This window comes from Anabrus simplex, chromosome 9 (assembly GCF_040414725.1).
Source record: "Anabrus simplex isolate iqAnaSimp1 chromosome 9, ASM4041472v1, whole genome shotgun sequence".
Classification (NCBI taxonomy): domain Eukaryota; kingdom Metazoa; phylum Arthropoda; class Insecta; order Orthoptera; family Tettigoniidae; genus Anabrus; species Anabrus simplex.
Window position 1 is genome coordinate 149,562,534 of NC_090273.1, and position 288,358 is coordinate 149,850,891.

Sequence of the window (288,358 nt, forward strand, 5' to 3'; positions counted from 1 at the left end):
TCATAGTTTGGGTTCAAAGGTTGCCGATACGAATCTCGAAGATTGCCGAGCTCTACCGATTCAGCACTAGAGAGTCCAGGTATCACTAAAAGTTTCGCGAGTAATACGCAGTACTGTAGTACACTGATTTGTTTATTATTATTATTATTATTATTATTATTATTATTATTATTATTATTATTATTATTATTATTGCGCTCTATTATTATCATATACAAAATGATATACAGTAAATCATTTTGACACTATCACAATACTATATTATACTGTACTATTTCAGAACAGTTGATATACGCTCCTTGAACTTATTTGCATCATTAAAACTCTATACAGTACTTCACAACACTAAGCTTTCTTCTACAGATCAAACAAAGAAAATCTCTTCCTCTTCTTGCTAAATCGTGTCTTTCTAAATGCAGTCTTGAGTTGAGTACATTAATTCAAGGAGAGTGGAAGAGTTGGATGTAATTGCAAATTGCTTTACATTACAAAAGCACTGTTGGCCTGTTCGTGGGTTCGGATCTTGTTTTGATCTTCATCTTCGTGCTCGTCTCCTTATGCCTCCGCCTTCTCATTCTCGGCCTTTCTCACTGCCATTAAGGCTGTGGCTGATTCGAAAATGCGGCGTGTCGTACATTCTCGCTTGACACCAGTTGTACACTGGCGATGCGTTTCCAAACACTTCAATCGTTGCACCATCCGTAGCATCACTCTCTGCAAACACGTGCGACATTTTGTCCGGACAATGACATTGATCATACCAGCACCAGAAATACACAAATATTGTACTGAGGGGATTGCTCATATTTTCCGCATTGTACAAGTAGATTTCAAAGAATTATTTCATTGTTCGTTTCCGCGTTGAGGAGATTAGGCATTATACAAACATAAGAGGAACAAGTACAGTCGAGACTCAGTGAATGGAAGGTCAAGTTCCAGGAGTTCAATCTCAAGATAAGCGAACTCAAAACAGTAGTTAAGGTAATTAACAGAGAGGGACGACCAGCGAACATCATGCTAAGAAACCATCCACTAGAAAGTGTGGAAAGCTTTACATACTCGGCAGTGTAATATCTCGAGATACACTAGCCCCAAAGGAGGTGGCAAATAGAGTGGAGAATAGCTCTCACTTTTACCAGCAAGTACGAACACTCCTCTGGGATCCCAAAGTACCTAGAAAATCAAAGCTGGTGATGTTCAGTTACTACTTCATACCAATCTTAACCTATGGTATTGAAACCTGCATCCTCACTAAGAAACACTCATCAAGGTTGCAGGCATCCGAGCTGAAGTTCCTTTAGTCCACAATTTAAAAAAAACTGGACAATTTTAGGAATTATGTCTTTAGGAAGGAAGCTGGGATTGTTATATCATTGTTAGATCGGGTCAGCATGTCCAGACTGAGGTGGTTTGGGCATGTAATGAGGATAGAGCCAACAAGGACAGCATATGTTAACTTGGAGAGACATGTGGCAGGGAAACGGATGTTGGGAAGACCAAGAACCCACTGGATGGACATCGTAAATATGGACATTGGAGATCGGGGAAGGGCACGTATATCAGTAAGACAGAATGGAAGAGGCTCGGCAACAGTATCCAGGAAACTGGAACTGTGAAATGATGATGATGATGATGATGATGATGATGATGATGCCAAAAATAAGAACATTGTAAGGCCGTACGCTCCGCCGGGACGGAGAAAATATTCCGTAGTGGACAAGTTTCCGCTCTATTCAGGTTCCGCTTTCAGCACGTTTTACTGTATTATTATTCCGAAGTGTTTGTGATTATTTCCCGTCCAATATTCGTATTTCGACTATGATATTTCATAGTGTAGTGACGTAAAATGGCGGCGGCCGCAAGCTGCTCATTGCCAGTCTACTCACTATTTGTCTGTGGTTGTAAAAGACTATATACTATAGGTACCACGGGGGACCCAGCGTAGTTCCAAAGCCCATCACTGATATCATCGCTGCTAGCGCTATAGCGGTGGAGTCGTCATTCTTAAGCACCAGCCTCTTAGCGTACTGGTAAGACTGTAGCGTGAAGCTTTGTTGTTATAAACATAAGCTATATAACATTGAATATCCATCAATTTACTGTCATGTCTGCTGGAGGATGTCCCCACTGATGCCACCTATCCTACAGAAACGGATCTGAAAGAAAATGAGTCCAGAGAGTTATATCAGCACCAATTAGACCACAAAGACCGGCTGCAGTTTTCTACAAGTACCATGGAACTACAGCAGCCTATAATATATATTTGTTTGCAGCATTTGCTGCTCAAGCCACTAGTAAATAAATAATTTTGTACATATTAAGCAGCTAAATAGATCCGTTGGTGTTATTGGACAGAAGTAGACTATGTGCCGACACAGAGCTTCACTTCACCATCTCTCTACATCATCATCATCATCATCATCAAACGCGCAGGTAGCCCATTGTGTCAGATAGAGAGACGTGTACCAGGCCCTTCCGAAGGCCACACGCAATCAATCAATCAATCAATCAATCAATCAATCAATCAATCAATCAATCAATCAATCAATCAATCAATCAATCAATCAATCAATCAATCCATCAATCCATCAATCGATCAATCATTCAATCAATCAATCAACCAATCAATCAATCAATCAACCTGATAAATTAAAAACTTTTAGTACGTTTAGAATAAAATGATGTTTGTATTTGAAGATGATTTCTCGCTTTGCTATGAATTGAACAATTGTGTTATTGACATAAATATGCCATAGAGTTGCGGATCACCTGAAAATGTGTGTAACGAAATAGTGCATGTAAAAAAAATGTGTGATGCGATGTTACCTAGCAACAGTACCTTGAGAGTTGCACGCCATTGCCATCCATCAGTACTTCACATCATAGCCTGCACGGTTGCTAGATAACATCGCGTCACGCATTTTATTGAAATAATTTACATATTTATGATGATTTGATTATCCCAAACAAAAATTTAGTTTTTTAAAAATTTAATAGCGCGCTTTGTTGTAACACTCGCAGTGAATTGTATTAATCATTCATAATATATAACTGTTTCCGCTGATAGGAACGTATTTGCCTGAATGCATCTGTAAATGAAGAATGCGAGTGTTTAAGAGAGCAGATGTCCATCTTCTTAACTTACTGTACTTCACAAAATATTTTGGCATAAAATTTCTACCTCTAATCATAACATGCTGATAATCTTATGGAACGGCGTACGGCCGGTACCGTCTCAACTACAACATTAGTTCTCATAAAGACTGTATTATAATAAAAGTTATTCGTTCTTACCTGTAACCAGCATGAGAGCAGCAACCAGTATCCTCATCCTCCTCATGTTCAGCAGCCGGATATGCGACATCGTTCTTGACGACCACATATAGATGTCACTTTTCAGATGAAAGTTTTAAAATAATTACATCGCATAGGTTTGAATGTACATATTTCTATAGACTCACACAAGCGCACATACATCTTAATCTTGAGACACACTTTCCACAGAACATTTCACTGACTTTTCACGGGATGATTTTTTTATTTATTTTTGTAAAATAAAAGATTTGAATACGTGAAATTTAAGCGCACAGTTAGAAAATCTCGAAATTTAAATATTTATATGTAATAAAAATTTATCATTCTTTTCAAGACTAGTATTATCACGACACCACAGCTCCGTGAATTCTTCCGAAGACAAGTTATAATCTAAAGCCACCTCATCATTTTATATGTGACTTCAATAATTAGCTGTTAAAGTTTGACGTTTTTATATTAAAGATTACTTTTCAACGTTTAAATCCAGTCTTTTCACGGACTGAAAAAGAGCTAAGTCTATTGGGATGTCGATGAAAATTTTACATTCGTTTTCAGAAGTTCGGTTTTGCTTCACATTTATAAAGATACCGCCTAATATGAATAAAAGATTTATCGCACATGGCTGCCTCAAGACAGACAAATCCAGTGCATTGGAACACGCATCATGAAATGAGTAAGAAGCCAGAGTTCAGTTGTTCAATACAATTCCTAAATGACTATGGAAATAAGTCGTGATATTTGATTTTCATATCAACTGTAAGAGAATTTTGTGATAACGAAATACCTTTTCTGTAAAATGTACAGTTACACTACCTGCACTACAAGTATAAAATGTATGAAAATATGAGAGGGACAACACACACAAGTAAATGGGACAGATGACTTAGAGATCCCTAACTCATAGAATTAATCAACAATTTAAAAAATCGTGAAACTAACTATCGCAAAAGATTCGAAAAGCTTTCTTATTCGTGGAATTGTTTTTCTCTTTCTCAGTCAGTGGGTTTAATTTTAAACAAACTGATCTCTTTTAATTCTTGCCAGTAAACATATTTCATTTCATCACGCAAATGAGTCTTTCTCCTCTCCGCTTTCAGAGGGAGGAATACCGGTAACGTAAAGAGAATTTGTAAGTGATTTGGACGTCGCGACGCGCGGATACAGACGCTCACCGAGGTCGGGGAGCTACTGAACCGACTCATTCCCACCCCAGACTCTCTCGCCAGATCATGGAGCTGGGACATCGGCACATGCGCACCAACCACATCTGAAAGGATTATTGTGATTCCTTTTCTTTTTTGAGAGAAAGATGAGCACTTAGACTAATAAACTATGTTACTATGTCCTCGTCAACATTTCCCTGCTCTTAATATGTAATAAGGGAAACTCAAATGGACTTTTAAGTGCATTTAGCATTTGGAAATATTCAAGGGAAACGAATGCAAAATAATTACCGGTTACAAACGTTAAACGTTACTTACTTACTGCTTTTTTCTTTTAATGTAGAATAGCTTTTACCCGCGTCGATCAGCTTTTGTGAATCCAAACGATTGTGTCCCTTGAGTTACGTAAAAGGTCATTAAGTGGAGGAGAAAAATGTACTAGCCTTACCTATTGCAGTGAAATGGATTTGAATAAGGTGATGATGGTGGTTATTACTGTTTTAAGAGAAAGTACAGCTAGGGAACCATCCTTTATATAACACTAATCAGAGAGAAAAAAATGGAAGGGATCCGACTCTTCGAAACATGAAGCTATCGGTCAAAGAAAGACAAGGGCCACGAAGGGCGTGAAAATGAAAGACTCCCTAGGCCTCGCAACCTGATACCATCGGGGTCGGAAAAGAACAAGTGTTGACCACGTGAGGTCGGATAGTATAGAAGAAAGTGAGGAGCCTAGCAAAAGCACTGTAAGTGAAAGTAATGCCAGGACTCAGATAAGGACGCCGTGATCGCCAAACAACGCTCGCAAGTTCAGAGTCCCTGGGGCCCCTTTTAATCGCCTCTTACGACGGACAGGGGATATCGTGGGTGTTATTCTAACGCCCCCACCCACAGGGGAATGGATTTGAATAAGCCTAAGGTGAACCTTGACTGCCGGAGGTTAGACGAAACTTTCCAATGCTGGCTAATGTTAAATATACGTGGGCCGATGACCTTTGATGTTAGGCCCCTTAAAACAACAAGCATCATCATCATCATAAATATACGCAGGTATAGTGATGATTTATTATATTTCAGAAATGTTACAATTATTTTCAGCATAATATGCCGTATTAAACGTTTGAATGCAGACATGTAACTTCGCATAAATTCATGAAGGAATCGTGAAATCGATTTCCAATTTCCGTGCGAAGAACGGGTACATTTGCTAGTAGTAGGCTTACTGTATCATATTCTCTGAAAACAACTGTGTATCTAGTAAAGCAACAGTGTGTTACCAATATAGCACCTGACGATAGAGCTGCGTCCCTGAAATGCGTTGTGAAATAAATCATTTAACAAATTGTGACTTAAACAGTTTGTTATTTCATCAAGAATAATGATTCTGTCCCTATGATTGTATCAAAACAAAGATATGCAAATTACTTAAGTTACATGGCCGAAGACGTGAAAGTAAGTAGCTTATTTAGTTGAGGGAGAAAAGAGATATATTCAACCCCAGGTGGAGTAGCTTCAAATACAAGTCTCGGCCATTCCAAAATTAAAAGGAGCTCAAGATAAATTCTGGGATGGTAGGACTACAGCCGCTTACCACTCCTCACTGACAACAATTTGAGGAGGGGTCTTAAAATTTGTCCTCCTGTGGGTAGGGGCGGTAGAATAATGCCCACGGTATCCCCAGCCTGACAGAAGAGGTGACTAAAAGGGGTTCCATGTGCTCTTAACTTGTGGCGTGGGCTCGTGACCACGATGTACTTATCTGTGTCTTGACAATGATTCCTCTTACTTGTGCCAGGCTTCTGATTTTCATCTATCCTTGGTCAATTCTTGTTATTTTCCAACCCCAATGCCATTTAAACATTCGAGGCGTACGGAGACCTTCACTTTCAAGTCCTTCATGGCGCTTGTCTTTCTTTGACCGAAACGTTCATTCTTCGAAGTGTCGAACCTCTTCCATTTCCCTTCTGATAAGTGTTATGTAGCGGATGCTTGCCCTGTTGTACTTTCTCTTAAAACAATAATCACCTCCACCATTCTCATCTCCTTGATGTCGTTTCACCCAAATTGAAGGATTTTTATTACCTGAATGCAATCACACCTTTTATGACAGACAGAGATGGTGGTAGTGATTATTGTTTTAAGAGGAAGTAGCCTACAACTACGCAACCATCCTCTATATAACACTAATCAGAGGAAAAAAATGGAAGGGATCCGACACTTCGAATAATGAAGGTACGGTCAAAGAAAGGCAAGGGCTACAAAGGGCGTGAAAATGAAAGACTCCCTAGGTCTCGAGTGCTCAAATCCCGTCGGGGTCGAAAAAGAACAAGAGTTGACCAAGAAAGGTCGGAAAGGATAGATGAAAGTGAGGAGCTCGGCCCAAGTAAGTAGAAGCATTGCCAGCACTCAGCTGAGGGCCACATGGACTCCAACTCACGCTCATAAGTTGAGAGCCCGTGGGGCATCTTTTAGTCACCTCTTACGACATGCAGGGAATACAGTGGGTGTTATTTCTACCGCCCCCACCCACAGGGCGAAATCTCAGGAAACTAATCATGAAAGACGTTATTAACACTCTGTAATTTATCGCATGAATCTGAGTGTGATGATCGTAAACCCCACCACGGGGTGCTAGGGAACACTCTAGGCCCTAATACCTCGTGGCACCAAGTTAAATTACACCGAAAATTCATTAACGACAATGTCACTAGCAACTCCCAGCGCAGTTATAACAAGCTTTATGGACAAAGGAGAGTCTTTAGTGATCCACGATCAATGCAGTCCATAATATAGCCAGGCAGTAAGACACACTTAGTTTCTCATATCCTTGACGAAGTTTCACCCAAACTGAATGTAGTCACGTGTGACGTATCATTAGGAAAATAATCGGACATTGTCCAATAACATAGAATCACGCCTGTGTCACCAGATGTACGGTAGTTAAATCAAGATAGACTATTTATTTTTAAACTACATCATACACACGGCAAGGAAAGGAAATCTACTCAGTACAACAACGAATAACATACTTTAGGCAATCAACTCAATGTTGAAAACATCCTAGGGATATGAGCTACGAATTTTAGCTAAATATAATACAAGAATAAAGTATGAAAACGTATTCTTTATTTATTACTAAAAATTACAATCCTTTTCTTAATCGTCGTTATCCAGTGGGTTAGATTAGCAGTTTGCCGAGCTCTATTGTGAGTCAATGCATTGTTTCGCTTAAGCACCACTGCGAGCGCTAATGCATCGATGCAGAGTTTCACTTAACTACATTAAGTGTGGACATTTTTCAAAAAATCAAACAAACTTCTGAGAGTATTGAACCAAGCAACACATTACAGAAAGACTTATGTGAATAATTTAATTTGGCTTAGATTTGAATAAAGAAGAAAACGAATAAAAACAAGGGAATTCAGGCTGTTTTCTCCGGGACCGCATTTAGGCAGGAAGTGATTTTCGAAATTTGTTTTTTAGTTTGATAGAGCTATCCAAGACGCACAATTTGAAACTTTTCCGGGCCCTTTAATCCTTCAACATGCGGCACAATTGAGGAAATTGCTTAATTTAACGTGTTTCATAGTATAAAGACCCCTACTTTGTTTGCTAAGAAATATTTTCAACATCAAAAAGCTCAGAGAATAAATAAAACAATGAGGCACAAGGTATGAGTCTTTACCAAAGAGCCAAAGAATAGCAACTTCTTCGTAAAGTTTATGAATCACCTACTGCCACAAATTAATTACAACATACTTCTTATTAAGGATAAGGAATTACGGTTGTTTTAATAGGACTAACAATTTTGTGGAGCCAAAATAATTGGTCATCGTTTCGTGATGAATTGAGAATTGTGAAATAATAGTTACATGAAGAGATTATGATACGAATATTAGCATTTCCAAGGCAAAAATATTGTCAGTGGGAAGATAAAGAGCATTGAATGTCAGACTGCGAGTGCAAAGCATGAACAGGCGGATCAATTCAAGTATCGATATTTAGGATGTGTATTCTACCAGGATAGTGATATTTTAATTCAAATCGAATCAGGCCCAGAAAGATTTCTAATTGTGAGTCTTAGATAGCTCTATCAAACTATAAAATCAAATTTCAAAAATCATTTCCGACCTAAATGGAGTTCCGAAAAACATTGAACTCGAATTTGCGATCAACGGTACCTGTTCTATAAGAAAGAAGTGAGCGCTAAGACGAAACTATTTTCACATCGATATGTTTTCAGACCGGTTTTCCCGTACATGATTGAAAACTGGGTGGACTGAGTGATCCTATTCATAAACTAGAAGTAACAGACATGCTAGTAGCGAGAATTATTCATAGTGCAGTACAAGCCCGTGGGAACAATGGCAGGAAGGCACTCAGAATGAGGAATGAACTAGATTGATTAAATGGTACGTCCAAACCGGCTTCCGTGGTGGAGTCATGTGAGGTGAATGGAGGAGAATAGGCTATTTGGGAAAGTAAACAACTCAGCTATGGAGAGAGGAGAATTAGAGGGAGAGCAAAGAAACGATGGTTACACCTTTCAAAGATATAAAGTTAAAATGTGTGAAGATAAATGATGCCACAGAACTGATTGGAAATAGATTATTTTAGAGGTACTTTGTTAATTCACAGTGGGCTTGCAGACTGAACGCTGAATGGTATAACAGTATATAATGAAGACGTCTGCCTGTTTTTCAATACCTACATTTCCGATAAAACCTCCGTACCCGGCGGGCGAAAGTTAGGTTGGAAATCCAATATCGCACGGCTCGAACGACATCACATAACACTCAGCAGGCTTGCCAACTTCGACGCGCAGGCAAAGTCGCCAAGATGGCCGAAGCCCTCTAATGTCCCGAGACAACACCACTGGTCTGGAGTGGTTAGTCCAGTTAGTGACAAGACCATTGGTCTGGATTGTTTAGGTCCGACTAGTGATAAGACCATTGGTCTGGATTAGTTAGGTCCGACTAGTGATAAGACCATTGGTCTGGATTGGTTAGGTCAGACTAGTGACAAGACCATTGGTATGGATTGCTTAGGTCCGACTAGTGATAAGACCATTGGTCTGGATTGGTTAGGTCCGACTAGTGACAAGACCACTGTTCTGGATTGGTTAGGTCCGGCTAGTGACAAAACCATTAGTGTGGATTAGTTAGGTCCGGTTAGTGACAAGACCATTGGGCTCGATTGGTTAGGTCTGGCTAGTGACAAGACCATTGGTCTGGATTGTTTAGGTCCGACTAGTGATAAGACCATTGGTCTGGATTAGTTAGGTCCGACTAGTGATAAGACCATTGGTCTGGATTGGTTAGGTCAGACTAGTGACAAGACCATTGGTATGGATTGGTTAGGTCCGACTAGTGATAAGACCATTGGTCTGGATTGGTTAGGTCCGACTAGTGACAAGACCACTGTTCTGGATTGGTTAGGTCCGGCTAGTGACAAAACCATTAGTGTGGATTAGTTAGGTCCGGTTAGTGACAAGACCATTGGGCTGGATTGGTTAGGTCTGGCTAGTGACAAGACCATTGGGCTGGATTGGTTAGGTCCGGCAAGTGACAAGACCATTGGTCTGGATTAGTTAGGTCCGACTAGTGACAAGACCATTGGTCTGGATTGCTTAGGTCCGACTAGTGACAAGACCATTGGTCTGGATTGGTTAGGTCCGACTAGTGACAAGACCACTGTTCTGGATTGGTTAGGTCCGGCTAGTGACAAGACCATTGGTATGGATTGGTTAGGTCCGACTAGTGATAAGACCATTGGTCTGGATTGGTTAGGTCCGACTAGTGACAAGACCACTGTTCTGGATTGGTTAGGTCCGGCTAGTGACAAAACCATTAGTGTGGATTAGTTAGGTCCGGTTAGTGACAAGACCATTGGGCTGGATTGGTTAGGTCTGGCTAGTGACAAGACCATTGGGCTGGATTGGTTAGGTCCGGCAAGTGACAAGACCATTGGTCTGGATTAGTTAGGTCCGACTAGTGACAAGACTATTGGGCTGGATTTGTTAGGTCCGGCTAGTGACAAGACCATTGGTCTGGATTAGTTAGGTCCGGCTAGTGACAAGACCATTGGGCTGGATTTGTCAGGTCCGGCTAGTGACAAGACCATTGGGCTGGATTAGTTAGGTCCGGCTAGTGACAATACCATTGGTCTGGATTAGTTAGGTCTGGCTAGTGACAAGACCATTGGGCTGGATATGTTAGGTCCGGCTAGTGACAAGACCATTGGTCTGGACTGGTTAGGTCCGGCTAGTGACAAGACCATTGGTCTGGATTAGTTAGGTCCGGCAAGTGACAAGACCATTGGGCTGGATTTGGTAGGTCCGGCTAGTGACAAGACCATTGGGCTGGATTAGTTAGGTCCGGCTAGTGACAATACCATTGGTCTGGATTAGTTAGGTCTGGCTAGTGACAAAACCACTGTTCTGGATTGGTTAGGTCCGACTAGTGACAAGACCATTGGTATGGATTGGTTTGGTCCGACTAGTGATAAGACCATTGGTCTGGATTGGTTAGGTCCGACTAGTGACAAGACCACTGTTCTGGATTGGTTAGGTCCGGCTAGTGACAAAACCATTAGTGTGGATTTTTTAGCTCCGACTAGTGACAAGAGCACTAGTGTGGGTTGTTTAGGTTCGGCTAGTGACAAAACCATTAGTGTGGATTGTTGAGCTCCGACTAGTGACAAGACCACTGTTCTGGATTGGTTAGGTCCGACTAGTGACAAGACCATTGGTCTGGATTGGTTAGGTCCGACTAGTGATAAGACCATTGGTCTGGATTGGTTAGGTCCGACTAGTGACAAGATCACTGTTCTGGATTGTTTAGGTCCGGCTAGTGACAAAACCATTAGTGTGGATTGTTTAGCTCCGACTAGTGACAAGACTATTGGTCTGGATTGCTTAGGTCCGACTAGTGACAAGACCATTGGTCTGGATTGGTTAGGTCCGACTAGTGACAAGACCACTGTTCTGGATTGGTTAGGTCCGGCTAGTGACAAAACCATTAGTGTGGATTGTTTAGCTCCGACTAGTGACAAGAGCACTCGTGTGGGTTGTTTAGGTTCGGCTAGTGACAAGACCATTGGTCTGGATTAGTTACGTCCGGTTTGTGAAAAGACTATTGGGCTGAATTTGTTAGATCCGGCTAGTGACAAGACCATTGGGCTGAATTGGTTAGGTCCGGCAAGTGACAAGACCATTGGTCTGGAATAGTTAGGTCCGGCTAGTGACAAGACTATTGAGCTGGATTTGTTAGGTCCGGCTAGTGACAAGACCATTGTTCTGGATTAGTTAAGTCCGGCTAGTGACAAGACCATTGGGTTGAATTTGTTAGATCCGGCTAGTGAAAAGACCATTGGGCTGGATTAGTTAGGTCCGGCTAGTGACAAGACCATTTATCTGGATTAGGTAGGTCTGGCTAGTGATAAGACCATTGGGCTGGATTTGTTAGGTCCGACTAGTGACAAGACCACTGTTCTGGATTGTTTAGATCCGGCTAGTGACAAAACCATTAGTGTGGATTGTTTAGCTCCGACTAGTGACAAGAGCACTAGTGTGGGTTGTTTAGGTTCGGCTAGTGACAAGACCATTAGTGTGGATTGTTTAGGTCCGACTGGTAACAAGACCACTGTTCTGGATTGGTTAGGTCCGGCTAGTGACAAAACCATTATTGTGGATTGTTGAGCTCCGACTAGTGACAAGACCACTGTTCTGGATTGGTTAGGTCCGGCTAGTGACAAGACCATTGGTCTGAATTTGTTAGGTCCGGCTAGTGACAGGACCATTGGGCTGGACTGGTTAGGTCCGGCTATTGACAAGACCATTGGTCTGGATTAGTTAGGTCCGGTTAGTGACAAGACCATTGGTCTGGATTAGTTAGGTCCGGTTAGTGACAAGACCATTGGGCTGGATTGGTTAGGTCCGGCAAGTGACATGACCATTGGTCTGGATTAGTTAGGTCCGACTAGTGACAAGACTATTAGGCTGGATTTGTTAGGTCCGGCTAGTGACAAGACCATTGGTCTGGATTAGTTAGGTCCGGCTAGTGTCAAGACCATTGGGCTGGATTTGTTAGGTCCGGCTAGTGACAAGACCATTGGGCTGGATTAGCTAGGTCCGGCTAGTGACAATACCATTGGTCTGGATTAGTTAGGTCTGGCTAGTGACAAGACCATTGGGCTGGATTTGTTAGGTCCGGCTAGTGACAAGACCATTGGTCTGGACTGGTTAGGTCCGGCTAGTGACAAGACCATTGGTCTGGATTAGTTAGGTCCGGCTACTGACAAGACCATTGGGCTGGATTGGTTAGGTCCGGCAAGTGACAAGACCATTGGTCTGGATTAGTTAGGTCCGGCTAGTGACAAAACCATTGGGCTGGATTGGTTAGGTCCGGCAAGTGACAAGACCATTGGTCTGGATTAGTTAGGTCCGGCTAGTGACAAGACCATTGGGCTGGATTAGTTAGGTCTGGCTAGTGACAAGGCCATTGGGCTGGGTTTGTTAGGTCCGCCTAGTGACAAGACCATTGGGCTGGATTTGTTAGGTCCGACTAGTGACAAGACCATTGGTCTGGACTGGTTAGGTCCGGCTAGTGACAAGACCATTGGTCTGGATTGGTTAGGTCCGGTTAGTGACAAGACTATTGGGCTGAATTTGTTAAGTTCGGCTAGTGACAAGACCATTGGGCTTGATAATTTAGGTCCGGCTAGTGACAAGACCATTGGTCTGGATTAGTTAGATCCGGCTAATGACAAGACCATTGGCCTGGATTTGTTAGGTCCGGTTAGTGACAAGTCCATTGGTCTGGACTGGTTAGGTCCGGCTAGTGACAAGACCATTGGTATGGATTGGTTAGGTCTGGCTAGTGACAAGGCCATTGGGCTGGAATTGTTAGGTCCGGCTGGTGACAAGACCATTGGTCTGGAATGGTTATGTCCGGCTATTGACAAGACCATTGGTCTGGATTGGTTAGGTCCGGTTAGTGACAAGACTATTTGGCTGAATTTGTTAGGTCCGGCTAGTGACAAGACCATTGGGCTGGATAGGTTAGGTCCGGCTAGTGACAAGACCATTGGTCTGGATTAGTTAGATCCAGCTAATGACAAGACCATTGGGCTGGATTTGTTAGGTCCGGTTAGTGACAAGACCATTGGTCTGGATTAGTTAGGTCCGGCTAGTGACAAGACCATTGGGCTGTGTTTGTTAGGTCCAGCTAGTGACAAGGTCATTGGGCTGGATTAGTTAGGTCTGGCTAGTGACAAGACCATTGGGCTGGGTTTGTTAGGTCCGACTAGTGATAAGACCATTGGTCTGGATTGGTTAGGTCCGACTAGTGACAAGATCACTGTTCTGGATTGTTTAGGTCCGGCTTGTGACAAAACCATTAGTGTGGATTGTTTAGCTCCGACTAGTGACAAGACTATTGGTCTGGATTGCTTAGGTCCGACTAGTGACAAGACCATTGGTCTGGATTGGTTAGGTCCGACTAGTGACAAGACCACTGTTCTGGATTGGTTAGGTCCGGCTAGTGACAAAACCATTAGTGTGGATTGTTTAGCTCCGACTAGTGACAAGAGCACTCGTGTGGGTTGTTTAGGTTCGGCTAGTGACAAGACCATTGGTCTGGATTAGTTACGTCCGGTTTGTGACAAGACTATTGGGCTGAATTTGTTAGATCCGGCTAGTGACAAGACCATTGGGCTGAATTGGTTAGGTCCGGCAAGTGACAAGACCATTGGTCTGGAATAGTTAGGTCCGGCTAGTGACAAGACTATTGAGCTGGATTTGTTAGGTCCGGCTAGTGACAAGACCATTGGTCTGGATTAGTTAAGTCCGGCTAGTGACAAGACCATTGGGTTGAATTTGTTAGATCCGGCTAGTGAAAAGACCATTGGGCTGGATTAGTTAGGTCCGGCTAGTGACAAGACCATTTATCTGGATTAGGTAGGTCTGGCTAGTGATAAGACCATTGGGCTGGATTTGTTAGGTCCGACTAGTGACAAGACCACTGTTCTGGATTGTTTAGGTCCGGCTAGTGACAAAACCATTAGTGTGGATTGTTTAGCTCCGACTAGTGACAAGAGCACTAGTGTGGGTTGTTTAGGTTCGGCTAGTGACAAGACCATTAGTGTGGATTGTTTAGGTCCGACTGGTAACAAGACCACTGTTCTGGATTGGTTAGGTCCGGCTAGTGACAAAACCATTATTGTGGATTGTTGAGCTCCGACTAGTGACAAGACCACTGTTCTGGATTGGTTAGGTCCGGCTAGTGACAAGACCATTGGTCTGGATTTGTTAGGTCCGGCTAGTGACAAGACCATTGGGCTGGATTGGTTAGGTCCGGCTATTGACAAGACCATTGGTCTGGATTAGTTAGGTCCGGTTAGTGACAAGACCATTGGTCTGGATTAGTTAGGTCCGGTTAGTGACAAGACCATTGGGCTGGATTGGTTAGGTCCGGCAAGTGACTAGACCATTGGTCTGGATTAGTTAGGTCCGACTAGTGACAAGACTATTGGGCTGGATTTGTTAGGTCCGGCTAGTGACAAGACCATTGGTCTGGATTAGTTAGGTCCGGCTAGTGTCAAGACCATTGGGCTGGATTTGTTAGGTCCGGCTAGTGACAAGACCATTGGGCTGGATTAGTTAGGTCCGGCTAGTGACAATACCATTGGTCTGGATTAGTTAGGTCTGGCTAGTGACAAGACCATTGGGCTGGATTTGTTAGGTCCGGCTAGTGACAAGACCATTGGTCTGGACTGGTTAGGTCCGGCTAGTGACAAGACCATTGGTCTGGATTAGTTAGGTCCGGCTACTGACAAGACCATTGGGCTGGATTGGTTAGGTTCGGCAAGTGACAAGACCATTGGTCTGGATTAGTTAGGTCCGGCTAGTGACAAAACCATTGGGCTGGATTGGTTAGGTCCGGCAAGTGACAAGACTATTGGTCTGGATTAGTTAGGTCCGGCTAGTGACAACACCATTGGGCTGGATTAGTTAGGTCTGGCTAGTGACAAGGCCATTGGGCTGGGTTTGTTAGGTCCGCCTAGTGACAAGACCATTGGGCTGGATTTGTTAGGTCCGACTAGTGACAAGACCATTGGTCTGGACTGGTTAGGTCCGGCTAGTGACAAGACCATTGGTCTGGATTGGTTAGGTCCGGTTAGTGACAAGGCTATTGGGCTGAATTTGTTAAGTTCGGCTAGTGACAAGACCATTGGGCTTGATAATTTAGGTCCGGCTAGTGACAAGACCATTGGTCTGGATTAGTTAGATCCGGCTAATGATAAGACCATTGGCCTGGATTTGTTAGGTCCGGTTAGTGACAAGACCATTGGTCTGGACTGGTTAGGTCCGGCTAGTGACAAGACCATTGGTCTGGGTTGGTTAGGTCTGGCTAGTGACAAGGCCATTGGGCTGGATTTGTTAGGTCCGGCTAGTGACAAGACCATTGGTCTGGACTGGTTATGTCCGGCTATTGACAAGACCATTGGTCTGGATTGGTTAGGTCCGGTTAGTGACAAGACTATTTGGCTGAATTTGTTAGGTCCGGCTAGTGACAAGACCATTGGGCTGGATAGGTTAGGTCCGGCTAGAGATTAGACCATTGGTCTGGATTAGTTAGATCCGGCTAATGACAAGACCATTGGGCTGGATTTGTTAGGTCCGGTTAGTGACAAGACCATTGGTCTGGATTAGTTAGGTCCGGTTAGTGACAAGACCATTGGTCTGGATTAGTTATGTCCGGCTAGTGACAAGACCATTGGGCTGGGTTTGTTAGGTCCAGCTAGTGACAAGACCATTGGGCTGGATTAGTTAGGTCTGGCTAGTGACAAGACCATTGGGCTGGGTTTGTTAGGTCCGGCTAGTGACAAGACCATTGGGCTGGATTTGTTAGGTCCGGCTAGTGACAAGACCATTGGTCTGGACTGGTTATGTCCGGCTATTGACAAGACCATTGGTCTGGATTGGTTAGGTCCGGTTAGCGACAAGACTCTTTGGCTGAATTTGTTAGGTCCGGCTAGTGACAAGACCATTGGGCTGGATAGGTTAGGTCCGGCTAGAGACAAGACCATTGGTCTGGATTAGTTAGATCCGGCTAATGACAAGACCATTGGGCTGGATTTGTTAGGTCCGGTTAGTGACAAGACCATTGGTCTGGATTAGTTAGGTCCGGTTAGTGACAAGACCATTGGTCTGGATTAGTTATGTCCGGCTAGTGACAAGACCATTGGGCTGGGTTTGTTAGGTCCAGCTAGTGACAAGACCATTGGGCTGGATTAGTTAGGTCTGGCTAGTGACAACACCATTGGGCTGGGTTTGTTAGGTCCGGCTAGTGGCAAGACCATTGGGCTGGATTTGTTAGGTCCGGCTAGTGACAAGACCATTGGTCTGGACTGGTTAGGTCCGGCTAGTGACAAGACCATTGGTCTGGATTGGTTAGGTCCGGTTAGTGACAAGACTATTGGGCTGAATTTGTTAGGTCCGGCTAGTGACAAGACCATTGGGCTGGATAGGTTAGGTCCGGTTAGTTACAAGACCATTTGGCTGAATTGGTTAGGTCCGGTTAGTGACAAGACCATTGGGCTGGATTGGTTAGGTCCGGTTAGTGACAAGACCATTGGGCTGGATTTGTTAGGTCCGGTTAATGACAAGACCATTTTGGTCTGAGGCAAGCAAAGTTAGAGCCGCGAAGCAGCCCACAGACCTACGGTATATTTTCGCGTAACAAAAAGCGACACAACACAAACAGGAAACGTATTCAGGTCTCGGTTAGAGCACTCGCATCCCACACACGCCGTGGAAATTCGTAAGTTCGGTTTTAATTCTTCTAGCATCAGGTTCGTGGATTCCTGCGAAGCATAAAGGTAGGCTCTCTCCTTGCTACTACGGTACTTAAGATATCGCTGCACATCTTTTTTACATACTTTTTATCTTTCCTAACATTTCTGACATTTCTCACACATAACAAGAATACCTAATGGTATAGCTACAGTATGTATACTGAATGTGGTTTTCTCCTACGGGGTTCTACAAACACCAGGAAAATCCTAGGATAGTAAATTATTTCAAGGCCCGAACCATCAATCCAAATCCTACATTACACTTCTACCGCCAGCACAATATCGCTTTACCACCAGAGGTACCAAGACTGGCCGAATGCCATACGGCCGGTCGGGTTTCGAATTGATAGCTTGTATCGTGAATTAGATATAGATATCGGTGGTTGTCTTCAACAAACTTTTAGCGATGTACCTCGGTGGATAGTTCCGCGACCGGATATACGTCTAGATCTACGCCGTGGACGCAGAATGAACACGGATTCCTCCGTTTATCGGAGATATTTCCATGACTTCGTTCAGCGTATCCGGCCGCGAGACATATCTTCACGGATGGTTCTAAACTCGGAGAAAATGTTGGTTGCTCTTTCGTCACCGATAATATGAGCATGAATACCTCGCTTCCTAGTGTATGTAGCGTGTATACTGCGGAGCTTTACGCCATCTTAGAAGATCTGCACTTTGCACTAGGTGACAAGAGAAACCATTTTCTCATGTGTACCGACTCTTTAATTTGTCTGCAGTACGGTATATTAAAACCTGTTTCTCGCAACACCCACTAGTGCAGCAGATTCATGACCTTCTAGCCGGGTTAAGTGATGCTGGCACCAGAATCACTTTCGCGTGGGGTCGAAGCCATGTTGGGATTGCGGGAAATGAACTTGCAGAGGAAGATGCAAAGGGAGCGGCACTTTTACCTCCAAGACCTATGAATCTACCTGCTAAAGATATTTTGTTCTCAGCTACGTCGAACCATCTTGGCGTCCTGAGAACAATTAAGAGGACAACCACCACGTGGCTGTCCTCTTTCCGGCCGTCACGGAGAGAGGCCACAATATCGTGTAGGCCGAGGATAGGTCATAGACGATTTACGCACTCTTATCTCCTAAAGAGGGAAGACCCCGCGTGTGTTCTTGTGGTGCCGACTTCACCGTGGCCCACATCCTCACAGAGCGCGCTGCCGATCTCTCTGGCCTAAGACGGAGCCTCGTGTGTTCTTGTGGTGCCGACTTCACCGTGGCCCACATCGTCACAGAGCGCGCTGCCGATCTCTCTGGCCTAAGACGGAGCCTCGTGTGTTCTTGTGGTGCCGACTTCACCGTGGCCCACATCCTCACAGAGCGCGCTGCCGATCTCTCTGGCCTAAGACGGAGCCTCGTGTGTTCTTGTGGTGCCGACTTCACCGTGGCCCACATCCTCACAGAGCGCGCTGCCGATCTCTCTGGCCTAAGACGGAGCCTCGACCTGCAGGAAACACCCGAACGCATATTAGCAGATGACGCGACTACTACTGATCTCGTCATCCGCTTTTTGTGCGACAGTGGATTAATCAAGGGTATGTAAATTACAAGTGTACTGCTACTCAGGGAACGCATGTTCCCTTTTGATACGTTAGTCATTTTTCGGCTTATTTCAATATTTTATTTCTTATTTTGTACTTCTTTTCCAAACTCCTTCGTTGAATAAATAATTTTGTATTATTTTAAATTTCTTTTCCACTTAATTTGTTCAGAGAGGACGATTACCTAGTTGTACTTCCTCTTAAAACAAAAATCACCACCACCACCTAGAGTAAAACGGAACGTCAAAATTGACGAGCAGACAGCCAGATGGCGTGGCATTAAAATGTCTGCACACGGTAGCTGAGGCCATATGATTATTTATTTTAGTACAAAAATTAACGCGCAAAATATTCAAATATTTCACACACTTCAATAACTTGTAAACAGGCAAACAGCACATTCACTAATTTATTAAATTATGATAAATGATAAATAAATATATAATTACCTTCTTGTAGATTTAGTGTCGTGTATGTTTATTGAGCAAACAATTTTGAGGTTGCCAGAAACTCTCTACTTACATTCATTCACGCTCAGTGTGTGCTATGAATTATACAGTTTGTTCTTTGATCGTTTCTTCATGCTTCGTCTTAGTTCATACCTTTTGAGATGGCTTGTATGGATCCGTAGACTTCTCTGTTTCTTCTTTTGGCAACAAAGCGCCATCTCTCAGGACTAGGTGAAAGCAGAAGAACGAATGAACACCTCGGGGTATGACATGAACTAAGTTAAAGCAGTCGTTATCGTTTTGGTTTAATTAGCAGTTTTGCTAGGTTGAGGGATTACTTCCTCAGCGTTAGCATTTTTCAAAGCGAAGCGCATAGCAAGATATTGAGCCTTTCCTTCAACAACTATAGAAGGAAACGTATCATAAAAGAACTAACTATATTATTGGGAGAGTGATAAGAATATTTCCATAATGTCCACCACATAAACAAAGAAAATAACTCGATTACATTTAAAATGGTTACTGTACGTCAAGCTGGATATGTGAAACGAAAATAAGTGGTTCTGTAATAATTATTCTGATAGTAAAGACTTGTTTGCAGTGTTCAGTGAAAACATGTACTCTCGAGGGAAGGACAAGCAATCAACGGGCCAGCTACATAGAACAACAGGGGATATTACGATTCCGATAATTCTTAATAATGTAAGTGCGTTCTTAAAAGTAATTTTTAAAAGTACATCAGCGTATCTTCTCCTTCCTAGCCATTCTCCATTTATCTGCGGTTGCTCTCTTCCAGTATTGTCTCTCTTGGGCCCTATTCTACTACTGCTACTACTGCTATTAGCTTTACGTCGCACCGACACAGATAGGTCTTATGGCGACGATGGGACAGGAAAGAGCTAGGACTGGGAAGGAAGCGGCCGTGGTCTTAATTAAGGTACAGCCCCAGCATTTGCCTGGTGTGAAAATGGGAAACCACGGAAAACCATCTCCAGGGCAGCCGACAGTGGGGTTCGAACCACCTATCTCCCGAATACTGGATACTGGCCGCACTTAAGCGGCTGCAGCTATCGAGCTCGGTGGGCCCTATTCTTGGTCATTGTTCCACGTGTTTTGAAACACGAGTTTTCCATCCCATTTTCGGCCGTCTCATCGCTGGATTTCCCTCAACGTATATCGCTACTATTATCATAGCACTATTCATGGCTTTTAAATAAATGTATTATTATTATTATTATTATTATTATTATTATTATTATTATTATTATTATTATTATTGTTACCGTGTTTTTGGTGGTAGTTATGCGTGAAAGAAGGTGCGGGGGTGATGAACGGGTCTCAAGCTACTGAAGTGAAATTAATTTTAAAAACTAACAAGGTTATATTTTCTTTTTTTAAATTAGGTAACAACAAATAGAACAGGTACTTAGTAGCCGAAACACGATTGACAAATACATTTACATAGGTACCCCATTTGGGGCTTCAAAAGTCAGAAACATAATTCTTGAGCAATGAGCCCAACCTTACAATGAACACCATACAACAAAGGGGCCGAAAACCCCCAAACATGCCAGAAACATCTGCTTCCAATTACATCCAAAAGCCTCCTTGAGGCAGAGACACAATTTTCAAAAAGGGCAACTTTCCCCTAAAATACAAGCCTATCATAGGCCACTCCGAACTCCACCTTTAAGCCGTCCTCAAAGGACATATACACAGGGGCAAAATACCCAACCTACTGAGGTCTGTTAAATAACAAGAAGATTAATACATGACCTCTAAAATACAATTTGAGAGGAGGCGAACTTGCACTCCTAATACACTTTGCTTAAGACCTACTTGGCACTAGGCCGTTAATACAAGGGCTAATCCCATACTACAGAGGTGACTTAATAGCAATTTACATTATATTACGGAAGAATTGGTTGAGAAAAATAAGTTCACCTCAAGACGATGTGAGTGGGAGCTCGAGAGGGTTAAGCACTCTCTATCCCGATATGTCGTTTGAAAATAGAATAGATACCAGTTGTTTTTACATTTTAGGAAAAGGTTACATGGTTGAACGCTTAGAACCCGCCCCGAAAGTTAAACTGCTGAGCTAGCAAAGAAAGAAGTTATTAATCGGCCATTACATTGTTGTTGACCGCTGCCGAAGAAAGAGGCGCTTCCCGCCCCCTGCTATGTACTTAACACACTGAAAGATGGAACAAAAGTGGCCCGGAGACCCAAAAATCAGCAGTTTATAACCTCTCGTGGAAGGTTCTAGGCGTTAGGGGAATGAAAACACCCGCCCACAACGTTTTTATTGGATAGGACCCCGCAACAGATTCAAGTTGGGGGAAGATACCCCTGATTGGTCAGAAATTAATTAAAGAAATTCGGGATTGGTTACATTCATAACAAGGGGAAGAAAGGGGTAAATATTGCCAACTTAAACAATGACAGAAAGAAATTTAACAAAGAACAAACTCTTGAAATTAAATTTTCTCCAAAAAAATAGTTCTTTGACTCCTCACTAGGTTGCACTATTGTTGATCTTCAGTAGAGTCCTCTAGTAGAGAAGGTTCACACTTCTTACTTCAAGCGAAACAAAAACACATCAAAAGTGACACAGTTCTAAAACTCAAAATTTTCCACGTGGTGACATCTTCTGAGAAGGTAGAGAATTAATAGCGTAGATAAAGTTCAGAGTTCCTCCAGCAGAGGAGTTTCAAAAGGCGCCCATTTAAATTAGCGGCGTGGAGGTGTACCACCCGGTACAATTATTATTATTATTATTGTTTGAGTCATCAGTCCAAAGACCGGTTTGATGCAGCTGTCCATGCTACCCTACCCTTAGGTAACCTTATCATTTCTACGTAATTATTGCATCCTACATCTACCCTAATCTGTTTGTTGTATTCATACCTTGGTCTACCCCTGCTGTTCTTACCGCCTACGCTTCCCTTAAAATCCGACTCAACAAGCCCTGTGTGTCTTAAGATGTGTCCTATCATTCTATCCTTTTTTCTAGACAAATTTAGCCAAATCTATCTCCTCTCACCAATTCGATCCACTATCTCTTAATTCGTGATTCGATCTACCTATCTCACCGTCAGCATTTTTCTGTAACACCATATCTAAAAAGTTTGTATTCCCTTTCCTTCTGAGCTAGTTATCGTCCATGCTCCACTTCCACACAATGCCACACTCCAGACGAAAGTCTTCAAAAACATCTTTCTAATTCTTATATCAATATTGGAAGGGAGCAAATTTCTTTTCTTAAGAAAGGCTTTCCTTGTTTGTGCCAGTCTGAACATTCCGTTTTCGTTACTTCTGCCATCGTTAGTTATTTTACTACCCAAGTAACAATATGCATCTACTTCCTTTAAGAGTTAATTTCCTAATCTAATAATTCCTCCATACCCTGACTTCGTTCGACTGTACTCCGTTACTTTTGTTTTGAACTTACTCGTATTTCTTTCTTTCAATTTCTTCATCTGCTGAACTAGTAGGCATATATACCTGCACTATTGTGGTGGGCATTGGCTTGATGTCTGACTTGACAACAACAATCCTTTCGCTATACTGGTCATAGTAGCTTAGCCGCTGCCCTATTTTCTTCCTCTCGCCGATTCACAGAATGTCAGAATCCATCTTCCTGATGATTGCCCTCTCTCGTGTAGTCCCCACCCGGAGATTCTTAGGGTGGACTATATTAAATCCGGAATAGTTTACCCGGGAGGAAGCCATCATCAGTACATCATTCATACACAAAGAGCTGCATGTCCTCGGGAGTTAGTTACGGTTGTAGTTTCCGGTTGCTTTCAGCCTTGTAGCAGTATCAGCACAGCTAAGTCATGTTGAGTAATATTACAAGGCTATTTCAGTAAATCATATAGACTGACGCCCTTGCAACTTCCGAAAGGCTGATACCCCACTTTCGATGAAACATTCGTTAGTCTGGTTGCACCTGCGGCTCGGCTGTCTGCTTCACTTGGGCGCACAAGCCTCTCCATCGCGGCAAGGTCACATGGTTCATAGGAGACGGTATTATTACTTATTATGTTTATTATTATTTATATTGTTCGGCTCCATGGTTAAATGGTTAGCGTGTTGGACTTTGGTCACAGGGGTCCCGGATTCGATTCCCGGCAGGGTCGGTAATTTTACCCATCATTGGTTAATTTCCCTGGCACGAGGGCTGGGTGTATGTGTTATCTTCATCATCATTTCATCCTCATCACGACGCGCAGGTCGCCTACGCGAGTCAAATAAGACCTGCACCTGTCGAGCCGAACCCGTCCTGGGATATCCCGGCATAAAAGCCATACGACATTTCATTATTTATATTGAGTGCAGTGAATAAGAGATGTTCTGAGTTCTGTAAAGAGATGTCCTTTTCCTAGGACGTGTCAACACGCGTTGCTAAATGGAGAAATTAGGGCTCTACGACCTCTCTCACACTTAGCCACATTTTCATTACAATCTAAAATAGTTAAAACTAAATAAACTGATAGTATTAAAAATGAATTTAAAAACTTACAAATGAAATTGGTATTAAAACATGACATAATATACGTTAAATCACATAATCTGTTTAACTAATTCTCAGGCACACACTCATTCAGTCAGCTGTCCTCAGCACGTAGTCTCGGCAGGCGACCTTAAATCGTAGTAAATACCTTGTTTTCCTGACCTGACCTGGCATGGAATTCCATAATCTGGCGCCGGTCACCACAAATTATCTAGTAATTTTATTTGTTCGGTGCACAGGAAGAGAACGAAAGGAGCCCAAACGGTTATTTAGATCGTGAAGGTGAATTTAGAAGAAACATTCAGTGGCTGATTTTCGGCTAACAATCTAAACACCATCTTTAAATTCTGTAGCTGGCGACGATTATCGGGCTTCAGTCATGAGAGAGCCTGATGTGGACACTATACCTGATACTGTAAATAAATCACAGGCAGGAATTCAGTGCTGTTTGTTTTCTTGACATGTTAGCTAAAGCAACGCCACGATAATGAAGAATAGTAAGAAACCAGTCTCTATCAGTTTGGCCTTTAGCTCATACATCTCTATGACGTTTAAGAGGGTGAAGCGATCCAAAAATATTTTTACGGATTTCTTTTGTCTGATGAGTAAATGGATGTTATTTAATATTACATAGGAGATAATTTACCTATCATCTGCATCATCATTTACCACATTTACAACATATTATCTACCTCTTGTGGGTGGGGGAGGTATAATAACACCCACGATATCCCCTGCCTGTCGTAAGAGGCGATTAAATGGGGCCCCAGGGGCTCTCAACTTGGGAACAAGGATTAGCGACCACGAGGCCTTCAGCTGAGCCCTAGCATTGCTTCCACTTAGTTGTACCAGGCTTCTCAATTTTCTCTATCTTATCCGACCTCCCTTGGTCAACTCGTGTTCTTTTTCGACCCCGACAGTATTAGGTTGCGAGGCCTAGGGAGTATTTAATTGTCACGCTCTTCGTGGCCCTTGTCTTTCTCGAAGTGTCGGATTCCTTCGTTTTTTCCTCTCTTATTAATGTTATATAGAGGATGGTTGCGTAGCTATACTTCCTCTTAAAACAATAATCACCACCATCAATCAACACATTATGAAAGCTAAGCCGTTTCCGTACAGCCCAGGTATGCTCTCGGAAGAGTGATGCTTCCACTTTCCGTAATCTCAGCTCGTTAGCTCTATGGCAGCCGCCCTTTCCTTCCAGGAATTACAGTAACATAGTACTCATTCATTGTTGGTGTAGGCTGAGTGAACTTCGGGGCCAAATAGCGCTCCACAAGTAGAACAAGTGTTTCTTAAACCTTTCGAATTCCTGACGGGGAATCAAACCCACGTACTTGCGGGTGAGCTATACATGCCTTTACTACTTTGTCATAAGTAGTTAAAATATGCAGTGACTCTTCACTGCATCTTATATGAATGGGAATGAAAGTGAAAAAGTTAGTGGTCAGCCTTCGGAAGTTATGATCTGATAAACAGATTACGAAACACAAAGAAACAGCTTATAAAAACGCCCGTGTTCAGCATTTTTCTGTACGGTTGAATCAAGAACAATGAAGGTATCAGATATAAATCGAATAGATGTCGTTGAAATTTAGCGCTGGTGGCGAATGCTACGTATTCCCTTGACAGCCAGAAAAGCTAACATCTCTATTTTAAATAAACTAGATATTCAGCACAATTTCCCAACGCCGCATTTTACAATATTTTGGGCTTGTGATTCACCGTGATGGAACTATCCTTAAGAAACTAATCGTCCAAGGAATGATAGACGGAAAGCTGACCGGAGATAGAAAAACAATTAGATGGTTGTACCATATTAAATACTTCCAACATAATACCTCTACTTCTTGGTGCTATGCGACAGGAGTAGGCTATGTGCCGGCAACGGGTTTCACCTTCTACCTTCCTAAAATCATGTATAACGTCCTAAATTTCATATCATTAGTTCTTCTGGAGGTTGATGTTAGGAAGGGCATCCGGTCGTAAAAACTCGCAATTATGATTCATCTCACTTCATACTCGACGGGACAAGGGCTGGACATACATACACACATCCATTGTGGCCATTTGGTCCAGATGAACCCAGACAGGCTAAAGAAGAGAATATTTGTTCATACATACATACATACATACATACATACATACATACATACATACATACATAATCATTATAGACTGCTATGCCTTTCAGCGTTCAGTCAGCAAGCTTCTGTGAATTTACTAAACGTCGCCACAATCCTCTATTTGCAAATAGTGCTGTGGCCTCATTTAGTTCTATACTTCTTATCTTTAAATCGTTAGAAACTGAGTCTAACCATCGTCGTCTTGGTCTCCTTCTACTTCTCTTACCCTACACAACAGTCTCCATTATTCTCCTAGCTAACCTATCCTAATCTATTCGCCTCTCATGACCCCACCACCGAAGCCAGTTTATGCGTACAGCTTCATCCATCGAGTTAATTCCTAAAATAGCCTTTATCTCCTCATTCCGAGCGCCCTCCTGCCATTGTTCTCACCTGTTTGTACCAGCAATCATTCTCGCTACTTTCATGTCTGTTACTTCTAACTTACGAATAAGATATCCTGAGTCCATCCAGCTTTCGCACCCGTAAAGCAAAGTTGGTCTGAAAACAGACCGATGTAGGCTAAAGATAGTTTCCTTCATACAGAATATTGTCGATCGCAACTGCGAGCTCACTGCATTAGCTTTACTACACCTTGATTCAATCTCCCTTACTATATTATCATCCTGGGAGAACACACAACCGAAATTCTAGAAATTATCGACCTGTTCTAACTCTTTATCACCAATCACCAATCTGGCATTCAATTCTGTTGAATTTCTTACCTACTGACATCAATTTAGTCTTCGAAAGGTTAATTTTCATACCATACTAGTAGTATAATACAGGGATTCTGGCGCCTCCTCCCGCGGGAAATTTGAATTCTGGCGGGAAATTTGAATTCTGGCGGGAAATTTGAATTTGTGGCGGGAAATTTGAATTTTGGCGGGAGATTTGAATTTTTAAACAAAGCCACGTGCTTTTTGACAGCTGTCATCGACAACAACGCATCGCTAACCTCACTGCTGCCATCTTGACGGGCATAAACCTCAGTGGTACCAACTTAACCTAACTAGCGCGAGGTAAACAAAGCCACGTGTTTTTTGACAGCCACGTGCTTTTTGACAGACAACAACGCATCGCTAACCTCAGTACTGCCATCTTGACGGGCCTAAACCTCAGTGGTACCAACTTAACCTAACTAGCGCGAGATAAACAAAGCCACGTGTTTTTTGACAGCCACGTGCTTTTTGACAGACAACAACGCATCGCTAACCTCAGTACTGCCATCTCGACGGGCTTAAACCTCAGTGGTACCAACTTAACCTAACTAGCGCGAGATAAACAAAGCAACGTGCTTTTTGACAGCCACGTGCTTTTTTGACAGCTGTCATCCGCCATCTTTAAACTACAGAGCACCGTTCTGCCCTCTTTATCGCAGTAGCTGCAAATTCTTCACCTGTCATCGGCAGTGCTGCCATCTTGGCGGGCCTAAACCTTAGTGCTACCAGCTTAACCTCACTAGCGCGAGATAAACAAATCCACGTGCTTTTTTGACAGCTGTCGAATTTGTAAACAAATCCACGTGCTTTTTGGACAACTGTCATCCGCCATCTTTAAACTACAGAGCACCGTGCTGCCCTCTGTATCGCAGTAGCTGTAAATTCGCCACCTGTCATCCGCAGTGCTGCCAGCTTGGCGGACCTAAACCTTAGTGCTACCAACTTAACCTCACTAGCGCGAGATAAACAAATCCACGTGCTTTTTTGACAGCTGTCATCCGCCATCTTTAATCTATAGAACACAGTGCTGCCCTCTTTAGCTACTTACCTTTGAAATGTGGTGGCGGATAATTTGAAAAATGCTTTTCGACAGCAGCCATCTTTGAGCAGCGTGCTGCCCTCTTTAGCTAGATACCTGTGGTGGCAGACAATTCTACGTGACAGCAGCCATATTTGAGCACAGTGCTGCCCTCTTCGTGGTGGCGGGAAATTCCACGTGCTCTTGTTTGGAAACAAACTCTCGTGCTTTTTTCTGACAGCTGTCATCCGCCATCTTGCGTCACAAACCTCAGTGCTGCACTATTTAGCTAGATACCTTCGAAATGTGGTGGCGGCAATTTGAAAAATTCTATGTGCTCTTGTATGGAAACAAAGCCACGTGCTTTTTGGACAGTTGTCATCCGCTATCTTTAATCAATAGAGCACTGTGCTCCTATCATGCGGGCAATTTCGTCAGCTGTCATCCGCCATCTTTAATCCACAGAGCACTGTTGTAACCAAGGTTGAAGTTTACAGAACACAACTTTTATTGCTTCACTTTATGATATTTACACAAATAACTGAAATTTATTTTGAAGCAAAAAGGAATATTGAATCTTGAGAAAAGTCTGTCTTTATACAATATGTACAGGTTTGCAGTCTTTATATACACTTCTATCTTGAAAAGATAGTCTTTATGAATTGACACGTTGATAGTCGAGAACTATCTGGCACACTAATATAAATGTTCATGAGAGTCCTTGTTTGTTGAAGTGCCTGAATTCCTAAAAAGCAAGTTCAATTGATTGAAGAAATTCCACCTAGCGAAACTAAGGGAGCTTGAATAAATTAGGGAATGAAAATGGCTTGTAAAAGAATTACGGAACATAGGCAGCGGAAACAGGTAAGGGAGCGGTGACCAGAGGTGAAACCTTGCACTGCCAGAAATTCAGTCCACCTGGTCGAAGCACATTTTCAAGAGGAGTAGCCTCCGTGCTCGACGTAGGGTGTATTCTGGAGCTGGACACCGGGGCAAGTGGGCAAGTGAGCAGGCAGGGAGCTCCTATTTATAGTACACTCGATGGTCAGGCACGCGCACTGAGGGCTGCGCGTCGAAGCTAGCAGAATGATACACAGGCGCGCGTGCAGCTGGCTGGCGGAGCGAGAAGGGAGCGCCGGACATACAACACCCTCCCCTCCTAAATGCGCCGGTACGGCGTGAAACGGCGGCGGCGCTGGCGGCGACTGCGATGCTGGGGCAGAGCTGCTGATGTCTCTGTTGTATTGTCCGGAGCTGGAACTGGGCGGAGTGGCGCTGTCTCGTCCTGAAAGGAACCCATTGTTATTAAATGATCTAAAGCGCGTTCAGCAATAGATTTATCTGGTTTAGCAATAGCATCTATAGCTGGACAGGGGCGGTAGCGCAGACGTATCTGATCTTGATGGCGGCAGACACGTTTCTCCGTAGTCTGTATCTCGTAGAGACGATGACCCAAAGATCTGCAGATGACTCCAGGTATCCAGAGTGGGTTGGATTTGAATGTCCTGGTGTAGACCTTGTCGTTGAGGGAGAACTTCGTTGGTGATGTCTTATGCTGGGCCGGAAGAGGCTGTAACAGAGAAAGTAAAGTTCTGTGAGGTCGTCCATGGAGCTTCTGTGCAGGAGTGATATTGTCAGCGCCGGGTAGAGTTCTGTAGTTGTTTAAGAGTTGGAGCAAGGCTTGGTCTTTAGTTAAGCCTGAAGAGACAGCTTTCTTCATACGTCTTTTAAATGTTTGTACGAAGCGTTCAGCTTCACCATTAGATTGAAGGTGAAAAGGTGGTGCTAGGATATGACGAATGCCATTATGTGTACAAAAGTTCTGAAAAGCAGTAGCTGTAAATTGAGGTCCGTTGTCCGAAATGAGTACTTGCGGTAAACCTTCTGTAGTAAAGATTTTCTGGAGAGCACGAATGGTAGCTTCGGTTGTAGTAGTCGAATGCATATCCACTACATATGGAAAGTTTGACAGTGAATCGATGACTATTAACCACATGGAATTGAGGAAAGGACCTGCGAAATCGATGTGAACTCGTTCCCATGGAGTAGTAGCAGGAGGCCATGAAGCAAGATCAGAAGACGGGGCGTTCTGATTCATTTGACATTGCTCACAATGACGTATTAGCTTTTCGATGGCGGCATCAATACCGGGCCAGTAGCAGTGTTGACGGGCGAGTTGCTTTGTTCTGGAGATACCCCAATGGCTTTGGTGTAATAATTCGAGAACTTGTTTCTGTAGGCTAAGTGGGATAACCACTCGGAAGATGGTGCCTGCTTCTAGTAGTACAACTCCGGCACGAGTCGTGAGACGATGCTGCATACGATGATAAGGTGCCAGGTGGGCAGGAAGTGTGCTCGGAAGAGGCCAACCGTTGCGGATGTAAGTACGTACAGTAGCAAGTGTACTGTCCTTATCCGTAGCTTTAGCTATGCAGGTAGCATCAATAGGAAAACTGGATACAGTATCTTCAAGTTCTATGTCCAACTGAAGACATTCAGATTCTTGAGAATCGAAGGCAGTATCAGGACCAACGGGTAAGCGGGAGAGGGCATCAGCATTACAATGCTGGGATGTGGCTCGATATACAATCTGATAGGAATAATCAGAAAGGAACATGGACCATCTTTGAAGCTTTCTGAGGGAATTCTCTGGGATCTTATTACCAGGATGGAATAAGTGTACGAGAGGCTTATGATCGGTAATGATCAGGAAATGGTTGCCATAAAGATATTCATTGAAACGGCGAATACCAAAGATGATGGCTAAAGCTTCTTTCTCTATCTGTGAGTATCGACGTTGATGGTCATTAAGTGTTTTCGAAGCGAAGGCGATGGGGCGTTCTTGTCCATGACGATCCTTCTGGGAGAGAACGGCACCGACACCGTAGTCTGAAGCGTCAGTAGCTAGCGTGATGATCTTGTCAGGCTGAAAATGAGTGAGTTGTATAGCTTGAATTAAGGCGTTGTTGATTGTTTTCCATGCCTGTTGGCATTGCGGAGTCCACTGAAACTTAACACCTTTTTTACGTAGAGCATTTAATGGAGCTGCTACTGTAGCGAAGCGTGGAATGAACTTATTATAATAGTTCGCTTTGCCTATGAAGGACTGAAGCTGCTTGAGGTTCTGAGGTGCTGGCATGTTTACTATCGCGGAGACATTCTGCATACTAGGACGAATTCCATTCTTATCAAGTATATGTCCGAGGTAGTGAACTTGAGGCTGAAAGAAGGTACATTTAGCGAGATTCGCTCGTAGTCCATTGTCTTTCAATTTCTGGAGAAGAAGGCGGAGATTGGTTAGATGTTCCTGATGATCTTTTCCAGTAACAATAATATCATCCAGGTAGTTAGCACAACCGGGAATTGAGGCGGTGAGTTGAGCCAAATAGCGCTGAAAAATAGCCGCTGAGGATGAAACACCGAATGGGAGCCGTTGGAGCTGGAGCAGTCCGAGAGGAGTGTTGAGTGTGAGAAATTTCTTAGATTCTTCGTCTAAAAGTAGCTGGAGATATGCTTCTTTAAGATCAACTCGAGAGAAGAATTGTCCACCAGAGAGACGACGGAATAAGTCTTCTGGACGTGGAATAGGAAAGATATCGGTTTCGAGTTGTGCGTTGACTGTAGATCGAAAATCGCCACAAAGTCGAACATTACCATCAGGTTTCTTGATTACCACGAGTGGAGTAGCCCATTGACTAGAAGTAACTGGTACTACAATTCCAGTTTGTATCCATCTTTCTAATTCTTTCGTGACCTGGTCTTGAAGTGCTAGGGGTACTGGACGTGCTTTGAGGAAGCGAGGCTTAGCTCCGGATTTCAGCTGTATGTGAGCTGTATAGTCTTTTGCTGTTCCGAGCTGAGAGTCGAAGACTTCAGGAAACTGCGCTAGGAGAGCGGTAACGTCAGAAGTAGGATGCAATGTAGATACGACGTTAATGTTGTCATGTATCTGGAAACCAAATAAGTTAAATAGATCCATGCCCATAATGTTTGATGCAGTGTAGTTGTTAACTACGAGAAGAGGAATGGCCTTCTGAATTCCTTTATAACTAGCCTGAAGCTTAATTTGACCTTTGATGTCAATTTTCTTCTTGTTAAATGTCACGAGCTGGATGTCAGCTGGAGAGCATGAAGGTGAACCTAAGTCGTGGTAGGTAGTCAGGTTAATAATAGAGACAGGTGATCCAGTGTCTAATTGAAAATCGACAGATCGATCAGAGAATGAGAGAGGAATGATGATTTTGTGAGAATCCTTTGTGGGAAGAATAAGATTGATCTGATCAACTTCCATGTCTTGGCGGGGCTGTATATGCTTCCGGCGCGCTGCAGTAGTCTTAGCAGGGCGGAGCGAACTTTGACAGACAGTCTGAATGTGTCCAAGTTTATTACATCGTTCACAAGTAGCTTTGAAAAAACGACAGTCACGACGTTCATGATGCTTGAAACAACCTCGGCAGGAAGGCAGGAGTTTCGAGGTGTTTTTAGAATTGGGCTTCCGTGTAGCATTACGAGAGGGAACCTGGCGAGAATGCTTGGTGGAGAGCGCCTTATCCGTACGGTTCACTGTAGCAGAGGACTTGCGGGCCTGAGGCGAGACTTGTGCAACTTCGTGTGGAGAAGCTATGGCTGCGGCAGTCTTGGTAGTAAGCTCATAAACCGTAGCAATACGCTGGACGTCTTCTAAAGAAGGGTTACAATGCTTGACAGCGTCAAAACGTATTTTGTCTTCAGGAGTATGTAAAATTATCATGTCCCGAATGAGAGAATCAGTGTAGGATGAACCACAACCGTCCTTGGAGCAGATGAACTGGCAGGGTTTGGCTAGACCACGCAATTCAGTTATCCATTCAGTATGTGTCTGATGGGGTTGCTTTCTGCTCTGAAAAAATTTATAGCGAGCAGCCACTATGTGAGGAGCTTTGGCATAGTGTTCCGTGAGACGGGCCAAGAGCTGCGTGAAGGGTACCTCAGATAAGTGGTCTTCTGGACTTAATTTACGTAGTAATTCACACGTAGCATTGCCAACCGAACTAAGAAATAGTGCGCGGCGGCGTTGATCGTCTGTGACAGAATGGCAGATGAAATGCTGTTGCAAGCGGGCTAAATAAACTGACCATTCTTCCTTAGCCGGATCAAAAGCAGAGAACGGAGGAATAGCTGATGGCTGTGTAGATACAGAAATAGCTTGAATAGCCTGAATTAATGCTGCCTGTTGTTGTTGCATAAACTGTTGTTGTTGCTGCTGTAAGGCTTGGAAAACCGTAGCGAGTTGTTCCGCAGTAGCCATTGCGAGATGCGTGCAAGAAATAGTAAGGGAAGCTGTGTGTCAGAACTGGTTGGAGTGTCGTTGTTGTTTAGCACGTCGCCGTAGAGTTGACAACAGGGCCCGTTGAATTGTAGTGTTGGTTTCGTGTTAACCTCGCCGCTATAGAGTTGGCAACTGGGGCTGAAGAATTGTAGTTTTGTTGCTTTTTTACCTCGTCGCCATAGAGTTGGCGACTGGGGCCGAAGAATTGTAGTGTCGCTTTTTTACCTCGTCGCCATAGAGTTGGCGACTGGGGCCGATGAATTGTATTTTGGTGCGTTTTTACCTCGTCGCCATAGAGTTGTGTTGTAACCAAGGTTGAAGTTTACAGAACACAACTTTTATTGCTTCACTTTATGATATTTACACAAATAACTGAAATTTATTTTGAAGCAAAAAGGAATATTGAATCTTGAGAAAAGTCTGTCTTTATACAATATGTACAGGTTTGCAGTCTTTATATACACTTCTATCTTGAAAAGATAGTCTTTATGAATTGACACGTTGATAGTCGAGAACTATCTGGCACACTAATATAAATGTTCATGAGAGTCCTTGTTTGTTGAAGTGCCTGAATTCCTAAAAAGCAAGTTCAATTGATTGAAGAAATTCCACCTAGCGAAACTAAGGGAGCTTGAATAAATTAGGGAATGAAAATGGCTTGTAAAAGAATTACGGAACATAGGCAGCGGAAACAGGTAAGGGAGCGGTGACCAGAGGTGAAACCTTGCACTGCCAGAAATTCAGTCCACCTGGTCGAAGCACATTTTCAAGAGGAGTAGCCTCCGTGCTCGACGTAGGGTGTATTCTGGAGCTGGACACCGGGGCAAGTGGGCAAGTGAGCAGGCAGGGAGCTCCTATTTATAGTACACTCGATGGTCAGGCACGCGCACTGAGGGCTGCGCGTCGAAGCTAGCAGAATGATACACAGGCGCGCGTGCAGCTGGCTGGCGGAGCGAGAAGGGAGCGCCGGACATACAACAAGCACCGTGCTGCCCTCTTTATGACATGTAGCAGCGGGCAATTTGAAAAGTTCTGTTAGCTGTCATTCGCCATCTTTAATCAAGAGAGCACCGTGCTGCCATCTTTAGCTAGATACCTTTGAAATGTAGTGGCGGCAAATTGAAAAATTCCACGTGCTCTTGTTTAGTAAACAAACTCACGCGCTTTTTGTCAGCTGTCATCCGCCATCTTACATCGCAAACCTCAGTGCTACACTCTTTAGGTACATACATTTGAAATATGGTGGCGGATAATTTAATTTTAATTTAATTTAAAAAGAAAAATTCTACGGCAGCCATCTCTCGACGCTAATTGCACAAGATGAAACATGGCTATTCTTTGTACTGTAAGTTCAAACGTATAGGTTATGCTAAGATAGCAGCACGATCTAGCGGAAGAAGTTTAGTACGAGGGTCGATGCATGTAAAATCGATAGGTGATGTGTACACGTTTTGAAACATGGCTATTCATACTGCTGCTCTGTTCCCAAGATTTTTAAACATAGCTAATCCTAATGCTGCTCTTAACGACGTAGAGCTAAGGATTGATTACATGACAGTGACGTCACAGCCACGTGCTCTTGTTTAGTAAACCAAGCCACGTGCTTTTTTGACAGCTGTCTTCTTGACGGACCCTAACCTCACATTGAAGGACAATAGAGCGTCGCTAACCTCACTGCTGCCATCTTTACGGCGGTAAACCTCAAGGCTGCCACCTTATGCATGTTATAGCGCGGAATTTAAAATCCAACAATAGAACGTCGCTAACCTCACTCTTGCCATCTTGATGGGCTTAAATCTTACTGTTGCTACCTTGGTTATACGCTTTTGTGTTAGTTTACTGTTAATCGCTAAGCTGTTCGCATCATCGAAGTAGAGAGTAACAAATGTCAAGTAGATTCAAAGAAGAATCTGTTAGCAGAAGATAAAAGTCCGTCATGGAAAAACCTATTTCTAGGTATATTTGCGAAGAGTGTGGAAAAGCATTTTCCCGAAGCTATCACAGGAGACGTCATGAGATATCATGTAGGACAATTTTTCAATGCAAACATTGTAGAAGAGAGTTCAAGAACGCATACAACGCTCAACGTCATGAAGCCGCGTGTAATGTAGCTTCATCGGGAACAAAATACAAAGAGCTCAACCATATTCCAGCGAACACTGATTTATGTTTAAAAAGTACACCTCTGCGAGAGATTTTTATTTCTCCCTTGTTGTATAGGCCTGCTGCAAGTTCTGTTACTAAGCACAAACTTCAAGATAAAGAGAGGCAAGATCATGATTATTATAATAAGGATAATAATGTTGATCAAAACAGTAGTAAAGGGAAGGTAGAAGAAGAAGAAAATCTTAATGTTTCATTGCCATTACAGCTTGATGATTTTACTTCACTTCCTAAGCCTACTACACGTTCTGTCGCAGTGCAAACATCTCAAGAAGAGATGCAAGGTAAAGAAGAAGGAAATTTCAACGCTTCATCGCTATCGAAACAAGTTAAGTTTGTACCTAGAAACGCTACTGCTGAAGCACGTATTACATCAAAACAAGTCCCTACACATCAACTGTCTGCATATAGACTCAAAGTTCACAACGAGCCTCTGTTACCCTATGTAGATATAAGCTACTGTAAAGAACCCAACGTACTGGTAATACGTTTACAGCTGCTAAGAGCCTATCATGATGCTGGTTACACACAGTACAAAGAAGATATTTTTGAAATAGAGCATGAATTACTTCGTGTAGGTATTATTAAGTAAGCGCTTACCCTCACCTAAGTCATCCATCTGTAGTATATAGTCGATCGAGTAGCTATATTCGTATAGATTATTTCCAAACATTCTCCCTTCCTTAGGGTGTTAACTCCGCCTCTAGTTGTAGAGCCGGTCTCAAGCCCGGATAAAGAGAGGAGAGGCACCCTAGCCCTTTAGCCCATTAGCCCTTTAGCCCTTTTTGCCCATTAGCCCATTAGCCCTTTTGCCCATTAGCCCTTTAGCCTATTAGCCCTACAAGGAATGTGCGGTAATCTAATCTTCTTAGAACAAAGGTATCCCCTGACATGTTCTAAACACATGTTGTATCGAGTACAGTGTTCTATTTTAGTCTTAATCACTTATTTAGTGTTCTAAACACTTCAATCAATGTTCCGGTCACATGATAAAGTTAACGGCATAGAGTGCAGTGTTCGCTTCTAGTCGTGTTATGTTTCTTTAGTGATTTGCAAGTCTAAACATGCATAATGACGTCATCACTGCAGCACGTGCTTACTCTAGCTATCCCGATGCAGGTTAAAACTTGTTCGATAGAGCTATGCCTTGACATAAGAGGAGGCCTTAACAGCTTATGTATAGCCGCTATTGTTTAAAGATAGCTGCTGTTAAGAAAAAGCACGTAGAATTTTTCAAATTACCCGCCACCACATTTCAAAGGTATGAGGTTTAGTGCTGTAAAGATACCTGCACGATGCAAAGCTAGCTTTCTTCATCAGAGCAGCCACCATCTTGTGTGAGCACCTCCAGGCCGTATCATAAGGAGCTGTGTATAGTCGCCGTCTTGTCGCTGCTACCTTGCGCAAGCACCCTTAGGGCGTCTCATAAGAGCAGCAGCCATCTTGTGCAAGCGCTCTTAAGCTGCCTCATAAGAAGCTATGTATAGCCGCCATCTTGTAGAATTAGATAGCTGCCAATGCCAAAGGGCCTAAGTAGGGATCGAACCGTCGATCTCATCATTAGACTATGTTTTTCTTATGCTATCATGTTCCTGATACTGCAAACCTAGGTATCAGGAGGAAAAATTTTATCCGTTTTGCTCTACGATGCACAGTTTTCGAGATACTTAACATTTTGCATTTAAGCCCCAAATTTAATGAATCGAACCTGCACGGCACGTTATACTCTCTACCTGTTCATGTTACGAAGACTTGCTTCAATACAAACTAAAACAGAGCGAATGCCAAAGGGCCTAAGTAGGAGCCGAACCGTTGATCTCATCATTAGACTATGTTTTTCTTGTTCCTCGTTCTGCGAACCGAGGTATTGGGCAGAAAAATTTTTGTCCGTTTTGCTCTACGATGCACCGTTTTCGAGATATTTAACATTTTGCATTTAAGCCCCCAAATTTAATGAATCGAACTAGCATGACACGTTAGCCTCTAAGCTAGCTTTCTTCATAAGAGCAGCAGCCATCTTGCGCAAGCACCCTTAAGGCGTCTCATAAGGAGTCGTGTATAGCCGCCATCTTGCGTCCGCCATCTTGCGCAAGCATCCTTAGGGCGTCTCTAGTCATCTTGTCCAAGGACCCTTAAGCCACCTCATAAGAGCAACCGCCATCTTGCGCAACCATCCCAAGGGAGTCTCATAAGAACCTATGTATAGCGGCCATCTTGCGTAAGCACCCTTAAGGAGTCATGTATAGCCACCATCTTGTGCAATTAGCGTCGAGAGATGGCTGCCGTAGAATTTTTCTTTTTAAATTATCCGCCACCATATTTCAAAGGTATGTACCTAAAGAGTGTAGCACTGAGGTTTGGGATGTAAGATGGCGGATGACAGCTGACAAAAAGCGCGTGAGTTTGTTTACTAAACAAGAGCACGTGGAATTTTTCAATTTGCCGCCACTACATTTCAAAGGTATCTAGCTAAAGATGGCACCACGGTGCTCTCTTGATTAAAGATGGCGAATGACAGCTAACAGAACTTTTCAAATTGCCCGCTGCTACATGTCATAAAGAGGGCAGCACGGTGCTCTGTGGATTAAAGATGGCGGATGACAGCTGACGAAATTGCCCGCATGATAGCAGCACAGTGCTCTATTGATTAAAGATGGCGGATGACAACTGTCCAAAAAGCACGTGGCTTTGTTTCTAAACAAGAGCACATAGAATTTTTCAAATTGCCGCCACCACATTTCAAAGGTATCTAGCTAAAGCGTGCAGCACTGAGGTTTGTGACGCAAGATGGCGGATGACAGCTGTCAGAAAAAAGCACGAGAGTTTGTTTCCAAACAAGAGCACGTGGAATTTCCCGCCACGACGAAGAGGGCAGCACTGTGCTCAAAGATGGTTGCTGTCACGTAGAATTGTCTGCCACCACAGGTATCTAGCTAAAGAGGGCAGCACGCTGCTCAAAGATGGCTGCTGTCAAAAAGCATTTTTCAAATTATCCGCCACCACATTTCAAAGGTAAGTAGCTAAAGAGGGCAGCACTGTGTTCTATAGATTAAAGATGGCGGATGACAGCTGTCAAAAAAGCACGTGGATTTGTTTATCTCGCGCTAGTGAGGTTAAGTTGGTAGCACTAAGGTTTAGGTCCGCCAAGATGGCAGCACTGCGGATGACAGGTGGCGAATTTACAGCTACTGCGATACAGAGGGCAGCACGGTGCTCTGTATTTTAAAGATGGCGGATGACAGCTGTCAAAAAAGCACGTGGCTGTCAAAAAGCACGTGGCTTTGTTTATCTCGCGCTAGTTAGGTTAAGTTGGTACCACTGAGGTTTAAGCCCGTCAAGATGGCAGTACTGAGGTTAGCGATGCGTTGTTGTCTGTCAAAAAGCACGTGGCTGTCAAAAAACACGTGGCTTTGTTTATCTCGCGCTAGTTAGGTTAAGTTGGTACCACTGAGGTTTAGGCCCGTCAAGATGGCAGTACTGAGGTTAGCGATGCGTTGTTGTCTGTCAAAAAGCACGTGGCTGTCAAAAAACACGTGGCTTTGTTTACCTCGCGCTAGTTAGGTTAAGTTGGTACCACTGAGGTTTATGCCCGTCAAGATGGCAGCAGTGAGGTTAGCGATGCGTTGTTGTCGATGACAGCTGTCAAAAGCACGTGGCTTTGTTTACAAATTCAAATCTCCCGCCAAAATTCAAATTTCCCGCCAAAAATTCAAATTTCCCGCCAGAATTCAAATTTCCCGCGGGAGGAGGCGCCAGAATCCCTGTATTATACTACTCATACTCATTGCACCTATTTTCAAGTTCCAAGATATTAGACTGCATACTTTCGGCACAATCTGCCATTAAGACCAAGTCGCCAGCATAGGTCAGACTGCTTACAACATTTCCACTTAACTGAATCCCTCCCTGCCATTTTTATACCTTTCAGCAGATGATCCATGTAAACTACGAACAGCAAAGGTGAAAGATTACAGCCTTGTCTAACTCCTGTAAGTACCCTGAACCAAGAACTCATTCTACCATCAATTCTCACTGAAGCCCAATTGTCAACATAAATGCCTTTGATTGATTTTAATAATCTAACCCTTAATTCCATAGTCCTCCAGTATGGCGAACATCTTTTCCCTCGGTACCGTCATGTGTATTCTCTAGATCTGCGAAACATAAACACAACTGCCTATTCCTCTCGTAGCATTTTTCAGTTACCTGGCGCATACTGAAAATCTGAGCCTGACAGCCCCTCTGTAGTCTGAAACCACACTGGTTTTTATCCATCTTCCTCTCAACGACTGATCGCACCCTCCCTTCCAAGATGCCAGTGAATACTTTGCCTGGTATACTAATCAGTGAGATACCTCGATAGTTGTTGCAATCCTTCTTGTCCCCTTGCTTAGAGATAGGTGCAATTACTGTTTTATGTCCAATCTGAAGGTACCTTTCCAATACTCCATGCCAATCTTACTACTCTATGAAGCCATTTCATCTAATTCCATCTATTCCTGCTGCTTTATGACAATGGAGTTTATTTACCATCTTTGTTCATTTCGACAAAAATCCCAAAATTAAAATTCGATGGTTCATCGAAGTTAAACAGGAGATGGCTTACCTTGGTATTTCAAGAAACGATACATTAGATAGGGCCATTTTCAGAAAAAGAATGAAGGAGTTTGGAGGACTCCAGGAGTAAGAGAAGAAGTAAAGCAAACCTGTCTGGGTGGAGGCAAGAAGGAGGGAACGGAGTGAAAGAATAAAGAAATACTGGGTCCGCCTCTGTGGTGTAGTGGTTTGTGTGATTAGCTGCCACCCCGGAGGCCCGGGTTCGATTCCGGGCTCTGCCACGAAATTTGGAAAGTGGTACGAGGGCTGGAACGGGGTCCACTCAGCCTCGGAAGGTCAACTGAGTAGAAGTGGGTTCGTTTCCCACCTCAGCCATCCTGGAAGTGGTTTTCCGTGGTTTCCCATTTCTCCTCCAGGCAAATTCCGGGATGGTACCTAACTTAAGGCCACGGCCGCTTCCTTCCTTCCCTCTTCCTTGTCTCTCCCTTCCAATCATTCCATCATCCACCAAGGCACCTGTTCATCATAGCAGGTGAGGCCGTCTGGGCGAGCTACTGGTCATCCTCCCCAGTTGTATCCCCAGACCTAGAGTCTGTAGCTCCAGGACACTGCCCTTGAGGCGGTAGAGGTGGGATCCCTCGCTGAGTCCGAGGGAAAAGCAGATTAAGAAGAAGAATACTGGGAAGACAGGAAAGAAAGGAGAGAAATAAAATCATGAAGTTACTTCACGCGATCCACAGCTGGCCAAGATCAAAGAAATAATAATAATAATAATAACAATAATAATAATAATAATAACTCTCTTAAGACATTGGTGGCGTATTTCGCGAGAAGCCAGGAAGCCAGAGATTCTTTGCCTTGCTGTGAAACTTTACATCTGGTGCTTCGTTCTCCCGATGGTTATTTACCGACCGAGATCTGAGCAAATTAATTCACGGAAACTTGCAGGCTGTATCATCACAGAGTGCTGATACAATGTAAACCTGGCATTAGCCGCAGAAACCCCGCTCGCTTCATTTTGTTCTCTCCTTTCAATTTATACAGCCGATTCTCATTTCACCCTCTTTCCGTTCCGTTCCCTTAGCTTGATATAGCTTCAGCTCTCTCGTTCCTTTCCAGATAGGACGTGCTAAATTTTACACTACACTTTCTATATTTCCCTAATTGTGAATTTTAAACTTTCGCTTGATATTTGATTCGGAAAGGAGATACAGGGTTCAAGTTTCAATATGGTAATTGCAAGTCGTGCCATTCAATACTACCCCATCTTATCATATAGGGCCTTGCTTTATCTCTTGAATTCCCATTGCCTTTATAAAAAGCGCCAATATATCCTAAAATTGACAATTTTCTTTTTTTACCATTGGCTTTACGTCGCACCGACACGGAGAGGTCTTATGGCGACGATGGGATAGGAAAGGCCGGGGAGTGGGAAGGAAGGAATCGGTCGTGGTCTTAACTAAGGTACAGTCCCAGCATTTAACTGGTGTGAAAATGGGAAACTACGGAAACCATCTTCAGGGCTGCCGACAGTCGGGTTCGAGCCCACTATCTCCCGGATGCAAGCTCACAGCAGCGTGCCCCTAACCACATGGCCAATTCGCCCGGTAAATTGATAATATGACCTGACTAATAATCATAAAGCTGGATGGTGATCTCTCGAACGTTTTCAATGTGACAAATGGAGTGAGGCAAAGTTGTATATTATCACCTCAACTGTACAACATCTATACAGACTGTGTCTTCAAGAGAGCTCTCGATGGCTGCAATGATGAAATCTCGATTGGCGGCAGAAAAATTAGCAACCTGCGATTTGCACATGACACTTTCCTTATTGGTGGAAATAAAGAGGAACTTACTGACCTGTTTTCAAGAGTGAAGACTATTAGCCCTCGCTATGGTCTAGAAACATACATGAAAAAAAAAAAATTAAAAACTAAACTAATGTCACTTGACCGGCAAGGTCAAATCCAACTTACAGGATGTCTTACATTTACAATTAACTTTAGGTCTTATAGCGACGATGGGATAGGAAAAAGGCTAGGAATCGAAAGGAATCGGCCGTAGCCTTAATTAAGGTACTGCCCCAGCATTTGCCTGGTGTGAAAATGGGAAACCATGGAAAACCGTCTTCAGGGCTGCCGACAGTGGGGCTCGAACCCACTATCTCCCGATTACTGGATACTGGCCGCACTTAAGCGACTGCAGCTATCAAGCTCGGTCGAAAGGAATCGGCCGTAGCCTTAATTAAGGTACTGCCCCAGCATTTGCCAAGTGTGAAAATGGGAAACCATGGAAAACCGTCTTCAGGGCTGCCGACAGTGTGGTTCGAACACTATCTCCCGAATACTGGATACTGGTCGCAATTAAGCAACTGCAGCTATCGAGCTCGGTATAGTATGTCTAAAAGACCTGGAGAGAGCAAAGAAATGTGTATACTTTGGGTCAGACATCAGTGACACGGGAAGCTGTGAAAGAGATCAAAAGACGTATTGTTCTAGGACGTGCTGCAATGGTTAAACTCACTAAGATCTGGCAGAACCGGGCAATATCAAAAGCTACGAAGATGTGCTTGGTAGAATCGCAAGTGTTCTCAGTCCTTTTTGTTTTACGGATGTGAGACCTAGACCGTGAAGTTTAGAGACAAAAGTCGAATTGATGCCCTTGAGATGTGGTGTTGGCGGAGAATGCTGAGTGTAACCCAGATGGAGAGAGGAACCAATGTTTGCATTCTGAACGAACTGAGCATCAAGAAACATCTATCTTCCCATTTATTTATTTATTTATTTATTTATTTATTTATTTATTCGTATCAGAAGCATACATTTTACATAACGTAATGGTACTTAACAACATACATATCAAATAGTGTCTGCCCAGAATTTTGCAAATCACGGACATTATATGTCGCAGCCATCAAGTCCTCCATAGTGCAACTTAAAGGACATTTATTACAGTTCATGAAACGGCCTGTGGTTTGGTCTTCACCACGTTCACATAACCTGGATATGCCAGGAAAGCCCTACTTTACCATATTGATTCTTGATCTGCCAACCTCAGTGCGAAGCTTGTTCAACGATTTACAACTAGACCAATGTTCCTCATGTCCCGGAGGGAGATGTTCAATTGGTAGCATCCAACCAGCAAGTTGAAGATTTCTAGTTCTCCACAATCTCAACCTTGTGGATTGAGCAGATTAGTTTAGATCTTCGCTTGTATTCATGAAACTCCTCCTAGACTTTAATCGTCGGTGGGCAGGTTCATATGCGTGTAATGGGTGTGTACATGAGGCAAGTGTTTTAGTTATCTCATTCAGGGATGCAACTCCTCTTCTTTTTCTAGCTGATACTTTCTGCTTGATGTTCATGCAGTGTTGTTTGTAGGTGAGAGCACGATCCAATGTTACACCTAGGTACTTAGGTGTTGGGCAGTGATCTACTTGAGTATCTTCCCATACTACCTTCAATTTTCTTGATGCCTGCCTGTTCTTTAAGTGGAAGGCACATACCTGAGTTTTAGATGTGTTAGGCTGCAATTGGTTTCCTCTGTAGAAGTAGGAGAATTCAGAAAGAGCCTCTGATAACTTTTCTTCTAAAAACTCAAAGCAGTTTGCTTGAGTAGCAATAGCTCGAACATCCGCATATATGAAGCTTCTGGTGCCAACTGGAAGATGTTGGTCATTCGTATGGATATTGAAGAGCATAGGGGCGAGAACACTGCCTTGTGGCAAACAATTCTTTTGTTTCCTCCATCGACTATTCTGATTTTGAAATTCGACGAAGTGTTGCCTCCACTTTCTTGACCATGTTTTCGGAAGAGAACTTGGAAAAGACCATTTTGCAAGGCAAAGTTGAAAGCAGTAGACCACGAGAAAGAACGGCATGTAGATGGTTAGTTCAGGTGAAGAATATCACTTGAAAGCGTACAGTGTCCTGTACAGCTCATTGGAATTATAGGTGCCTTTCTACCTCATTAAAATCACTTCTAAAGGTCGCGTCATTGGTAGTAGTATGGGCGATGGGGATCGAGCGGCGTCCGGCCAGAACGGAACCCGCGAAAGAGCGCCTGGAAAACAAAGGGAAGACGGAGCAGGAGCCAAGCCCCGCGAAAAGGCCCTCTCAACTTGCAGAGAGAGTTGGAGATATGGCGCGATGCTGGAGTAGTCAAACACGCTCCTAGGTGTGGCGTAGTTTCCCAGGGATCCAAACCAACAGAAGGAACTTCCGGTTGTTTATGCACGTTTCACGAGTGCCAACGTCGAATTTTGGCGCGTAAAGATGATAATGTATTTTGATCCAGACATGGGAAAATTATGTGAGACACACCGATGAATAGAGCTGAATTTTCTGTGTATCCCAGACTAAAAATAAGTAATACTTTATTCAGGGGAAGAAAGGAGGTCACCAGATGTCCAGATTTAACAGTCGTCGCCGTAAGACCTATCTGTGTCGGTGCGACGTAAAACAACTAGCAAAAAAAAAAAAAGATTTAACAGATTGCAAACACATATGCATGAGAAAGCGTCCCCCAAGCTAAGAGTCGCGCTCAAAACTGACTCCACCCCCCAGATGACGCTCATGGAATAATTAAAAGCGGGAAGCGAATTACGTGGAATCTGCCGATCGTCGGTAGGGCACGCCTGGTTCAAATAAGAGCAAAGAGAGGGTTACAATATGCACCATTTAAATGTTCTGAATTCCTGGGATGAAAGGAGCTGCTGTCCTTAATGAACCGTGAATGGTTTACGCCCATTGTTTTCCGGTGAATAGACCATAGAAGCTGAGCTGACCCTCGCTGAAGTCAGTTCCTAGCGGGTCGTTGAGAGGGGACATTGTGTCACGTTGTGCTCCAGTTTTACAGTCCGAACCCTACTGACCGCATACTGAGACAGTGCTATTGTGTCCGTCGCGGCCGTGAAATACGAAGCCTTTGTGAAGTCTGGACGGAAAGCCAAGCGAGCCTAGGCGAATGTCTCTGTGCCGCATGTCATTAAATAAACTGTGGGCATAATTTATAAACGAGTAGCGGGTTTCGGATATATACAATGCCGGCCTAAATGAGTCCGTGATATTAGTAAATTGGTATCACCCAAATTGCTACTCTAAGTCAGGGTGCTCAAGTGTTGTGAGCTACCCGATTCGTGCTGTGAACGCGCTCGCTGTGATTAGTATGACCTGCTTGTTCGTGGTGTAAACTCTGTGTTCGTGTTGCTGTAAACAGAAGGCCGTGTGACGAGAGGTGAAGTGTTACACATATGGATTACTCTGAGATTTCAGCTGCGAACGAGATCTCCAGGATGTCAGACTTGTATGGACCAGGAGTGAAGGACAGCATTCCCGTTTCCAGCGCCGAGGCCATGCAGCAGTAAACACCGCCATGGGTCTCCCGTGGAAGGAAAAACCACGGCCACCAAATAGATGAGTGATGTCAATATATATCTTAGCACGTTAATATTAGAACCGGTAGTACGATGAGCTTTCCTCTGTAATACCTAAATGTTGTGAAATAATGCATGTCCTAATATGGAAATTTTATTATTCTTGATCATGTTAACTTAAAATTCAAGGGAAGCTAACTCCCCGGACAACCCATTTGTTTTCTTCTTAATGATTAGTTTATCGTGAGGGGTTATTCTTAGTAATATGTAGAATATCCTAGCAAGTAAGGGAGACAAGGATAGGAGAATATTTGAATTCCCCTAGGGGTGGCTGGAACAATAATAAATGAGCAGGGAGAACCATGTCCAAAGGTGCTAGTTAATGTTCAACATGGCTATCGTATTTGCTGGGGAAACTCATGGGTCAATCAGACGATGCATGCGTAATGTACACATATAATAAGTGCAGGTACAACAAGAGAGAAGAAATCCTGACCGAGAGAGGTGCATAAATATGTTATTTAGGTATAATAGTGAGGGACAGATCACGAGTTTCCCGTGATTCTTGATTAGTTAACCAGAAATGTCTGGATTTTTTATGCAACCGGCTGAGATCCAGGGAAGCCAGAGTCTTATGGATGGTAAAAATATAAATATATGCATAACCTTGAGCGGTGAGCGAAGAGGAAGCGTGGAATTGAGGAATCATGAGAGTCCTAAGCCCAAGGAAAGAAGATATGCGATATGAGACGTAATGAGATGGCCGAATACCCAGATAGTTTTATGATGAGATGATTCGGAAGTGATCGCTCTACGACGAGATTGAGAATGTATGGAATAAATGAGTATTTCTTGGGAATTTTGCGGTAAGATGAATAAACAAATGAAGTGGGCCATAGATATATGTCCCCGAGAAGGGAAGGCTGGACTTTGTGAGGGAGAGAAGAATCTGGCGTGGCCAATGAATGAGAAATGGTCGTATGAAGTGAATGACTGTCCCTTCCTTTTTTTGTGAGTGTTTGCTTCTCGCCCTTCGCGACAGAGCGGCCCCGCTGGGCTATTATAGTTAAGGCTGAGGCCGTGGATCTCCCCCGCAATTGCTTGTTGTTTTTAACTAGTTCAGCTAAGACACTTTTGTCAATGATAATATCACGGTAATATAGAAAATTAATTAATTAATATAGAAAATTAATGAATGAATATGGATCTCCCCCCAATATCCGGTGATATGAGACCGTAGCTAGTTAGGGATTTTTCTTTCAGGAATGTACCTCTCAGCCGGGATTCATCCAGTTCGAGCCCCGGATCAGGAAGGGGTCATCTTAGGCAAGCTTCCATTAAGCTTGCGCCGGGGGCAGAAGAGACTGATAACTATGTTTTCCTTACAGGACTAGCCTCCTTTATGCATGATGTGTATATATCTGTGTGTGTAGTATTTAATATGCACTTATTTTGAGTTCAAACAGAACAGTTGTTCCACGTTGTTTTGTCTTGGTGACAGATGCGGCAAGTCCGGGGTGGGGGATTTTAGCTAATGGTATGTGTGTTTTGTCTATGTATTATGTAAATATATCTTTTAATATGGTAATCATGTAGTGCAGGAACCGGTTAATTACGTGCTAAGAACATAAATTAGTAAGTGTAGGGACATCAGCTCATCTCACGGTGTGATCGACAGAATACAAAAATTCAACAAAAGGTACGAACTAATGAGGGCAAGATAGATGGTAGTGGTCGCAAAATCTCAGTCATACCTTTGTGCAGACGACGCCCATAGGCTAGTCGAATTTTAAAGTGTTAATTATTTTCTTTTCCTCCCGTATGCGGAGAGTTCATTGTATAGGGCTGTATCTATTTTTCTTATTATGCCATATTTGAATAAATTAGTCTTTGTAAACCCCCAATTATATGCCTCTTGTCATTTGTAGCAGTGCTAAGCGGTATCCTGTAGACAGTTGAACCCAGAGAATCCTACTTTCAGATTACATAAGGCTCCATCTTAAGTAGTTGTCTTTTTTTCTTTTTTTTCGAACGTAACCACTCCCCAAGTGCTCGAGCTGCCGCGGCCAGCACAGAAAGTAGGAAGGGGATCGGTTCGAAGCTCTTTAGGCAAGTCGAGCCGCTCCTTACTTTAGTCTCATCCGTGGGTGTTTACCATGTTATGTGGAGGCATTATTATGCGCGGGTCTTCCATTCGAGGCCCGGAAGGGCGTACACTGGCTTACCTCTTCACATCACAGTAGTGATTTCCATTGTTTTAGATAAGCGTCACACATCCGTTCAGACACTATTCCCTGGCTATACTAGTACTTCCTATTATCTCGATTTGCGCCTCCCGACACTGCACTTGTCTTAATCACGGCAACTAATCATTCGTAGAACATATCGGCATATCACTACGTTCGCATAATCAACAGAAGCTAACCGCTCTTTAAGTTTTATACACGTGAGCCGCCACTGACTAATAGTATGCATTCCCTTAATATGTGAATATGTTAATATGGGAACTACCAGCATCTACACTCTCACACACAATCCTTCTTTCATCCCGTACGATCGGATTATATATTCACGTGAAATTGTCTGATATAACACAGACTTAAGTTGAACACAATAATTCAAAAAGAATAGCTCTCAATATTTTTTAGTCACACTGAATTACAATAACTGAGCACACTAGCTCACACTACCAATGAAGTTTCACAGCTAACACGTAACGACTGCGATCGAATGTATCAAAATGGAGTACTATGGACTATTTGGGGTTTCTTGTATAGTGAAACCGGCTTGTCGCCTAAAGTGGTGGTAAGTTCCGCCCAATGGCGAAAATTCGGTCCGTTAATAATGATTTCTCAGAGTCGTGTGAGTAGTCAAATTGTAGCTCAAAAATTCCACTTCCACTGTTCGAGTTTCATTCAAATCGCATCGTTGGATCTCTCGTAATCTCGTGGGCTTTCCTTTATAAATTGGCGCTTGGGCTACTGTATCGTTGGGAGCCCCTCATTTCTGTCGCGCGGCTCGTCTCTAACATCTGGTTTCCATTTACGCACACCTGTCTAAACTGCGTCATTACTGATACACTCGTTATGTAGTACATCTTTTGACGTCATTAATTAGCACAAAATACGCCGGTTCAGATGAGTCCTTACTCGTAAACTTCCATAGCGTGTATCAATAGTTTTATTATTATTACTAACAAGTGAATACTATGAGTTGCCACTAGTGGATATACGGGGAAATCGCTGAGAATATCCAGCTCTTGTGTTAAAACACTGTAATAGACTCCGCCTTCTGGCCCAAATGTTCTCCTGTGCTTGGTGTGGCTGTTCTCTTCTCTGTCTGCGAAGTGAGAGCGCGATTTCAAGGACTCGCTGTACTGAGCCCTCTTTTTCCCTGTGCGCGTAACTAGACCCTCGCCCTCTGAGCTCGCGCCTCGCCACTCGTATCACAGTCTGGGCAAAAAATACTCATTACGACCAAATATGTCGCAGAATGTCGCGGAAAATGGCATATATTATCTGTTGGACGTCATGAAATGCCTATAGGCGTGGTGGTGAACGGTTACAATATGTATGCTATGAGGATACAACCAGCCTTAGGGCTGACTACTCAACATACATGCATGCCCTCGACCCAAACAGGATCGTCACCTACGGTATGCCGCGATAGTATTCAGGACAGTGGCAACTGCTCGGCGGCAGTACGAGGTGGTGGTGGTGGTGGTGGTGGTGGTGGTGGTAGTGGTGGTGGTGGTGATTGTTTCAAGAGGAAGTACAACTAGACAAGCATCATCCCGGCAGAACGGGAGAGCTGCAAGTCTGGATAACAGAGAATAGTGTTGAAGCTAAATAAATCAACTGGTGTTTCCAAGTCCACTGAAATGCAGGCAACTACCGACCCTATCAACGACATTTTTATACCATTCATAACAGGGACTGGCTGCATAAGGAATGGCATTACTAGCATCGCTCATACCTCAGTCACTTTCATATTGTCAAAGCCAAGGATAAGACTGAGACAGATCAATGAAAGTAACAAACTTTATCTAGGTCATATCAAAAGACGTAGTGCATTGTAAACATCAGGCCTCGCCAGCAAAATCAGTTGAAGGTCATAGGATAATCCCCTCTATGCATGAAGAGGGCAGTAGAATACATCCATGGCATCCCCTCCCTGTCGGAACGGGCAACTGAAAGTGGCCCCAGGGGCTCTTAATTTGGGAGCGTGGGTTGGTGACCACGAGGCCGTCAGCTGAGTTCCCCCTGCGCGTGGAGGCGGTAGAATAACACCCACGGTAGCCCCTGCATGTCGTAAGAGGGACTGGAAGAGGTCCCAGGGTATCTTAATTTGGGAACGTGGTTTGGCGACTACGGGGTCTTTAACTGAGTCCTGGCATTGCTTCCACTTGCTTGTGCCAGGCTCCTCACTTTCATCTATCCTATCAGACCTCCGTTGGTCAACTCCTGTTCTTCTCTAGCCCCGATGGTATTAGGTTTGCGAATCCTTGGGAGTCTTTCATTCTCGCGCACTTCATGGCCCTTGTCATCCATCCTTCATTTTTCGAAGTGTCGGACCCCTTCCGTCTTATCCCTCGTATTAATGTTAATAGAGTATGGTTGCCCAGTTATACTTCCTCTTAAAGCAATAATCACCAGTACCACCTCAGCTGAGTCCTGGCATTGCTTCCATTTGTGTCAGGCTCCTCACTTTAATCCACCCTATACGACCTCTCTTGGTCAACTCTTGTTCTTTTCAACATTCACAGCCTGTTTCCAGTCCTTCGACCCAGTCGGGAATGGAATGCATGAAGTCCCCGTCTAGCGACGAGGATAGGAACTGTGCCGGCTGTCGAAGCCTGTCGCACTCCTCTGGGGCAATTATTAATTACTGACAAATGAAATGATATTGGAGTATCTCTGGAATGAAAGATGACAGTGAAAAACGGAGTACCCAGAGGAAAACCTGTCCCGCGTCCGCTTTGTCCTGCACAAATCTCACATGCAGTGACCGGGATTTGAACCATGTAACCGAGCGGTTAGAGGCCGGCACGCTGCCGTCTGAGACACGGGGGGTTTCTTGTTCTTTTCCGAACCCGGAATATATTACGTACCGAGGCCTGCGGTGTCTTTTATTTTCACGTCCTTTGTAGCCCTCGTCTTTCTTTGACAGATACCTTCATTTTTCGAACTGTTGAATCCCAATTTCCCCTCTGATTACTGTTAATGCAGGATGGTTGCCCAGTTGTAGTTACTGTTAAATCAGCATCCACAACTCATGCCATGTTTTGTGTCCGGCTTCTTAGGTGAAAGATCTGCGTACTGATCTTCGGTTGAGAGAGCCGCGGGTTCGATTTCCCGCTGGACAATGAATTTTAACCTGTTTGGTTCTTCCTCCAGCTCGGGGACTGAGTGGTTGTGATCGTCTTAATACACATCTTCGTGTGCATACAGCACATCAGACTACAAACCACCAGAAAACACGCGATAGGGAATACATCCCTCCAAATATGTTTGGCGTCAGGAAGGGCTTCCGGTCGTAAAACTGAGATTAATCCATATTAGTGCCGACCCCATATAGTTTTGAAAAGGCCAGGAAGAAGAAGAAGATTATTATGCTATATACAGGCAAGGTGAACGTATTCCTGAGATTTCAAGCTGTCACAAAACGGCTAGTTGCCGGTAGACCGCCCCCTCCCTCTTTGTACACAGTGGAGACAAACAATAATATTCATTGTTTACTACAGAATATTATTGGAACTAACGACACAATGAATTAAACTAAATATAATTAGTATGAGACATTTAATTAACACACACCCCGTAAACAAACACATTGTTAGAACATGGACACACACAGTGTACGACCAAACAAACAGTACTGGGCTTGCAAACATGATCTTTACATCAAGATAACTCGTTACGTTGCCTACGTGATATACAAGGCCGGGACATAGCTACTAATTTGTCGCTGAAAAGGCGGACCACGGCCGACTTGATGCGTCGCTCTAGCTAGCGCAGCGAGGGATCCAGTCGGCCGTGGGCGGACTGACCGTGTTCACGGTTCGGCCGCTAGATGTCAGGTTTCCATTCTGTTCTTGGCGGACTTTAATATTGTGATATGCGGAGTAATTGTGATGCTGTGTTGATTTTTGCAATTTATTGTGAATATTGTTTCTGTCGGTGAGTGTCTGTGAGGTTGGGAAGAAGGTGCACTGTTGTGTACCCCTCTGTATTTCGGATGACACTGAAAAAGCATGTGACATCAAAATGGCGGCAGTGAGTATGTGATATATTAAGTGAAGTGACGAAAAAACAAATTTATGTGAGTAATATCCACAATTCTTCAGGAATATACTGCAGATCAGTAACATCAATAACTCAGGAAACCATTAAAACAAAATCTAATTAGCACTCAAACAGCTACAACTAAATAAATAAGATAAACAACATCATGGTGTTCGTGTGCTCCCCGTGTGGCAAGAAAATAAAAAACAATCAACAGGCTGTAGGCTGTGATGGTAAATGCGAACGTTGGTTCCACGTAACATGTGTAAAAATGAACAAAGAAACTCTCCAAAACTTCCGTAAGGAAGAACAATTCCAATGGTCGTGTAAACGTGAAGACTGCATTGCACAACCTAACATAAATGAGGTTATGGCGAACTTCTCCAAACAACTGGAAGAGTCCCTCAAAGTACTAACGGAAGAAAACAAAGAATTATGGAAATTAGCGACCTTTCTTTCTGAAAAATATGATGACCTCAAGAAAGAACTAGACACTTTGAGGAAAGATAAGAAAAATGCGGAAATTGCGACAACGGCAGCCGTGAACGAGCTAGAAGACTTGAAGCAGTATCAACGCAAAAACAATTTACTAGTGTATGGAGTTCCTGCTGAAAAGGATGAAAAAGTGTTCCAGAAAGTAACTGAAGTTGGCAAGGCGCTGGGAGTCGATATAAAGCCCGAAGATATTGACGCTGCACACAGACTTCCATCCATGAAACCTGGACCACAACCTATCATCGTGAAGTTTGTTAATCGATGGAAGAAAGAAGAAATCCTCAGTAGCAGACGACAAAAAAAGACACTGAAAACGAACGAAATCGGATATAGCTCGGTAAATAACATCTATATCAACGAGCACTTAACGCCTAGGAATGAGACCCTCGCCAAAAAATGCCGCGAGCTACGGCAACAGGGGAAAATATTTGGCACATGGGTCAGGGACTGTGAAGTGTATATCCGTAAGTTCCAGGACGGTCCTTCGAGGCTAGTGGCAAACCCTGAAGTTCTGCATGAACTTGCTCACTCCAGCTGATCTGGAAACAATGAGGTAACCTTTCCTTGTGTTGTGCCCGCTTCAATTCCAAGCTTTCTTTACTTAATTTCAAATTTTTGTCCTTACATAACCAAACCTGGATCCTGAAAACAAATTTCTTGAAGTACACGAATTTAAATGTGAAACCCTATATAATTATATTAAAGATAGAGTTTCAGAACATGTGAATTGAAAGGCCTACACATAAATGCACAAAGCATGAAAAATAAATTTCATAATATACAAATTATCTTAGATCAGATTAAAGAAGTAGATATTCTTGCAATCTCTGAAAATTGGTTAACCAACAAACTAACCCACGCTTTTGAAATAAAAAACTACACTTCTCATCATGTGGTAAGAGAGCAGATAGGTGGGGATGTTTCGCTTTATGTTTCAAACAAATGGAAAAGCAATGTCATAAATGAAATAAATAAATCTCATAGCATACTGCAAGTCATGATTACAAAAGGAAATCAAAGATATGAAATCATTACCATTTATAACCCACAGGATAGTAACTCTCCAAGTTTTTTGTTTGATCTAGAAAATATCCTAAATAGCAGTTCAGGGCATACTTCAATAATACTTGGAGATACAAATATAGACTTGCTTTCTACCTCCAGAAACAGAACTTTGTATGACAATTTAATAACAACTTACGGCTATATAACATGTAATAACAAATACCCAACTAGAGTAACAAAAACAACCTCCACATTAATTGATCACATACTTGTCACAAATAGTAGTAAAAAATGTCATGTATTCAATATAACAAATAACTTAAGTGATCACTACCTACTGGTATGTGAAATTTCTAGTGAAAAATCAGTTCCAGCAGTACCAATAATCAAAGATAGTGGTAAGCAATTTGTAAATTACAACAAATTAAATCAGTATATCCTACAAAATAAATTTAAATGTGAGGAAATGGATATAAACACTTATTATAATAAATTTATTGAGTATATCAGCACAGGAATTGAAACCAGCTCAATTTCAATAAAAAGAAAGAACCCCAAAGACATTCCCCTAAAACCTTGGGTTACCCAAGAATTACTAACACTGATTCACATCAAAGACTCACTGTTTTCAAAAACTAAAGTAAAAAACCCCTCTGCAGAAGTAATTGAAGAATACAAAAGAATCAGTAATAAAATAACCAAATTGAAGAGAGAGTTACAAAAAAGGTATTATGAACACAGATTACAGAATTGCAAAAACCAAAAAGAAACATGGTATGTAGTCAATGAAGTGTTAAATAGGAAGCTTGGACATAAACATGAAATCAGCCATCTGGTGGTAAATGATGTCAGCATTACAAACACAGAGGACATATGCAATAACCTAAATGAACTATACGTTAATGTAGCTGAAAATATAAGAAAAGGTCTTCCTGAAGACGAGCAAGTTCATGGCAGCACAACAGCTGAAAGTCAAACTAATAGTATTTTCATGTCTCCTACTGATGAATGTGAAGTGCTCAAAATTATCACTTCTCTAAAAAATAAAAATAATTTAACTGAAGATAAAATAACCAATGTCATATTAAAAACCTGTGTTGAAAGTTTAGTACCATATATTGTGGAAATTATTAACCGTTCAATTCTCAGTGGAGAAATACCCCAATTACTCAAATGTGCCAGAATTGTACCTATCTTTAAATCAGGAGATAACACAGATCCATCCAATTACAGACCAATTAGTATATTATCTGCAATTGGAAAACTCATAGAAATGGTAGTAAAAATTAGATTGGTAAATTTTCTGTGTAAAACAAATTACTTCTCCAATAATCAATATGGGTTTCTCCCAAATAGAGGAACTGATAATGCTGTATTTGATACAGTAATAGATGTTCAAAAGACCTTAGATGAAAATAAATTAGCAGCAGGGCTACTCATAGATCTTAAAAAAGCATTTGACCTGGTTGACCACAAAATACTTCTGAACAAGTTAAAATTAGCAGGAATTAGAGGTTTAGCACACAAATGGTTCCAAAATTATTTATCAAATCGAACACAATGTGTGATGATTAACGATACTAAAAGTTTTAAGCAGCAGACAAAAACGGGAATACCGCAGGGCTCAGTACTAGGTCCAATTCTATTTCTGATTTATATTAATGACATACAATCTCTAACACTAAAGGGGAAATGTAAAGTATTTGCTGATGATATCTTAATAACTTACAAAGGACTATGTGAAACGCGAATTATGGAAGACATAAATTGTGACTTGGACAAGTTATCGGAATGGGCTTTATCTAAAAAAATGATCATAAATGTGACTAAAACAAAATACCTAATCTTTCATAAAAACAGCCCATAAGATAACAGTGGCTAACACTGTTATCCTAAAGGACCAAGTAATAGAGCGAGTCAACTCAGCTAAGTATCTTGGTATAATATTAGACTCAACACTTTCCTGGAAAAGCCCTATTGATTATGTAATCAGCAAAATTACCCCTTTGATAGGAATAATGCACAGATTAAGATACAGTAATTTTTCTCATCAACAATTGAAGTGTATATATTATGCAATGATCCACCCACATCTAACATACGCAAGCTTTATTTGGGGAAGATGTAGGAAAGATTACATTAATAATTTGGAAATCCTACAAAAAAGAGCCATCAAAATCATGTATGGATTCCCCTTCCTCAAACCATCACATGAAGTTTTTTCAGAGTCAAATATTCTGCCATTCCATAAACAAATTGCATTTTCATCAGCAGTCTTTATGTATAAGCTAGACAGGAAATTAACCCATTCTACTGTTAACTTCTCCCACTTTAGTGAAATTCATGGATATGAAACTAGAGGATCATTAAGGATATATCCCTCTCATTCTAATTCAGTAAAGTACGGAGTGAAAGGCATAGAATCATCAATGTTTAGGGAATATAATGTGTTGCCTCCTGTTATAAAGAACTCTAAATCGGTTATATGTTTTAAGAAAAAACTGAAGGAATATTACTCTTTTACAGATATCTTAATATAATCTCTATATAACTTGCTTTAATTAATACAATAATATATATATTGTCCATATTTAGTATATTACAGCCATGCAATATCTGAATATACTTCTGAAAAATTATGATCCTAACATGTAAAAAGAAAGAAAAAAAAAGTACTTGTCACTTTACAGAAAAGCCATTGTATATGAAATGTAATTATTCTGTTGTCTTAAAAAAGTATGTACTGTATTGTCCCTATCACGAGCCAGAGGCTCATGGGACCTTTTGTCACCAATAAATAAATAAATAAATAAATAAATAAATAAATAAATAAATAAATTGACGTTCCATAGGTTCCCTGCCGAGTGCGGTTTAAGGGAGAAATGGAAGCAAACTATTTCTACGCAAGGTGATATTGTAGAATCTCTTTAGGTACCTAGCAATTCTTCTCATAAAACAGATTTCACAAACAGGAAAATGTCAACCGCAGGAAGCGTCCAGCTCCCAAAAATGATGTATTGCCATCAAAATTTAGTAAAAGTTCCGATTCAGATAACGATGAACATACCATATCTTAATACGTCAGCCACAAACGAAAAAGGAGTAAAAGTCTCGTTTCTATATCAAAGAAACTCTCGCCCGCTCATTACAACATGTTCGAATATGAAAAACTATAAAAATTCATTAAAACTAGTAATTTCAGAAGGCAGCAAACAGATATGAGATCAAAAATAGACCAAGAGCAATTGTTTGACTTATTTTCTACAACGCATTTCTTACAGTATGCTTAAACGAAATAATTCACGAAAGAAGCAGAGAAATCTGATAGCGAGTTTGTCACTTATTACCGATTACTTTAATTGTGCCTCAGAGTATCCGATAAGCGGATCGAGATTGCGGTCATAAATAACTTTGGGTTTAATCGCCCTTTATCAAATTACCAGCGATCCAGTCTTTTCCTCCACACATCTGATATTTTGACATTCGTATTGAAGCCGCTGTTTGGTGAGCGATGTTATGCCCGTTACGCAAATATTTAGCGTCGTTTCACCGTATTTCTCTTTTTTCTTCCTGTAAAATTAAATTTGTGTTCGCCTCTGTGGTGTAGTGGTTAGTGTGATTAGCTGTCATCCCCCGGACGTCTGGGTTCGATTCCCGGCTCTGCCACGAAATTTGAAAAGTGGTACGAGGGATGGAACGGGATCCACTCAGCCTCGGAAGGTCAACTGAGTAGAGGTGGGTTCGATTCCCACCTCAGCCATCCTCGAAGTGGTTTTCCATGGTTTCCCACTTCTCCTCCAGGCAAATACAAGGATAGTACCTAACTTACGGCCACGGCCGCTTCCTTCCCTCTTCCCTACCTGTCCTTTCCAATCTTCCCATCCCTCCACAAGGCTCCTGTTCAGCATAGCAGGTGAAGCTGCCTGGGCGAGGTACTGGTCATCCTCCTCAGCTGTATCCCCTGACCCAAAGTCTGGTGCTCCAGGACACTACCCTTGAGCGGTAGAGGTGGGATCCCTCGTTGAGTCCGAGGGAAAAACCGACCCTGGATGGTAAACGGATGAAGAAAGAAGAAGAAAATTAAATTCGTTCTAACAGGAATAAAGCTCCTAAATGACCAATTTTAGCATGCTTTTCAATTTGGTTTGCTTTTTGGTCAAGTTCAGATACTGTAAAACGTTTTTTCTGATTTCATTACCTTTATCCTACTTCTCAATTTACAGATTTCTGTAATCTGGTATTTAATTTTCTCATCCATATATTTTTTTAGATTTAACAGAGATACTCGTAGATTTTCCTTGATATAAAAACGAGACTTGTACTCCTTTTTCGTTTGTGGCTGATGTATGAAGATATGGTATGTTCTTATCTGAATCAAAACTTTTATTAAATTTTGATGGAAATACATCATTTTTGGAAGCTGGACGCTTCCTGCGTTTGACATTTTCCTGTTTGTGAACAGGATACACATTGAAAACAGAAGGCAATTTGATTGATGTGCTTACACTGAAATCTGTTTTATGAGAAGAATTGCTAGGTACCTAAAGAGATCCTACTATATCACTTTGCCTAGAAATAGTTTGCTTCCATTTCTCTCTTAAACCACACTCGGAAGGGAAACTATGGAACATCAATTTTCATGCTTTTTTAGTGTCATCCGAAATACAGAGAGGTACACAACAGTGCACCTTCTTTCCAACCTCACAGACACTCACCGACAGAAACAATATTCACAATAAATTGCACAAAATCAACACAGCATCACAATTACTCCGCATATCACAATGTTAAAGTCCGCCAAGAACAGAACGGAAACCTGACATCTAGCGGCCAAATCGTGAACACGGTTGGTCCGCTTTTTCAGCGACAAATTAGTAGCTATGTCCCGGCCTTGTATATCTCGTAGGCAACGGCAGACGAAAGCAGCAAGATTTGTAACAGGGGATTTCAGGAGAAAAAGTAGTGTATCAGGAATGTTAAAGGAACTTGGGTGTGAAACTTTAAGTAAGAGAAGGGAGAAAACTAGACTTATACGATTATATAGAGCTTATACAGGGAGAAGAATTATGGGGAGAAATTCGTGAGAGGCTTCAGTTGGAAAATAATTATATCGGCAGAACTGACCACAAGTATAAAATTAGAAGGATTTTTAGCAGAAGCGATTGGGGTAAATTTTTATTCATTGGGAAGGGCGTGAAGGAGTGGAACAGTTTTTTTTTTTTTTTTTTTTTTTTTTGCTAGGGGCTTTACGTCGCACCGACACAGATAGGTCTTATGGCGACGATGGGATGGGAAAGGCCTAGGAGTTGGAAGGAAGCGGCCGTGGCCTTAATTAAGGTACAGCCCCAGCATTTGCCTGGTGTGAAAATGGGAAACCACGGAAAACCATCTTCAGGGCTGCCGATAGTGGGATTCGAACCTACTATCTCCCGGATGCAAGCTCACAGCCGCGCGCCTCAACGCGCACGGCCAACTCGCCCGGTAGTGGAACAGTTTACCAGGGGTAGTGTTTGATGCTTTTACAAAATCTGTACATATATTCAAGAAGAGAATAAACAGCAACAGAAAAAATAAATTAAATGTTAGAGGGCATTCGACCAGTGCAGGTTATTGTAAATAAAAAATGTGTGTTAATAAATTAATTCCATCCCCTGGTCTATAGAGTTTGGACAGCCGAAGTAGGGGATTGCCTGTAGGGATGAAGTACAGTGGGGACTTCGAGGGCCCTGGGACTGCTACGGTAGCTACGAAGGCCCTTCAGGAACTCTGAAAAGTGGTGGCATAAGGGGCTCTGGTTAAGATGCAGCAGGTCGTTATGGTACTTAGGTTCCAAAATGGGTAAAAAATAAATAAGTAAAAAAGTGCAATGTAAATTTTAATCTTATACCAGTTGTATAGTATCATTTGAAGTAATTCTACATACTGTATATGAGTTGACTATGTTTGTAAGTACAGGAGATATTGTAAGTAGAATTTTGTAAACAATATAAATTTATTAAGGATGAGCTGGGTGTTTAATAGAAAAAATTGTTAGTGTAAATTGTATAATATTGTATTCTAGGAAAATTTTCTACTTCTCTTGTTAATTTAAAATTTAGTGCTTGACAATAATGTATTTTTGTGTACCATTTGCAAATAAAGAGATTTTGATTTTTGACATTTGTACATGACAAATTATAGTCATAACCGTGAAAGAAAATCTACATCTACACAATGTACAATTTAATAGAATAGGAAAAAGGACAAGTTTTTGTAGTCATCCTAATTGGTGAGTTCTTGAAGATACAGTCCAATCATTCCGGTCCTCGGAATATTATCATTTGTTCATATCAACACATTTTCCAAACCCGCCGGGATTCCATCCAGTTTACGCCTGCATGACCATACTGGCGGATCTTTCAATATAACAGTTCTCCATCTGATTTGACATCATGAAACCTGCAACTTGTATAATTCAATTAGTACAGTATTTTACAACAAAACATATATATCAACGTTTTGATACACCACTCGTCTTGTTGTTTTACTATTAAGAACTATGCTTTCTACTCTTACAGTTTACTTTTCAGAGAGATTCAATCGGTCTGCGACTAGCTTTCATTTCATTCATGTGTAGCGATGCTCAATCTCTCCTTAATTGCTCTGTATAAAACAAAACCTAATTTTGTAACGACAATAACATTGTTGTGTGCGTTTTTATAATTTAGAATAAATCATTGCCATATAGCCTCTTTTTATAACATTTCCGAAGATCAAGGAAAATTCTCCTTGACATGAATGATCTCACGAGCGGAAATGCTAACAGTGGAATAGTTCATATAATTATTTCTCCAATTCTGTCCTAATCGATCGTTTCCTAAACGAATTCTCGATCATTTGTAGATGTTCACAGCAATTAAATAATGCATGACTAGTGCAAACGAAGGTGGAATTAACATTTATCATTTATAATATTTAACTTAGTCCATGGCCTGCGTCGTATAAACTGTTATCGAAATTAACCATTACGCATGAGATATCAATTTACTCTCTCATCGACTGTAGTCCTCTTCACTCAACAGTAGTTGACTTTACTTCAACATTAAATTTCTGGCCATGAATTTATTAGATACCACGGGGTTCTGAGCTTATGAATTTTCATATATTGAATATTTACTTAAGCCTATTACTCAACTGAGTGAGTTGCTTTGAATTATCAATGTATCTAACATAAATTGACTGGACTTAGCCTATACTTTTCACATGATCTCAACCAATTTCCATGCTATCATAAACTTCAATGATTCCTTCATATTTGACTCAGTATGTAAGTTGGGCATTCAGCCCAAAGGCTGGTTTGATCTTCTGCAGCTCCGCCAACAGCTTTCTAATAGCCTAGGCATCATTGGAGAGGCTATGTGCTATATGTTCATGTCCACTGTGGTGGACGTTATGCATGAATGGTCACAACCATGTGCATGGCTGTATCCACTGTGGTATATGTCATGCATGCGCAGTACTCAGGATTATTCTGATTTCTGTAGTTAGTATGGTATATCCGTGTATTTTAAATTTATTTTTAAAACCGTACCTGTACTTATATTATGATAATAACCTAACAACAGAAATATAATGAGCATATTTGCTCACTGATTTGTAAAATCATCATTTAGTTACTTTCAACCATCATATGTTTATTACATTATTATTATTACCGGTATTGCTGTTAGTATGATTATTATTATTATTACTGTTTCATATAGGCCAGCTGAGGACCACGACATTCAACTATTACATTTTGGAATGGGCTTTGATGTTTGCCCAGTAGTTGCGCATCCTCAGGCTGTGTTGCTCCTTCCACTCCTTTGTCCAAAGGGCACCAGTCTTCTTCGTTGGTAGTCTGTCCTGGAACTCCTTATGTTTAAGTATCTTCCTGAGTGTTGTCCGATCCTTTAAGTTTCCTTCTGTTATTCCCAGTTCCTGTAGATCTTTATCCACTTCCATCAACCATAGTGACTTTGTCTTCTTATTTTGCCAGTAGCTGAGAATCCGGTTGGTCAACCTGGTCGGATGCATCCTATAGATGTGCCCATAGAATGCTAGGCGTCTCTTCCTTGCTACATTCGTTATTCTTTCACAGTACTTGTAGAGCTCTTGGTTAGGCTGTCTTCTATAACTGTCACCTTCCTTGTCTGGCTCCAGTATCTTCCTCATTATCTTTCTTTTCCAGATTTCAAGTTTTTCCATAAGTCCCTTCCTGTTGAGTGTTAAACATTCTGAAGCATATAAGGCTTCAGGACGGATGACTGTCCGGTAGTGCTTCATCTTAGTATTACGAGAGAGACACTTTTTATTATAGGTATTTTTGTCAGTTGGTAGGCTATTTCAAGCCTGTTAACTCGAGTTGACAAAGCTGTTCCTTCAGTGAGATTAGATTCCAACCATTCTCCCAAGTACTTAAACCTGTTGGTTTTCCTGATCCAGATGCAATGTACAAGGAGATTCACCGATGTTCGTGATGAATTGTGTTTTTGTTTTTTTTGTTTTTTTGTTTGATTAGGTTGTGGGTCTTCTCATCTAGTCCTAGTTCCTGCAAAATCTTCATAAGAGTAGGTCTGTCTACTGAGTCACACGCCTTTGTAAAGTTGACGAAAATGACGTATTTCTTACCGGACATTTTTGCTTGATGTAATACTGATTGAAGATTGAGTATCTGTTCTGTACAAGAACGTCCTTTTCTAAATCCTGCCTGGTACTCTCCTAATTGTGGGTCTAGTTGAGGTTCGGCTCTATTTAATAAGGCTTTAGAGAAAATTTTGTATGTGACAGGTACCAATGAGATTCCTCGATAATTATTGATGTCAGTCAAGTCTCCTTTCTTGTGCAAGGGATGAATCAATGCAGTGGTCCAGTCACTAGGTAATGTTTCGGTCTCCCAGATGTTTTGTAGAATTTCTGTCAACTTGCTTACAGTCTTGTCTCCAGCCTGCTTCCAAAGTTTGGTTACTATTGAATCTTCTCCGGATGCTTTGTTGTTTTTCAGAGACATGGATCTCCGCCGTCGGATTTCCTGAGAATGTTTTTCCATGATTTTCCAATTTCACTTCCAGGCAAATGCCAGGACAGCTCCTATTCATAGGCCAGAGCCGTTTCTTTCCATCTACTTACCCAATTTCATTCACCATCATTCATGTCCGGCTCCATGGCTAGCGTGCTGGCCATTGATCCAGAGAGTCCCGGGTTAGATTCCCGGCCGGGTCGGGGATTTTAACTATCATTGGTTAATTCCAATGGCTCGGGGGCTGGGTGTTTGTGCTGTCCCCAACATCCCTGGAAATTACCCAACACACACAACACTATCCTCCACCACAATAACACGCACTTACCTACACATGGCAGATGCCGCCGACCCTCATCGGAGGGTCTGCCTTACGAGGACTGTACCCGGCTAGAAATAGCCACATGAAATTATTATTACCATCATTCATTTCATCTTCATTAGCACCTCACATGAGGCTGACATCGGTAAGGGCATCCGGCCATATGAACGTGCAATATAAATTTATCTCTACCTCATCCCCCAACCTGTTTTAGGAAATTGGAGTAATAGGTAGACATAGAGGACTAATGAGCACCTAAATTTAACCATTGTCCGATCATATCATGGAGTGTCCTTTTGTCATTCTTCCAGTGAAAAAAAAAAAAAAAATGATACGATATTTATTTTGTCTTCAGACCACTTCAAAGTTGGGTTTCCGCTCGTAAAGATGGTATGGGGTTAATTTGGGTATATTTTCATCATCTTAGTAAATTTTCCGAAATTTTTCATGCATTATTGGATTTTTCAATTTTTTCACTGCCTACGGCAATGAATTATCACTGCCCGCAAAGTGCTTAATGGCAATATCCTCTGAGAATCTTCTGGCAAAATCGCATGAAATTCCACAATGTGGTTTGGATGTGGTGTTAAGGAAGTTAAGCATAAGACATACACACGTACATAATTTTAATTTTAAAGATACACGATTATGTTTACTTGAACAGTTATTTATTCCAACAAACTACCTTCATGGTAATAAATGTAATCCACATAAAATATATACATATAAAAATACACGTCAACAGCACATATAAAATATATATACACTTTCAACAAGAAACAATTTGAAAAATAGCATCAACAACCATATCCTAAAAACAATAGACATAAATATGGACTAATAATTTCACCTTATACCACATTTTCCTCCTCTTTACTAACCTACATTTTCTGTATAATTTGTATGAATTAACTATGTTATTCAAGAGTGAGACACACAGTTATGGAAAGCATGGGAAAATGAAAGGCATTGGGAGAAGTTGAGAAAATGCTTGCCAGCCACGACACTTTCAGGCTCAAACTGCATCATGCTCATTTATTGCTAGGGATTTACTAGTTTATATCAACTGTCTCCACCTATGAGTGATGGTGTTGCATGAGCAATTCGTTTTTACAATTCGCTTTTCGTTGTACCAACATATCTATGTCTTATGGTGATGATGCGATAGGGAATAGCGAGGAGTAAGAAGGAAATAACCATTTTCTTAATTACGGGTTTGACTTTGTTTAGGTGTGTGTTTACATCAGAGGCCTGTAAGGGCCCAGATTCGTAGACTCTGGTCAGCCCGATATGAACCGAAACTGAACCTGCACCCGACCCAAGCCCGAGAACAGATTTCAGTTTACCATCCAGTCCAGCCTGTTTGTCCAAAATTCATATGGAATAGGCCCATGTTGGAAGTGTTGTTATTTTAATTAACTAATCAATTAAACTAATTATGTGACCCATCAAAAATACTGTGCGGAGAACATGAGATGTTGAATAGAAGTAATGTACAATGTAATGTGTTAGTGAAGTGTGTTATCGTTAGAAAGGGGACGTAAGAAGAAAACGCTCAGTTAGGTATAGGCCTACTACAGGGAAAAAAAAAAAAAAAAAAAAGCAGTCTTCAAGGTAGGAGTGCAAATGAGTCATTAGGTTTGATATGTTGACTGACTGCCACGTAAAGCTGAGCTGAGCAATGAGAGAGAGTTTTTAACATCTCTCTTATCACAATAGTTGTAGCATTTGGAATGGTTTCAATAAAATAATTGTCAGGCTGAGTGGCTCAGACGGCTGAGGCGCTGGTCTTCTGACCCCAATATGGCAAGTTTGATCCTGGCTCAGGCTGGTGGTATCTGAAGGTGCTCAAATACGTCAGCCTCGTGTTCGTAGATTTACTGGCATGTAAAAGAACGTCTCCAAAAATTGTAAAAGTAGTTAGTGGGATGTAAAGTAAATAACATTATAGTTAATAAAATAATCATATAATACATAATGCCTGCCTTGACAGTAGATAATTTCAATGGACACTACAATAATTTGGCTGTTCTACTTTGGCATAATAAATACTTGTAATGTTTGTCCAACCCTTGTCCTGTTTCTCTATGAGGTCGGGTATGAGGTGAGATGAATCAGTCGTGGCGGGCTTTTGTGACCAGATGCCCTTCCTGATGTGAACCTCATTAGAGGAGTTTATTAGATGAAAAGAATGACGTGATACATGATAGCAGGAAGGGAGAGGGTGAAACCTGGTGCTGGCACATAGCCTACTCCTGTCGAATAGCATCAAGGGGTCTGCTCAAGGCTTAACGTCTCTATCCACAACGTCATACGTCCTCACTCTACATGAGCACTGCAGACGTTTGGAATTTAATAGAAGCTTTTGTCACGCAATCTAGTGATTAGAAATTGTATACCACCTCTCCCACCCTGCCAGCCAACATTCTGATGGTGAAAATGTTTTCGACCAACGGGACTCGAACCGGCTAACCACGGTGTCATCGACCATATACCTTTAACGCCTGAACGATCATGGCCATGAGGCGGGCAATAAATACTTGTAATATTTTACTGAAATAAATTTTAATTCATGGATCAAAAATATCCTGTAAAATAAATCGTTTGTCCTTTTATTAAGCCTGCATTATGCCTGACCCTGACAAGCATTTGTCATTTTAACTCCAAGGGCTTGGCCCAAATCCATGCAGAGCCCTAATGTACATTAATTTTTCATCAATGGTTTGTTTACTGCATAAGGGATCAGGCTTCATTTACTAAGGATTGTTTATTGTGCCACAATTGGCAATGACATCTGTTTGTTTTCACTTCTGGTAGTCACACCAAACTGCATAAATTTCATCGAGACATATTTTGCTGTTGCTGCAAGAGGTGTGAAAAAAGTTGCACGATTTATGATTTTGATTATAAAAGTGAATATATTTCCACGTATAGATTGGTGCGTTGCTAGCCAAGACAATGTACACATCACTCTTCTACAAGTCTTACCATGTAAGATACTGTATATATGATCCAGATTTTGAGATAATTAAAATTATGATGGTGATCATTTCCTCAAGGTTTACCCAGGCAATTTCAACCCTGACATCCCTGTCATAGACGATTGGGAGGGATTCATGAAATATGGCAGATGTGATACCATAAATCCACTGATTTTTAAATTTATCCCTATAATCTTAAGAAAGAGCCTTCGTGGCTCAGGCGGCAGCGCGCCGGGCTCTCACCGCTGGATACCGTGGTTCAAATCGCAGTCACTCCATGCGAGATTTGTACTGGACAAAGCGGAAGCGGGACAGGTTTTTCTTTGGGTACTCCGGTTTTCCCTGTCATCTTTCATTCCAGCAACACTCTCCACTATCATTTCATTTCATCTGTCAGTCATTAATCATTGCCCCAGAGGAATGCGACAGGCCTTGGCAGCCGTCACAATTCATATCCTCGCCGCAAGTTGGAGGCTTCATTCATCCCATCCCTAACCTGATCATTGACTGGAAAACAGGTTGTAGGTTTTTTCAATCTTAAGAAAAAAAAAAGGAAAAAAAAAACAAAACGAGAAATATCTCATTCCTAGGAGCCTCCGTGGCTCAGGTGGCGCTGGCCTCTCACCGCTGGGTTCCGTGGTTCAAATTCCAGTCACTCCCTGTGAGATTTGTGCTGCACAAAGTGGAGGCGGGCCAGGATTTTCTCTGGGTACTCTGGTTTTCCCTGTCATACTTCATTCCAGCAATGCTCTCCAGTATAATTTCATTCCATCTGCCATTCATTAATCATTGCTCCAGAGGATTGCGACAGGCTTCGGCAGCCGGAACAATTCCTATCCTCGCTGCTAGATGGGGGCTTCATTAATTCCATTCCTGACCCATTCGAATGACTGGTAACAGGCTGTGGATTTTCATTTCATCTCATTCCTAAAACTGAAATGACAGGATGATTTTAAGGACAGTGAGAGCATGTCAATTCATTTGATAATCTCAGCAATAATTATAATACAAGGGTTATTTTTTAACTAAGGTCCGAGTGCCTGTAGCTTTTTGGGTTATTTTTTAACTAAGGTCTGATCGGCTGTAGCCTGTCAAAATGTGCTCGCGCGCTGTCTCCTGGCATGCCTAGGGGACGAGTCGACACCAGTTGCAGTCGTAACATCATTGTGTATGGTTCGGTGAGGGCAGTTGAAATATTTCAGATAACGGAGTGTCCAGCCGAGTGTGAAATAAGGTCTGTGATTTGATTTTTTACAGGAAGGAATGTGTTGGCTGGGGATATTCATCGGCAGTTGTACAGAATAAGCAACGTAGCCTACTGTCATGTGGAGTTTTGTTGCTGCACGACAATGCATGACCTCACTCTGCTGCTCAAACTCAAGAGTTAATCCGATCTTTTGGATGGCAGCAAGTGGACCAGCCACCGTATAGCTCGGACCTTGCGCTGAGCGATTATCATCTGTTCCGTTACCTGAAGCAGTTCCTAGTCGGTCAGCAGTTTGACACCAATGAAGAAGTGAAAACTGTAGTTGAAGATTGACTTCAATCACAGGCAGCAGATTTCTACAATGAGGGGATACAAAAATTGGTGGAATGTTATGATAATTGTTTGAACAAACATGGTAACTATATAGAATAATAGCTTAATGTGTAAAGAGGACATAATAAAAAGGTTTTGGCAACATCGTTATTACTTTTGTTTCTATTGATAAATGGAACTTACTTTTTTTTTTAAGTCACATTTGTAATTACATCCATTAGTTTACAATTTACAAAAATAAACATCGGTTCATGGTTTAGCATATTCAAACAATGATGATGACAATATCAGAAACAACATAAACGATAGAATTGGGAGAGTCATTCTTAAGTCATGGAAAATAAATAATTTGGGAAACTAAAATGATCGAAAGTATGTCTTTCATTAAAATGTGTGAAGCAATGTTACCTAGCAACTGTGCAGGCTGTGATGTGAAGTACTGATGGATGGTCATGACATAACAGATCCACAGTCTGGGCAGCTCTCAAGGTACTGTCGCTAGGTAACATCACGTCACACAAGTTTTCAGATGACCCCCAGCTCTAAGACATATTTATGTGAATAAATCTGGATGTTTAATGGTTGCATAAACAGTTATTAACAGTTATTCTTTTCTGCCTACCTGTTTTTAATTGAACAGTTAAGTTTGCTCCATGACACGACTGGGAATCTACGCTGTTTGAATCCCAAGGTTCTAATCATCTCAAACTTCTAGTAGCTATCTTGAATGTAGTTTTCCTTCCAATTTTTACCAACAACATATTCATCTCAAGATAGTACCTAATTTTGAGTCCTATGGCAACTATCTAAATCCACAATCAAAGTAATTGTTTCAATACAGGTACATGGAATCTCTTCAACAAAGAATAACAACAAATTCTAACCAATCAAATTTTCTTTGAGCAAGTTCCTGTAAATCTTCTAATTGGTGAAAATGTGATAAACTCTACTGTTACTATGGGCATTCTAAATGTGTTATATTTATAAGACAAAACTGTCCTTTAGTATTTTGTTTCTGTGGCTTTTTTTGTTATAAATTAAAGAGGATGATGATGATGATGATGATGATGATGATTGTTGTTTAAAGGGGCCTAACAAGTAGGTCATCAGTCCAATGAAAGAGGAAAACATCAATATAGAGTGAAACTTCATTAGAGTATTCCTCATTAAGACATTTTCTTGCTTAGCACTTCACAAAATCGAAGTCCCAATTTTTATCATATTAAATCTACTTAAAAATAACTAACTTACCCCATCATAATTCTTTGCTACTACTGCTTAGTACGATCACAATTGTTCCAGTCCTGAAAATGTTCTTTGTTATCCCTTGTGTATGGAATGCAATTTCTAACATAGATAAGTGCCCTAGCCATCAGAGGCAAGTTGGTTGAAAGCTTCGCAATAACAAGAAACGGCCCTGAACTCTTGAACTCCACAGGGTAAACTGCACCTATAGAGAAATTCAGTTGTGCTTGTCGGTTAGCAGTGAGCCTGTTTGTGATTGTAGTTTACATTCCAGTCAGAAGTTAGGTGAATATCTGTTGTGGAGTACGAACATAGTTGTCACAAGTTCAATAGCAATTTGGCTTGTGTAGCCTGCTTATGGATATCAATTACTAATGAAGACAAAATTAAAATCCATCAGGATGTGGACAGGCATCCGCATTATAAGTGCGTAGTGTTGGTGCAAATGTTAAAACTCGCACCTTTGACTCGAGTTGGTCCAAATCAATGCCAGGTATTGCCGAAGTGTTGTTGTGTTCAAGATGGTGGAAGGTGTCGTTCTCTTGCACATGGACGAGTGCAACCTCTGAGTGATTCATGGTCGAAGAGTGCAACTAGAAAACTTATTGGTCCAAAACATAAAGATTCAATTAACATCACACATTTGTTTTAGAAAGAAAATGATCTGCAACAAAATGCTGTCACTTATATGGGCCCCAGTGTAAAAGGTTTTCATATTTGTTCCCTCATGTTTCTCATGCCTTTCATTACTCTCCTCTTGCTTTCAGAAATGGTACATACAACTTTCACTGTATACACCCAAAGTAAAATGCACGAAAAAATCTGTATGGTTTCATATTCCTACTGGTTAGGTTTTAATTGGATATTCAATAGTATGTTTTACCAAGAAGAGTGGTTGCGCACTATGGAGCAAAGCTCAGCATTTGGGAGGTGTATGGGTTTGAACCCTACCATTGACTGTTGTGTGGTTTCTCATTTTCACTTCCAAGCAAATGCCGGGACAGTTACGATTCATAGGCTGCAGACCATTCCTTCCACCACCTTACACAATTTCATTCTCCATCATTCATCTTCATTAGCTTCTGAACTGAGGTTCATCCGGCCGTAAAAACATACAATAAAATTAATCTCACCTCATCCCTGACCCCATATCTAGAAACGAGACAGAGCGGTAGACATACATACATATATACATACATACATACATACATACATACATACATACATACATACATACATACATTCAATAGAACGATTTCTCATTGAACAATTTCTCTTTCCTTGTCCCCTGTGGAAACATCTTAATGAGGTATATGAGGTGTCTGTATGTTGTTTCTATGTGAGGCTTACTCCATACGATTTTGTTAGATTAGTCTGTTTTTACTCCAGTATGTGAAACCTTTCACTAGAACGATCATTGAAATAAGCATCCTAGGGGATGGCACTCTTAAAGCTTTGAAGATACAGCATTACGCGTCACTTCTTTCCACCAATGTGGTCGTTCAAAGCAATGTGGGCTTTGGAACAAAGCTACCTGCAGATTCTGGTACACCAGACCATCAGATTTGCCCAAGACAGAGTTCAAAACAAAATCAGGAGGAGAAAGTACATCAGCGAGAGAAACAGCATCCGGCTTCAGTTGAGAGCAGAGAGTCAAGATTCCTTCCTGCAGCAGCTGGGCAGGTTGGGGACCAGTTACATAGCCACCTGAAAGAAAAGAAAGAAAATGATAATGAAAGAAGAAGATAATAGCAGCAAACAACAAGACACTTAAAATTTACACAGGAGGCAATCTCCAACTTTAATGTCGGGAATGTGGGTTAGGTTATTCTTATCTGAAGTAAATTCTCTGAATTTACGCACCGTTTTTCACCACTCAAGGCAATCTTTTAGGTTATCATTAAATATAACTTCTTACAAGATACTCTCCAATTCAATTCCATACTTTATTTAACCAAAATAATTAACTTATATTTACTCCATAATAAATTAAATACATTATTCTCTCCCTTCTCCAATAGACAGAAGGCAGGATCCACAACGCTCTCCTCGCTCCTCCCCTACTTCCCACCCCTATGCACGGAACAGTGTGCAGCGCCCATAAAAACTTTTCACTGAACCCCTCCATTACCACAGTCCTGAAACCGTGTTTGAAGACAACGGGCTACACTTTTGCAGCTTAGATAAGTACATCATCAGTCTCTGAAGGCAATGCCTTGTTTATGGAACCCTTCTTTTCTATCCTCAGCTACTCGTTTCATTTCATAATAGGAACCATAACAAAGACTCTGTACCAAGTCTCGATGGAATGTTTTCCTCGTCATCCTCGACCTTTCTTCCTCGTGATTTTTCCTTCCAGCAGATTGGTAAGAAAGGTATTATGTTGCAAGATGTGGCCAGTGAATTTAGCTCTTCTTCTCTGTATTGTTAACATTTGAATAAGTTAATATGGTGACGGCTGAATACTAATACAATAATTAGTTGTTAATACTTTTTTATAATATCACCAAACTCTCAATCATTGACAAGATTATGCAACGTTAACAATATTGTACATATATACTGTACCGGTTATGGCCTGTACATGCGTATTTTTTGATAGTTAATTGCATTTAATCATCACGTGCAATATTCCGAGCAAGCCTGGTTTTTTTGTTTTTTGCTAGTTGCTTTACGTAGCACCGACACAGACAGGTCTTATGGCGACGATGGGACAGGAAAGGGCTAGGAGTGGGAAGGAAGCGGCCGTGGCCTTAACTCATTGCGGACCGTGGACGGCGTAAGACGTTCAAGCTTGCTCTTATGCTGCGGGCCGTGGACGGCGTAAGACGTTTAATGTTCCGCGCGAAGCAATGCTGTTTATATTCGTCATCTATGCATTCTTACACCTTAGTCAGCGTTACTGGTTGTAGCAGGAAGTCGGTTGACCTTGTTGAGATAACCCTCGCGTTGAGTGGGCTCATGTTTATCTCAGCAGTTTTAGCTGGAAAATCTCAGAACTTCCTCGCGCGTCAAGTCGGTACTTGGGATTCCAATGCAGTGCGTGTCGTTCTTACCGAGTGTAGTATAATGGCTTATAATACAAAGTTTTATACGGAAGATTAATTATTAGATATTGTTCACAATGATTATTCTGGTGATGAACTTATTCCTGAAATAGACTCAGATAGTGAAAGTGAGAGTGACGAAGAAATACCGATTCCCGAATCCGATATGCTTATAGAGAAAAGTGAAGTGCCTGATACATATCATCCTAGTTATTGTCCACCCGTTCCACCATTTACAGAGAATTCAGGTATAAAAGTTCAAATAGAAAATAAGCAGGATATTTTGAGGTACGTAAGTATTTTCAAGAATGACGAATTTTATCAGTATGTGTGTGAACAGACCAATCTATACGCGAGTCAAGTGATAAGTGCGGCGCCCCGGCCTTTCCCAAAGAATTCGATCATCCAATCGTGGATACCGATTAGTCCAAAATCCTGATATAAAAATGTACTGGACCGAAGACCCTGTTATTCATACTCCGATATTTTTCTAAAACAATGTTCCGAATACACTTCCTTCATATTCTTTCATTTCTTCACTTCGAACCTGTCACACCAGATATCACACCTTACACATTCACAAGAAGCACAAAGTATCATTATTCTAACATTTATAGTTTAGGAGTAATTGTAAATTGTATTAAGTGATGCACGTCTAGAGGGCCGGGCATGAAAATGGCCGGTCCAGGAATTCAAGTGTCCCGCTCAGAAGCAGGTACTGAACGTGTTAATTAAGGTACAGCCCCAGCATTTGCCTGGTGTGAAAATGGGAAACCCTGGAAAACCATTTTCAGGGCTGCCGACAGTGGGGTTCGAACCTACTATCTCCCGAATACTGGATACTGGCTGCACTTAAGCGACTGCAGCTATTGAGCTCGGTGTGGTTTGTTTACATTCGGTGGAACGAGCGAGCGAGTCGAGGACAGCTGTGTGTGTGACGTGATAGATCACCCGCCTGACACGCCAAGTATAGCTGGCCTGACCTGGTATGTTCTGGATTCAAGCGTCACACCTTCACGAACATTCGATTAAGAAAATTTTAAAACTCCTCTAATAATTACGGTAGTGACTTGAGCAACATGTCATTTTGAAGGGAATCACATAAACGTCGCAAAGCGTGAATCTCAAGTAAATCCGTCGAGGGATTCATGGGATAACCAGCTTCAAGGGATCACGCTATGTGATGACGTAGAAGCCCCCAAACCGAATATAAGGAGAGCTCACTTTAGCCTGATCAGTCAGTCACAGCTGAGTATTCAGCCTGGCTCTACACGCTGCCGTAGTCGTCAGAAGCTATCGAGTAGTTACAGTCTTCATGCGGAACTTAAACCATCATGGCCATATGGGACTTACCAATTGTGCGCGCGTGAACTCTAAAATTATTCAAAGTCTTTCTGAACATGGACTTGTAATATCTGTGAGTGTTAAGAAACAAATTATTCTAAGTCTTTGTGGACATTGACTTGCACTTTCTGCCAGTGATGAACTCTAAAATTATTCAAAGTCTTCATGAACATGGACCTGTAATATTTGCGAGTGTTCAGGGACAATTTATTCAAAGTCTTTACAGACAGTGACTTGCAATTTTCGCCAGTGATGAACTCTAAAATTATTCAAAGTCTTTATGAACACTGACTTGTAATTTTCGCCAGTGATGAACTCTAAAATTATTCAAAGGCTTTATGAACATGGACTTGTCATTTTCGCGAGTGTTAAGGAACGAATTCTTTAAAGTCTTTTATGGACAGTGACTTGTAATTTTTACCAGTGGTGAACTCTGAAATTATTCAAAGTTTTCGTGAACATGGACTTGTCATTTTCGCGAGTGTTAAGGAACAAATTCTTTAAAGTCTTTATGGACATTGACTTGTGATTTTGCCAGTGGTGAGAAACCAATTATTCAAGGTCTTTATGAACTTTGACTTGTAAATTCTGCGAGTGACGAAGAACACATTTTCGATATCTTTGTGGACATTGAGTCCATCAGCCACATTGGACTTAGGTGATGAGTGATTACCTGCAACATCGTCAGAGACCATCGGAGATCATCCAGAACATCGGAAGTTCGAGACTTACTCATACACGACCAACCTGGGTGTTCCGGCCTGTTCTTAACAGAGTATTTGGCATCTTCCGGAACGTGTTCCAACCTGTTCGGCCCGGTGAGCTGGAGACCCGGACCATTAAAAGGACGATGTTGAAGACAACCCCTATCTACTGTACAATGAGGTGATGTGCATTTTGATATGCATTTCATGAATAAACTCTTATTCAACCTGATTAAAATTTTTCTTGTAGATAGGACCCTACCTCCTGTCCCAAGCCCTAGCTAGTGTCTATCCAGTTTCCCCCTGAGAACTATTTCATGCTTACGTTAAAATTAAAATCTTAAAGTCGGGCTCTTTTACTGGTAGAATACGCATGATTTAAATGATTTGATGGAATCTAAGGATGTTCTTGTAGAACAAAACAAGTCATTCTTTGTTTAAGTTGTGTGTGAATTTGTATACGATGATGCTGGATTTAGAATGTTAAACTAATAGTATTTCTTGTAATATTTTCTTTCCATGGAATTGCTTGTTGTTGTTGGTTGCTGTTGGGTAATTATGTTTTAACTTTACTTTATTACCACACTACTATAAGTGATGATTGCCTCTGGGATATTTCCTAATTGTGATGTATTTCTTCATCATCATCATTTCCTGTTATCCAGCTGTAGCCGGGTAGGGGTAAATATGGTTCCTCTCCATTTTCTTCGGTCTTTCCACCACTCCTCCTCCAACACTGTGTCCCAGTCCAGGTTTCTTTCTCTAATACTGTGCTGGATTGCATCCTTCCATCTCAATCATGGTCATCTGCAGCCTCTCCTTCCTTGCATTTACATTTCAATTCTATTGCATTTTTTGGCATTCTTTATCACTCATTCACTTTATGGGCCCAAACCATCTTCGTCCGCTCTTCTCTATTGTATCATTCATTTCTTCCACTCCAATTTCTTCCCGGATTTTCTCATTCCTTATTTTGTCTCTTCTACTCTTCTGTATCATACTCTTCAAGAACTTCAATTCGGCTGCCTGTATTTGACTCTCATCCTTCTTTTTCATTATCCAAGTTTCTGCTCCGTAAATTGTTATGTGTACGTAATACATCTTGTACATAGTTTGCATCTTGTACATAGTTTGCTTCCATTGGCACATCTTTGTCCCATAACATGTTTCTTACACTATGATAGAAACAGCTTCCAGCTTGAATCCTCTAACTAATTTCAGCATCCAGTCGAGCATTCTCCGTTTATTCACTCCCCAGGTATTTGAACGTCTCCACTACTTCCAGGGGCTTGTCTGCAAGTCTAATCTGACCTTCCCCTTCTTTTTCCCCTCTAGTCATAACAAGAGTTTTACTCTTTTCTACACTTATTTTCAATCCACATTCTTCGATCTTCCCATTCACCACATCCAACTGTTCTTGAACATTCATGTCCTCTTCTCCCCAAATCACATTATCATCTGCAAATAACAACATGTTCATTTCTCTTCCTCCATATGCTGCTTTTGTTGTTCTCATGATGTCATCCATTACTACTGTAAACAGGATTGGTGATAGAACACTTCCCTGTCTCAGCCCACTAGTGATTTTGAACGAACCTGACCTGCCAACTTGTGTTTGCACGCAACTACAACATTCCTTGTACACTGCCATGATCATTTTTATTAACCCTCTCCAATTCCTTTTTGCATTGACAGAGTGAAAAGTGTTGAAGTTACACTTAACTGAGTCTTCCTTCCTAACATATAACACTTTAATTCAACAATAGAATGCAGCAAAGAGCTGATTTTTGTGACTATGTGTACAACAGAACAACAATAAAGGTCACAAGGTACAGAACATAGCTTTTAGGAAGAAAAGGAATATGATGAAAAAACTTGTTTGGGGTCAGTTGCTAACATCCGCCATTGTTTTGCAACTATTAATAGTTTTTGTGGGCGTGTTGGCCATTGTGCTTTATGAAGAAAGTGAGCAATCTGCAGGAAACTGCTAGTACAGACAAGAGGTATACAGTCGGTTTTAAAGTTTGTGTAATTCTGTATGCAGAAGAGAAGAGGAACTAACCTGCGAAGAGAGAATTTGGTGTTTCAGAAGTACATGTTCAGTACTGGTGAAAGCAAAAGTAGTTGCTCATAACTGCAAAAGTTTTTGCCATGCATTTCAAGGACCAAAAAGTGGAAAATATGCAGATTTGGAAAAAGAACTGCTCATTTATGGATAGGGCTTAAAGAACAATTGAATACTATTATTTAAAAAGGGTCTAAGTGCCAAAATGTACAATCGGAGAAAAGCAGAGAAACAAATTTTATTACACAGTAACATTTCAAGGCAAATTAGCACGAAAGTTTTACAAAAATGCAGATATATTGAGACATATTAAGCAAGTATATTTGCAAAGAAAGAAATACTTTGGTACAAAACACATGAATGAAAACTAAAAAGTAGAAATGAATCTGTGTACCATGATCTTATAACAAATCAATGTTTCATCTTTCATTATCAGAATTATTATATTTGTAATGTAGCGTTATTAACAAATACGCTACCTGTGATGTATATATATGTGAACTATCTACTGTCTACGCGACATATATTTATATGGTGTATCTCATCGGAACTGGTATTTTGGTGAATTAACTAATTCCTCTACGGACATTATGTTCACGGGCTAAGTACTGTACTGAGCCGTGATTTTCCCGTTCATATGGAACTGTTATTCTACTCTATGGAAACACTAAAACCTTGAGTCTGGTAGACTTGGTTATTTCAATGCATGAGCGCTATGAACTGTTGGAATATTGGACATGTTTTCTGTCTAAACGTGGCAATTGTGACTTTTCGGAACATTGTTTATTGCTGGGTAATGCTTCTATGAGATATTATACATAGTGGAACGATACATGGACTCCTACGCCATCTGTGAGAGTGGCTAGCAACTTATCTTGGTGGTTCAGCGGTCTCCGCCAGAGCGTGTAGCGGGGTTGAGACTGTGTCGCGCCTAGTGACAATGTGTGAAAGGCGCTTTTAAGCTGTTGGACTCGCTTGTGACTGGACGCGCTCGTGACTGGAAGCTAAGCCATGTTTAACGGCTACTCTGTAACTCAAATAATGATTATGGAAGCTGTGGGAATTGGGTGATAAAGGAGAGTACACCTCGCCTAACGAGGAAGTCTAAATGGTGTTGTACAGTATTTAAGTATATTCGTTTTTAGTATGTAAGTCATTCTTAAAAATTCTTATTTGTGAAGTGCCGTGGTAGTTGGTTATAGCACGAGAATGTTACCTGGGCATTACTGATCACCACAAAAGTTCGCCTTTAGGTCTTATTACTGTGTATATATCGTTTTGGTGTAGTTTTCTGTATTCTATAAGTGTATTTATTGTAAGTGGAGTTAAGCTACGGCTTGATTATGGTGTTCATATTTGAAGTGTGTGCTGCGTAACGGCGAAGTGCAGTGTTTGCTCTAGGTGACAGTCAAAATTCGTTCCTGCCTTTTCTAAATTTTGTGATTCCCTTTGTTAATTCTTGTTTCTGGTGTATCTACGTGTGTTTTCGAGTATTATTTGATTCGTGTGCTGTTTCTTTTGATAAATTGCATCTTCATATTGCCGTGTTTATTGTGGTGTATACTATCGTCTGTTCTCTCTGATATTTTGTTCCCATACTATTGTTTTGTGATTCGGTTCGTGTGATTTGGCCTCCCGTTACTCGTGTTACGACCTAACTACTGCGATTGCACTGAACACCACCCATTTCTCTTAAAGGGCATCATTATTTTTATTATTATTATTAGTTAGATTTTTCATTGTTTCTTATTTGATTCATACGTATGACTAGGGAATAGGATTGTATATTTCTTGCATTTCTGCGGGTGGTTTTGTTTTATTATTGCCCAAATATATTAGGATTCCTACATTTATTACAACGATGAGATTCATTAACAATGTATAAGTTTGAAGATTTAATTGAGGGTTTTGGGCACCCCTAGTATGGAGTGGTTGTTGCTTGGGGCTTATCTACTCTTCTCAGTATTGTTGCTTATCTTATCTTATCGCCGTATGGTAGTTACGCAACTGTCATTGGTCATTATTGTTTTGTGGGCATTAGCATCCGCTGTTGTGGGCCGCTGTAATTATTATGATGTTTTGTTTTGCGGTATTGAGGCAAGATCGTGTGTTTTTCTATCTTGTAATGTGGGTTCCGCCTCATTAAATTGTGCATTTCAGGTCGTGTTGTTACTAATTACCACATCTACTATGTGGAGTGATTTTATTTATAATGTATTAGTGTTGATTTTATTTTAACTACTGTACGATATGTGTTTTCATATTGGTCGGTTGTAGTGTAAAGTCCCTTTATTTTCATGCATTGTTTGGTTTACGTTATGTGAGTTTGTGGGGAATGATCCTTCCACTAGGATGTGTCCGAAGCCCTCTATTAAATAATTTGTTATAAATTTTATTAAAATTTTATGTTTGTTCACGAACACTTAATAGTAATTTATTTAGTTTGCTGTCTGGTGCACCAGAATTTTATTTTACAAAGAAGACTTATTTTAAATAATATTAATTTTATTTATCTCTAGATTAGTTATCTGACTTATTTTCAGGGATGCCAAAAATTAAATAATTTTATTTTCTCAAGTTCATTATGTTAATTGGGGTCTGATGTTTTTTTAATTTTTAAATAATATGTAAGAATGAATTTTCTTTTAAGTATAAATTTAATCTAAAACTTTATGTTGGTGTTATTTGGGCGATGTCTGTCGCAATACCTAATGATCCCATCCTCTAATCTTATTTCTTTTGGGTTAAGTCCTGCACTCTTCCATTTTTCCTTGGATGATGTTGTTTACTGTGTGCTTCATTCCCCCTTTTTTCTGTTTATCTTGTATGCGCACGTCCCAATGACGCTTGTCATTTTCTTGTATTGTTTTAGGGCGTTGCAGTAATTTTGACAAAGACACAATTTTAGTACACACAAAACTGCAAACTTTCACTGTGTGATTGTTTAATTACTTTGTTTGAGTTCTTCCTGCAAGTTAAGCATCTTTTTCTCTCAAGTCCCTTTTCTTATCACTTTTGATTCACCCAAGTTTCTACTTCTCTGTAGCTGTTTGATCTTGCCGTTGTCTTCTGGTTTTGCAGATGATCGAGTTAGAAACATCACTAAACAACTTCCTTACGAACAACTCAACGATTTTGGTTTATGATTTTAATCCAGGAAGCTTGAGAAGTATTTAACTTTACAGTATTCACACAGTTACATTCAGCTTTACAATAACACTCAAAATCAGTTCGCACCATATTTACAACAAAATAAGGACATTTTTATCAGCTTAGTATGATTAAAGGTTCTGGATCTTTCGGCACAAATATTATTTTGCATTCCAGTAATAATCAACTGAAATAGTTACGGAGCTATCTGATGAGAGTGAAAGTAGCTGTATCTAGCGAGGAAAAGTGGAACTTAGACACTCTGCTGTTGATATAACTAGCTCCAACTTTAGGGTGTTAAAAACCTACTTCATCCAACTTTCTGGCTAAAAACCTTTGACAAATATATTGCGATAATACTTAGAACCTTTTAACTGAAAAACATGAAATTTTTAATTTTGGCACTTAGACCCTTTATAATTTATAGTCTTCAATTTTAGTGGAGTGAATCATGAAATGCTACAAATATGTGCATGGGAAATTGCAAGTATCATGAGTATTTGTTGTAGCATATTTTTTTCTTGGTTAATTTATGCACCTTAATTTCAAGATTATTTTTTAACAACGATGACGATAGCAACAACAACGACAACAAAAGTGAAAAATACACAAGTAACTGACTCTGTGAAGACATGGAGTGCTCCACATTCAAGGAAGAGGAGAAGGCTCGGACACCATCAAATGTGGAGAAAATTACGATTGGAACTGATGGAGGGGCTTTATACGCTGACCCATTGAGCAGACATAAGATGCAAGTTACGAATAAGTAGGGGCAGATGTTGATCACTAAAAATGATCAATAAAATGCCCTTATATTCGTCGAAAAAATGCTATAGAATAAGTTAATAAAAAAATATATATATTTGACCAAAATGAATTCTGGTGATTGTGTAACAATGGTTTTACAAGAAATATATCCCTGTCCTATTCACTGCATAGTTATTGTTTCTACAGAAATAATTATCTGCTAATTTACTGCACAGTTTTAAAAATAAAATATACCCACATCTCGTCCAAATTCATTCACTAGCTGATTTAAAAATATACTCTGTGGTGGTTTCATTTTTGACATTTTTCTTGCACAGGTTTATATTAGATGCTTGGGAGGATATATCTGTACTAAAGCAGAAAGTTAACCATTGTTTCCAAACCATTCTCCTTTACATTTTTCCTTAGCTTTGGTGTATGCGAGGACTGTAGGGCTGGGCGCGAAGGCTGGCGCATTCCTTGTGCTTGAAACACATTAGGGAATACCGTATTTCACTTTTTCCTTCAAAAAATAAATAAATCAGGGTTAAAAATGCTTTGTGAAATCATGTGATTGCCTTTCTTGAAGAGTGTGCATTTTTAGACTATCTTTGTCTTCACACCAATGCCAAACATTGGCTTTAATTAAGCCATCTTTCCTTGCGGCTGCACAATTTATTTCTGCGAGTTTAATAACCATTAAATTAAAATTGGCATCATAATATCGATGAGAACCCGTTGAAAATTTTCCGGCAATACCTGTTCCACGTCTCTACAATATGACGAACTATCAGGGAAACATTCCTGCTGTCTATGAAACTGTTACTTTTACTAAGTGTCAGGTACAACCGGCTGTTGCTAGACGCATGTCTCACTTGCCGGCTTCGGTCGACTTCAGTGGCTAGTGATGTACAAGACACGGACGTTGAAAGTCAAGCAGTTTATTGTGGCATGGTATGGCCATTTCGTCCTTGTGCTTTTCACGCACATACCTCAATTGCATCTTCTACTTCTTTAAAGCGTCCTTGTTGCGGCCTACTGAATACATTTTTTGTACACTGTGCATTTTTAAGCTACCTTTGTCTTCACACTAACGCGGAATATTGGCTTTAGTTATACTGTATTTCCTTGCGGCTTCACAATTATTCTTCACTTCCACGTGTTTAATAACCATTAACTTAAAAGTGGCATCAAAAGATCAACGAGAACCTGCTGAAAATTTTCCGGCAATGCATGTTCCCCGTGTCTTTATAACACAATGATCTATCACGAAAATATTCCCGCTGTTTGTATAAGTGTTAATTTTATTGTCAGGTACAGTAAATGCCTTATAACTCTGCCAATGAATAGCCTTGGCCTTTCTAGAAATTTGAAGGCTCGCACGTTTTGATGTCATTCTGCAGATTTGAGAAACATGTTTGTAGAGGCTAATGCAGGGACATTTTTTGTATCTATTCAGGCGATTGTTGCTCACCCGCGCTGCGAGGCTGTCTCCTGCTAAGTAGAATGTCGTTCTCTCTTCACTATTTCCGGAGAACTAGTGATGTTACACCGAGGCACTGTACAACCGGTTGCCGCGACTAGTGATGTAGCCTATAGGCCTAATAAAGATGCGCACGTTGAAGGTCAAGTATCATGCATGAGCAGGGGATGAATGGAAGCAATGGAAGTAGCGTGGTTACCATGGTAGCTTCCAGTGGTGTATTTAATGTTACGTCACAAATGCAAGTCGACCTTTGATCTTTCACCTAAATTCTGAGAAAAAAGTCATCTTGGATTCGGAGAAATATGGTACTTTCTCGTAATAATCAGAGTTATGTATTGTGTTCCTGCACATATCTCGGAAATACAAGACTCATATGCACAAATACTTCCTTTACCTTTTCTTAGTCACCAACAACTGTGGTCAGTTTCCTTGGCCATGAAAGCAACTTCAACCATATGTAAGAAAAATGTTTAATTTTATAATTGTGGATTTTTATCAGTCCAACAATAATAAAGAATACATGCATGAATTAAGAGCACATTAAATGTAGACATCTTAAAAAAATGAAATACAGTGGAACCTTGATTCTCCGTTTCTGGAGGGACTATGGGGAAAAAACGGACAACCCGGGAAAACGGAAAATCCGGGAACGAATGAACTATCAACAATTTGGCTAAATGTCACAAAAATGAAATAGACTATGTATTATTATAATCTTACAAACATTCCTAAACGAAACTACAGTCCCAATGGACCTTCCGCCTATGAAGCAACCGCTGCTCATCTTGAAAGCCTGCAGATTACGAGGTGACACAGTCAGTGTGAAAAATCCTCTCGGCCGTTATTCTTGGCTCTCTAGACCGAGGTCGCCATCTCACGATTCGATAGTTCCTCAATTAAAGGTAATCGTAGAATGAGTGAAACTGGAACCAGCCCTCATATGCAGGTAAAAATGCGGGCCCTGGCCGAGAATCGAACTCAGGCCCTCCGGGTGAGAGGCAGGCAAATTAGACCGCGGGGCCGACTTCAAACAATAATTACCAGTACGTGACTTAAAAATATTGAAACTTTACATTCAGTTTCACCAGGAAAACTTCGTCAGTTTCCTGTGAATACTTTTTTCAGTTCAGCAACTTTGATTAAGCAAACTCTTCGAAAAATTTAATACCAGTAACGGCAAGCCAAACAACAAGCCACCACAAGTAGACTTTAATTCTCTAATCTAACAAACTAAAACACATTAGATGCAAAAGTGCCCAACATGATGGCAAAATCCCTCTTTTTTAATTTTTTTTTTTTTTTTTTTAAATCTTCCATTTTAATTTCGTCACCGGTATACAGTTCATAGTCAGTTGATGGAACACTTGTACCACGTAAATTAGACCCAGATCGACTTTTATGGTTTAGAATGTAAGTATTGATTCTCGAAAAGTTCTCGAATGCATTATATTGAATTCTGCCCGTCACTAATCACAATCAAATTGGAAAGAGAAAAAATATCGTCAAAACTACAAAAATTACGGTTATTCGTGACCTTGAGCTCAGCTGAAAAGTGCATAATATTTTAACACAAAAATATGAAATTCCTGAGCTCCATAGTGCTGAATGGGAACTTGGGCTCAAGAAAAGGTTCGCGTACTATAATAGGCAATCCCAAAACCTCCCATGGCTTTATGTATGTAAGGTGCAACATCTGTTCTGGTCTCGATAACATGATCGTATACGATCACATTAAAATACTAAATTTGTGTTAAGAAGGAGCAGTTTCGATTCCTGCCTGAAAGACCAGTGACTATACACTGCCCTGAGGGAAGTGCCGAAAACCTCTTCGGCGATACAATCGAAAAAAAAAACCACACACCTAACCCTGGACATAATGTAGACATTTTGCAAGTACGAACATTTGACGAAACTCATTCCGTCTTCAAGAAGAGTTGTCGAAATGCGCTCTGTCTCCTTCCAATTGTTGTGGCCACTCTCTGTTTTATGATTTCCGAGGATTTTCTAAATAATACCACCTGAATGTGATGCTAAGATGGTCCCTTATGCAAGTTCACGGCCGATCACTTTTCCAGTACCGGTTACTGTATCGGTACTTCCTCTAATTATTGCAATGACGGGACGTTAACATCAAGATCCGTAAGTATGCCATAGCCGTCCTTTCGTGAGATACAGTTTCTTGAAAAATGCGTGATCGAGGATTTAGTGTTGATGGGACTGAAATTTCTGGACGGTTGATCCGGGAAATTCTTTCTTCGAGGAATGGATAATGCGGGATTTTTTCAACGTGATTTAATTAGAATGCTCGCAGGACCACGTAATTTGAATGAATAATACGAGAAAACGTAGTTTCCAGAAAAGTATAAATGAGGTTCTACTGCAATGACTGATCAGCTGAAATCAGCAAAAATGCAAAAAATATACAATTATCATTTGTTATATCGTAGAATGAATTTCTATACTACTGAGGACTGTTCTACAGCAAAGGGAAAACAAATTACATTCCAACAACAACTGCCCCCTACTACTAATAAAGAGAACTATTTACCTTGATACAAAATAGAGAGATGCTTCTCTAAGGACCAGACACCATACAGAGAACCCAAACGGCTCAAGACAAGCTGCTGCTGAGGATCAGGATTTGATAGGATGTGCTCAAAAAACCTCCTCAGGATATCATGCTGAAAAATATAAACACAGTATTCATCACATACAACAATAGAATACAGCAGTATAAATACTGAACTACTGCAGTATTTACAAATCTCCTAGTAAGCTCTCAACATGCATCCTTAAAGAGAAAGAAGATGTTAGAAGCATTAGGAATAACTGTTATGAAAACGGTAAGTTAGATTTTTCATATTCCTATCAAAATGGATGGAATGGTAAGGTTTATAATCGGATATTTAACATTTCTCAATATCTATTTTAGGCATCTCCACAAGATCTGCCTTCCGACAAAGAGCATGCTGAACACCGCATTCAAAGAAGTAACTAATCCCACGCAACACTCTCAAACCAATTTTCTTATACCAGCTGAATATGGAGGAGGTGTTTCTGATTTACATGATCAAATTGATTGACCTAAAATGGACATGATCCAGTGCGAAAGTAATATATTTTCACCTTCAGTCAACCAGGACCTTCTGCCTTGTGATATTTCACTTCCAGTTGGAAAACAATGTGTAAATGGTTTGCCTGAAGTCATCACATTTGATGATTTAATGTCAAATTTGAGTGCTGGTAACAGTTCCGACAGAGCAGCTCAGGTACCTGTTGAAATCGAAGTGTCCGACCCTGAGTTGCGTGAATTAATAGAAACAAAATTAGGGATGTTGGGGAAATAAGCCACTCTGGTGAAGATGTACATGTGTTACACGAAGTGTTTTCTAATGAAAAGCCTCAGAAGCATGTGATTTTATTCCACGCTTTTACCACAAGTGTTCAGATAACAGTATTCTGTCAAGCAACATTTCTATTATAAATTAAATATTTCCTAGCACATCAGGAAATATTTTATGCAAAAATTGTGAAAAAATGCTGGAAACCAGCACCCTCAATAATTTCGCCCCACAAGGAGACACTGGGACATCAGATGTGGAGATAGAATTGGATACTAGCGGTGCTATTTCGGATGGCCGACCAAGGAAAGGAAGAAAGCGAAAATTTGAAGATCAAATGCGACAAATTAAGAAAAGGAAGGTGAATACCAATCAATACTACATCAATACCAGGGGGATAGTCACATTCGGTAAAGAATTTCAGGATTACGAATGTAATTGCAGGCACAAATGCCACAAATTAGTTAGAGTGGAGGAGAGACGAGCGATATTTACTTTCATAAAGCTGGCTCTTATGAAGATAGGGTCTGAGAAGCGGAGAGTATTTTCTGCGCAATAGGAAAGTGTGTAAAGCAATATTTTTACAAACATTACGAGTGTCGAGTTGTGTTGTTGACAAAGCTTTAAAAAACTGAACTGATGTGAAATCGTGGATGGGAGAGGGAGTGCCGGCAGACATAATAAACTACCAGAAGCTAAAGTCCGTGAAGTATGTGATAACATTTCAAAATTTCCGAAGTATAAATCACATTATTGTCGTTCACAACAAAGGCAGAGTATTTAAGCCCAGGTACTATTCTCACTGTGATGTGAGAGTAGTAGTCTCTACTGTGACAACTATGCGAATCCTGTTTCTTTAACATTGTATAAAAAATATTTCTAACCAAGTTCAACCTAAAGTGTAAAACACTAAAGAAAGACACATGCAATACATGTGATGCTCTTACCCTAAGGATAGAGAATTCATCAGAATTCGATTCTTCACTACCAAAAGAAGAACATGAAAGTCATTTAGAGGAAGTAAACCTTGCAAGAAATCTCGTGAAGCAAAACCGATTGCTGTTTCATACCAATTTTAATGTGTTTTTTGTACGAGTTTGGTATCTTTCTCGACTTTTATGGAAAATCACGTATAATGTTATCAGAACAATCTTAAACCGAAGCGGTTCTGCTTTCACCCACAAAAACCTGTCAAAATAAAACCCAAACCATAACTACAGTGCAGTGTGTAGAGTAGATATCTCCTTGCTTTATTGCTGTCACTGTGTAAATAATGTATTATGGTACAATTTATATTAATACAAGCAAAGATCTCTGGAAAAGGTGTGCTTTCTACTGAAACCTCAATTTAAGGTTAGAAAAGTCAGATCCCTGTAAAAACATTAAATAGGGGTTCTACTGTATTTAGGTTTTCTGGATACTAAGAGAAGAGAATGTTTTCATGAAACATGTGCAAATAATGATATACAAATTAAATGAACATCTAATTAATTCGTCATAATCAAGACACTGTGACTTAGGTAAATACTTTTTAATGTTGAAAACATTTCTTGGCAGACAAAGTAGGGCTCCCCATACTACGAAAAACATAAAAATTAAGCAATTTCCTCAAATGTACCAAAAGTTGAAGGGCTAAAGGACTGGAAAGATTTCAAATTGCGAGTCTTGGATAGCTCTATCAAACTAGAAAACAAAAAAAACAAAAAAAAAAATTTGAAAGTCACTTCTGGCCTAAATGCAGTTCCAGAAAACAGCCTTAAATCACTTGTTTTTTTTTTACTCGTTTTCTTTTTTATTCAAATCCTAGTCAAATTAACTTATTTACATAATTCTTCCTGTAATGTGTTCCTTGTTTCAATACCCTCACGTGTTTTTTTGATTTTTTTAAAATCTCCACACCAAACGTAGTTATAAGTAGTTATAACGTAGTTTTTTTGTTTTTTTTTGCTAGGGACTTTACGTCGCACCGACACAGTTAGGTCTTATGGCGACGATGGGATAGGAAAGGCCTAGGAGTTGGAAGGAAGCAGCCGTGGCCTTAATTAAGGTACAGCCCCAGCATTTGCCTGATGTGAAAATGGGAAACCACGGAAAACCATTTTCAGGGCTGCCGATAGTGGGATTCGAACCTACTATCTCCCGGATGCAAGCTCACAGCCGCGCGCCTCTACGCGCACGGCCAACTCGCCCAGTATAACGTAGTTAAGTGAAAATCTGCACTGACCCATATTAGCGCTTGTAGTGGTACAAAAAGGCAAACTGCTAGTCTAATGATAATTAAGAAAAGGATTGTAATTTTCAGGAATATATAAAGAATATATTCATCATCATCATCATCATCATCATCATCATCATCATCATCATCATCATCATCATCATCATCATTTCCCTTTATCCAGCTGTAGCCGGTTCTCACACACTTACCTAAAATTCGTAGCTCATATCCCTAGGATGTTTTCAACAATGAGTTGAAAACTATGGATTTTTGCTGAAGAAGGGAATCATGTTTTCTCAAAACATGTCTGAATAATAATAATGATTAGATTTAATTTTTTAGATTAATAGAAAATGCTGTGATTGGGGGTTGGAGAAATAGAAAAAAAGGATGATCTCTACAAATACACCGAAAAAAATCACTGTCACCATGCGAAAGCGAAGGCTAAGATTCTATAGGCATCTAGAAAGAATGGATGAGAAACGGCTAACTAAGAAAATATTCAAATACATCACTGGACTGAAAGCTTCGACGAAGTGGGTAGAATTAAAAATAGGAGAGGATTTCCACCAATCAATACTTATTTATTGTATATATTAAATTACAGGACCGGTTTCGACCTCATATTCAAGGTCATCTTCAGCTGAACCATACATACATATTTATATAATGAAGCTTTGATTAAGATTGTGGTGTTGAAGGAATGCCATATGATGATGATGTACATTTAGTTACATACAAATGGGGCACGTCTTAGCGTGAACTGGCGTATATGTCATTCTGTACAATATTGCAACTGTATGTCTAAAATGTTGAAGGTCTTAAAACTAGTGTATAAAACACGTCTTTTCCTAAACTAACTTATATATATGTACAAGATAAAAACAATATATAAAAACACTTCATGCATATGAACATTCGTTCTTGCTTGGTGGTCAATACATCGACTAACTTCCGTATTTAAGTCTTATTCACAGTTGTGCACTTCAGCTGCTATTCTTAGAGTTTGTAAAATTGCATGGATAAAAGTTTTGTCTTCCTGTGCGTATGTGAGATAAAACACTTTCAATTTAAAATAGGTGCCAAATGTATGGATGAAATTCAAGTAAAATATGTTCAGCTCTGCTGTGTGTGTTGCCCTTTTATTAGAACCAATTCATGTTGTCTTTTTGGCGTCCGTAAATTTGGATGATATTGGTTTCAAAGTAGTGGCTCCTTTCCCATTTGTAGCTGTGCAATGATGTTATGTTTATCTGTGGAAGATAAGATTGAGTTATAAGTGATATTGTGTGGAGGAATGTCTAAGGGTTATGTGTGTGAATTGGAGTATGTACTTACTGTTGTTGGTGTAGCTGAGTTGTGTTTGACGTGCGAGCTTGTAATGTACTACTTCGTGTTCTTCTTGGGCTTATACTAGCTGCTGTGAGGGGAAGGGAAGGAGGGGTAGGGAGAGTTGTTGTTGTGGGGGTAGGGATGGAGCTGGGTGTGTTGTTTGGTGTTTTTCTGTTGCTTGTTGCGTTCTGTTTATCGATTAACTTAAGGTAAGGGTTTTTTAGGGCGGGGATAACTGTATTGAAGATGATGTTAGTTTTTTCTGTGATTTCATTTATGTTGTAATTTGGATTGGTATACTGATCTAAAGTGATGTAAAATTCTTCTGTTATGTTGAGCAGGGGGCCTTTGGGGTTTATGTTTAGGATTTGCATATCGTTATCGATGTTTGTGAAACTGTGTTTATAGTCTGCGACATGTTGTCCTATTGAGGAAAAATGATTGTGTTTCACTGCGTTTATGTGTTCGTTATATCGGGTTAGGAAGTTTCTACTGGTACGTCCGATATAGCTGGTCTCGCAGTTATTACATTTGATGCGGTATACCCCTGAGTGGTTGTATTTGTTGTTGCTGTTGATTGTCCTGACATTGTGTATGATGTTGGTACTATTGTGTGTAGTTCTGAATGCTATTCTTAGGTTATGTTTTTTAAAAATATTAGTTATGGGGTATATATGTACATTATTGAAAGTGAATAGTGCATAGTCTTTCTTGGGTTCGTTTGCTTTTGTTAGTTTGGTTTTGGGTTGGGATTTTATTTTATGAATGATTTTGTTAACCATGTCTTTCTTGAATCCATTGTTTTTAGCTATGTCATGAATTAATTGTAATTCTTTGTTTAGATCTTCTTTTGTTAACGGTATATTGAATGCTCTGTGTATCATGCTATAGTAGGCTGCTCTTTTGTGTATGTTGGGGTGAACGGAATCCATTTTAATTGTATTTGAGGTATGCGTGGGTTTTCTGTATATTCTGTAAGAAAGGTGGTCATCATGTCTAGTTGTCGTTATGTCCAGGTAGTTCAGTTTGTGATTGTTTTCGGATTCCATGGTAAATTTTATATGGGAATCTATTGTATTGAGTTTATCTAATATATCAGTTTCATTTGTGGACCTATTGTCGAGGATAATAAAGATATCATCAACAAATCTACACCAAAAAAAATATATGGTCTATTTTGTTGATGAATGTGTGCTCTAAATAGTCTATGTAAATTTCGGCAATTATACCAGAAGCGGGAGATCCCATTGGTAAACCCTGTTGCTGATAGATAGTATCATGGAATTTAAAGTAGTTGTTACTAATGGCAAAATTAAGTAATTTAATGAACTCTTCTATTTCCAAAGTGCTTAGATTGCTATGACTTTTTAGGTTAGATTCAATGATTTCTATTGTTCGTTTTGTGGGAATGTTTGGGTACATGTTTATTATGTCAAATGATGCGAGTTTGTGATATGGTTCAATCTTTAATCCTTTTGTCCTATTACAAAATTCTATTGAGTTCCGTACTGTTTTATTAGCTAAGAATACGTAGTGCTTTTTGAGAAATCGTTGAATAAATTGCGAAAGTTTATAGGTTGGGCTTGCTCTGTAGTTAATAATAGGTCTCATTGGAATATGGTCTTTGTGTATTTTGGGATAAGCTTTAGCAGTAGGTATTTGAGGATTCATTGCTATAAGTTTAGAGGATTCTACTTCTGTTAAAAGAAAGTGTGTATTTTTTAATAAGGTTTTGAGGTTCCTTTGTATGTTATTGGTCGGGTCTTTACGTTTGATGAGGAAAGTATTATCTTGAAAACATTCTTTGGTTTTCAATATGTATTGGTCTTTGTCGATAATAACTGTGGTATTGCCCTTATCGGCTTTCGTTATTAGTAGATTATTCTGTTTTATCTTGTCTTTGAGTTTGTTTATGTGTACTTTATTGGTTGATTTATTATTTTGGGAGTTACTGTGAATTTTGTCAATATATTGTGGGAGCCTTTTTTTAATATCATATCTGACTTCGTCTCGTAGCTCATGTGGGATTTTCTGTATGGCGTTTTCTATTTCGGTGATAGTAGTTGTAATGTTCTGGAAAGTTGATGTGTTACCCCAATTGTGCTTGGGTCCCTTGCTCAAGATAACAGTTTCCATTTCGTTAAAAGACGTATTTGTGAGATTTTTTACGGGTGGGTGGAATTTGTGTTCAGTGATTTCATTGGGAAAGGTAGGAGAGTTCGTGTTCGGAGTTTCGGTTTTTGGGTTTGGTTTGGATGGTTGTTTAAGTGCTTCTAACTTCTTATTTAGTGTATTCTGTTTTTTGGTGGCTAAGTTCCTGATTTTTTCTGTCGTGATCTGCTGAAAATTATCCCAATAGCTATGTGGTAACTCGTTAGATGCCTTTCAAGATAATACTTCCCGACCAATAACATACAAAGGAACCTCAAAACCTTATTAAAAAATACACACTTTCTTTTAACAGAAGTAGAATCCTCTAAACTTATAGCAATGAATCCTCAAATACCTACTGCTAAAGCTTATCCCAAAATACACAAAGACCATATTCCAATGAGACCTATTATTAACTACAGAGCAAGCCCAACCTATAAACTTTCGCAATTTATTCAACGATTTCAAAAGGCACTACGTATTCTTAGCTAATAAAACAGTACGGAACTCAATAGAATTTTGTAATAGGACAAAAGGATTAAAGATTGAACCATATCACAAACTCGCATCATTTGACATAATAAACATGTACCCAAACATTCCCACAAAACGAACAATAGAAATCATTGAATCTAACCTAAAAAGTCATAGCAATCTAAGCACTTTGGAAATAGAAGAGTTCATTAAATTACTTAATTTTGCCATTAGTAACAACTACTTTAAATTCCATGATACTATCTATCAGCAACAGGGTTTACCAATGGGATCTCCCGCTTCTGGTATAATTGCCGAAATTTACATAGACTATTTAGAGCACACATTCATCAACAAAATAGACCATATATTTTTTTTGGTGTAGATTTGTTGATGATATCTTTATTATCCTCGACAATAGGTCCACAAATGAAACTGATATATTAGATAAACTCAATACAATAGATTCCCATATAAAATTTACCATGGAATCCGAAAACAATCACAAACTGAACTACCTGGACATAACGACAACTAGACATGATGACCACCTTTCTTACAGAATATACAGAAAACCCACGCATACCTCAAATACAATTAAAATGGATTCCGTTCACCCCAACATACACAAAAGAGCAGCCTACTATAGCATGATACACAGAGCATTCAATATACCGTTAACAAAAGAAGATCTAAACAAAGAATTACAATTAATTCATGACATAGCTAAAAACAATGGATTCAAGAAAGACATGGTTAACAAAATCATTCATAAAATAAAATCCCAACCCAAAACCAAACTAACAAAAGCAAACGAACCCAAGAAAGACTATGCACTATTCACTTTCAATAATGTACATATATACCCCATAACTAATATTTTTAAAAAACATAACCTAAGAATAGCATTCAGAACTACACACAATAGTACCATCATACACAATGTCAGGACAATCAACAGCAACAACAAATACAACCACTCAGGGGTATACCGCATCAAATGTAATAACTGCGAGACCAGCTATATCGGACGTACCGGTAGAAACTTCCTAACCCGATATAACGAACACATAAACGCAGTGAAACACAATCATTTTTCCTCAATAGGACAACATGTCGCAGACTATAAACACAGTTTCACAAACATCGATAACGATATGCAAATCCTAAACATAAACCCCAAAGGCCCCCTGCTCAACATAACAGAAGAATTTTACATCACTTTAGATCAGTATACCAATCCAAATTACAACATAAATGAAATCACAGAAAAAACTAACATCATCTTCAATACAGTTATCCCCGCCCTAAAAAACCCTTACCTTAAGTTAATCGATAAACAGAACGCAACAAGCAACAGAAAAACACCAAACAACACACCCAGCTCCATCCCTACCCCCACAACAACAACTCTCCCTACCCCTCCTTCCCTTCCCCTCACAGCAGCTAGTATAAGCCCAAGAAGAACACGAAGTAGTACATTACAAGCTCGCACGTCAAACACAACTCAGCTACACCAACAACAGTAAGTACATACTCCAATTCACACACATAACCCTTAGACATTCCTCCACACAATATCACTTATAACTCAATCTTATCTTCCACAGATAAACATAACATCATTGCACAGCTACAAATGGGAAAGGAGCCACTACTTTGAAACCAATATCATCCAAATTTACGGACGCCAAAAAGACAACATGAATTGGTTCTAATAAAAGGGCAACACACACAGCAGAGCTGAACATATTTTACTTGAATTTCATCCATACATTTGGCACCTATTTTAAATTGAAAGTGTTTTATCTCACATACGCACAGGAAGACAAAACTTTTATCCATGCAATTTTACAAACTCTAAGAATAGCAGCTGAAGTGCACAACTGTGAATAAGACTTAAATACGGAAGTTAGTCGATGTATTGACCACCAAGCAAGAACGAATGTTCATATGCATGAAGTGTTTTTATATATTGTTTTTATCTTGTACATATATATAAGTTAGTTTAGGAAAAGACGTGTTTTATACACTAGTTTTAAGACCTTCAACATTTTAGACATACAGTTGCAATATTGTACAGAATGACATATACGCCAGTTCACGCTAAGACGTGCCCCATTTGTATGTAACTAAATGTACATCATCATCATATGGCATTCCTTCAACACCACAATCTTAATCAAAGCTTCATTATATAAATATGTATGTATGGTTCAGCTGAAGATGACCTTGAATATGAGGTCGAAACCGGTCCTGTAATTTAATATATACAATAAATAAGTATTGATTGGTGGAAATCCTCTCCTATTTTTAATTGTGCAATTGTCAATACGGAAATGAAAATTATAGATTACGATATCGTAGCCAACCAGGCAAAATGGAGCGCATATAGATTTCGAAACTTAAAGATCAAACTAACGAATGCGATTAAGAGCATTGTTTTTCTGAAGGAATGTCTAAAAAATGACCTAACACCTAAATTCCTGAGAAAATATAACAATAAACACAGGCACACCAAACAAACTCATAATACGCAAAAAAGAACAAACAAAATCTGGCTGAAAGAAGAAATAAAGTTTTTATACCGTAAAAAACAACATCTTAACAACGAACTATACCGAATACATTTAAATGCATCTAACGAGTTACCACATAGCTATTGGGATAATTTTCAGCAGATCACGACAGAAAAAATCAGGAACTTAGCCACCAAAAAACAGAATACACTAAATAAGAAGTTAGAAGCACTTAAACAACCATCCAAACCAAACCCAAAAACCGAAACTCCGAACACGAACTCTCCTACCTTTCCCAATGAAATCACTGAACACAAATTCCACCCACCCGTAAAAAATCTCACAAATACGTCTTTTAACGAAATGGAAACTGTTATCTTGAGCAAGGGACCCAAGCACAATTGGGGTAACACATCAACTTTCCAGAACATTACAACTACTATCACCGAAATAGAAAACGCCATACAGAAAATCCCACATGAGCTACGAGACGAAGTCAGATATGATATTAAAAAAAGGCTCCCACAATATATTGACAAAATTCACAGTAACTCCCAAAATAATAAATCAACCAATAAAGTACACATAAACAAACTCAAAGACAAGATAAAACAGAATAATCTACTAATAACGAAAGCCGATAAGGGCAATACCACAGTTATTATCGACAAAGACCAATACATATTGAAAACCAAAGAATGTTTTCAAGATAATACTTTCCTCATCAAACGTAAAGACCCGACCAATAACATACAAAGGAACCTCAAAACCTTATTAAAAAATACACACTTTCTTTTAACAGAAGTAGAATCCTCTAAACTTATAGCAATGAATCCTCAAATACCTACTGCTAAAGCTTATCCCAAAATACACAAAGACCATATTCCAATGAGACCTATTATTAACTACAGAGCAAGCCCAACCTATAAACTTTCGCAATTTATTCAACGATTTCTCAAAAAGCACTACGTATTCTTAGCTAATAAAACAGTACGGAACTCAATAGAATTTTGTAATAGGACAAAAGGATTAAAGATTGAACCATATCACAAACTCGCATCATTTGACATAATAAACATGTACCCAAACATTCCCACAAAACGAACAATAGAAATCATTGAATCTAACCTAAAAAGTCATAGCAATCTAAGCACTTTGGAAATAGAAGAGTTCATTAAATTACTTAATTTTGCCATTAGTAACAACTACTTTAAATTCCATGATACTTTCTATCAGCAACAGGGTTTACCAATGGGATCTCCCGCTTCTGGTATAATTGCCGAAATTTACATAGACTATTTAGAGCACACATTCATCAACAAAATAGACCATATATTTTTTTGGTGTAGATTTGTTGATGATATCTTTATTATCCTCGACAATAGGTCCACAAATGAAACTGATATATTAGATAAACTCAATACAATAGATTCCCATATAAAATTTACCATGGAATCCGAAAACAATCACAAACTGAACTACCTGGACATAACGACAACTAGACATGATGACCACCTTTCTTACAGAATATACAGAAAACCCACGCATACCTCAAATACAATTAAAATGGATTCCGTTCACCCCAACATACACAAAAGAGCAGCCTACTATAGCATGATACACAGAGCATTCAATATACCGTTAACAAAAGAAGATCTAAACAAAGAATTACAATTAATTCATGACATAGCTAAAAACAATGGATTCAAGAAAGACATGGTTAACAAAATCATTCATAAAATAAAATCCCAACCCAAAACCAAACTAACAAAAGCAAACGAACCCAAGAAAGACTATGCACTATTCACTTTCAATAATGTACATATATACCCCATAACTAATATTTTTAAAAAACATAACCTAAGAATAGCATTCAGAACTACACACAATAGTACCAACATCATACACAATGTCAGGACAATCAACAGCAACAACAAATACAACCACTCAGGGGTATACCGCATCAAATGTAATAACTGCGAGACCAGCTATATCGGACGTACCGGTAGAAACTTCCTAACCCGATATAACGAACACATAAACGCAGTGAAACACAATCATTTTTCCTCAATAGGACAACATGTCGCAGACTATAAACACAGTTTCACAAACATCGATAACGATATGCAAATCCTAAACATAAACCCCAAAGGCCCCCTGCTCAACATAACAGAAGAATTTTACATCACTTTAGATCAGTATACCAATCCAAATTACAACATAAATGAAATCACAGAAAAAACTAACATCATCTTCAATACAGTTATCCCCGCCCTAAAAAACCCTTACCTTAAGTTAATCGATAAACAGAACGCAACAAGCAACAGAAAAACACCAAACAACACACCCAGCTCCATCCCTACCCCCACAACAACAACTCTCCCTACCCCTCCTTCCCTTCCCCTCACAGCAGCTAGTATAAGCCCAAGAAGAACACGAAGTAGTACATTACAAGCTCGCACGTCAAACACAACTCAGCTACACCAACAACAGTAAGTACATACTCCAATTCACACACATAACCCTTAGACATTCCTCCACACAATATCACTTATAACTCAATCTTATCTTCCACAGATAAACATAACATCATTGCACAGCTACAAATGGGAAAGGAGCCACTACTTTGAAACCAATATCATCCAAATTTACGGACGCCAAAAAGACAACATGAATTGGTTCTAATAAAAGGGCAACACACACAGCAGAGCTGAACATATTTTACTTGAATTTCATCCATACATTTGGCACCTATTTTAAATTGAAAGTGTTTTATCTCACATACGCACAGGAAGACAAAACTTTTATCCATGCAATTTTACAAACTCTAAGAATAGCAGCTGAAGTGCACAACTGTGAATAAGACTTAAATACGGAAGTTAGTCGATGTATTGACCACCAAGCAAGAACGAATGTTCATATGCATGAAGTGTTTTTATATATTGTTTTTATCTTGTACATATATATAAGTTAGTTTAGGAAAAGACGTGTTTTATACACTAGTTTTAAGACCTTCAACATTTTAGACATACAGTTGCAATATTGTACAGAATGACATATACGCCAGTTCACGCTAAGACGTGCCCCATTTGTATGTAACTAAATGTACATCATCATCATATGGCATTCCTTCAACACCACAATCTTAATCAAAGCTTCATTATATAAATATGTATGTATGGTTCAGCTGAAGATGACCTTGAATATGAGGTCGAAACCGGTCCTGTAATTTAATATATACAATAAATAAGTATTGATTGGTGGAAATCCTCTCCTATTTTTAATTGTGCAATTGTCAATACGGAAATGAAAATTATAGATTACGAAGTGGGTAGAAGCGGTAGAAAGAGATACAATAGAAAGTGGACTTACAATGGATGTGATTCACAACAGAAAAGAATTTAGAAGCCAAGTGGACAGCATCAAAACATTCCAGGAGAAACCACCAAATTGTAAACCCAAACTGGTCATATCTGAGAAAGAAAGGAAGATCAGAAGTGAAAGGATGAAGAGGTTCTGGGAGGAGGAGAAGGAGAAGGAGAAGGAGAAGAAGCAAAAGCCTTAAGTTCAATGCGGTCCATAGGTGGGCAAATTCTCAAACAAGAAGAAGAAAATGCTATTTGTTCGCGGCGTCGACCCATGTGGATCTTTTGCCCTTACTGGCACCATATTGTATGAACCTGCATATAATTGGAATGGCTGTAGTGTGGAATGTTGTGTGTGAGGAAAGGAAGATTAAGGACATCACAAACACTCAGTCCCCAGGCCAGGGATTACAATTAAAAAACTCTGACCTCCGGTCGGGAATCGAACCTGGGGCTGCCGGGTGACAGGCAGACGCATTGCCGGACAATAATAATGATAATAATAATAATAATAATAATTTGTATCAAACAGTTTTTTGTGCATAGTATTCACAAGTGGGATCATATTAGCTCATGTTTTTTCTTTTCTCAGTGTAGTGAGATTGTCACTCTAGATCAGGGCCATCCAGTCAATGCGGAGCATTGGGCAGTCAGACTAGCGCTCCTCCCCTACCACCACTACAGTGTGGCAGCTAGGAGACCTGGGACAGACGGCCGATGTTTAGACCACGCTCACTAGATACGTACGTACAGACGTGCGCCCGACGGCTTTTGTGGGTTTGTTGACATCCTACTGATAGGGCTGTTTAGCCATCACAAATATACCGCATATATAAATCGAAAGGTACTCCGATTATGGAATATGCAGGAAACGAAATCAAGTGTTAAGTAAAGAATAATGTGATTTATTCAAATCTGAAATTAGAACATATCTAAGAGGAAAATTCAACGAAATTTTGCAAATATGAACAGATAGTACAGACCTTGAGTGACTTTTGCTCAGTCGTTTTTACGAGCTTTTAGTTTTGGAGCAAATAATCTTCTACAAATTGGGTACAATATTTCTGGACACAGCTATTCTTAAACAATTGCGAAAGTTTCTATCGCTCATCATTGCACGATGGTTACTTTTCGTAAGCTTAAGAACAGAAAAGAAACGCTCACGAATGTACGTTTAGCCGAACATTGACAGAACTTTACATGCACGTTGATACAAAATGGGGGTATTCTTCTTGCGGAAAGCCGCTGTTTAAAATTCTTCTAAACTTCGTGACATTAGAAAGCGGTCTTTTAAGACGAACATTGCACTGCAGTTCAATCAACTCTTAATTGTGGAGCAATGTCTGCTCTAAGAAAAAATGGTCAAACAAATACGTCTAACACCGCTTGGAGTTCTGATAATTCTGAAAATCTCTTTTCAAACTCTTCTTGTAATTGGTGAATTACCTGCAAGTACTCATCAAAGTCGACACCTTCTTTCACTGTTTCAAGCTATAGAAAATGTCCTGTGTTCCTTGCACGCATCTGGTTTTCCCACTGAATCAATTTTCTTTTGAATGCTTGAATTTTTTCCATCAAATCGCGGATATTATGCTTTTTGTCCTGAAGCGAAGTGTTCAAAGTATTCAGATGGGCAACAATGTCACTTAAAAATGCCAAGACTGCCACCCACTTAGGATCATGCAAAAGAACTTTGGGCTGCCCTTTCATGTCACAAAAGGTATATATTGCGTTCCGCAAGCAAAAAAACAGGATGAAGCACCTTCGCCTTGCTCAGCCATCTTACATCTGCGTGGTACGGGATATCCGGATACTCCACTTCGATGTCATCCAAGAACTCTTTGAATTGACGGTGCGTGAGTCCATGGGAGCGAAGAAAATTTACCATTCGCACAACTGATTCCATTACATCTTTAAGCTTGGCGACCTTTGCACAGATTGCCTCCTTCTGTATCAAGGAATGGATCGCCGCCATTAGGGTACTACCGCTCTCAGCCATTTTATTTTTACATAGCTTAGGAACCCCGAGCGTAGACCACGTAAAGCAGGAGTTCCATTCATTGTTACACTCGTCAACCGCTCCCACTTTATTCCCATTGACTCAAAAATACCCTCCACAGCTTGGAAAATTTCGAAACCGGTAGTGGTGTCTTTGAGAGCTACCTAGTCTAGGAAATCCTCGGTGACCCGAAAATCGTCATCCACCCCTAGAATGAAAATAACGAGCTGAGCTGTGTCTGCAACGTCGGTTGATTCGTCGAGGGTGATGGAAAAGGATACAAAATTTGCTGCCTTCACATTTATTTGCTGTTCTATGTCAACGGCCATATTGTCTATTCTGCGAGCCACACTTTGAGGAGAAAGAGAGATTTTGTCAAATTTCTCAACTAGCTCCACAGGAAAAATACATGCCGCTGCGTCCATTAGGCACTCCTTGATTAAATTCCCTTCCCTGTTAGCTTGCATCTGGGAGCTAGTGGGTTTGAATCCCACTGTCGGCAGCTCTGAAGATGGTTTTCCGTGGTTTCCCATTTTCACACCAGGCAAATGCTGGGGCTGTACCTTAAATAAGGCCACGGCCGCTCCTTCCAACTCCTAGGCCTTTCCTATCCCATCGTCATAAGACCTATCTGTGTCGGTGCGACGTAAAGCCACTAGCAAAAAAAAATCCCCAGCTTTGGAAATTCGCAGCGAACATTTGTAGCTTGCTCATAAAATGGGTCCACCAACCTCACTCTCCTCAGTCTCCTGTCCAAAAAATATACGGCAAGTCACAATTTTAGTGTTCTTCAGATAATTCAAACATTTCTTCATTCCCGTTTGTAAACACTCATTTTAAAATTTAAAATTAATACTTAGAGAATAGTGCTGCTTGAAATTTTCTTTCAATTCTTCCAACTGACGTCTGTCAAATCACCATAATCATCCCTGTGGTTGGCACTGTAGTGCTGTTCCAAATTGAGTTTTTTTAAACACACTACATCTCGGTGGCACACTAAACATTTGGCATGCCCTTTATAAGCTGTACAGAAAAATGAAATTTCTCATTCTGCTTTAAAGACTGCTGCTTCACCACTCCTTTTTTTTTGTATGATATTCAGTCATGACGGCTGCGCCTGGCTCTATGGCTAAATGGTTAGCGTGCTGGCCTTTGGTCACAAGTGATCCAGGTTCGATTCCCGGCAGGGTCGGGAATTTTAACCATAATTGGTTAATTTCGCTGGGAGGGGGGTGGATGTATGTGTCGTCTTCATCATTTCATCCTCATCACGACATGTAGGTCGCCTACAGCAGGTCCGTTGTATTTTCCGATGAAGCCTGTTCTGCCTTGGTGCCAGTGATGGACGTGTGTTGGTTAGGGGGCCAGGTGAGAGCCTGCATTCCACCTATCTGCGGCATCGACACACTGGACCTGCACCGGGAGTTCTGGTCTGGGCAGCAATTTCCCATGACAGCAGGGGCACTCTCGTTTGAACGTTATGATCTTCACATGACCACACTGTTGGCTTCAGAACCACCTGAATTAATTCTGTTAATTACCACAACTTAAGAGAACAAGGTTTATGCTTCCCACTGATAACACATGTTACCTTATATCTATGCACCTCAAGCTGGGCTATTCTCTTGTGTATCAAGATTCCAACAACTGGGATACCTTCTCAAAATTTTATACTTTACGGTCAGCTGCACCTCATGATTTTAACTTCTTATAATCTAACAGCAACATTATAGGTGCTGTCATGTATTTTAGATGGTCATACGCACCATACTCTCAGCAATTTAATGTCACATTTAAAATTTGTCTTAGTAGGTGCAGTCAAGTGTTTTATAAGATACACCTTATGTTCTATACACCTCAAGCTGGACTATTTTCTCATGCTGCATACCTTAACAACTGAGTTACCTTCTCTGATTTGCTTTCAACATTTTAACTTGTTACAATTTAACTTTTAACATTTGTCATTGTATGTGCTGTCAGGTGTTTTATATTATAACTAGTCATAATTTAACATTTGTCTTGTAGGTGCTATCATGTGTTTTATATTGTTGTTTGGTAAATTGTGTTTTGCTCAATTAATTCATTGGCTGATGATGACGCGCAATGAGCGTCGAAACTAGTACCAATCTTCTTTAAACGACATGTGATATATACTTTCATCAATAAGTACCGTATTTACGCTAATAATCACTGACGCCGAATAATCCTTGCACCCTAATTTCAGGAAGGTATAAACAAACATTTCATATCACTCTACGAGGTCCTCATGTTCTTTACACAAATATGAACATGTTAATTTACGGATATAGCTGCTTTGCCTGAGATGATAAAAACACATTATCACTGCTATAAAATGCCATGATAATTAGCAAGTAGGCCTACTTACTTCACAAGTATTTCATTAATCTGAACTTGCAATAGGCTCGATTCCCTGTAGATTGGAAGATTCGTTGTATCTTGCATCACTAGAATCCTCTCCTAAATTACAAATTCGTCAAACACAATGTCTAAAACACTTCTCACACGCGGTCTCTTTTTACTCGGATAGTAACACAACCAGAGGTGGATAATTCTTTACGTGCAATGTAAACACTTGAAACAGACACACCGGCAAACTTGGATGTTAGTTTTGCGATACAGTAAAACCACGTAATTATGTGATTTCGAATTAACTGCCAACTTGTAATTCAGAAATGCCAACTCTTGCCACATCACAAACTACTGCATGCAATTAACATTGATTTACAGTTTAAACCTTTCAAATGCCATAGATAAAAACTATTTCCTAAATGTATCCAACAAGGTGCATTTACATTATTCAAATAATGCACTCGGATATAGTAGAACCTCGATAATTCGAAATCGGTTAATTCAAAATCCCGCCTAATTCGAAGAAGCTCTCGTTCCCGGAAACATGAAATACAGTTTTGCATGTTATTTAAATTGTTTAATTCGAAATACGGATAATTTGTAATTCGAAGTACAATATCGGACCCATTACCGAAATTCAGACTTTTAATTCGAAACTGCCCATACATTTTAAAACAATAGTATGTTACAGAGTAATTTCAACTCAAAATTTATCCGCTCCGCGTCATAACAGAACGCGCGTTCCGGAATGTGGAGGGGTAGCTTTCCGCACTTACACTCACTTCGGTGGGTCTACAGTACGCTTCATGATTGCTAAGTTGAATGAAATCGGAATTCTTTTGTATTCAACCTTTTAAGGAACTCCGTAATATCACGCAACTGGCAGTGTGCGGAAAAACAGAATCCGCGAACACTAGCGATGCCGACAGTTGACAAAAAATCGTGGCTCATATAACAAATTCGAAGGCACCGTACAATATTGTCATTGCCGCTGAAACTACATTGCTTTATTTTAATGCGAGCCCAAACGGTCTTATGGTTTTAAAGGAGAAAGTGCCAGCCGGAGAATCGTACAAGGGTGCGGGTGTGGGTCATAGTAGTGCGTTGCAATGCACATGGAAGCGAGAAACTTTATCCCCTCGTCATAGGAAAGTTCGATAAGCCACAATGTTTTAATCACTTTCCATGCCAGTACAAAGCATCTAAAAATGCAAACAGTACAGAAATCCAAAAATAATGCATTTTCACAGGGGAACCGGCATCATTCCTCATCTTTGAATTGTGTGATTTTTATCTTTCGTTGCACGAGGTTATGTTTGTCAGTGATTTATCCAAGTGCATTATTTGAACATTGTAAATGCATCTTGTTGGATACATTTCGGAATGTTTTTTCCCATGGCATTTGAAAGTTTTAAATTGTGAATTGAGGTGATTGCATGTATTAATGGGTCTTATAATACTTTGTGACGCGGCAAGTGTTTACATTTCTGAAGTACGAGAGAAGTGCCATGGCAGGAAATCGTACAAGGATAGTCATAGAAAAGTTTGATTGTAAGGGCATCGGGTACTTTCTGTATAAATACAAGACATCTAAAATGCATACAGTATAGTAATCCAATTAATAAAGCACTTTTACATGGGAGCCAGCATAGATTTCTCCTCGTCTTTGAATCGTGCTTTTTTTCTTTCTTCATTTTGTTCCATGAGGTTATGTTTGCCAGTGAGATATCCGAGTGCATTATTTGAATACTGTAAATGCACCTTCTTGGATATATTTTGGAAATAGTTCTTTTTCATGGCATTTGAAAGGTATAAACTGTGAATCAAGGTTAACTGGATGCAGTAACGGGCCTTAGAATATTTTGTAACGCGGCAAGGGTTGGTACTTCTGAATTGCGAATTGGCGGTTAATTCAAAATCACGTAATTCGAAGTCTGATTTTGAGTCCCAATGACTTCGAATTAACGAGGTTTTACTGTAACTCACTGGCAAACAAAACCTCACGCAATAAAAGAAAAAGGCACGATTCAAAGACGAGGACAAATTATGCTGGTTCCCGTGTGCAAGTGTTTTATTTTTTGGTTTACTGTACTGTTTGCATTTTTAAATGCCTTGTACTTGTACACAAAGTACCCGACGCCCTTAAAACATCGTGGCTTATCGAACTTTCTTATGACGAAGGGAGAGTGTCTTTCGCTTCTGTCTGCATTGTAATGCAGTACAGTGACCCCATCTCTTTTAAAACCATAAGTCTGTCTGGGCACGGCAGGAAGAAAATAAATACAGTTTCATCGGCATTGACAATATTGTTCGGTACATATGAAATGATTATAATTATGAGCCACGCTTTTTCGCCTACTGTCAGCATCACAAGGCTTCGCGGATTCTTCTTCTCAGCACACTGCCTGCTACGTGATAGCGTGGCGTTCCTTAAAATGCCGAATACAATAGAATATATGATTTCACTTGAACTTAGCAACTATGAAACACACTATACACACACCGAAGTGAGTGAAAGTGCGGAAAGCTACCCCTGCACATTCTGGAAGATGCGTTCTATCGTGACATGGAGAAATTTTGAATTTAAATTACTCTGTAAAAAATGTAAAGGCAGATTATAATTAAGAAACTGAATAGTTTTACATTTAAATATGACATATGGGGACAGTTTTATTCCATCTGCGGTTACACAAAGCATAACTGTACACCCAGCATCAAAAACTAGGTGAGCCAGGAGTGTGTTGCCAACCTTGATGCAAATAAAACCCTCAAAAAAGTATGCGGGGATAATTCGTGTAAATACAGTACTCACTGTATTGAAAAGGTGGACCCTTAAACATTTCCATTTTACTGTAATCCCAGTTCAATACCGATCAAAATGAAGTTTCTAACTTTCAATCCGGCACCTGTATGACACAATGCATTGTTTGCATGTCTGCATTCAACAGTCAGGCGATTACACCGGTTATTATTGGACCAGGAAGGCACATTTGCGATGGCTTTTGTTGCGCAGGTACTAACCTGTAGTCTTGTAACTTTAAACAATTAAATATGTTACCTTGACAAATATATTGCTAACATTTCCATATTCTGCATTCCTTATTTCATGGTGTTTGGATATTTTTTTGTGCCAGTGTATTACTTCGTAATGTCATTCAAAAATTATTTTAAGAATTACTGTAAATTTGTAGTGGTATGCAATGTAGAGTCCTTACCTGTATGAAGGCTATAGAAAGTGTCCTAGCATAAAAAACTTGAGAATCATTCTTGGCAGTGAATGGATCCTTCCCCATTCTAAGCTGCGATTGCACACGGGCTTCAGTAGCCTCCAAAAGCCAGCACACAAGCCACTTATAAGCCGCCAACAGAGCTGCAAAGAAAGGGAAGCATTTCAAGCAAGAAAAACAGGTAATGTATTTCTGCAATGAGCTACCGGTAATTTGCTGTATTAGGTCAAGTAAGTGAGTCGCCTAAAAGCAAAACGGATAAAGTCCACTTTTTACAAAAAATGAGATAATGGTAGAAATATATCGGTAAAAGATGTGTCTACTGAAGCATGAAATAATATACTAGCAAAATCCATAACATCCTTAAGTATTTCCCCTTTAAAAACTCAGGTTAGATGCAAAACGGATAAAGTCCACTGCGTTTTAAAAGCAAAATGAGTAAAGGGCACTTCAACCAACCAGAACCTGACTTCTATGGCATGTGACAACATATAACATAGCTACGATTATGCTAAAGCTGCATGCTTTCTACTAGTGCTTTATTCCTAGTTTTATATCAGAGATTGCCTGATTTCCATTTTTGAAAATGGAAGTATCACCTTCTGTAGTGTCTCCATCAAAGGTGAGAAAGAAAAGAGTCAATCTCAGTGCGACTAAGAGAGCACATGAAACCTATTCAACAATGGCACTTTAAATGCATGCCTTGCAAGTGCTACTTTTTCAGACGATTAAAAACGTCTCATCACATGGTCCTTGTGGATGGGGAGCCGTTTTACTATCATAGAACTGGAACCTACAGATCCCTGATGAAAAGTAAGAAGAATGTGTTGGCTATAAACCCTTCACCTGTTATAAAGAACACTACTTCAGTCAACAAGAATAAAGTGTCAAATGTGAAAAGGTTTCTTGAATTGCACTTTGGCTCTGACTGGAAGTTGAGCCCATCACTGAAATTCTACGTTGACTTCTTCGACTCTTGGGAGTGTCATCAGTCGTCAACGAAAATGCTGCTAATGAACTTTGCAGTGCAAAAGAGGAAGCTCCTGAACTGTGTGTTTAAATATCTACTCAGGGCACTCTTAAACCATAGTGAATGAAACATGGATATTATGTCTTCTTGTATTTTGTGCTTTTAATAAATAATAGCAAAACGAGTAAAATCCATACTGCTAACATGCAAAATGAATAAAGTCCACTTCTTAGAAGCAAAATCAATAAAGTCCACTTTTATTTAATTTATTTTCCGGGTTGAACCGTGTTGTACTTGTACGCATATCACGTACAGTTTGCCGACGTTTCGAATACATTGCAGTATTCATTACCAGTAGTGTAATTCTGCCTGGGAGACTGATTACCTCGGATCGAGTAGGGGTATTTCAGTCGCCTTGACAATGAATACTGCAATGTGTTCGAAACGTCGGCAAACTGTATGTGATATGCGTACAAGTACAACACGGTTCAACCCGGAAAATAAATTAAATAATTCTTCACACCGTGGAAGCTTCACTTCTAAGAAAGTCCACTTTTAAAACAACAATAACAGTCTAAATAATAATACTACGAGTATTATTACTTGCTCTAATAATCAGTGAATTTTTTTGTGATTTTATGCTTAACTTTTGTAAGCAACTGCCTCAATGGAAGGTGGTAGTGGTTTTTTGCCATTTTCTCAAAATGTGCTGGAGTGGACTTTATCCGTTTTGCTTTTAGGCGACTCAAGTCGTAAACAGTGGTATATAAATTACTGTAATACTATTTTGGCGAACTAAATAAAACCTTGAGGAATCCTGCCTGCCTGACACATTGCGACCTAGGGCAAAATAGAGTAGACTTTCTCATATCCATTACCTACAGGACCAGGACATTGTTGATACACACAAAAAGGCTGGACAACCAGAGAAACTAATTAAAAACTTAATTATAATGGAGAAAGCATGTCAAATAGTTTTACAGTAATTAAAAACAGAATTTCACATAATACTGTCACGATGCTGTTACATCAAGAAGCAAATATTTAAGAATATACCTAAATATTATATTTAAACAGTCCACATATTTAATACATATATGTTTATTTTGATCTAGAACATGTTTCTTCCCCTAAAGGACATCATCAGCTAGAATATTTCACAAAACACATCAGATATAAAATCACATTAATAGATTGGTAAGACATGAGTTAAAATACACTAACTTATACAAGGACACTTAAAATAATATAATTGTGAACTTGACTAAAGTTCCAAGTCATGTTGTAGTCAATAATGAAAATGAAAACTTACAACCCGTTTTCCAGTCAATGACCGGGTCAGGGATGGGATGAATGAAGCCCTCAACTTGCGACAAGGATAGGAACTGTGCCGGCTGCCGAGGCCCGTCGCACTCCTCTGGGGCAATGATTAAAGACTGACAGATGAAATGAAATGACAGTGGAGAGTGTTGCTGGAATGAAAGATGACAGGAAAACCAGAGTACCCGGAAAAAGACTTGTCCCGCCTCCCCTTTGTCCAGCACAAATCTCACATGGAGTGACCGGGATTTGAACCATGGTATCCAGTGGTGAGAGGCCGGCGGGCTGCCGCCTGAGGCATGGAGGCCTTGTGGTCAATAATATCAACGAGAATTGTTCACGAGATTCTTGATGAAGAAGTCCGTAAAACCTAACAGGTGCAATCATAAAAACATCATAGAATAAGCACTGATGTTGAGTAAAATCCTTGAAATACAATATTCAATGACATGTGATCTTTCAAAGTAGTTCCTTCAGATTACATTGAAGAATGTGTTGCTTCTGGACTCTAAGTCAAAACGGGCGCGAAGTGGTTAAGTACGTTGCAGAATCGAACATGTTTACGGAATATGCCTTCCTTGTTATTGGCCTGATATGACGAAGACTTCTGCTGAGGTATGAGTCTAATTGTGTCCTGACAAATGGAACAGATGACATGAACCAGGAGGACACTTCTGAAGAATTTGTCCCATGAATCTGCATAGGAGCCTATGTGGCTCAGGCGGCAGCATGCCGGCCTCTCACCGCTGGGTTCTGTGGTTCAAATCCCGGTCACTCCATGTGTGATTTGTGCTGAACAAAGCGGAGGCGGTGCAGATTTTTCTCCGGGTACTCCGGTTTTCCCGGTCATATTTAATTCCAGCAACACTCTTCAATATCATGTCATCTGTCATTCATTAATCATTGCCCCAGAGGAGTGCGACAGGCTTCGGCAGCCAGCACAATTCCTATCCTCGCCACTAGATGGGGGCTTCATTCATTCCATTCCTGACCCGGTCGAATGACCGGAAATAGGCTGTGGATTTTCAATCTGCATGGCTCATTAGATGCGATACATGTAGGGTGACCAGACGTCCTCATTTATCCGGACATGCCTTCCTTTTTAGACCATTGTCTGGGGTCCGGGTGGATTACTTAAAAAAGTAAAATGTCCTCCTTTTTTAGTAAATCTGTTTATTTTGGGGTAATCTGTTTTACTATTTTGTTTTTACAAGTATTGTTCATTACACGACAGCATCATCGATATTGTATCGATATACAGAAATGTGATTACGGATATACAGTACCAGCGATTATTCTATGCATGCATTGTGTTGCAATAATAGACACAATTTATCACTCTGCATTCGCATGCTTCTCCCTCAGCAATACCCCATCAGAACACTCCTATGTCAATGTGTGACAAGCGACAGGAGATAACCGGGATTGGAAGGAAGCGTTTTAGATGGATGGTGCTGAAAAGTGATACTGATTATGTGATGTTGAAAAATGCATTCTGTATTTGTAAGCTAAGTCTTAATCCTTTGAAACTGATGATATGAAAATTTTTCATCAGTTCTGCAATTTCAAACAATTCCTGAATGAGAGCAGCAATGACCCTTGACAACAAGCTACCTTAAAGTTAGAAATGGGCAAAGTATTTCAACTGACATAGGTCAGTTGACTGTAGTTAAAAGAGTTATTACGAAGGCGGATCAAATATAAACGGGAATTTGAATGTACCTTTGCCAGGATGTTGGTAGGGGGTGTCTGGAGAAGGAGTCTGCGCGCACCAACGACAGTGGAGAACTGGGCTGCTCCAGTATGCCATGAGTGAGCAAGACGTGCACACATCTGTTGCGCAACCCATCATTATCAAAGTTCTCGCTAAAGATGGCACCAAACCTTCCGAAATTTTGAGACGGCTCCACGCACAGTTTGGCGAAGAAACACTTTCGCAGACTTGAGTGTATGAGTGGACTAAAAAATTTGTGGCAAGAAGAGAAGCTTTGGAAAATGAACCTCATGAAAAGAGACTGCGGACAAGCATCACTGCAGACAACATCGTTGTCATTCGTGACATTATTGGCGAAGATCGACAAATAAAAATTTTGATAGCTGTTTTAGCCATAGGAATAAATTATGGAAGTGTTCAAACCATCATCCGAGACAAACTCCATTTCGGAAAATTGTCTGCCAGGTGGGTTCCTTGTCTCCCCAACCAGGAACAAAAAACTTTACACTAGGAAGTTTGTCAGAGACTCCTGTGTCACTACGAGGGGGAAGGAGAGGATTTCTTGCATCATTGTTTTGTGACTTGTGATGAAGCTTGGGTGCATCATTACACCCCAGAGTCAAAGCAAGCAAGCATGGTGTGGCAATGAAGAGATGAAGCAGGTCTGGTCAAGGTCAAAACATGCCCATCTCCTGGAAAGGTGCTTGCAACCGTTTTCTGGGACTCTGAGGGCGTGTTGCTGGTGGATTTTCTTCATGAACAAAGGACAATTAATGCAGCCTATTACTGTCACCTTTTGGATGAAGCAAAAGCTTCGTATCGCAACAAGTGACGCCAGCAACCATGCCGAAACTTCATTCTTCTTCATGACAATGCAAGGCTGCATACTGCCTCTTTAACACAGGAAAAATTGGAGGAAATTCACTGGGTACATCTGAAACACCCTCCGTACAGTCCAGATTTGTCACCCTGCAGCTACCATTTGTTTGGACCACTCAAATGAGACCTAGGAGGATAACGGTTCGATGAATATGCAAGTGTAGAAGAGTTTGTGAGTAACTGGCTCCGCACACGTCCGTCCACTTTCTATCAGGACAGCATAAAAACTTAGCAATCCAATGTAAAAAATGGATATTGAAGGCAGGATACTATGTAAAAAAGTGATCTCTATATGTTTTTTTTTTTTTTTTAAGTGTTGATGCAATAAATTTTAAAAATAATTCCTGTTTATATTTGATCCGCCCTTGTAAAACTTGCATAATACTTTTTTCTCTATATCAGGGCACAATGCAAATGTAGAAGGAGTATTTCATTAATCTCCACATAATAGACTGGTAATAGGACCGTTTCAAAGTAGAATATTTGAGAATCTTCAGAAAATTATCAGCAAGGCTTGCAAATTTGTTTCATTGTTTAAATTTTATGAGAATTTACTGTACTGTATAATATGGAAATGGAAATACTTTTTTTATGTATATAACAATTGGAATACGGTATATGTCTAAATTCAGACTTTCAATGGAGGATTATTGTGTCCTTTTTTTTCTGGCATTGTCCTCCTTTTTAAATAGTCTTTAAAATATCTATTTGCATCTGGTCACCCTAGATACATGTTACCCTACATTCTGCGATGCCTAGGATCCAAAATGCCTTGGAAATACAGACCAAGGAGGTGGACACTGCACCATTAGTGGCTTTACGTCTCACCGACACAGATAGGTCTTATGGTGACGATGGGACAGGAAAGGGCTAGGAGTTGGAAGGAAGCGGCCGTGGCCTTAATTAAAGTACCGCCCCAGCATTTGCCTGGTGTGAAAATGGGAAACCACGGAAAACCATCTTCAGGGCTGCCGACAGTGGGTTTCAAACCCACTATCTCCCGGATGCAAGCTCACAGCTGCGTGCTCCTAACCGCACGGCCAACTCGCCCGGTCCTGCGCCTTTTATAACTGTAAACGGCCGAATGTGCCTGTGCATGTAACATCAAGTGACGTACTTTATGTACTGTGCAAACAAATGGTGATTCTCTAGAAGATGAGAATTTTGATTAATGAAGTGAAATACTTTCATACTTAGGTTCAATACAGAGGAAAGGATTGTAAACATGACTGAATCAGTGACTGCTTTGTGGACATTCTCGTGTTTTTATACTGTTCTATTTTTTACACAAAAAGTTCAATAATTGTACATAATTTTCAGTTAATTTAGAACAAACTTCCAGAATGTTTTCTCACTGTTTTCAATTATACAGTTTGTCTCATAGTTTAATTTTTTTGTTGCCATTTTTGGTGCATATGAGCTCTTAGTTTTCTATTCTAAACTTACATTCACTTTCAACATTCTTATTCTATCATTATAACATAGTAATGATTGGTTTTTGTCCCTTATTAGCATACCATTATTTTTCATTTGAATAAATCGCATAAAAATACTGTACATTTGGTTTAAAAACTGGCTACCAACCACGTAACCAGACTGTAAAGTTTCCTGCTAAATAAGATGAGTTACAGGATGAAAACATGACTCTTTCTTGAACCTCTGTACCTGACTAATGGTGCAATCATTTTCGCGTGACTGTTTAAAGGTTAATTAAGGCACAGCCCAGAATTTGCCTAGCATGAAAATGGGGGGGGGGGAACAACCACAGCCTGCACTTTTTTTAAAATAAAAAATATTTGTTCATGGTGTCGACCTCTGCAGATCTTTTGCCACTACTTTCATCATATGAGAGGAACCTGCGTGTAAGTGTAATTGCGGAAGTGTGAAGTGTTGAATGTGAGGATAGAAACGTCAAGGATGACACACACACCCAGTACCCAGGTCAGGGATATTAATCATTTACAAATAAAAACACCTTATCCGGCCGTGAATCGAACCCGGGGCTGCTGGCTGACAGGCGGATGCGTTGCCCCCTATGCCATGGGGCCGGACATAGCCTGCACTATATAGTGAGGTGGAACTGTTGACACCACTCCATTCCACTGAGAGCTTCATAGCCATTGAAGTAATATGGAACCCTTGAAGATGCCGAACGCAGTTTTCTGTGAAATGTGCAACCATCATATGGCTACAAGCCCAGAAAATTCAGACACTGTGCACAACGCCATGTTATTCCTCTTTTGGATGGCGATATGGATAGGTGTTCAACGTGTCTCAACTCTGGAGCCACTGAGTCCTGTCATATGAAAATGTAGGGGTTACTGCATCATTCACATGAATTATTACATCACTATATAAAGCCACTCAATCCACAGATAGTGGGGGGTTGCTTACATTTGACTCATCCGTATACAATAAACAACACAAGTTTTCAGCCTGTACTAACTTAATGAGCCACATGTACAAACAATACTTACTGTTTGGTAATACTGCTTCTTGTACAGTTTTGGCAGCAAACTTAGTCTTGAGAATTTCAGAAGCATTAGACAGGTAGTCAGCTGACTGGAGAGGTGTTTTAATAGGAACACCCTTCTTTGCCCTCGACCAAAGCTGCAGAAGCCAGTTACTGGTCTGCTGTATTAACACATTGTTTTCTCCTTCATACGTACAGTTGGCATCATTGTCATTGCGGAGCTCACCCAGACCAGAAACTATGAGGAATAAGAAAAGTATTATTTAAACTGACACTTATATTATTCAGTCACACAGCATTCCTAGTCGGCAATGAATGAATTTTTATAACTTTTTAAAATATTATATTATAGCCATATTGATTAAGCATATTGGTAATTATTGAATGAAAATAATGGTAATGACTAGAGGAAATAGAGAAGGGAAAATTACTGTAAAAAGAAGGCGACAGGACCTTGAAGTCATGGAAAGTTTCAGGCCAGTTTCAGGAACACAAAGTGAAAGATAGGCAGACTCCAAATGTAAAAACCTTCAGGTGATAAGTTATTACATGGGAAACAAATAATCATCAGGATATTTTGGTGAAGTAATAAATATACAGGAATTTGACCCTAATGATTTTATTTATAAAGATTATTTTCATTTTGACTGGCTATGGACCATAAGTTATGAATTTCATTATGGTCCGTATTGACAAATGATCACTATCAAAGGATAGATAAGGGTCCACCTATTCAATACCATTAGCTTGTATACTGTCTTATAAAACTGGGACTAGTTTCAGCAGTTTTGGCAGTAAACTTGGTCTTGAGAATTTCAGAAGCATTAAACAGTTAGTCAGCTGACTGGAGAGGTGTTTTAATAGGAACACCCTGTTTTGCCCTTGGCCAGGGTCAAAACTAGTCCCAGTTTTATAAGACAATATACAAGCTAATGGTACTGAATAGGTGGACACTTCTCTACCCTTTGATAGTGGCTATGGACCATGTTATTTCAACTGTTTTCTTTGCTTTCACCCAGTATTTTCACTTGTGCCACAACTCTCCCTTAAAAGATTATCACAAGAAAATTTTCAATAAAACTTATCAACCTTACCCCAAATATTCAACTGAAACTATTAACTACTGGTCCATGACAAGTAAGTACAGAATGGGTCCGTAAATCATTTTTAATATATATGGAGTCACCTCTACATCATTATTTATGCTGTTCAAGTGATCTTTCCTTCTGGATATGTGAACATAGTTCCTGAATTCACAGGAAATAAACACCATTACAATGCCAAGACAGACTCAACACAACACACTGATGGGAAAATAAAGTGTGTGTTTGTAAAAACTGAAATAGAAAGCTGACCTTTCAAATATCCATGCCCTCCACAGGCTTCCCGACACTCTTGGATTGCATCTCTGGTGGTCCATCCAGCTATTGGTTTTGCAGCCGAAGATAAAGCATGGATTTCTGTCCCTAGTTCGGCCTGGAAACAGTAAGGATGAAGCAATGCTTCTGCAGAACAAGTACAAAGTTATCTTCACTATTACCTTCAAACAAAATAGCAATGGGGTACAGTCAGGAATAAGATCATGGAATTTATTAAGGAGATAAAATAAATGGGAAGGTACTAGGATTCACAAGGCAGTTTCATAAAATAAATACTGCAACAAGAACGGAGAGAAAAATCATAGGTCTCTCTTAAAATTCACTAAAGGAGGAAGATTATAAGTAATGGAGATAAATAAACAAATCAAGTAATGTATAGAGAGACAGGAACATACAATAGGATTAACCCAATGAGAGCTACGTTAATGTAGCTGATTTACCAGTGCTACACCCTTCCACAGACTGTGCATAATAACACAATTTATTCATTTCTCCTTTCCATTCTCGAGGGCATGAACACTTTGTTTGACAAAATATCTGATGAGATAAATGCTTATGCAGCAAGACAGTTGAGCAATCCTGACAGAAAGAAAGTGAACGACGATGACAAATGGTTTGAGACTACAACCGACAAAATTAGGGCATACTTTGCGTTAGTTATACTATTGTCACAAGTGCAAAAATCAAGAATTCAGTTGTGTGTAAAAACAGCTGTATAGATACTCCCATTTTTCGTGAAACCATGAGCAGGCAAAGATTCATTATAATTTCACGATTTTTACATTTTGTTGACGATGAACAAGTCGACAGTAGTGACAAACTCAGAAAGATTAGACCTATAATACAACATTTCTGTTCCAAATTTTCTGAATTATATTTACCTTCATAAGACATTGTTCTAGACAAAAGTCTAATGAAGTTCAGAGGCCGTCTTTCACATGTCCAGTGCAATAGGTCTAAACGTTCAAGGTTTGGAATAAAAATTTACAAAATTTGCGAATCTAGTTCTGGCTACTGTCTAACCTTCAAAATTTATGTGGGTGATGATGTAACGGATCCAAGTCTGCCGGCAAGTACAAACGTTGTGCTCAATATGTGTGAATCATTGTTAGGCCAAGGGCATACATTGTTTTTAGATAACTGGTATTCCTCCCCACATTTATTCAAAACTGTTAGACAGAATCTAAAAGACATGCCTCGCGATATCAGTAAAGCTAAACTCAAACGTGGAGAGTATGACATATGGGCTGCCAACAGTATGTTGTGTGTGAAGTGGAAAGATAACAAGGATGTTTGCTTTCTCACCACTAAACACAAATCAGATGACATGACGGGGACAGGCAAACTCAGATGAAAGAAAGGACAAACCTCTAGGGAGGAAATGATAAAGCCCAAGTGTGGCCTTGAATACCAAAAGGGAATGGGTGAGGTTGACCTTCAGGATCAGGTGACAGCTCTGTTCCTTGTCATGCAACGCACAGTAAAAGGATATAGAAAAATATTCTTTTACCTACTAGATATATACATTTTCAATTCCTTCACTGTGTATCACAATATCGCTGTTATCAAAAAGACGAGCCACACTGACTTCAGAGCTAGCAATGCAAAGCAGCTACTTGAAACTGTTCAGTTGCCGGAGTACTCTGTTCGAGGTCGAACTTCAGCAAGCACCACCCCTACCAGATTACGAGCTAAATCATGTGCCCACTTTCCCATGCATATTCCCTCAACACACAAGAAAACGAAAGTCACGAAAAGGTGTGTTGTGTGCTACGGCCGGGGTAAGAGAAGTGAAAGTTGCTGGCAGTGCAAAAAGTGTGGTGTAGCACTTCACTTTAGAATAATGTTTTGAGGTGTACCACACTCAGGAGACATACTAGAAAAGCAGCATTGGTAAGCTTATTCCTTCGTTATTATGGATGCTAATTTTCAGAAAGGAATGCTTACTGGTTGGTTTTCTTTGATTTGCTAAATAATACTGTGCAGACGACTGCCGTAGTATGGGATTTAAAAGTGTTTTCTCAGTGAACTGCTATGGTATTTTAATAGGATGCGAATGGGTTAAACCTACAGTGCTCGCAAGTGGACTCACAGTCTGCACACTGCTATTTTTCTCTTCCTTCTGCTTGTCCTTGACCTTAGGAGACATTGTGACTTCAATTCTATTATGGGCTTGGCCTCTCTGACCTTCATTTCAATCTCCAGTGGGCCGGGGCCAGTGCATCTGAGCCACTCAACCGTCACCTGACCAGCGCTCATTGGCTGCTACGTTGCTGAGCCCTCGTGGTGTGAGGGTACAACTAGGCTGCAGGCTGAAAGTCTTCTATGTCTGGAGGCTTCCATGTGCTTCGCAAAACCGATATATCTAGAAGGTTCACAATTAAGTATTTAATTTATTTTCCACCTAGTCGATACAATGATTGCTTAAGGCAATTTTTAATGGTCAAAAGTGGTACATGTTTCGTATATTATCAACATCTTCAGCCACATAACACTGTTTAGATGAAAAATATATAAAATTGACAAAGTAATGCTTTAGAGGAAGTGTCCTTAAAATTAACATAAGACTGACAATATATTGATAATATACGAAACATATACCACTTTTGACCATTAAAAATTGCCTTAAGCAATCATTGTATCGACTAGGTGGAAAATAAATTAAATACTTAATTGTGAATCTATTGAAGTGCGATACGGACCATGAAGCTGATTTTATGTAATATCTAGAAGGGCCGGCCACAGGTATATAAGATAGGAGCGACTTGCCAGTAAGTGTGTTGGTGAGGGGCTCAGCTGGAGTACAGTTACTTGGTGTAGTGAGTTCAATGTGTGTGGATTCAATGAGTCAGCGAAGAGTGCAATCAGTGTGTTAGTTACAGCTTGGACACACACACACTCCCCCTCTCTCTCTCTCTCTCTCTCTCGGGGCTGGCTGCTGTAGAATGATGTTGGGTGTTCTGGAGCAGAGCGAAGGGAGCAATGTGTGCTGATGTGTGTAGACTGAGAACGGAGTTCTACAGAGTGAGTGGACAGTGGATACAATCCCGAACTGTGAAACTGAGACATGTAGGCTGTGGACTGCGGACCGTAACAGGCACTAGCAATGTAACTGTGTGACTAAGCGAAATTGTAGTGTCAGTGATCGTAGCATGTGTGAATTAGTGCAAATGAGCAGTGTAATTGTGTGTTATGAGTGAAAGTTGTGTGCCCGGTAATCCTGTGTGTAAATGTGTAGTTTCAGTGCTTAGTTAATAAATCTTAGTAACAGAACACTACCAGGATCTAGCTTCATTTATCTACCCTGCCAACACGTAACAATACCTGTTCCCAAGCGTGATTCTCTCATTTCACTTCATTCTGTGCGGTAGTGTTGAAACAAATAGCAGATGCGCGACTATTGCTGTACAAGATTGCTAATTGTTGTTGCTGCTTATTTAGGTACAGTAGAACCTCGATGCACCGTTCCTGGAACTGCCATTTTCCCACATTCATCAATCAATTTATTCAGTCCCAAAAATGTTCCATATAAACAAATGTTAAATTTCCTTGCATCTATCGTTCCTCTAACTATCGCTTAATCGCATCGATCATAAAATAAATATTTGTGCCTCACCACAAATTTCCTGCACTGATCAATAGTTTGAAAGAAAAATATATGCAGAAGTTTTTAAAATTTAAAGCGACAGCTCTATGCTCTAGCATACAATAGCAGCAACTTGTTATGTGAGAATGTACAAGCAATTCTGAGTTAGGAATCTTGGACTTTTAGGCTGGAGTGCAGTGCACAGGTTATTCACACGCAACCACAATATGAGCCTCCTGACACCAACCTTCTCCTTGACTGACTAAGCGACCCCTAGAAGTATTCTTATTTACAAGAAGAATTGAAACTGAGGCACTGTAAAAATCAGATTTGCCACTAATTTCTCTCTTGCTATTGGCTGGCTAGGGCTGCCACCTTTGTTGAAAATGACAAAATCGTACAGCAGTTTAAAATCGTTATGGAGTCCACCGGATACCTTCTAATCAGTCACAGGGTGATTAACTGTGTTGTACCTTGTGGAGTGTGTGGGATGCTAGAGGCCTGTTGACCACTTTGTTGCCCTCTGCCCCACTGTCTTGTTACAACCGGGACCTAACCAAGCCAGACCAATAGTCTTTGCACTAGCCTGGTCTTGTAACTAGTTCATAAGTTGGCAGCCTCGCACAGCTCGCTGTGACATCGTTCAAGACGTGCCGCCATGTTGAATTTCTAACCTCTGCATCATCATCCGAGCCGCGCCGTGTTGGATCTCTAAAATACGCTCTGCGAAGGGTCTACGGAATCATTACCAAAATGGAGGTTATTGTCGTAATATCCGCCTATATAATTAATTTGCGATAAAAGAACTGACCTTAAAGGTTTTCAATTATTATGAGATGTAAAGAAAAGTGAAACGAAAATGCATAAAAATCACGCTTTTTATTTTCATTGTGTACCTCTATCGGGGTTGCAATATTTTAATGCTGTCCAGGAGGTCTTGATCGGGTAGTGTTTTTAACTTTCCTTGGTTAATTCCGATGGTTCAGGGGCTCTGTGTGTGTCTGTGTGCACGCACGCTGTCATCAGCATTAGAATTCATCATTGGTGGAGAGATATTTTCATAGACGCACAGGTCGCCTATCACGCTTCAACACGAAAGACCTCCACCAGACCTCTCCAGGAGGCCATACGCTGTTACTGTTGTTGTTGTTACTATTAAGAGACTAACATAATGAAAAATGTCCAAATACAGTATCAAAGTAGATAATAGAGTACCCGAACTTTATTACTTTGCTTTTCCCCTATTTTTTATGTTACCCCCATTTAACGTTTTCCTGCATCCATCGTCATTTCCCCCTCCCCTTTGAAAAATGATGCATCGAGGTTTTATTGTATTGTAAGTGGGCTATTTTTATAGGTAGTAGGACTTCAATTGGAGGTTTTTATGCCACTATTTGTGGTTGTTGGCCATTAGGATAGTGCTTTGTTGCAAATTAAAGGAAATAATCCAGAAAATCCCATGCTTCACAGGGATTTCCTTTGCTGCTTGTCCTACGAACTTGTTGCAGAACATGTACGAAACTAAGGTGCCTTAAGTAATCTGCCTGGTAATATCCCATCAAAGATATGTGAAATTTTCAAAACTGAACCTAGCGGACGTGCTCGAGAGAATTCCAGCCACCAAAGGGGTCGCTGTGTTCACTGTGATAGGAAAATTGGACCTACCAGGTACAGCTGCAAGAAGTGCAATAAATACTTGGGTTTCAAACACGCAACTATTGTGTGCTCCGAATGCTTGGAGAATGTAGAAAGTGACAAAAATGTGCTGAGAAATGCAATTCTTTATTATGTCTAATGTATTAAACGTTTATCTGCGATTGACAATTTTTTTTGTGGTTATCATCTGGGTCATTAAAGTGATTATTCCTTTAACATTGTTCTATAAATTTGGACATTTTTAATTGTTGAATATACTTTTAGAATGATTAAACATATTTTAAATTAATTATTGTACCTCAAAAATTAATTTTCTGTGTTAGTTTTATGTTAACAACTCCTAAAACTACTTACGTATACGTGCAGACCCACAGTCCTCCGCGTAGTGACTATTCACGGCATGAAAGGTAGCGCACCTACCACAGGGTTAAAGTTATTTGGACACAGCTCTATCTCTATGGCTTTAATCCAGAAATAATAATATTTATTTAATACATGTTAAACTACATATGGTTTAATGTGGTATGTCATACTGTAGTCAGATCACACTGATATTGTCATAAAAAGAAGTGTACTCATACCATCTCATCCTTGTCACCACCACCAAGAACAGCTTGAATCTGGAAGTCAGCCATGACTTTACCAAAGAATATACCAAAATCATTCAAGACGAATGCTCCAGCAAGGTACGGAAGTAACCTCCATTGCTAAAACAAACAGAAGGAAACTGAAGTAAGAGCTCGTAACTGATTAAACAAGAAGTTGGTCGGGAGATATAGCAAGAACCAAACACAGAGATGCGCAGTAACTGAAGGCCGCAGTGGAGAGGGAGTGTGTTGACAGAAACCACGTACTGTGTATGTAGCTGTCATGTTAGCAAGTTGGGTGGCTCCTTCCCTCATTCCCTCATTCCCTCTCTAGGACATCTTCAGTGTCGAGCCAGGGGGGTGTGCAGACAGGCGCACGTTTGGTTCATGCTAGATCTCCCGTTCTGTATTTCACCAAATATTAGGTGTGATACAAAATCATAAGGCCATAAATTAACAGAATATTAATAATGGGTCTAAAGTTCAAAATAATACTACGAAAATGCTGCTATCAAGATATCTGAACAAGACCCATTATCTGCAGGCGGAATGAGCTTCCCATCATGTACTTGGGAGCACGGTTCATCATGTATGCAGACGAGGATTTGTTGTGATGAAGATGATGCAGGCTGGAAACAACCACTTCTTTAGCCTCCAAAATATACTGGTACTAAGATCCAAAGCCTTTCATGATGGACAGAGATCAAGATTTACAAGAGCATCATTTGTCCAACTGGCTCCCAAACATGGACAGGAACTCACACTGCTAAGAAGGCCTTCAAAAGAAAGCAAACACTCCTGTGAGGATAACTGGACTTGAAGTTAAGGAAGAAGTTGGCAAAATGCTTTGTATGGAGTGCGGTGCTGTATGGAGTTGAGACCTCGATACTAAGAAAGGAAGATCAAAGGAGACTAAAAGAATGTGAGATGTGGTTATGCAGAAAGATGGAATGGGTAGAAAGGGTAAGGAATGAGCAGGTATAGGAAATAATTGGAGAAAAAGGCACCTATTACATACCGTATATAAGGAAAACGAACTGGCATCGGCACTGGCTGTGAGGAGAAAGTTTGCCGATGGATACTTTAGGAGGATTAGTAAACAGAAGGAGTGGAATAGGACAGAGAAGATATCGGTTGGTGGAGAGTGTCAAGAGAGCAAGAAGCTACCAACAAATTAAGAGAACAGTTGAAGACAGGAGTTGTCGCGTGCTTTTCCCCTGGTGTTTTGAAAGATATTTTCAATTTGGTTTTGTAATGTGTACAGTAGGTAGAGGGTCGAAACCGGTACTGTGAGTGATAGTGTGTAATAAATGTATTGATAAGGTGGAGACTTTTAGACTTTATATTGTGGATAAAATCAATACGGAGATGAAACTTATAGATTATAATGGATGGTTAAGTGACCTGTAATTATTTGTTTACATGAGATAAAAGTCGAAAGTCAATGGCATATGGTGAAGTTGTGGTTCACTTTGATGAAAAAATACGAAGTTGTAGTTGAAGATTGACGAATTATGTTTAAATTGGACCTCTATGAACCATCTCAATTGGATGCAATGCTAAAACGTTGTTAAGAATATGGGTGATAAGGATAATACACAGTTTAATATAGGAATTTTGATGGGACAGCACAAAATTGTCGGTATAACGGGTTCTCGTTATATACCGTACTCGCTATATCGGATTTCTACTGTATTACTGTTTTCTATTCCATACTAAATACACTATAATAGTGACACAGCTATTACAATTCCCCTTTTACTGTTGCTGAAATTACAACATTGCTTCTTCATTTACAAGTTAGGAATGTATAAAGAGTAAAACACAATTTGCCAGCGCTTCTTAGTAAACAAACATGGCTGGTAATAACAAAGAATGTGAAGTGGCTAGAAAGTTATAATGATGACTATTTTTCATTAGAAGATACGTGATTCTTACAATGATGAAATAGTGATGGTTGAGATTAGTAGGGAAAAATTAGCCTACTTCCAGGCACTGCAAAGTGTGCAAGACAGAAGTCAGGTAGCTGTGTGAAAATGTGGTGTCCCACTTCATCTGGAGAGCTGCTTCAAAAAATATCACATGATGATTCACTCCTGAAGACTGGCAAACAGTTAACGGCAGTAGCAACGATTAGGGGCCAGATGCCCCCCACTTTGTGGAGAAAACATTATATTTTTATTCCATTTTAGCCGGCTGAAACTAGAAATTGTATGCATTATTACATAAAAGCAATTTGTACATGATCTTCTTGTCTTATCAGCTAATTCTTTCCTTTATTTTCTTTAATTATTAACAAAATTATTAACGGAAATGCACACAAAATGTTGTTCATCGCGGCTAGCTGGTTTGTATAGCACCGCAGCAAGCAGTGGAGACTTTGCATGTACTGTGGGAAAGGGGTAAATTTTTTGCCAAGGTCATGGACACTGAGGCATGATTCACCTGCTTACCATGCGCAATCGTCAGTCTGGCAGTCTCTTTAGTGTCTGTTAGTTTCTTTGTATGTACTCAAATATTAATAATCTTGACCATGATGGTCGGGATTGGATCCGTATTGACTTAGTAACAGTAAATATCTTGGAAGATGGTCCGCCTAGTCAATACTATTTATTTATTTACCTTTCACCTTAACATCTAGTACATGTTTCGAGAATATTATGCATTCTCTTCCTCAGCTCTTCTACTAGCTAAGGAAGAGAATGCATAATATTCTCGAAACATGTACTAGATGTTAAGGTGAAAGGTAAATAAATAAATAGTATTGACTAGGCGGACCATCTTCCAACATATTTACTGTACTCAAATACTAAATGATTTTTAATTGTACAATTACGCCGTACTTTTAACCATGGATATCCGCATCCGTACAGGGCTCTACACATGACCAAATATAATCATAGTTTCACTACAATAGAAAGAGACTTAACCATTTTACGAACTTAAAATAAGAATAAATTGATGAATATTTTAGAAAATATTTATGTTGAGATTGATCAAAAACAATACCCTAGTCAGAACGTACATGAAATAACCGATAATATAAATACACTGTTGGAAGAGGCTTCCAACCTACATTTATGTAAGAAGGGCATCAAAAAGGATCTGGAAAAACATCCCGTACATCTCCCTGCTGTCGGCTTCACTCCACACGACATTTCCCCTGCTTTCCCCTTTCTGCCTCATGCTCCTCTCACAGGCATACACATACACACTCAGTCAGCTGACGGTGTAAGGGAAGAAGAAAGCGAGATCAGTAGGGAGGTAAGCATTTTCATTCTTCCTTAGACACTTCACCACTGTATATTTAAAAGCTTTTTCCTTTATTTCCTGTTTTAAAACACATTTTAATTTCTTTCATTACAGACTCCCTTCAATAACTTAAAACTTTAAAATGAAAAATCAACCTCAACTTCAGTTATTCTTTAGGAGTCTCCCCCTATCATCGTATCTTAAAATTTTACATTTCAAGTCTATCCTCAAGATATTAAAAGTACATACTTCTTCAGCTTTTCAAGAAAGAAGATCCCCTACGTCAGATTTTTCATCTTAACCTCGACCTTTGACTTGTTGGAGTTTTAACCCAACAACATTTTATCTTATCATCATCATAATCATAAGTCTTTTTATTTCATTTATGCCAATTTTTGTATTTTTTTTTTAGTTGAAGATGTTCCAGATTAGGAATGAAACATGTACTTTTTCAAATAATGTAATTAGATTTTAAGCTGGATTACGTTACATAATTAAATAGACTAGAAGTAAAAAACAAACAAGTATTGGAAGGTGGGATTTTCCATTCAAGCTAACCTTAGTTAGGCTCTACATATTGGATATGATATCCTGTACAAGTTCCAAGAACTTTCATCAACTTATTTTCTGTCACTGAAGCAACTGTTTTGAGAAACACTGAAAACTGTAAAAGTAGTTAGTGGGACATAATGCCAAGAACATTATTAGGTTCTGAGAAATTCTACTTGAAATACTCTTGTCAGGAAAATGTCAGTGATTGGTATGATTAGGTATCTCTTGCATATACCTGAAGTTGATATTCTAGGACTGGCAGTTCTTCAGCATCAGTAGGTCCAAATTGCTTGCGAACAGCAGAGTAACGAACAGCTACTGCTATTGCCTTCACAAAATACGCCAAGCAGATATGTATGATCATTACACGGCCATTGGAGAGAGCACCAAGAGAAGCACCTAAAAACCATACAGGGCCTTATCACAATGCTGTTCAGTATTTTATACTGTAATTTTCTACTTGATAAACAACTTATGTTCTTTACAAAATTCTCTTAAACAGAGAATATGTATGTTTTCTACCTGTTCAATACCATATTTCACTTTAACAAATTTTACAAGTTATTTATATACATATATACACATTCACTAAAGAAATTTAGCAAACAGTTTCACCACTTGAGGATTGACTAAAACACAAAGTATAACAAAACAATGATAATATTCAAGAATGTCCAAAAGATTACAAAGAAATCAACAATGACAAAGCATCTCCTGTAAAATGCTGACTGATGACTTTAAAAGAGTCATTCACTGCGAGTTAGGAATTTAAAAATTATGACAGTATGTAAGATATTTCATTAGTATTGTGCCACACTTTTATTCATCACTGTAATGGATGAAATAATGAAAAGAGTTAAGAAACTCAACAACAACAACAACTTTGAGTTTAAAGCTCTTGTCTTTGCAGATGATGTAGTAATATGGGGTGATAGTGAGGCTGAAGTACAACAGAAGCGGTATGACTGGAATGCTATATTCAAGCAATTTGGCCTCAAGATAAGCAAGTCCAAAAGGACAGTGTTGCCTGTTAGTCGACAGAACATCCATTACTAACATCACTCTAGATAGAGCCAAGTTCGAACAAGTCCATCAGTTCTGTTATCTTGGTAGTGTAGTAACAACAGATAGCCAACCATCCGCAGAAATCACTAGTAGAGTACAGAATGGAGCACAGTGAGTAAAGTTCTTTGGTATAAGCAAGTTCTATTAAGATCAAAATTAGTACTCTACAGGAGCTTCTTTGTACCAATTACCACATAGTACAGTGTAGAAACCTGCATCCAAACCACCAGATATATCAGCAAACTACAAGCAGTGGAAATAAAGTTCTTAAGAACTATGATTCAGAAAACGAGAAGGGACAAAATAAGAAACAAAGAGATACCCCCACCTTGTCCAAGTGAAAAATCTGTGTCGAAGCCAGGCTGAAATAGTTTAGTCATCTCAAAAGAATGGACTCATAATGAACAGATGGAAATTGAAGCCAAAAGATCAAGAGGTCGACCAAGGAAGAGATGGATCGATCAAATCAGAAATGATCTAACTCAACGATGTCTAGATTTGCAGCAAGTTATGGAAGAAAATCTCTACAAGGACAGAAGTAAATGGAGAGTGCTCATTCACTGCACCCCAGAAAATGGAGCTTGTTCAAGAGGATGATGATGATTGTGCCCCTGGATTCTTCCTTGTTGATCATGATAGCGTAAGTAGAACAGCACAACTGTTGTGTGGAATCTGCAGAAAAAGCAAACAGTACATCAATTTATTACTGTTCTAGCAATAGAATCAGAGTGTTCCACACAGTGACTCGAACATCCATCATACCTCCCGCATCTAGTTTGTTTTGTTTCCCTGCCTCAAGAGAATCCTGAAAGGCACACACTGTGGTGATATACTGGACATCCCAAGACGTGCAATCACTTCCAAACGATACCTTCGCTGCCAGTTTCCAACAACTGTATACAACATTGCCAAAAGTGTATTGTGGCTGATGGAGAGTACTTCAAAGGCCATTATAGGGATGTTTTTTTTTTGTAACTTCTCGTTACTTTGTGTTATGGTATCACTTACCAAACATTTTATACCCCCACCACATAAGATGCGCTTACCTCCCATTATCATCTATTTTCCACTCCAGCAAGCCAGGTGCAGGTGGTTATGAGCCTCTTCCAGTTTGTCCTGTCCATCCACAGCTGATGTTCTACCTTTTGCTGCCAATTTATATCACGTTTGGCAAGGTCTTTGAAAATTTGCTTTTCCTGACTGTCACGAGGCCTCCCTTTAGGCCTCATACCAACAACATTCCTTTCATAGTATGCTCTTGGGGTCCTAATTGAAGCCATCCTTCTCATATGTCCATACCATCGTAATGTGCTTAATTCTGAGGTTTCCAATAGGTTCCTGTTCAATCCAAGTTGTTGCCGAATACTTTCATTCCTTATTTTGTCTCTCCTTGTCTTTTGGAGACATGACTGAAGGAACTTCATTTCAGTGGCCTGTAGGCGACTTTGTGCAGATCTAGTCAACGTTGCTGCTTATAGTCCATTTGTTAGAATTGGTACAAGATATGTTTTGTACAGCATGAGCTTGCAAGCTTGGGGAAATGAGTCATGCCAAAGTAATTGACGAATGCAGTGGTAGAATTTTGATGCAGCTTGTATTCTATTGCTTATTTCTTTATTTATGGTACTGTCAGAAGAAACAAAGCTCCCTAAGTATTAGAAGTTACTGATAATGTCTACTTTTTTTGTTTTGCACTCGCAGGTGGACTGCTTCAGGGTTTTGACTCATCATTAAACTTACGGTTTTAGCTCGGCTGATGATCATTCCCATTTTTTCAAATTTTTCAAATTCTTCCTGCCCAAGATCTGGTTTAGCCTGAACTTCTGCTTCTGTCTCACCCCCATAGCATAACGTCATCAGCAAATACAAGTGAATTTGTTGTCTGATCCTTCATTTTCACTGTTTTTATAACCTCATCCATTATAGTAATGAAGAAAAGTGGTGATAGACAACTTCCTTGTTGGACTCCACTCTCGGTTTCAAAACAGTTTGACCCGCCTGCTTGAATCTGCACACAGCTCTTTGTCTCTCGATATAGTTGTTTTACATGTTACAATTCTCATTTTGGTCCGTATTGAAATGTACGTTAAGACAAAGAATGTTAACATATGAGTAACAACACAGTAAAGGTTTCCACCTATTCAATACAAAATATATTCACAATATTTTAAAATTACATGGAACTAGTTTCGACCCATCTAGGGGTCAACATCAGCCACATCAAAGCAAAGATCACTCTTGACGAAATCCTAAGGACATGTTAATTTTAACAGTAAGATTATTATGGAATAACAAGTGAATGTGGTAAATGAAAAGAGATGTTAGTATGGGACAGGTGAGTAATAGCTAATAAATATACAAGGAAATATTATCTCTTCCCGCAACCAACAGCACACAAACATAACGCCCCACCTACCCCCTCCCATCCACAACACCCCCCCCCCCCCACCCTAATCTCACATCGATACAACACTAGACGTGCAAGCGTCAGTCATTCCAATGCTGCCATAGCAACTGATCAACACCTTAACAGTCGAAGCGGTAAGTGAATATACACACAACGTTTTTCTTTAAACTCATCCTTTCTTTAATTTTATTCCTAAGTATTTTACTCTCCTCTCATTACAGACAATACACCACACATTTCTCAGAAGTAAAAGTCAACATCCAAGCTCTAATCTACATCAAACCTGAACATTCCCTTTTGACTATCGATATAAGAAGCCGCAGTCACATCTTCAAGCTAAGATTAATATGGCTACTCACAGTCGAGAACCCTTCCTCGCTTCTACAACAAACTTTAAGAAGACTGTTAATTCATCTTATCATACGAGATTAACAACCTTAACAACTTCAACAGTCTAACAGCTTTACATTCTAACTTAATCTCCACTAGGAGTGATCTAAAACACATTTCTACATCATTATCTAAAGATTAAAAAATTAAGGTGTTCATGTTCCAATTAACATTTTACATCCTCAACCAGTATGTGGTGCCTTTAACCAGGTTCCATTTAACGCACCATATAGAACTTCATATAGAACTTACAACATGCAACTTGATATCACAGTTTTAGCCATGGACATTCTTAAAAGTTATAAATAAGGACTGATTGTAAAGTTTAAAAAAATATTTTATTGTAAGAGTGTTGTAACAACAGTCATCCTACTCTTTCATCATTTAGACGTATTTTAGTACATAAATGTTAAACAAGTACCTACAACAAGTATCCTCAACTTTATGATATGTACTTTTTTCTTCAAAACTTTGATTAAGAACAATGAGGATCCTGATTTTCATCCTACAGGTATGAGATTAAGGCTGATGCTGCCCATATGATGGGCAAAACATCACCGTGTAATTAATATGACAAGATATAATTCTTAATCACAAGAACTCACTTTATATTGAATAGGTGGAAATTAATAAACACTTGTAACATTCTTTGTTTTATAGTTGTTTTACTCGAGCTATAATCTCATCTGGCACTTCTTTGCGTCTCAGACATTCCCATATTTGCTTACGTGGTACATGATCATATGCCTTCCTGTGAAAAATGAAATATTGTAATGCCCACGTCTACATATTCATGTAACTGCACAGACTACATCCAAGATTAATGGTGTCATTGCAATCACCCAGCATTCGAAAATATTCAGGTTTCTTCATTTCCAAGAAGTTGAATACAGTCGAAACTGGTTAAGATGTCCCTCTCTAGCTCATTTCCCTGGTTAGTACATCATTATTCCAAAGTCCCAGTCCGTGTCCCATTCAATACAATACCGTATAATCTCGAATACCACCTGCCACCGAATAAGACCCGCAACCTTATTTTGAAAGAACAAAATTTAATAAAAAAGAAGTGAAGTCATAATTATTTACAATCTTTACTAACACACATCAAATGATTAGAAAATACAAATAAAAGTAAACAAACATTTCCAGAACAATATCCAACAAGTTCATTTATCATCATCATCATCATCAGTAGCAACTTTGGAACTTTCATCACCATCACCCTCCCACAAAATGTCGTCATCGCTGCCATCCATAGCATTAGAAATGTTACATTTCCTGAAGCTCTTCCGTATGAGGTCTCCAGGGATATGATTCCATGCCATCAAAATCCACGAAAAATGCAGCTGAACTTCCGGACGCTGAATGCGACCAGTTAGCGTCAGTGTGTGATTATCAGCCACCATCCATTCAATTTCTGGAAACTGTACACTCAGTCCACGAAAAGCTCTACGATCACCACTACATGTTAATAGCACATTTTTCTTCTTACTCCAATCACGAATACACGACTCGTCAATATTGTATTTCCTACAATTCCAATAATTCCAATAATTTCAGCTTCCCGAACTACTTTCAGTTTCTCACTCGCATTAAAGGATCGCAAACGCTCTGTGGAATTCATGTTGATACTCCGAGAACGTGCGTGAGACTGACGCCATGCGCGGAAGTAGTGTATACTGAGAACGGAGAGAGCATTGTTGCCTGATTTACATGTATTTTCCAAAATTTTACATGAGACCTGCACCCAACTTTGGAAGGGATTTAAAAAAAAATAGTACGCGTAGTATTCGAGATTATACGGTATACCGTATTAAAGAAACCTGGATAGCACATTTACGTCACTCTTTAGTATGTTCTTGATTCCCACCAGAAGAAATTTCAATTAGTGTTCCTTGCTATATTGCGCACATGATGTGCCAGCGATGACTAGCCGGGGTGAGGATTTGGTAGAGAACTTCATTTCACGGCCCTAGCATGTCGACCTATAGCTGCAGGGAGCGTTAATTTCAAGCCAGTCTTTATGAGGGCGTGTGTTTGTTTGGATCATGTAACAGTAGCTCGTGTGATGTGTTGGTGCTTAATATTACATTTGTAAGTGGATTGTGTAACAACGCACGTAAATTAGGGCTACTGTATATATATATATATATATATATATATTTTTTTGCTATTGGCTTTACGTCGCACCGACACAGATATGTCTTATGGCGACGATGGGACAGGAAAGGGCTAGGACTGGGAAGGAAGCGGCCGTGGCCTTAATTAAGGTACAGCCCCAGCATTTGCCTGGTGTGAAAATGGGAAACCACGGAAAACCATCTTCAGGGCTGCCGACAGTGGGGCTCGAACCCATTATCTCCCGAATACTGGATACTGGCCGCACTTAAGCGACTGCAGCTATCGAGCTCGGTAACTACTGTATATAGGCTGACGTGTTGGTGCTTAATTCGTAAGTGAATTGTATAACAACATACTGTACCAGGAACCGCCAGTGGTCTGGAACGTAATTTATTTCAGTGCAAGGTACTGCGAAGTAAACAAAGTCACAGCTGGAACTTTTGGTAAGAGAGCGAGTAACTATGTCACGAGCTCCACGCAAGGAAGTGACATTGCTGTGACGCGCCGATCACGTGTACAGCACGATTGCATGGAAAGGAATGGAACTTATTTTTACGATATCTTGATCCGGATAAGCTATCAAATAATGGAATATGTCATTTTGTAGCCCATCATTTGAAAGCAAACATAACTACATTTCAAGTGAATCGTCCCACGGATTTACGAGTATTTCCACCTCAAAGGAGATCAATCCTGCCTTGGCAGAATGATATAAAAGGACAGGGATTCGCCAAGTAAAAGTAAGTTCATAACTAGCAGCTGAAGGAACAACACAATGTTGTACACGAGTGACTGCGCCGAGGTTCGAACACAGCCGCCACGAGTGAGGTTCGCCGGTAAGAACTCTGCCGAAATTGTCGTCAAAAGACTTGTATTCAAAGTGCTACTTTGGGACTTACAAATTTTTCGAAAATTAAAATACGAACTTAGTTTTCACGAACTACTAAGATTATTTCGAGCATGTGTGACAATAACTTAAACTGTGGAATAATGCCTTTGAACTTCAACTCAGTTGAAAGTGACTGTGCAGAACTTGTACTCACACCAGATTTATTTTTAAATTGAAACATTTGTAATTTAAAAGCGTGTGCATATTAACTCAATTGTCCTTGAAATACTTAAATACTTAGTCTGTTAAAACCAATAACGCAATAAAAGTGCTTAAAGATTGGTATTTAATTAAAGTGTGATTAACTCTAAACAGCATCAAAACATTTGTCGCAGCTGAATAAGACAGTGCCGCATTAGACGATTTCTTCTTTGTAACACTCCAACTATTTGAACGTACAAACATTCATGAGTTTAAAACACTTCTACTGTTGTAAATAGAACTTTCCTTCTTGTGTCATACTAATGATTATATTGGAACTATGTTTTTCCTCTGAACAGTTCTTCCGATAAATGAGCTTTCATAATTTTGCTGCCAGTGTTAAGAACAGTGAACAAGTGCGCATTACAAAATACCGTGCATACTTTTATGAAGTGCAAATACGAGTTATTTTGAATAGGACACTACTAAGCAATCATAGTTGAACTTTCACGTGTTCGCTAACACTACACAGTCATAATCTATGAGCTTCATTTCCGTATTGATTGCTACTACAATATAAAAATAATATAGAAGCCTCCACCTTATCAATACAATGTTTATTTACAAGATGCAGTAAATTCAGTACCGGTTTCGACCCCTATGGTGTCATCCTCAGCTGTTATACATTAAATCGGTTTCAAAAACATCACATTATAAGGCCTTCATATCACTGACCCAATTTGACAGATAATGAAAAAGTAAATTTTACAGTAGTGTAATGGATTTTTTCTCATTGACTAAAAAGTTGCTTATTATGTAAAGCGTCATCTCATTGTAGCCTGAGTCTAGTAAACATCAAATAAAGTTTACAACGGTATATGTGGAATTACATATTTACATATATAATTGATAGAACATACATTGTCTATTAAAAACGAATATATACACATAAAATTACACCCGCTATAACAGGCCGTTTAAAAGTGGATGAAATTATAAAAACAAGATAAAATAGGTCCACATTTAACTCTAGTTTGTACTGGTTTGTTGTTGCTGCATTATTCTTGTAATATGATAAGTACACAGTGTTTGTACACAGTGATGCGTGAAATCGTGACAGGTGCCTATTTCTCGTAATCATGATATGCCTGCCGCTACACAAGCTGAATCTCGAATCGACGTGGGACGTGTCAACAAGAGAATGGAACTGCGGTATCAACGTGGGATATGGAGTGTGGTGCTATGGTGATGACTTCACGACATTGGCTGCCGATGGTAACAACTTGCTGTTCGCTGACCAGCAGCTGTCTACATTCCAGTCCTGAGTTCCAGTAAAAACAGGTGATATGAAGTGCATTTTAAACCACTTTTAAAACAAGTGCATAAAATTCCACAAAAACTAACTTTCTTCTTGCCAAGTGGAATAGTAAAATCAGTGACTTCGTTTAGCAGCTTTACGAACAATTATTACAACGCTCATTGGAAACTAGACTTATACTAAATTCTAGTTTGCGTTATTTTTGAAGTGTTAAATTTTTTATACGTATAAAAACTTTTAGGGAGAACTTCACAAACTTTGAAAGTGAAAGAGTATTTATTTTAAAGTGAAGGAATAATTATTAAATCAAATCAAAATCTCTTTATTTGCAAATGAGGTGTCTACCTCGGTGGCAAATGGTACACTAAAATACATTATTGTCAAGCACTAAATATTAAATTAACAAGAGAAAAATTTTTTCCTATAATACAATATTATACAATTTACGCTAACAATGTTTTCTATTAAACACACAGCTCATCCTTAATAAATTTATATTGTTTACAAAATTCTACTTATAATATCTCCTGTACTACTTACAAATATAGTCAACTGATATACAGTATGTGGAATTACTTCAAATGATACTATACAACTGGTATAACATTAATATTTACATTGCATTTATTTTTTTATTTTTTTATTTTTTATTTTTTACCCGTTCTGGATCCTAAGTAGCATAACGACCTGCTGCGTCTTAACCAGAGCCCCTTTGCCACCACTTTTCAGAGTTCCTGAAGGGCCTTCACAGCTACCGTAGCGGTCCCAGGGCCCTCGAAGTCCCCACTGTACTTCACCCCTACAGGCAGTCCCCTACTTTGGCTGTCCAAACTCCTTAGACCAGGGGATGGAATTAATTTATTCACACACATTTTTTTTATTTACAATAACCTGCACTGGTCGAATGCCCTCTAACACTTCATTTATTTTCTCTGTTGCTGTTTATTCTCTTCTTGAATATCTGTACAGATTTTGGAAAAGGATCAAACACTACCCCTGGTAAACTGTTCCACTCCTTCACACCCTTCCCAATGAATGAAAATTTACCCCAATCGCTTCTGCTAAAATTCCTTCTAATTTTATATTTGTGGTCAGTCCTGCTGATATAATTATTTTCCAACTGAAGCCTCTCACGGATATCTCCCCATGCTTCTTCTCCTGTATAGGCTCTATATAATCCTATAAGTCTAGTTTTCTCCCTTCTCTTACTTAAAGTTTCCCACCCAAGTTCCTTTAACATTTCTGATACACTACTCTTTCTCCTGAAATCCCCTGTTACAAATCTTGCTGCTTTCCTCTGCACACTATCTATTTCTTTTATTAGGTATTCTTGGTGAGGATCCCAAACACTGTTTGCATATTCCAATAATGGACGAACCATACTCAAGTAACTTTTTTCTTTTAATTCTTTGTTGCATCCTTTAAGTAGCCTCATTATGACACGTAATGATCTGTATGCTTTCCCAACAATGTCATCAATATGACCCTTCCAGTGCAAATTACTTTCAAATCTCACACCTAAGTATCTGCACTTGCCATCTTTTGGGATAACTACCTCATCCAAAGTATATTCAAATTCAGTTTTAAAGCTCCTGTTTGTAAAAGTTGTAACAGTTGATTTGCCTCCATTAACCTTCATATTATTTTCTTCAACCCATTGTTGGATACTTTCAAGGTCCCTTTGTAATTCTGAACAATCCTCAATGTTGTTTATTTCCCTATAAACAATTATGTCATCTGCATACAATCTTATTTTTGATGTTATATTGTTCCCTAAATCATTTGCGTATATTAAGAAAAGTAACGGACCGATTATACTACCCTGTGCAATTCCCTTCCAAACTTTCTCTTCCTGAGATACATTATTTCCTACTTTGACTTTCTGAACCCTTGAATTTAGAAATGCTTTTATCCAACGTGTAACCCTTACGTCCAATCCTATTCCCTCCAATTTCTTTAATAATATTCCATGTTCCACTCTATCAAAGGCTTTGGAAAGATCTATGGCTATGCAATCTAACTGGCCTCCTGAATCCAACTGATCTGATATGTCCTGCTGAAATCCCACCAGTTGTGCCTCACAAGAAAATTTCTTTCTAAATCCATACTGGCTCCTCATGAACCTATTTTTATCATCACATATCCCTCTGATGTACTTCGATATTAAACTCTCCAGAATTTTACAAACTATACTGGTCAGGCTGATTGGTCTGTAGTTCTCCGGTTTCCTTTTATCACCCTTTCCTTTATAAATTGGTATTATTATAGATTCCTTCCATTCCTTTGGTATTACACTATTATTTATGACATAGTCAAAGAGAAATTTTAAATAAGGCACTATGTACCACCCCATTGTCTTTAATACCTCCCCAGTAATTTGATCACTTCCTGCTGCTTTTCCTTGCTGAAGCAGTTGGATTTCTCTGAAAATATCTTCGTTTGTGAATGAGAAGCTTCTTGTTTCCCTCTGTCTCTCTCCCTCTCTATCTTCTGTTTCGGTTTCCAACTCTTGACAATCATCTACTGAATCTTTAAATTCCCTACTAAATAGGTTTGCTTTCTCAGTATCTGTTAAATAGTGTTCACCCCCTTCTCCCACCATTGTAGGAATTTGGATTCCTTTTCCTTTTTGATTCCTGATATATGAATACAGCTTTTTCCATTTCCCTTTGTGATCATTACCTTCTTGAAGTATGCCATTCATATAATTCTCTTTTGCTTCCTTTTTCACTCTATTCAGTTCCCTCATTAGCTGTTTTCTACTTTCTCTACTCTCCCTACCCTCTTTGATTTTCCTGTTTACTATTCTACATTTTCTTTTTAATTTTCTTATTTCCCTTGTATAATAAACAGGGTCTGAGGTCATTTTACCCTTCTTAACAGGTACAAATCTCTTCTCTCCTTCCCAAATAATTCCTTTAACTTTAGCCCAAAGTGTATCCACGTTACTCCCTTCACTTATCCAACAACTAAATTGTGATTTAAGGTAAGTCCCAAATTCATCAACTTTAGTTTTTCTGTACAATTTCTTGTCTTGTGTAACCCTCTTATTAAGCCTTTTTGGTACGAGTCCTATATCCATTATTACAGCCTTATCGTCTCCTATTCCTTAAATTACCTCAGTTTTATCAATAATTTCCCATGGTTTAACCAAGAATACATCTAGTAAGTTATTGAGACGAGTCGGTTCTTGTACTACTTGTGTAAATCCTCCCTCCCAAATTAACTTATTTGCCAGTTTCTGTTCATGGGCTTCACTTGCAGCTCCTTTCCATTCAACTTCAGGCAAATTTAGATCTCCCCCAATTATTACCATATCATTATTATTGTTTTTACGAGTATAATCTATTATTTTTTCAAAGATTTCCATGTCTCTTTCCTCTCTTCCACGCCTGTATGTTCCTATAATTCCCACCTCCTTCATATTCTCACAAACTAATTTTATCCCTAATATTTCATCCCTTTCATCGGTAAACCATTCATGTGAACAGTAAGTTTCCTTCACCAGAATAAACACCCCCCCTCCCTTTTTATCTCCTCGGTCTCTACGATAGACTGTGTACCCTTCTGGAAATACTTCTCTATTACCCACCCCTTCTTTCAACCACGATTCCACTCCTATCACCACATCAGTCTCATAAGATTCCATCAATGTACCGAATTTTAATTGTTTATTTACTACACTTTGACAGTTTACCAAGAGCAATCTCAGACCCCCTTCCTCCCTAAAACTTGACTGTTGCAATTGGGTAACTTGAAATTCCTTACTATCCTGAGTTTCTTTTTCTAGTTGACTGAGCCAGCTTGAAGTACAGCTGGCTCTTTCTACTAGTTTTCCTGGTCAGTATTATAACTCAAGGGAGTTGCCTGTTTTACAGTACATATCTTAAGATTAATAAAATCTAGAACAATATTTGCTATCTTTCGTTTACCTGAATTGTTTAGATGGAGGCCATGTTTTGTATAACAGTATCTCTCAAAACTGCTGCATTCAATAACCTGAGTATTCCGAAAATGTTTACAAATTTTAACAATATCTGTATTGACCTTGTCCACTTCAATGTTCACACACGAGTCTCTACTCAAATCATGCCTGTGGGGCACGTTCACTACAAAAACATTAGTGTGGGTCAGCTTCCCTAGTGTATGTTTAAGTTGTGATTTTACATTCTTGGCGTCGTCGCGAGCTACGTCGTTCGTCCCACCGATGATAAGCACTGCATCGCCACTCCCGAAGTTCCTAGTTGCTGCTTCTACGTTTTCCACAACACTGCTGATAGAAGCTCCTGGATATATTTCTCCGGTTGCTGCTATATTCTCGTCGTTGATCACTCCCGCAATTCCCCTTCCTTGGCTATCACCAAACACAGCTACCTTCGCTGATTTAGGCCTAACTGGGTCTTGAATCTGAATTCTAGGCCTAAATTTTAAACTCGGCACGGCAACGGATCGCGATGATTTGGTTTCACGCGCGCGATCACTTTCTTCCAGAATTAAATTATTTAGGGCAGAAAACCTATTTCTGATGTGTATTTCCAGAAATTCAGTTGTAGATTTCTTCTTAGCCGGCCATCCACGAACTACTTGACACCACGTGCTCGAGTTTGTTACTTGTACCGGTATATCACTCGAAGAATGGTCAGTCCCAAATTCCAGCGATCGCAGTCTTTCTTTTAATTCTTGATTTTCAACTTTAAGAGTCTCATTGTCCTTTTTTAGAATGTTTATAATTTCTAATGCACTTTTATATTCCTCATCGACTGTTTTCGGTGCTTCATCAATGCCGTCCCCAACAACAACATTCCGAACACACTGCTCACAAATCCAGTCAACATTTTCATCAGTTTTTACGTCTCTAGGGCAATTTCTGCACTTATAATGCCACCATCGATCACATGAATCAAACAACATTCCATTCTTCACTAATTTTCGACATTTTCCGCACTTTTCGTCACATTTTACGGTTAATTTACTCGGAGAATAAAACACAACATCGTCATTACCGGGCGCCATTTTGAAAAAACAAAAAAGATTCTCATGCCCAGATTATTATTATTATTTAAAAGACTGTAGGAAACAAGTGAGATTTATTATTTAAAAAGACTGTAGGAAAAACAATTCAGTATTTGGAATTTAGAATTTTATCTTCTGGCGAAAGACATTCATTTCAATTAATTTATGGTGACTTACGTAAAAACAAATTATTTTCAAAACATCAAGATAAAGGCAATCTTTTGTGGATATCATGTTTTTAAATCAGGCAAACATTGCAGTACGAAAATTTCGTAAAATAACTTGCTTTAATGTTTAAATAATTTGCCAACGAAACAAATATTTCGTGAAGAGGAGCAGGAATAATACAGTAGGAAACATTGTCCATAAACACATGGTGGTGAATAAATTGAGTTTTAAGCCCAACTATTACTTTGCTCTGCGTACGCCTCTCTGTACCTGCTCCATAAGAGCCGTCCACCCCTATGTGAAGATTCTCATGCCCAGATACCTGATTGTTTCATGGTACAGAGAGAGCTATTAAATGGTCGCCCATCTTAAGGGGCCTTGAAAGGAGATATACCACGCTAGCAACAAATGCGTAGCGACACCTCATGCGTAATAATAAATGAAGGCCAACTTAGGAATTTTGAAAGGAACTGTGCTAGATATTATAGCACGAAAACTAACAGGATATTGAATAAAGTTATATTTAAGCTTTACAAGATACCAAACATAACTGCATATTTTGAAAGACGATATTCAAAATAACATCCGAATATGTTTAGACAACGCTAGGAGACGTAGGCATTGTCAAATTACGCACAGTCAATTGCAATTCTGATCTTCAGAATACATAAGTCCATTGTAAACATTTGTTACCATGGACAACATATTAGCCGCAATTGAAGCGCTTCGCACTCAAATCAAGGAATCGAATGATCAATTGAATACAAAAATAGATCAATCCAATGCTAGGATTGATCAGGCTAACAAACAACTAGGTCAACAAATAAAAATCACTCATAATAAAATGCAAGAATTAGCTAATAATCTTAACTCAAGGTTCGATGAGGCACAAGCTTCTTTAGAGAAAAGATTTGCAGAGGCAGATAAATCCTTTAATACCCGATTTGCTGAATCAACTGCTAATCTCGAACAAAGATTTCGTGAGGCAAATACTAATTTAGAAAAGGGGCTCAAGGATTCCAGTGACAAAGTCGAATCCAAATTAGGAGAAATAAAAACCCAATTCGTAGAGAATCTTGAAACACTGAAGGAAGAAATTAAAGGTCAAGTTATTCAGTCCTTTGGTCAAGATCTAAAAAATGTTCAATCCCTTTCTGGGGAGTTAAAAGCACTTCGAGCCGAATTCCAAGAGTCTCATGGACACATTTCGCAGGCTCAAATAAAAATGGCACAAATCTAGGAGAGCCTTAGGGACTCATTCAAATCGGACGTAAGCAAACTCAATGCTGAAGTAGGACTTATGAAATCCACACAAGCTGAAATGGAAGTAGGACTTATGAAATCCACACAAGCCGAAATGGACAAGCGTTTCACAAGTCAAATGGATAGCACCCACACACAACTCACCGCTTTTTGTAAGGATGTTCAAGCTTTGAAAACTGATTTACAATCTGAAATTAAAACCCTTGATAACTCATTTCAGATAAAAGTAGATACCCTTGCTGAAGAGTCTCCTCGATTAAGTTAAAAGAAAACTCATCATTTATCTCTAGTCCAGGTACATCTAGAGAGTCAATTAACACCACGACACTCATTAAAATCCAAGTCGACAAACCAACTAAATTTTCAGGTAGAGATGAGTATACCACTAGGGAATTTCTTCAAAATATTGAGGATTTTCTTTCAAAATCACATAGGACAAGATAGGCAATTACACACAGTATCTAAATTGCTGGAAGGCAGGGCACTATCTTGGTTCATAGCCTTTAAGAACAATTTCAAGACCTATGATGATTTTAAAAAGGCCTTATTAAATCGTTTTTGGGACACAGAGACACAGCATCTCGTAAAAATGCAGTTGTATTCACGGAAATACAATACATCGGTGAATACATCTAGATACTCAGATTATTGTTTGATGCAACTGAAGAAGATGCAATATCTGGATCCTCCACTACAGGTCCCAGAACTTATTCAAATAATGACACTTCAATTTCCATCCCATGTACAGGAAATATTAGTGACAGCAAACATCCAATCTCTTGCACATTTGGATGCTATTTCAAAGCGACTAGACACGGCTAAATGCAGTCAACTCCAAAGAGTACAAAACTAAAAGGAGTATCCAGTAATCCAGCCGAGGTGCAGACCACGGATCAAAAAACAACACAGAGGGAAAATGTTGTAAATAATTCATGTACTCCACCCAGATTCAGGAAATTCCAAAGACAACCGGACCAACGACAGCCTACATACAGAACAAGACCACCGCGGAGAAAACCGGAGATAACTTCCGAAGAAGCCAGAAGTGCTCGGAGGGAAGATCTTGAAAATAGATGGAAAGAAACCAGAGAATACATTCGAGACAGGAACAGAACTAATGAAGACTTAGGAGCCACATCATTAGAACACCAAAAGCAAGTGAGGATTCAAGAAGAAATTGACAAAGACCTCACATCGACTGGCGCTATTTAAAAAAACTCAGACCAACTAAATTGGAGTTCGCCTGAAAACGAAGAAGGGGATGATCATTAAGTTATTTGTTTTACAGAAGTACTGTACTGGCACATTGATGATTCTGAGTTATTATTTGAGGACGAACATCAGAATAGGCCCATAATTAAGAGATCATTACCTGTCATATCCATAAGAGTCAGAAACCTTAATGTGATGACTTTGGTTGATTCTGGTGCGCAAGCTTCGCTTATTTCGGACAAACTTATAGATTGTTTGGGGAAAGACACTGTCTTATTAATGCCTGTAGCTCAACTAAAGGTTCGAGGTGTGGTACCTGACTGCAACATTAAGTGTAAACTACAAGCATTCATAGAATTTTATGTAAGTGGAAGACTTTTCGAACATATTTTTCTTGTTTTGTTTGTTAAATTTGTTAAAAATGAAGCCATGTTTTCCAGTGTTGACTTAGTTAAATGTAGCAAAGGCTTTTCAGTCTGTCAAACACATAGCAAATACAATGTAAATTAAAACACTAAAAGCATATCTGTAAAACACACACTAACATACAAAGAATGACATGTACATATATAAGCTTATTTTAAGTGATTTGATAGAATCTGAGGATGTTCTTGTAGAACGAAACATGTCATTCTTTGTATGTTAGTGTGTGTTTTACAGATATGCTTTTAGTGTTTTAATTTACATTGTATTTGCTATGTGTTTGACAGACTGAAAAGCCTTTGCTACATTCATATTTTTCTTGCCATTTCAAAACTTTTGGGGAGAACTTCACAAACTTTGAAAGTGAAAGAGTATTTATTTTAAAGTGAAGGAATAATAATTATTATTTAAAAGACTGTAGGAAACAAGTGAAATTTATTATTTAAAAAGACTGTGGGGAAAACAGTTCAGTATTTGGAATTTTGGATTTGATCTTCTGGCAAAAGACATTCATTTCAATTAATTTATGGTGACTTACATAAAAACAAATTATTTTCAAAACATCAAGATAAAGGTAATCTTTTGTGCATATCATGTTTTTAAATCAGGCAAACATTACATTACGAAAATTTTGTTAAATAACTTGCTTTAATGTTTAAGTAATTTGCCAACGAAACAAATATTTCGTGAAAAGGAGCAGGAATAATACAGTAGGAAACATTGCCCATAAATACATGGTGGTGAATAAATTGAGTTTTAAGCCCAACTATTATTTTGCTCTGCGTACGTCTCTCTGTACCTGCTCCATAAGAGCCGTCCACCCCTACGTGAAGATTCTCATGCCCAGATCCCTGATCGTTTCCCGGCACAATACATAAATTAGGCCTACTGTACTTACGCATAGCGGTTTACAGGATGTTCAGTTATGGAGAAGAAGAAAGCTATACAGTTTATAAATCATGAAAAATTAAAGTTTATTGAGAAAGCGGATGCTAATCAACACGTGAAATGTGTGAAAATCATCCAGATGTTGTACATTCCCACGATAACTTTACACCTAATTGTAACAATATGTATAGTTCGCACCTCTAAGAATGTTTTTCCCTCGATGTTTTACTATGTTGGTGTTGTTAAAATGTATTATTTTTTCATTTATTTCATTAATTATAATTGTAAACATTTGTTTCTTTGTTTTCATCATAATTATTTTAACGTTCAAACCTAATATTAAATTTAACAGCATATTGTTTTTCAATTTTTTTAGCATGTTCCTTCTTTATGACATTGTTTTCAGTCCCCACAAAAATGTCCTAACCAGTTTTGACTGTATTTAACTTTTATGGCTGCATTGTACTCCAAATAAATTGTTGAGCACAGAATAAAAATGACTAATTGGACACCAATGGAAACTGAACCCACAATCTTCCAATTATATGTTGGTTGCACTACTACTGAACTCTTAAAGATGATAATTTAAGAAACTTCAGATTAAGGTTGTCAGTCCTGCAGATTGTGGACTATGGACTCGAGCCTACGGTTTCAAAGTGGCTTGAGTGTACATTTCTCTATTAATAAATTTTTAATTTTGTGTTTAAGTATGGAAGTCCTAAACAAACAACTTCTCTATTATTACTCAACATCTATAAAGTATGAAATCCCATGCTGCAGAGACTAAATCAAATCACACAATAAAATGACATATTGACAGAAGTTCCTTCACACAAATTTTCTCCATTATGAATTAGACTTACCAAACCTCTTCTTTGGATCCTTGAAGGGAGTAACATATGCTCCTTCAGGTGTAACATCACCAAGTTTATTCATAAGATTTTCTCGTGGAATTCCATAGTTGTTGAACATTACAAACCCATTATCAACTCCATTCAGTCCAATTTTCTCTCCTAAATCACCAACAATTACGCCTGGATAAGCTAGCAATGTCTTTGGATCCCTGATAGGAACCACAAATGGATGAAGTCCATGATCCTTTCCATCAGGGGTAATCAAACGGGCATAGACAATAGCATGAGTACTGCATTTACCTGAAATATAATGTTAGTGACATGAAATAAAATCAGCATGAGATACATACAAAATGAACACACACCCTTAGAACATGAAGTAAATATCTATTAAAAAAAACCACACACACACACAAATCCCAGTGTTGCCAACATGTCAGCCACTCTCGATATAAACACTTATAAATTATGCTATTTTATGGTATAACAAAATGAAAGTATTGTAATTAAAACATCAAAACAGCCATTTTATGCTACCTTTAATACAATTACTAAAAACAGTTTTAAGAGAAGCTGTTATCTAACAATAACATATTTTATGAGTAAATATTTTGGACTGAATGTACAGTAAAATAGTTTGCGGCTTCCGGAAAGGCATGGTGCAGATCTTTTGAGCTGATGCCGTATAGGTAGAGTTTGTGGTTTATAGCATTTAAAAATCAGATATTTAGCATTTTGATTTTCAAATTTAGCATTTTGTAGCATCTATACTTCTCAAATTTAGAATTTTGTAGCAAACTGGATAAAAATAGGCATCATTTGTGAAATATCACACACAATAGTTGGGAGTAAAATGATACTGTTTCATCACACATTGCTGATCATGTAGTTTTGAATACACTATCGAAAATAAGGCAAACATCAACATAAGACTGCAAGAAGTATTAATGCACACATGAACATGCACATTTACAAATATGATTTCAAAGTGAAAAATACTATTTTGAACGTATTCATTTATCACAGAACAACAGGCCTACAAAGAAGAGGAATTTCAATGATGATTGAAGTACAACATCCCAATTGTGTGAATGGTGTCCTACTTCATTCGAGACCACTTGACGCCACGCTGTTCACATGCTGGTTGGGAAGATAAATCGCTCCTCAGTAGTAAATGGTTTCTGCTCTTGCAGTGTTTATCCAAAACATTTTTTTTCTTCCATTCAAGTCTTTGATTACAAAGTCGACACATCAATATATCTGTATCGCTTACATAAATATGTTCTGATTTGTAACTCTCGGCACGCTGTTTGATCGCCACTTCACTTCTACCCATGGCTCCGATTTGTAACTCTCGGCACACTGTTTGATCGTCACTTCACTTCTACCCATGGCTATCAGACAATAAATCGCTACTGTATTTTAAAACACTCAACCCCTAGGCTATGTTAAGAATAATCGACTATGATCAAGGGTCAACACAAAGTGAATGAATGCGTGTGCTTCAAAGTGAATAAAGCTGTTTGACTGGTTGTTCTTTGCATAGCTCTTTGGCCGTTGAAAGATATTCCACACATTGAAAGATTAAAGACGCTGTAATGATTCTTTCCCCTGAAATAAATAACATATATCTTATTTTTAAGGAAAATGCATCATTTAAATAAAGATAAACTAAACCAAGAATTTTGCATCTATTTTGCATAAATTGTATATTTTGCATTCTGAACCAATTTTGCACCTTATCGTTAATTCAAAATCACTAAAAAGCACTCGTAGGGGTCATATAAGATGAAGGCAAATCCACTGACAAAGTTTCAACAGATTTTGCATTTATCGCAAATGCTAAAAACCACAAACTCTACGTATAGGTGACCTGTGCATCCATGAGAATGGGGCCCTATCTAAGATGGAATCTAATGTTGAAGACATCACAAATATCTAGCCCCGAGCCACACTAATGAAAAAATTAAAGTTAAAATCTGCAACGTGACAGGGAATCGAACCCGCGGTCCCTTGGACCAAAAGCTGGACAAATGTACCTAGGTAGTGCATTCCTCATTAACACATCTAGCACCACCATAAATATCGAGGGTTACTGCAAGCTAGCAACTCCCTAAAATCACGTTTCAATGCTCTCCCTGTTTTTTGCTTCCTGGGATTGTGATACATTCTACGAGAGTTCTTCTTTCCTTGTGAACAACACTTAATATGATTATGAATCTAATGATAGTTCGTTGGTAAGTGATATTGCTGTGCTAGAAATGAATGCAGAAAGTAAAGTGATGACAAGGTGCGTGATGTTGATGTACATGCTCGTATGCATTCCATTCGGAAGGTGTGCTAAGTTGTGTGGTTCAGAGCGAGGTATTTAGTGATGTAGAGTAAGAAGGATGTGTTATATTGTTCCAAAATTTTAAGTATATATGTGGTGAAACTATTGAATTGCAACTGTTCCAATGTTGCAGATTTTATGCTCCTAACTCGCAGAGAGCAATGACCTGATGATCCCATGGTGAAAGGGCATGTGGTCTCCATGAAGGACTGTGCAGGTCGTTCGAGTAGGTGACCTATGCGTCTTAGATAAATTCTAATGCTAAACATATAAATTAACCAATGAAGGTTAAAATCCCGCACCCAGCCGGGAATCAAATTCAAGACCTTTTGGACCAAAGACTAACATGCTAACCATTTAACTATGGAGCTGGACTGAGGGGTCAAGGATGCAAGGTTTTACAACTCTGAAAACTTAATGCAGTGGTACTCACCTAGACTGCCAACCCAGCATTTTGCTGCTTCAAAATCAGGAGTGTGTAGCACAAACTGTTGAGTACTGGGATCATATCTAGCTTCCAGTCTCATACCTTTTGTATTAGTACCGTGGCTTATTTCTGTCAGAGCAAAACAACCACCAATCTAGAAAAGAATTACAATATTTTTAAAGTAGGCTCTAGTACTGTTTCCATTTGGTGAAAATATGGGATATTCTAAAGTCTTAAGAGATATGGATAGTCTCTTGGTTTCAGAGTTGTCAGATATCTGAAATAAAAATACAGGGCAGATGTGTGGTCGAGGAAACCAATGGCACATAATTACAGAGTTCTCTGACGTTCCCACCTAATCTAACCAATACTACATAGGCTGGTTTCTAAGTTTTGGCAACCATGCTCCTGCACAGCCATGCAACAGTGCCGGGCTCTGTTATTCTTACCAAAGACTGCTAACTGCATCCCCTTCCCCAGAGCACATGACCTCACACTTCCCTTTCCACGTCCATTTACAGTGGCCAGGTGAAGACGAGCATTTGTGAGCAAGTGCCTGCAAAAGACAGTCACTATGTTTTCCAAGCATGAACCGAGAAGCATGTCTCGATTTGGTCAACCATCAGTAAGTGACGAACATGCATAGACTGTATCTGCATTAGTGGAGATGCATCGGATGTGACCTCAACGCACACAGTTCCCCCACGGCAGACTGTTAATGCGGCGTACTAATGTTCATTTTTGCAAAACAATCTGCGAGCAGCTCTGAGAAGAAAACGGTGACACTTCATGGATAACTTACCCATAATTCTGCATGATAATGCTAAGGCACACACAGCAGGAGTTGTGACTGAATTGTTCAATCGCTGGGTGTGCTCTATCAACCCCCAAACTTTCCAGATTTAAGTCCCTGTGACTTCGATCTAATCCCTAAGATGAAGGAGCCACTACACAGGAAGCACTTCCGTACAACTGAGGATTTTGAAAGCCACCGACCGCTCTCTTCGCACCATCTACACAGACTGAGCAGTACCAATGGGATCCAATGGCTTTCATATCGCTGGAAACACATTGGAAAATTCTAAATTCCCATGGAGGGAATTAGATATTTTTCACCAATAGAGCATGTCAAAAATGTCAAAAACATATCAGATGTAAGGCTTTTCAGGCGTTTGCTCTATTAACCAACGTTTCGTCTTAGGTCTGACACTAGACTCATCAGACATTTTGACATTTTTGACATGCTCTATTGGTGAAAAATATCTAATTCCCTCCATGGGAATTTAGAATTTTCCATTCGGAATTGCTAGGCGGGCAATAATTCCAATGTGGAGATTTATATCCCGTATGCAGTTATCAGACTGTGCCTCTTATAAGGGCTTCTGATAAGTTCACCTGCATACACCCCAGCATCAGTAGGTAGGGCCTGACACATCCCACTCTGATGAGTCTAGTGTCAGACGTAAGACAAAACGCTGGTTAATAGAGCAAACGCCTGAAAAGCCTTACATTTGATATGTTTTTGGAAACACATTGTACGCAATGCTGGTGACTATATCGAAGGCCTATGGAACTTGGAACCATGTATATATGTATGCTATGTGGCAATAAATAAAATACGGTAGTTACCGAAACTTAAAAACTAACCCTTGTGTATATGTGTAAAATTTATTTATTTATTTACATCTAAATTACAACACTAGTTTCAATCCATGGATCATCCTCAGTTGCTTACATTAACAATAAAATAGTACATCACAATCAGTAGAAACAACTTTCTTTGAGTTTGTCTTATATTACAGTCTTAAAATCTAATAAATGTCCACGTCTCACTTCACTAGCATATCACTGTCTGTTAAATTAAAACACTGTTCTTGAACTTCTATAAATTCACTGTCTTAAAATCCAGTAACCAGTTTGTTTAATTTGTTATACTCATAATAGTTAAAAGAGTACACTGACAATCTTTAGAAACAACTTTCTTTGAGTTTGTCATGTATTCCAGTCTTAAAATCTAATAAAACATCTGTTTCATTTCACTGGCATATCTCTATCTGTTGAATGGGGAGCCATAAGTCTGTCAGGTTTATATAATTGTGTTGCCTCAAAACACTCTTCTTGGACTTTGTATAAATTCACTATATTAAAATCTAGTAGCCAATTGTTTAATATGTTTTTATTGTGCTATGTTAAAATCTCAGTAAAATGGGGCTTCATGAAATTAGTTACACTAGTCTATAATAATAAAAGGAAGTGTCTGTCTGTCTGTCTGTCTGTCTGTCTGTCTGTCTGTCTGTCTGTCTGTCTGTCTGTCTGTCTGTGTTTTGCATGTGCGCAATGCCCAGCAAAATCTACAGCATGCAAAGATCTGAAATTTTGAACAAAGGTAGATGCACCTTGAAGCCGGAATTTTCATTTTCGCTTTTGTTGGTGAGTTATGAACGAAAAACCATCGGAAAACGTGTATTGGGATATGACAATCAAATGTGCTGTCACCAAGATTAAATGCATAGAGTCACTGTCGCTAGGCAACGCACATAAGATAGGTAGAGAACACAATTCAAGGAGCCATTTTACGTCCATGGCGTAGGAAGCTGTTTTTGGTCTTATATGGTGTGAGGGCATATGACGCTGTTGATGGTGATTCATCCGTCGGATGGGGATGCAAAGTCTTGAGCTATTCGAGAGGAGTGCGCTATGTGCCGGCGCCGGGTTTCATCCTCTTCATTCTTACTATGATATATCATGTCATTTATTTCATCTCATTAACTCATCCGATTAGGTCGACATCATGAAAGTCATCCGGTCATAAAAACTCACTACGAAGATTCATCTCACTTCATACCCAAACCCCGTAGAGAAAGGGACAAGGGTTGGACATGTATACATTTAGAGGAAACATATAGGACACAAGATAGAAGATAAACAAGGAATAATGCATATATCAGTCAAGATGCCATTTTAAGTCTGTGGAATAGGAAGCCATTTTCCTTCAGTCCATGATGTCTGTCTGTCTATCTGTGTGCATGTGTGTAATGCCCAGCCAAATCTACGGCAAACAAAGATCTGAAATGTTTGTCATAGGTGGGCACAGGTTTTCACCTAAGACGCACGGTTGTGTCTACGAGCAATTCTGGCACCAAGACATGAAGCTGTCAACGTCATCAACAAGCAACACTCACAATAACTATCCAGTTTTCCATAAATTGAAAAGTCTATCGACACAACATGTCATACAGATGAGGCTGTCAACTACACGAGAGAGATTTTGAACAAATTGGAGTCACCTGGCGTACCCTCAAACATCTTGGAGTGGATGATTGTGGCACCAATTATACTTCTCAGGAATATGAATCCTTCCCTCTGCAATGAACACAACTCTGAAACTGATCAGTTTAAAAATTATTACTAACATTTTATTAGGATCAACCTATTCAATACAAATGAGTTTCTGAAGTTAGGATTTTCATCTTATTATACTAAAATTTGTTGGAACTTGTTTCGCCCATTATGAGGACATCATAAGCCTTTTTACACTCATACCTAAAAGACAAAAATCAGGATACTGATTGTTTTGGTCAAAATATAACATTAAGAATGAGTATTACACAATGTGAAATTGTTAAGAGTTCTTAACTGATAATGTACAGTTAAAGCTTGTTTGAAATGTTTGCGAAGAAATGAATAATGTTGGTGTGATATTGCACTGGTGATTTAAAATATTTCATAAAATAGACAACTAGTCCATATCAACATAATAATAAGAAGGTCTATGGCTAAAGTTGAATCTTGAGTAGAAGTATCAATGTACGAGTGAAATTCGATTAAAAGCAACCCAATTTAAATTTGAAGGAAAGGTTAAAATGGATCTTTAGTAGCTTAATTAAGATGATATTGAAACTTTATTATTGAAAACTTATGATATTAAACTATAGTATGGCACTGGGTAGGCGATGAGGTTGTTGGATCCATTAATCTCGTTGTTTATGAAGTAGGTCCACGGTCTTCATACTTTTGTTGAAGAAGTAATAAAAAGTTCACAACAGAAAGTTGCCGTGTAGGTCTTTGCTAGCTGGAGTGATTATTTTCTCTTATACTGATAGTTAAATGGGAACATTCCTGCTTGTTGTTGGCTGTAGCTTTAAATATAGATTGACTATTGAAGGATATTTAGTGAAGAATCTGTAATGAAAAGAGGGTAAAGAGATATGAAGTTTAGAGAAAAACGGTTGTGTTTAACGGGATGCTACTTATTCATTAACTTACCCTCTCAATTTTTGTGGTGTGAACTGGTTGTCTATGTGGTGTCAGAACGAGTGACATTTGAATTTCTTGTATTGTAATGATGTGGAATTGAGGGCGGGGGGTGTAGTGGAGGAGAGGAGATGGACGGAGCGTTAAGCTTACGTGCTGTTGGCTGTGGAAGATTAGCAGGGGCGGGGATGGAGGGAGTTACCTTTAAGGGGAAGGTGGGAACTTTATTGGAATTATCAATTAAGAATATGTTTCTTTCTGAGGCTCGTTTTCATTTTGAAAGCAACTGCATTGTACTCCTGTAGTGACTTGCTAGGCCTAACGTACTAGAGGATTTTCTTTCAGGGTGGTCTCCCTTAGCCTTTGGCAGTCCCCTGCCTCACTGCAAGGCAGCAGCTGATGAATTTATGTGTTATTTCCCATACAAAGGTCTCATCTTATCCAATCTTCTAAGGGAAAACTCCTCTGCTCGCAGCTATTGGTTTTCCCTTAGTTTGCCTGGTTTGGTATCGGCTGCCAGACCCTCGGCCAGACAGTCGCAGGTAGTACCGTCTACTGTCGCATACGATAGCAGAATATATTCTGACCTGACAACAACTATCCCAAAAAGCAAGGATGCCTCTTCCGCCAGTTCTGCCATACCAATGATCTTCATCTCCGCCTTCACTGCCGTTGAGGTCTTCACCCGTAACCCTGAGCTGGGACCCTTACCAGATGATACACACCGGGTCAGTGTGCTCTGGGACTCACATAGGCAGGGGCGCCACTCCCTGGGTAGGGCTGCCTCCGCAGAGGGTCCCTACCTGCTACCCGACCCGACTTGATCATGTGAAAAATGATGAGATCCGATCTAACCTAGGTCTAAATGAATCGATGGAGGAAAGACTTAGGTCATCTAGACTTAAATGGTTTGGGCATGTTAAACGAATGAATAGCACAAGGTTACCATGTGCTTATTTGGAAAAGAGAATAACAGGTAGAAGACCAGCTGGAAGACCAAGAAGAAGATGGATGGACCAACTGAGGGAAGACGTAGAGAGAAGAGGATGGAATTGGGAATCTGTCTTGGACAACGAAATGTTTTTGAATAGGCAACTCTGAAAGACGCTCGTTTTCAAACACCCTACCCGGCTCGCTGGAAGGGCAAACCGATGATGATGATGATCAATTAAGAACTCATAACAATTTCACATTGTGTAATACTCAATGTTATATTTTGACCAAACCAATCAGGATCCTGATTTTTATCTTTTAGGTATGAGTGTAAAAAGGCTGATGATGCCTTCATTTTCTGTCATTTTATATTTGCTTTAAGTTGCACCGACACAGATAGGTCTTATGGCGACGATGGGATAGGAAAGGTCTAGGAATGGAAAGGAAGCGGCTGTGGCCTTAATTAAGGTACAGCCCCAGCATTTGCCTGGTGTGAAAATGGGAAACCACGGAAAACCATCTTTAGGGCTGCCAACAGTGGGGTTTGAACCCACTATCTTCTGATTACTGGATACTGGCCGCACTTAAGCGACTGCAGCTATTGAGCTCGGTGGTGATGCCTTCATAACAGGGGAAATATGTCCCATCAAATATAAATATAATAAGATGTAAATCCTAACTTTAGGAACTCAACTGTATTGAATAGGTTGATCCTAATAAAATTTTAGTACTATTTTTTAAACTGTTGTACATTTCAATACGGACGACATGAAATTTGTAACTTGTAATCTGAAACTGATGACGAATATCATTGAAGCCACCATCATGACTCGGCATGCCGCGGGCGAAGAAGTATTCCTCGGATTGTAAGTCCATTGAGTAGGAAGCCATTTTTCGGTTCGTGACACGAGGAGCCATCAGCCCGTAATATTCGGAAGTGCTTGTGTGTATGTGTGTGAAGCCCAGTCAAATCTAGGACACACAGAGATCTGAAATTCTGACATAGGCATGTTCTCAGATGAATCTTTATGCAGGTAGGGACCTGCTTTCATTAATTACTTATATTACTTTTAATCGTTTTAATTATGTATTTAGTTACTTATTTCATATTAACCCGATATTTGCGTCATTCACTTAAAATTTTAGGCTATACAAGGATTTTGCTATACCAGCAATTAAACGTCAACCATATTTTCTTTCAAATAACTCAGTTTGACATTTTATTACTTCGGAGTCACCTGGAGTACCGTCAAACATCTTGGGAGTGGTGCTTTTGCAATTGTCAACTGTTCGTGGAATGTTCAAGAGTTCGAAAGGCAAACACAACGCAGTATACATCTTACCTCCAAATGGAAGGACATTAATATAGTCCCGAGCTCTATAAGGAAACAATATATTTTGTATTATATAACATGGTCTTTTACATGGTTTTAATATTATTTGTACCATCCATCAACCCGGTATCTTAAGCATTGAAAGTAATAATATAATAAAAATAAAATAATGTATTTAATGCAATTTACGTCAAAACTATGTGAGTTAATAAACATAATGTTTTAATTTGCTTTTAAATAAGTAGTTTAGAAACATCTAGCGCTTGAATTAACAAACGCGGGCAAAGCTGCGGGTACATGCTAGTATATATATCTTTTATTCAAGCCGCGCGAACTTAGTGTTGAAAAGTGGTTTATCAGCTGGTTGTTGTGCTCTTGATAGTAAGGCTAGGAGGGAACACCTTCAAATAAGTGGTCAGTTTGCATGGTGAATGTAGCCTTAGATGTGTGAAACACCTCTTTTTAGAGTAAATGTGTTGTGTGATGTCTGGAAAGACAAAAAGATGCTAAAGAGTATTTCTGTTAATATGTGTTAAGTTTGAAAAGGTATTAATTACAGAGCTTACTCCCTCGTGTCCTCATTATACAGTATACAGATACCAGTTGAACCACACCAAAGGACAACAAAAAGCATTGAAACAGAAAGACTTCCAGCTCAAGACTGTTCTAACGATCAACATTTCACAGTTTTTAACTTCCATCATGCTTTTTAAGAAACTTTTAAACTAACATTTCAGTTTGTTTGTTTGTTTGTTTGTTCGTTTATTTATTTATTTATTTATTTATTTATTTATTTATTTATGTATTTATTTATTTATTTATTGTCTTGTTTTATATGGCAGGACTCAGGCTATGAAGCCTGCTATTCTGTCCGACCATACAGAGTTTGACAGAGTTTCTTAAAGTGGAGGTGGTTTGACACGCTCCTAATTTCAGCAGGTAGGGAATTCCAAATTCGGCTGGCGGCGATTATTATTTTTTTTTTTGCTACTTGCTTTACGTCGCACGGACACAGATATGTCTTATGGCGACAATGGGATAGAAAAGGCCTAGGAAGTGGATGGAAGCGGCCGTGGCCTTAAGTAAGGTACAGCCCCGGCATTTGCCTGGTGTGAAAATGGGAAACCACGGAAAACCATATTCAGGGCTGCCGACAGTGGGGCTCGAACCCACTATCTCCCGATTACTGGATACTGTCCGCACTAAAGCAACTGCAGCTATCGTGGCGGCGATTACAAATGATCTACTGTAGCCAGTTGAGCGGTGAATGGGAATGCTCAGTACTGAGGTGGATGATGATCTGGTAGGAATACTAGGTGATGATAGGTAATGGAATTGTGTGGCAAGGAATTCAGGAGTGTTAAGGTTCAGTATACAACGTAACAGGGAAACAGTGTGTAAATTTCGTCGCTCTCTTAAGTGTAACCATGAAAGTCTATCAAATGCAGGAGAAATTTGGCTAAACCTTGGTACATCTGAAATAAATCGAACACATGCGTTATATGCCTTTTGGAGCTTGATGGAAAGTGAGGTGGTGAGGTTACTGTATACTACGTCACAGAAGTCGAATATTGGCATTACCATACTTTGGATAAGCAGTTTCTTACATTTTTGGGGAGTAAATCTCTGAGTTCCTTAAGGGAATGTAAGGAATAAAACACTCGCTGACATATACCTATTACATGTTCGTTTGTTTATCCACTATCATCCGTAAGTTTTTAACTCTGTGCCTTTGAATTGTAACCGAGTGCCTCTTAATGTTACTGAGTGAGTATGCATGTCTGTAAGGCATGTGTGGGTTTTTTGGGTAGCTAAAAGAATACACTGCGATTTTTGGGCATTGATTTTTTTTTTTGCTATTTGTTTTACGTTGCACCGACACAGATAGGTCTTACGGCGACGATGGGACAGGAAAGGGCTAGGAGTGGGAAGGAAGCGGCCGTGGCCTTAATTAAGGTACAGCCCCAGCATTTGCCTGGTGTGAAAATGGGGAAACCACGGAAAACCATTTTCAGGGCTGCCGACAGTGGGGTTCGAACCTACTATCTCCCGAATACTGGATACTGGCGGCATTGATTTTTAGTGCATGGTCATCGATCCACTTACATATTCTTTCTAGGTCATCATATTATTTATCGCAGTCGGTAAGTTACGAGGATGTGCATGTGTATATATTTGTATGTCGTCTGTGTACACATGATATTGACAATGCTTAATTACTTGTGTTAGTCCTGAAATGAAGATCGAAAATAGGAGTGGCGCTAGCACCAACTCCTGTTGTATTCCAGTCTCTACAGATTGCCATGAGGAGAAATTTTCACCTGTTGATACACACTGCCGGCGATCAGAGAGATAAGAATACATCCAGGATAGTGTGCTTTGTGAGAAATTAAGAGCATGTAATTTTGCTATTAGTATGTCCGTGTCAATGCAGTCGAAGGCCTTACTAAGGTCTAGATGAGTTAAAACAGTAACTTCTCCCTTATCCATAGCTACGCCTATGTCATTTGTTACTTTAAGTAGTGCAGTAGTTGTGCTATGATTGCTTCTAAAACCAGACTGGTATTTGTCAAGAAGTATATTGTTATTTAAATATGTGGTTATTTGTCTGAACAATTGCACATTTCCAAAGGGAAGGAAATATGCCTGTTATCAGTGAGGTATTAATGATGTGGGTTAGAGTTGGTAGGATTACATCTAGAGTTTTTAACAGTAACTATGGAACAATCTCGTCACATCCTGTCGCAGTCGTCTTTATTGATCGTACAATTTGACTCACTTCTGCAGGAGTTATGAGTGAAAAATATAACTGTTCTCCTCCATTGTTAGTATTGCCATTGGGTAGAATTTTGTTAATCGTCTGTTCTTTTGTTGTCACGTCAATGTTAACGGGTCTTATAGTAAAGCATTGGTTTAAATCATCCAGTGGTAGTTTAACGTCAGCAGTATGTATTTTATTTCCACCTATGCCTATTTTTTAATGGTTTTCCAGATTGTTGTTGTGTTTCGGGTTAGCAAAATGTTCTGTGAGTGTCTTATTTTAGCATTCCTTACAGCTTGTGTGGTCCTGTTACAAATGGTCTTGTACAGGTCAAAATCATTTGGTACTTGGCTAGTTTTAAATTTTCTGAAAGCTTTGTCTCTCTCTGTCATTTAGTCTCATATTTCCTGAGTCATCCATGGAGCCGCAGGGCGTGTTATGCAAGCAGTGCGTTTTTGTGTGTGTGTTTAAGAACTCCACTTTATCATCTATATTATCTAAAATATGGACATTAGGCCAAGGTATGCTTGCAGCGTCTTCTAATAGGGCTTCGTTATTTATACTTTTTAGGTCTTGGAATGTAATTAATTTAGGTCTGTACTTGGGGCATTTAAGCGAATAAGCTAAATTAATTAAGTCGTGATTGGATAGTCCGCAAGCAGACATTTGCCCGTGGGTCAGTACCCTGTCAGGGTTATTCGTCACAATTAAGTCCACTAACGTATGTGACGTGGCTGTGTGATGTGTTGGGTTCAGTGGCAAAATTGTCATGCTACAAAATTTAAATATGTTGATTAGTTGTTTAGTCTCAGTTAGTTTGTCATTAGGATGTCAGTATTGAGGTCCCCTAGTAATAAAACATGCTCATACCTGGGTAAGAGGTCTAGTAGGATGTCCTCAAGGTCGGTGATATATCCAACCTTTGGTGGGCGATACACTACACTCAGTAAGCACTTTTCACCTAAAGCCTCAATTTCTATGAACATGAACTCAGGCCTTGCACACTATTCACTAATTGTTTTGTAGATTATTTTATATTTTAGGTCGTTCCTAATATACATAGCTATTCCGCCACCGGCTTTACCTGTGCGATCATTTCTGATCAAGGTATCATTTTCAAGGTGAACGAGAGAATCTGACAACCAAGATTTCATCCAGGATTCCCTGTTCATGACGATGTGAGGATTGATATTAGCAATTATGTTATGGAGTTCGTGGAAGTGAGGAATTAGAATTTGAATGTTAGCATGTATTACCTATGAGGAATCTGGGAAGTTGTTAAAAGCATTTCTAAGGGGATTAGTGTTAGGGGGCTGGGTAGGTATGGGAGTGGAGATTCCGCTCAGCTGACCACCAGTAACCTTTAAAGATAAAAATTTCATTGTTCCGTATTGAAAGTATTAACGTTAAAAATTAAATAATTGAAAAAGAGGTTCAACCTATTCAATACATAAGAGAAAGAAATGTAGTGATTACATTCTTATTTAATAGTAATTAAAAATGGGACCAGTTTCTACTTTGGCATTCGAGACCACAGCGCATGACCTTGAAAGTGCCGCGCTGATCACCGGGAGCTGGCAGTTTGCTTCTATAAATCTATTCGTCTGCGACTTCAACATATTTATGGATCTTCATATGTTGTTCGATAGTGTTGTGACTTTGTACCTGACAGAGTGTAAAAACTTACCCATTTGACCGTTCTCCACTATTCATAAACATTGTGAGACTTTACCTATCATTGCGTGTGCCGTACTACCATTCATAATATTACGTACTGTTGTTCTTTTAAGTGACTCACAATTTCTACCCCCATCATCAATTTATATTTCATCTTATACCGATCCAGAGTTCACTTAATCTTTTTCTTTTTCATGTTTTTTATTTACAATTAAGAGATGAAAGTATATGATGTTTTTTATGTTTTGAACGGCTGACGATGACCTGGACTAGGGTCGAAATTGGTCCGATTTTTAATTACTATTAAATAAGAATGTAATCACTACATTTCTTTCTCTTATGTATTGAATAGGTTGAACCTCTTTTTCAATTATTTAATTTTTAACACCAGTAACCTTGCCGAAAATAGACACATGTGCAGCACTCTCACTTTGAGCTGCCAACCTGTACTCTATCTTGCCTAGTTATTATATATAAATCTAATGAAGATATAATCTAAAAGTAATAGTTGGAATAGTAATTATAGTCTAGTAATTAAAGTCTAGTGTCTAAGTTAGTTAAAACTGTAAAATGTGTAATGTCACGTTAGTTTATTTAATCCTGTCTGATTCCGCTTGGCTCGACACACGACATTTCATTTCACACCATTGTGTTTCACAATAATTGTACCGTCTATTGTCCAACAACTGGACACAGAAAATCTAGTGATCGCTTCTTGCAACAGTTTCATCCTGATTGACATGAGGTCTTCTCTGATTGTTTTGCCCGTTCCTATCAGTTTCTTTTTAGATGTGAATAATTCGTTCCGTTTGCGGTACGACACAAACTTCACTATTATCGGACGCGGCTTATCTGTACTCATCTTGCCTATCCTGTGCCTTCTGTCTATGTCCCCATGCGTTAAATGTACTCCAATATTGTCAGCTAGCTCGATGACAATTTTGTCCGTGTCCTCGTCACTCGATTCCCACACTCCAAACACACGCAGTGATTGCCGCCACTGATACTGTGCGAGAGCATCGGTCTTAGTTTCGAGCTGTTCCCTGAGGTCTGATATCTCGTCTCTGGCCTCGAGCACTTTTTTCGTCTCCTCGATTACTTTGGTATTAAAATCTATCGTAGTTTTAAGCTGCTCTATAACGGCCCTGGCTACCTGGTCTTATATAATGTTTGCTAGTGTGGCGAGTGCTTCCTTGTCTCTCAGAGCTTCCTGTAGGGCGCGCTTCACTGGGCTGTCTGTTGTTGCTACGTTTCCTTTCCCTGGCATGGCTGTTTACAAGAAGGATTATGTTGTTAATTACTTGTAATACACTTTGAACTAGCTATTCGTAGCATGGTGGTTTTACTTATCACTTATTTGAAAGTTCCACACGTAAATGCCGATCTTACACCTTCAAATTACTGATAAACCTGGAGACTGAAACATGCTGCTGAGCACTGGTCGCCATCTTCTCGACAACCATCATGTCTTACTGAAAATGAACCAATGCTGGGTCGAAACATGTCTATTTATTTGTGAACTTTCGTCTTAGTTGGACGTAAAAATATATAGTATTTACTAGGAGGATTAAAATAGTTTTGTACAACTTTGTAAGAAGTTCAACCATCAATACAGATTCAACAATGATATTCATAGTCTGTAATAAGAGCTATTACTTAGCATGTGAGAGGGGAGGGCAAGAGGGGTAGTAGCAGAGGGTGGGGAAGGCGTGTTTTGCAGGAGCTGTGTGTTTATGACTAACTTATTATTATTAACCCCTTAAATGGGAATGACATCTTTAGACGGTTTTATGCTTGGCTTCTATGGTGAGTATAACAGCATAAGACAATCATTAAAATTTTCACGCATTTTTCTTAGGGTGATGGCATATGATGTTACCATGGAGTCTACCGTATAAGTTGGTAAGTTTTCCACAATATCACACTGTGTATTGTCACAGCCTCCTAAAATGCATCTGTTTTGGCGCCTTGCATGATGCTCCCATGCAGCCATTTATATTGAGGAATACGGCTTCCAGACATAAAGTAGATCAACTTGATTGTGTGGGTATTTTGACAGTTCTAGAAGTGGTGGCTGATGATGAGGCATTTTCCTCATCGGGTGATGATGAGTGGATATACGAGGGCAAGTCAATAAGTATCTGCAATTTTGTTCTAATTGTCTTTAGGTTGGCTCTATGGCGTTGTATGCTAACCAGCCGCTAGATAGCACCATTGTTTATGTCTGGGATAGGTTTCAGCACTATCAGATCAGTGCAGCTTGCGCTGTTGCGACATGAAGATGGCCGCGCCACTCTCTGTTTGCACCAAGGAAAAACAGCATTCTGTAATCCGTTTTTTGTGGTCTAAGCATGTACCAGGAGCGGAAATTCATAGAACAGTCACTCGTCTGTTATTCAGGATCATATCATGCACTTGTTCAATATTGGCATCAGTTATGGCTGCAGATGGACGTCTGGATATTTCCTCATCCTTCATGCTCGTGTAACCCCTTTTAAACTGTTCAATCCACTGGTAAACACTTCACTGTGGCAAAACATTGTTCCCGTATTGTACTGAAAGTCTTCTATGAATTTCCGCTGGTGTGAAAAAGGGAAACCATGGAGAACCACTGTCAGGGCTGCCGATAGTGGGGTTCCAACCCACTATCTCCCGAATGCAAGCTCACAACTCCGTGCCCCTAACCGCACGGCTAACTTCTCGGCACGACACCTTTTACAACACAGTTTAATTAGTCTGGGATTTACTGGGTTAATTTTATATTTCAATTCAACGTAAGGAGTTATTTTAACCTTTACCACTCGTCTGTTGGGTGAGGCCCGACATTACGATATTCCCGTTCCGGTCGCATGTCGGACGAGACCCAACATGACATTTTATCGCCCACCGCTCGTCTGCCGTTTCTTAGCAGACAAAATAAACGATGCTATGCTTTACTGCCATCTTTTGGTTCAGCGTGGAACTTTGTAGAATCCAGATATTATTTGACAGTCAGTCAATAATCTATTATTTAGAGGGCACTGTAGCCGTCAGCTGTCCACTCATGCACACGAAAGGTCGAGCGATAGTAAACAAACATGGTCGCCATGTGCTCTTACAGTCATATATAGTTTACTGTTCGATGTTGTATATGTCGGGTAACACACAAAACCACAGTATTTTCGCACCTCTTCACCTTCCTTGTACCCTAAAAGTGAACTGGCGATGTTCGGCTTGTGTACCGTAACCCAACATGTGCCTGATGCTGACGGCTGGCACAATTATAAATCAACTGATCCCGATTTCGAGAAATCGCCATTTAGCCTAAAATCTACCGTGAGGTATGAAACCAGAGGCTGAATAGAGTTTTTCAATTGCTTTTTACCGATAATTTGTTCATTAAAATAATTAACGAAACCAATCGGTATGCGATAACGATAATAATAATAATAATAATAATAATAATAATAATAATAATAATAATAATAATGCAAAATAATTTGTCTTAAATTGCACATATTGCTTTTATTTGCTCCAGTATAGCTTGCTTAAAATGTGTAATAGCCTAAATATATCATTTAAAGGCAAATGCTACGTCCAAAATCGTGAAAGATGAATACAGATCATATAAGATAAAAATTCACATTTAAAATACGAGCAGTAGAGACAACACAGAGAACTTTAATTTGAGGGGTAAGGGTTAAGTTTCTAAAGCAACCATCTGCTTAAATATGAATCCTACATGAACCAAGTGAGAATTCCAAGTTAACATATCAACTCAAATTAGGCAACACTGACAGTTATGGCTTTTGGACAACCCAAGACATAACAAGAAAGGAATCCAAGCCATGTAAAAAGGGCTATTTATATCAATAAGAAGTTGGTTAATATTGGTATTGGGATGACTCTAAATATTTGAAATATTAACTTACCTTGCTACTGTCACAATCCTCTAAGAAATGATAGTGTCTCTCAGTGCCCAGAGCTCGAATTGTGTTTTGAAACATACCAAATGTCAAAGAGAGCTTTATAGCCGTCGAAGGGTTGTATTGAAACAGTGCAGAGGTTAATGCAAAAGGCTGGAAAATAAAGTAAAAGAGATAAAATGTTAGAAACAATTTGTTAAAAATAAATTAAATGTGTTGTTCTGTTTGGATAGTAGTATGCATCACTTCAGCAAGCGCTGAAAAGAGATTCTGAGATATTTACATAAACACACAACACAGTCCTTTGTATTTTAATTCATTTTTTCTGTGAAATATAATTGTAGACATGATAATAAGCTTTAAAGGTTTCGTCATGCCTAAGTTTTGAACGTCAATAATTATGCCTTGACTTCTGACATGGCAAAAGCCTAAAAGCTTATTATTATGAATTTTCTTGTTAATGTATCAAAATTAGTGATATTTAAAATACACTGTCGTATTTTAAATACTGAGATAATAACACTTTGACGCACTTCCTTCAGATTTTTGTTTTACGTCACTTGACTTCTTTTCCTTTTCTTCTTCTTGTTCTTCTTCTACAGCTTCTTCACACACCTGTGGGGTACCAGGTGCGAACTCTGTTGTACATGTGGGTTTGGCCCTGTTTTACGACCGAATGCCCTTCCTGACACCAACCCTTTGTAGAGATGTAATCACTATTGCATGTTTCTGTGGTGGTTGGTAGTGTGATGTGCTGTCTGAATATGAAGAGCAGAGTGTTGGGACACACCCAGATTATTGTTTGTAAGTGTGTGAAGTAATTACGTTAAATAATATATTCAATTTTTCAGAAATGTTATTAAGATTATAGTTAGGATTGGAATATGCTTCTACATGGATGAAGCAGATTTCCAGAATGTTGAGCACGAGACCTTCGTTTGCGACTTTCATGATATCCATGTCTTGCCCAATACAGAAGGTCGTTTGGGATCTCTGGTGATGAGTTTGAAGGCCGTTGGCAGCACTGTTATAAATCTGAGCATGACAAAATGGGGAGTGATGATTCACGTCAGTACTGAGAACATGTGTGTAGAGTTTTGTGACATTAGCTGCAACGATGCCGAAGCGGATTGACACTTATTGGGAGGACTACATAACAGCCCTTTTTGATGCTAAATATTGCTATTCTGCAATCAAAGGAATGTGGAAGAAGCACAATTTCTTAATATCAAAGAACAGGATCAGTGCTGTATTGAACAAAAAAGGCAAAGGCTGACTGCGCTTAATTCCAAAGGGGAAAAAACAGGCAAATCAAACGACCAGCCACCAGCCTTACATCAGAAGTGGTGAGGACAGTGAAGGCCATTGTTTCAGGTGGTAACCGTCCCCCAAAGAACTATCACATGTAAGTTGGGGATGTCTGTTTCAACAGTTAACAGCATAATCAACAAAGACTTGCAATTAGAAAAGCAGCATAAGCTCCGAGTTCGCAAGCTGCTGCCTCGCCACATTTTGGAACGTCGCACTAACACAAGAAAGTTGTATGAAGGGCTATCTGGCAGGGGACAGATGGAAAAATGTGGTGACATTAGACGAAGCATATGTGTACCTTAGTGACTATAACAAATCTCACTCGATTTACTGCTGCCCTAGAGAAAAAAATTATCAAACATTGTATAAAGATTACCTGGAAAGTTTTCCGAGGGATTTCATGATCATCACTGGACACTGCTACAGTGGTAACCATTCACTGTGTCGCTAATAATATAATGGTGAACTCTACAGCAAGAGATTTTAACACCCATTTACAACACAGATATCCCAGCACTGTACGGAGGGTGAAATATTAGGTATGGTTACATCAAGATAAAAAGAGCCTCCGTGGCTCAGGCAGCAGCCTCTCATCACTGGGTTCCATGGTTCAAATCCTGGTCACTCCACGTGAGATTCTTGCTGGACAAAGCGGAGGCGGGACAGATTTTTCTCTGGGTACTCCGGTTTTCTCTGTCATCTTTCATTCCAGCAACACTCTCCACTATCATTTCATTTCATCTGTCAGTTGTTAATCATTGCCCCAGAGGAGTGTGAAAGGCTTCGGCAGCCGGCACAATTCCTATCCTCGCCGCAAGATGGGGGCTTCATTCATGTCATCCCTGACCTGGTCAAAGACCGGAAACAAGCTGTGGATTTTCATACATTAAGATAAAGCATCCGGCCACACCTCTCGTTCGGCCCGTCTGTTCTTAGAGAGAATAGAGATTGAAACTGGAATCCACGCAATTCCTTTTACTGACATTCCGGTGAAGCTACCTGATGGATCACCCATCAACTTCTGTGTATTTGGACTCCTACAAAGGGCCTTAGGAATTAGGTGGCCATGAACTATCAATGGCCTCTGGAAAGCCTGTCAAGAGGAGTGGGATAAGACAGACATGCTAGCTCTCCAAAATGTCTGCTGCAATGGAAATTACACTGTCAGGCTATAGCTAAAAATGCTCACTTTCCAATACTGAGCATGATCATTGGTGGAAACATGGGTTTTTATAAGCTAATTGCCCTTGTCCTGAATGACCTGTAGATCAAAACTTATTATCAAAATCAGGCATATATTGACAAATAGCAAAAAATCAATTACGTTTTATGGCATTAACATGTTCTAGGTAACACGTTGTGAAGTTTCTGCTTGTCTGACCTGTATATGTGGTGTCACAATTATTATATTTTAATCTGTAAACCTAGCACAAACAGAAACTCCATCATCCCCACTGCTGGTACATCACCCCCCTCACTCCAGCCTACACTCCTCAAATCACTGTAACCAAATGACTATCAAGATTTGATGAACTTTTTAATATGTCTGTGCTTATCATATTTTAGATGTTTTCTTGTATTTTTCAATGTTCATTATTGTATTATTTTGCCAATTTTATGTTATTGTAAACGGGTGAGGATGACCTTATTTTTAAGGGTCAAAACTAGTCCTAAGAGCTTTTCATGACAATATACATTATATTTATCATTAACATTTTGTACTGAATACGTGAACCCATTTCTACCCCCATTATATGTCGTATATTTGTCAACATGAAATTCATCATCATTTTCATTTCCCCTAGTCCAGCTCCTGCCAGGTCGGGGTGTAGATGGCACTTCTCCTTCCACCACTCCTCTTCAGTAATTGTATTCCAGTCCAGTCTTCTTTTTCTTATTATATAGTGTTCTTGCTCTGGGCATTCCTCTTGCCCTCTTTCCTTCTATCTTAGCCTCCAACACTTGTTTTGGTATCCCTCCCTCCTCCATCCTCATAACGTGTCCAAACCATCTCAATTTATTCTTTCGCTCAGTTTTTCTACCCCTGTCTCTTTTCTGACCTCAACATTTCTCTGCTTGTCTTCCCTACCATACTCCTCAGGAACCTCATCTCACTGGCCTGAATTTTACTCTAATTTCTTGCTGTCAAAGTCCAAGTCTCTAATGCACCGTTAATATAGGGGTATAGTGCATCTGGTACATTACCTCTTTACATTTCATAGGAACTTCTCTGTTCCACAACAGATTCCCTACATTCTGGTAGAATGTACTTCTTGCTTGTACCCTTTTGCTGATCTCCTTATCCAACCTTGTATCTTGCATTATTTCACTTCCCAAATATTTGAACTATTCAACAATCTCCAGGTTTTGCCCCTGATACTAACCATTCCTTTTCCTTCTCCCCGTGTCTGAACAATTCCAGGACATGACCAAGAGCTTTCTTCTCCCCGTGGCAGTGCCGACAGAGGTTGTTGTCCAGGGATCTGCCTGGCACCGAGCGCACCACACAAACATTAGCACTCATCTTTATAGCCTCTCTCCACTCGTTACAAGACAGTTCGGTATGATCTTGCACCCAAGAATTTGCTGGTGTGTACTCTTTGTAAAGTTGTACTTCGAATCCTTTTTGCAGTAGTGAACACCAGGGGATAAATCCACATTCTCGAAGCTCTTGACAGATATTCTTCGAATCATTTTCTGAGTATCAGAAATTGAGACGTTCTATTCCTGACTCTCTGTGTGAGAATCCCTCAAAGCGGTAGCGAGTGGATTTTCAGTGTTAAGCAAGATGTTGCAGGCATTAATGTGCATTGTAGGTAGACTTCCCATGAGGTTTTAAAAATAGCGAGTCCTTTGCATTTCTTTTCAGAGTACAGCATGCCATTCGGAGTATCCATCGGCAACTGTAGTATCTCCTTTGTTGCACTTTTAATAATTTTATCACAATCGAATACAAAGTTTGTGCAATTTTCTTGAAACTGCAAGTCAGGAAAGGATATATTAGGGAGGGACAGATTGAAGAATTAAGGACTATGAGCTTTTGGTCTTCCTTAACCAGTGGCGACAATGTTAGAAGCTGGAGCTTACTGAGAAGATCTTTCATTATGGCAGTCTCATCAAACACTAGTTGGAAGATGCAAAATAGACTCAAGCAAATCCAGTGGGCTGAGCAGTACTGACAAAAGCATGACTGTGACTGATTTGAATTCAAGAAGACGACTGTTTTTTGGAACTTGATTTGGGAATACTCAGTGAATCTGAAGTTGAAGAGTGTTCCAGCTCATTAGAAGATGATGACTGCTCAGACACTGGGTAAAATAGAAGCCTACCCATGCTGATTTTATGAAGTTCCTGCATAATCTGACAAGTGAATACACATTAAATTTTGCATATTCAGTGTTTGTGTATGCAAGTAAACTCATTTATTCCAGTCTGAGTTTAGCAAAATAAACTGCTTTAGCAATAAGAACAGGTAGCAGTGTAGCCATACATTTCCAAAAAAAAAAAAAAAAAATGAGTAGGGGTATGTGACCAGCTAAACACATTTTAGTGCTAAGGGTTAAAACTCAAATCTCACAACAACATATCTGGCACTAGAATAATGAAATTAAATTCAAAGATGTCAGTAAGGAAACAATCAGAAAAGACAAATACTCACAGACATTGTGCATGTCTAGGATATTAAAGAGCTTTGTTTGAATTGCTTTGCATTCTACACAGCGAGCAGAAGGCAAGAACGTACCAAACACAGCTCCTATGGGAGTGATGAAACGTGCAATGGACCTGGGCGCGATATCAGTGGCCAACAAGGAAAGTTGCTGAACTCTAAGAGGGGCAATATTCTCAAGGTTAAAAATGTTATTTCTCAGGTCCTACATAGTGGACCGAGATAAAAATAAGTACAGGGAAATTCTCAATGTCTCTACTTCAATACTGGAAAGTTTCATGTTAAAACAAATAAAGAGTTCTTGCATTTATTCAATTCAAACAGAATGACAGACAGACAAAAGTGTTAAGCATGTCAAACATCTCCACATCATGTATACTATCAACTTTCTCAAACTCATGACAAGAGAAAAATAGGCAGTGTGGACCAACTTTACATTCTTACTTCATATGTAATATGACAAGAAAAATTATTGGTAAGATATCTATTAGGTTCAACCCTTTCAATACTAATTAGGTACGTGTTTATGTTACAAACACCTTTTATTCAACTTGGGGACTGGTTTCGATATATTTAATCTCATCAGCCATAAAATGAATCACAAATATATAAGCAAAGACATAATCTGTATATGTCGAAACCAGTCTCCAAGTTGAATAAAAGGTATTCGTAACATAAACACGTACCTAATTAGTATTGAAAAGGTTGAACCTAATAGATATCTTATCGTTGATCTCAGTTCAATATGGAAACATTAATGAAGTTCATATCTTTAAATAACGAAAACTTATACAAATTTAAATTTTTCAACTTTCACTACATTTTACTGCAAGATGGATGAAAACATACCTTGCGAACATCAATGAGCATATCCTCAAAAGGTAAGAAGTTCAATTCCCTCAGACGGTACATCCGTTTTGTTGCTAGTTCTCGTTCTTCATCTAAACTCAGTGATAACTGAGGATGATGGAACAGTGGGTCTGCTTCAAGAGTTCTCCATATGTTCAGCTGTAAATAGTCAACAGTTATGTAATATAAAACTTTGGTTATGAGATTTCCCAAGGATATTTTAAACAGAACACCTAAGTCTGCAATTCTAAAAATTTGAGGTAAGAGTGGGAATCTAACAAGGGAAAGTATAATCATTTAGTAATAACATAGAGTTTTATATTTATCTATTTTCCAAGTGTCTTCCTCTTTTTATCCAAACGTTATTCCCTAGTTCGACTCTTGTGTCTGTTTAGCATTATTATCCCTCTCTCCAAACATCCCAAAATTTCAAAAGTATATATCAACTAACTCCTGGTACTTCTATGAATGTGAGCATGCACCTACTTCCTAGCAGAAAGCCAGCTGCACTCTGGACTAGTGTTGGCTACTAAGTTCAATTCAAAGCAGTGAATCGATTAACACAAGCGTCCAAGTGAATCGAGTCGCAGGAAAGGCAAGCTCATGGTACACGATTCAGCTAACTCATAGCAGACAGTGCTGAGTGGCTCACTCACGGATCAGTAAGACACAACACACACAGTTCATTATCTGCACACTGGACATTGGCGGGGAGCTGAACTTCCAGTACAGCGAGACATACAGAGCCATGGCAGACAAAGAATCATATGCTATAACGGAATCCCGCTCTCAGCTCATCTGAAAATAATACCCACTTTTATTCACTGTCCTCTTCTTACAGGGAGGTTTAAATACTAGTTGGATTTATTTACAGTGTTAGAAAGATAGTCAAAACATAATTCCTAAGTAGCTAGTAGGTAGGTAGACTATTAGGTTATTCTATTTATTAGTTTAACTAGCTGTGGTACCTGGCGTTACCCAGATAGTTTCTGAATGTTTACCTTTAAGATTTGTATTACCAGTTAGTTATGTGTGAAGTGAATATTAATAGAATTCCTTTTTGACTTGCAGATTGATATGTTACGATCTATTATGTAGTTTTAGAATTATTTAGATTTGTTTGATTTCAAGTTTTAGATTATTTAATTTCCGAGTAAAACTTTGTCCTTATGGAAGCTCGAATCGACTGGGAATTATTTGATCCTGTCCAAAATTAATAAGTGATAACTATATGTATTTACCTGTCGCACTATACATACGATGTATAGGATTTCAACTATCATTGAGACTGTCCCCCTCTCGGCCCCCACCCCTATGAGATAAAAAATCTGGATTGTCACCATTCATCTCAGTGACTCCAAAATTGTAGATTCGACACTATTTTCGATTATTTTTATGTCTTACTTCCCCCTCACACCCACCCCAAATGAAGCTGAACATAACTTTAAAAAATTCTGAGTGTCACTATTCATTTCAGCAACCACGAAAACTATGGACAAATACTTTAATACACCAATACTGGACAGTTCTATCTCAACAGCATTGAGTGCAGTGCGAACAGCGACGGTGGTGACATCTATCGTGTTGGTGTGAACTCCATTCTTGTCTATGCTGCACTTGTCTGGCTCCATGGCTAAATGGTTAGCGTGTTGGCCTTTGGTCACAGGGGCCCCAGGTTCGATTCTTGGCAGGGTTGGGAATGTTAACAATTGGTTAATTCCGCTGGCCCGGGGGCTGGGTGTATGTGTTGTCTTCATCATAATTTAATCCTCATCACGATGCGCAGGTAGCCTACGGGAGTCAAATCAAAAGAACTGCACCTGGCGGGCTGAAGTTCGACTCAGCCGGAAATCATACCAGTACGCTAACCATTTCATGGAGGTGATTAAGAGGAAGTACAATTAGTCAACCATTCTCTATTAACACTAATCAGAAGGGAAATGGACAAAGTCCAACACTCCTAAGAATGAAGATATCACAGACACAAAAAAAAAAAAAAAAAAAAAAAAAAAAAATTAGATCCACGAAGCGCTAACCATTCAGCCAAAGCACCAGAGGGGGCAGATAAGTTAACAAGAACCATGATTTATTAATATTTCAGGAAAGAGAAGCTGTAATTAAGGAACATGAGTTTTGGTCCATCATTTTGACTTCTTATTCGGTACGGCCGACCTTCCCAAACTCTACAGGGGAACTCACTTCACGCTTTTGCTGTACTTAGAATTTTCTGTTTCACCTCTTAAGGCAGAAATATATAATCTGTATATATAATAGATATTGGGGTTACGTGAGTGAACTACGATGTTCCTGACAAGGAAGAAGTGTTCAGAATTTCCTAAAGCCTCTCTCACAAAATTATGCATGAAGAATTACCATACACATGTATTAAATTAGTTGGACTGGTGCTCAAGCCTATGCCAATAATACACTGAAATAATTTTCTTACGCCGGGCTGAGTGGCTCAGACGGTTGATGCGCTGGCCTACTGATCCGAATTTGGCAGGTTCGATCCTGGCTCAGTCCGGTGGTATTTGAAGATGCTCAAATACATCAGCCTCGTGTATGTAGATTTACTGGCATGTAAAATAATTTCTGCTTGACTAAATTTCGGCACCTCTGAGTCTCCGAAAACCGTAAAAGTAGTTAGTGGGACGTAAAGAAAATTATTATTATTATTACTTTCTCACAGTAAATGAACTGCGACCGTGAGAGTTAATGGCGAATTCTCAGACATCTTTTCTACTAATGCTGGAGTGCGACAAGGTTGCATTCTTTCCCCCCTCCTACTTAATGTATACAGTGAGTACATTATGAGGGAGATTCTCGAGGACTGGAGTGACGGCATCACAATTGGTGGCAAGAAAATAAACAATCTCAGATATGCAGATGACACTGTGATAACTGCAACAGATGATCATGAACTAGAAGCCATCATGCAGAGGTTAGACGAGCGAAGCAGAGAATATGGTCTTGAAATCAACAATAAAAAGACCAAAGTGATGATTGTAGACCATTTTAATAACAACATACCTGCCATAACAAGAATTGCGGATTATGAGGTTGTCAGTCGCTTTGAGTATCTAGAATCTATTGTCACAAATACTGGAGACTGTGAACCTGAGATCCGCAAGCGCAATGCGATTGCGAGAAATTCAACAGCAAAACTTACTCACATCTGGAGGACACCTCCATCACTTCCAAGACAAAGCTCACCCTCATTCGAACTCTGATCTTCCCTATCGTGACCTATGCAGCATAAACTTGGACGATGAAGACAGCGGATCGCCGCAGGAATGATGGTCTAGAAATGTGGTGCTACAGGAGATTACTGCGAATACCATGGACAGCACACCGTACTAATGAATCAATCTTGCAACAGCTCGGCATCAGAACAAGACTGTCGACCCTTATCAACCAAAAACAACCCAGATATTTTGTTCATATTGCCAGAAGACAGGAGGGAATGGAAATACTTATCATAGAGGGAAAAGTCGAAGGCCGAAGACCTAGAGGATGTGCACCATTACAATGGATGGACCAGATCAAGAACTTAACCAGGATCAGCTTACAGCAAGCAAGTCACCATGCCCAAAGCAGAGACTCCTGGAGGAAGATCACCAAAAGGATTCTCGCGTGATGCCACTACACCGTTACGAAGGGTTGGACTAAAAGAGAGAGACAGTAAAAGAAACTAATTGGATTCGAAACTCATGGCCTTCAATTTCAAGACTACTGCGATAACCATTATGCTACAGGCCCCCAAGTTTTTGATTGTGGAATTTATGGTACTGTTTAACATTGTGGACCCTCAAGTTTGAGTGTACGTAAGTTCCATATTTGTTAATATTATTGGTTTTACCCTAATGAAAAGTTAGTGGGATGTATTTGATTGATTTTTTAATATAAGGGGCATAGAATGTAACCTCAATACAGATGCGAGGTCATTACTCCTTTTTAATAGGTACTTGCGGTCCTTATCAGTTCCCATGTTGGGTAATTTGATCACCGCATAACACTTTTCTTGGAATATAACTGCAGTGTAAGATCATTTATTGACAAACACTGATTAGTAGAGCCCGGAAGTTAGGCATTTTTTTTTTGGTTAAAAAGGCAGGCAAAAAGGCATTTGAAATACTGAAAATCAGCAGTACTGTAATTAAAATAGGCATTTATTAGGAGTGAAAGCAAAGAGGAATCTCACTCATTATTAATGAAAATACGTATTTTAAATACTTATTTTTTTATTATCAATAACACATAATTAGCGTACTTACTCTTACTTTCCTTGGTTACAAGCAACAACAAGGTACTTTTTCAAAGTATCAACTGTCATAGACAGACGCTTGTCAGAAAGAATGTTTTTCATCATGGAAAAGGAACATTCTACTTCCACTGAAGTGATTGGCGCAAATTTGAAACAAGCTATTTTGGAAGGACACATGCCAGTTAAAACAGAATTTTCACCTTTCAGAACATCACGAACGTTCTTCATTTTTTCAATGTCCACATTAGCATTCAGAACACATTTACACTTTTCACAAACACTGCTTCCTTTTCCTCTTGGTGCTTGCAGCAGTTGATTTACTGCATCTTCGAAGATTGCCGTAGATGATACCAGCGAATCATCTCTTTTCTCCAACTTCAAGATTGCTTCCGGTATCACACTATAATGTGCTGTTATAAATGCCAGATCATTGCTGAGCTCTTCATGGTCCAGCAACTTCTCTACCTCGCGAACTGAAGCAACTTCGTCTACTGATACGGCATGAAGTACCTCACGTAACTTGTCCAAACTGTTGCTGTAATATATACCTCCTAAATACCTCCTTATAAAGTTCTAGAAAAGACATAAAATGTTCTATATACAGTTCTGTACATTTCTATCTCCTGGCGTTGTTAAATGCTTGTAACTTTATAAGGAGGTATTTAGGAGGTATTTGTTTTTCAGCTATCCAAATGTTTTATGATATAACGCAATTGTAAATTACAAGGTATTTTAGAAGGTTTATGTTTGTATATCCATATATTATAAATATTCTAATGTAACTAGCTGAATGTCCTTGTTACTTCATCCGAGGCTGATGATGACATATACAATGCCGAAACCGGTACCTAAAAATGACAATAAAAATGTGACATTTTAATTTTTTCATATTTTTTATATTGAACAGGTGGAAAATCCTACCCTTATCTTTGAAAGAAAACAAATAAAAATAAACGATTTACAGGGAACAATATTCTAAATAGATATTTGTGACGGCAATATGTAATTTAATTTGTGCAACATTTTTTGTCTTCGATGTACGGAAATTCATTATAAGCTTTTTAAAATGTGTAAATTGCAGAAAAAATTGCATAACGATCAAAAAAGGCAAAAAAGGCTTTAATTCTTAAAATAGGCAATGGATCCAAAATAGGCAAAAAAGACAAAATCAAAATTGTCTCTACAGTTCTTAAATGCACAAAAACATATTTATTTCTATCTGATTCTTCAATATATCCAGTCAGATAAAAAAGGCATTTTGCTTAACTTCCAGGCTCCACTGATTACATTATAAAAAACACGCCAGTGCGCCAAGAATCATACAGATGGCCATATGTTATTGAAGGGTTAGTCATACCAAGCCATATAGGTAGCAGCACTATCGACTTTCTCGCTGAAAAACCACAAGCTGTCCGGTATTATCATATTAAAGTATTTGCTATGGATTCAATACTATTCTATATTATTTTTATACCTTACCCCCCCTCGCCACCTGCCTGTAAGGGTGCTAGGGGTGCCTTACCCCCACGCAGTTTGTCTCCTGATACTAAGTCATAAGTGTACCAATTTGGTTGAAAACGCTCCAGTGGTTTAGGAGGAGATGTAAATCATACATACATACATACATACAATGACATTTATATATATTACTAGCTGATGTACCCGTGCTTCGCTACGGAATTCTACATTGTATACAGAATTGTAGGTTAGGTAGAGTACACATTGTGAGCAAGACTGTATTAAATTGCATAGCTCTTAACGTTACTCTGAAAACATAACGGAGAAGTCACCAAACATCTTTTCTGATATGAACACGCATTAGGGAATTTTCATTGTAATGGTAGGCCGGCTTGCCAACCATCAGTCACAATCAGTTTGGGGAATTGCATTATAATGGCAGACACTCACCCCCCACTTGCATTTTTACATCCTCAGAAAGACTGCCTTAGTGGTTTTCCCAACTGAAATGAACATAGGTTATTACAGTGACGTCAGTAGGAATGGCGCGAGTAAAAGGAATGATTTCACATGAAATATTCGATCAAATGAAAAACCACACATTTTCTCACTTTTGACGAACAGTACTACTCTGCCGATCTAACAATCCAAAGTTCCAGAGCTGGAATGACCAGGCCGCAGACAGCCGTGATCCGTGAACACTCTTAGTCTTTCTTCAGAGGGGGGAGGGTGTCGAATAGTGGAGAGTCCCAGGGCAAAAACTATGCCCTTTTACTAATCTCTGTCCTAGGAGTACTCATGAGTCGGAAAATCTCAATTCACTACATTGGCGGCGGAAAAGTCTATCTGACTTGGAGGCAATTTTTTCCTCCAAGCCAGAGGAGAAAACCCTTCATCATTCTGTAGGTAGTCCACGGTTCGCATCCATGGTATAACGGTAGCTTTGTACACATAAAGCTTGGTCTGAGTGCTGATATTATGATTATCAAAGACACTTACCCGAAGATGACTAAAAGCCATACTAGCACATTTGAGGCGGTGTTGAATCTCATCATCAAGATTTGCATTTGCTAAAAGATGGCTGCCAAGGAATGGGAAATGTTTTATGTTCTTCAGAACTTTGCTTTGCACTGTGATTGTAGGACATGCGGAGGTGGAGTTGGGTGCAGGCTGGTAAAGGATCTGCGTTTTTTGGATGTTAAGGCTTAGGCCAATACTTGTATAAGCTTCATCAAATGCATTTAAGATTGCCTGTAACCCCTACAGATGTGAGAAATGGGTGAGGCATACTCAATAATCAGAAAGATGGCAGGACTGGAGAAAATAATAGAGATTCTGAGACAGTGCCGACTGAGGTGGTATAGCCATGTAATGTGGTCTGAGGTGATTGCATCAATCAAGAGGGCATGCTTAATTCAAAGAATTACAGGGTACCACATCTAAAAGGAAGGCAAAGGATCAGATGGCAAGATGCTGTACAGAATGACATGCTGGCTCTACTCAAAACGGCAAAGGTAAGATTACTTTTCATGTTGTATTATTACATTCTCTTGTTTTCATGGGCAAAAAATTATTTTTATTGTTTTTATAGGACATAACAAGGAGTTTAATATTCACAAAAAGAAAATATTGTAGAATGGTGAAAGAAAAATCTCCTATGCATTTTTGGACAACAGTTAATAATTTCTGTGTCATGTAACTAAGTTCTTAGGACATATTTTGGTATGCTTTTAGAGTGTTCTTATGACATATTTTGGTATGCTTTTATAGTATAATGCAGAGCCATAGAAATTCAAAATTACTTCATACTGGTACCTTAAATTTAAGTAATTCTTCATCTTCCACAAATAACTTCAATTTCTTCCAGTCAAAACTGGCTTGCTTCCTATAAACATCTAAAGGACCAGGAGGAAAATCTGGCAGCAAAGGTGTTGACTCATTGGACGAACTCATACTGGCCTGAAACCTGAAGATGATATGTCAAAGTTACTAAGTGCACAACAAACATATAACAATATACAATAAAACAGATACCCACAGGTAGAACTCTAAGTTATGACAATAATGTGTTCAATATCATATCAGGTGGTTATTTATTTTCTACACTCATGTTCACAAAAACCAGAACACCTTGAAGGACTAGAGATAGGAAGTTCATATTCACAGGACGCGTGCATTAGTATGTTCTGAAGAAATGATTAGCATTTGAACCATGTCGGCCCTCAGGTTCAAGGTCCACATCAAATTCTCGGCGCACCACCACTGACTGGTAAAATGTGCCCGCGGCTCTCGTTGTCCCTATAAACCAAAGGTAATGGATTAGTATGACTTGAGCAGATGTGCAGGATGCCTCGCAGATGGATGTGAGAACCGTACCGGCAAATGAGTGAGTTTGAAGGAGAGCGCATTATTGGCATGAGAGAACATGATGCATCCATCCGGGAAACTGATGCCCGTGTGGGACGAAGTGTGTCGGCAGTGCAACAGGTGTGTACAGAAGGTTTACAGAAGACCGTAGAGCACGACGAGATGGGTTTGGAAATTCTAAGTTCCCATGGAGGGAATTAGATATTTTTCCATGTTGCTACACGAAAACGTGCCTTCTTGTTGTCACAGAATGTCAGACTGTTGCCCTGGTCTGCCCGATCACCGGGCTTGTCGCCAATCAAAATTGTGTGGGATGTGGTAAAACGATGGGTGGTAATGCCAACCACAAAAGATGAACGTGGAACCAGGTGAATGCAGCATGGATGGCTATACCCCAGGTCGCCATTTACGCCTTATATGTGTCGATGCCATCACACATGGAACAAGTTATCAGTGCCCATGGAGGACCCAGTGCCTACTAGGCAACAGAACACATGCTGAGCCTAGGTGACGGACATGCTAATATTTTCTGCAGGGCATACTAATGAACATGTCCTGTGAATATGAACTTCCCATCTCTAGTCTTTCAAGGTGTTCTGTTTTTTATGAACATGAGTGTATTTTATAATACCAATATAAATGGTCCGTTATTGGACATTATAAATTTTCCAGCTAACTCATTCCTGGTTGCCAGCGTTTCGCCCCCCTGTGCTAGGTTGGGCTCGTCAGTTGGTACCTAGCACACCTACCAAGACGCATGGGTAGTGCATACCTTGGAGGCCACTGTATAGGCTACTTGAAGCCAATGGCTGTGCCAATGCACTATGAGAGACTTTGTCTCACTACCAAAAATTGATGCCTGCTTGGCCATCAGATGATTTAGCATGAACTGTCCGAGGACATGATCAGCTTGCCTGGTACAAGTATCCCTACCCGACACCCGTGGGCAACCTGCACATCTATCTGTGAGATGATGGTGACGATAATGAGGCAGGAACACAGTGAAACGCAGTGCCGACACAAAGCCTATGCCTGTCGAATAACACCCAAGGTTCTGCTCAAGGATTTTAACATCCCCACCAGATGGACAAATCACCATCAACGGTGTCAAACACTGTCACGCACTATGAACACTGTGGAGAGGTTTGGCAATGAACCTAGGTTTTTTTGCTATTTGTTTTACGTTGCACCGACACAGATAGGTCTTATGGCGATGATGGGACAGGAAAGACCTAGGAATGGGAAGGAAGCGGCCATGGCCTTAATTAAGGTACAGCCCTAGCATTTTCCTGGTGTGAAAATGGGAAACCACAGAAAACCATCTTCAGGGCTGCCAACAGTGGGGTTCAAACCCACTATCTCCCAGATGCGAGCTCACAGCTGCGCGCTCCTAACCGCACGACCAATTCTCCCGGTACCTAGATTTTTTGGCACGCAGTCTACCAGTTAGAAACTATATAATGTATCTGTCCTTCCTTGCCAGCCTACATTCTGGCAAAATGTTTTTCCACCAATGGGACTCAAACCGGCTAGCCACGGTGTCAGCCCAAATAAACTTGATGTCTTAACAATCATGACCACCAGGTGGGCACGTAACGTGGTGAAGATGGTAGTTGAAGCTAACTCCTCAACAAAGACGGAATTTTTCTTTCATTAGTTACAATTTTTGTTTATATATTTATTTATCCATCCATTTATCTTGTTCAACAAACCTTACTGTTCACTTGCAGTTCAAGGGAACAAAGGATAAAATACAACAAAATATAAAGAATTCTTATACAGCTACATTTATCACTTAAAACAAGTTAATTAATGACAGATTTCAATTGCATTACAACAGTTTATTTTTATAATCTGCATTACGTAACACCAACACAGATAGGTCTTATGGCAATGATGGGATAGGAAAGGGCTAGGAGTGGGTATGGAGCAAACGTGGCAAAGTAAAGCAAAGTCACCTCCGTACAGGTCATGAAGGCCCTTGGAGGAGTGGAAGGTAAAGGCTTCCACCATTGTTAACCGCAGCACGTGATGGGGTAGAGTGGTTAGCTCTATGCCTGGCCGCCTTTGCCCCCAGGAATTAACCTGGTACTCATTTTTGGTGTAGGCTGAGTGAACCTCAGGGCCATACGCACCTCTGGAAGTGGAAATCTCGTTTCTTTAATTTTACGACTTCCTGACGGGGATTCGAACCCATGTCCTTCCAGGCAAACCGATCACGCCTTTACCGCCTCGGCCAGGCAGCCCCTGAAGCAAACGTGGCCTGCTGTGAAAATGGGAAATCATCTTCAGAGCTGCCGATAATGCTGTTTGAACCCACTATCTCCCGAATGCAAGCTGATAGCTTCGTGACTCAAACTGCACAGCCACTTGCTCACCACATTACAATAAAAGTGATGATAAAATTAAAGATTATAAAATAGGCCTTGCTGGATGCCGCTCAAGAAACTATCCCTGCCTCATCAACCAAAGGCAAACACCCATGGTGGAGTACAAAGTGTGATGAGGTTATAGAAGAAAGGCATAAAGCCTGGACTAGGTGGAACCAACATAAAATTGAAGCCAATTATGAAGCCTTCCTCATGCACAGGAAAGCTACAGCTAACATCATCTGCAGTGCCAAAAGAAATTACCTCAGGAGCCTAATGCAACAGGCTGAAAATAATTTTCAGGGAAACAACTCAAGAGACCTGTACAAAGGACTTAAGAAGCAAACGACCCAGTACACAACTCCTACCCTCATTCTCCACGGGCGAGATGGAAAACTTCAACTGAACAATAAAGACTGCACCAAAACTTCTGCAGATTATTTCCAGAAGCTACTAAACGCAGAGGAACCTAAAGAAAAGCTTATTTTCCATGAGCCTTCACACAGGAACCCTGATTCTCAACCACCTACGGGAGAAGAAATAAAGGACATCACCGTTGGTCTCAAGAACAACAAGGCTTCAGGTGAAGATGGCATAGTTGCCGAGATGTGGAAACATGCAGATGACCAGTCTTTGCAGAGCATCCATGAAATCATAAAGGACATATGGACAACACTCCATGAAATCATAAAGGACATATGGACAACAGAGTCCCTAACCGAAGGATGGATGTCTGCCGTGATTCATCCCCTCCACAAAAAGGAAAGTAAGACAGACCTCAACAATTTTAGAGGTATTTCCTTGTTACAAATTACCTACAAGATCCTCTCTGTAGCCCTGCTCAATAGAGTCACCACACAGCTAGACTCAGTTAGTTGAATACCAAGCTGGTTTCCATAAGACTAGATCTTGTCCAGAACAGATACACAATCTTAAGACAGTTCTCAATTACAAAAGCCGAGGTGGACATCCCTGGGTGGTGGTCCTAGTAGATTTTCAGAAAGCTTATGACTCTGTGGACAGAGACACCCTTTTCTCCACACTATGGGAACTTGGTCTGGATGGGAAGACCCTACGTTTGGTTCAAGCTACTCTGAGGAACACAACGTCCAAGGTCAGGTTCAGAGGTGAATTATCTGAAAGCTTTCCAATCAGAACAGGAGTTAGACAGGGTGATGGTCTCTCCTGCATTCTTTTCAACTGTGTCCTGGAAAAGATCATTACGGAATGGAGAACGATGCTACCACCGGGAGCTGGACTGAAGCTTGGGTACAAGAGAGACAACCTCATTGTCCCGTGCCTAGCCTTTACCGACGACCTCATTCTACAGGCAAACAATATAGAGGAGACTACCTACAACTTACAGAGTCTTTATAGTGTAGCAGTTAAGACTGGTCTGAAGATCAGCATCCAGAAGACTGAATTTATGACCAATATCAAGGAGGCCCCTTCTACAATTCCTCTCACAGATGCTACCATACGAAAAGTACCTGCAGTTAAGTACTTGGGAGAATGGATCTCTGCGAATTAGAGTGAGAACCTAGCCATAGATGCCAGATGTACCAAGTTTGAAAGGGGTTTTCACTCGTGTTGTAGTATCTATTCATCTAAATGCCTCTCCAAGAACCTCAAACTCAGACACTATAACTCGGTCGTCAAACCATCTGTTCTGTATGCTTCCAAGTGCCTTGTAATGGCTAGGAAGGGCCCACTCAGAAAGCTGGAGTTAAAAGAGAGGAAGATCCTGAGGAGGATATTAGGGCCAATCAGAGAGGAAGGAGGCACTTACAGAATCCGCCATAATGATGAACTGTATGAACACCAGGAGGACATCGTCACGTCTATAAGGAAAAGGCGCCTGACCTTTCATGGACACTTGGCCCGTCTGGATTCCAAAAGACTCACCAACAGAATATTCACAGTAACAGGAAGAGGCAAGGCTTCTAAGAAAAAATAGATCACGTCAGTTAAGTCGGATATGGAACAACTAGATATCCCACTGGAACAAACTCATGACCGACTACTGTTCGGTCAAGCCATCCAACACAGAGTTATCCCAACGTCCCTTACAAGCAAGAAGACTACAGGAACTCAGTGGACAGAGGAGAGAAAGCTGGCTCATAGTCAGCAAATGAAGGAGTATTGGAAGAAGAAGAAAGCAACAACTTTACCGAAGAGTAGATACAAGCCCCATGGTCCTCAATAGGCCTAAACAACAAAGAAGAAGAAGAAGAGTATAAACTAAACTAGGTAGGAGAGTAAAAAAGGAAGTTTTCATGTTCTGTTTCCAGAGAACATACAGAACTGATGGGTTGACAATGTGTTGTGCTTACACAGGCATCTCTTTTCGTTTGTTGTGGGATGTACGACATTCACAGCACAACTGTACATTATAAATGTCTAATCGAATCTTCCTATTCAATACATATTGTATTTATTTATTAAATATCCTGAGAGTTTGAACCCTGTCATACGTGAGTACATTAGAGTTATAGTTTTGATCTTTTTTTTTTAGTTATTGGTCCTTGATACTAAATTACTGAAGATGTGGTGAATGAACTTAAGGAACTGTTTGTAGCAGCAGGATTTGCTGAACAGATGGTATAATGGCTTTGAAAGTTCCACATTACAATTGTTTAGGCGACACTCAATTTTGAATCTTGTTCTTCCAAACATGGCACAGTCGAACAGTAAATGGTCCACCGTTTGTGAAGAACCACAAAAGCACAACATTAATGTTAATTTTGAAACATTCAAAGTAGCACTTAAACTTTCCATGGCCAGAGAGAAACTGAGTGAGAATGAATTTGGGCACTGATGTTTTGTACTGGAGTCGGCTATATATGGCAGGAAAAAATAATTCTCTTGTGATGGACGCTTTTGTACTTGGATGTCCAGAGGTTGGTCCATTCTCTTATTAGATGTGTTTTGATTTATGCTTTTACATAGCTTGGGGGTGATTTGTTGTAGGTGATTTCTATACTGGATGAGGAGGCTGCTTTTGTGAGGATGTCTGCCTTTTCATTTCCAGGAGAACCGGTGTGCCCTCATATCCAGGAAAGACAGATGTGGGGGCACTGCTGTGCTTTAGATCTTATAGTAGCAGCTATTGGTTTGAATTGACATTGTGTTCAATGCAGCCTACGAGTCAGTATCCGAGCGCTACTATACATTATGTACTGAATAGGTATCTAGTTGTAACAGGTGTGCATCCAACTGTGTTTACCACAACTATTGATTGGTTGCAGGAATACTTTAAAATTATGAGGACTGTCAAATGCTATCTGTTTGTCGCACTTCTGGAAAGGAGTAAAGTCTTGAGATCAGTAGGCCTCACAGAGAATAAACATGTAACCAGAATTTCCTCTTTCCTTCAGCCCTGTGCTCGTATAGTTCAAATTGGGTCGGTGTTGACCTTCACCGACTTACAACATGATTGAAGCAATGAACATTTCTTAACATCTATTTTTATTACAATTGCTGATTGTATTTTATCTCATATAAGTTTTTTTATTGTATCACTGTTTTTATACATGTTTTTCATCCTTATGTATTTTAAGCTGAAGATGACCTCTAGGCTATGTTGAAACATGTTATACTCTGTAGCATTTTAGAGAGACCATTTATTAAATGGCAATAATTTGTATTGAATAGGTGACTTAATACAAATAAATGATTTTTTAGAATTTTATCCTATATAATATATACATAAAGTATATTATATACATGATATAATGTATTAAATAGGAGGATTTGATTAGACATTTATATTGTACAATAAGACTGTCAGTACAGAATGTTAATATCATTCAATTCATAGCACAGGTGCAGTGCTGGGGTAAAGACGACCAACAGATAGTGCATACCAGTGCTGTTACAGATAGTTAATGCGGGTTCAGCAAGCATAAAAAACGAACATGTCCAGCAATTGTGAACAAGGTAGTGGTGGTTGTTTTAACAAGGGACTACAACTGGGCAACCATCTTTTAACACTAATTAGAAGGAAAATGGAAAATATCCAACACTTCGAAGAATTAAGGTATCGGCAAAAGAAAGGGAAGGGGCATGAAGCGTATGAAAATTGAAGACTCCCTAGGCCTCGCAAACCTAATATCATCGCGGTAGGAAAAGAAGAAGAGTTGATCAAGGGAAAGATGAAATGAAATGTCGTATGGCTTTTAGTGCCGGGATATCCCAGGACGCGTTCGGCTCGCCAGGTGCAGGTCTTTCTATTTGACTCCCGTAGGCGACCTGCGCGTCGTGATGAGGATGAAATGATGATGAAGACAACACATACACCCAGCCCCCGTGCCAATGGAATTAACCAATTAAGGTTAAAATCCCCGACCCGGCCGGGAATCGAACTCGAGACCCTCTGAACCGAAGGGAAAGATGAAAGATAGGAACTGACATAAGTGGAAGAAAAGCCAGACTCAGCTAGGGAACCAGCAGTAGCCAACCCTTACTTCCACAACGGAAGCCCCTGGGTCCTCTTTCAGCTGCCTCTTAAAACAAGCAGGCCCCCACCCACAGGAAGAAATCATGGGGAAAAGAGGAACAGGGAGCTGTTATTTGCTATAAACGGGCTTGTGTCATCCCTGGTATTGAAATTCACAGCTGCCTAGTAGAAGTGCTTGGTCCTGAGATCATATCAATGCAAATTGTGTAGCAATGGTGCCAGCAGTTCCGAGAATGCCTATGAGTGTGTTGGATAATGCGAGACCCGGGCACCCAATGGGAGACGAGACCGTTGCTGGACAAGTTGATTCAATGAGACAGGCTGACGACAGTGGATCAAGTCACCACTGAAGCCAGTATCAGTCCACAAAATTATCCACATCATCTCGCAGTAACACAAAGTGTCATCACGGTGGGTGCCTCACCAACTCAGATCAGACCACAAGTTCCAAATAAATGGAAGAAGCTTCCAGCATCTCTTGGGGTACAAGACATAGAAAAATGTGTTTCTGTTCTGAATTATGAGTACAAATGAGAGCTGAGTCCCTCATTTTACCTCTGAGTCCTAGGCCCCCTCCATGGTATGGAAGCATATGACATCCCCTGTCAATAGGCATAGGATTTCAAGGATAATTTAATAAAAACCACCTACTCAATACTTTCCACATTTAATGTGGTTTGAATCTACATGAATTTATAGGTCAGGTACATGTTTCACCCATTATTTTGGGCATCTTCAGCCTGTAGACAAACGTTAGGTCAAGGTTTGGGACCTTTTTTAACCAATATATACAATAGGCTATATACAAACATTAATGATCTCTTAATACTAATATTTAAACCTAAGAATTTCATTTTTGTCCGTATTGAACTGAGAATGGAAGATAGGAAACTTAAAAGGGTCCACCTTTTCAATACAAATAAATGTTATAGTTTATTTACAACATATATTTACACTTGGAACTAGTTTCGACGCTGTTTGGCATCATCTTCAGCCAAAACGTGGGAAATAGGCTAGCATGTAGACATTTATATTACAAGGTGTTACATTAGTGTGATTAAATGAGAGAACATGAAGACGCGAAGTACAATGTCAGTTTCAAAGTGGTCTTGAAGGGTGAGTCAAAATTGTATAAACATGAGATAACATAATCACTTGAACAATAAAACATATAAAACATATAAACTGTAACAAAACCATGCGGAAGTACGAGATGATTGGCATTGGAGATTCAAATTATTTCAGACACTCTTCCATTGAATGTTGCCTGCCGCGAGTGTAGTAAACATAGGTTATATTTCAATAAACACAATCTTCTCAAAAATGCACATAACATTATAAAATATTTGGGTTGAGGTGAAATTTGGCAGTTAGGGATTGAAATCACTTATTCAATAAGCGTCAATTCAAAAAACAGCTGTAAAGGGTGAGACAAGAATTGCACAAGCATGAGTTTGGACTCGATAAATGCAAAAAACACATGAAACACACTCAAAAATGTAGGTTCGTGATGGATTTGGCACAAAGGGTCTGCGTTCAATCATTCATTGAATGGCACCGGTGCGAGTGTATTTCAAATGTGAGTTAGGATTTAACAGCCTCATAGAATGGAACGTGACATCTGAACTTATGTTGCGAGATGAACTTGGCAGTGAAGGTTCGAATTGCAGATATTCAGTAATGTCAATTCAAAACAGTCCATGAAAGGTGAATGCAAAAGCTATAATTCATACGAGTTAGGACTCATAAATAATATTTTCAAATACAAATAACATATTCAACTTTCCGTGGTACACAGTGAAATTGGCAGTTAAATAATTAAAATTTGTAGGATTTCTTCGTCAGGTGCCATATAAGTCAAGCGCAGCGTAAGTATGAGACAGGGCTCAACATATCCAAACTGGTACAAATGCATATTTGAATCCAAGTGTGAGATGAACATGGTAGATAAAGAATCGCTTTGTTGAGGGTGTAGTAAACATATTCAGCTCGACAAGAAATATAAAATTGGAATTAAGGAAGACGTTCCTCTGAGAGCTTAGAGGTTGACTGTGCCGCTCCCCAGACCTAAACTATCCAATACGCTCTATTCATCTTCATTTCACGCCATAGGTCCTGCAATAAACATCATAGAAACCTGCCCCCACCCTACACGTAACGCTGCAACAATACACCACAAATACTGGCTGTTAAATCCTAACTCACATTTGAACTATACTCGCACCGGTGCCATTCAATGAATGATTGAACGCAGACCCTTTGTGCCAAATCCATCACGAACCTACATTTTCGAGTGTGTTTCATGTGTTTTTTGCATTTATCGAGTCCAAACTCACGCTTGTGCAATTCTTGTCTCACCCTTCACAGCTGTTTTTTTAATTGACGCTTATTGAATAAGTGATTTCAATCCCTAACTGCCAAATTTCACCTCAACCCAAATATTTTATAATGTTATGTGCATTTTTGAGAAGATTGTGTTTATTGAAATATAACCTATGTTTACTACACTCGCGGCAGGCAACATTCAATGGAAGTGTGTCTGAAATAATTTGAATCTCCAATGCCAATCATCTCGTACTTCCGCATGGTTTTGTTATAGTTTATATGTTTTATATGTTTTATTGTTCAAGTGATTATGTTATCTCATGTTTATACAATTTTGACTCACCCTTCATGACCACTTTGAAACTGACATTGTACTTCGCGTCTTCATGTTCTCTCATTTAATCACACTAATGTAACACCTTGTAATATAAATGTCTACATGCTAGCCTATTTCCCACGTTTTGGCTGAAGATGACGCCAAACAGCGTCGAAACTAGTTCCAAGTGTAAATATATGTTGTAAATAAACTATAACATTTATTTGTATTGAAAAGGTGGACCCTTTTAAGTTTCTAAGACTAATATGCCAGGATAATAATTTTTAAAATGTGAACTAAACATAACTGTGGGTAACATAAGTTAATGGTGTTTTAACGCATTGACATTTTTTTATCGGTCCTATTCTATCTAATTTGTAAATATGTCCAAAACTAAAATGGATCTTCTTGTAATCTTCTGTCAAGTCGGAAACAACCGCCTTAGCAGGCAAGGTGCTTTTGATTGTGCTTTGGTACGCCGAAGAATATATTTTATTGTATTCTTTGGAGAGGTGGTGGTGATTACAGTTTTACGAGGAATTGCAACAAGGCAATCAGAAGGAAAATGGAAGAGGTTTGAAATTTAGATGAAGGAAGGTATTGGTAAAAGAGGAACGCCATGAAGGGCGTGAAAATGAAAGAATACCTAAGGCCTCGCGAACCTAATACTGTCTCGGTAGAAAGACAGCGAGAGGGCGGGGTGAGTGGCTCACACGGTTGAGGCGCTGGCCTTCTGACCCCAACTTGGCAGCTTCGATCCTGGCTCAGTCTTGTGGTATTTGAAGGTGCTCAAGTACGTCAGCCTCGTGTCGGTAGAATTACTGGCACGTAAAAGAACTCCTTTGGGACTAAATTCCAGCACCTCAGCATCTCCCAAAAATGTAAGAGTAGTTAGTGTGACATAAAGACAATAACATTATTACTATTATTATTAACAGCGAGAGCTGCCCAAGGGAGGCATGACAGGATAGATGAAAATGGGCAACCTGGCACAAGTAAATGGAAGCAGACCAAACTAAGCTAGGGGACCCATGGTCACCTACCCTCACAAAGTTCAGAGCCCCTGGTCCCCCTTTTAGTTGCCTCTTACAACAGGTATACCAAGGATGGATTCCACCACTCCCACCCACAGAAGAGTATAGGCTACATGATATCTACATGAACTACCATTATCAATTACAGGGTTGTCATAGGCAAATGGCGTTATGACTGGCTTATCAATAAGCCGTAAAACAATGGCCAAAGTATGTGGCATTTTTTAAATAAGTCACTGCTGTGGTTGAGATTCCTTGGACAACTGGAGGTCTGTGTCTATGATTACAGTATCAACAGTCATATAAGGCTGTAACTTCCTTGCCTCTAATCCATTACAGAGGAACTATAGTTGGTAAAATCTATTATGCTTGTTGACTAGTTACTTTTTTGTAGAATTTCAGTAAACAGATCTTTATAATCCCTTCAGCAGTAATAGCATCTAGTAGAGACGGTCACAGCACAAGAGACAGAGAATACTTCAGCGTAAAGTTAATGTTAACGAATGATGGCGAACATGTTGAAGTGAATACCTTAATGTATGTAAGAACTTGCAGACAGACCACAGTGATAACATGCCAACTGGAAGACTTAACATTGAGCTGCAAGGGAGCCACTCCTTCGTGGCAGAATATACATCCCATACAAAATAACAGCAGTCTACTTTGATATTTCAGGAGTAGGTTAAAAGAACCTGTACTGGTCAAAATTGTTTAAAATAAGCAGAAATTTTACAAAGAACCTATAGAATTTACAGGAAATCATGAAATAAATGTTTAGATATTTTTTGTAAAAATCCCCATCCAGCGAGTGAATATGAAAGCACCTACACAGTTTGTTTTTAAACCTGCTTTTGACTAGGTAGTCAATAAATATGAAGTCTAGTTAAAATATATATTTTTTTGTTTCCTCATGGTGGTAGAACAAACAGATTCACAGGTGGAAAACGAAATCCCAACACCAAGAAGACATTAGTTCAAAGGAATACAATTTAGCATAAGCAACTGTCTAGGTAACACATTTATTTGATTAAAGTTTCCAGGTCACAAATTCAAGTATGAGCAAGAAGACATGTGACATGGTGGTACAGTAATAACCACTGTAGTCACCACAATTTTGAATGCAGACATGCAAACATGCATGCATTGTGTCCCACAGGTACCGTACGTCATTTCGTGGAATAGAGTATAACACCTGTTGCACTTAGTCAAATCAGCATGGCCCTCGTCTTTCTTTAGTCGATACCTTCATTTTCTGAAGTGTAAGGTCCCTTCCATTTATTCTCTCTGATTAGTGTTATAAAGAGGATGGTTGCCTAGTTGTACTTCCTCTTAAAACAGTAATCATCAGCTATAGATAAAGCTGGTATTGGATGCCACTCAATTTTTCATCCAATAACATCTCATATGTGCTCAACAGGCGTGGTCTGGTGATCTCGCAGCCCAAGGCAACTGGTCGACACTCTGTAGAGCACGTTTGGTGACAGCAGCGGGATGAGCATGAGTGTTATCCTGTTGGAAAACATGCCCTTGAATACTGCGAATGAATGGCAGCACAACCTATTCAGTCACCAGTCTGAGATACAAATCCAGTATAAAGATTCTTGGGATGAGGAGAGTGCTCCTGTTGTCAAAGGAAATTGTAACTCCTGGTGTAGGTCCAATGTGTCGATGGCACAGACAGCTTGATTCCAACCACTCAACTGACCTCCTCCTTACCAACCTACGGCCATCACTGACACCAAGTCAGAAAAAGCTCTCATTTGAGGATACACAGATCTCCACTCTGCTCTGCAATGAGCTCTAGCTTGACACCACTGAAGTCACATATGTCACTGATTTGGAGTCAGTGGTATGAACGCTACAGGACATCTGGCTTGGAGCAGTCCCTCAAGTGATCGATTTGTTACAGTTTGCTGTGTCACTCTGGTGCCAACAGAAGTTCTAATGGCTGCTGCAGATTCAGTACGATCCACCACAGCCATGCAGCGAATACGGCAGTCTTCTATCTCCGTATTGCCCAATGTGTGGCTTGAGCTCGGTCTGCCTGAGAAAGAGTGCCTTCCCATGACCATTGTTGCCAACACAGATGCACTGTGGATACACCCCTGCCAAGTCTTTCCGCAATATCGATAATAATAATCACATGACCTCAGGTACCATATGTAGGCAGTCATTTTAATTTGACACCATTTATACTGTGTATGCAGCACTTTTCAACTGCCCAATGGCAGAAAAATTGGACATGTGTTGGGCTATCTCTGACTGAGTTTTAAATAATTCTGTCAGGTAAACACCAAATGTGTCACCAGAGATCTTTTACATGCCAATATTATAACATATGGGAGTGGCAAATGGGCTCTTTTCTGCCCTACAAAAATCATACAAGAAAAATAGTGACACAATTTCCAATGTTTACTTATTATTGACACTCTACCACTGATACATAGACACAGCAGACATAAAATCTAAAAACCACTGATTTTATCTGTAGTTGACCTGAAATGGATATATATCCTACAATTAATGAACGTGGGTTTTCGTGGCTCGTTGAATTAAGATAAAGAGATAAATATGCTAACTGAATTAAAGCCACATATTAATGAACGTAGATTTTTGTGACTCATACTATTAACGTAAATAAATAAATGAATACTGGATTAAAGCCACTATACTTATTTAACAAAGCCGAGCTTTCAGCCAAATTGCATTGGCCTTCATCAGGGCATGTTACGTTCTGCTTCTGACAGTGAGCAAATAAATACAAAGAAAAGTGGAAGTCATGACCGTACTATTACTATCCACGACCTACCCCACTAATTGGACTCTGGGATCATCGTGCTGTGATTCACCGCCCTCTGTCGATGGTTTCGTGACTGTGTCCTGCTGTTCCATGGTAGTGTTATGCATGAATTTCTGCAGTACAGGTCTCCATGTATCTGATAACTTGAAACCGTCTTCCCTGTTGATGTTATTTGGGTGCAGCTCTATCTCTATGGCTTCTCTTACAAGTCGAGCACAGAAGTCTTTCACAGGCACGAACACCTTCGCCTGGTTAAAGAGTATTTTATTTTATTTATTTTATTATTTTTTTGCTAGTGGTTTTACGTCGCACCGACACAGAGGTCTTATGGCGACGATGGGATAGGAAATGACTAGGAGTTGGAAGGAAGCGGCCGTGGCCTTAATCAAGGTACAGCCCCAGCATTTGCCTGGTGTCAAAATGGAAAACCACAGGAAACCACAGAAAACCATCTTCAGGGCTGCCGACAGTGGGATTCGAACCCACTATCTCCCGGATGTAAGCTCACAGCTGTGTGCCCCTAACCGCACTGCCAGCTCGCCCGGTCAAAAGAGGATTTCATGATCTGTGCTGTAGAAGTGTTCTGCTATGGCAGACTGGTTTATAGCATTTTCCGTGGAGGATGAAAGAGTGCTTGTTGTTTTAAGGGGCCTAACATCGAAGGTCATCGGCCCAAGAGTGACATTCTTGACTGACCTGATGTGTTCTTTCACCCTGGTGCTAACAAGCTTTTTTGTCATGCCATTTGGTTGTGGTTGCTCGTATATTGGCGGGATACTTCAACTGGACATTCAAAAATAAGTAAGTGCCCTTTAAAGTGCTTGAGAAATTTAGCATTTTTCTACATTTCTACTTGCCTATTTGTATTTTGATGGGCAAAGCATTTTTGCATCTCTCTCTTTTGAGATAATCTAGGGCAAAACATAGCTTCCAGTGGAGTCTCTTCTCATTTATGGCTGTGATAATATAGAAATGACTGAGGTTTGTTATGATGAGTGTTAACATTCAGAATACAACTAAAAAATCTAGATGGTATGAAAGATGCAACTCACAGTGTCAGTTGTGATTCAATAGCACTTTCTGGCTTAGGTAAACAGGGAGTATGTGCAGACCTTCTGTTCAAATTTTCAGTGTGAATGTGGGGCTGATAGACAGTGGTGGTGGTGGTGGTGGTGATTATTGTTTTAAGAGGAAGTACAACTCGGCAACCATCCTCTACATTAACACTAATCAGAGAGAAAGAAAATGGAAGGGATCTGACACTTCAAAGATATGAAGTTACCGATTCATCAAGGACCACGAAGGACATGAAAGTGGTGGTGGTGATTATTGTTTTAAGAGCAAGTGCATCTAGGCAACCATCCTCTACATAACACTACATTTAAAAAAATGGAAGGGTTCCAATACTTCAAAAAATAAAGATATTAGCCAAAGAAAGACAAGGGCCATGAAGGGCACGAAAATGATAAACTTCCTAGGCCTCAAATGCTCTAATACCGTCGGGGTCGGAAAACAACAAAAGCTGAGCAAGGGAGGTCAGATATGATAGATGAAAGTGAAGAGCCTGGCAAAAGTAAGTGCAAGCAACACCAGGACTCAGCTAAATGCCCCGTGGTCACCAACCCGTGCTCCTAAGTTCAGAACACCCGGGGCCCCTTTTAGTCACCTCTTACGACAGGCAGGGGGACCGTGGGTGTTATTCTACCACTCCCACCCACAGGGGGATTTTCTGTTTTAGTCTATGTTGTAGATGGTGGTAGGTCATGTCCAGATACCAGGTTGCCTCTGGAATACTGAGGATTGCTTACACATGCGTAGCATTATCATACTTCGACCATTCATTTCCTCACTTACAAGGACAATAAAAATGAGCTCACTCAACAAATAATTGGTGGCTACCTTGAACAGTGGTTTGCTCAAAAGGAATAATGAAGTGAATTAATCTACTTCCCAGTTTTGATTAGGCTTTCTCTTCTTGACAGCTAGAAAGAAAAACTTATCTCTTCTGTGGTATTTACGCAATGTTTTCTTTATTTTTGTTGTTGTTTATGAATACTGTATATGAAAAATATAAAGCTTCAGCTGCATTTGGCTTGTACAGTTGTATTTTTTGGGGGTTCGTTGTAAATCTGTATATTTATCATTTTAGATTAATTGTTGTAACTATTGCACAAAAGAGATTTATTATGGATCATTGTAAATTGGCTCTATTCTGTTTCGGATTATCAATCAATCAATCAATCAATCAATCAATCAATCAATCAATCAATCAATCAATCAATCAATCAATCAATCAATCAATCAAATCACCCAGGTGTATTTCTGTGTCCAATGTGATGAGTGAATGTCAAATAATACCCAAGGGTCTGTTCCAAGGCTTAATGTCTTCCTCGGACAAATGAATCGCCATCAACAGCATCACATGTATCACTCCATGTGAGTGTTGCAGAGAGGTTCGGAATTTAACCCAGGTTATGGCATGCAATCTAATTATTAGGAACTGTTTGCCAACAACTCTCTTACCCAGGTGGTGGTGGTTATTATTGTTTTAAGAGGAAGTACAACCATCCTCTATATAATACTAATCAGAGGGGGGAAAATGGAAGGGATTTGACACTCCAAAAAATGAAGATATCGGGCAAAGAGAGACAAGGGCCATGAAGGGCGCGAAAATGAAAGACTTCTTAGGCCTTGATAACTAATACCGTTGGGGTCCGAAAAGACCAAGAGTTGACCAAGGGAGGTTGGATAGGGTATGTGGAAGTAACGAGCCTGGTACAAGTGGAAGCAATGTCAGGACTAAGCTAAGGCCCCTTGGTCACCAATGCAGGCTTCAAAGTTGAGAGCCCCTAGGATCCCTTTAAATCGCCTTTTGAAACAGGCAGGGTATAATGTGAATGTATTCTACTGCCCCTCCCCCCCGAACACAGGGGAACACATGATCTGCATTAACTCATTGGGTTCCTTTTTCCTTTGTTTTGTGTTGCTAGTCTTTATCACATGCATTTATCTTTATCCTTTTATTCTCTTCCCTTTTCCTGTGTTTGTTTTCCCATATCAAGATTGGAGATCTGTCAGGATAACCCCTCAATGGGTGTTGAACCTGCCCTCCTGATGAAGTAGGCAAGCAGGAACACATGTAGATTAAGATAGGAAATGATCGCAAGACTACAATAAATCATTTGAAGAATTATTATCTTCAGTGCTGTGCTCTAATTCTTTGATGCAAGTCTATATTTTATTTATAACATGGTAAATCTTTTTCTAGACCATTTCTTGGCATAGGTGAATTCATCTCTCTCATATTGGTATGTTTGTTGCTCAGAACATCTTCCAGTAAAACTGGAACATGGTCTAATAAATTTGATCCTCAGAGTCACATTGTTTTAGCCCGATCTTTGGCTGAATTGTAATGATCACTGTAGTGGCCTTTTGTTCAGAATGACCTGGATTTGATTCTTAATTGGGCATTATAGCAATATCTGGTTAATCCTTCAACACTGGCGCTTAGTCTCTCAGACCCATGTCACATGTTTTTATACTTGGTGGGCGAATGACAGTGGCGTATACTGAGGGCTACCAAGGCTATCAGTGAAGCCCACACCTCAGTTGATAATGATGGAAGTCTCAAGCACATTATAATGTAAGCATCTGCAACACTGTTCCATTTACAAAACCTGAAAGCAGTGAAAAGAAACGTCGCACATATTTCTCAGAGCAAGGCATCGGAGTACGATATTGCAGCCCAGGCTCTCGCCACATGCGGCTTGCTGCTGTATATCGGTTAGGAGCAGGGACCGGCGGAGGATAGGTGTGCTAGGCTTCGGTCCGTCAGATCGCCACTGCTAAATATCAGCTATGCGTTACTCAACGTATATAATTCCTCACCTCATACTTCTGACTTAATGATATAGATAAGAGAGTGCTGGTATTTCACTCCCGTTTACTTCTATATTCTTGTAGGAAGAGACTGCGGGGCTGCTGTTATAGGAGCAATATAGTTTTATTTTTATTGGTAGATCTGCTAGAACGAAATGCCATCTTTCAGGTTTAGTGTTTTCTTTTGTTGGTTGGAATCGACACCACCACTGATCTCCCGAGGAAGCTAATTAACCAGTGAACGATGGATACGACTGCTGTAAACAACATTTTTATTGATACATACATACATACATACATACATACATACATACATACATTAGCATTATAGACTGTTATGCCTTTCAGCGTTCAGTCTGCAAGCCTCTAAGAATTTACTAAACGTCGCCACAATCCTCGATTTGCAACTAGTGTTGTGGCCTCATTTAGTTCTATACCTCTTATCTTTAAATCGTTAGAAACAGAGTCTAACCATCGTCGTCTTGGTCTCCCTCTACTTCTCTTACCCTCCATAACAGAGTCCATTATTCTCCTAGGTAACCTATCCTCCTCCATTCACCTCACATGACCCCACCACCGAAGCCGGTTTATGCGTACAGCTTCATCCATCGAGTTCATTCCTAAATTAGCCTTTATCTCCTCATTCCGAGTTCCCTCCCGCCATTGTTCCCACCTGTTTGTACCAACAATCATTCTTGCTACTTTCATGTCTGTTACTTCTAACTTATGAATAAGATATCCTGAGTCCACCCAGCTTTCGCTCCCATAAGGCAAAGTTGGTCTGAAAACAGACCGATGTAAAGATAGTTTCGTCTGGGAGCTGACTTCCTTCTTACAGAATACTGCTGATCGCAACTGCGAGCTCACTGCATTAGCTTTACTACACCTTGATTCAATCTCACTTACTATATTACCATCCTGGGAAAACACACAACCTAAATACTTGAAATTATCGACCTGTTCTAGCTTTGTATCACCAATCTGACATTCAATTCTGTTGGATTTCTTACCTACTGACATCAATTTAGTCTTCGAGAGGCTAATTTTCATACCATACTCATTGCACCTATTTTCAAGTTCCAAGATGTTAGACTGCAGGCTTTCGGCACAGTCTGCCATTAAGACCAAGTCGTCAGCATAGGCCAGGCTGCTTACTACATTTCCACCTAACTGAATCCCTCCCTGCCATTTTATACCTTTCAGCATATGATCCATGTAAACTACAAACAGCAAAGGTGAAAGATTACAGCCTTGTCTAACTCCTGTAAGTACCCTGAACCAAGAACTCATTCTACCATCAATTCTCACTAAAGCCCAACTGTCAACATAAATGGCTTTGATTGATTTTAATAATCTACCTTTAATTCCATAGTCCCCCAGTATAGCGAACATCTTTTCCCTCGGTACCCTGTCATATGCTTTCTCTAGATCTACGAAACATAAACACAACTGCCTATTCCTCTCGTAGCATTTTTCAATTACCTGGCGCATACTGAAAATCTGATCCTGACAGCCTCTCTGTGGTCTGAAACCACACTGGTTTTCATCCAACTTCCTCTCAACGACTGATCGCACCCTCCCTTCCAAAATGCCTGTGAATACTTTGCCTGGTATACTAATCAATGAGATACCTCGATAGTTGTTGCAATCCTTCCTGTTCCCTTGCTTATAGATAGGTGCAATTACTGCTTTTGTCCAATCTGAAGGTACCTTACCAACACTCCACGCTAATTTTACTACTCTATGAAGCCATTTCATCCCTGCCTTCCCACTATACTTCACCATTTCAGGTCTAATTTCATCTATTCCTGCTGCCTTATGAAAATGGAGTTTATTTACTATCCTTTCCACTTCCTCAAGCATAATTTCACCAACATCATTTTCCTCCTCCCCATGAGCTTGACTGTTTGCAACACCACCATGATGATTTCCTTTTACATTGAGAAGATGTTCAAAATATTCCCTCCACCTCTCCAGTGATTCGCTGGGATCTGTTATGAGTTCACCTGAATTACTCAAAACACTGTTCATTTCCTTTTTCCCTCCCTTCCTAAGATTCTTTTTTTTTTTTTTTTTTGCTAGGGGCTTTACGTCGCACCGACACAGATAGTCTTATGGCGACGATGTGATAGGAAAGGCCTAGGAGTTGGAAGGAAGCGGCCGTGGCCTTAATTAAGGTACAGCCCCAGCATTTGCCTGGTGTGAAAGGCCAACTCGCCCGGTTAAGATTCTTTATTACTGTCCAGAAAGGTTTCCCTGCTGCTTGACCTAGCCTTTCCAGGTTATTACCAAAATCTTCCCATGACTTCTTTTTGGATTCAACAACTATTTGTTTCGCTCTGTTTCTTTCATCTACGTACAAATCCCTGTCTGCCTCGGCCCTTGTTTGGAGCCATTTCTGATAAGCCTTCTTTTTACGTTTACAGGCTGCTCTCACTTCATCATTCCACCAAGATGTTCGCCTTTTCGCATCTTTACACACAATTGTTCCTAGGCATTCCCTTGCTGTTTCTACTACAGCATCCCTGTATGCCACCCATTCACTTTCTATATCCTGAACCTGCTTACTGTCTACTGTTCGAAACTTCTCACTAATCATATCCATGTACTTCTGTCTAATTTCCTCGTCCTGGAGATTTTCTACCCTTATTCGTTTGCAGACAGATTTCACTTTCTCTACCCTAGGCCTAGAGATACTTAGTTCACTACAGATCAGATAATGGTCTGTATCATCGAAAAATCCCCGAAAAACTCGTACATTCCTAAAAGATTTCCTGAATTCAAAGTCTGTTAAGATATAGTCTATTATGGATCTGGTACCCCTAGCCTCCCATGTGAAGCGGTGAATAGCCTTATGCTTGAAGAATGTATTCGTAACAGCTAAACCCATACTAGCACAGAAGTCCAGCAAACGCTTCCCATTCCCATTAGCTTCCATATCTTCCCCACATTTACCAATCACCCTTTCGTATCCTTCAGTTCTATTCCCAACTCTCACATTGAAATCGCCATTAGCACTATTCTATCCTTGCTGTTCACCCTGACCACGATGTCACTCAATGCTTCATAAAACTTGTCAACTTCATCCTCATCTGCACCCTCACATGGTGAATACACGGACACAATTCTTGTCCTAATTCCTCCCACTGACAAATCTACCCACATCATTCGCTCACTTACGTGCCTAACAGAAACTATGTTGCGTGCAATGGTATTCCTGATAAAGAGCCCTACCCCAGACTCTGCCCTTCCCTTTCTAACACCCGTCAAGTACACTTTATAATCTCCTATCTCTTCCTCCTTATCTCCCCTTACCCGAATATCACTTACTCCTAGCACATCCAGATGCATCCTCTTTGCTGACTCAGCAAGTTCTACCTTCTTCTTCCATAAGCCCCATTAATATTGATAGCTCCCCATCGAATTCCATTTCGTTCGCCAAGTTGTTTTCAAGGAGTCCCTCGCCTGTCAAATGGGAGTGGGACTCCATTACTCCCATAGGTCCGAGGCTTGCTTAAAGTGTTATGAGCTCGGTAAATTCATGAAGCAGGATGCTGCCCTACTTGCACATAATCCAAGTGAGGATCTCTCCTCTAACGGGTTATGGACCACCGGTAAATTGTGTAGTCCTAGCCGCCTGAGCACAAGGAGGGCCACGACTCAGAATATGTCCGAGATGCCCACTCCCATTCCACAGCAACTGGTATCCCGACTCTCAGGACCACTTACTAGGCCACTCAGCCGTTGCCCATGGTTCACGAACTAGGACATGACTACAGTAACCCACAAACATGAACCATATAATAATAATAATAATAATAATAATAATAATAATAATAATAATAATAATAATAATAATAATAATAATAATGGGGCATGACATTTGTATAGGCTTGGTGTTGACCTAATCGGGATAAAATGAATGGCGAATACGTCATAAACACCCAGTCTCCAAGCCAGGGTAGTTAACAGTATGAGGGGGTTGATTCTGAAAACTGAACCGGGGCTATTGGAGCAAAGGCAAGCATTCTGTCCATTTAGCCACAAAGCCGGACTTTATTTGCTAAACCTTAGGCTACCATCTCCACTGATCAGGAGCTGAGCTTTGGTAGTAGGAGAGGTCAGCTTGTGAAGCAGCTTAGCAACCTTGACAACACAGCAGGCTTCTCCGTTGGCTACTGGCTGCAGCTCAAATCGCTGAAGGCTTCACGTTTACTAAACCAACCATCGAAAACAGGTAACCTAAGTCTAGTGGTAGCCCATGCCATAATCTCAGCATACGCCACTGGCGAATGGTGGGGGTTGCAAACCTGTTTCTCTGCGTACCTTCTTCTCCCCTTATCTAGTGTGACTTAGCATTCTCGGGTTCTGTGATCAGTTATAGAACTGAAATAATAGCCACTTTGGGTCTGTCAGACTTAGTGCCAGTATTCGTGTTACACATCTAAGGCCATGGACGTTTCTATAAAATCACATCTACGCGCATTAGGGTTTTTAAAATGTTTCGAATATTGATTTTTTACTTCTTGGTGGGTTTAGTGAGAACTTTTATATATTAATGAAATTTTATTTGGTGAACTATGGCCAGTGAAAAAGAAAGTGAGCGTATAAGTGTTACTGGAAGAATATGATGTACACGATTTAGAATCAAACCCTGATGAATCACACAAGGAAGAGAAAGATAATGTGATTCATGTGCAGAATAGAGAGTAAGACTATTTCAAATTTTGTAAAAGGCTTCTATGTCTTAAATCATGCTAAATTTTCATGCCAGAGGTGTCCAGTTTCCAAATATTTTATGAGTAGCAAATTCAGTCATAGAATTTCAAGCCCAGGGTGATAATTTTTAAAGGAAATGCTTTGCATTTGGTGTTTTGCTATTTTAGGGTAGGCTATAGTTTAATATGAAATAATTTCAAATGCTAGATGCTAGTATTTCTTGCTATGTAACATATATTACCATTACACATTTTTACAGTAACTTCTTAAATTTTAAGTGTGTCTGTAAAATGTAGCACATGTGTTTGATTTATAATTTTACCTGTTATTAATAAACCATAACTATTAAAGTAATTACAACTTTTTGTTGCTTCTAATTTAGAATAATGTTTCAAAAAATATACATGGGCCTGTGAGACTAGGCGCCAGCATTCAAGTCACAAGTACAGCAGAGTTAATTTGTTTAGAATAGGAGTCAGGTTTTTGTGTCTGCGTCAATACACATCTCAGTTTACGTACAACACACCACACTATCAACCATCATAGAAATTTGTAATAGTGAATATATCCTTCCACACAGGGTTGGCATTATGGACTTAACCCACTTGAAGTGCTGACCCGAAATAACTGGGAAAAGGTCAGGAAGAAGTTAGATTGTTCTAGCAGAGGCCTTCCAACCAAGAAATGAAGTCCTGTAGGTAAAATTATTTTCTTTTCAGTTGAATCTTAATGTGAGAGAAAAGGAACAAGTGTATGGAAGTGAGTTTTGTCAAATCTCATTCTGTGGTCTAAAGGGTTAAGTGCGTGTTTGCCCACAACAACTGTGGCTGATTTCGGTGAGAGTGATGGTGTTTATATTTTACTTCATAGTTCCTATCGACCTGATCCAACAAGAATATGAAATATAACAAACTTCACAATTAGAGACAGGATTGTGTTGATATTTTGCCTATGTAATTACTACAGGTAGGAATTTTAGGTGCTGTACCTTCATTCTTTTTTGCTATTAAAATGCCCAAATTAGTTTGTCTTGCAAACAAAACATAAAATGAACACCCCTAACTGCGTTTTAGTAGCACCTTTTCTCAATGCTAGCACATTTTTCCACTTGTTTAATACTTTTTGTTGGCTCCTTTCCCGCATTATATTCCTACAGAAATTAAACAAGAAAATCCGAACATTTCATCTGTAAAGCTTGGTTCTATCTAGTTCATCAATTTGTCACTAGGGTCCCTATACTGCGCTAATCAGGAGCTTAAGTATGAACCTGGTGATTGTTGAACTAATAGCTTGCCGCCCTTCGTCAGCTGCTTATATGCCAGCCTTGTTATTATTATGTAGGATACTGCGCTAATCAGGAGCTTAAGTACGAACCTGGTGATTGTTGAACTAATAGCTTGCCGCCCTTCGTCAGCTGCTTATATGCCAGCCTTGTTTTTATTATATAGGTAACAGTTCAAAATACGCTTTGACTGTGTACAGTCCTGCCATTGTCCTGTTAGCAAACAGCTTAATATTACGCTATTTGCTGTTACTGTAGTGTCAGTATCAAGTATGCTGAAACAGAAAACGAATGCTGAAAAAATACATGATAGTGCTAAAGAGTTTAGTGCTGATAGTATTCAGAGATACGTTTCAGTTATGAGGCGCAATGTTTGTGATATATTAATAACAATTGATACAAAAAAAAAATATATATGTAAGCATGTAATGCAGTAGGCTATATAGCAAGAGCAAGACGTGAAAAATAAGGAGGCTATATGAAATTACTTAAATGGGCTGTTGTGATGGATGTGAAGGGAGCTCTGGATGGTATTGCAAAGCAGATACTAGAACAGAGCTTAGCCAAAAAATCCTGATGTTACGGATGTTGCAACAAACAGGCATTTAATATCAACTGCAAACAAATATGCACCACTTGTGTCTGTTGACACTGAACATTCCTTTTATATGTATAAGTATTTACTTTGTGAACAGAGATGCAACCTCACTGACAGCTTTCTGGACATGTGATTTTAATAACGTTGTGTTCTGGGACTTGTTTTAGGCATATTTTTAATACATGATAAGATGAGTGAATTTTTTGTCCTTTTATATGATGTAAAATTGGTTTCGGCGATGTCTGTATGAATATTTACAATTAAAATTTGCACCATTTTAGACTACATTAAATCACCTTTTCTGCATCTTTCTGACCAAAATTTTGCACCTAAAATTCCTAGCTTTAGTAATTACTGGCAAACTACTACTTGTGAAGACAGTTTTGATAGTAAGGCACTTTGGTACTTTGCTAATCTGGTCAGTAGTGGCTTTCAGACATCACCAGGGCAGTGGAAAAAACTTCTTCCCTGCTGAATACACTGACTGAGCAAATGTCATAGGCTAGCGGAGCACTGATGCGCAGGTGTGTCGTCTGCGCACTACACGCCCCCTGTGCCAGTGGCAGTTGTATAGGAGACCTTGTGAGCAGTGGCTGTGCATGTGACAGGTGTAACATGAAACGTCGTCGTGAGCTGACACCGTTCGAACGAGGTATGGTGGTCGGTGCCTGACGGATGGGAAGTGCGATTTTGGAAGTGGTGCGGCAATTCGGCTTTGCACGATCAACCGTGTCGAGGGTGTATCGTGAATGGTTGAATAAGGGTATCACCATCCACAACAGACAAACGACCACCGGCCGTCCAGCCACCTTCAATGACCGTGACTGGCAACATCTGAGACGGATTGTCAATAGTGACAGACGGGCAACCGTGCAACAAATCACGGCTCAATTCAACACAGGCCGTGCTAGACACGTCTCCCAGTGGAAAATTCATAGGAACATGGTGTATGGGAGCCAGTGCCACACATGGATGCCACTGTTAACCCAACGTCATCGGGCACAATGACGCGCATTTGTCGCCAGTCACCAGGGATGGACACTGGAACAATGGCGTAACGTGATATGGTCGGACGAATCACGATTTCAACTGCACCGTGCCGATGGGAGGCACCATGTATGGCGCAGACCACATGAAGCGATGGATCCCGCCTGCCTCAAAGGTGTGGTCCGGGGCGCTGATGTCTCTGTTATGGTCTGGGGTGCATTTTTCTGGTATGGAATGGACCCCCTAGTTGTTCTAGAAGAGAATTTGAATGGTACGCAGTATGCTGAACTGCTCGGAGACCATCTCCACCCATTTTTTGGCCTTCCAGCGCCCAGACGATTCTGCAGTGTTTCAAGATGATAACGCGCCGCCACATCGCTCCCACTATCCCATGACATTTGCTAAGTCAGTGTACATTAACTTAGCTGAAAGTGTTGATAAAAGAGTACCTTAATCAGGCTCTCACAATCTCTCAGAGCAAGAACAGTCTTCATTTCTACTTACTTTCATTTAGAGTAATGAATGAAGTTCTTGTTAAGATTCCATTTAGTGTGAGAGAGTTTTGCTAAGGATTAGGATTGGGTAGTAAAAACAGAGGCACTTTCTTTGAATTACAATGTGAGGGGAGCCCATCGTTTTCTTTCATCTTTATCAAGAACTAAATATTATAATAGATGCTTTTTAGATACAGTAGGAATAAAATCTGTGCAGTTTCCTTATCCATATAACCAAGACAACAAATACAAGAGATTGACCATCAAAATCAACGTTGTCAGATCCCTGACTTCTGCCTAGCTGCAGATAATTGTCCTGTTAACAAAGGTCTTCAGTTACTGTTGTGGCCTCACGTGTGCATAAGGAACCACTGAGGAGAAAGACAGCAAAATAGTAACCGTGGAAACCGTTAGAAACAGTACCTATCACTCTGTAGTAGTAGTAGTAGTAGTAGTAGTAGTAGTAGTAGTAGTAGTAGTAGTAGTAAGAGTATGAGGGCAGGGTTCTTATGTTGTGAAACGAAGAATATAGTACTTTTGACATTGTTGCACCAAGCAAGTTAACTGCACAGTGTAGCTGCAAGCTTGCATTTGGGAGACAGTGGGTTTAAACCCCATGATTGACAGCCCTGATGATGGTTTTCCACAGTTTCCCATTTTCACACTAGGCAAATCATAGAGACATACCTTAATATAGACCACGGCTGCTTCCTTGCCAATTTCCTTTCTTATCCTACTGTCAACTAAAACCTATCTACTTCAAAAAAAAAAAAAAAAAAAAGAGCATTGTTGCATGTGAAAGTTAGCTATGACTGGGCTCACGAGGCCATCTTTGACAGTTTTTGTCTGTACATAGTAACTGCTGCTCCATATGAAATAAGTTATATGAAGACAGTGGTTGTTGAGAGTTATGCTAACAGTATGAAATATCTTTGTGATGACAGAAATAAAGTCAACACAGTGTACCTACGTGAAGTGAAACAGTGTCAAAACCAACCAGTCGAACCTGCCCTAACGGACACCTCTATTCAGCGGACACTTCCCCATACAGACATTTTTCCATGGAACCAATTTTATTTTAAACGTGTTTAAGTGGACATCTCGAATTTTGGACAGCGGACATCGCCATTAATCTCGTCCACTTGTCTGAAGTCGACACTTTACACGTTCCAGCACACTTTCTTTGCACAGGCTTTATCTCAAAAATCATTCTGAAAACGTACAGGAATTTCTTTTGAATTTTTGTACTATTTCGTGTCCAAGGAAAACAGAAAGAAGGGTACATAGGAATGCTGAAGTAGCCATGAAGTTAATTGTTCTGTACATGATTCATTCCAGACCTTTCGTTGGAGTCGTCTTTTGTTCCAGCTGGTGTACATTCTGAGATTTGTAGTTGCCTGGGAATGTTACCAGTGACTGTTTACTTACAAGTTACCAAGGGATTTTCCAGCATATCCTGCACCATTTTATTCATAACTCATTATGTCGCTATGGCCAACCTGGGGAGACTGGAAGCTGTGAAAGCCACCTACTTGAAAAGAGCATTACGGCTACACAGAACAGTTCAGACACGATTAGTGTACAAACTGGTAGACACGGACTTTTTCATAAGGGAGATAATGATAAGCAATAATCTAGAATCCATCCCAGCATATGAAGCCCACATCGAACAAAGACAGCAAAAGCTTGCAGCAATAGATCCAGACTTCTATGAAACTCCAGCAATGAACACAGATGTATGGAAAGAGTCCAACTTTGAACTTCGACATGTCTTCACGCGGACTGCAGCGCACGGCTTTCACCACAGAATTTGTCACCAACGAGGTTACCATCATGCTTCAACCCAGTGTTCCTGTACGCTTTGCGGCTTGTATTGCCCTCAGTACCACTTGATCGATTGTAAGGAGAGGATAAATTCCCTGAATTTCTATGCAAACGATGATAACTTTCAAGGGACCTTATAACCATTATTTGTTAAAAGTACACAGTGTGTTTAATAAATCTATATATTATGTCGCTGATAAGGTCAAGGTCAAGTAGTTCAGTTAAACTTGACAAGGAAGAGACTTTCATGTGCTCATTGTTGAGGCAGAAATACCACAGCATTTCAATCGCCCAGTAAACATGAGGAGGGACTAGCCTGTTTAGATCACAAGACAAGAAAAAATGTTTGTAAAAGGACTTTCAGTGAGAAAAGCTCCATGAAAAGTCAAACTAAGGGAAAACACAAAATTGCGAAGAATAAAAGTGATATTTTAAGTGAGCGGGAGGAAAATAGAAATCGAGGAATGAAAAGAAATTGAGAGTCAGTTTTCGTAGAAGTGAACACTGCGGTATATGATTGATTTGGAAGTGTTTGAGCAAAGAAACTGTGACTGAGTGGGCCAATGTTACGAGGAAAAGTGCGAGAAATTGCAAATTATAACCTGAACGCTGAGGTTAATTGAATAAAGAATGTGTTTGTCATGCTGGATTGTTATTCCCTTTTTGAGAATATCGCAGTAAAGAAAAATGTGCTAAATATGTACACCCAGCTGAACGAAAGTTCCCGAAGCTGTAATGAACGTAACGTCTGTAAAATCACTTGTAATATCTCCCAGGCAAATATTTATTATTTAGAACAATTAAAATAAAGATGTATGCTTATATATAAGGTAGATGTTCTTTGCCGTTAAAATGTTTGATTAATTTTTACAACTTTGTTTTAGCGGACATTTTCCCACAGAACTGACTGTATCATAAGATTTCATTTCTCGAATTAATACAACAAATTCTTGATGTGGGAAGGTATCATTGTGCCTAATGTCGTCGTAGCAACTTGAATGGAGGAGATCGCTATTTTAAATTGTAAAACAACTAGAAAATGAGCCACTTTAAATAATGAATGAAGAATTCTGAACACTCAAGGAATGACAGTAATGGTTAAAGGAAAAGCAAAGTTAAGGAATTAATGGATCCTTAGGTTTCATCAAAACTTTCTGTTTCTGCAAGTGTCCCACCAACAAAGTTACATTCCTGGTACCACTGGGATAAGAAAGGTCATGACCTTGTAAACATGATAGCATGGTTTTAATTAAGGTACAGCCCTGATATTTGTGTTGTGAAAGTGGGAAACTACAGGAAGCAATTTTCAGTCATCTCTAGGGCAGTGTAAAGACTGGAAGCCTTTCAAGACATCTTTCCTGCCGAACACATCCACCATCTCTCAAATGCAAGTTTACAGCCTCATGACCCATAGAAAATGGATGACCTACGTGTCTGAGTTTGAGATGATGGTGATGATGATGATGATGATGATGACGATGTTGTAGGGAGAGGATGAAACCTGGTGTCTGGCACGTTGCCTACCCCTGTCAAATAACACCAAGGCATTTGCTCAGTGTTTAACATCACCATCCAATGGATGCATCATCATTTCACCAACAGCATCATTTATCTTCACTATATATGAACACTGGGGAATGGTTAGGAATTAAGTCCACCGAGCTCGATAGCTGCAGTCGCTTAAGTGCGGCCAGTATCCAGTATTCGGGAGATAGTAGGTTCGAACCCCACTGTCGGCAGCTCTGAAAATGGTTTTCCGTGGTTTCCCATTTTCACACCAAGCAAATGCTGGGGCTGTACCTTAATTAAGGCCACGGCCGCTTCCTTCACACTCTTAGCCCTTCCCTGTCCCATCGTCCCCATAAGACCTATCTGTGTCGGTGTGACGTAAAGCAACTAGCAAAAAAAACAAAAAAAAACAAAAAAAAAAAGGAATTAAGTCCAAACTTCTCGTACACAATCTAGTGATTAGAAATTCTACACTACCACCTCTCCTATCCTGCCCACCAATATTCTGATGGTAAAATTTTTGTCAACTAACAGGAAAAATGAACTGGCTAACCACATATTATCAGCATCTCTTTCCTAAACCCAGACCAATACGGACCAAACAGGAAAGATGCAAAAGAAAAAAAAAAGTGACCAATACAAAAGAGCTGAAGTAATTTAGCACTTGGCAAGTCTTGTCGAGAATAACTTTAATAAGGAACCCACAAGCTAGTTCCTAGATGTTCCACTGCAACACACAATATCTCACTGCAGGTTGATAGTCTTTTGGTGTTAATGACTTCCTACAAACCTTTGACAAATGCATTATTTAAAGCCTGAGGCACTCTTTCTTTGCCAGTCTGCACATATCCTGGCTACTGCAGAGCAGGGGTGCTGTTTTGTGTTAGATTATTATTTATTTATTTATTTATTTATTTATTTATTTATTTATTTAGCATATGGCATAAAATCTACATATATACATTTGAATACATTACAATAACAAGAAAACGATTTCATATCTGGATGTCTAGCCATTCCATCCACTCTAACACTGCCTCTGATGGTATAAAGAAATCCGCCCAACGACCCGAGTAAGCAGGTAACTTACAGCTGCCCACGATGTGAGCGATGGTTTGCCAGGGGGCACCACAGTCGCATTCGTGTTAGAACATTGAGCTAACAGAAAAGGCACTGTTTAGGAATTTTTATTGTCCAGTAGTTGGTAATGAAATACAAGTATACCTGTGTTCAATTCTAGAACTGACAACATATTCCAGTCAAAATAAATTCTAAGCCACTAGGGAGGCTACTTCACTTCCTACAAACATTACACAGACTGATTTGAATTTTAAATCTGGACTGTAGCAGATAACAGCAGAAATCTAGCCATCAGAACTAGGAATAGATTGTACAACATAGCTGTAAAATGTTAATACTTTCATACTAACAGACTACCTGCAGAGGTTATAGTGGTAAAGTTTGTTAACTTCCAACTGGATAATGAAAGGTATGGTACATAAAGTCGTCTTCCTCTCATAGAACATCTAATCAAATGAAGAAATGCTTAATCTATCAACTACTTTATATAGGCCTACTAACAATGTCGGACCAGTACTTAGTAGGAGTACTTAACTGGACAGGAACAGTCAACAGCCATACATGCAATCATTCCAACCTACCATTTCACACAAGAAGTTGAACAAATTCACCCATGATACAAGTATTTCAGCTGAAGACAAAGCCTTACTGCTTAAATCTAACCTACTTCACTTTCCCAAATCCAATTACCAACAAACTCATGCAAGGAAGAGAACAAATCTCAGAAAAAATGATGATAATAAACAGACGATTCAAGAGAAAATTCAGAGCACAGATTCAACATCATAGACAATTTCCATGAAGTGCAGCAAAATACAATACTATTCATTTTGGGTCAAATTCACAACACACCCTGACTTATTATTGGTTAATCATTGCAATATATTGACTATGTTATGGTATGGAATCCATGCACCTTCGTGCAATTGCTATTCCTCGAAAAATTGAATGAATCATCGTGATTAACCTACAAATGATCATAAACAAAGCACTAACAAAATATAAACAAATGCTACAGAATGCCAAACATAAAACGTGAGGATCGAAGGGATTTGCGGAAAAGATTAGCTACCACCTATCAGAGAAAATTACCATAACGCACCAAAATATTTAAGTTCAAGATTGTATTAATAAAAATGTAAATCCAGAAGCAGTACTTAAACTCATTAAAAACACTGATTTATTTCTTCCTCATGATCCTGTTGGATAGTTAGGCAGGCAATGTACGATGACGATAATAATGAACTTGCACACACCTTGACTGACGTATTTTGGGTACGATGCACTGGAAACGGACACTTTTGAAGCCAAGCTGACAAAAGTTTCTGACCAAGTACATTTAAGATTTAGCTATACACACGTTCTTTCAACGTTATCTTATCTGTTACATAACGATACGTTTGACCACATTCTGTTGAGACTGGTAAAATGTGAAAATAACGCTGTAAAGAATGTGCACAGCCCTTAAACTCCTATTGCAGATGACTGACTGAAGGACTTCATAAAACTGGAAATGAATGAAATCAACGGGAGAAGCCAAGTGTATCGAGTGATGTTGACCTTGAAATGGAACTTTAGCCTTGTTTCTAAACAATGACTGAAAATAAGCTGTGTCATCGTCATTCGCAGTGTGAATATGCAACATTACTTATCGTATACGTAATGCCTGAATATGATCGGAACTTCATAAAGTTGATGGCATTGTTAAGATATTACTGTACTAGGAACTAATGTCAAGTGTCAAACCATTTAAATATGCAGATGCATTTACCGGAATAGCCTATCGAATAAGTATATACATTCCACTGCCTGCTCGATCTGCATCCGATGGCTGCTTAAAGCAGCTTAAAGCAGCCATCGGATGCAGATCGAGCAGGCAGTGATACATTCATAATAAGTCTTATCACTTTGAGATAATGCATGGTGGAGAATTGTACAATCAGAAAACCGACAACTATACACGTGAGTAGACAACTGCCTGCCGCCAGCGGAATACATTGATACTTTAGGTACATAAAGCGCTGATAATCAGCTGTTCTCATCTCAGCGATATAATATGCGTACAGGTCGGGTAATTATGAACACAGCCATGTGAAATGAGGAAAAACTATTAATGCAAACATTCCTATATATTAACAATATTCACAAACAATAATAGAACTTTTTTCACAAATACATGTTTGAGCGGGTCTAATGTAGGCCTACAGAAGTTTAAATAATATTCACAAGCAAAGAGAAAAAAATCTTGATTCATAAATAAATGGTTTGAAGGAATGTCTTATGTATCGGTATGAAGCTATCAGAAATAATCACAAGTAAAAAAAAAAAAGTAGAGCTTGCTTCATAAATACATTTTGTATAAGTGTACATGTTCATTTCATGATAATGGGTGATATGAATAAAAATGAGATGTAACTCGGAGACAAGTCTCGAAGGAGGATTGAGACGGAAGTCACTTGCGAGACACAACTTGTCATGTATATGAATAAAGTTTGTTTCTCGCTAACGAGACTTGTCTCCTTCCGCTTGAGACGAGTCTCGCTCACTGGCTGTGGTATCTGTCAGCTGACGAGTGAATTAACAATTTATTGGAGAGCTATAAAGAGTGCTTTTGTTGGAACAGATGAAAGTGTTAGATTTACAAGCGAAAAAGATTGAAAAGCGACAGCGTGTTCTCGAAAAAAACAGAAGAAATTTCAGTGCAAAAACAGGTTTTGCAACTACAAATGGAAAATCTTTTACATGAAAGGGAGAAAAGAGCAGAACAAACAAGTACAACCGAAATGGAACACCCACCGATATTTTTTTTCTTTTAGAATAGTTCTTGACAGCCTTTTCTTCTTCAGTTGTGTTTCACTTGGGAGCCTATTCTGCTAACTACACCTTTCGTATTAATCAATATTCAATAATCACTACAGTTATTATTTCCAATTCTTTCTAGCTTTACGTAAACGTAGTGGCTCGTACACTTGGTATACTTGGACCCCAGCTTGGGAACGACTGATTTAAGGTTTCTCTTTTTTGTAAGTTTCCTTCAAGATATTGTGTAAGAAGTTACATTGTATTTATCATCACATTTAGGATCCACATTCAAATGCATAATTTTCTGCGGTCATTGAATGTCACTCAAACACTTTTTAAACACGCTTCGTATTTCATTATTCACGAATATGAAGAGTTTATTCATCATACCTGTGTATAGCTAGGGGTGTTTCTGCATATAATGTACATTTTCTACAATTGTTTTACGTCGCACCGACAGATAGGTCTTACGGCGACGATGGGATAGGTTTAGGAGTGGGATGGAAGCGACCGTGGCCTTACTTAAGGTACAGTCCCAGCATTTGCCTGGTGTGAAAATGGGAAACCACGGAAAACGATATTCAGGGTTGCCGACAGTGGGGCTTGAATTCACTACCTGCCGGATGTAAACTCACAGCCACGCGCCCCTAACCGCACGGCCAACTCACCTGGTATGTAGTATACAACCAGTACCTATATACTGTTGCATAAACTGTCTAAATTTCAAACTTTAGAAACATAGAAATAATACAAAATGCTATCCATATTCATAAGAATATAACTAACAAGGGAGTTGATTGATTTGGACCGGACAAATTGCAATGAAACTTAGTAACACGATGAGCTAAGATATCCGGAACTCAATGGTGATAACCGTTCTGCCGTGAAATAATATTTTCCTACCGGTATTTATTGACAGTAAATTCTTGCTCCAGTTTTAAATGGAACGTGGTGTGTAGATGGCAGCGATTTCAATGAAACATGGTAGGATGATCAATTAAAACATCAGAAAATCGCTGCATGATTAACGTTGTTATATAGATTACTCGCAGTGTGACAAAATGAATGACTCTCAAGCAAGAATCCGAAAGTTTAAGGCTATTCATAGCGTGCAAGTTTATATACAAATGACAAGGATTTCATATTACATATTTTAGCTTCAATTGTAAACGACAGAGAAGTATTAAAAGCCTGATATTTTGAAATATTCATATACTGTGCATGTTAGTAAAATGGGTTTGACGAGCAAAACATTCTGTTCACGTTGTCAAAATCTAATTTTGACTCTAAAGCGCACTGTTTAATGTAACTTTAAAATAGAACTATCAGTGCATTTCTACAGTGCATACGCGAGGTCAATACAGCTGCAAACCACCCAGCTGTTCTTTAGCAATTAATTATAACAATGCCATTGATTTTATGACAAAGTGAAGATCATCAATAAATTTAAGACAGGTGGATTGACAATTCGTCGAAGTTTCATCGAAATCTGTCTGATCCAAACCAAATGCTTCCCTTGTAGTATTCGGCGCAAGTGAGATTTTGGTGCGATGGTTGAGAAAGAGCAGCATTCATAGAGGCAGCAAATCATTGGCCGAATAATGTCATTATGCGAATCTGTTAAATCTTGTGAAACAAGTTACAGCATATTTTTCTCAAGGGCACGAGCCGCCGGTTGAAACTTTTAAATAAACTTAGAAACAGTGCAATCGAAAAAGGCATGGGCAGGGAATTTTACGGCACTTGAAGAAAACATAAATGGGATAGCTTACACGAGGACCAAAGATACTCGCACATTCGTTCAGTACCATATGGCCTACATGTGATAGAGAGCGATAATTTTCAGACTTGAAGAAATATCCTTCCAGATATCAAAATGTGAATAATATTAATAATAATAATAATAATAATAATAATAATAATAATAATAATAATAATAATAATAATAATAGGTAATAATTTCGTGTGACAATTTCTAGCCTGGTACAGCCCTTGTAAGGCAGACCCTCCGAGAGGATGGGTGTCATCTGCCGTGTTATTGTAGTGGAGGATAGTGTTGTGTGTGAGTTGCAGGAATGTACACTGACTGATAGAGCAAATGCAACACCAAGAAGGAGTAGTCAGAACTTTATGCCAATTGCAGGGTAGACTGACGTCACTGAGGTATGCTCATGATGTGAAATGCGCCGCTGTGCTGCGCACGTAGCGAACGATAAATGGGACACGGCGTTGGCGAATGGCCCACTTCGTACCGTGATTTCTCAGCCGACAGTCATTGTAGAACGTGTTGTCGTGTGCCACAGGACACGTGTATAGCTAAGAATGCCAGGCCGCCGTCAACGGAGGTATTTCCAGCAGACAGACGACTTTCGAGGGGTGTGGTGATCGGGCTGAGAAGGGCAGGTTGGTCGCTTCGTCAAATCGCAGCCGATACCCATAGGGATGTGTCCACGGTGCAGCGCCTGTGGCGAAGATGGTTGGCGCAGGGACATGTGGCACGTGCGAGGGGTCCAGGCGCAGCCCGAGTGACGTCAGCACGCGAGGATCGGCGCATCCGCCGCCAAGCGGTGGCAGCCCCGCACGCCACGTCAACCGCCATTCTTCAGCATGTGCAAGACACCCTGGCTGTTCCAATATCGACCAGAACAATTTCCCGTCGATTGGTTGAAGGAGGCCTGCACTCCCGGCGTCCGCTCAGAAGACTACCATTGACTCCACAGCATAGACGTGCACGCCTGGCATGGTGCCGGGCTAGAGCGACTTGGATGAGGGAATGGCGGAACGTCGTGTTCTCCGATGAGTCACGCTTCTGTTCTGTCAGTGATAGTCACCGCAGACGAGTGTGGCGTCGGCGTGGAGAAAGGTCAAATCCGGCAGTAACTGTGGAGCGCCCTACCGCTAGACAACGCGGCATCATGGTTTGGGGCGCTATTGCGTACGATTCCACGTCACCTCTAGTGCGTATTCAAGGTACGTTAAATGCCCACCGCTACGTGCAGCATGTGCTGCGGCCGGTGGCACTCCCGTACCGGTACCTTCAGGGGCTGCCCAATGCTCTGTTTCAGCAGGATAATGCCCACCCACACACTGCTCGCATCTCCCAACAGGCTCTACGAGGTGTACAGATGCTTCCGTGGCCAGCGTACTCTCCGGATCTCTCACCAATCGAACACGTGTGGGATCTCATTGGACGCCGTTTGCAAACTCTGCCCCAGCCTCGTACGGACGACCAACTGTGGCAAATGGTTGACAGAGATTGGAGAACCATCCCTCAGGACACCATCCGCACTCTTATTGACTCTGTACCTCGACGTGTTTCTGCGTCCATCGCCGCTCGCGGTGGTCCTACATCCTACTGAGTCGATGCCGTGCGCATTGTGTAACCTGCATATCGGTTTGAAATAAACATCAATTATTCGTCCGTGCCGTCTCTGTTTTTTCCCCAACTTTCATCCCTTTCGAACCACTCCTTCTTGGTGTTGCATTTGCTCTGTCAGTCAGTGTATGTTGAGGATTTAATGTTAAAGTCTCTGACCCGACCGCGAATCGAACCCGGGGGCCCCCTGAACCGATGAGTACTACGCTGATCATTCAGCTAAGGAGCAGGACAAAGTGAATAATGAAAGCCTTGAATAATTTTAAGTCATATCTTAAACATAGCTAGCCTATGTTTCGGTCTGTTCCGTTATTGTGAATTAGTTTTATTTATAAAATGTTAAGTCGTATTTTGTGAATGGAAAAATTTCAACGTACAGAAAAAATCACAAATGTGGAATAGATTAAGAATAATTAAATTAATTTAATAATTACTTAGAAAATTTTCAGATTCGTATGTTGTACGATTTTGCATATTTCTGGTTTGATTTTGAACATTTTAGACTTTATCTTCTTCTTCTTAATCTGTTTACCTTCCAGGGTCGGTTTTTCCTTCGGACTCAGCGAGGGATCCCACCTCTACCGCCTCAAGGGCAGTGTCCTGGAGTTTCAGACTTTGGATCGGGGGATACAACTGGAGAGAATGACTAGTACCTCAACCAGGCGGCCTCACCTGCTATGCTGAACAGGGGCCTTGTAGAGGGATGGGAAGATTGGATGGGACAGGCAAGGAAGAGGGAAGGAAGCGGCCGTGGCCTGAAGTTAGGTACCATCGCGGCATTTGCCTGGAGGAGCAGTGGGAAAACACGGAGAACCACTTCCAGGATGGCTGAGATGGAAATCGAACCCATCTCTACTCAATTGACCTCCCGAGGCTGAGTTGACCCCGTTCCAATCCTCGTACCACTTTTCAAATTTCGTGGCAGAGTCGGGAATCGAACCCGGACCTCCGGGGGTGGCAGCTAATCACGCTAACCACTACACCACAGAGGCTGACTTTTAGACTTTATGATGCATGTAAATCCTATCGCTAATGGCTATCATTATCATCTTTATCATTATTGTTATATGAATTTCTCGTGTATTGGCTCCAGAAAATGTGCTAACCATTCCACATTTTCTTTCCGGAAACAGTAGAGATCTTTATAATCATGTTTGAGAGACTCTCTTCGTACTTTATACATTTTTCTTCTCCGTTGTAAAACCATCATAAACTCCGCCATCACGTTTTCAGCCTGATTCTATCGCCTTGAGTCACCTTCTGGGCAGTCTCAAGAAATTCTGAGATTAGTCTCCATTCAGAGAGACTAAGCTCCAGTTTATTCATATACATTTGGAGACTTGTCTCCGAGAGAATCCGCTAACGAGCTGTGTCTCAAGGAGCAAAGGTCACTGCTGAGACATCGCTTTTTTATTCATATACATTTGAGACATGTCTTAATATTTGTGAGACAAGAGTTACGTCTCCGGTTTATTCATATCACCCAATAGGTCGACCACAGATGTACCATATGTACCGCCTGACCAGCCTCCATTGGGAAGAGCTCACCGGACTGTCTGGGTATAAACCCATCAGCAGTTCAACCCATCTCGCAGCAGACCTGAGAGAAACAACCTTGGGACTTCCTTTTGTAATCTTGTTACACTGTAGTTCTCAACTCGCGGCTCCGAAGACGTCTTTTTTTTTTTGGCTATTTGTTTTACGTCGCACCGACTTATGGGCGACGATGGGATAGGAAAGGCCGTGGCTTTATTTAAGGTACAGCCCCAGCATTTGCCTGGTGCGAAAATGGGAAACCACGGGAAACCATTTTCAGGGCTGCCGACAGTGGGGTTTGAACCCACTATCTCCCGGATGCAAGCTCACAGCTGCGCGTCCCTAACCGCACGGCCAACTCGTCCGGTGCTCCGAAGACTACCGAACTCCACATTTGAAGGGGACTTAACATTTAGGAGGAGAATTTGGGGGAGGGGGCAAAATGGCACTCTGCCCCCTAAGATCATTATTTGGAGGGGAGACAGAAAAGGCCTCCCTCCCCCCAATGTCGGCAGCACTAGTACGCCATTCGGTTACATGGTTTCATACTGGTATGGTACATATTTTAAAGAATGTAAATACTCATTCTACTTACATAGCAGGTACCTACTAAAATATTCATTTTACTCACTTCATATTACCACTTTCACGATTCGAAGAAATGTTATACTTTTCTGTTCCCATGTGTTCTACAACTGAGGATTTTCCGCCGTTCCCGGTTCCCGACACGAAAGGTTGTTTGACAACAAGAACAGATTAGTTTTCATCTCGATGGAGAAAATGAAAATCCTTCAACAACGTGACACTTAGTGATCACTTTAGTTTTTTAGACATTTTCAAACTCTATCTTTATAACATTCATCACCAACCAAATGTACCATGTACTCACAGATACCGCGGAACAAAGAGTACGTCATGAAATGCTGCTGGTGCAAACTAAACAGACGCTGACGCTGTGGAACTAACATTTACATTAAAGCACATTGCACAGTTGTGCAGTACGGTTCTTGAGCAAAGAATAGACTAGAGAGTGCACTGAACAGACATGATAAATTCTACTAGTGTATTAAAAAAAATGACGTGTTCAGCAGTTCAATTCAATACCCCTCCATGGCACAACTGCCCTGAAGATCCATGGCATACCAAGCGACCGTTGCTCAACTCGAAGGCCTGCAGATTATGAGGTGTTGTGTGGTCAGCACGATGAATTCCTTCGGCCGTTATTCTTGGCTTTCTAGAGCGGAGCCGCCATCTCACCGTCAGATAGCTCCTCAATTGTAATCACGTAGGCTGAGTGGACCTCGAACCAGCCCTCAGATACAGGTAAAAATCCCTACTTGGTCGAGAATCGAACCCGGAGCCTCCGGGCAAAAGGCAGGCACACGCCCGCACCTTCTTGCACCTCTACCTACCGCTAAAACACGGTAACAATAATAATAATAATAATAATAATAATAATAATAATAATAATAATAATAATTGTACCGGGAGGTATACCTCAACGCAGTGCCGTCAAAATTAGCGTCTAAATGAACTCCTCTATTGGTCAAACAGTGAAAATGAAACTACGCCAACTTGGAACTTTAATTAGAAGATGTCACCACTAGAATATTGAGTAATTTTGTTATTGTGAAGTTTCCAAAACTGACTGAATTTCTCCTTGTTTTGTTTGCCATTCATCAAGAAGTTTGGACATTTTCCTACAGATGACACTACTAAAAACTATGATCACGCACTCTGGTTCAAGGTGGAAGAACTTATAATTTAAAGTAGTTTTGTATTTCTAGGTTTTTGTAATTGATCTATGTTCATTTATTTCTGGGTTGGCAAGGCTTCCTATTTCTGTCCGTCAGTTTTGAATCTGGCCAATGAAAAAATTCTGTAATTAATTTTCAACCTATCACAGGCTTCTTGTTCGACTTCGAGTGTTACTTTTGAACTTACCCAATAAAATGAAGAGGGTGTGTCCTGATTAGTCTTGAATGATCTCGAACCTTCCCTGGGGGTTTATAAACTGCGGCTTTTCACGTTTCTTGGCCAACTGATCGTCGTCTTTCTGAGTATGTGTGTTAAGCAGGAGGCGGGCGGCCTCTTTCGTCGGCAACTAGAACATCTACAAGGTAATAGCCACATAACATTATTCTTTCTTGCTACCTCCGCAGTTTAATCCGAGGGAAAGGTCCGAATCTTTAACTATCTATCCTACTTTTCTAACATATAAATCATTTTTGGTTAATGTAAAAACTTCGTAAACCCTTTAATTGTAAATCGGGGATAAAGAGTGAATTACCCTCTCAAGCTCCCCTCCATCTTGGTTTGAGGTGACTACGTTTTGTAACTGTTTTTCATTCTGTAATGTGGTAAAGTAATTTCTATACGAGTCACCTCAGTAGTTTGGGAATAGCCCCTGTTTCATCGGCCTAGAACCCTTTAGGTTTTTAAGATTTCATTGTCTTGGAGCGCAGTGTATGCCTCCATTCCTTTTGTGTTTGGGCGAGTTATTTAACCTGTTCTTTTCCATGAAGGCCCCGTAGGTCGGGTATTAAATACCCCGGTATGAAATCATTTTTCAAATTGTAAGTTGTGCCTTGAGAGGTCAGTGATTGTAAGTTGATGTTGCTTTGAGTAGGCTTGGGAAAGTGAGAGCCTGTTAGCTCTTTTTCAATGTTTTTGTAAGATTAACGAATGCCTCTAGAAGGCTAGAAATTGTATTTTGGGAGCAAGAGTTCGGTGAATTAGGGGTTTTCTGCCCTTGAATAAATTTGTGCTCTTTTGTAAATTTGAGCTGGGAGCTCAGAATTTGTAAAGCGAGGGGCTTGAAGCCCAGGACCTGTAAAGTTCACTAATCTTGGATTTTCCTAGACTTGTTTCAAGATTGTCATTGTATCTGATGTTCCATTGTTATGAAAAATTGTTAAGATTGAAGTTCTAAAAGAAATATAACCTTTGTTAAAATTTTAAATCAAAAAGCCCGCACCTTCTTTAATCTCTTTCTGCTCCACCGGTAGCCCCGTAATAATAATAATAATAATAATAATAATAATAATAATAATAATAATAATAATAATAATAATTGTTACGGAGTTTTCCGTGGTAGTTAGAGGTGAAAGAAGGTGCGGGAGGTGAACAGGTCTCAGGCTACGAAATTAAAGTGAATTTAAAATTTAACAAGGTTATATTTTCTTAGCAAAAAACAAGAAATAACAATAATGGCAGGTACAGAGTAGCAAAACCACTAATCGAGAATGTACAATTACAGGATTTGGGCTCCGAGAGCCAGACACACAATTCTTGAGCAATTAGCCCAACTTTACGATATACAGAATTCAACAAAGGGGCAGAAGACCCCAATCAAGCCCAGGAGCACTTGCTCCCAATTACATCATAAAGCCTCCTCGAGGCGCGCAGAAACAAATTTCAAAAGAGCGATCTGCTCTCAAAGATTAAGCCTATCAAAGGCCACACCAAACTCCACCTTCAAGTTGTCCTCTAAGGACATAAACACAGGGGTAAAGATACCCAACCTACTGAGGCCTATTAAGTGAGAAAAGTTAATTGCATGGCCTCTAAAATACCAATTTGAGACGAGGCGAACTTGCGCTCCTAATACACTTGTTTAAAACCTACTTGGCACTAGGCCGTTAATGCAAGGGCTAATCCCATACTAAAGAGGTGACTTTAGAAGAGAACAATTTACATTACATTAAGGAAGAATCGGTAGTGAGAAGTAAGTTCACCTCAAAACAATATGAGTGGGAGCTCGAGAGGGTTAAGCACTCTCTATCCCAATATGTAGCTTTAAAAGAGAATAGATGCTAAGAGGCTTTACATTTTAGGGAAAGTTACATGGTAGAAACGCTTCGGACCCGCCCCGAGAGTTAAACTGCTGAGCTAGCAAGAAAAGAAGTTATTAAAAGGCCATTACCTTGGTGTTGAACTGCTCCCCGAAGAAAGAGGCGCTTCCCGCCCCCTGCTATGTACTTTACACACTGAAAGATGGTAGAGAAGTGGCGCAGAGATCCTAAAATCAGCAGTTTATATACTCTTGCAGAAAGTTCGAGGCGTTTCAGGAAGGAAAACACCCGCCCACAATCATTTTATTGGTGGATAAAGAAAACCCCTACACAATATGAAGAAGAAAAACATTATTGGTGGAAAATTAATTAAAGAAATTCGGGATTGGCTAAATTCAAAACAAGGGGAAAGAAAGGGTTAATATTGCCAAGTTAAACAATGACTGAAAGAAATTTAGCAAAGAACAAACTTTTGAAATTAAATTTTCTCCAAAAAAAAAAAACAGTTCTTTCACTTCGCACTAGGGTGCACCGTTGTAGTTCTTCAGTAGTGTCCTCTAGAAGAGAATGTTCACACTTCTTACTACAAGCAAAACAAAAATACATCGAAAACAACACAGTTCAGAAACTTCAAAATATCCAAGTAGTGACATCTTCAGGGTAACTTGAAAATTAACGCATAAGACAAAGTTCAGACTTCTTCCAGTAGGGGAGTTTCAACTGGCGCAAGGTTTGAATTAGCGGCGTGGAGGTGTACCGCCCGGTACAGACCTCCCCCCCCCCCAAAAGTCCCTCCAGGGGTGACACATGAAATTCGTTAAAGACAAGGTCCGAGTTATGATGTTGATATAGAAGTATTTATAAAAATTTACTAAATTTGGTCTGATCCAGTTTCAAAATTTCTCGTAGTAACTGCTGAAGTAATGTCTTTATGTTTGTAGAAGTTGAATTCAAAAGGAAAACTTTTAATACTTGAAAGTGAAGAAAAATTTTCAAAGTCCACCAAATATTGCAGTATAATTCCCAAGTGTAGTAATTGCTGATAGTAAATGTCCATGTAGTTGATTAAATATTTTGATGTTGATTAAGTTGGATGGCCAGACCGGCCGTTGCAGCTTGTGTCCAAAGGCGGCCGCTCGGACCCCTCAAGTACCCTGAGATACCGCTCGCCCGCACTATGAGAGGAGCAGTGGTGTTGAAGCACGCCGCGCCCGCGGTGAACATGCAGGTCGCGGGCCAGTTACAGGTTGTGCGCCGCACATCAGCCTTGGCCGGGAGGAGGGCTCCGGCTCGCCGTGCACCTGTCGTCCTCGCTGGAGTAGAGGGGGCCCTTCCTCTATCCAGTCGCGGCACGGCGCCGCGCGGCTGCGGGGGCACTGAAACATAAAGCTAGGCGGCAGAATTGTGTTGGACCATCATCATTTTTTTGAGGGCATAGGCTTGGTGGAGAGGTTGAGGGGCCAGCGGCGTGCAGATATCTATGGCATTTTATAAGCCACAGTGTCTGGGGAGCAGGAGACGGGAGCGTGGTAATGGTCGTGGCAAGGACAGGATGGCAGTTCAACTGATCGGGGGAGGTTTACAAAAAATAATTACGCTTAAAGGAAACAGATTGCAAGGGCAGAAGGCCTAAAAGTGAAAACTCTCAGAGAAAAAAAATATAACCTTCCTATTTCTTTCAAAATAATATGAAGCAAGTTAACACAGAAATTACACCGGTTTCACCTGTGACAGGTGAACCCTAAATATCCTCTCGGTGGCTGGATTACTTAATAACAACGTAACCGGCGTAAGGAAATCAAGAATGATACACGGCCCATGAAATCTGGGGGCAAGCTTGCCCGCGGGAACAAAGTTCTTGACCATCCCCTGGTCACCTACCTTCAAATTGGTGGGTCTCCGTCCACGATCATATCTTTCCCTAACCTTTTCATGAGACACCTTAAGATTGGCTTTAGCTTTCTTCCAAAGATCTTTGATATTATCCGGATCTATTGTCTCGGGTAGAATGTCACTCAGAGACCAGAGGTTAGAGAGCGGCGTGTTGGGAACGAACTTGAACATCAAAGAAGCTGGAGTAAACTTGTGAGATTCATGGACCGCCGAATTCAAAGCAAAAGCTAACCAATGCAGGGACGTGTCCCACCTAGAATGATCTTCATGGTGATAGGCAATAAGCGCGGACCTGAGATTACGATTAACCCGTTCAGCCAGAGATGGTTGAGAGTAATAAGCAGAAGTCGTCACATGAGAGATGGACAAGTCAAAACAGAATTTACGAAAAAGATTTGATGTAAACGCCTTAGCATTATCAGACACAATGTATTGGCACGGACCAAAAGAAGCAAAAATAGAATTTAGGCAAGTAATGGTGGACTGAGCTGTAGCCAGCTTAGTCGGAAATAACCAGGAAAATCTTGTAAAACCATCTACGCATACAAAGATGAACTTGTTGGCATTTCCCTTTGACTGGGGGAAGGGTCCTACATAATCAATATACAGGCGTTCCATGGGGCGCGACGCTTGATGCGAAGACAAAAGGCCTACCTTGGTGGACATGGTTGGTTTACTAAGCAAACAAGATTTACAAGCTTTTACTAGTTCACGGATTTCACCGTCCATACCCTTCCAGATGAACCTTTCACGAATCTTTTCACGGGTTTTAAAGATTCCAAGATGCCCCCCTAATGGGGTCTCATGATAGTACTTGAAGATCATAGGTACAAGAACAGCTGGAACGACGACCTTCATCATCTTATCATGTCTTGATGGGCAACATAAAACACCATTCCTCAGACATAAGGGACGACATGTTCCCCAGAAGAAAGGGTTTCCATTATCGGAGCCAGCGTCGGATCTTCACGTTGGTATTTCTCGATATCCCTAAAGAGCATGGGAGCATCTGTTAAGATGGCATTAACATCAGATAGCATGGACTCGGGAGGTGAAGAACTATCGACCGGATCATGGGTCTCGACCTCGTTGGAAAACATACGGCTGAGTCCATCAGCAACAACATTTTCGGTACCTCGGATATGCCTGATATCGAATTGGAAGGCAGAAATACGGATGGCCCAACGGGCTATACGACCAGTACGACGCGGCCTACCTAAGACCCAGCTTAAGGCTTGATTATCTGTCTCCAGGTCGAATTTGACATGTTCCAGATAGAGACGGAACTTTTCTAAGGCAAATAAGACTGCCAAACCTTCGAGCTCATAGATGGAATACTTGGCTTCTTGAGCCGATAGAGTCCTAGATGCATAGGCGATGGGTCGCCTCCCTAGTTCTGTCTCTTGAAGAAGGACTGCAGCTACTGATGACGACGACGCGTCAGTTTGGACGATGAATTTCTTTGAGAAATCAGGCATAGCAAGGACAGGGGCATTACAGAGAGCTAATTTAAGATCTTCAAAAGCGGCTTGTTGAGAAGGTCCCCACTCGAATTTGATGCCTTTCCTACGAAGAAGGTTTAAGGGCGCCGCTCTATTAGCGAAGTTAGGAATAAACTTCCTGAAGAAATTCACCATACCAATGAACCTGGCGATACCTTTAATGTCCTTGGGAGGTTTAAAATCACGGATGGCCTGTGTTCTAGAATGATCGACGGCAACACCATCAGGTGACACAATATGCCCTAGGAATGACATGGAGGGCTTCGCAAAGGCAACCTTGGACAACTTAACAGTTAACCCAGCGTTACGAAGGCGATTGAGAACTTCTCGCAGATGATCTAGATGTTCTTCAAAGGTCTCCGAAAATACGACATCATCCAAGTAGTGATACAAGTACTCAAATTTGATGTCGGAGAAGACACTATCTAGCAGCCTAGTGAGTACAGCTGCTCCCGTGGGGAGCCCGAAAGGCACGCGGTTGTATTCATACAAATTCCAATCCGTGGCAAACGCTGTAAGATGTTTAGACTATTCCGCTAGGGGAATTTGATTGTAGGCCTGATTCAAATCCAAGATGGTGAAGAACTTGGCCTTACGGAACCATGAAAAACAAGAATGAAGGTCGGGAAGGGGCACAGATTGTAACACCACCTTCCGATTGAGAGCCCTATAATCAATGACAGGCCTGAAGCCCCCTTGGGGTTTCGGGACTAGAAAAATAGGCGAAAAATACGCCGACTTAGAGGGCCTAATAATACCATCCTTCAACATCTGATCGATGATTTCTTTCAGAGCCTTCATTTTAGGTGGAGATAGCCTATAAGGTGGAAAACGGACAGGAATCGAATCCGTGACCTCAATTTTGTATTCGATAAGGTCAGTAACACCAAGAGTATCAGAGAACACCTCTGGAAACGACTGACACAACTTACGAATACTATCAGCCTGCTCCTCAGGTAGATGTCTAAGGTCTAACAATATCTCATCCTGGGTAGGCGAAATAGATGAACATGACGCAGAATTACATTTTAACAAGGGGATTTTACAATTGGAAGCAAATTTGAATGTGCACGACTTACTCTGAAGATCGAGCACAAGACCCGTGTGAGAAATAAAGTCGGCTCCCAATATGATGGGGCAAGACAAGTGCTTAGCCACAAACAATTTGATTTTCCGTGTAAATTTAAAAATACGAATTTTGACATTTACAGAACCGAGAATTTCTAATGGAGATGAATTAGCCGAAACATATTGAACAGGAGATGAACCATAGTCAGGTAGTTTACAAACCGATTTCAATTTTGAATACCATTCAGCCGAAATAATAGAACAAACACTGCCTGAATCTAATAGAGCTGTTATAGGCTCATTATTTAACTCAATTTTAAGAAAAGGAACAGGTGCGGGGGTATCTGCCGCAATCCTAAGACACTCTTTGGGGCATTCAAAAGATGAATTTGAAGACTGAACGTTCCCTGAATTTACGACCTGTTTGCCAGGGGCTGTGCCTTGGGAAGCAGAATTAGTCGACTCAGCCGAAGCCGCTAGTCACTTATTATTAGTGACATTGGTGGAAGTTGCACCAGAAGTTGAACAGGAGGGGGTGCTATTTGAATTTGGGCAATTCTTGGCGTTATGTGAGAAAGCCCCACATTTAAAACAGCCTTGTGATGAGCCAGCTCCATTATTTGCCCTACTAAATTTGATCAATGGACACTTGTTCCGAAGATGGTCAGGCGACCCGCAAGCGTAACATTTACGAGGTGTGACTGATCGGCGAGGTGGAGGCCGAGTATTACTAAAAGAAGGCGGGGGTTCTTTCGCGACACGCAAGGAATCGGCGTATCTAACTCCTTCCGCTGAGACGGCCAATGCTTCAAGTTCAGAGAAGGTTTGCGGGCACGGCGCGAAACACAAATATGACCTATAGGATGGTGAAATTCCTTCTACAATAGCCTGTACAATCAGATTTTCAGGAAAATGAAGAGCAAAAACCCTAGTATAAAACTTAATGTCTTGTATGAAATCAGCCAGATTTTCATCCAATCTCTGTACTCGATAATAGTACTTCTGAATCAGAGATGACCTCGCGCGAGCAGGAATAAAATTTGCAAGCAAGTGTGCGTGAAAATCTTCAATAGATGACTGTTCAGCTATGGCTCTTACTATTTTGTCTGAGAGAATACCTATTGCATAGCGATAGATGATTTGCAAAATCTAACATGGAGAAAGAGAAAAAACAAGGGCATGATCCTGGAATTCAACTAAAAACCTTAAGAAAGAAATAACTTCACTGGTAGTGTTAACCGAAAACTTCGAGGTACCTCTGAGCAACATTGCCAATGGATGAGGCAAGCTGCTGAACTCAGGTGACATCGTAGGTAAAGGTTTGAGTGGCAAAGAAGTTAATTCAGAACGTACATTATTCAACGATGCACGGCGTTCAGACTCGTTGTCCAATGGGGCAGAGATCGTTTGAGCTCCAACGGTTATCCTATTGACTTCTCCCTTAGGAGGCTCTTCTTCGCTACCTACATTCACCGTGGTGGGTTGATCGATTTTGGGAGGAACTTCCCCAGTTAACAATTGGGTAACCTTACTGGATAATTCAGAAATACTTTCAAGCAGCGTACTAGCTTCCTTCCTCTGAACGTCATTCAACTTCAGAGACAACAGATCGTTAACTCTATTTGAAAAATGAAATAGCCTGGCTTGCACACGCTTAATTTGATTCGGAGAAGGATCATTTTCGTCAAAAAAACTAACTACAGATGCTAGCCCAGTAGTATTCTCGGTGATCGTGGAAAGAGAGTCGTCAATTTCTTTCTCTCCCAAAGTGGGGATGGAAATGGGCAAATCAAGGGACTCTCTAAGCTTGTTTGTGTCTACCGCAACCGTGCCTCCAGATTGCACATTTCTAATAGTTAATTCATAGATCAACTCCTCCTTGCGCAAATAGTTGAGATGGAGAACATCGCGAGGGCCGGGCATGATGACAGAAAAATTTTGAAAAAGAAAAAATCAAAATTTCCAGCAACAGAGAAAATTGTTAGAGTTCGAATCAAAACAATGTTTAGCCGTCAAAAGGGGCTAAATTGAGACCCATTCAACCACGCTCTGCTACCACTTGTTACGGAGTTTTCCGTGGTAGTTAGAGGTGAAAGAAGGTGCGGGGGGTGAATAGGTCTCAGGCTTCGAAATTAAAGTGAATTTAAAATTTAACAAGGTTATATTTTCTTAGCAAAAAACAAGAAATAACAATAATGGCAGGTACAGAGTAGCAAAACCACTAATCGAGAATGTACAATTACAGGATTTGGGCTCCGAGAGCCAGACACACAATTCTTAAGCAATTAGCCCAACTTTACGATATACAGAATTCAACAAAGGGGCAGAAGACCCCAATCAAGCCCAAGAGCACTTGCTCCCAATTACATCATAAAGCCTCCTCGAGGCGCGCAGAAACAAATTTCAAAAGAGCGATCTGCTCTCAAAGATTAAGCCTATCAAAGGCCACACCAAACTCCACCTTCAAGTTGTCCTCTAAGGACATAAACACAGGGGTAAAGATACCCAACCTACTGAGGCCTATTAAGTGAGAAAAGTTAATTACATGGCCTCTAAAATACCAATTTGAGAGGAGGCGAACTTGCGCTCCTAATACACTTGTTTAAAAACTTCTTGGCACTAGGCCGTTAATGCAAGGGCTAATCCCATACTAAAGAGGTGACTTTAGAAGAGAACAATTTACATTACATTAAGGAAGAATCGGTAGTGAGAAGTAAGTTCACCTCAAAACAATATGAGTGGGAGCTCGAGAGGGTTAAGCACTCTCTATCCCAATATGTAGCTTTAAAAGAGAATAGATGCTAAGAGTCTTTACATTTTAGGGAACGTTACATGGTAGAAACGCTTCGGACCCGCCCCGAGAGTTAAACTGCTGAGCTAGCAAGAAAAGAAGTTATTAAAAGGCCATTACCTTGGTGTTGAACTGCTCCCCGAAGAAAGAGGCGCTTCCCGCCCCCTGCTATGTACTTTACACACTGAAAGATGGTAGAGAAGTGGCGCAGAGATCCTAAAATCAGCAGTTTATATACTCTCGCAGAAAGTTCGAGGCGTTTCAGGAAGGAAAACACCCGCCCACAATCATTTTATTGGTGGATAAAGAAAACCCCTACACAATATGAAGAAGAAACACATTATTGGTGGAAAATTAATTAAAGAAATTCGGGATTGGCTAAATTCAAAACAAGGGGAAAGAAAGGGTTAATATTGCCAAGTTAAACAATGACTGAAAGAAATTTAGCAAAGAACAAACTTTTGAAATTAAATTTTCTCCAAAAAAAAAAAAAAACAGTTCTTTCACTTCGCACTAGGGTGCACCGTTGTAGTTCTTCAGTAGTGTCCTCTAGAAGAGAATGTTCACACTTCTTACTACAAGCAAAACAAAAATACATCGAAAACAACACAGTTCAGAAACTTCAAAATATCCAAGTAGTGACATCTTCAGGGTAACTTGAAAATTAACACATAAGACAAAGTTCAGACTTCTTCCAGTAGGGGAGTTTCAACTGGCGCAAAGTTTGAATTAGCGGCGTGGAGGTGTACCGCCCGGTACAATAATAATAATAATTGTAGCGGGAGGTACGCCTCAACGCCGCGCATTCAAATAAGCGCCTTAATAAACTCATCTATCGGTAAAAAGGTGAAACTGATAACGCAACAAGTTGAAACTTTAATCAGAAGATGTCACCACTGAAAAACTAAGTAATTTTTTATTGTGAAGTTTCCTAAACTGACTGAATTTCTCCTTGTTTTGTTTGCTATACATTAAGAAGTTTGGACATTTTTCCGCGGATGACGCTACCAAAAAACTCTGATCATGCACTCTGGTGCAAGGTGAAAGAACTTATAACGTAAAGAAGTTTTGTATTTCTAGGTTGTCCATAACTGAATCTATGTTCATTTATTTTTGGATTGGCAACACTTCTTTTTCTTTCCACCAGTTTTGAATCTAGCCAATAAAAAAATTCTGTAATTAATTTTCAACCTATCACAGGCTTCTTGTTCGATTTTGAGTTTAACTTTTGAAATTAACCAATAAATTGAGAGGGTGTGTAATGATTAGCCCAGAATCCTCTCAAACCTTCCCTGAGGGTATATAAACTGCTTTTTTCATGTTTCCTGGTCAATTGATAATCGTCTTTCTGTGTGTGTGTTAAGGCAGGAGGCGGGGCCGCCTCTATCTTCGGTCAACAGAACATCTATAAGGTAATGGCTACATAAAATTCTATCTTTCTTGCTGTCTCCGCTACTTTATCTGAGGGGAAGGTCCGAATCTTTAACTATGTAACCTACTTTTCTAAAATGTAACTTTTCTTTCGGCTAATGTAAAAACTTCATAAAATCTTTAACTGTAAATCTGGGATAGAGAGTGTATTGCCCTCTCGAGCTCCCCTTCATCTTGGTTCGAGGTGTGTACGTTTTTGTAACAGATTTTTTTTCTATTTGCTTTACGTCGCACCGACACAGATATGTCTTATGGCGACGATGGGATGGGAAAGGCCTACGAAGTGGAAGGAAGCGGCCGTGGCCTTAATTAAGGTACAGCCCCGGCATTTGCCTGGTGTGAAAATGGGAAACCACGGAAAACCATCTTCAGGGCTGCCGACAGTGGGGCTCGAACCCACGATCTCCCGATTACTGGATACTGGCCGCACTTAAGCGACTGCATCTATCGAGCTCGGTTTTGTAACTGTTTTCTTCCCGTAATGTGTTAAAGTGATTTCCATGCGAGCCACCACCTTAGTTTGGGACTAGCCCCAGTTTCATTGGCCAAGAGCCCTGTAGGTTTTAAATATTTCTTTATATTGTGCACAGTGTTCGCCTCCTTTCAGTTTGTGTTTCGGGCCGTTGACTTAACCTGTTCTTTTTCGCAAAGGCCCTATAGGTTGGGTACTAAATAAACCTGTTTCATTTTGTAAATTGGGCCATGGAAGGCCAGAGAGTGTAAGATTTTTGGTGTTGCCTCGAGTAGGCTGGAAGAAACGGAGAGCCAGTTAGCACTTTCAAAGTTTTGTAGTTGTGAAGGGTGCCTCTGTAATTGAGGGAGCAAGTGCTCTTGATTTAGGGGATTTCTGCCCTTGACTTAATTTTTCCTAATTTTTAAGTGAAGTTTCGTAAACTGGATCCGGTATATCTGGAATTGAAAAACTACAGGCTTGAAGCCCAGAATCTGTAAAGTTCACTGATCTTGAATTTTCCTAGCCTTGTTTCAAGATTGCTTTTGTACCTGATATGTTGTTATGTTCACTAAGTGAAAAATTGTTAAGTTGTTGTTTTCTAAAGAAATATAACCTTCAGTTCAAGTTTTAAATTAATTTTGATATTGTAGATAGACCCATTCACCCCGACACCTTCTTTAACCTCTTTCTGCTCCACGGGTATCCCCGTAACACCGATAATAATAATGATAATAATAAACACTGACTTCGGGGATTTTGGGGGGCAAGTGGTTAATGTGGGAACATTCCAGGGATAGATTTTGTCTGGGGACTAAAAGCGAAATCCAGGGATGTTTTGTAACCTTATCGTAGACACAACCTACACAGATGGGATTGTCTTTTGAAAGCTATTATACAATAACAAATAACGTTAAAATATAAACAGTGCGCCTTAGTTCCGCAATTCAGTCCTCCCGATCCTAGTGTTTATGTTTAGATACGGGTGTTTATTTCCTATTAATGAATGTCATGCACGTATTTAGAAACGCATCTCGGGGGAGGTACGCCATCATTTGCCGAGAGATATTTTTGCGTAAATTTCGCGAATTCCGAATGGCATTTATCTTTAAAGTACTTGATTTATGGGGATGTGATAGGACGTACAAATTATTGTTGAATTAGCACTGCAGAATTATTATTATTATTATTATTATTATTAAGTAGTTGATATAAAATATTTAGATATGACTATTTGTTAATCCGGCAGAAGTATTTCTTAACTGTATGTAATATTGTCGAAAAGTCCAGTCCAGCTCGCTAAGTGATGTTCGCAATAATTTGTAAGTTGCTGCATAAATTAATGGTTTTATAGTTAGTATAATTTATATATTATTTGATTGTACAGACTACTTCTAACAGATGTTGATCAGCTCGTGACTTCCGCTTACAACGTAAAGTATTCAAAAACAGGCCTTCATCAAACTTTCCGAAAGGCTGATGAAATTTCGGAGGGGTTCTGGATCCGGTCGGCGGTTGTAGAGTGGGCTTCGGCTGGTCCGACAGCGCTGCATTCTGACCAAGCAACCGAGCAAAGGAGGGGTGGCCGCGGCTCTGCCGTGGATCTACGCCTCTGCATTCGAGAGACGGAGAGGGGCTGGTCTCCACCGTCGGCTGTCCTGAGAATGGTTGGCCTTGGTTTTTTTATTTTCCTGCACTAAGGCGAATGCCAGGACAGTTCTTAGTATAGGCCACTGCCACCAACCCTATCAACTTATCCACACATCTCCTTCACCGTAACAAATCGCCTGGTCTGAGAGACGGCGTCACCATCTAGGAAGCCCACTTCCCCCTTCAGGGGAGGAATGAAAACATTTTTGGAGTAGTAGTTCTTCCCATGACAGGACCTGCCATAAGGCAGAATACCTGGATGATGTAGTAGGCTAGTTCTGGATCCCTGAGAACACGAGATAGGGATAACTGCCGAAAGAAATTTTTCACACATATGAAATGAAGGTATTGTCTCAATCCTCTCCCTTCAGGTACAGTTCGCTCGCCGAACCACAAAGAGGAAAGATGGTAAAAGACCAGAAATCCCCATACAGCAGAGAGGTGAGTTTCTCTGTCGGTGACGGTACCGGTACTAAAAAGGAAGATATCACACTGAGACGAGTGAAGTATATCTTGATTCATCTCGAGAAAATCTATCAGAAAACGGTAGAAAAACTAAAATATGACAGCAAAAAGAAATATTGAAGGTTTTGCGACTGAAAATTGAACCTGCGGGATCGTCACAAACTTCAGCTTACAGTTCTGCCCTCTTGAAGGAAAGTAATAAGAAAACACTCTTTAGGAGAATCAAATGATCATAAATATGCATTTTACTAAAATGTATGACACGATGTTACCTAGCACGCGCAGGTTGTGTTGTGAAGTATTGATGGATGGCCAGGAGATACAGATCCATGGCCTGTGCAGCTCTCAAGGTACTGTTGCCAGGTAACATCGCATCACACACCCAGCAGGTCTAAGACATACTTATCTCAAAAGAAACAAAAAACGACAGAAACGACATTGTCGGTCATACAGCTCTTACTTCTCATATACACCAATGTTCAATAAAACTTTGAAAATTGCTAAACCTTGCGGAAATGAACCTTTAAATCTTCTTCTTCCTCCGCCACTGGTGGGGTCACGGGTGCAAAATGTGTCGCACGTGTGGACTTGGCTGTGTTGTACGAATACTGGCTATGTAGAGGGTTGGTTTCACTATTGAGTGCCACTGTGTTGTTTGTGCATATATGAAGAGACAAACACCCATTCCTCAAGTAGAATGAGTTAACCGAATAGATTAAAATTCCCGACCCAGTCAAGAATCAAGCCCATGACCCTCTGAAACGAAGGCCTCAACGCCGAGCATTCGGTCAAGGAGCCGGACATCTATCAGTTTCCACATATTCGCCACATTTACCCAAATCCTTCGGTTCTATTTCCAGTTCTCGCATTCAGATCACTCACTAGCACTATCATACCTTGCACTCAAAACTACGACGTCGGTCAGTGATTCAAAAAAACATGTCAGTTTCATCCTCATCTGTAAACTCTCTTGTGATTCAAAAAAACATGTCTGTTTCATCCTCATCTGTACACTCTCTTTGTGAATACACTGAGACAATCCCTAATTCCTCCCATCTAAATGAATGAATAAATAAAATGATGCGAATATTTCAACGATTTTATTACTAATTGCAACACACGACAGATGTTTCACGGAGTTCATTCGATTGGCTGCACAGCTTACCACGTCTCTTTTCCGCCTGCATAAGCAAGGACTAAAGGCCATAACATTAGCGCATGATGTGGGGGTATTTGCGGAATTAGGAAAAGATCTACAGGTAATGTTGGAAAATATTGAAAGAATGGCTAAGGTGATGAGTCGGAAAGGAGGAAACTGCTCTTAATATAACACTAGAGGGAAAAAAATTGAAACAAGTAAAATCATTCTGATGTTTACGGAGTTTGCTGACGTGGATTGGAAGCTATACAGAAGAAATAAGAAGCAGAAGCTTTCGGAAAGGTGAGAGGGCTTTTGACGTCTAAGTGAATCCCATTAGTTAAGGAGGTTCGCGAAGTGTTTTGTTTGGAGTGAGGTGTCATACGGAGCAGAAACATGGATATTAAGAAAAAAAGATACAAAATATTTGGAGAGTTTTGAAATATGGTTGTGAAAAAAATGTAAAATGGAAGATAAAGTGAGAAATGATAAGGTGCTAAGAAGAGTAGAAGGGAAGAGACGCCTGATGAAAAAGACAGGGAACAGAAAAATGTCTTGGTTGGGTCACAATCTACGCAGATATTGTCTTCAACAGTAAGTGACGGAGGAAATAATAGATGGAAGAAGAAGGTTTGCAATGTTAACAGATGTCAAACAAGGTAGAGGCTATGAACTGCACAAGATGTTCAAGACAGAGGATCTTGGGGGATGTCCAGTTGATACCTGTCTCAAGACAGATTCACAGAAGAAGAATCCAGTACCTTGACCGGGGACGAAGTCTAAGCTAACCACGTGACCGGCGGCGCTAGCGGTAGCAACAGTGAAAACAGCTAATCGTGAGCTTAAGGACCCATTGTCAAGGTGCATAATACATTCCCAGGTGATTAAATCTGTCCCGTATTTCACAAACAATGACAAGTGTAACCGTCTGATTAGATAAGATTAGAGTAGTGGAACTACGACGTGATGATCACACCAAGTACTGTACTGACTGACACACCTTCTTTCCGCAAGACTATTTACTATGTCATTTTAATATCTGTTGTTTCACTTGACTTTTGCTTCCGATAAAGCTGCGGTAATGAAATAATTACGCTGCAAGGGCTGAAATGGAGTTTCACGTACGAGTTAAGAATATCGAAACGAACACGTGAGCATGTTCTCCTTTGCGACGTACAATTTTTTATACTATGTTAAATTTATTTCTTTCTTAATCAGTTTGCCTTTTCTTTATTTCTATTTTTACAAGTTGCTTTACGTTGCACCGACACAGATAGGTCTTATGGCGTCGATGGGACAGGAAGGAAGTGGCCGTGGCCTTAATTACGGTACAGCCCCAGCATTTGCCTGGTGTGAGAATGGAAAATCACGAAAAATTTAGGGCTGCCGACAGTGGGATTCGAACTCACTATAGTAGTATAATTGGATGGTTCTGCCGCCACCACCACCACAGGCTCCCAGAGGCCTCCTCCACCACCACCACAGCCAGAGGCCTCCCAGAGGCCTCCTCCACCACCACCACAGCCAGAGGCCTTCCCAGAGGCCCGCTCCACCACCCGCGGGAAATTTGAATTGGTAAACAAAGCCACGTGCTTCTTGACAGCTATCATCGACAACAACGCATCGCTAACCTTAGTACTGCCATCTTGACGGGCCTAAACCTCAGTAGTACCAACTTAACCTAACTAGCGCGAGATTTGAATAGGTAAACAAATCCACGTGTTTTTTGACAGCCACGTGCTTTTTGACAGACAACAACGTATCACAAACCTCAGTGCAGCCATCTTGACGGACCCAAACCTCAGTGCTACCAACTTAACCTCACTAGCGCGAGATTTGAATTTGTAAACAAATCCACGTGCTTTTCTGACAGCTGTCATCCGCCATCTTCAATCTATAGAGCACAGTGCTGCCCTCTTTAGCTACTTACCTTTGAAATGTGGTACGTCACAGCTGTCATCCGCCATCTTGCATCGCAAACCTCAGTGCTGCACTCTTTAGCTAGATACCTTTGAAATGTAGTGGCGGTAATTTGAAAAATTCTTTATGCTCTTGTTTGGAAACAAAGCCACGTGCTTTTTTGACAGCTGTCATCCGCCATCTTTAATCAACAGAGCACCGTGCTGCTATCATGCGGGCAATTTCGTCAGCTGTCATCCGCTATCTTTAAACCACAGAACACCGTGCTGCCCTCTTGCGTCAGCTGACATCCGCCATCTTTAAACTACAGAGCACCGTGCCGCACTCTTGCGAGCAATTTCGTCAGCTGTCATCCGCCATCATTAAACTGCAGAGCACAGTACCGCACTCTTGCGGGCAATTCCGTCAGCTGTCATCCGCCATCTTTAATCAAGAGAGCGCAGTGCCGCACTCTATGTGGTGGTGACAAATTCCACATTCGCCATCTTTAATCTACAGAGCGCCGCGCTGCACTCTGTGGTGGCGGACAATTTGAAAAGCTGCCAAGAGAGCATCGTGTTGGCATCTTTATTCTTTGACATGTGGTGGTGGCAAATTCCACATCCGCAATCTGAGAGCACCGTGCTGCGCTCTTGATCGTAGTAGCGGACAATTTAAAAAGAACATGTCAAGGAATACCTTTGTTCTAAAAGAAAACAAGACTACAGTTCTGAACGGCTTGCGTAAGATAGCGATTGCTATAACCTCCTTTTCCATGCTCTGTTAAGGTATAGCTTTATCGAACATACAACGCGATCTTACACATAAGACAGCATGCATATCGCGTACCTGCAAGTTTAGACTTGAAAACATAATACTGTTTATAGTTCGACGTTGCTGAACACTGCATTGTATGACTAGAATCAAACACTGTTTAGAAAGAAAAAAATATCTTCTCAACATACGTACTAAGCTGCTCTTCTTCCTCTGTCAAGGTACATCTCTATCGAACATGCATTGCAAAAGCAAGAGTGTGCAAGTTTAGACTTGAACACATACTACCGTTTATAGTTCGATGTTGTTGAACACTGCATTGCAAGACTAGAATCAAACACGGTTTAGAAAAAGAAAAAATTATCTTCTCAACATGAGCTAGACAATAACATACTTATGAATCTGCTCATCACCTTCTTTCTTGCTTTTCTTCTTTGAGTAATAAACGAAACTCTATCTTGCAAATAAGGAGCGGGAGGAAGGTAATACCTAACCTAAAATAAAAGAATATGCCAATTCTACATTATTTATTTACATCTTGTATGTACAAGTTTTATCTCGAATCATTTTACCCTGGTGATGTTTGCGTACTTCTCCCATTCTCGACACAATTCTTGTATGTACAAGTTTAAACTTGCCGTACTACGCTCTCAGTGTACCTCTCCCTATCTTTATACAATATGTACAGTGAATTGTGATGTAAGACAGCTTAACGTATATATTACAAAGTACACACCTCTAGCATAATATTTACACACATCTGCTTTATGTAAAGTAGTACCTATCAGTACTACTATGCCCCCAGGCTAGAGTGTTGGTAGAATTTGGAATGACAAACCGTTTGCAATCATCATTATTAAGGGCTACCTTACTAATTAAATGAGTGTACAACTGGTGCTTCTTGCTCCTAATGACAGACATTTGCTTATGCAAAACAGGTGGATTACTTTTAATGCAATTGTTATAGTTTTCAAAACTTAGCTGATTCTGAACGACATTCTTTTTAATCCCCTTCAATCTCTTTATTTGTAGTTCATTTAAGAGTTTTATGCAATATGACTTGGATTTAGTACCTACAAATGAATCGATAATACTTCCAGCACATTCATCTTTCATTTTACCTAGAACCTTTTTGTTCACTAGCGGTAGATGATATTGATTATTTGCAGGATAGTTACTAGTATCAAACCTACCCAAGTCCGGCTTTATATCATTGTAATAGTCATCAGTTTTGATTTGATAAATAAACGAATCGGTATCTGTGTAGAGCAATTGCGCATTATGCGCGTACTTCTTCATCATATAATCGTAATGGAATTCATACATGAGTGTTTTAGCCAATTCAAGTACTGCAAAGCCGACGTAGGTAGGTTTGTCATACTTAACCTTAACACGATTCATCTGTATAATAACTAAATTCTCATGTATGATAGTGCAGCTGTGGAAATTTGGTTTACTTATTAAATAGTTAGCACCATACCTTTTCTTAATATTTTCCCAGTTTATAATCAATTTTATATCTACGCGTTTGTCAACATTTTCCATAGTCTTACCAAACACACTGTTATTCATGAGCTTGTAGAAATCTTTTTCAAACTCGTTAACCGCATTCGTTCTTAAATTATTGTTCAGATCGATATATGGCTTTAGCCACGGTGACTGATTCAATTCTAGTACGCGATGAATTTTGGATAACTTCAAACCATGCTGCAAACACTGTTTTAAATTTCGGTAATGAATGATATACTTAGATTTATCATACAAATTAGCAATTAGCATTTTCGTCGTTGATGCGATGTACGGGGACTTCATATTTTCAGGGCAGAACGGTAAGTCATTATGAGAAGTGTGTAACTCTTTAGGATACTCTAAGTCAACTTCGAGGAAATAGCCTTTATCAGCTTCATCGCCTAGGGCGTGCATCTCTAAAGCATCAATTTCGCACTGCGTTAGCCAGCAGAAACCACTCACCGGTAGATGCTGACTCATTGCCCACCCATACTGATTGTTAGCATCGAGATAAACAATATACTGAGATTCCTGACTAGAATCGAAACTCGGCATGTACTTATTATTTGCCTTGGAATACCGCCCACTACACTGACTTAGACCACTTCGAATAGATGATTTTATAAAGTGCACCATATCAATATCGGTTAGCAGTTCCAAATTCACCTGCGTGTATTTTAACATGGCATCCCAAATTAACCCAGGCGCTGTAAAATACTGACATGGGTCAAGGCTGTAGGTTTTCTTGCAAACACAGCGAAAATTTTTAAAAACATCAGCTAACAAAAGTACATCCGTCTTTAAATATAAGTCGGAGTATTCACCCAGTGTTTGAATGTGGAACTGCTCCCAGATATGTTGTGCATGTAAATAGTCACCATCACTAATATCTGCTGAATTCAGCGAGCTGTTAAAAGGATTGTTTCGATGGTAAGGCACGTTCTTCGAGGCGTTCTAAGCAGTCAAGCTATTCATAACAAAATACACCCTTACGCCGAAGTAAATTAAACTGCGCTTCTTCAGGAAAAACGCGTCGAATTTCCGTAAATTGTTCTGGCTGTAAATGACTAGAAAGTTTATCGAGGCTACTCGCCATAAAGCGAAATGAGTCAAGGAATCTCAGTTTTATAGAATGCTCCGCATCTACTTTTACAGACTTTGCAAACGCAGTGTACCGTTCTTTATTCTGAGGGATTATATCTACTTTTTCATCTGAAGCTCCAAATTGTGAAATGATGAAATGTGAGTCGTAACCAGATAAGTTATGAAAAATTACAGGGATAAATTTAGGAACTCTGTACTTAAGATTACAGCTATAATGAGCGGCACATCTGTAGAAACCAGTTAAATGATCATGATCAAAAACTTTAGGGTCATTTTCAGAAAATTCCCCATCACAAATGCTACACTTTGTAGCACGTTCATGATCATTTAACTGAATTTCGGTGAGTGGCTTCATAGGAATATCACTATTTAGAATACGACCAAGACGTACTGCATCACTTTCAAGTCTTTCTAAAAATACTTTAGCTGCATCAGGTCCTCGATACAGCTCTAACTTGTTAAGCGTACTATCATAACTACACTTGATGTAATACGCGAAGCTATACGGGACATGCGTGTGTGTAGTATTAGTGAAAGGGTTGTCAGGATTAGGTGAGCATGTGCTGCATGGCTCGAGGATGGCTTCAAAGTCTGCATAAATCACGAAAGGTACCCACATCTGCTTGTGAAAATTTGTAAATTTTAAAAAATCATTGCCTGTAGTAGGTATCTCTGTACGTACATGATTGCAGTCATTCTTGGAATGCTTCGTTAACTGATCTTCAGTTCTAAAATACTGAAAGCATCCATCACATAGCCACTTTTTGTTACACCTGTTTGACAACTGACTACCAACAAGTCTACTCAGATTTTTAATCCAGCAAAAGTGGCTATTCTCACTGTTTTCGATATAGAGTAAGTTAACATGAGTACTCTTCTTATTACATGTATAATACAGAGGACCTACTAAGGACTTTTTCTCTACACTATACACATTAATGCTAATGTTATTTAGTTCCTCAAAGCGCTTAATATCTTTTAACTGCACAGGAAATTCTATACTATCGAAATTTAGTTGCGTTGAATAGTGTGGATACGATGATGTTCTATTCTCTACATTCGATTTCGCAGGATTTAAAGCCGACATCACCGCCCATGCAAAACATGCTTCGTCATTGTTTTGGATGTTTACAACAGCTTTTCTTTGCTGAATCCATGTCGGCAGCTCGATGTGCGAAGATCCTCGCATAGGATTGAACTTATTGATGTTATTTTCTAGATAAATTATTTCAACTAAAGCCCACCCTGATTCCTTTTCCTGAAATTCCTCGCTCTTAGTTGAAATAATGTTCGAGACATCCCTAAGTACATCACCAAAATTAGTTGACTGACTTATGACGAAATTTTTCGTATTAGGGCCTAAATTATTTAATGTCCGTTATTTCGGATTCATCCGTGCTTTTAATGTGCAAGGCGAAAAGTTCGAAATTAACTTTAAATAAATTTTGATTGGACAAAGTTTTAGCGAGAAGCTGTTGTTCATCCGGTTGAACACAATTTAAAAAGTTTGAAGTGCTCTGAAACTTTTGACTGGCGCGAATTCTACAAGTAAAAATCCTGCTTTTAAATGCAGTATTAATTTCCTCGATGTTTACATTACAGCCACTTCTACTAGCATTATTTTTATGCTCATTACTGCGTAAGTGCCCCTGAAAATGTGAAGATGGTACATCAGTGTTACAGTGTTCGCAGTAAATAGTTTGAAGTTCATTTTTCCTAGGTTTTTTACTACTAGTACTTTCTACAGCTACATCAGTAGCTGCACGCTTTTTCCCTACTGCCCGAGGGCAAGTAGATATTTGATGTACCTCTGCTAAGTGAGCCTGGTATTGCTCTACATTAGCGAAGAACAGCCCGCAAACATCACATAAAGCGGATGTTATGCTAGGGTGTTTTGATTTAACATGACGCGTAAGGGCTTCTACCCTCGTAAACGTCGCCTCACACTGCTCGCAGGAGAACGTAGTAGATGCCTTACTATGTTTTATTTTTAAATGACGTGTAAAGGCATCTCGTCTTGTAAAATTTACATCGCACTGCGAGCAGGGAAACATGTTGACTTCAAGTCCTGAAAAGAGAACAGCCATTTATGAATAGAGATTAGCCTAAAGTTGCAACGTGCGGAAGAAAACCAAGTTTTAACTTACAGAAGTCATACATTGTCGTAAATTTAAAAAGCAGGCAGAGAGACATAAATGTTTTATACCTAACAAACCAGACGCACTTTTGTTCTTAAAACTATAGTAACTTATTGTCCTTTCCTCGAGTCGCAATGAAAAAACAAAAATTTAATTAATAACGATCAACCAGCATGAAAGATTGAAGAGAACAACTATTTATGAATGGAGATTAGCCTAAAGTTGCAACGTGCGGAAGAAAACCAAGTTTCAACCTATAGAGGTCAGACATTGTTGTAAGTTTTTAAAAGCAAACAGAAAGAGATAAATGTTCTATACCTAACAAAGTCGAAGCACTCTTGTTGTTAAAAATATAGTAACTCAATATCCTTTCCTCGAGTCGCAAAGAAAAAAAGGAAAATTTATTTACCAACGATTAACCAGCATGTAGGCTTAAAGAGAACAACTATTCATCAATAGAGATTAGACTATATTTGCGATGCTCTGAAGAAACCAAGTTTCAACCTATTGAGGTCGGACATTGCTGAAAGTTTGAAATTATAAGATTAACCTCTTCTACAGCATGCTGCTTGAAGAGAATAACTATTTATCATTAGACTAAAGTTACGATGTTCGGAGGAAACCAAGTTTCAACCTATTGAGTTCGGACATTGCTGAAAGTTTGAAATTATAAGATTAACCTCTTCTACAGCATGCTGCTTGAAGAGAATAACTATTTATCATTAGACTAAAGTTACGATGTTCGGAGGAAACCAAGTTTCAACCTATTGAGGTCGGACATTGCTGAAAGTTTGAAATTATAAGATTAACCTCTTCTATAGCATGCTGATTGAAGAGAATAACTATTTATCATCAGACTAAAGTTACGATGTTCGGAAGAAACCAAGTTTCAACATATTGAGGTCGGACATTGCTGAAAGTTAGAAATTATAAGATTAACTTCTTCTACAGCATGCTGCTTGAAGACAATAACTATTTATCATTAGACTAAAGTTACGATGTTCGGAGGAAACCAAGTTTCAACCTATTGAGGTCGGACATTGCTGAAAGTTTGAAATTATAAGATTAACCTCTTCTACAGCATGCTGATTGAAGAGGATAACTATTTATCATTAGACTAAAGTTACGATGTTCGGAAGAAACCGAGTTTCAACCTATTGAGGTTAGACATTGCTGAAAGTTTGAAATTATAAGATTAACCTCTTCTACAGCATGTAGATTGAAGAGAATAACTATTTATCAATAGACTAAAGTTACGATGTTCGGAAGAAACCATGTTTCAACGTATAGAGGTCGGACATGGCTGTAAGTTTGACATTATAAGATTAACCTCTTCTATAGCATGAGGATTGAAGAGAACAACTATTTATCAATAGACTAAAGTTGCAATGCTCGGAAGAAACCAAGTTTCAACCTATAGAGGACAGACATTGCTGTGAGTTTGAAATTATAAGATTAACCTCTTCTATTGCGTGCGGATTGAAGAAAACAACTATTTATCAATAGACTAAAGTTGCGATAGAAAAAGTTCGAAACATACCTTAAAAATGCACGTGCTGCAGACTATTACTCGGATGAATAAAATGCGTGCGTTCAAGCCTGAAACTCGAATGATAATATTCTAGTTGTACCTAAAAAAAGAACAAACATATATGAATGTAGTGTAGGGTACGTCAGCTAGCCTAGCTATCTTTACAACTCAAAGTTCGAAACATACCTTAAAAATGCACGTGCTGCAGACTGTTACTCGGATGAATAAAATGCGTGCGCTCAAGCCCGAAACTCGAATGATAATATTCTGGTCGTACCTAAAAAAGAACAAACATATATGAATGCAGTGTAGGAAGATATATAAAAGGGTACATCAGCTAGCCTAGCTATCTTTACAACTCAAAGTTCCCTCGCCTAGCATTTGCTTTTTTACGGCTTCCGACAGTAGGGGTTCGAACCCGCTATCTCCCGAAGTAGCGAGAATGATTGCGGGTACAAGAGTGTTGAGGGTGATTCATTTGTCGGATGGAGGCGATCCTACTGTTGCATATTACATTCTCAGGTAGTTTCGAATAACCAGAGGGCGTGCAAAAAGCCAGCATTAAGTAAGGGCATGTAACGCTGTTGATGGGGACGTTAAACCTTGTGCAGGCTCCTTCGAAAATGATTGTGAGTACAAGATGTTGATGGTGATTCATCTGTCGGATGGGGGTGATAAGCTGTGTGCAGGCTTCTTGGGTGGGAGAAGGCTATGTGCCGGCACCGGGTTTTACCCTCTCCCTACTATTGTATATTACATTCTTAGGTAGTTTCGAATAACCAGAGGGTGTACAAAAAGCCAGCATTAAGTAAGGGTATATAACGGTGTTGATGGGGACGTTAAACCTAGTGCAGGCTCCTTCGAAAATGATTGTGAGTACAAGATGTTGATGGTGATTCATCTGTCGGATGGAGGCGATAAGCTGTGTGTGCAGGCTTCTTCTGTAGGAATAGGCTATGTGCTGGCACCGGGTTTTACCCTCTCCCTACTATTGTATATTACATTCTTAGGCAGTTTCGAATAACCGGAGGGTGTGCAAAAAGCCTGCATTAAGTAAGGGTACATAACGCTGTTGATGGGGACGTTAAACCTTGTGTAGACTCCTTCGAAAATGATTGTGAGTACAAGATGTTGATGGTGATTCATCTGTCGGATGGAGGCGATAAGCTGTGTGCAGGCTTCTTGGGTGGGAGTAGGCTATATGCCGGCACCGGGTTTTACCCTCTCCCTACTATTGTATATTACATCCTTAGGCAGTTTCGAATAACCAGAGGGTGTGCAAAAAGCCAGCATTAAGTAAGGGTATATAACGCTGTTGATGGGGGCGTTAAACCTTGTACAGGCTTCTTCGGTAGGAGTAGCCTATGTGCCGGCGTCGTGCAGGCTCTTTCGATAAGGGTAGGCTATGTGCTGGCACTGTATTTTAACCTCTCCGTACAATCATAATATTTTATGTTAGGAACTTACACTAGAAGGAATTACCTACACGATTAAGGAAATGTTCCGTGAGTTACAAGTAGCTTATCAGCACGCAGTGTCCTCGCTGTTCGTTCAAGGTTACTACAGCCGGAAGACGAGTGTACAATTTCAGTCAACGCATGCATTCCGCACCTCGCTCTAACTACACAGGTACAACTTCAAAGACAGTGTTCTAAGCAGTGGAACAAGAATGTAACCTGGTGTGAGCACATAGCATGTTCCTAAAGCTTAACACTGTAAATGTTTCGAGCTCCTGTTTTTACAGCTAGATGTGGTTCCTAACGTAACAGGGCCGGGATTAAAAATGTATTTTACAGCCGAGTGCCCCTTCCTAACATGAGATTTTAAATCGCAAGAATCTGTTTTACAGCCGATAGCCCTTCCTGACGCTGAAAGACCAGGATTTAGCCAGTTACCCTTCCTGATGTAACAAGACTAGGATTTATTTTTAGACTGCACTTGGCTAGAAATAGCTACACGAAATTATTATATAGAAAGAGAATTGCCGGCTCCTACAGTTTGGTTTAGTGTGCTTGCCTCTCACCCGGCAGTCTCGGGTTCGATTCTCTTGGGATTAAAAATATGTTTTACAGCCGAGTGCCCCCTCCTGACGCAAGAGTTTAAATCGCAAGAATCTGTTTTACAGCCGATTGCCCTTCCTGACGCTGAAAGATCAGGATTTAGCCAGTTACCCTTCCTGATGCAACACGACTAGGATTTATTTTTAGACTGCACTTGGCTAGAAATAGCCACACGAAATTATTATATAGAAAGAGAATTGCCGGCTCCTACGGTTTGGTTTCGTGTGCTTGCCTCTCACCCGGCAGTCTCGGCTTTGATTCTCTTAGAACGAAGCTGCACCCCAAACACATCATTCAATGTTCTGATCATATGTTGTATCGAGAACAGTGTTCGATTATATTCTTAATCACTTATTTTGTAAAAAAATCTTCAAGTATTCGATAAAGCTATACCTTAACAGAGCAAGCAAGCCGTTCAGAACTGTAGTCTTGTTTTCTTTTAGAACAAAGGTATTCCTTGACATGTTCTTTTTAAATTGTCCGCTACTACGATCAAGAGCGCAGCACGGTGCTCTCAGATTGCGGATGTGGAATTTGCCACCACCACATGTCAAAGAATAAAGATGCCAACACGATGCTCTCTTGGCAGCTTTTCAAATTGTCCGCCACCACAGAGTGCAGCGCGGCGCTCTGTAGATTAAAGATGGCGAATGTGGAATTTGTCACCACCACATAGAGTGCGGCACTGCGCTCTCTTGATTAAAGATGGCGGATGACAGCTGACGGAATTGCCCGCAAGAGTGCGGTACTGTGCTCTGCAGTTTAATGATGGCGGATGACAGCTGACGAAATTGCTCGCAAGAGTGCGGCACGGTGCTCTGTAGTTTAAAGATGGCGGATGTCAGCTGACGCAAGAGGGCAGCACGGTGTTCTGTGGTTTAAAGATAGCGGATGACAGCTGACGAAATTGCCCGCATGATAGCAGCACGGTGCTCTGTTGATTAAAGATGGCGGATGACAGCTGTCAAAAAAGCACGTGGCTTTGTTTCCAAACAAGAGCATAAAGAATTTTTCAAATTACCGCCACTACATTTCAAAGGTATCTAGCTAAAGAGTGCAGCACTGAGGTTTGCGATGCAAGATGGCGGATGACAGCTGTGACGTACCACATTTCAAAGGTAAGTAGCTAAAGAGGGCAGCACTGTGCTCTATAGATTGAAGATGGCGGATGACATCTGTCAGAAAAGCACTTGGATTTGTTTACAAATTCAAATCTCGCGCTAGTGAGGTTAAGTTGGTAGCACTGAGGTTTAGGTCCGTTAAGATGGCTGCACTGAGGTTTGCGATACGTTGTTGTCTGTCAAAAAGTACGTGGCTGTCAAAAAACACGTGGATTTGTTTATCTATTCAAATCTCGCGCTAGTTAGGTTAAGTTGGTAGTACTGAGGTTTAGGCCCGTCAAGATGGCAGTACTGAGGTTAGCGATGCGTTGTTGTCGATGATAGCTGTCAAAAAGCACGTGGCTTTGTTTACCAATTCAAATTTCCCGCGGGTGGTGGAGCGGGCCTCTGGGAAGGCCTCTGGCTGTGGTGGTGGTGGAGGAGGCCTCTGGGAGGCCTCTGGCTGTGGTGGTGGTGGAAGAGGCCTCTGGGAGGCCTCTGGCTGTGGTAGTGGTGGAGGAGGCCTCTGGGAGCCTGTGGTGGTGGTGGCGGCAGAACCATCCAATTATACTACTCACTATCTCCCGAATACTGGATACTGGCCACATTTAAGCGACTGAAAAACTGTTTACCGTCCAGGGTTGATTTCTCTCGGACTCAGCGAGGGATCTCACCTCTACCGCCTCAAGAGCAGTGTCCTGGAGCTTCAGACTCTGAAACTGGGAAGGAGGACTAGTACCTCGCCCAAGCGGCCTCACCTGCTATGCTGAACAAAGTCCTTGTAGGGGGATGAGAAGATTGGAAGGGATAAATAACCCAAGGAAGAGGAAAGGAAGCGGCCATGGCCTTAAGTTAGGTACCATCCCGGCATTTGCCTGGAGGAGAAGTGGAAGACCACGTAAAACCACTTCGAAGATGGCTGAAGTGGGAATCGAAGTCCCTTCCTTCAGTTGACGTCTCGAGTCTGAGTGCACCCCGTTCCAGCCCTCGTACCACTTTTCAAATTACGTGACAGAGCCGGGAATCGAACCCGGGCCTTCGGGGGTGGCAGCTAATCACACTGATCACTTCACCACAGAGGCGAACTTGAATGCAATTACTCTTTTAAATATGTATATCAAAATTTATATATTAAGCTGAATTCGGGGCCCACCTTTACAACAGTATGGTTACTTTAGACAGCTTTTCATTGAAAAAAACCTGAAATTTGTGAGGTGACTGCTTCAAATCCTTCATTGTATCTACGGTATCTTTTACATCTGCACTGACACCTACATGCTGATCCCATGGTGAAGCGGTTGCATGCCTGTCTCTTACCGGCGGCCCCGAGTTCGATTCCCGGCCAGACCAGATACTTTTAGCTGGATCTGAGGGTTGGCACGAGGTCCACTCAGCCTATGTGATTACAAGTGACAAGCTATCTGATGGTGAGATAGCGGTCCCGGTGTAGAAAGCCAAGAATAACGGCCGAGAGGATTCGTCGTGCCTACCGCTCTGAACAGCGATAGCCTGGAAGGACAACCCATGGGGTTTCACTTGCACCTGCATAATAATGTAGCCTTCTTCTATTTAGCTTGGTTAGTTTGGAAAAATCACCTGGTGATTGTTGCTTTAAGGGGAAGTATAACCAAATACAGTAGAGACAATACGCGACACTTAGGTATTTAGCTTTGTTAAAATGGGAGACAATTCGACGGTGGCGCTCCTGGTGACTTGATCTGAAAACTCGCGCTAAATTCAAATATCAATGGAAATGCATATACGAAAATGGATAAATAAATTACGTCTAGAAAGAAAGTATTATTGAGATATTAACTTCGTAGTTGCTAAAGCAATTCTGGATAAATGAATGAAGAATTATTTAAAATGTTATTATTTAAAGACTGAAATTAGACATATAAACAAGATGTGAAATGGACTGCTTTGAAATAGCTTGATCTTTCATTTATGGATTACTTTTTTTGCTTTAGCATTCCTCCCTGAACTTTAAGGTTAGATTTGTCTTTTTTTTCATTTAAAAAACATTGTATTATCACATTAAGACACTTGTCAATAAAAATATCGGCCCATTCCTTACACACATGATGCAATGATTTAACATTTAAAAGCTGGACAATTTTCCTCTCAACATGAAGCCTACTAACAGAAAGAAAATCTATAAAATCCAGGCTTTAATCTGAGAAGAGGTATAAAAGAAAGAAAAGTATGAAAATGTTGTCGATAGTGATGCTTTGAGGAATATTTACGTACAATTAGAGTAAAAATGTAACATACCTTTGGCTGTATAGTCGAGGATTTTTAAGTCGCTGGCCTGGAAATGATCTGAACAGATCTTATAATTCTTATAAGCGTAAAGTCCCTTCTTTCTTGTACACCTTATCCAAATCACTTCCGTGACATTTCAAAACCCACAGATCACACCTACAACAACACATCGGTATTGAAGGGTAGCTGCTGCACTATACAATAAAATATGCATATTATATTTTATGCCAGTTAAAATATGGGTTAAGTAGGTCAGAAGATTATGAAGTACTATAAACATCTCTTTGTCACTGGAAGAATATATATGCAAACACAATATTACTTACATTTTCTTGTCATGAGGGAACCTGAAGAACGACCGCGCATTCTTCTCTACTTCATAGTTACTGCAGCCAAGCACAGCACATACCTTTCTCCTCATGTTGAGATGAGATATCAAGGAATGACACACGCTACTATTTAATTATGTCAACCCATTGAAAACGCATAAATAACACCAAAAACTTCACACACAAATACACGTGCTCTTATGACAGAATTTCTCAGGTCTACCCGTTAGAGAGAGCTCTAATAGCTGTCCCTCGATATCTCGCCGAGTGTCGCGTATTGTCTCTACTGTATTTGGTATAACTAGGCAGCCAACCTCTATTAACTCTTCAGAAGAGCAATAGAAGAGATACGATCCTTCGAAGAATGACGATATCGGATAAAACGTGGAGGGTTACGAAGCACAAGGAAATGGAAGACTCCCCCTTATCTTGTAAAAAATATCTTGGAAAAAATCATAGCAATAGAACCAGATTTCTCGGTTGTTAGGCTGTGTGTGATTGTATGTGCAGCATTTTAGCCACATCGTGTTTGATCTTATTCCACGACACCCTTAATTGACACTAATAACCGGAGGGGTCGGAAGGGAAGAAAGGTTCAGCAAGGGAGGCCAGATAGGAATGAAAGTTAACAGCCCCACTGTCGGCAGCCCTGAAGATGGTTTTCCGTGGTTTCCCATTTTCACTCCAGGCAAATGCCGGGGTTGTACCTTAATTAAAAAGTTAACAGCCTCAAACAGGTAAAGGAAAGTAATGCTAAACCGAGCTAGAAACCCAGTTGTTGCCATTACAACAACAACAATACGACGAATATAGTGGTGGTGGTGATTATTACTTCAGTGGGAGCGTTAGAATACATTCACAGTATCCTCTGCCTGTCGTAAGAGGTGACTATAATGCGACCCTAGTGGCTCTGAAATTGAGAGACTGGGTGGAGCCATGGGGATCTTAGCTGTGTCTTGCATTATTTTTCCTTACGTATGCCGGACCTCTGTTGGTCAGCCCGTGTTCCTTTCGTACCACAACAGTATTAGGTTTGCAAAGTAGGCTACGGTTTCATTTTCACGCCCTCTGTGGCTCCGCCCGTTTCATTTACAAATATCTTCATTTTTACAATTTACAATTTTTTGCTTTATGTTGCACCGACACAGGTAGGTCTTATGGGGATGATAGGATAGGAAAGGCCTAGGAGTGGGAAGGAAGCGGCAGTGGCCTTAATTAAGGTACAACCCCAGCATTTGCCTAGTGTGAAAGTGGGAAACCACGGGAAACCATTTTCAGGGCTGCCGACAGTGGGATTCGAACCCACTATCTCCCGGATGCAAGCTCACAGCTGCGCGCCCCTAACTGCACGGCCAACTCGCCCGGTCTCTTCATTTTTAGAAAGATCGGTGTTCTCCCTTTATTCCCTCTGATTAGTGTTAGGAAACGTTGGTTGGTCAGCTGTATTTGTTCTTAAAACTGTAATCATTACTATCATCACCAACATCTCGATTATGTACTTTTTTTATTTTTTTTTTACAATTTGCTTTACGTCGCACCGACACACGTAGGTCTTATGGCGATGATGGGATAGGAAAGGCCTAGGAGTGGGAAGGAAGCGGCCGTGGCCTTAATTAAGATATGAAAATGGGAAACCACGGAAAACCATTTCAGGGCTGCAGACAGTGGGACTTGAATCTCCCGGATTCAAACCCACAGCTGAGCATCCTTCACCGCACGGCCAACTCGCCCGGTCGATTACTGTTTTAAGGAGGAGTATAATTAGATAACCACCCTCTATTAACACTAATCAGAGAGAGAAGACGAAGAGGTCCGATACTTCGAAAAATGAAGGTATCGGTACAAGAAGGGCAATGAGTTAACTGAGGATTTCCTAGGCCTCGAAAATCTATACCTCTGCGGTCAGAAGAGATCAAGAATGGAGCAAGGAAGGTCGGTTAGGTAAGCTAAAAGTGAAGAGAGTGGGACAAGTAAGAGAAAGGAACGTCAGACTGAGGTGGGGGAAGCGTGGATGCCAATCCACCCTCCCAAGCTGAGAGCCTCTGGGTCCCCCTTTCAGTAATAATAATAATAATAATAATAATAATAATAATAATAATAATAATAATAATAATAATAATAATAATAATAATAATAATAATAATAATAATTGTTAAGGGGATACGCGTGGACCAGAAAGAGGTTAAAGACGGTGCCGGGGTGAATGGGTCTATCTACAATATCAAAATAAATTTAAAACTTGAACTCAAGGTTATATTTCTTCAAAAAAACAACAACTCAACAAATAACAACATGGTACAAAAGCAATCTTGAAACAAGATAAGGAAAATCCAAGATAGTGCATTTTACAGATTATGGGCTTCAAGCCCCTAGTTTTACAATTCTCGAGATACCGGATCCAGTTTACAAAACTTTAATTTAAAAAACAAGGAAATATTTAGTTAAGGGCAGAAATCCCCTCATTCAAGAGCACTTGCTCCCAAAATACAATATCTAGCCTTCCTGAGGCACTCGTTAAACTTACAAAAACTTTGAAAAAGAGCAAACAGGCTCGCAGTTTCTTACTGCCCACTCAAGGCAACATTACATCGAAATTTACTATCTCTGGCCTCTCAAGCAACCATTTACAAATTGACCTTACTTTTACAGGTGTATTTAATACCCAACCTACTGGGCCTTCATGGAAAAAGAACAGTTTAGATAACTGGCCCAAACACAAAATGAATGAGGCGTACACAGCGCTCCAAGATAATGAAAACTTAAAAACCTACAGGGCTCTAGACCGATGAAACAGGGGTTATTCCCAAACTACTGAGGTGGCTCGCATAGAATTTACTGTAATCCATTACAAAAAGGTTGCAAAATCGCAGACACCTCAAACCAAGATGAAGGGGAGCTCGAGAGGGTAACTCACTCTCTATCCCCAATTTACAATTAAAGATTTTATGAAGTATTTACATTAACCAAAAAAAGTTACGTTTTAGAAAAGCACTGTTACATAGTTAAAGATTCGGACCTTCCCCTCGGAATAATTTGCGGATACAGCAAGAAAGATGGAATTATGTGGCCATTTCCTTGTAGATGTTCTAGCTGCCGACGAAAGAGGCCGCCCGCCTCCTGCTTAAACACACACACACTCAGAAAGACGACGATCAATTGGTAAGGAAACGTGAAAAGCCGCAGTTTATAAACCCTCAGGGAAGGTTCAAGATCATTCAAGACTAATCAGGACACACCCTCTTATTTTTTATTGGCCGATTCAAAGTGAACAAGAAATGCGGGATTGGTTGAAAATTAATTACAAAAATTAGTGATTGGTTAGATTCAAAACTGGCGGAAAGAAAAGGAAGTGTTGCCAATCCAAAAATAAATGAACATAGATTCAGTTATGGACAACCTAGAAATACAAAAATTGTAAGTTCTTCTACCTTGAACCAGAGTGCATGATCATAGTTTTTAGTAGTGTCATCTGTAGAAAAATGTCCAAACTTCTTGATGTATATCAAAACAAAACAAGGAGAAATTCAGTCGGTTCAGGAAACTTCACAACAAAACAATTACTTAATATTTCAGTGGTGACATCTTCTGATTAAAGTTCCAACTTGTTGTGTTATCAGTTTCACTTTTTGACCGATAGCGGAGTTCATTAAGGCGCTGATTTTGAATGCGCGGCGTTGAGGTGTACCTTCCGGTACAATAATAATAATAATGGCGTGTGGCCTCCGAAGAGGCTTGATGCAGGTCTTTTGAGTTGACACCTTATAGGCGACCTGCGCGTCTGTGAAGATGGGGCCCTAATTATGATGAATTGTAATGTGGAAGACGGTACACACACCCAGTCCCGAGCGATAGGAATTAACCAATTATAGTTAAATTACCCGACCTGGCCGGGAATCGAGACCGCTTGGGCCAGAGGCCAGCAGGTTAACCATTTAGCCATTGAGCCATTGAGCCTGACATAATAATAATAATAATAATAATAATAATAATAATAATAATAATAATAATAATAATAATAATAATAATAATAATAATAATAATAATAATACAGTAATGTATGGCCTGAACGACTGTGTTGCAGACATTTCGAATTGTTGCCAATCAGACTGCCTGCGTGTCAATTTTAACATTCCGCTTTACTTTACCAGGTGGTAGAAAAGGCGAAACTCTTTGGGCTACGTATGCCTATCAAAAATCCAACTAATTTGCCGGATTTGAACCATCGACCTTGGAATCCAAAAGCCGACACTCTACCACAGCAGCTATCGTCAAAATGTTTGGGAGGGACCACACCACGAAAGGAGTGTTAATGAAGTAATTTCAAGGCCTCATATACCACTTAATACCGTCGTGATCGCAAGAGAATAGGAGAGGTGCAGGACCTGGGCCTATCTCCAGGACGGTGAATTCTTCTCTGTTTCTTCTCTGGTAGGCCTACATCATCACTCGACTCTGAATTAAAATGACTTAGGTAATAATAATCTGAACTCTAATCCACTCCCATACTTTCAGATTTATTTATTTACTTCTTTCATTGTTTCAAAGTTCCCGTGAGCTAATGCTCGTATTCGGACAGTACATTAAAGGGCTGGCACAGTTACAATATTAAAGACAAAGTGAATTTGTAATACAGGGCTGATGAAAATGTATTATAATTTAAATCTAAAATACAACAGTTTCAAAGATACAATTGTGCGTTTAAAAATTTATATAAACAGAACCATACAGTTAAAAATGAAACCTGATAATAAGTTCATCTAAACAAGCTAAATCCAAGAACCTTAAATTTTGTTCGTAAATATTTCATAATATGTCTTTTGAATTTATTGAAAATCCGACAAGCTTTTATCGAGTCTGGAATGGACTTAAATGCTATTATAGCCCAATTACAATATACCATTAGTTCCATACTTCATTGTATTAATTCTAGGGACATGTAAGTATCCAGATTGCCGTGTTGCATGATCATGAATAGATGAATTACTGATGAATTTCAGTTTTATTTTTTTCCGAGCCGAGCTATGTTTAATTTTGAAGGCAAGTGCTACTAAAGAGTATGCAATGGATAATCTAACCGGAAGAATACCTGTTGATGAGTGTAATTATTTATCTGGGCATTAAAAATGGAAAACTGTAAGGGACTCTTGAGTGCTTTGTTTTGAAGTATTTGAAGTGCAGCTATTTGGACTTGGGTGATTAGTATATTGTATATGGCTATGAATTAGGGGACAGTAACACACACTTTAAGTTAGAATCAGGAATTATTCCATGTAGTCCATTCAATACACCTAGTAGGTAGTATTTTACTCCTAATAAATTTCAGATGATGGTCCCAGTCTAGTGTGGAGATATTAAAACGCCTAAATATTTAATACAATCAACTTTCTTTACGTAATCATCATTAACAGTCAGTGTACAACTTGGCCCTTTAAATACATCTCCAGCTCTTCGGAAAAGTATAAAAACAGGTAATTTTGGAGTTGCAATTAAACCTTCTGTTAATACAGAACGGTCAGTCCTCATTTTATGTATGACAATATCTTTATTTTCTCCTGAGTAGAAAAGACCACTATCATCTTCAAACATAAGCAGATTACCTCAAGATCAAAAATATCATTAAGAAAGTAATAAATAATACAGGACCCAGTACAGAACCCTGAGGTACACCATAATTAACTGATAAAGAGAACGTTTAGTACTACTGGTATAAACAAACTGCTTTCTATAACTTTCAAACCACTTCAGTGCAATTCCCCTCACTCCAGTCATCTCTAATTTTACAGTTAGCAAATTATAACTAATTGTATCAAAGGCTTTGCACAAGTCAATAAAAAGACCTCCAGCACAAAATCCAGAGTCCAGAGTTTGTCGTTTTCACTGTCTGGAACATAGTTGTGAACCCCAAAAGAACATACAATAACAAGCACAAGAAACTTTAAGTGAAGAAGATACTCCGATTACATTTTTTCCTTACCTTCATTTGTTTCAAGTGCCCGATTTCCCAAAGCCATTTCCATTACTTCTTGCGCTGTGCTTTTGATTTTACCATTGTATGAAGCTATAACTTTGTGCAACAAACACGCCAAAACAGACAAAGGGAACTGATGCCACGATTGCGTATGTAGTGTATTGTAGTGCAAGTACCACCAAACTGGACCTTCCACCTCGCCAACAACTAACCAACACTAAGTAAATAATTACCAATTGTTTTCAGTTAATTGCTAATTAATTATTGTACACTGTTACCGGAAAGAACATGTCAGCTTTAGGCATACAGAGACATACAAAGTCATTTTAATATAGCGTGCCCAAGTATGACGTACTCAGGTTAAGAACATGCGAGTTTTTGGCGTATAAGAAGAAGTATCATTTGGATATGTCAACAAATGAAATGAAATGACGTATGGCTTTTAGTGCCGGGAGTGTCCAAGGACAAGTTCGGTTCGCCAGGTGCAGGTATTTAGATTTGACTCCCATAGGCGACCTGCACGTCATGATGAGGATGAAATGTTGATGAAGACGGCACATACACCCAGCCCCCGTGCCAGCGGAATTAACCAATTATGGTTAAAATTCCCCAAGCTGCCGCAAATCGAACCCAGGACCAAAGGCCAGTACTCTGACCATTTAGTCATGGAGATGGAAATGTCATCAAATGACAGTGGCTTTATCTAGTAACCTACTGTACAGAAGAGAGACATATTCTTTGCCAGCTGAAAGAATATTATGGTTGTAAAGTTATATTGTGATAAGCACGTATTTTTTCACCAAAAGTGGAAAAGTCAGCTTTTGCCTTATGACTGCAGAACTGATAAGGAATCTGTTATCTGGACGACAGCATTAATGCAGATCTGTGGTGATTGATTGATTGATTAATTGAAATTACATTTTTAAATACGCTGTATATGCAAATAATATTATTTGCTTTACGTCCCACTAACTACTTTTACGGTTTTCGAAGAAATACGCTGTGTGATTCGAGCTCGAGTATACATGACATCAAATTATTAAGTCATACACATTTATCTAATTCTACTCACTTGTAACAAAATACTGTTGTTCTACCTTAGTTCTTGGTGCTAAGTGGAAAGCGTTTGGTTTTCTAAACATAAAATATAATCAGAATTCCTCGTATTTTGATTTGATTTAAATCCAGTCCAGATTTATTTGCCAAGCCCTGTTCTTCCTAGTTAGACACTCCATGAATGAAAAATGAAATGTCGTATGGCTTTTAGTGCCGGGATATCCCAGGACGGGTTCGGCTCGCCAGGTGCAGGTCTTTCTATTTGACTCCCGTAGGCGATCTGCGCGTCGTGATGAGGATGAAATGATGATGGAGACAACACATACACCCAGCCCCCGTGCCACTGGAATTAACCAATTAAGGTTAAAATCCCCGACCCGGCCTGGAATCGAACCCGGGACCCTCTGAACCGAAGGCCACTACGCTGACCGTTCAGCCAACGAGTCGGACACTCCATGAATATATCTATACTAATAAATGGGAGTCAAAGTGTATCGATGTATAAAGGTTGGTATGAATATGGAAATAAATATGAATTAATGAGGCACTTCCAGGCACTCTAGTATCTCGAAACCTCATAACAGTTTGTATGTCCAGCACTTGTTCCGTTTCTCTACAGGATCGGGTATGAAGTGAGATGAATCTTCGTAGGGAATTTTTACGACGGGATACCCTTCCTGACGTCAACCTCATCAGAAAAAAATAATGAGGTGAAATGAATGACATGATATGTGATAGTAGGAAGAGAAAACCGCCGCCGACACATAGCCTACTCCTGTCAAATGTCACCAAGTGTCAGCTGAGGACTTAACGTCTCCTTCCAACAGACGAATCACATTCAACAGCGTCAATGTCCTCACTCCATATGAGCATTGCGGAGAGGTTTAGAATTGAATCCAAGCTTTTGGCACGCAACCTAGTGATTATAAATTGCATACCAACACCACTCCTAACCTACCAACAACATTCTGACGGTGACACATTTTTCAATGGGACTAAAACCAGCTAATCACAGTCTAACGCCTTAACGATCTCGGCGAGCAGGCTGAACACACTGAAGGTTTTCGGCGTCACAAGGATGAGAAAAGGCTAAGATTGAAAGGAAGTGGCCCTGGCACTTAACGTACAACCACAGCATTTGCATGGAGAAAAATTGGGAAACTCCATCTCCCGAATTTAAATTCACAGCTGTAATTAAATATAATAATAATAATAATAATAATAATAATAATAATAATAATAATAATAATAATAATAAAATCGCTCGGCGTCATTTACTGTCTGAAGTTATTTTGATCGGACGTTATTAGTCAGTTCGTGTGTCAACACAGACGTTCTGTTTTAGTCTACCAGTTGGCAGAGAAACGGATCTCTACTGGGCGATCTGTGGTTGAGTTTGAATGAACATCAACTGAGTCTACCTCTACCGTCTTCGTACGACATAGAGTAGTGAATGGACTTTTTCACGCCGTTCAAACATTTTGGCAACCTCTGAGGGGTTTGAACCCGTGTTCCTGGGGCCCGAAGGTTAATACTTTACCACTGACCAAGTCCATATCCATCCAAGCGAAATTAAAACATTCGGTGGTCAGAGCACAGTGCCTATATGAGCGGAAACCATGACGAGTGTAACGGACCCAGCCATTGAAAAACGGCAAAGGAGATTCCTTAGGAAAATTCTAGGTTCAAAGAAGTCATTAGATTCACAACCCATGTTCCGATTGAGACCGAATCTAGAACTTTGTGAAAAAGTCGAGAAGAGGAAAAGAAGATTATCATTTTATGGGCACATTAAGATGATGAATCCAAAGAGACTGGCAAACAGAATACTTAGCCTACAAGAAAAGGCGAATACCGATATGCATTTAGGGAAGTCGCCCACGTGGCGAATTCCTTATCTGTTGTTTTCCTAGCCTGTCCTTAAATGATTTCAGAGAATTTGGAAATTTATTTAACATCTCGCTTGGTAAGTTATTCCAATCCATAACTCCTCTTCCTATAAATGAATATTTGCCCCAATTTGTCGTCTTGAATTCCAGCTTTATCTTCATATTGTGATATTTCCTACTTTTAAAAACACCACTCAAACGTATTAATCTACTAATGTCATTCCACGCCGTCTCTCCACTGACAGTTCCGAACATACCGCTTAGTCGAGCAGCTGACTCCTCTAGTGATGGGACATTCGATTCATTTTAGTGAATCGATTCATTTGATTCCGTTCACGTTACTGAATCGATACAGTGATCCGATTCACGGCACATTAGAGTTACCGCTCCTACTACATCTGTGTAGTATGTAATGGCGTTGCATCTCGTAGGCAACGGTAATGGTAAGATGGCGTCAAATCGAAATGTCTGCACATGGTAGCTGAGGCCCTACGATTATTATTTATTATTATTATTATTTATGGTAAGACAGCAGCAACAGCATTCAGAGTTCGCTGCTGCCATCTGGTTTTCATACTATGAACTCCTTTCTTAGAAAAAAAAAAAAAATGCTAGTCTCTCCGGCGACGCAGGGTGGGAAAGGTTAGGATTAGGAAGGTAGCAGCCATGGCCATATATTATTGAAGTCTTGTGCAACGATGTGACATACGAACTGAGAGAATACTGAGTCGTTCTTCCCAATATAAAACAGGTACTTTTGAGTGGTCATGAGCATAACTCATAGTCATATGGCAGGCTAGAGTCGAGTTTAATTAATTGTCAAATGTCAACTAAGTTATAATACTAAGATTCATTAAACTAATAAACAGTATAACCTTATAGCCTACATACTTACTAGCTACTTTAGAATTATGTTTAGACTACCTTTGTTCCTGCAAATAAATCCACCTATTATTACAGTCTCAGGATTTCCTGGTGTAAAAATGGGGAAACTACGGAAAACCATCTTAACGGCTGCCGACGGTGGGATTCTAACCCACCATCCCCCGAATGCAAGCGCATAGCTACGCGATACTAACCGCACGTCCAACTCGCTCAGTCTTTTATGAAAATATGTATTTTTGTATTAGCAGAGGATTTTTTTAAATCGTCGTATTTTGTATAGGCTACCCGAGATGTACAGTAGCCCACTGGTTTTCTGATTCAACATACAGTTGATTAAATTATTGTGTCAGTCGGCTCGCTTACTGTCCACATATTATTGAAGTCTTGTGCAACGATGTGACATACGAACTGAGAGAATACTGAGTCGTTCTTTCCAATATAAAACAGGTACTTTTGAGTGGTCATGAGCATGACTCATAGTCATATGGCAGGCTAGGTCGAGTTTAATTAATTGTCAAACGTCAACTAAGTTATAATACTAAGATTCATTAAACTAATAAATAGTATAACCTAATAGCCTACATACTTACTAGCTACTTTAGAATTATCTTTAGGCTACCTTTTTAACACTGCAAATAAATCCATCTATTATTTAAACCTCCCTGTAAGAAGAGGACAGTGAATGCAATAAACCGTGTGTGTGTTGTGACTCACTGATCTGTGACTGCATACGATTCTTTCGGTGTGCCATGGCTTACTGTAAGACTTGCTGCAGCGGAAGTTCGGCTCCCCGCCAGCACTGGGAGTAAGTTAAATCGTGTGCCGTGAGCTCGCCGTTCCTGTGAATCGATTCACTCGGACACTTGAATGAATCGATACACTGCTTCGAATCATGCATTCAGTAGCCAACACTAGTCTCCTCTCTTTATGGCTTAAGGAGGTTCACAAGGACTTGGAAGAAGTGGGAATCCAGGAGAGAGATATATACAGGAAAGAACAAACTTAAGGGGGAAAAAAAAATTGCGGGTGTGAGGGATACACTGGAGAATTGTTAGAGTAAGAGTATCTGACTGTCGAAATTTGAACAGTAATCAGATACCTACTTCGTTCGTTATATACTCGCAGGAAAGTAGCCGACCTTGGATTCCTATATAACGCTGTTAACGGTTTATTTCGTTCTGCTGTCCGACTCATTCGCTGAACGGTCAGCGTACTGGCCTTCGGTTCAGAGGGTCCCGGGTTCGATTCCCGGCCGGGTCGGGGATTTTAACCTTAATTGGTTAATTCCAATGGCACGGGGGCTGGATGTATGTGTTGTCTTCATCATCATTTCATCCTCATCACGACGCGCAGGTCGCCTACGGGTGTCAAATAGAAAGACCTGCATCTGGCGAGCCGAACCCGTTGTGGGATATTCCGGCACTAAAAGCCATACGACATTTTATTTCATTTCATTTTCATTTCGTTCTGCTGAACCTGCTTCCTTCTTTTCCCTACATGTTCCAACTCGCAAAACCAGGATAAAATCCACCTCTTCATATTCTGTATTCCCGCCTCTCTCTTGTTCAAAGAACTTTATTTATCCGCATTCGAACCCCCCGTAACTCTTTACCTTCGGACAGGAACTTGGACGACTTTTCTTCGTATGCCTCCTTTAATCGATTCTTCCTTAACTTAAGCTAGCTCTTTTTCATACTCCTTTTTCCCCCCTTCTCATTGCTGTCTCCTCTATTGTACATAGCGTATTATTTATTTATTTATTTTGTATTGTACTATACCGTTACTATACCACCGAAGTCCTTAGAGAGATAGGAGAAGAACGGAATCTGATAACTGAAATTGAAAAACGGAAAATAAAATTTATTGGTCACATTCTGCGACATGAGGAGTTCCATTGTAATATCACTGAAGGAAAAATTGCTGGAAAAATGGAAAGAGGACGACCCAGAGTGTCTTACTTCAAGAAACTGCTTCTGAGGATGAAGTGCAAGACCTATGTTGAGTTGAAAAGACTGGCTCAAGATAGACAACTGTGGCTGCAGCGACAAGACTGAGCTTTTAGAATATGATGATGATGAGCGTCACTTAGGTGTCATATCTGTATTTATCTTACTGTGCCTAGCTATAAGTTTTACGTTTTACTTTCAATTTTTAATTTTCCTCGTTATTTTTTTGGCCTTTATATTTTATTGTTAACTGTTGTGTCTCTACTGTTAGTTTGTTAGTTTTTAATTTTCTTCCACTAATTTTGTTATTAGATGATATTTCCTCGTTGTTCTTCCACTTATTTTTTATGTTTGCATTGTGCTATTCCATTGTAAGTATATTTTCCATCGCGAAGCTGTGTAATTCGGCTTTTCGCTGTTTTGGTTTCCAAAATAAATAAACTCGTCAAGTCACGCAACATCTCGGTTGAAGAGCGACGTCAAAGACTTAAGAACATCTGGAAGGAGTGTAAAGAAAAAGGAGTACGTTTGAGAGATAAAGGATCTCGTTGATTGTGTAAACGTAATAATAAACCGCAATGAAATAACTCGAAGAAATGTGCCTACAACCAGATGACGCGCAGAACAAGCATTGTGACTTTTGGAACTTTCCGGGATGTGAAGTGGACAGCTGGTCCAAAGTCCTCGGATGAACGCCGTGCTAGACAAAGCGAGGTAATAATAATAATAATTTCGTGTGGCTATTTCTAGCCAGGCGCAGCCCCTGTATGGCAGACCCTTTGATGAGGGTGGGTGGCATCTGCCATGTATATGTACCTGCGTGTTATTGTGATGGAGGATAGTGTTATGTGTGGTGTGTGAGTTGCAGGGATGTTGGGAACAGCACAAACATCCAGCCCGCGAGCCATTGGAATTAACCAATGAAGGTTAAAATCACTGACCCTGCCGGAAATCGAACCCGGGACCCTCTGAACCGAAGGCCAGTACGCTGGCCATTCAGCTAACGAGTCGGACAGCGTGCTAATGAAAACCTAGTGGTTCAATCGAGAACTGAGTAAACGCCAGAATGTATAATAGAATTGATGGTGGTGCCTAGTTGGCCAGGGAGCTACTGAGCAGTAGCTAACAAACACACACACACAAGCTCGTAGTTTAACAATCTGATGCCAAGATGACTGCTGCCCACTGTGATGGCCTGCAGGTTCTGAAGTCGCGTGGTCAGTGAAACCTCATCTTCCGCTATATTTCTCGTTTATTTGATCGGGTCTGCTACCTCTCATATAACCAGCTTCTTAGACAATCTCAGAAGGCTGAATTAATCCCGTTTCAGCCCTCAGACCAGAATTAAAATACCTGGACTGGCCAGAAGTCGAACCCGGAGCTCCCGGGTAAGAGGTAGGTACGCTACTCCTACATATATCATGAATATCTTTCTTTCTTTCTTTCTTAATTCGTTTTACTCAGCGGACTCAGCGAGGGATCCCACCTCTATCGCCTCAAGGGCAGTGTCCTGGAGCGTAAGACATTGGGTCGGGGGATACAGGACCAGTACCCCACACAGGTGGCCTCGCCTGCTGCTGAATAGGGGCCTTATGGGGAGATGGGAAGATTGGAAAGGATAGTCAAGGAAGGAAGCGACCGTGGCCTTAAGTCAGGTGCCATCCCGGCATTTCCCTGGAGGAGAAGTGGGAAACCACGGAAAACCACTTCGAGGATGGCTGAGGTGGGAATCTTTTTTTTTTTTGCTAGTTGTTTCACGTCGCACCGACATAGATAGGTCTTATCGCGACGATGTGACAGGGATGGCAAGGAAGCGTCCGTGGTCTTAATTAAGGTACAGCCTCAGCATTTTTGCCTGGTGTGAAAATGGGAAACCACGGAAAACCATTTTCAGGGCTGCCGACAGTGGGGTTTGAACCCACTATCTCCCGGATGCGAGCTCACAGCTGCGCGCTCCTAACCCCACGGCCAAATCGCCCGGTAAAGAGGTGGGAATCAAACCCCTATCTACTCACTTGACCTCCCGAGGCTGAGTGGTCCCCGTTTCAAATTTCGTGGCAGAGCCGGGAATCGAACCCGGGCCTCTGGGGGTGGCAGCTAATCACACTAACCACTACACCACCGAGGAGGACACGAGAGAACTTACAGTAGTTAAAATACGCCATCAATATTTACAGTGGTGTAATAATCAGTTTTTGCCTGCTGCCATTTCCTGATAGATACAGTACTTTTGTATCCATCTCTTCGCACAGGCCAGAGTAAAGTGTAGCTTTCACCGAAGTCCCAGTCTCATCCATGGCTGTGACAGTATGGAAGCTGCTGGGGTATGGGTGGTGCTGAGTAATGATATTCAGAGCACGACTAGTGCATATGAGTTATGAAAGGTGTTGCTCATAGGGTCAGTCGTGCTGCAATAGCACTTTCTGACCCTGTGAGGAAAGCAATGGCAAACTACCTCACTCCTCGTCTTGCCTAGTACGCCTCATTTTGGTGCTACCATTGGTTTTTGCTGTTTCCTTGTTGTTGTTGTTTGAGTCATCAGTCCATAGACTGGTTTGATGCAGCTCTCCATGCTACTCTATCCTGTGCTAACCTTTTCATTTCTACGTAACTATTGCATCCTACATCTGCTCTAATCTGCTTGTCATATTCATACCTTGGTCTACCCCTACCGTTCTTACCACCTACACTTCCTTCAAAAACCAACTGCACAAGTCCTGGGTGTCTTAAGATGTGTCCTATCATTCTATCTTTTCTTTTCGTCAAATTTAGCCAAATCGATCTCCTCTCACCAATTCGATTCAGTATCTCTTCATTCGTAATTCGATCTATCCATCTCACCTTCAGCATTCTTCTGTAACACCACATTTCAAAAGCTTCTATTTTCTTTCTTTCTGAGCTAGTTATCGTCCATGTTTCACTTCCATACAATGCCACGCTCCTCACGAAAGTCTTCAAAAACATCTTTCTAATTCCGATATCAATGTTTGAAGTGAGCAAATTTCTTTTCTTAAGAAAGCTCTTCCTTGCTTGTGCTAGTCTGCATTTTATGTCCTCCTTACTTCTGCCATCGTTAGTTATTTTACTACCCAAGTAACAATATTCATCTACTTCCTTTAAGACTTCATTTCCTAATCTAATATTTCCTACATCACCTGCCTTCGTTCGACTGCACTCCATTACTTTTGCTTTAGACTTATTTATTTTCATCTTGTACTCCTTACCCAAGTCCGCCTCTGTGGTGTAGTGGTTAGCGTGATTAGCTGCCACCCCCGGAGGCCCGGGTTCGATTCCCGGCTCTGCCACGAAATTTGAAAAGTGGTACGAGGGCTGGAACGGGGTCCACTCAGCCTCGGGAGGTCAACTGAGTAGAGGTGGGTTCGATTCCCACCTCAGCCATCCTGGAAGTGGTTTTCCGTGGTTTCCCACTTCTCCTCCAGGCGAATGCCGGGATGGTACCTAACTTAAGGCCACGGCCGCTTCCTTCCCTCTTCCTTGCCTATCCTTTCCAATCTTCCCATCCCTCCACAAGGCCCCTGTTCAGCATAGCAGGTGAGGCCGCCTGGGCGAGGTACTGGTCATACTCTCCAGTTGTATCCCCCGACCAAGAGTCTGAAGCTCCAGGACACTGCCCTTGAGGCGGTAGAGGTGGGATCCCTCGCTAAGTCCGAGGGAAAAACCGAACCTGGAGGGTAACCAGATGATGATGATGATGACTCCTTACCCAAGACTTCATCCATACCATTCAGCAACTTCTCGAGATCTCCTGCAGTCTCAGATAAAATAACAATATCATCGGCAAATCTCAAGGTTTTGATTTCCTCTCCTTGGACTGTGATTCCCTTTCCAAATTTCTCTTTGAATTCCTTTACTGCCTGTTCTATGTAAACATTGAAAAGGAGAGGGGACAAACTGCAGCCTTGCCTCACTCCTTTCTGAATTGCTGCTTCTTTTTCAAAGCCTTCGATTCTTATCACTGCAGACTGATTTTTATACAGACTGTAGATAATTCTTCGTTCTCGGTATCTGATCCCTATCATCTTCAGAATCATAAATAGCTTGATCCAGTCAACATTATCGAATGCCTTTTCTAGATCTACGAATGCCATGTACGTGGGCTTGTCCTTCTTGATTCGATCCTCTAAGATCAGACGTAAAGTGAGTATTGCTTCACGTGTGCCTACATTTCTTCTGAAGCCAAATTGATCTTCTCCCAACTCAGCTTCAACTTGTTTTTCCATTCTTCTGTAAATAATACGTGTTAAAATTTTGCAGGCATGAGATACTAAACTAATGGTGCGGTAGTTTTCACACCTGTCAGCACCGGCTTTCTTGGGAATAGGTATAACAGCATTCTTCCGAAAATCGGATGGGACTTCTCCTGTCTCATACATCTTGCACACTAAATGAAATAACCTTGCCATGCTGGTTTCTCCTAGACAGTCAGTAATTCAGAGGGAATGTCATCAATTCCAGGTGCCTTGTTCCTATTGAGGTCACTCACAGCTCTGTCAAACTCTGACCTCAAAATTGGGTCTCCCATTTCATCAGCATCAACAGCCTCTTCATGTTCCAGAACCAAATTATTTACATCTTTACCTTGATACAACTGTTGGATATGCTCCTGCCATCTTTCTGCTTTGTCTTCTTTCCCTAGAAGTGGCTTTCCATCTGAGCTCTTAATATTCATACACCTAGATTTCCTTTCTCCAAAGGTTTCCTTGATTTTCCTGTATGCAGCATCTACCTTACCCAGGACCATACAGCCTTCGACATCCTTGCACTTCCCCTTCAGCCATTCTTCCTTAGCTACCTTGCACTTTCTATCCACTTGATTCCTTAATCGCCTGTATTCTTTTCTGCCCTCTTCATTTCTAGCATTCTTGTATTTTCGTCGTTCATCAATCAGGTCTAGTATCTCCTGAGTTATCCACTGATTCTTAGTTGATCTTTTCTTCCTTCCTAACATTTCTTCAGCAGCCCTACTGACTTCATTTTTCATGACCCTCCACTCTTCCTCTATAGTGTTTCCTTCAGCCTTTTCATTTAGTCCTTGTGCAACATGTTCCTTGAAACAATCCATCACATTCTTTTCTTTCAACTTGTCTAGATCCCATCTTTTTGCATTCTTTCCTTTCTTCAATTTCTTCAACTTCAGATGGCATTTCATGACCAACAAGTTGTGGTCAGAGTCCGCGTCTGCCCCTGGGAAAGTTTTGCTATCCAACACCTGGTTTCTGAATCTCTGCCTAATCATAATGAAGTCTATTTGATACCTTCCAGTGTCTCCAGGTCTCGTCCACGTATACAGCCGTCGTTTGTGGTGTTTGAACCAAGTATTGGCAAGGACTAAATTATGATCAGTGCAGAATTCAACCAGCCGACTTCCTCTTTCATTCCTTTGTCCCAATCCAAATTCTCCTACTGTATTACCTTCTCTTCCTTGGCCTACCACTGCATTCCAATCTCCCATCACAATTAGATTCTCGTCACCTTTTACATATTGTATTAAATCTTCTATCTCCTCATATATTCTTTCGATTTCTTCATCATCCGCTGAACTAGTAGGCATATAGACCTGCACTATTGTGGTGGGCATTGGTTTGGTGTCTATCTTGACGACAATAATTCTTTCACTATGCTGGTCGTAGCAGCTTACCCGCTGCCCTATTTTCTTATTCATTATTAAACCAACTCCTGCATTTCCCTTGTTTGATTTTGTGTTGATAATTCGGTAGTCGCCTGACCAAAAATCTTGCTCTTCCTGCCAACGTACTTCACTTATACCAACTACATCTAACTTTAGCCTATCCATCTCCCTTTTCAGGTTCTCTAACCTACCACAACGATTCAAACTTCTAACATTCCACGCTCCGACTCGCAGAATGTCAGTATCCATCTTCCTGATGATCGCCCCCTCTCGTGTAGTCCCCACCCGGAGATCCGAATGGGGGACTAGTTTACCTCCGGAATATTTTACCCGGGAGGAAGCCATCATCAGTACATCATTCATACAGAGAGAGCTGCATGTCCTCGGGAGTTAGGTACGGCTGTAGTTTCCCGTTGCTTTCAGCCGTGTAGCAGTATCAACACAGCTAAGCCATGTTGACTATTATTACAAGGCCGTATCAGTCAATCATCTAGACTGCCGCCCTTGCAACTATCGAAAGGCTGCTACCCCCCTTTTGATGAACCGCATAACTTTTGGTGGTGCTATTTGAGGATCCAACCAGGCTCTGGGCTAATGACCTAACAGACACAATAATCAGTTCTGCACGATGCTAAGGTATTTTTCCCAGTGAAATCATCGCTTGTAAATAAATAGAGGGCGAAGACTTAATTGGAAGCAGCTATTAAAATAAAATTTAATTTGGCTTTGTTTAGGGGCTGCCTGGTCGATGCGGTAAATTTCCACTCTCTAGGGTACACATGGTCCTGAGATTCACTCAGGCTACACTAAAAATGAGTACCAGGTTAATTCCTGGGGGAAAGGTGGTCGGGCACAGAGCTAACCACTCTACTCCACCAAGTGCCGAGGTTACTGGTAGTGGAAGCCTTTACCTTCCATTCCTCCAAGGGCCTTCATGACCTGTACGGAGAAAACTTTGCTCTGCTATCAACTTTGTTTTGATTATAGACTAGTATTTCAATTCGACAGAGAAAAACATCTTTTTCTTCTTCTTCTTCCTGGCCCGTTCCTGATCACCTGCGCTTGGCACTTTGTATCGGTCCAGCCCAGTTTTACTGCCTGATACCTTACGTGACGCCAGCCCAAGTTAGCAAGTTCGATCCTAGCTCAGTCCGGCTATATTTAAAGTTGCTCAAATATGTCAGCCCCGTGTCGTGAAAGAACTCATGCAGGACAAAATTCCAGCACCTCGGCGTCTTGGAAAACCGTAAAAGTAGTCAGTGGCGCGGAAAACCAATAACATATTATTATTATTATTATTATTATTATTATTATTATTATTATTATTATTATTATTATTGTCCGCCTCTGTGGTGTAGTGGTTAGCGTGATTAGCTGCCACCCCCGGAGGCCCGGGTTCGATTCCCGGCTCTGCCACGAAATTTGAAAAGTGGTACGATGGCTGGAACGGGGTCCACTCAGCCTCGGGAGGTCAACTGAGTTCGATTCCCACCTCCGCCATCCTGGAAGTGGTTTTCCGTGGTTTCTCCACTTCTCCTCCAGGCGAATGCCGGGATGGTACCTAACTTAAGGCCACGGCCGCTTCCTTCCCTCTTCCTTGCCTATCCCTTCCAATCTTCCCATCCCTCCACAAGGCCCCTGTTCAGCATAGCAGGTGAGGCCGCCTGGGCGAGGTACTGGTCATACTCCCCAGTTGTATCCCCCGACCAAGGGTCTGAAGCTCCAGGACACTGCCCTTGAGGCGGTAGAGGTGGGATCCCTCGCTAAGTCCGAGGGAAAAACCGAACCTGGAGGGTAAACAGATGATGATGATGATGATGATGATTATTATTATTATTATTATTATTATTATTATTATTATTATTATTATTATTATTATTATTATTATGTAAAAAGAGAAGGGTAATAAGACGAACACAAAACCCAGTCCCTGACACAGAAGAATAAACCATACGTGGTTTAAATCCTTGGCTTCCCCCGGAATCGAACTTAGGGGTCACTGAACCGAAGGTCACTACGCTAAGCAAATCAGATAAGAAGCCGATCTCAACAGAGAAATAAACAATTAAAAAACACACATTTTATACTCTGTTAAAAGCACAACGCTCATTTCGCTAAGTTGAAATAAACCGCAGTGGAATCATCATCATCATCATCATCATCATCATCTGTTTACCCTCCAGGTTCGGTTTTTCCCTCGGACTTAGCGAGGGATCCCACCTCTACCGCCTCAAGGGCAGTGTCCTGGAGCTTCAGACTCTTGGTCGTGGGATAAAACTGGGGAGAATGACCAGTACCTCGCCCAGGTGGCGTCACCTGCTATGCTGAACAGGGGCCTTGTGGAGGGATGGGATGATTGGAAGGGAGAGGCAAGGAAGAGGGAAAGAAGTGGCCGTGGCCTTAAGTTAGGTACCATCCCGGCATTCGCCTGGAGGAGAAGTGGGAAACCACGGAAAACCACTTCCAGGATGGCTGAGGTGGGAATTGAACCCACCTCTACTCAGTTGACCTCCCGAGGCTGAGTGGACCCCGTTCCAGCCCTCGTACCACTTTTCAAATTTCGTGGCAGAGCCGGGAATCGAACCCGGGCCTCTGGGGGTGGCAGCTAATCACGCTAACCAGTACACCACAGAGGCGGACGCAGTGGAATCACTCCTGATATTTGTCGTAATTTGAACCTATAAAGCCCCGCATTCCAGTCGAACACGTCCCCAATAGCACTTGGTACAACAATATTATACTCGCTGAGTAATGGGGCAGTCTGTTCACAACATTATGTGTACGTGATAATATGTAGGTATCAAACTTTATGTGCGATCTGTATAAGCTTTTGTACTCCCCTCGAATACTACACATTCATTTCGCAATCAAGAGCTATCTAAAAACACTTGAAACTCGCGCCGCGCGCCTCAACTTTTTGTGCTCGTCGAGTAGTTGTTGAAACACGCTCCTAGATGGCAATTACGTTCAAAATACGGCTGGTGCTCTTCTCTTGTTTTGCTCCTCGATACGAAGCACTGTCGAGCGGTAAATTAATGCGATCGAAAGTGAAGGAACTTTATGCCTTTTGTGGACGTCTATAATTGCTTTAGAGATTAATTTTCATTCGGTATGTAATTCATGAAAGGAAAAACGAATTGAAGCAGAGTTTTGCACATGCTAGTACAAGGACAGGAATTCCATGATTTGGGATGGGCCTAATACTTTAACAACGTAATGTAAATTCATCCGAGTTAACTACTCTTTGAATCCCGAGCTGGGCATTGATATTTACCTCTATAACTTGATGATGGCAAAAAGATGGCAGGACCGAGCTCGATAGCTGCAGTCGCTTAAGTGCGGCCAGCATCCAGTATTCGGGAGATAGTAGGCTCGAACCCCACTGTCGGCAGCCATGAAAATGGTTTTCCGTGGTTTCCCATTTTCACACCAGGAAAATGCTGGGGCTGTACCTTAATCAAGGCCACGGCCGCTTCCTTCCCACTCCTAGCCTTTTCCTGTCCCATCGTCGCAATAAGACTTATCTGTGTCGGTGCGACTTAAAACAACTAACAAAAGATGGGAGGAACATATCCAGCAGTTGTATCAAGGTAAGGACGTAGGTGATTTTGTTCTGGAACAAGAAGAGGCTTTTGATGCTGATGAAATGGGGGACCCAATTATGAGGCCAGAGTTTAACAGAGCTATGAGTGACATAAATGGGAGCAAGGCACCTGGAATTGATGACATTCTCTCAGAATTACTGACTGCCTTAGAAGAAACCAGTATGGCAAGGTTATTCAATCTAGTGTGTAAGATGTATGAGACAGGAGAAGTACCATGCGATATTCGGCAGAATGTTGTTATACCTATTCCCAAGAAAGCGTGAAGTGTGAAAACTACCGCACCATTAGTTTAGTGTCTCATGCCTGCAAAATTTTAACGCGATTTATATACAGAAGGGTCGATCCCGCGGTGTAGGGGTAACTTGCCTGCCACTTACCCGGAGGCCCCGGGTTCGATTCCCGGCCAGGTCAGGGATTTTTACCTGCATCTGAGGGCTGGTTCGAGGTCCACTCAGCCTACGTGATTACAATTGAGGAGCTATCTGACGGTGAGTTAGCGGCCCCGGTCTAAAAGCCAAGAATAATGGCGGAGAGGATCCGTCGTGCTGACCACACGAAACCTCATAATCTGTAGGCCTTCGGGGTGGGCAAAGGTCACTTGGTAGGCCATGGCCCTTCGGGGCTGTTTCGCTATGGGGTTTGGTTTGGATTATATACAGAAGAATGGAAAGATAAGTTGAAGCTGAGTTGGGAGAATATCAGTTTGGCTTCAGAAAGCCGGGCTGAGTGGTTCAGACGGTTAAGGCGCTGGCCTTCTAACCCCAACTTGGCAGGTTCGATCCTGGCTCAGTCCGGTGGTATTTGAAGGTGCTCAAATACGACAGCCTCGTGTTGGTAGTTTTACTGGCACGTAAAAGAACTCCTACGGGACCAAATTCCGGCACCTCGGCGTCTCCGAAGACCGTAAAAGTAGTTAGTGGGACGTAAAAAACAAATAACATTATTATTGGCTTCAGAAGAAATGTAGGAACACGTGATGCAATCCTGACTTTACGTCTGATCGTAGAGGATCGAATTAAGAAGGACAAGCCCACGTACATGGCTTTCGTAGATCTAGAAAAGACATTCGATAATGTTGATTGGACCAAGCTATTTAAGATTCTTAAAGTGATTTGGATCAGATTCCAAGAATGAAGAATTATCTACAATCTGTATAAAGATCAGTCTGCAGTGATAAGAATCGAGGGCTTTCAAAAATAAGCATTATTGCAGAAAGGAATGAGGCAAGACTGCAAACTGTCGCCCCTCCTTTTCATTGTTTACATAGAACAGGGAGTAAAAGAAATCAAAAAGGAATTTGGAAAGGGAAATACAATCCAAGGTGAGGAAATCATAACCTTGAGATTTGCCGATGATATTGTTATTTTGTCTGAGACTGCAGAAGATCTCGAGAAGTTGCTGAATGGTATGGACGAAGTCTTAGGTGAGAAGTACAAGATGAAAATAAATAAGTCCAAAACAAAAGTAATGGAGTGCAGTCGAACGAAGGCAGGTGAATCAGGCAGTGTTAGATTATTAAATTAAGTCTTAAAGAATGTAGATGAATATTGTTACTTGGGTAGTAAAATAACAAACGATGGCAGAAGTAAGGAGGACATAAAATGCAGACTAGCACAAGCAAGAAAGAGAAAATATATTTGCTCACTTCAAACACTGATATAGGAATTCGAAATATGTTTCTGAAGACTTTCATCTGGAGCGTGGCTTTGTATGGAAGTGAAACATGGACGATAACTAGCTCAGAAAGAAAAGTAATAGAAGCTTTTGAAATGCGGTGTTACAGGAGGATGCTGAAGGTGAGATGGGTAGATCGAATCACGAATGAAGAGATACTGAATCGAATTGGTGAGAGGAGATCGACTTGGCTGAATTTGACGAGAAGAAGAGATAAAATGATAGGACAGACCTTAAGACACCCAGGACTTGTTCAGCTGGTGTTTTGAACGTAAACTCACTCACTTGATTAAATACTAACATTTATTACATTTAAGACACTTATATAACACATTATAAATACATAATACTGAGTATTGATGGGCAGATGCCCTCGATAACAGTCAGTCACATGTTCTCGTGTCCTCTCGCACGAGGCACCCAAGCATGACAGTCTCTCATCCCCTTCCATCCACACCACTTCCGGCTGGGTGCTGAAGGGTGCTGCTATCTGTCCTAAAGTGGTAGCGAGCAACTAGGTGGTCTAGCCATAGCTAGGCCGGAACATGCTCCCCACCGTTGAATCACCATGATTCAACCGAATTAAATTGCCTGATATGCCCTCATGAGAGTTCAGTTCAAATATCACACAGGCACTGACATACAGAGTTCATGTACAGTAACCAAAATGAGTTGATCATTCAACAAAATATACATATAAACATAGGCAAAACAGAAACACAAGCAACAAAATATTTACACTGTTAACAGAAGGTACTAAGTAGGTTGACTGTGTCCTCATCCATTATTATGCAATATGAATTAAGCACACTATAAGTTCTCAGTTCAAATCACGCACACACAACACCATAATTACACTCTGAAATGAACAAGAAAAAATATTCACATGAAACACATTATATTTTAGCCACAACGATCCTGTTTAGTTCTCAATAGGTAATGGAATTAACTTGTTAACAGGTCGTTTAAAAAGACCACTGGTTGTTCTGATGGTAGCCACTCGTGCAAGTCCATCCTTCCCAGGGTGAACAGTCTCCACCACAGCCAACTTCCAACAGAGAGGAGGAAGATTGTCCTCCTTCAGAAGAACAACTGTACCAGTAGCTAGGTTCTCCTTGGGACAGGTCCATTTTTTCCTCTGCTGCAGTGAGTTCAGGTAATCGGCAGACCACCTCTTCCACAACTGCTGCTGCATTGACTGGATACGCTGCCATCGAGACAATCTGTTGATGGGCAGGTCAGTAATGTCAGGCTCAGGGATGGTTGTAAGGGGGGCACCAATTAGGAAATGAGCAGGTGATAAATAATTAAGGTCACTGGGGTCATTAGATAAGGCAGATAGGGGGCGAGAATTAAGACAGGCTTCTATCTGTGCAGTAAGGGTACATAGCTCCTCAAATGTCAATAGCGCATTACCCGCAACTCTTCTCAAGTGGTACTTCATGGACTTGACAGCTGCTTCCCACAGTCCGCCAAAGTGTGGAGAGCTGGGAGGTATAAAGTGCCACGTGATGCCTTCCATCGCTAATGAATTCCTTATCTCTTCACAAAAGCTGGTTGAAAGGAATAGTTTTTGGAGATCCTGCATTCTTCTATTGGCACCAATGAAGTTAGTCCCGTTATCACTATAGATGATGGAGCATTTCCCACGTCGAGCTATGAATCTCCTCAGGGCTGCCATAAAGGCATCAGTAGAGAGATCACTCACTACCTCCAGGTGAAGAGCCTTGGTAGCCAGACAGATGAACAATGCAATGTAGCTCTTCGTTGTCTGTTTGCTTCTTACATTTCCCCTCTTGACGAAGAAAGGACCAGCATAATCAGTTCCTACATTAAGAAATGGGCGACTCTGTTGCACTCTGGTAACAGGGAGCTGTCCCATCAGCTGTTCAGCTGTTGACGCCTTGAATCTAAAACAGGTGAGGCACTTGTGGATGACTCTTCGAACAACTGCCCTAGCTGTGGGAATCCAGAATCTTTCTCTTAATGATGCAATTACTAATTGAGCACCTGCATGTAAAAGCCTAATGTGTTCTGCCATCACAACAAGGTTTGTGAGAGCATGCTGGGGAGGAAGGATAAGCTGGTGCTTATTGTCATAAGGTAGTTTTGAATTTACTAGTCTTCCTCCTACCCTTAGCATTCCCTTATCATCTAAGAAAGGATGTAAATCTGCAATTTTACTTTTCCTTGAAATGCAACACTTAGAGTTGAGACTGGCTATCTCTTGAGCGTAACACACTTGCTGTGCAATTTTGATACAGGAGTGCAAGGCCATCTGCAGCTCTTGTGTACTTAATATCCCTAACCTCTTGTCTTGAGGATTGGCACTATTGTGAATAAATCGCCAACAATATGCAGTAACTCGAGTCAGTCGGGACAGTGACGAGTACTTCAGCATAAGTTCATCCCAGTTTGTACCTATCAACATAACTACAGGAAGTGTGCTTCGTGACTCAGGTAGTTCCTCTTCTGCATGGGCTGAGCTTGTGTCTGGCCATGATTCAGTGGGCTCAGTTAACCAGGATGGTCCGTGCCACCACAGGTTCATACCTCGTAGTTGTTCTGGAGCAACACCTCTGGATATTAAATCTGCTGGATTACAACTGGTAGGAACATGTCTCCATTCAGCCTTGTGAGTGTATTCTTGAATTGAAGAGACTCGGTTGGCCACAAATGTTTTCCAGCGAGTAGCAGGAGATGCGATCCAGGCTAATACAATGGTGGAGTCTGTCCACAGGTACAGCTTGCTGACTGGCAGAGACAAAGCTGGAAGGGTCTTGTGGAGTAGTCGGGCAAGTAGTAGCGCTCCACACAGTTCAAGTCTTGGTAGTGTCAGTTTCTTCACCGGTGCTACTCTGGATTTAGAACATAATAATCTGACACAGGTCTGTCCCCCTTTGTCGACAGACCGTACATAAAGACAAGCTCCATAAGCTTGTTCTGAAGCATCAGAAAAACCATGAATTTGTATATCAACAGGGGGTCCCTTACATGTGACTAACCGCTCAATATAAAATTCTCTTACTGCCTGTGGCTTAAAGTGAAGTTCTTCCCATTCTCTGACTAGTTGAGATGGTAGTCTGTCATCCCAGTTCAGATTGACTAGCCAAAGTTTCTGCATAAAAACCTTGTAAGAAATTACCAAAGGGCTGACCAACCCAAGTGGATCAAATATTGATGCAATAACAGATAAGACCTTTCGTTTAGTTACATGAGAGTCAGCATGATAGAGACTGTCTGAATACAGATTGCCACAAATGAGAAAATGATCAGTGACTGGATGCCATAATAGGCCTAAAGATTTCACACTAGTGCCTTCATCAAGACTTAAAGGCAGCTGGGTTTCCCTGTCCTCTTCTGAAACTGCTTCTAGTAATGCTGGGTGGTTTGAACACCATTTCCTGAGGTGAAATCCTCCACTCTCTAGTAAATTAATAATTTCAGACTGCAACTGAAGAGCATCCTGGATATCGTCACAGCCGCTTAACAAATCATCAACATAAAAATCTCTGCGAACAACTTGTGCTGCTCTGGGGAACCTCGATTCTTCATCTTCAGCAAGTTGCTGCAGGCATCTGGTAGCTAGGAAGGGTGCTGATGCTGTGCCATATGTTACAGTTGTCAGTTCATAGTGAGAGGGTGGGTCCCTAGGTGATTCCCTCCAGATAATCCGCTGAAGTTTCCTATCATCTGCATGAACCATGACTTGCCGATACATTTTAGCAATATCTGCGGTGAAGGCAAAGGTATGCATTCTGAATCTTAGAATGATAGAGTAAAGATCCTCTTGTATTGTCGTTCCAACCATTAATATGTCATTCAATGAAATGTTGTTAGAAGTTTTAGAAGATGCATCAAATACTACCCTAGTTTTGGTAGTCGAGCTACTAAGCTTAAAAACTGGATGATGGGGTAGATAATAGCTTCCACCTTCATTCCCTGACTGAGTAGATGTATCCACCTTAACCATATGCCCCATCGCCTCATACTCGTGAAGAAAGTTAGAGTACTCGTGCTTAAGTGAGGGCTGCCTGCTGAAACGCCGTTCTAATTGAGTTAGTCTTGACATGGCATGATTGAAGGAGTTTCCCAGAACCTCAGGTTTCTGCTTGAGGGGTAAGCGAACTATGAATCTACCTGTAGCATCCCTAGTAGTATTCTCTGTAAAGTGTTTTTCAGTAGCTCTCTCTTCTCTTGTCATGACTCGTGATGTAAGCTCTTCTATTTCCCAGAACCGTTGTAGTTGAGTGTCTAACCTGTCCTCTGACTTCAAGAAACATGTAGTTAGAGTAGGATTTTTCTCTTCCCTACGATGGTAGTGTCCAGCAATAATCCATCCTAGTTCAGTGTCTTGAAGGATAGGATAATCTGGTGATCGAGTTCTGCGCCGAGGTTTCAGTAATGAAAAGAAATGTTCTGCGCCTATTAACAATTCAATGCCACCTGGCTGGAAGAACTTGGGGTCAGCGAGCTTCAAATCAGTGGGCAAGTTCCAATGCTCATGCTGAATGTAACTACTGGGCATGTTACCTGTGATACGTGGAAAGACAGAGCAAGTCATACTCACAGTGAAGTTACTTACAGTGGATTGCAATTCTAACTGAACACTGTACCTTGATTGAGAAATGGAATCATTTATGCCGCTGATTGGTATGGGATTCTTCATTTTCTTAAGGCCTAATCGCTGTGCTAGACTTTCAGTGCAAAGATTAACCTGGCTGCCACTGTCAAGAAGTGCCCGGCAGACCTGCATTTGCCCCCTACAATCTAGTACCTTGACCATGGAAGTGGACAGCAGAACCCCTACAGGGTCTTTTGTATTGCAGTATGTGTGAGAGGAGTTGGATGCAGTTTGATGGGCTGTACCTCCCTCTCTACCTGATGGATTATGTAATGAGGTGTGATGCTTCCTACTACATAATTTACAGCCACGTGATTTGCACTGTTTGGCAGAATGCTGTGTACGCAAACAGTTAAAACATAAGTCCATTTCCTTAACCCTTCTTTGTCTATCTTCCACACTGAGAGCTGCAAACTCTTCACATTTAAATATCGGGTGATTACCATGACAGCAGGGACACTTTATGAGACTGGTAGTGGTGTAAGTGTAACGTGGTTGAGTATCCCCTTGAGGTTTAGGCTTAATTCTGTCAGCTTGTTGTCTGTGCGATGGTGCAGTGTGCTGTGAGCTAGGGAAGTTCTCCAGAGCTTGCCGTTTATGCTCAACAAATGACAGCAAGTCATCAAGTGATGGAACCCGAGTGTCTGCCTGTGATAATTCCCAATCTCGTCTAGTACAAGCATCAAGTCCTTGAGCATACAGTTGAGTCAAAATAACTTCATGCAGTGGAATGTTTAGTTCTAGGGCCTTGAGTGCATTCAAATGACTATTAAAAGTGTTAGAGTACCTTAACAGTTCTGTGGCTGTTTCACTGGAGACTGATTTTAAAGTTAAGAGTGCCTTAACATGAGTAGCTGCTATTAGTTTCTTGTTCTCAAATCTGTCCTTCAACATTTTCCACGCTACCTCATAATTTGCCTCTGTGATGGGTAAATTTTGAATTAATTGGCTGGCTGGGCCCTCGAGAACAGATGCTAAATAGTGAAATTTCTGGACACTTGGCAGATTATTGTTGTTATGAATCATAACTTGAAAACTGTCTGCGAATGAGAGCCAGTTTTCGTATTTTCCATCGAAATGTGGAATGTTAATAGCCGGTAACTTTAAACTCGCGACACTGCTGACCTGAGTTCTTCCTGAATCTACCGTGTCGCGTGATGACTCTTCAAGGTTCGCTATTATTTTACTCATTTCGCCCTTTACCTTGTAGTATTTGGTTTCGAATTCGGCACGCGCCTGATCATGAGCTTGCTCGTTTTCAGCGTCTCCTAATTCTAATTCTGACTGCACGTCATCAAACTTCGACATTAATGCACTCATGTCTTCGTATCGCAGTTTAATTTCATGCGAATTCGACTGCTGTTGAGCGATGAAATTTTCAACGAATGTTTCCGAGCGGGTAAGTTGCGCTTTAAATCGCGACCTCTGCTTAAGAAGCTTTTGCCTTGTTGAAGATTCCATGATGGAGGGGGTAAGACAATAACAAGGAGAAAAGGAGAGCCTTAAATGAATAGTACTGACCTGCCTTCAGTTTAGTTTACCTCTGGTGCTGGAACATCGAACCTGGGACTGCCAGATGATGTCATTGAAGTGAACTTCCAAGTATTTCCATGTTACTGTAGAAACTAGTCGTCCATACTACACGCCACGCTGCTTTCACGAGATCCTCGTGGTGTAGATAATCCGGCCCGGTAATTGGACCATGTTTTGAACGTAAACTCACTCACTTGATTAAATACTAACATTTATTACATTTAAGACACTTATATAACACATTATAAATACATAATACTGAGTATTGATGGGCAGATGCCCTCGATAACAGTCAGTCACATGTTCTCGTGTCCTCTCGCACGAGGCACCCAAGCATGACAGTCTCTCATCCCCTTCCATCCACACCACTTCCGGCTGGGTGCTGAAGGGTGCTGCTATCTGTCCTAAAGTGGTAGCGAGCAACTAGGTGGTCTAGCCATAGCTAGGCCGGAACAGCTGGTTTTTGAAGGATGTGTAGGCGGTAAGAACGGTAGGGGTTGACCAATGTATGAATATGACAAGCAGATTAGAGCGGATGTTGATTGCAATAGTTGCGTAGAAATGAAAAGGTTAGCACAGGATAAGGTGGCATGGAGAGTCTATGGGCTGATGACTCAAGCAACAACAACTTGATGAGGATCACAATAATGAACGTGGACATTGTTTGTAAACAGCTTCCAGTTTCGTAAATTCGCTGTCGAATGTGTACCGTTTATTAAGGACTGCTGTCTAGTCGAATCGACTTGAATGTTTCTTGATGTGTTTTAAAGGGGTTAATTGAATTCAGTCAACTAGAATTCTCTAATAATCGACAAGTGTCCAGCTTTCACATCCAGAGGTAAGTACACTCCAGAAAAAGCTATTTTCTATGTTTATTTACTTCCTTACTTAATTACTGCTTAGTAGATGTTTTTTGCTTCGAAGTCTTTCTTAGCTTTCTTCTTTCATTCATCTCGAGGATACTTCTGTTGTGACGCTGCTTCCGAGGTAACACAGTTGGCTCACCTGCTCAAATTTGAAATGACGATGTTTATTTAAGCCTCGAGTCTTTGAGTGGCCTTGTTTATAACCATTGCTTTTGACATCTTCCACTTGGAAGGAATAATCCACCTTCCCAAGGGCTTCTTAGCTTGGGCACGTGGGTTGGCAGTCATGCTCATGAGACTGCCAAGTTTAGTTCACTTTCACTTATTCTGTTCAACCTCTCTAAGTCAACTCTTGTTCTCTCTATTTTAATGGCATTAGGTTTGACCAACTTTTGACATCTTCCACTTGGAAGGAATAATCCACCTTCCCAAGGGCTTCTTAGCTTGGGCACGTGGGTTGGCAGTCATGCTCATGAGACTGCCAAGTTTAGTTCACTTTCACTTATTCTGTTCAACCTCTCTAAGTCAACTCTTGTTCTCTCTATTTTAATGGCATTAGGTTTGACCAACTTTCGGAGTCTTTCATTTACAAGCCCTTCGTGGCCCCTCCCTTCCTTTTTTCCGATACCCTCAATGTCGGAACTGATTCGTGTTAAGCAAGAAAGAATGTCTGGTTGTGACTGCACTTAAAAATATGTAACAACAACGACAACCACTACCAGCAACACGATTTGCCGCCAATTGAATCTGTATTACTTCTCAGTACTTGTACCAGGATATTCATTTTCATCTTTCTAATCCGACCTGCGACCTCACTTCGTCATAATAATAATAATAATAATAATAATAATAATAATAATAATAATAATAATAATAATAATAATAATAATAATAATAATGCTATCATTCATACTCTACACAAAAAAGGTGATAGAGCACATCCTAACAACTACCGCGGTATTTCCATCACACCTGTAACATATAAGACACTGTATAAAGCACTACAGAGGAGACTTGTGGAACAAGTGGATCACCAACTAGGCGAGTATCAAGCGGGATTTAGGAAGGGAAGATCATTCGTTGATCAAATCTGGAGTCTGAAACGTGTACTAGAGAATCATCTCTCAAAGGATCTGGTAGTGGTTTTTGTAGACTTCAAGAAGGCGTATGATTCAGTCGACAGGGAAGTGCTATTCAATATATTGGTGAAATTTGGAATCGATGCCAAAACAACGGCAATTATTAAGCAGACTTTAACTGGGACACATTCGAAAGTTAAGTTCATGGGAGAGATCTCCAAGCAGTTTGAAATTAAAACAGGAGTCAGACAGGGTGATATACTGTCACCAATTCTTTTCAACTGTGTGTTGGAGAAGATTATCCGGAATGGGAAAAAGAACTGGGCAGAAAAGGATTACTTAACCAAGTATACATTGGAGGGTCAAAAAGTGGTGTCATGATTAACTGTCTTGCCTTTGCTGATGACGTTACGCTGCTATCTAAGAATACTACTGACACAGCAATAGAACAGCTGAATGTACTAAAACTACAAGCAGAAAAAGCAGGACGACAGATTTCTTTCGAAAAACTAAATATATAACAAACATCAAAATAGCCCCTCGGTACCTGAAGATAGAACACGGTAAAATAGAAAGTGTTGATAGCTTTAAGTACTTGGGTGAAATAGTGCAATTGAAAACAAATGAAAGAGAAGCAAACGCCACCAGACGGGAGAAAATGGCTGGGGCGTTTCGTAGGACATATCCTATATGCAAGAAGAAAACCATCTCCAGACGAGCTAAACTAAGGCACTACAATACAGTAATTAAAACGGAATGTCTGTATGCTAGTGAATGCCTCCAAATGACAGGGAAAGCGGGACTGAGGTAAGCTGAGAAATTCGAAAGAAAGATCCTTCGCAAAATAATGGGTCCAAAGATTGTGGATGGACAGTATAGGTTGCGAGAAAGGGAAGAACTTTACCGTGACAATGAAAGCCTAACCGAGTCCATGAGAAAACGGAGACTTAAATTCTATGGGCATTTATTTAGAATGGATGAGAAGAGACTAACGAAAAGGATTTTCACTATACTAGACAGCAGACCTAAAGTGTTGGACAAATGGCTCAGGGAGGTGAGAAAGGATTTCAAACAGATGGGACTAAATTCAGAAGACATCTTAAACCGAACAAAGTTTAGGTCAGTGATCGACAAATTCCAGGGATTCCATGACGAACCAAAACTTAACCGTGGGTGGACGGAAGTAAGAAGACAGGCTGCCAGAGAAAGGATGCTAAAGTTTTGGGCTGTGAAGAAGGCTTCCAGAAATATGTAACTGTTACTTAACGTGGTCTCTAATGGCCGTAAACGTATATATATATATATATATATATATATATATAATATAAGTCCGCCTCTGTGGTGTAGTGGTTAGTATGATTAGCTGCCAATTCCGGAGAAACGGGTTCGATTCCCGGCTCTGCCACAAAATTTGAAAAGTGGTACGAGGACTGGCACGGAGTCCACTCAGCACCGGGTGGTCAACTGAGTAGAGGTGGGTTCGATTACCACCTCAACCATCCTCGATGTGGCTTTCCTATCCCTTCCAATCTTCCAATTCCTCACAAGCCCCCTGTTCAGGATAACGGATGAGACAGCCTGGGCGAGGTGCTGCTCCTCCTTCCCAGTTTCATCCCCGACCAAATGTCTCACGCTCCAGGACACAGCCCTTGAGGCGGTAGAGGTGGGGTCCCTCGCTGAGTCCGAGGGAAAAACCAACCTGGAGGGTAAACGGATTAAGAAAGAAACAATAACAATAATAATAATAAACGATTATCATCATGATACAATTCAAGGATCAAAGATCCAAATCTAGTCAATGAATATTGAATTTTCACAACCGCATTGTAATCGACATCGACTTTCAACATCTCTTCAACACGTATTACAATACGTAACACTACCTAATAAGTTGAAAGTTGATTTCAATCCGAAACTAGCTTTCCATTTAACAAGTTGGCCTATTTTATAAAATAACCCCACTGACGGCAGCCCTCAAGAAGTTTTTCCGTGGTTTCCCATTTTCACACCAGGCAAGGCTGTACCTTAATTAAGGCCACGGCCACTTCCTCCCTACTCCTCACCCTTTCCTATCCCATCGTCGCCATGAGACCTATCTGTGTCGGCGCGACGTAAAGCAACTTGCAAAATAAATGTATTTTATTAAAAAAAAGGGTAGAACATTAACTGTACATGGAAAAGAAGTGGTGCTCGGATAAATAATAAGTTTCATCCCTGAATACACCACCACCGCGTGTTAAAGTAAAATTAATTTACAAAAATACAATTCAATTAAATAGCGACAGTATTCTACTTTTGATTAAAATGTATGATAACGGTTATAGGCTGTAGGGTAATGATTTACAGTAACTCTGTACTGTGGGCGGGAACAGGATTCTCTCAGCCTCGTGCGTAAAAGTAAAGAGTTGTGTAATATGAGAGTCAGAAGACAAAATAATACAGTTGGCGATGTCGTCATAATGATCTCGTGACACTCCAATGGGCCCGGCAGCTGTTCTTTTGGCAGGCTGAACATGCCACAGGTTATTACGTCTCCTTCTATTAAATAATTAGTATACTCTACCTTAGGGATGGACTAATTATCTCTTTTATCCTTGAACCAGCTGTATCCATTTTTCATTTTCTTCCACTTTCTTCTAACAACTTCTATGTTGTCACCACAATCTTATCGGTTCCTGTCTCTAACTTCCTCCTACCGGGCGAGGTGACCGTGCGGCTAGAGCCGCGCGGCTGTGAGCCTGCATCCGGGAGATAGTGGGTTCGAATCCCACTGTCGGCAGCCTTGAAGATGGTTTTCCGTAGTTTCCCATTTTCACACCAGGCAAATGCTGGGGGTGTAGGTCACTTCCTTCCAACTCCTAGGCCTTTTCTATCCCATCGTCGCCGTAAGACCTATCTGTGACGGTGCGGCGTAAAGCCCCTAGCAAAAAAAAAAAAAAAAATAAAAAAAGACCTTCCTCCTTAAAAGTTTCAAGTAAGGGCCTCAGGAAGTGGGGCGTGTAACTGAGTCTGGTACTTTCTTCAATTAGGCTGCATATTTCCTATCCGACCTCACTTGGTAATTCTTGTTCCCTTCCGAACCCTATGATGTTAACTTTGTGAGGTCTAAGTAGTCTTTTATTTTCATGCCTTTCGTGGCTCTTTTGCCCATGTTGTTGCTTTATTTTTCTAAGGATTGAACGTCTTCGCTTTTCTCTTCTGATAAGTGTTAGTAGAGGTTGCCCTGTTGTACTTCCCCTTAAAAAGTAAACACCACAACCACCACCAGAGGCTGCAGATTGAGTAAAAAACCAAACCCCATGGCACTACAGCCCTTGAAGGGCCTTGGCCTACCAAGCGACCGCTCCTCAGCCCGAAGGCCTGCAGATTGCGAGGTGTGGTCAGCACGACGAATCCCCTCGGCCGTTATTCTTGGCTTTCTAGACCGCGGCCGCTATCTCACCGTCAGATAGCTCCTCAATTTGAATCGCGTAGGCTGAGTGGACCCTGACCTGGCCGGGAATCGAACCCGGGGCCTCCGGGTAAGAGGCAGGCACGCTACCCCTACACCACGGGGCCGGCTTGTAGATTAAGTACACATTGTTAAATATCATATCCGCTTCAAAAATGAATTTCAAGTTCTCCTTCATGTGTTCAACATTGCCGTGGTCTGCAGCGAATTGTTATTGATCGTGGTTGCAGTATTTATGGACTTGCTTCTAGTACATGCATACACACGGAAACATGTTCGCAAATGAAAAGCTGACGTGTTCGCATGTTTACATCGGACTGAATAGAAAGTGAGTCTCTCCGATTGTTTAAACTTTCACCTACCGATTCCAACATTGAGACGAGACAAAGTGTTTTCAGTATTCAGTTTTCACCGATAATCTTCATCAGGACAGTTCAAATGAACGTTTATAAAATACCATAATTTCCGTGTTCATTCATTCATTCATTCATTCATTTCAGCTAATTCAATCATTGTATGATGTGGCCTCCTAAAGTCTGTGAGCAAGATAATTATGAAATAATTCTTTACAGCCAGTGCCCGCCTGGTGGCCATGATCGTTAAGGCGCTGAAGTCTAAAACGGTCTAACACCGAGGTTAGCCGGTTCGAGTCCCGTTGGTCGAAAAAAATTTCACCATCAGAATGTTGGCCGGCAGGGTAGGGGAGGTGGTGGTATACAATTTCTAATCACTAGATTGCGTGCCAAAAGCCTGGATTAAATTCCAAACCTCTCCGCAGTGCTCATATGGAGTGAGGGCATATGACGCTGTTGATGGTGATTCGTCCGTCGGATGGGGACGTTAAGCCTTGAGCAGACCCCTTGGTGCTATTCGACAGGAGTAGGCTATGTGCCGGCACCGGGTTTCACCCTCTCCCTACTATCATATATCACGTCATTCATTTCATCTCCCATTAACTCCTCTGATGAGGTTGACGTCAGGAAGGGCATCCGGTCATAAAAAACCGCCACGACAAATTCATCTCACCTCATACCCGACCCCGTAGGGAAACGGGACAAGGGTTGGACAAACACAATTCTTTACAGCCAGTGCTGTCTTGGTCAATTATCTGTCAATATACTCCAGCAGATCTCCGTTAAATTCTTCTCCCAGAGGTCCGATGGTCTTCTCCTTGTCCTCTGATGTTCTCTACAGTTCCACTTAACAAGTTTTGTCCAGTGACAGTCCTTTCTACGAGCTACATGTCTAGTCTACTGCCATTTCAGTGTTGCCACCGTTTGAACGATGTCTGTAACCTTAGTAACCGAGCGTACGCCATCTGCTCTCTTTCTACCTCTTCGCAACAAACCCAGTATTGATATTTCCATGCCTCTTAGAGCGTTCTAAATTTTTGTTTGACAAATTCATCCAATGTGGCCTCACATTCGTAAGTTAGTACATAGGTTTCCAGCCCAGCTTGATGCCGCGATATATTTCTGGTTTTAGATCCCCCTTCTTGCTGACAAATCTGACATGTTCTAGTAGGATGTGTTTAATTGTTCCTATGTTGTAATGAACACTTTGTGATGACCACACATCGGGTTGAGGAAATAAGAAAAAGCATACACGAAGTTGGGATTAACGCGGAAGAGATCTGGAACAAGGAGGTGTTTGGAATGAGGGTTGACGAATTTAAAATGTTGGAGAGGAAACAAAGTACGGTACAAGCGCCAACAGCATCTGGTTATAGGATAGAAGAAGGAACCTGAGCGAAAGAAGATAAATTCCAGGAGGAGAAGAAAAGACTGGTGAGGAAAACTGCGCTGTTGTCAAATTTGGGAACGGATAAACGACAGATGGTCGAGAGTCGCTTACCTCTGAGCAAGGATTGGCAACGCTGACCGTGCAGTGGTGTCTAGTGTAAGCCGGTTCGCTTCAGGTCCACGTATTCTATAAAGTAGTTCTCGTATAACACAGTCCAATATATGGTATTCAAGTATTTAAAGTATTCAATGGTATTTAAAGTAAAGTAAAAGTAAACCATAAAAAAATACTTAAATAAAACTGATAGAGATTAATATGTAATCCGAAAGAACTTACCATGTCCTGCGCTAGCGCGTGCAACCCGAACGACCTCAGCCATACTGGGACTCAACTCAGGTCCTAATCGGTCCCTTTGATGTTATATGTTATAAACGCCTCCTCTTGCATTACCTGCCAGGTTCAGGACGAGAACCGAGATTGAGAAGGGGAAAGAGGAGAAGGATATTTTCATCAGTTTTTCAGTTGATTGCCGGTATAACATCAAAGAGGCCGCTTAGGACTTGAGTTGATGCCGACTATAGCGACATTTATATGGTCACTTTTTGGACCATGTTCCAGGAAAACTAAAGGACCCATGGAAACATGCTTCAGATAAAAAATGTAAGTCGGACGATTTTCTACATTCTTCCCGCAGACAACATTTCATTGGCTGAAGAAATAAAAAAAGGTCCGATTACTGAAAATTTCAGTACATCATTTTACGGATTTAAATGTACTCGTTCAGGATTTTATTCTTAATTATTATTTTAATTGGTTTATGTGGAAAATAGTTATACCGCTGAAAGCAGCAGTCTTTCCCGAAGCTTGAAGTGTAATTTGTTTTGCAAAATTATAAGAGGTAACATCAGGAGCTTGGGAAAGAACAAAAATTGCCTCGCGTTCCGAAATGATGTGTTCAATTGGACATTTCTTCGCCAGTCGCTACACAACTTTGGCAACAGCGTAATTACTCTGACCGTGACCCGCCTAATTTGGTGGCCGCTACTATAACTAACAAACCGTTATTTTATTATTGTTTCTCGTGGTCCACTGTAGACCAAACTCTCAGAAACTAGTTGCAGGTCTAAAGAAGCACTAACTCTCGAAGGATTTTTTTGACGCAAGGATGAGAAAGGTGCCGGCCGTGGCCTTAATTAAGATACAGTCTGGTATGAAAATGGGAAACCACATAAAACATATTCAGGGCTGTCAACGGTGGGATTCGAACCCTCTATCTCCCGAATGCGAGCTCACAGCTGCGCGACTCTTACCGCATGACCAACTCACTTGATGGCGGAAACAAGAAATAATAACATCAGCACACGTACAGTAAACCTTGGTATTTCGTGATATTGGTACTTTCGTGATAATTTTGAATTTATTTAAATACTGTAAAATCGTGCAAAAGTTTACAAATTTTCAAGCTGTATTTCATTAGACTGAAATTTCGGTCGTTACTATTTGCGGATGCAACTTACGCTTTTTTCGTAACTGACTGCCATTGGTTATTTCGTGATGAAAATCCACAGCCTATTTCCAATCATTCGACCGGGTCAGGAATGGAATGCACGAAGGCCCCACCTAGCGGCGAGGATAGGAATTGCGCCGGCTGCCGAAGCCTGTTGCACTCCACTGGGGCAATGATTAATGAATGACAGATGAAATGAAATGATATTGGAGAGTGTTGCTGGAATGAAATATGACAGAGAAAATCGGAGTATCCGGAGAAAATCCTGTCCCGCCTCCGCTTTGTCCAGCATAGTATCCTTGGCAATTTCGTGATAGTCCCTTGGTAAGTTCTTGATGCTTAAATAAGACCTTTAAAATACTTTTTTTTTTGCTAGTTGCTTTACGTCGCTCTGACACAGATAGGTCTTATGGCGACGATGGGACAAGGAAGGGCTAGGAGTGGAAAGGAAGCGGCCGTAGCCTTAATTAAGGCACAGTCCCAGCATTTGCCTGGTGTGAAAATGGGAAACCACGGAAAACCATTTTCATGGCTGCCGACAGTGGGGTTCGAACCTACTATTTCCCGAATACTGGATACTGGCCGCACTTAAGCGACTACACTTTAAAATACTATTAACACCGTTATTTATCTTATAAGATTAAAATATCCCCTATTTTATCAAACAACCATCACAAAGACGTGAATAGAAAATGGGTGTTGGTGGTGGCGGTGGACGGGGGGGGGGGGCATTAACGACTATAAAACAAATACGCGTCACAAACATCTTGATGTCATAATATCCTTCAGTTCATCAAAATCATCATCATCATCATCTGTTTACCCTCCAGGTTCGGTTTTTCCCTCGGACTTAGCGAGGGATCCCACCTCTACCGCCTCAAGGGCAGTGTCCTGGAGCTTCAGACTCTTAGTCGGGGGATACAACTGGGGAGTATGACCAGTACTTCGCCCAGGCGGCCTCACCTGCTATGCTGAACAGGGGCCTAGTGGAGGGATGGGAAGATTGGAAGGGATAGGCAAGGAAGAGGGAAGGAAGCGGCCGTGGCCTTAAGTGAGGTACCATCCCGGCATTCGCCTGGAGGAGAAGTGGGAAACCACGGAAAACCACTTCCAGGATGGCTGAGGTGGGAATCGAACCCACCTCTACTCAGTTGACCTCCCGAGGCTGAGTGGACCCCGTTCCAGCCCTCGTACCACTTTTCAAATTTCGTGGCAGAGCCGGGAATCGAACCCGGACCTCCGGGGGTGGCAGCTAATCACGCTAACCACTACACCACAGAGGCGGTCATCAAAATACATAATATAAAAACTCCCCAATTTCTAAAAACTGTCAAACTGAATCCCATTTCCTGCACATCGAGAACACATTTGTTTCATCTTCACCGACAAAGCAAACGGTTTACCTAGTTTAGGCACACAATGCCCGACATTGTCCTTCGGTGAATGCAGAGTGGGTTTTGGCCCTCAAGTGGCCACGGCTGGTCCGTGGTCCAATGGCTCTGCACTCGGACCGGCCAACCCAGCAGAGGAGGGGTGGCCACGGCTCAACCGCGGCTCCACGCTTCTGCATTCGGGAGAGAGGACAGGGCTGGACCTCACGGCTGGCCCCAACCGTCGGCTGTCCTGAGAATGGTTTTCCGTGGTTTTCCATTCTCCTGCACTAAGGCGAATGCCGGGACAGTTCCTAGTATAGGCTACAGCCACCAACCCCCTCACCTTCTCCGTGCCTCTCCTTCACCGTACCAAATCTCCCGGCCTGAGAGACGGCGTTACCGTCTAAGAAACCCGCTTCCCCTTCAGGGGAGGAAGGATAACATCTTGGTAGTAGTAGTAGTAGTAGTAGTAGTAGCTGACGTGTTCTTCACCTTCAGTCCGTTAAAAGACATACTTGAGTAGACCATGACACTTCACACTCTAACGAAGCTCTATAAAAGGAGTAGACTAGTTTTGCTCCTTACCAGCTTTACTGAATTAAACAAGTTTTCGTTTTCGTATGGGCGGATTGGCGGTACTTGGGAGGCATCTAACATGGAAGAGAAAAATAAGGGTATAGTTTCGTGATAGCTTGGTTAATTCGTCATATGTTAATTTAAATAGATATCATGTTTGAAACATCGTAAGTAGTACAAGTGGATGGTTCTGCGGCCGCCACTCGCGCAGGCCCTCCGCAGAGGCATCCGCCGCCACCGCCATCGCAGGCCCCTCCGCAGAGGCCTCCGCCGCCACCGCCACCACACGCTCTCGGGAGAGGCCTCCGCTGCATTGACTGCGCTGGCTAAGAAAGCGAGCCTAATCTCACATCCGCCATCTTGAAGGGGCTTAACCTAACTTTTAACGCGTAAGAAAGCTAGCCTAACCTCATGGAGGGGCCTAACCTCAGTTGTACGGCCGGATACCCTTCCTGACCCAGAAGAGAGCGAGCTTAACCTTACAGACGCTACCTTGGCGGGGCTTAACCTAACGTTTTACGCGCAAGACAGCAAGCCTAACCTTATGGAAGGGCCTAACATCAGTTTTACGGCCGGATGCCCTTCCTGACACATAAGAGAGCGAGCTTAATCTTACAGACGCTACCTTGGAGGGGCTAAACCTAACGTTTTACGCGCAAGACAGCAAGCCCAACCTCAGAGCCGCTGTCTTGGAAGGGCCTAACCTCAGTTTTCCGGCTGGATGCCCTTCCCGACGCTATCTTGAGTAGTAGGGCAATGGGTATTCTCAGGACGTTATTTGAGTAGTAGGGCAATGGTGATTAGCATAAGAGAGCACACCTAACAGCATGGAGGAGCCTAACCTCAGTTTTAAGGCCGGACGCCCTTCCCGACGCCAATTACACAAGATGGCGGCTATGCACAGCCAACGACATTAAAAATATAGACTGCTAATCTGATGGCCATCTTTGAATCTACTTGAACCACTGGCAGCCATGACACTTGTAGGCAAAACATATGCTTATTTCCTCTGAATCTGCCATAGAAAGGATCTGGAGAAGTTGCTGTGTTGCTGTGTGATGAAGTAAGGTCTTTGAGAAGGTGTGCAAGGTTAAACTAAATGAATGGATGAATGAATGAATGAATGAATGAATGAATAAATAAATAAATAAATAAATAAAAATATGTATACATAAATAAATAAATAAATAAATACATGTAGGCTATGAATTCAGTAGAATGAAGTCAGGCGAGACTTGACCAAGAGAGGTCCCGGTAGAAATATGAAAGTGGTAAAGCTGGTAGGATACCGCATGTGGAAGGAATGCTACACTCAACCAGGGGTCCGGTGGTCTCAACTTTAGAATCTGGGGTTACCCCATTTAACGGCCCCTTACGACAGGCAGAGGATGCCGTAGAGATATTCTACACCGCAACCAACGGACGTATGTGCTGCATGTTGCACAGCAGTTCTTAGAAAGTAGCCATAAGTAGCAAAAAACATAAAACATAACAAACCATACCAAGAAGCAAAATTCAAAAATTATACCAGAATGACACTGAAGGTACGTCATGAAAAGGCAGTAGTATCTTCTTCTACGCGTGTGAATTCCTCAATGAACTGCTGTACGTATAACATGTCTTTCTGGAGTGAATGACTTTATTGTTAGTGCATGACACCGAATTATCCATCCTTCTACATACGTAATTCTTGTTTTAACCAAGCAAATACTCACCATATTCACTGCGCTAATTTCATTTTAACATCAATTCAACATTAAGCATGTTTGAAGATGTCGTGTTTATTTTTAAATAAATCTTTAATTTGCAATAACATATAATCTCATCAATTCATTGAACTGATAAGGGCTAATTGTCAAGACCAAGAAGTGGCAGCCGCCATGACAGTTATAGGCAAAAGTTAGTTCGCTGTGCTTCAATCAGGGGCGCTGTAACGCGTATGTTTAGCAGTCTATATCTTTCATGTCTTTGTGCACAGCTCTTTATGAGACCGCTTAAGGGCGCTTGCACAAGATGGTGGTCGCAAGATGGCTGCTGCTCTTATGAGACTCCCTAAGGACGCTTGCGCAATGGCAGCTATCTAATTCTACAAGATGGCGGCTATACATAGCTTCTTATGAGACAGCTTAAGGGCGCTTGCACAAGATGGCTGCTATACATAGGCTCTCATGAGACGCCCTAGGAATGTTTGCGCAAGATTGCCGCTATCTAATTCTACAAGATGGCGGCTCCTTATGAGACGACTTAAGGACGCTTGGACAAGATGGCTGCTATACACAGGCTCTTATGAGACGCCTTAGGGACGATTGCGCAAGATGGCGGCTATCCAATTCTACAAGATGACGGCTATACACAGCTCCTTATGAGACAGCCTAGGGGTGCTCGCAAAAGATGGCTGCAATACATAGGCTCTTATGAGATTCCCTAGGGATGCTTGCGCAACATGGCGGCTACACACAGGCTCTTATGAAGAAAGCTAGCTTAGAGGCGACTGAGCAAGATGGCGGCTGCTGTTATGAAGAAAGCTAGCTTAGAGGCTACTGCACAAGATGGCGGCTATTCATAGGCTGTTATGGCCTTTTCCTCTGTTAAGGAATATCTCTATCGAACAAGTTTAAACATGCATCGCGAAGGCAATAATATACACGTGTTGAAGCGATGACGTCATCATAGTTTTACTTGTTTAGACTTGATCGTTTTCTCAAGAATGAGTAGGTGTAAGGAGGCAAAGGAATGTAATACGTACAACATTTTGAATGCAATAAAATATTTATTTACAATGTACTAAAACAGTTTTCGTTTTGCTGCTGACAAGGTTAGTATGCTTCTTATCAACTTTCTGCGAAGAGGTAGCATGCGTCCGAAATTGTAATGCCTCCTGCAACATTGAAATTAAACAAAACATTTAGAAATATATTATACTGAGTATGTTATGCTTTACAAAGAAGATAATGCACTTCTTATCTTGTTGTTATTCATGTGGTTTGTTCCTTTTCTGAATCATCATCATCATGTACAAGGAAAAGTTTATCTATACACTGTGTACAGTGTTCAATCCTCGGATTTAGTCCATCCCAATCATCATCACTATTTTGTTCTCGATGCTTGTAATGACGTTAACAGGATCTGGTCATCATCATCATGTACAAGGAAAAGTTTATCCATAGACTGTGTGCAGTGTTCAATCCTCGGATTTAGTCCATCCCAATCATCATCACCATTTTTGTTCTCGATGCTTGTATGACGTTGACAGGTTCTGCATCAAGCTAAATCGATTGACATCTTACTATCGAGAGGAAGGATGTCTCGAAAATTATTTACGAAGGGAGCAGCGTACGTAGATAAAAATCCTGGTGGCAAGTATTGAATCAGATGTTTCGGCATCGAGGTTCCATGTTTATAGAACATCTTAATGGCCTTACTTACTCGTGTGAGATAAATAAGATGTTGCGTATGAGCATGCGAACAACGTGCAGATTGACAGTTTTGTTTGTTGTACTCTCTCTGTTCCGTAGCGTAGGATGTCGAAGCACACACTAATGTTGTTGATAAAGGACTATTCCGTAGGAGGAGGGATTGAGCTAACCTTAGTAACTGTGAGGAGGAGGACGAGGAGGAACGTAGCTGACCTGTGAGGCGGAAGAGAAGGAACACGGCTATGTCCGGTCGGAGGATGAGGAGGAGGTGGAAGCTGTTATGTTAACAGCTGATACATTAGAAAAATACTGTTGGAAAGGGATTTTGGTACACAATAATACGGTTACGGCGTAATTCGTCTTCTATTTCTTGAATCTCTCGTACATACACTGTGTATCCAGCATCTTGATAAGCTCTTAGGAGTTGTAATCGTTCAACGAGTAAGCTAACGTCTTTACAGTATCTTATATGTGTATAGGGTAACAGAGTTTTGCTAATACGTGTAGACAGTTGATGTGTAGAAAAGGGAAGAACTTGTTTTGATGCTGTATGTGCTTCTGGAATGTTATCAGCAGATGAAAACTTAACATAGTTCGATTGAAAAGAAGCGGTTAAATCTTCTTCTTTTTCTTCTACTGATGCATCTTGCTTCTCTTCTTGAGATGTTTGCACAGTTAGAGAACTTGTTGCTGGGTTAGAAAATAAAGTAGAATGAATAAGCTCCGATGAAAAAGAAGCGGTGTGTTCTTGTTTTTCTTCCTTATGCATCTCCTCTTTATCTGGTAGTGTGAGGTTAGTAACAGAAGTTGTAGTAAGCTGTGTCGATGTCATATAGTTTCGGTCACGCTTCTTTTTATCGCGCTTTAGACATTTAGTTAATGTTTCTATGCGTTCTACTGGTAAACAAGTGTGTTTAGAATTTACATGTCGTGTGAGATTATCACGTCTGTTGAATATAGAAGTACATTGTTTGCATGCATATATTTCGAAGTTATGCTTTACAACTTTATGTCGTTTAAGATTGTCAAGTCTTGAAAATCTTACACTGTAAAGATCACACATAAACATAATAGATGTTTTAGAAGTAGATATGATGTATAGTTTTACACTGCAACCGGAAAATAACACCAGTAAATAACAACTGCCTATCTATCTGTACATCAACGTCTAATATAGAGGAGTTCGAGGAACTATGCCCTGTCAGAGGAGGAGGAGGAGAAGGAGGAGGAGGATGAAGCTGCTATCTTTACAGCTATTTAATGCACGCCCTGCCCTGTCAGATGAGGAGGAGGAGGGGGACAAGGAGGAGGAAGTTATTATCTTAACAGCTGTTTAAGGTACGCCCTCCTACACTCGGTTTTCGAAGCAACTATGTGCTTTTTGACGAGTTCTAACCATGTAGGCGCAGATTTTGAACTTCGTGTGATGACGCAGCGTACCACGTGACCGTGACGTTAAGACTACGTGCTCTTGGTTGTAAACAAAGCCAAATGCTTTTTTAACAGCTGGCACCTCGAAGGACCATAACCTTACTTTTAAGGATAATAGAGCATCGCTAACCTCACTGCTGCTATCTTTACGGGCTAAACCTCATATGCACGTCGTAGCGCGGAATTTCAAATCCACGTGCATTTTTAACACCTGTAAAGAAAACAGCTGCCATCTTTAACTACGTGGGTGCGGATTTTAAACAGCAGAACATCGCTAACCTTACTGCTGGCATCCTTAAAAGTTCAGTGTTCCAAACATTAATAAACTATCATGCAGATACTGATTTCTGTTAGAAAAACGCAACTCAGTGCACTACTAATAGGTCGGGGATTTTATTCTTTATTAGGTAATTCTGATAAGACGTAACCCGCAGGTTCCATTGCCTGCTGTGTGTGGCATGAATTTCTTCGGTTCTGAACACAATGTTTTCTCTCATGATTATTAGCACGGTAACCTTTTCGTTTTAGGATGAGACATTTATCAGTTTTTCCGCGTACTTGTAGTAAGAATAATACAATTGTTAAGCAGTTTAGGTTGTAACTACTTATAGTAGAAGGACTATAAGAAAACTATAAGACTGTAGATCATTCAGTGCAGTTGTTTATTGAAGAATAACCATAAATATACACAACACGAATAGATTACATTACTGTAAGATACATTGTAAACAGTCATTAATATTAAACAATAGAAGTTACACATCGTCACGAGTTTGAAGCTAGAAAAGATAAACCATTTACCAATAGAGATTAATTTGCTACATCCAACAAAGTAGAAGCGTTCTTGCAGATAACAATCGATGAGGGTATTGCTGCTGTCAAAAATGTACCAACTTCAGCTAACGCCTTCTGGGAGAAAGAGGTTGTGGTGAGGTAGTGGAGGAGGAGGAGCCCTTTAGCCTTTTATCCCTAGGAGGAAGAGGAGGAGGGGAGGAGGCGGAGGATGAGTCCTTTCATCCTTTTACCCTTTTAATAAGACTTGATCCTGGGTCCCATTCCCTATTATGTGTGTAGCACGATTATTTTTCGGTTCATCATTTTGCATAGTAGCACCCTCCTGCACAAGCTACATGCATGTAACCCATACCAACGGACTGAAATAATATGTTTCCGAACAGATTTTTCAAGTTACATGTTTATCCGATAACTTGTTCGACTGCTAGGGACTTAAATGAAAGCAGAGTATTTCTTGTAGCACTAGCGTTCTGTTTAATTTTACTATCCGTGTTTGCGATAAGAGAACAGGGTTTGAATCTATGTTCTTCTATTGTAACTAAATCAGAGTTCGAAATCTATACCGATTGTTTTTTCTGTTGCATGTGTTCGAATCCCGAAAAATTTATCTCCCTAAGACAAAAGTATCCTCTGCAAACTAGTAGAATTATTTTATCTGCGGTGAATAAGAAGAAGTATGTCGGATAGAGATATACAATATTTGCAATTCTATGTGTGCGCGCTGATTGCATAAGAGTGCGACTGTATTAACAGAGAGATTAATCTTATAATGTTTCTGTACTGAACACTAATAGCCAACATGTTTCGTCTTGTTCTACAATCAATTCTAGTAAGTGCTAATTGTAACTTGTCTTGACGAAACAGCTTCCTCCTCTCCCTCCTGCGACCGGACATAGACGTGTTCCTTCTCCTCCGCCTCACAGGTCAGCTACGTTCCTCCTCGTCCTCCTCCTCACAGTTACTAAGGTTAGCTCAATCCCTCCTCCTACGGAATAGTCCTTTATCAACAACATTAGTGTGTGCTTCGACATCCTACGCTACGGAACAGAGAGAGTACAACAAACAAAACTGTCAATCTGCACGTTGTTCGCATGCTCATACGCAACATCTTATTTATCTCACACGAGTAAGTAAAGCTATTAAGATGTTCTATAAACATGGAAACTCGATGCCGAAACATCTGATTCAATACTTACGACCAGGATTTTTATCTACGTACGCTGCTCCTTTCGTAAATAATTTTCGATACATCCTTCCTCTCCATAGTAAGATGTCAATCGATGTAGCTTGATGCAGAACCTGTCAACGTCATTACAAATATCGAGAACAAAATAGTGATGATGATTGGGATGGACCAAATCCGAGGATTGAACACTGCACACCGTGTATAGATAACCTTTTCCTTGTATATGATGATGATGATCCAGAAAAGGAACAAATCACATGAATAACAACAAGATAAGAAGTGCATTATCATCTTTGTAAAGCATAACATACTCAGTATAATATATTTCTAAATGTTTTGTTTAATTTCAATGTTGCAGGAGGCATTTCAATTTCGGACGCATGCTACCTCTTCGCAGAAAGTTGTTAAGAAGCATACTAACCTTGTCAGCAGCAAAACGAAAACTGATGTAGTACATTGTAAATACATATTTTATTGCATTCAAAATGTTGTACGTATTACATTCCTTTGCCTCCGTACACCTACTCATTCTTGAGAAAACGATCAAGTCTAAACAAGTAAAACTATGATGACGTCATTGCTGCAACACGTGCATATTATTGCCTTCGCGATGCATGTTTAAACTTGTTCGATAGAGATATTCCTTAACAGAGGAAAAGGCCATAACAGGCTATGAATAGCCGCCATCTTGTGCAGTAGCCTCTGAGCTAGCTTTCTTCATAACAGCAGCCGCCATCTTGCTCAGTAGCCTCTAAGCTAGCTTTCTTCGTTAGAGCCTGTGTATAGCCGCCATCTTGCGCAAGCATCCCTAGGGCATCTCATAAGAGCCTATGTATAGCAGCCATCTTTTGCGAGCACCCCTAGGCCGTCTCATGAGGAGCTGTGTATAGCCGCCATCTTGTAGAATTGGATAGCCGCCATCTTGCACAAGCGTCCCTAGGGAGTCTCACGAGAGCCTATGTATTGCCGCCATCTTGTTCAAGCTCCCTTAAGCCGTCTCATAAGGAGCTGTGTATAGCCCCCATCTTGCGCATGCTTCCCTAGGGTGTTTCATAATAGCAGTATCCATCTTGCGACCACCATCTTGCTTAAGCGCCCTTAAGCCGTCTCATAAGAAGCTATGTTTAGCCACCATCTTGTGGAATTAGATAGCCGCCATCTTGTGCAAACGTTCCTAGGGCGTCTCGTGAGAGCCTATGTATAGCAGCCATCTTGTGCAAGCGCCCTTAAGCTGTCTCATAAGAAGCTATGTATAGCCGCCATCTTGTAGAATTAGATAGCTGCCATCTTGCACAAGCTTCCCTAGGGAGTCTCATAAGAGCCTATGTACAGCAGCCATCTTATGCAAGCCCCCTTAAGCCGTCTCATAAGGAGCTGTGTACTGTACAGCCCCCATCTTGTAGAATTAGATAGCCACCATTTTGCGCAAGTGTCCCTAGGGCGTCTCATAAGAGCAGCAGCCATTTTGCGACCACCATCTTGCGCAAGCGCCCTTAAGGCGTCTCATAAAGAGCTGTGTATAGCCGCCATATTGTGCAATTGGCGATGGGAAGGTCATCCGGCCGTAAAACTGAGGTTAGGCTCCTCCATGCGGTTAGGTGTGCTCTCTTATGCTAATCTCCATTGCCCTATTACTCAAATAACGTCTCGAGAATACCCATTGCCCTACTATATAAGATAGTGTCGGGAAGGGCATCCGGCCGTAAAACTGAGGTTAGGCCTTTCCAAGATAGCGACTCTGAGGTTAGGCTTGCTGTCTTGCACGTAAAATGGTGAAGCCCTTCCAAGATAGCGTCTGTAAGGTTAAGCTCACTCTTTTAGGCACCAGGAGGGACATCCGGCCGTAAAACTGAAATTAGGCCCCTCCATGAGGTTAGGCTCGCTTTCTTACGCGTTAAAAGTTAGGTTAAGCTTCTCCATGATGGCGGATTTGAGATTAGGCTCGCTCTCTTAGCCAGCGCAGTCAATGCGGCGGAGACCTCTCCCGAGAGCGTGTGGTGGCGGTGGTGGCGGAGGCCTCTGCGGAGAGCCTATGGCGGCGGCCGCAGATCCATCCACTCATACTACTATAGTATATTAACAACATTGTTCATGTAAGAGTCAAACATGGCAAAATTATTGTATTAAGTATTCAAAGAAGCTAAATACATTTTATGAACGCCATATCGGTAATGATTTTCCTGCAAAAGC

The 288,358-nt window shown here is 40.5% G+C and overlaps 1 protein-coding gene across 2 annotated transcripts; it reads right to left on the reverse strand.

Annotated features, from left to right (window-relative positions):
* Positions 1–63,380: 63,380 nt before the first annotated feature.
* LOC136881117 (peroxisomal acyl-coenzyme A oxidase 3) lies at positions 63,381–203,104 on the reverse strand. Of its 2 annotated transcripts, none has more exons than XM_068229236.1 (13): positions 203,081–203,104; positions 171,083–171,233; positions 163,546–163,704; positions 157,725–157,871; positions 142,861–143,008; positions 140,105–140,395; positions 122,179–122,342; positions 118,134–118,259; positions 112,287–112,407; positions 110,936–111,169; positions 103,564–103,718; positions 83,131–83,263; positions 63,381–69,746 (listed from the first exon to the last, which is right to left on the reverse strand). In XM_068229236.1, exons 2-13 carry the CDS (start codon positions 171,218–171,220, stop codon positions 69,487–69,489), a joined length of 2,076 nt encoding a protein of 691 aa, XP_068085337.1. In that variant the 5' UTR covers positions 171,221–171,233; positions 203,081–203,104; the 3' UTR covers positions 63,381–69,486. The 2 variants fall into 2 exon arrangements, with proteins under 2 accessions (XP_068085337.1, XP_067009860.2); XM_067153759.2 differs by lacking the exon at positions 203,081–203,104 and adding an exon at positions 202,566–202,954.
* Positions 203,105–288,358: the final 85,254 nt, after the last annotated feature.

What these genes read in the sequence shown, in the direction of transcription:
- LOC136881117 (XM_067153759.2), bottom strand. Translation starts at nt 202,648, where the DNA reads ATGTACTTGGTCAGAAACTTTTGTCAGCTTGGCTTCAAAAGTGTCCGT. An exon ending in AGGGCATGGATATTTGAAAG is followed by an intron (nt 111,170 to 112,286) that starts GTCAGCTTTCTA and finishes TATTCCTCATAG; the next exon opens with TTTCTGGTCTGGGTGAGCTC. An exon ending in TCTCTCTATTTTGTATCAAG is followed by an intron (nt 69,747 to 83,130) that starts GTAAATAGTTCT and finishes CTTTTCTTTCAG; the next exon opens with GTGGCTATGTAACTGGTCCC.